Source organism: Vulpes lagopus, chromosome 11 (assembly GCF_018345385.1).
Source record: "Vulpes lagopus strain Blue_001 chromosome 11, ASM1834538v1, whole genome shotgun sequence".
Lineage (NCBI taxonomy): Eukaryota > Metazoa > Chordata > Mammalia > Carnivora > Canidae > Vulpes > Vulpes lagopus.
The window spans coordinates 109,970,230-110,258,587 of record NC_054834.1 but is presented as its reverse complement, the minus strand read 5'-3'; the positions used below and the strand labels follow the sequence as shown (position 1 = coordinate 110,258,587).

The 288,358-nt window shown below is 41.8% G+C and overlaps 2 protein-coding genes, 1 long non-coding RNA gene and 1 other non-coding gene across 4 annotated transcripts; 3 read left to right on the top strand and 1 right to left on the bottom strand.

Moving 5' to 3' along the window:
• The first annotated feature begins 61,422 nt into the window (after nt 1–61,422).
• Nucleotides 61,423–199,915, top strand: COL5A2 (collagen type V alpha 2 chain). Its single transcript, XM_041773656.1, has 54 exons — nt 61,423–61,669; nt 126,276–126,500; nt 129,074–129,087; nt 133,180–133,212; nt 134,297–134,329; nt 135,323–135,376; nt 140,524–140,634; nt 142,222–142,299; nt 143,977–144,021; nt 145,034–145,087; nt 145,491–145,544; nt 146,677–146,730; nt 149,639–149,692; nt 152,208–152,261; nt 153,235–153,279; nt 153,796–153,849; nt 156,898–156,942; nt 158,310–158,363; nt 160,567–160,665; nt 161,000–161,044; nt 161,155–161,253; nt 162,457–162,510; nt 162,741–162,848; nt 163,884–163,937; nt 164,499–164,597; nt 165,926–165,979; nt 166,810–166,908; nt 167,014–167,067; nt 167,194–167,247; nt 168,807–168,860; nt 169,598–169,651; nt 172,757–172,801; nt 173,118–173,216; nt 174,256–174,363; nt 174,740–174,793; nt 177,204–177,257; nt 177,476–177,529; nt 177,964–178,017; nt 178,435–178,542; nt 178,661–178,714; nt 179,242–179,295; nt 179,963–180,124; nt 180,753–180,860; nt 181,993–182,100; nt 183,475–183,528; nt 185,519–185,626; nt 186,155–186,208; nt 189,378–189,485; nt 189,868–189,921; nt 191,119–191,226; nt 193,270–193,561; nt 194,303–194,490; nt 197,006–197,245; nt 197,915–199,915. Exons 1-54 carry the CDS (start codon nt 61,573–61,575, stop codon nt 198,059–198,061), a joined length of 4,500 nt encoding a protein of 1,499 aa, XP_041629590.1. The 5' UTR covers nt 61,423–61,572; the 3' UTR covers nt 198,062–199,915.
• Nucleotides 70,120–108,052, top strand: LOC121501545. The gene is made up of 3 exons (XR_005990626.1): nt 70,120–70,589; nt 79,045–79,169; nt 105,741–108,052. It is a non-coding gene; the product is annotated as an uncharacterized LOC121501545 (long non-coding RNA).
• A 12,976-nt stretch (nt 199,916–212,891) lies between the features above and the next one.
• COL3A1 (collagen type III alpha 1 chain) lies at nt 212,892–251,424 on the bottom strand. Its single transcript, XM_041721638.1, has 51 exons — nt 251,067–251,424; nt 240,893–241,095; nt 240,554–240,604; nt 239,996–240,109; nt 238,452–238,532; nt 236,697–236,750; nt 236,212–236,265; nt 235,355–235,408; nt 234,662–234,715; nt 234,441–234,494; nt 233,881–233,934; nt 233,409–233,453; nt 233,234–233,287; nt 232,735–232,779; nt 232,079–232,132; nt 231,575–231,673; nt 230,996–231,040; nt 230,745–230,843; nt 230,491–230,544; nt 230,294–230,401; nt 230,039–230,092; nt 229,384–229,482; nt 229,046–229,099; nt 228,790–228,888; nt 228,399–228,452; nt 228,231–228,284; nt 227,877–227,930; nt 227,029–227,082; nt 226,662–226,706; nt 226,041–226,139; nt 225,853–225,960; nt 225,659–225,712; nt 224,048–224,101; nt 223,909–223,962; nt 223,259–223,312; nt 222,709–222,816; nt 222,315–222,368; nt 221,970–222,023; nt 221,613–221,774; nt 221,388–221,495; nt 220,559–220,666; nt 219,997–220,050; nt 219,803–219,910; nt 219,337–219,390; nt 218,868–218,975; nt 218,518–218,571; nt 218,058–218,165; nt 216,941–217,235; nt 215,728–215,915; nt 215,041–215,283; nt 212,892–214,011 (listed from the first exon to the last, which is right to left on the bottom strand). Exons 1-51 carry the CDS (start codon nt 251,143–251,145, stop codon nt 213,865–213,867), a joined length of 4,398 nt encoding a protein of 1,465 aa, XP_041577572.1. The 5' UTR covers nt 251,146–251,424; the 3' UTR covers nt 212,892–213,864.
• A 19,702-nt stretch (nt 251,425–271,126) lies between these two features.
• On the top strand, nt 271,127–271,237 carry LOC121472401. Its single transcript, XR_005982883.1, has one exon. It is a non-coding gene; the product is annotated as a U6 spliceosomal RNA (small nuclear RNA).
• The last annotated feature ends 17,121 nt before the right edge of the window (nt 271,238–288,358 follow it).

The following is a 288,358-nucleotide window of genomic DNA, read 5'->3' as shown; positions in this document are numbered from 1 at the left end:
CTCCCCATTTTTGACCTCTGTATCTCCCTCGGCTTCACTCTCCCTCTCCTTCATACACATGTGCTCTCTCCTTCTCATCCATTCTGATCTATTTTCTCACTTATTATAAAGGATAATTTTCTAACATAATTATTATTACAGCCATTATAATTCATAGTTAGCAAGTATTTCCTGATTATCATGTTCCAGGATGAGTTTGGGAGGTATTCTCACACTTGATCACGTAGAATTCTCACAAGAACCCAATGGGATGGGTATCGTGTCTCACATCTTGCAACTGATTGATGTCAAGAATCCACACCAATATGCAAGGTAGATTTCTGGCTCCAAGTCTTGATTTCCTTACACCAAAACAATTGAATAATTCATATTGTGATTTGTTTTAAATATTTTATTTGTTTATTCATGAGAGAGACAGAGAGAGAGGCAGAGACACAGGCAGAGGGAGAAGCAGGCTCTATGCAGGGAGCTGGACGCGGGACTCAATCCCAAGACCTTGGGGTCACGCCCTGAGCCGAAGGCAGAGCTCAACCAGTGAGCTGCCTAGGCACCCCATATTGTGAATTTTTTTGGCTTTGACTGAATGTTGGTGACTGACTTAACCACCTTTTTAAAATTAAAATAAAAACTGCAAGAGGTAAAGAAATGAAGATGGGATGATAGCTTTAGGGGGGAGCAGGGCTGAGGGAATATTTATTTTCTCAAAGGAGGTAGAGACGTGAGTATGTTATAGTCTTGGATGAAGGAAGACATATTCTAAAGTAGTGTGAGGACAGTTACGCATCAAGATAATTCATAGAGTATGGTAGGGACCAGAATTAAGCACCAAAGTGAGGCCTTGAATTAATGTTGGAAAGGAAGAGGGATACTTATTCCTTCAATGAAGGAAGAAAATAGAGAAAACAGTAGCACACTAAGATGAATTTTTAAGTAGGGGATGGAAGGACTTGCAGGAAATCACGTCAGAAAGTGATTTGGGGCAATTGGCTAAAATATCTGTCTCTAGAAATCCAGAAGAGCCTGGCTAAACTTCATTACTTGGTTATGAGCATGGATTATGAAGTCGAACTGTCTGGGCTTCAGCCACGGCTCGTCTGTTTGCCAACTGAATGATCATGAGCAATTACTCTATCACGCTGCGCTTTAGTCATCATTTTAAATGGGGTGATACAGCCCCAAGCTCATAGGGTTGCTGTGTGGAGTAAATGAGTTAATATATCTAAAGCTCTAGGAATGGTACAGTAGACCTTAAAATAGGTGGGAGCTGCTGTTCCAGTTCCCTGCCACCTTAAGCATCTTGAACATTCTTTATTCTCTTCCTCTAGTATATATTTTCTTTGGAAGGTGTGGCTTAGCTGTACCAGGAGTGAAATGTGCTTTCCTCCACTTTTGCAAACATACTGGTGTACATGGAATGATTCACAGATAACTACGCTGGCCTTAATCCAGCTGATAGCTGTGATTGAGTGGTGTCTTTGTTATTTGAATTGTTCTATTTTTATTACATAATTAAGAAGGAGTAGTCGGGATCCCTGGGTGGCTCAGCAGTTTGGCACCTGCCTTTGGCCTAGGGTGCGATCCTGGTGTCCCGGGATCGAGTCCCAGGTCGGGCTCCTTGCATGGAGCCTGCTTTTCCCTCTGCCTGTGTCTCTGCCTCTCTCTCTCTCTATGTCTATCATAAATAAATAAATAAAAATCTAAAAATAAAAAAAAAAAAGAAGGAGTAGTCAATCAAAAGTGACCATAGATAAAAGGACTGCTTTTAAAATGATTGAATGGCTGCAAAAAAAAAAAAAAAAAAAAAAAAGATTGAATGGGGCAGTCTGGGTGGCTCAGGGGATTAGCGCTGCCTTCAGTCCAGGGCCTGATCCTGGAGACCCGGGATCGAGTCCCACATCGGGCTCCCTGCATGGAGCCTGCTTCTCCCTCTGCCTGTGTCTCTGCCTCTCTCTCTCTCTCTCTCTCTCTGTGTGTGTGTGTCTCTCATGAATAAATAAATAAAATCTTTAAAAAAAAATAAAACGATTGATTGGGAATTCTGTAATAAAGTGACAATTTATTGTACTTCAAGTATGCTAAAACACCTGATAAATTCTGAATTATTTTAAAAACAGAAATTTGGGATCCTGTATTACCATGGGAAATATAACCAATCTACTACATAGTCATAAATTAGTAAAATGCTGGAGTTTGGCCATAACTTATACATAGTGAAGCTTAAAGTTCAAGGCCAACTGGAGAAAGACTCTAAGCGTTGCTTTAATGACAGGTTCATTGCTTTAAAGCTGCTACCTTTTTTTGATGTAACATATAGACGGTCTCTGAATTTTGACTATTTTGACATATGATTGCAATTAGTGATAATAATGGCAACAAATCTCAGCAGCCATCCTAGCTGATTTTAGCAAAGGGAAAAATAATCTGATATAATACTTGCCTATTCTATATATTGCTACCTACATCCCCTAAAAGTGTGTTTTAATAAAATCTTTCTCGGTATGCCAAAGAAAACTACAGAATTGGCTATCCCTTAAGAAAATTCATTGCAAAATTTTGTGTTAAGCCAAAATTTTGTCCCCCCCCCCCAAATCCTTTGAGATATTACAATAACCTTATTTTAGAGGAGTCATCTTTTAATCTATCCACCAAAGAATTTTAAGATACTTTAAAGCCATTTTAATGATGTGGAAACATAGCTTGATCAAGAATAAAATGAACAGGGCAGCCCCGGTGGCTCAGTGGTTTAGTGCCTGCCTTCAGCCCAGGGAGTGATCCTGGAGACCCGGGATCGAATCCTACGTCGGTCTCCCTGCATGGAGCCTGCTTCTCCCTCTGTGTGTGTGTGTGTGTGTGTCTCATAAATAAGTAAAATGTTTTTTTTTAAAGAGTAAAATGAACATATTATGCAAAATGACTAGATATGCCCAGAAATGGAATTATGACTCAACCACAAGAATCTCTCAGAAATTACTGTGGAACAGTAGTAGATCATGAATGAGACTGTTTTCTCAAGCAAGTGCTAGTTTAAAACTATAGTAGAAATTAAAGAAAGGATGTGTAAAATAATCAGTGTTAATTTTAAAAACCACAGATTATAGTAATAGGAAAGACCTTGAAATATTTTCAATATATTACATGTACGATATAGAGTTTTATAGAGACTGAAAATTATGAGATATTCTCTAAAAGTAGTTTTACATATTAATTAAGGTTTATATAGTGTACATCAATATTTATCCCTTTTCTCATCTCAATTAGTTTTTTTCTTTTAAGAGAAGTACATGCAAAATAAACCTGCCATTTATACAGAGCTATTCTTACACAAATGCTCCAGCACTTGCTGCCAAATATTTTTGAAATAGTTTGAAATATGTATCACCATTCAACATCTGCTTCTTCTCTAATTTTTTAAAACATAGAAATAGCTGTAGATAAGAGAAACTTCTTTGAAATGTTAGACTTTATTATACAAACATAAATTATGACATACACTTCTTTATCTTGAGACAGAAAACTACTAATTTGTATGTTAATAAAAGCACATGCTATTAGGATAAAAATTGTGACATTTTGTAGATTAAATATATATATATTTTTCTAATATTTTGGAGCTAATAATCAGAACTAGTCAAAACTAAGGTTTTTTTTATTTAAAGTCCAGCTAAACTATTTGGGAAATAAAATATTTCCAAGTGAATTATAACAGTTAATTTTACTCCTAGAAAAATGAGAATATGTATTGAATTTAAAGGTTTTAAACATTCAGCAGATACTCCTTCAGAACCTATCATTGTTTAGTGCACTGGGTTCCGTGCTATGTTGTATTAGCTTAAAAACTAAACATTTGAACCAGGCTTTCTTTTTTTTTTTTTTTTAAGATTTTATTTATTTATTCACAGAGAGAGGCAGAGACAGAGGCAGAGGGAGAAGCAGGCTCCCTCTTGGGGTCCATCGACAGATGAATGGATAAAGAAGATGTGGTTTATGAATACAATGGAATATTCCTCAGCAATTAGAAATGACAAATACCCACCATTTGCTTCCCCGTGGATGGACCTGGAGGGTATTATGCTGAGTGAAGCAAGTCAATCGGAGAAGGACAAAAATTATATGGTCTCATTCATTTGGGGAATATAAATAATAGTGAAAGGGAATAGAGGGGAAGGGAGAAGAAATGGGTAGGAAATATCAGAAAGGGAGACAGAACATGGAAGACTCCTAACTCTGGGAAACGAACTAGGGGTGGTGGAAGGGGAGGAGGGCGTGGGGTGGGGGTGACTGGGTGACGGGCACTGAGGGGGGCACTTGACGGGGTGAGCACTGGGTGTTATTCTGTATGTTGGCAAATTGAACACCAATAAAAAATAAATTTATTATTAAAAAAAAAAAAAGAAGCAGCAGGCTCCCCTCAAGAAGCCCAATGCGGGACTTGATCTCAGGACCCCGGAGTCACGCCCTGGGCCTAAGGCAGATGCTCCACCACTGAGCCCCCCAGGCGTGTACCAGGCTTCCTAAACTAATGTGGCATGTGAGCTTCAGTGTAACAGTGAGGTTGTTGCAATAAAAGAAATTGCCCTTTGGGTCGATAAATGTGATTACTTTAGGTTTCTCTACTGCAGAGCTTTTCAGACCCTAATACATACTGTGAATCTGGAAGAGGGCTATGGACACATCTTTCACAATCCTATTTCATCACAGAGCCTCTCTGGGGAAGAAAGGAAGGGTAGGGTACACAGCCCCGTGAAATCATCACCCACTGATTCGTGCACATTCAATAAGACTGTTGGGTAAACAGTCCTCAGTTTTCCAATGGTTCTCTGTCTTTTATTTGGCTCTCTGGGATTTCCCAAAAGAAGGTTCATTTCTTATCTCTTCTTTAATCCACTCCTTAGTCTGTACTTTACTTTTGTACATGCCACGTTTCTGGGCTGTTGTCCGTTACTCTGCTCTTCACGTCGATGCTTCTTGTACCATCTGTGGTGGTGTTGGCATCATCTCGGCCTACCTGCAGGACCATGACCTGTCCCGATCCCTGGTTAAGGAAGGTTCAAAGACAACCAGCTTCTCTGCTACCTGTTTTTGGACGTCCTCACTATTTGACCTGTGTTAGATCAAGGGTTATCTGACCAGTAGAGAAACATTTTCTTCGTCTCAGACTCCCTTTTTTGTTTTGTTTACAAGTGAAAGGGGTGAAAGTGAAAGTGAAAGGGCAATTATTATTCCTCAGAAGAATTGGCTTGATGAAGTTCTTTGAGTAGGAAGGAATAGAGTTGTTTCACGTTTACCCCATGGTCTTCTCTTTCTCAATGACCATAGGTAGCCCTCCCTAGTGCAGAATGCCCAATCTGATGGCTTCAAATAGCTCTTTAGACTCTATCCTCAACCACCACCAGTCTCTTTCAATAAGGACTTGTTTTACTAAATTCGGCCCACTGGACCAGTTATTCTCCATGTATGCTTTTATCCATTATTCCATATTCTCAGTTCCGTATTCCATATATTCCATATTTTCCGCTTACAATTTTTCTTCCAAGGGAGCCCCTTGCTCTCTATCAGCTGTTATTTGGCCTTGGATACATTTTCCCATCCCTGTACAGCAGCCTATCACATGTCTATCTGTAACTAAAGACCAAGTGTGGACAGGCTCAGTTTTCTACGTGGTTCCCCAGTCTCATGTAACCAAGGCAGATAGCTTAATGCTATTTGGAATGTCACCTATTTTCATTTGCTACAATTCCCATCCTCAGCTGTGACACAGCTGGGGCAACTCTTTCAATAAACTCAATGAAACAAAGATTATCAAATTAGAACTATGAGAAATTAACTAATGTGTGACATTCTATAATTTAGATTATATTTCTGGGTTAGAACTAGATTTTTCCAGTATTTGTGAATAAATGAAAAGTTTCATATATACTTTTTTCAAGAAAGATTGAATTTTTTTCAAAAATAAAATGACATACGTCCGTTTAAAATAACCAAATATATCATCATAAGTATTTGCAATGGTCTGTAAGTAAAATTGACAACATCACCAAATTTCTGTTTGTTGAAGTCTAATTTATTTTCATCATAGGCTAAATACTTTTGAGGTTTCCATGATATTAGCTATGAAATGGTTCAACAGCACGTACCATGAGCTTCTTCAGTTAGAGGAATCATACTAAGCACAAATTGTAATGGCATTGATAAGGAAAACAGTTTCAACTCTATCAAAATAGTGAACTGTTCTTCCAAGAAAAATTGATTCTAAAAATGTCTCCTCACTATATTCTAGTTAAGAATATGAAGGATCAAAACATAACGAATGGAAGGCTGGAAAGAATAATCAGAGAGAAAGAATACATTTGTAGAGAACTTAGGAAAAATGCACAGATCTTTCAGGGATAATATTTTTGGACAAAGCTAATATTTTAAGAGATCAGTTGATAAGTATTTAAGTTTAGAAATGTCTTAAAGAGGGACGCATGGGTGGCTCAGCGGTCAAGCATCTGCCTTCGGCTCAGCGTGTGATCCTGGAGTCCTGGGATCGAGTCCCACATCGGGCTCCCCTCATGGAACCTGCTTCTCCTTCTGCCTGTGTCTCTACCTGTCTCTCTCTCTCTCTCTCTGTATCTGTCATGAATAAATAAATAAGATAAAATATTAAAAAAAAAGAAATGTCTTAAAGAATGTCTGAGACTAAAAAATCCAGTTTAGTGGCACAGGTGACAATGGACAAGGTCTGTATTGCACTGGACAGAGTGGTGCAGACAGAGGAGGTGTTTGGGAAAGGCATCTCTTTAGACCGTCTAAGAGAAAGTTTTACGTTGGCTAAGAATTGAAACTGTCTTGATTGTTGAGGAGGAAGATGGAAGTTCTTATTGGATCCCAACTGTATAATATTTAGTTTTTTTAAAAAATTTAAGTAACCCTAAATAAACTTTAGAGTAAAACACATACAGTATGTATGCACACCATAGTTTGAGCTTCATCATCTCAAATAATCCATGTAAGTTTTTATTTACATCATCTCTCAGTTCCCACTAGGAACTGAGAGATCTGTGTTCTACTTTTCCAGCTTCTCCAGGATCATTTGACAGGTGCCTCTCTGCAACGCCTTCCTTTATCCATTGTTTGTTCTTCCCACATATGAAGTTCAACCTGCTTCATAGAGTTTTCAAATTTTCCATGTTATATTTTCTGGTTGAAAGCATATTTCGGGCAGCCCGGGTGGCTCAGCAGTTTAGCACCTGCCTTCAGCCCAGGGTGTGATCCTGGAGTCCTGGGATCAAGTACCAAGTTGGGCTCCCTGCAGGGAGGGAGCCTGCTTCTCCCTCTGCCTGTGTCTGTGTCTCCCAAAAACAAATAAATAAAATCTTTTTTTAAGTGTATTTTAAGGTTAATATATTGCAATATGACATTTTCAGCATTATAGTAATGATTTTTCTCATATAAAATATTATTTTGAATGGAAGGCAGCCACATTTGAATTGGATGTAAAGAATGGGTAAAGTTTGAACAGATTGGTGTTAGTAAGAAGTGGACTCAGCGAAGCAGCGCCCAATAAGGCATGTTTATCTGTTGAGGCACACAGAGAAAAGTAGGAGGGCTTGCTGTTGGGCGGAGCCGTATTTGAATCCTAGACCTGCTGATTCCTAGCTCTAGAGCCTTGTGCAAGAACTGAGCTATGTGTCAGAGCGCGATGGGGATACGTGCTGGGATACAGTGATTATATTTGATGTGGCAGAGAATAGGGCACCACTGAACATCACAGAAGATTGGAGAATGAAAACGAAAGTTATATAAAACAATACAATTATACAATGAGGGATTAATGGATCTTTTTGTCTGAATGGCAAGCTGCAGTTGTCCCTTGAACACGCGGGAGGTAGGGGCCCTGCCCACCCATGCAGATGAATACCACATACAACTTGGCTCTTCCAGACAGTCTGCTATTGACTGGAAGCCTTACTAATAATGTAAACAGTCAATTAACATACATTTTATATGCTATGTATTATATACTGCATTCTTATGATAAAGTAAGGTAAAGAAAAATTATAGAAGAGAAATTACATGACAATACTGTGCTGCATTTGTGGGGAAAAAAATCTTTGTATAAGAGGGCCTGCATGGTTCAAATCTGCATTATCTGAGGGTCAACTGTATTTGGGTTTAATGATAAAACAATAAGTGAATTGGAAATTTGAAGTCCATTTTGAGGGAACAAACACAAATGGATAGAAAAGGCAAAATATTATGAATATGGTTTTGTTCATGATGTGTATTTTTGAAAATGTTTTAGATTTTCCCTCCACAGACTTATTGGCTGATTAATTGATCCATTAGTCCCCTATTGTATTTCGCTAATATTTATGCGTTCCATCATGACTCCACTTGAGAGCTTCCATGAAGGTGCCTCTGAGACCCTGGAAATAAAGTAAGATGTCCTCTGGGAGTTGAATGATGAGAACACACATATTGGTTCAGAGAAGACATCTACAAAGCCATCTTAAGGACACTGGCTGTCTTTAAGACCAACATGGAGTAAAACCCAGATAAGCCAATCACAAGAGCCACTAATTAGGTAGAGAAACACAAAAAGAAGAAAGGAAAGTCCAGCCATAAAACACTGACAGTGTGCAACCCTGTACTCTATAGGGAAGAGCTCATCTTAAGTTAGCTCACACTTTATCCTGTTGGTAAGACCATATTTAATATCTTCTTAAAGGTAGTTATTTTTATAATCTAAAGGCTAGAACTTGGCTCACAGATATGATTAACTTGGCTTGCTTAGAGGTTCCTTAAAAATATTACATTATTTTCATAATACTGCCATAATAATACATCACATAGGTGGTGGCTTAAAGCAGCACAAATTTATTATCTTTTATTTCTGGAAACCAGAAGTCTGAAATGGGTCTTATTTGGCTAAAAATAGGTGTGGTAGGCTTTATTCTTTTTGGCAGCTGTAGGGGACAATTGATTTCTTTATCTTCTCCAGCTTATGGAAGCCACCTGCGTTATTTGTCTCAAGTCCCCTCTTCCATCTTAAAATCCAGAAATTTTGTACCTTTGAATATATCTCTGACTCTAACCCTTGCTTCGGTCATCACGTCTCTTTCCCTGCTTTTTCCTTTCTCTTAAGGACCTTTATGATTAAATTAGGCCCACTTGGATAATCTAGGATAGTCTCACCATCTCAGGATCTTAACTGAATCACACCTGCAAAATCCTTTTTTGTCAAGTAAGGTTATATTCTTATAGCTTCTGAGGATTCATGGGTACAGTTGGGAAGCTGTTATTCTATTATAAATTCAAAGATTTATAAATATGAGGATAAATATTAAAATTTAAAATTCCAGAGTTTCTTGAAAAAATAAAAGATCAGAGGAAGTCTCAAAGATGGCAATGTGGATCATTTCTGACTTTGCTCCCGGTCATAAGAGCAACCAAATCTGTTCAAGAATAAGATACCACTGAGAAAATCCTAGAACATGAAGGTGAAGCTGAAGCACCCTTCAGCTCCTCAGAGACCATGGCAGACTGCATTAAAAGTAATAGAAGGGTCTACCTGTTGACTGCTTAGACCCTCCCCTCAGGACGATGCAACACCATGTGGAGAAGTTTTCCCTGAGCCTCTGATTCCACCAGTGAGTAAAGAGCAGCCAGGTGGGACAGCCAGCCTCCCCAGGACTGTGGGTCATTTTCTAGGAGCACTTATTCTGATCTCATATCATGGGGGTTTACAGGGGAATCTGCAGGGTCCAGGCACTGGCACTCTGACTGTGATGGAGAAGCGGGAAAGTCTGGAAACAGCACACAATTCTTGGCAGACTGAGTTCATAACTGAAGTGCCCAAGTAGTAATCCCAACCAGTGGCTTTGTTCATCTACGGAACTAAGTTGGGGGTGTATTCTGACCTGGGAACTTGGAAAGATGCCAGTCTGCCTGATTTGGATCCTCAGATGAGGGGTTTTGCACGCTCTAGCACCCTGTTTGCCCGCACGTGAGCAGGGTACTGAATTACAACCCCAGCCGCTGTAGAGTGCCTTCCAGCCCCATCCCCAGAAGGGCTAATGAAAACCTGAAAGCTGTGCACCCCAGTGTTGCTCAAGCCAAGAAAATCTCAGAGCAAAGCCAGTGGCCCCATCCAGTCAGGGAAGTTGGGATGCAAATTGGCTTGAGGTAAGATAAGAGCTTTGCCAGTTTTAGAGCTCTTCTCCCTCTGCACTCAGGCAGGGACTCTAATTTGTAACCCTGCTTATTGCTGACTATATCCTTCACCTATCTGAACAGGAAGCCTAATCATGGTTAGCTGGATGGTAAGGTGTATGGTCCACTCAAATGCCAAGTGCTTACAGTGGCACCTAAATAGAGAACACATTCTGTGGCTTCCCCTATCTGTAGAACAAACCTAAGTGGCCTAGCTTGACCAGGGAATTAAGTATACACTGGGGCCTGATTCAGGTCCCCAAACAATGAGTGTCTAGACCACAGGCCCTAGACGCTTGCCCTGTGAGTGCAGGGAAGCCAATTCATAATGTCATTTACCACTGAATAGGGTCCCAACTATATGCAAGCCTGATCAGAGAACTTGGGCAACTGCATAGCACATCCTGCAACCTCACTTGGGTAGGGACTTAAGCCAGCAGTCCAATCCAACTGTTTTCACCAAGTGGCACACCTCCCATCCTCATCCTTAGAACTCAAACAGTTGCCTTGCCCTAAATTGGTCTATAATAGAAGGTTCATCTTGCCCAAAGACATTATCAACAGGCACACCTAGAAACCCAAACTGAGCTGGCTGGTGAAGAACTGCCTTTGCCAGAGCAAACCTGTAAAAGCCTAGAAGAGGAGCTCATTAATCAAATGAGCAGATTCCAATGTAAAAAATCTAGGATCACAAAAAATCAGATTAATATGACACCACCAAAGGAAATTATTAAAACTCCAATAACTGACCCTAAGGAAATTATTATCTATGAAATGCTAACGAATTCTGAATCATTCTCTTAAGGAAATTTAGGGAACTATATGAAAACACAGACAGGCAACTACTAAATGAAATTAAGAAAACAATGCATGAACAAAATGAGAAATTTGACAAGGAAATAGCAATCATAAAAAAAATAAATTCTGGGGTTGAACAATATAATAACTGAAAAATTCAACACAAAGTTTCAAAAGTAGAGTTGACCATGGAGAAGAATCAATGGCCTGGAGGGTGGGACACTGAAAATTACCCAGTCAGGAGAGCAGGAAAAAAGAGAGGAGAGGAGAGAGAATGAAAAAGAGGAGCCTGCTTCTCCCACTGCCTATGTCTCTGCCTCTCTCTGTGTGTCTCTCATGAATAAGTGAATAAAAACTTAAAAAAAAAAGAATGTAGCAAAAAACAAAACACAAATACATAATCTGTTATTAGTTACACAATATAAAAAACATGTAAATTATAGCAGCAATAACCTAAAATATGACAGGAAGAAATAAATAAATCAATAAATCTTTTTTAAAAAAGACAGGAAGAGAAGTAAGAGTGTCAAGTATATATATTCTATTGAAGTTGTGTTGTTGCCAGTTTAAAATAGAGTGCTACAAGTTTAAGATATTTCATGTAAGCCTCATAGAAACCACGAGGAAAAATCTGGCAGGAATTACACAAAATAGAACATAATAGAGAAGTCAAAGCATACTGATACCAAAAGACATCAAAACACAGTAAAAGACAGTACGATAAGAAACAAGGGACAATGGATCTACAAAACAACTAGAGCAAATGTAAGTCCTTACCTGTCAATACTTTATAGATCAATGAATTGAGATCTCCAGTCAAAAGACATGGAAAGGTTAAAGGTTAACCACACACATACACTAAAAACCAACAATAGGCTGCCTACAAGAGATTCATATTAGCCTTAAAGACACTCATAGACACTCATAGACACTCATAACACTAAAGACACTCATAGACAGAATGGAGAGATGGAAAAGACATTTCAAGCAAATGGTGACCAAAAAAATTCAATGCAATCCCTACCAGTATTCCAATGGCATTTTTTTAAAGAAGTAGTGAAAAACAGTCCTAAAACTTACATGGGACCACAAAACCAACTAAAAAGACAAAGCAATCCTAATAAAGAACAACAAAACAGGAGGTATCACACTTTCTCACTTCAAGATATACTATAAAGCTATAGTCATCAATGCAGTATAGTACTGGCACGAAAAAGCAGAGAAATAGACCAAGAGAACAGAATTGAGAGCCCAGAAATAAACTCAAGCATACATATGGTGAACTAACTTTTGACAAGGGAGGCTGGAATACTCAATGGAGGAAAAAAAAAAATAGCTTCTTCAATAGGTGGTGCTAGGACAGCTGGATATTCACTTAAAAAAGAATGAAACTGGACCTCTCTTACACCACTCACAAAAATTAACTTGAAATGGATTAAAACTTAATGCAAGACGTGAAATCATAAAACTTCTAGAAGAAAATAAGACTTTGGTTTTGGTTATGATTTTTTTGGATATGGTTTTGAATATGGTCTAAAGCACAAACAACAAAGGGGAAAATAAACAAGTGGGACTACATCAAATTAAAAAGCTTCCGCACAACAAAAGAAACCGTCAACAAAATGAAAGAAAAAAAACAATTTATAGAATGGGAAAAAGTATTTGCAAACCATATGTCTGATAAAGAATTACTATTTAAAATATATAAAGAACTGATACAACTCAATAGCAAAATGTAAATAACCCAGTTCTCCAAAGAAGATATATGAAAAGCTAACAGGTACATGAAAAGATGCTCAACACCACTTGTCATTAGGAAAATGCAAATGAGAGGCTCAGTGGTTGAGTGTCTGCCTTCAGCTCAGGTCATGATCCCAGGGTCCTGGGATCGAGTCCTGAATCATCCTCCCCACAGGGAGCCTGCTTCTCCCTCTGCCTATGTCTTTCTGCCTCTCTCTGTGTCTCTCATGAATAAATAAATGCTTAAAAGTCTTAAAAAAAAAAAAGCAAATGCAAATGCAAACCACAAGAAATATCATCTCATACCTGTTGGAATGGCCATGGCCAAAAAGACAAGAGACAACAAATGCTGGTGTAGATACGGAGTAAAGGAAACTCTTGTTTACTATTGGTATGATTGTAAATTGGTACAGCCACTATGGAAAACCATATGGAGGATCCTCAAAAAATTAAAAATAGAGCTACAATATGATTCAGTAATTTCACTTCTAGGAATATATCCAAAGATAATGAAAATTCTAATTTGAAAAGATATCTGAACACCCATATTCATAGCAGTATTATTTATAGTAGTCAAAACATAGAAACAACTTAGTGTCTATCAATGGATGAATGGATAAAAAAGTTGTGAGATATATATAATATATATGCTATATTTTTATAATTTGTATATAAATTATACATGTATATAAAATGCAGCCATAAAAAATGAGAAAATCCTACCATTTGCAACAACGTGGATGGGACGTGAAGGCATTACGCTAAGTGACATAAGTCAGAAAGAGAAAGACAAAATACTGTGTGATCTCAGTTATAACTAGAACTCTCATAAACTATTGATAGACGTGTGAACTGGTATAACCACTTTAGAAAATGATTTTTCAATATTTAGTAAAACTGAATCTGTATCCTATGATCCAATAATTCCATTCCTTTGTGTATGTATTTAACATATTTTTACCAAAAGACATACCCAAGAATATTCATAGTAGTGCTATTTGTAATTGCCCTGTGTTGGGTATTGCCAAGACTGCCCCGCCATGTTTGATGATAGGCTAGAAGACTCATAGGACTCAACAAGCCCAGAGGCCTGCTCATCAGTGTAATATGTACAGCAAAAGGGTAACAATGTAAAGCAGAATCAGCATAGGGAAAAGCTTATGGGGTAAAGTCCTGAGGATCTTGGAAAGCTTCCAGAATCCTGTCCCAATGGAGTCACACAGGACATGCTTAATTCTTCCAACAAGAAGGTGTAACAACATCTGTGAAATACTGTCTTCCCAGGAACCTCTCTAGAGACTCAGTTCTCCAGGTTTTTGTTGGGGCCAGTCAAGTATGCAGCCTCTTCCTGGCATGTACCAGAATTCCAGACTTCAGAAGAAAAGCAGATGTTCACATAAACCATATTGTTCTTATGAACAATTTGGGTACAATAAGCCTTTCTTAAAATTAGGGTGGTGGGAAATCTTCCAAAATCCAAGTTCTCAGCTACCAGCCAAGGGCCAGAGTGCCTGCAATCCTGTCTGAGAATAACGTCAGGTCTGCTATGTTAACTTGTTCCTGTACAAGCTCTAAACTGGAATTAGTTCAAAAGTCTATCAACAGTAGAATGGAACAATGCATAAATACATTTTTGTGTATTTATACAATGGAATATTATATAACAATGAGAATTATAGTCCAAACTCTTATGCAATATAGATGAAACATAATGCTGAGCCAAGGACACCAAACATTGTATGTTTCTATTTGTATAAAGTTCAAAAACAAGTAAAATCGATCACCATAGTGATTGAAGTCACCTGGAGAAGTTATAACTGAAATAGATAGGGGAGCTTCTGAGATCCTGGTACTGTTTTTGTTTTGTTTATTGATTTGAGTGCTGATTATCTGTTCGCTGCGTAAATATCCTTTGGGTCAGCACTTATAATTTGTGCTCTATTCTGTATTATGCTATATTTCAATAAAAACTTTACTTAGAATCAGTTTTTAAACTAAAAAAAAGGGCAGCCCTGTGGCTCAGATGGTTAGTGCCACCTTCAGCCCAGGGCGTGTTACTGGAGACCCGGGATCGAGTCCCACATCGGGCTCCCTGCATGGAGCCTGCTTCTCCCTCTGCCTGTGTCTCTGCCTCACTCTCTCTGTACCTCTCATGAATAAATGAATAAAATCTTTAAAAAAATCAAAAAATAAATCCTTTATATATTTAGGCATATATTTAGGTACCTTATACATGTGAGTGCTAGAAAATTTAGAACTACATATGTGATCCATGTTATATCTCTACTAGAGAGCATTAATATCCACCATGTCATTAGTTTCTTACATCAAGCCTGAGAGATAATAGTCCCATTTTATAGATGAGAACACTGAGATGTAGAATATAAAGAAAAGGGTATGTAATTTATAAAGATCACATAGCAAGTACTTAGTAGAGACAAAATTAAATTTATATATTTCTAGGTCCTGGTTGTTCATCTCTGTGCTATACTCTCAGAAGATAGTAGAGACATGCTACCTACCAGATTTTGGGGGGGAGAGTGAATTTGATTCAAGAATTCTATATCTCACTGAGATATAGAGATATTATTCCCATATAAATGAAAAAAAGTGTTCTAATGTAACCAAAGGCTTAGGAAATACATTACTTACATATCAATCTTACCAAAATTTCCATCTAAACACTCATTTCAACTAGTTACGGAAATTGAATGAGGAATTCATGGTGTAAAAGGAGTGGTGATGGGTTTTGAGTCTATTTAAGCATAGAATTGAGTCTAATTATTATCATAAGTAGAACTATAAGAGATAAATATAATTCCTTGAATAAGATATTATAATTTTTAAATAATTTTTTTAAAAATATAGCAGTAGTGATTTCAAAAAGCATAAAAGCAAAAACTACAATGTTGTAGAGGGGTGGGATAAGGTCGAGGAAGTGTGTAATTCAATAATTTCTTCCTTCATTTCTGAACTTGATAAGCTGGCAACTATGCTCTTAAAAAGTGTCATTAAAAGATATAAAAATAAACACTAATGGAACTAAAAACAGAATTCAAACTTACAATAAACTGAGAATAGGTATCGTTTTCTATATTATAGAAAACGTATGCCATAAAATAAAAGAGAGAAAAGAAATAAAATCGTACAGAATCAGAAATAAAACAGAATCTTTAAGATGACTGAAAGATCAAATATAGCTAAACCAATAATGAAATAAAATGAGATAAACTTCTAAAGATTGAGTTGAAAGAAAGATTAAGAGCAGAAATATGACATAGACACATGTATTCTTAGAGTCTCTTTTCTTTTATTTTTAAGATTTATCTATTTATTTCTTCACGAGGGACAGAGGCGCAGGAGGGAGGAGCAGCTCCAGGCAGGGGCTGACCCAGGACCCGACCCCGGTCCCCGGGTCCCCAGGAGCCCGCCCTGGGCCGCAGACAGCACTAGACGAGGCCGCTGAGCCGCCCGGGCTGCCCCGGAGTTTACTTTCCAAATACAAGAGCGAAGCTGCAGTATTGAGGGGACACAGGCGAGGTCGGAGCTGGCCCGCGAGAGAACTCTAGAGACCTCCACGGAGCTTATTAACGCCCGGGGCAGGGCCGGGGGTGGGGGAGGGCAGGACCCGGGGCAGGACCCGGGGCAGGACCTGGGGCAGCACGGGGGCGGGGGCAGGATGGGGGGCAGGACGGGGGCAGGATGGGGGGCAGGACGGGGGCAGGACGGGGGGGGGCAGGATGGGGGCAGGACGGGGGGCAGGACGGGGGGGGCAGGACGGGGGCAGGACGGGGGGGGCAGGATGGGGGCAGGACGGGGGGCAGGACGGGGGGGGCAGGACGGGGGCAGGATGGGGGGCAGGACGGGGGGCAGGACTGGGGGGGCAGGATGGGGGCAGGACGGGGGGCAGGACGGGGGGGCAGGACGGGGGCAGGATGGGGGGCAGGACGGGGGCAGGATGGGGGGCAGGACGGGGGCAGGACGGGGGGGGCAGGATGGGGGCAGGACGGGGGGCAGGACGGGGGCAGGATGGGGGGCAGGACGGGGGCAGGAGGGGGGCCAGGACGGGGGCAGGACGGGGGGGGGTGGATGGGGGCAGGACGGGGGCAGGACGGGGGTCAGGACGGGGGCAGGATGGGGGGCAGGACGGGGGCAGGACGGGGGGCAGGACGGGGGGGCAGGACGGGGGGGCAGGACGGGGGCAGGACGGGGGGGCAGGACGGGGGGGCAGGACGGGGGGGTGGGGCAGGACGGAGGGGGGCAGGACGGGGGGGGGCAGGACGGGGGGGGCAGGACGGGGGAGCCGGACAGGGGGGGCCAGGACGGGGGCAGGACGGGCGGGGCAGGACGGGGGGTGGGGCAGGACGGGGGGGGGGGTGGCAGGACCGGGGACAGGACGGGGCGGGGTGGATGGGGGCAGGACGGGGGCAGGAAGAGGCTGCCCCAGGCCTGGGCGGGGCTGCGGCATCCCTGGGGGCGGGCGGGGTTGGGGGGAGCAGACGCCCTAAGGGACTCTGGAAGCAGGTCCCAGGGCCTTGCGGGCTCAGGCGCGGCGGGAACAGGTCGCTGAGGCCCGGCTGGTGCCAGCGGAGTCCCGAGGCCCTTCAGATGGATCCCGCGGGCCGCGTGCTTGGGGTGTCGCCAGCAAGGGCCTCGGGGGCAGCGGCCAGGAAGGGTCTAGCGGATCGCTCCGCTGTCCCCGCCGGTCTCGGGGTCCCGGGTCCCGGGCCGGGCTAGCATCGCCCTGGCCCGAGCGCAGCGCGAACTGGGGGCAGCCGCGTCCCTGCGCCTCTGCAGGTCGTGCCCTGTCCCCTGTGGGTCCCGCCCCTCCTCAGCGTGGGAGGTATTTAAGGCTCCGAGGCATCTAATTCCACAGGCTTTTCTCATTTCTACCCGTCGTAGTCCTTCGGGCCCCAAGCCTTGCGGACTGCTCCATAGGCCCATAGGCTGCTGTGGACGTGGGCGAGCAGCAGGAGGAATGAGGGCCGCGGTGCCTCGGTTGGGTCGCCTCTCCAGCCTGGGACTACACGCAGTTCTGCTTTAGAGTGTGGCACCAGCTTTATTCTTAAATAGAAGCATTTGAAACATTTAATCTTTCCTAGATCGCAGCCTCTAATTACTTGGAAACAGAACGAGGGCTGTAAGAATAAAGGTGCAGGCACCAACAGGAAAACACTCATTTGTACACTCAGCTTAGGAATCATGTATCTTTGATGTGGAGACTATTGTTTCTACATGTTTTCTTTCGACTGAAATTTCTTGCTTTTTTTTTTTTTTTCGAGGTATCTCTGAAATAGCAGACCTGGTGTACCACAATCCAGCTGCGTGTTCTCCTAAATTTCATGGATTCATCAGTCCTCCCGGCCCATCCAGCCTTGAAGGGGAAACCGAGCCTCCAGAAGAGTCACACAAAAGGCCGCATTTTCTTCAGGTGTGAGCCCATTCTCTAGAAGTGCAAATGCTCTTCCACTACCTACAGCTTTGCTCAGCAGGTGTTTTCCCCTCCACTTCAGGCCCAAATCCTCCCATCAACTGCGAGCTGATCACCTATTGTTTTTCTTGTGCTTTCCTCCCTGGTGGAAATGTTCCCTGTGCTCACAAGGGGACGTTTGTCATTCCTGCTCCTGCAGGACACTGCTGTGGCCGGCTCCGGAGAGATTGCAGGTGCTCTGGGAGCTGAGCCCGTGCGGCTGCACCGGCCTCTACCGCTGGTTGTGCCACGGTTTACCTTCCAGCTGCTGCTGCTGTCTGATGCTGAGGGCGCTGATTCGGGACACATCCCCATCTTCTCTTACTACGACCAAAGCCACTGGCTCCGTCTCCCACCACTGCTGAAGCGGCTGACAGCAATGTCTCTAATGCCTTGCATTCCAATGGTATAAATATAGTTGATTTAGAGTTATTTGAACTTTACGATATTTGCTCACTCTTTTATTATAGCCTCTCCCTTTGAGGTGCAGGATGGAGTCAGGACTTTTTTTGGACAGGCAACATGATAACTCAGAATCAGCTATTTCTTACTCAAATAGCATATCCTTGACCCAAACCTCTGTCATTTAACTCATTCTTCTATTACAGATCAACTTTTTCTCAAAATAGTGTGGCACTGGCATGAAGACATACAGACCCATGAAATAGAATAGAGAGCTCAGAAATAAACCCTTCCATATGTGATCAAATGATTCTTGACAGGAGTGCCAAGACCACTCACTGGGGGAAGGACAGTCTTTGCAACAAATCGTGTTAAGAAAACTGGATGTCCACAGGCAAAAAAATGAATTTGGACCCTTACCTCGTATCACATACAAAAATGAACTTGAAATAAATCAGAGACCTAACTGTAAGGGATACAGCTGTAAAACTCCTAGGGGAAAACACAGGGCAAAACCGGCATGACATTGGATTTGGCAATGACTCCTTAGATATGACACCAAAGGGATGCACAACAAAAGAAAAAAGACAAATCGGAATTCATAAAAATTAAAGTTTTTTGTGCACCAAAAAGTATCAACAGAAAAAAAAAGATGCCCGTTCACAAGGAATGGGAGAAAATATACCCAAATCATATATCTGATAAGAGATTAATATCCAGAATATGTAGACAACTCCTAAAACTCAGCAACAACAGAACAAACAACCCAACTCAAAGATGGGCTTGAATAGACATTTCTCCAAAAATGATATACGGATGGCCAAGAAGCCCATGAAAAGACTCTCACTATCACTGATCATTAACGAAATGCAAATCAGAACTGTAATGACCTACCACCCCACAACCCATTAGGATGGTTACTATAAAACAAAAACAAAAACAAAAACAAAAACAAAAAAACGAAACAAAACAAAACCCAAAACACAGAAAATAACAAATGTTGGTGAGGATGTGGAGAAATTTGAACATTTGTGCTATATTAGTGGGAACTAGTAATTTGGTGCAGCCACTATGGAAAACATATGGTGGTTCCTCAAAAAATTAAAAATAGAATTACCTATGATCCAGCAATTCTACTTCTGGGAATATAACCAAGATAACTGAAAGTGCAGTATCAAAGAGATATTTTTACACCCATATTAATTGCTGCCATATTCATAATAACTAAATTGTAGAAACAGCACAAGTGTCCATCTACAGAGAAAAATATAAGCAAAATGTGCTTTATACATAGAGTGGAATATTATTCAGCCTTTAAAAGTAAGGAAATGCAGAAATACGCAAAATATGGATGAACCTGGAGGACATTGTGGTAAATGACATAACCCAGTCAAAAAAAGACGAATACTGTCTGATGAGATACTTAAGAATGGTCAAAAATCATAGAAAAGTATAATATGGTTGCCAGGGGGTGGTGGGAGAGGGAAAAAGGTGAGTTATTGTTTAATGAACGTAGAGTTTCAGTTTTACCAGATGAAAAAGCTGTGCAGATGGATGGTGATGATGATTTCACAGAACTTGAATGTACTTACTACCACATAACTGTACACTTTAAAATGGTTGAAGTGGTAAATTTAATTGTAGTGTGCTTTTATCATAATAAAAATATTGAAAAAAGAAATCATCAAACAAACTAGAAGACCCATTTAGCCAGGGAGTCAGCGGTTCTGCGGACGCCGGTGGGCACCCACGTCAACGTGTGCTGGCTATCAGAAATGCAATTTTGTAGAAGTGTTTTTTATTCGTTGTCTTTGTTTTTTACAAAGTGCACAGTTTTTAGAGAAGGAATCAAAAGTTTTGGGTGTGGATGAGTCTCAAGTTTTTATAAGCTCACCTTTCAGAAGGGGCTCTTTTTTCTCTTTCTTCACTCTATCCTCTTATGTTCTTATTCTTTCTGGTAGAGTTGTTATTCCTTTACCTCTGTTAGGATGATTATTAATCATCTGTTGTTGTAAAAGTGGCAAAAAGCATATAACATGAGATCTCCCCTCTTAAATCTTCAATCCAGAAGTTCAGTGTTGTTAACCATGAGCACAGAGCGTTAGCGGAGTGGGCTGGGCTCCTGTTGCCTCCCCAAGGAGAGGCCAGGGCCCCGGAGTTTCCTCGCCAGGGAACCATGGCAAGAGAGGCCACTGGTTTTCCCGCTGGCTTCCCTGTGGTGTGTGCTCCGGGGAGCAGGAGCCTCTTCTGTCTGGATTTCTCCTGCAGAGAACTGCTCCACATACTGTGGAATCAGGATTCTGGGGGAGGAAAGAGGGTCTGGGGCGTCCTGTGCCACCAACCTGCTGGCACTCCTCCCCAGTCATCCCAACGCTTACTATGGCCCTTGTCACCTATGTGTGCTTTCGTGGTTTGAGGACTCGGAAGCGTGATTGCGGTGCTCTGGGCTTTTTATCTGCACGAGAGGACACAGCTAAGACATACAGACGTGAAGATGGACACTTTTAAACCCTTTTACTGCATCAACAACTATCCTCAGTGTTTATACAATGATATTTTTCCCAAAAACATTATAGACACGTTACTATTGTTTTCCTAAGTTTATAGAGGAGGAAACTTACACAGAGAGAAAATATTTAACTTGCCCCAAATCATGCTCTTTATTAGTAGAACTGGGAATTAAAGCAGGCAGTTTAACTCCAGAGCCTGTGCCCTAGAGACCGGACAGGGTAATTGTTGCACTTGTGTGACAACTCAGTGGTTGTTCTAGAAGGAGAAAACAATAGGAAAACACAAAACAATACAATAATATAAAAATAAAAAAAAAACTCTGGAAAATCCCCAAAATTCAGTGTCCAACTTGGAACATGCATTATATGTGAAGGGGTTTGGATTGTTATTTGTTTTTGCTGTTATTGCTGGGTTTTTTTTTTTAGATTTATTTATTTATTTATCTATTTATTTATTTATTTATCTATTTATTTATTTATTTATGGATCGCAGTGGGGAGGGGTCGAGGGAGAAAGAATCTCAAGCGGACTGTGCTGAGCGCAGAGCCCAACACAGGGCTCAATCTCACAACCCTGAGATCATGATCTGAGCTGAAATCAAGTGTCGGATGCTGAACCAACTGAGCCACCCAGGTGCCCCACTCTGGCTCTGTTTTTAAACAGTTAATTATTTTTATTTTTCATAGTTGAAAAATATTTTTTGGGCAGCCTGGGTGGCTCAACGGTTTAGCGCCGCCTTCAGCCCAGGGCCTGATCCTGGAGACCCGGGATCGAGTCCCACATCGGGCTCCCTGCGTGGAGCCTGCTTCTCCCTCTGCCTGTGTCTCTGCCTCTCTCTCTCTCTGTCTGTCATAAATAAATAAAAAATCTAAAAAAAAAAAAAGAAAGAAAAAGAAAAGTATTTTTTGTTTAAAAATGATTCTTTTCAAAACATTCATTGTGTTCTCTTGGTTGTAAATGGGAAAAAAAAAAAAGTAGCAGCTTTATCTTCTAGCAACTGATGCTTTGCCAAATTCAAATACAGATTTCCCTGAGAATCTGTGGTAATTAACATGTAGTAAAATTTTTGTTTTAGGTTGAAACCATATTAGAGAGTGCTTTTCAAGATAGGAGAGGTTTTTATCCTTTTGGGTCAGATTGTCATAACCGTTTTTCTTGATTTTTAACCTCCTCCTCGAACTACTCCTGTTAACACCAATGGGCCCGAGAAGCCAGGCCGCTGCCCCCTCGTCTGCTCTGCCCCAGAGCAGCCCAGGCTTCTGGATCCCAGAGTCCTCTGGTCATTATTCCCGCCTTTTCCTGATTCTCTGTGAAGATAGCTGAAGGTCAAACTTGAGCTGCTGGTATGTACAGTGAAGTGTTTGTTCAGCTCGATTGTCCTCCAGGAGGTTTTAGCATTTATATCTCCATCATATTTCTGTAGTATCCCAACATGGTCAGTAATATTTATGAAAATATTTGTCAGTTTTATAACTTCAGAATGCTATAATTTTTTTTTAAAGATTTATTTATTTATTCCTGAGAGACACAGAGAGAGAGGCAGAGACACAGGCAGAGGGAGAAGCAGGCTCCATGCAGGGAGCCCAACGCGGGACTCGATCCCAGGACCCCAGTGTCACGACCTGGGCCAAAGGCAGACACCCACTGAGCCCCCCAGGAGCCCCTCTATAATTATTTTGATACTCATTGAGGTTGAATTTCCATTTACTTGTATTCTTTTGTGACATGCCTGTTTGTAACTTTTGTCTACTTTTCTGTTAAAACTTGTTTTTTGATTTCTAAGGATTCTTAGCAAATCAAATATATTAACTCTTTACCCTTTCAAATAATTTTCAAATATTTCCCCACAACTCTAAATTTCTCTCACTTCCAGTTATAGTTTTTGGGTGCATATATGGTTTTAATTTTCAAGTTGAAAAAATTATGGTATTATGCTTAGAGTAGCTCATACTTCAAGCTTATATTTTTAAAAATGTTTTATTTATTTATTCATGAGAGACAGAGAGAGAGAGAGAAAGAGAGAGGCAGAGACACAGGCAGAGGGAGAAGCAGGCTCCATGCAGGGAGCCTGACGTGGGACTTGATCCCAGGTCTCCAGGATCAGGCCCTGGGCTGAAGGCGGTGCTAAACCGCTGAGCCACCCGGGCTGCCCTATTTTGTAGCTTTTAAAAAATGGATTCTTCCCTTATATTTTATCTATCTCCCATTTTATACTTTATCTCATCTAAATTGTAAGGACGACTAACTTCTGGGAAGATTCCATTGTATGAGCTAGGGAGCTCACTTTATTTTTTTAAGTCAGGGACCCCAATGCCATTTATTTTTCTTGAATAGCTTTGATTTCTGTATCTTCTCATTAAGGAAGAAAATGACTTTTGGTTGTGTTTGGTTTGATGTTTGATATTCTCTAAGCATTTTGGTTTAAATTTTATTCTCAACGCTCGTGCCTTCCCCCTTAAGGGGACTGGCAGTTACTTCATGAGATAGATCTTCCATCTTATTCCTTTTCTCTCCTAGCTCTACTTGGTACCAATTTTCCTTACTTTTAATTCTCATTTTTAAATTTCATTTTCATGTTATTTTCCTCAGTGGTACCACAATGTGATAGGATTTTTGGTGAACTTTTTATGGGAGTATAATATATATACAGAAAAGTATGTACATATTTTGTGTATAACACACACTGGATTTTCTCAAAGTGAACCAACCCATGTAGTTAGGACCCCAATACAGGAACAGGGTCTGTGGACAACCCAGAAAGCCCCCTTTACAAACACCCAATAAGTATCTTTCCTCCTCCTTCATGTTAACTATTATTCTGATTTCTAACACCACAGATTAATTTTTCCTGAGTTTGAATTTTAAATAGAAATATAGGGCAGCCCCAGTGGACCAGCGGTTTAGCACCGCCTGCAGCCCAGGGCATGATCCTGGGGTCCCCGGATCGAGTCCCATGTCGGGCTTCCTGCATGGAGTCTGCTTCTCCCTGGGCCTCTCTCTCTCTGTATTGCTCATGAATAAATAAATTAAATCTTAAAAAAAAATAGAAATATATGCAGTATGTACCAACACCATAATATTGGCTTTCTTTGCTCAACATTATGTCTATAAGATTTTTGCATAATTGCACATAATTGTATATCATTCTCACTGCTATATGATCTTAGCCATAAATTTACTTGTCCATTGTATTGTTGTTACACATTTGGATGGTTAATGATTTTTGACTATTAGGAATAGTTCGACCATGAATATTCTTATATGTGTCTTTTGAAGACCACATACACATCATTACAACCTGATTAGCTTTTTTATTATTATTTTTTTTTAGATTTCCTGGCTTATTTCTGACCTACTGACTGCCTATGTTGTTCTAGCATTCACAGAAATCCAGCGATGGAAAACCCATATCTGAATTTTGAAAAACAGGAACTATGGATTAGGCAAGTGTAGGCCAACCTGGTTATATGCCTATAACACTGTTCAAACATATAGTTTTGTTGCACTAAATCTTGTGTGTTATGCAGTCTGGATGAGGAAATACTTTAAATTTTGATGAGAAAAGTATCTTTTCCAAGATGGCTTCATTTGGAAGTTGTTTTGGTGGAAGTTTCTTACGTGCTAAGCATTTGGAGAAATTTCTTTTCTAACGAACACAAGCTAGTAAGATATTTTAGTATAAAACTAATTCATACAGGAGCCTATTTTAGCTGGGCTCACATAGAGAAAACCCAGATATTTGTTCTTTTTGACTAAAATTTAGTATGTATTTATTTACAGTCCCTCAGTGTTATCCGTGGGTTATTCTGACATACATCCTGGGAAATCTTATGCTGGGTGAGTGAGAATTTCTCAGCACAGGAGCCTAGAACAGTCTCATGTGAAGCAGCTCTCAAGACCGGTGCTGACTTACTCTTGTGCCGATACCTGCTTTTCATGTGCTCAGTGATGTTCTGCGTTCAGCCTGCGGCCGACTGTACCACTGGGATTCTGGGAGGCCTTCTACTGGGCACCGGCTATTTCCTTTCCTAAACTACAAACACAACTGCCCCTTCTGTGGAGGGAAACAGACAGGTTTGCCTTGGCCAAAGTCTGATGGCCCAGAATCAAGCCCTTAAGTGCTTTTTCAAGTGCCCAGTCTAGGTTCTCTGAGGATTAGTCTGTTTGGTAGCCCAAGAAGGAAATTACCCAGTCATTTCTGTTCTGGCATTTACCAGAACACAGATGTTTCTTTTGATTTTGTGGGAGAACAAACTTGAACTGGCACTTTTCCTGGGTAGGAGGATACAGCTGGTAGGAGATATAAAATATTTTTATTGACCTAGATGTCTTAGAGAATATATTATGAAAATAATACTTAATTAACTTTTATCCATCAAATGTCCCTTTTCCATTTCACATAATAGAGGAATTAGAAACTCCCACAAAAACGCTAGCAAAAACTTGAAATTTACAGGTATCTATTCCAATGTTTTTTAATATGTGGGCCATAACCCTAACCCTATTAATTGGAATCTTTGGGAAAGGGCCTATGGGTTTCCAATTTTATCAGTTATCTCAGGTAATTCTAATATATACTAACATATGAAGACATATGGCTTAAACTCCAAAGCACACTCAGCTGAATTTACTCTACTAGTTAGAATCTGTTTGAGAATAAGAGGAAATTTAAATGATAACAAAATGATACTGATTTAGTTGGATCTGTTGACATAGTTAAGCATTATTGTAAGTGTTTAATTCTAGTAATAATCTTGAATTTTTTTTCAAGGCCTCAGAGTTATAACTTAGAATGGATTCAAGATGTGGTGTAACTATCTCATAACACATTCATATTTCAGAAGGTAAATACCCTTCACTTTGAGTCTTGAATAGATCCACATTATAGAATATTCCATTCTGTAAACAATAAGGTTATGGTGGACACTTGGGGACATAGGGATAAGCTGCCCAGGTCTCCCTCCAGGACAAGCCTTATTGCCCAGCAACATTAATTTGTCAAATTTTAGTCCAACTTTTATAACATTACCATGCACTATTCTTCACTCCTGTTACCATTAGAGGAGCAGATAAGGAGAGAAAAGAATGAAAAAATAATTTTTTTTTCAGGGTCATGATCTGTTAAAACGGGAGGGAATCCCTGTCTACAAGAGTTAAGAGGGGCTCATGTCTAAAATCCATGTGCCTTCTTTTTTTAGCAACCTAAATGTAAGCTTATCTAATTACATTTCTTGAATAAGTATCTTTTAAAAAGCAGTTCTAGGGACGCCTGGGTAGCTCAGCGGTTGAGCGTCTGCCTTTGGCCCAGGGCCTGATCCTGGGGTACTGGGATTGAGTCCTGCATCGGACTTCCTGCAGGGAGCCTGCTTCTCCCTCTGCCTGTGTCTCTGTCTCTCTCGCTGTGTCTCTCATGGATAAATAAATAAAATCTTAAAAAAAAAAAAAAAGTTCTAACATGTTTAGATATAGACTTCATACCTTACTTGTGCTCTAAGTATTAATGTTAGCATGACTATAATTTTTTTTTAACATTTCTTTCCTTCCTCCTACTTCCTACCCTGAGGATTTAAGTTCCTATGTCTCTGTGAAAGATAAGATCTTAATTATATCCTGGTCAGCAAAATAGAAACCGAGCTTTATTACCACTACCAGATACTATACTCTAGGTTTTCTGTTTTAAAAAAAGAATAACATTTCTTGGCTATTTAAGATAACTTTTAGATTGCACCAAATGCATAATCATCCACAAACTGAACTTCAAACTGGTTTATGCTATAATTATATATATATATATATATATATATATATATATATATATATATTAAAGATTTTATTTATTCATTCATGAGAGACACAGAGAGAGAGGCAGAGACACAGGCAGAGGGAGAAGCAGGCTCCATGCAGGGAGCCTGATGTGGGACTCGATCCCGGGTTTCCAGGATCAGGCCCTGGGCTGAAGGCGGCGCTAAACCTCTGAGCCACCCGGGCTGCCCTGTAATTATTATTATTTTTTTTTATAATTTAGAGTGTTTAAGGCTTTGAGTATTACTTTATTATCTCCATTTTGATTTCTATTGAGCTGTAGTATAACAGTACTTTGCTTTTGCTAACTGTGTAAAAGTGAATTTATGGATTTTATATTTTTAGTTGCAATTTTAGGAAGTCTTTTATAAGTTTCTATGTATTCATTTACTCATTCATCCAACAACTTATTTTAGAGTACTGACTCTGGGTCAACCACTCTTCTTTGTACTGGGACTGCAACAGTGAACAAAACTGGCAAAAAGCCCTGACCTCATAGAACTGTCTTGTAGAGGGAGGAGATAGGCAATGAAATGGCAAATATGAACAAAGATTCAAAAGAAATCATTGTTATGGGGGGAAAAAGAGTAATGTAAGAGGGGAGGGAAGGGTTGGGTGATAATCTTCATGCTTATGATCTTGTTTACATACCACAGAGCATCAGAAATAACATTGGGATGCTAAATATTATTTACATCAGTTCTTTTGCTTTACTATAGGGACCAGTGTTTTATTTCTTAATTTATAACAAGGATTACTGATATGTTTCCAGAATCCACTGAATTTAAAATCATCTTAAAATATGTCCTTATTTGGGATCCCTGTGTGGCTGAGTGGTTTAGCTCCTGCCTTTGGCCCAGGGGGTGATCCTGGAGTCCCAGGATTGATTTCTGTATCAGGCTCCCTCCCTTGAGCCTGCTTCTCCCTCTGCCTGTGTCTCTGCCTCTCTCTGTGTGTCTCTCATGAATAAATAAATAAAATCTTAAAAAAAAAGAAAAAGTCCTTATTTGAAATAGTCTCTTTGGAATGTATAGCTAAGTGAAAAAAAATATTTTTGAGAGAAAAAGAGAGGTGGGGGAGGAGCAGAGGGAGAAGCAGAGAGGGAATCCTAAACAGGCTCCACCCCCAACATGTGAGCCCAATGCAGGGCTCATCTCACAACCCTGAGATCATGACCTGAGCTGAAATCAAGAGTTGGATGCTTAACTGACTGAGTCACCCAAGCACCCATAGCTAAGTGATATTTAATTAAAAAACAAAAAACAAAAAACAGACACAGGGGTGCCTGGTTGCATCTGCTTCAGCTCAGGTCATGATCCTGGGGTCCTGGAATTGAGCCCCACAGTCAGGCTTCCTGTTCAGCGGGGAGTCTGCTTCTCCCTCTCCTTCTGTGTTTCCCCCTGCTCATGCTCTCTCATTCTCAAATACATAAAATATTTTTAAAAAATAATAAAAAGACAGGGACTGAAAGTTGTCTGTATTGATTTATGTGAGAGCAGTTGGCACATTAAACCCCAGTAGAAACTTAGCATTTGCCTTTTTTAAGTTCACCGAATTTATGTTGCAGTTATAAATTTAAAATGCAATTAAAATAATTTGTGTTCTCTCACCAAAGAAGTCTCACTAAGAAAGAAATCTTAGTGAGAAATTTTCTCATTACATCATTAAGAGTTAGGAAAAAGACTTAGACTTCTGAGAATCTTTACATACTTAAAATGAAAAAGGAGAAAATTGGGCAACTGAAGTTATCTTTAAAGTATTGCAGTAAGATCTTAACACAACATCCGGCAGATGGACGTCATGTTGGTCGGCCTAGGTCCCCCTCCAGAAGACTCGTTGCCCAGCTGTCAGCAAATGCAAGGTGGGCTTCCACTGCAGAGCATCTCCTTACCTGAAGTCACGTCCTTCTTGTGGCAGCCACAGCTCGTGACAGCCAGGCAGTCTACCATTTCTGCTCCACATGGGCTGTGGGACGCCTTGTTCAAAACTTACTACAAAGTTCGAGAAGATGGCAGGATAATGAGCAAGCATGGGGCACTTCTAGGTGTGGAGCCCATTGCACCTACACAGGTCACATGTGTGTTAAGCTGGCGCTGGCTCCACAGAATCCCGTGTGCTTGGCCAAGGCATTGTTGGGCTTAAAATCGCATTGCAGTTCAACCTGGATGCCAAACCCATTCTTGTGTAACCAAGCAAATACTTTTTTCTAAAAAATTTGAACTATACTTTGCTGGTTCACCCGTAGCTCTAAGTACCATGTGGTGAAAGCTCTGCTATCCATCATGCTGTTTTATATGTCATATCCAAACGCTTTATAGTATAATCTCCACCTTCCTACTTAAGTCATCATGAATATGATGCTTTTATTCATCCATTTCATTTTTGCCCTTACACAGAGGTACATTCTTACTCGATTTGAGAGACTTCTATAAGAAAAAGACTAGGAAATTACAAATACAAATTTGGTATGTGAATTAATATTTCCTTAAAATGAGAAAAGAAATAATAATAAATATGTATACAGAAACTTGACAAATGCCATATATGTAGGAGTTTTCTGACTGAATTTTTAAAAAGAATTTATTGATTTATTCATGAGAGACACAGAGAGAGAGGCAGAAACACAGGCAGAGGGAGAAGCAGGCTCCATGCAGGGAGCCTGAAGCAGAACTTGATCTCAGGACCCTGGGATCATGACCTGAGCCAAAGGCAGATGCTCAACCCCTGAACCACCCATGTGCTCCTTTCTGACTGAATTTTAACCAATTTTTTTAAAGTCAGTATTTTTGGCTTCTTCTAGGATACTTCCCTCCTGTTATATTTGAATTTTGGTATGATAAATCATTGTGAAAAATATATAAAACTAACTTAAAACCATAAGAAAGAGCAATTTAAGTGCATTTTTAAGTTGCTGTTCTTTTGTTTTGAGCTATGCTATTGTACTTTATACATGTGTATGTGCACACATACACAGTGGTTTTGTTACTGGAACACTAACTTTCTCAAACAATTTTTCTGCATTGGTGGAATTTTGCCTTTTGTTTGCTCCAGACTGTCAGAATAAGGTGAGATAGATATGCTAAAATATAATCCAATACATTGAAATGCATGTAGAACAAGCATTTCACAATTTGAAGTACTTTCTGTTTTTACTACTGCTATGGGTTGTGTCCTACAGAGGTAACTGACAATTCCATTTCATGTACTTCCCACCAAAAACAAAACAAAACAAATGTATTATCTGTTCACGATTGTGTTCCTTGAATTATCAAACATATTGCTGAGAGGAGAGAACTTCCACTTTCACTATGCATAAGTGAGGCCTAATACCCCAATTCAATTTTACACAGCTGATGATTGGAAGAATTTTCCAGGCTAGTTTCTGGTTTTATACATTTCAAATCTTGTATTTTCTCCACTACCTACCAGTTTATGTTTATTTTTATTTTATTTTTATTTTTGTGGGTTTTTGTGCAAGGCACCAGAGGACATGTTCATGTTAATATATACATTCTAGCCCTGAGGCTTTATGTTACGTTGCTGGGCCAGTCAGCCAATAGGTAGGAGTGTCTCTTGAGGTCATTCCTATACTGGGCCTGCTAGCAATATCTTCACTGTGTGGAAGGGACTGTGAACCAAATAAATATCTCCCACTAAATCAACAATAAATGTATCCCCAACATAGCTTCTTAGTTGGATTCCCAAAATGCCTGTGGCTGCTCCAACACTCCTGGAGCATAATGGAAAGTGTGACAAAGAAGTTAGCATGGAAACTGACCTTTATTGATTACAGTTAAAATGTCTTATTTTTTGCAGATTTTGCAAAAAATATGATTGTGTGCATACATTGTCATTGCACATACCAGAATTCAGAAGAGTAAACCTACTCTTACTCTGATTGCAGACCTGATCCTCTCTAAGGAATTTCTCACCTCCACTGTTGATGTCTTTCTATGACACTAAGATGCTGATGCTCTTCTTACTTGAGGAAGTAAATAAATGCAAAGACTGTACGGAGCTATTCAATATTATTTGTAACCAATGAGTCTTTATTCATAAATAATGAACCCGTATTATTTTCTTTAAGAATTATTTCATTAGGGATGGCTGGGTGGCTCAGTGGTTAAGCTTCTGCCTTCGGCCCAAGGCCTGATCCTGGGATCCCAGGATCGAGTCCCATGTCGGGCTCCCTACATGGAGCCTGCTTCTCCCTCTGCCTGTGTCTCTGCCTCTCTCTCTCTCTCTCTCTCTCTCTCTCTCTGTCTCTCATGAATGAAAAAAATAAATCTTAAAAAAAAAAAAGAATTATTTCATTAAATCCGGCTGGTCCAACACTATATTGTTGCATGGATACTTGCTGTTGCCTTCCCCTCCTTCCTTCCTTTTTGTACTCTTTCAAAGTAAATTTTTGCAATTTCTTCGTGTTGGTCCTCATTGATCAATGAAATATTCATGGATCTGTCCCTACCATTTTCTTCAGCAAATTTAGATTTTATGAGATCCATTCAGTAATTTAAAAAGGTACATTTTTGAGTATACAGAATATATATACAATTTTAAGGGTTCGAAGTATTACTGAGCTTATTTTTTCCTTAATAACATTCTGAGGTGGTATTACCATTTTCTCTCTTTGAAGGAATGGAGACTGAGAAAACCCAGATGCCCAATGACACGCAACTAGTAAGTAACAATGTTCAGAATTAGAATTTAGAGCCACTTGACTCCAAAGTTTGTGATCTTAAACATTTTATACTATTTTTTCTTCAGAATCCTGCTGTCCTTCAATGTGACTTATTTAATCTGATTAATATATCGAAGTGATAAATACAACCTCTACTGTAACACTAATAACGTTATAGTATTTTTTGTTTGTTTACATATTAGGTTGTAAGATCTCAAGGCAGCAGGAATTGGTTTCTTTCATCTTTGAATTCTCATCTTCTAGCATCTAGAGAAAAGAACACTGAATAAATAAGTGAGTTAGTGAATTGCTGAATGAATCTAACAACAAACAGAAGAGATTAGTGACTCCTACTCAAAGGGGTCACATTATCTATAGAGAAGTTTTAAAAACTGAACTGAAAGTTGGTCTGCTTTATGTTATCAGCCTCCACTGTCAATTATAAACAATGTCAAAGACAGAATAATCCTCTCCACCTAGGTGGGTCCCTCTCACTGGCCACCTCCCCTTCCAAGCAATGGACCTCAAAACAGGCCACTGGATTTTTCAGTGAATACTTTCTGGCAGCTATTTGGGGATCATCTTATCTTGAGGCATCAGATACCCCCAGGCCTCCCTTGACTTTCTCTTGCACTGCTTCCATCCCACGCAGGTTTGAGGCTGTTGGTGGTTTGTCTCCACATACTTGTATGTTGCCATCTAGTTTTGTCGAAAATGTTGTCCGTGGCTCTTTAGTTTTCTCTCTAGCTCTTACCTCCATGTTTATGTCAGTTTCCTGGAAGACCCAAAAACTATGCTGTTTCTACTTGTGTCATTTTCTCAGGATCTCCCTGGGTACTTTCTTTTTAATCTTTGTCAGTATGAAACGTGAGTTCATGGAACCTCAGTGTTTTTAACTTTTCATTACTTGATTTTTAGTAAACCTAGTAATGATTTTCTTATAGTAGTTATTTATGGTTGGTCTTTTCTTTTTTTTTAGTAGCCTGTTTATAGTTTTGCCCATTTTTCTATTTAGAGTCTGCCTTTTTTTCTTAATGATATATTAAGAACCCCCCCCCCTTTTTTTTTAAGATTTTATTTATTTGACACAGAGAGAGGGAGCACAGCAGGGAGAATGGCAGACAGAAGAAGGAGAAGTGAGCTCCCTGTTCAGCAAGGAACCCAATGTGGGCCTCCATTCCAGGGCCCTCGGATCATGCCCTGAGCGGAAGGCAGACGCTTACCAACTGAGCCACCAAGGTGCCCCTGTAAGAACTCTTCTTAAGATATAAATTTAATTATTTGTCTATCACATGTTATAGTAACAACAACAATAATATTTAACCATGTGGCATTTGTCATCTACATTTATTTTGACATAACATAGTTGTGAACTTTCACTGAATCAATTTCTCAGTATTTTTTCTATGAGGTTTTTGGTTTTTGGTTATATTTAGAAAGACCCACCCACTGGTTGTTGAAGACTTTAATAAGTTTTTCATTCAATTAATGTCACTACAGAACAAAGAACAATGAAGTCTTGGAAAGCAGCACATTGTCTTAATATGAAATGATACCAACGTTGTTTCCATTTATAGATGATCTCTACATGCTCTGATCTATTAATAAGTAAGTAAGATTTGTGCAGTGACTTATAATTTAAAGACTTCTTTCACTTATATAATTTGGGCCTCACAATAAATCATGTACTTAGAAAAATAACTGCCTAAAGTCAGCAAGCATTCTTTTCCAAGTAAATTCTGCCTAATTTTGAATCTTTCTTGTTGTTAAGGGATCTGAAGATCAGCAGCTACAGTAAAAAAAAAAAAAAAAATCATGAACAAACCAGTTAGCAGACATTTGCCAGGAAATGGATTGTTTGCAGATTACTTGGCATAGATCCCCATAAAGAAGCAAATCTGTTCCCAACTCTTTACTCTACTTTTCCTGCCTGCTCTGTTCCAAAGAAGCAAATGTTTAGATAAATTCGAATCATCCAAACTAGGAGTTTATATTAATCTGAACAAGATAAGTTATAAAAACCAGGTGATATTCAAGTATTACCCATTTTTTCTATAGTTGATATTTACATTTAGAAAAATATCACCAAAGGTTTTTTTTTTTTTTAGGGTTTTCTCTGTTTGGAATTAAGTTAAAAGTTTAAAAAAGCCAAAAATATTTTTATGTGATTTGGGGAATTATTTCTTGAATGGAATTTTTTTTTAAGTCTTTTTAAGTCAAAGTTAGTTCCTATGATGCTACAATTCTGGTGAGTCAGAAACAAACCATATTTGGACTTTCAAGTTTCCACTTTCAATGGCTTCCTCTGTTTTTTTTTTTTTTTTTTTTTTTCATGCTCAACAAACGTAAAATATTTTAATCAAGTGGAAACAGATGAAAATGTGACTCATTCTACTCGGCTCAGGGATTGGTTTGCTGATGTCATCCTAGTCTCTGTTGCCAAATCATTCTAAGACGTGTGATCAGTCCAAGGAATCCTGCATTTTGGTGTAGGAACTAAAGCATTTTGTTCTAAAATGTCTTTATCTCCCATTTCCCTCTACTTCATATTTCCTTTAAAAAAAAAAAAAAACAACTCTTGAATTGTTTCATACTTTTCTTGTGTGTCATACCACATACATTTCCTTTCATTCTTTGTGCCTCCACTCTACTACTTTTAATATATGTTTCTTCTGAAGACTGTTTGCTATTCTTTATGTAGAAAAAACAGTCATAAGATTTATAGCTTGAAAACTCCACTCTGGAGTCTCCCTTTCAGGACAGGCATTAACCATCTGCTTTCATGTCTTTATTGAGCATCTTTGTTCTGAGAGCTCTGAAATCTGCATCTTTATGTCAACCGTTTAAATGAGCTAACTCAACTTCCGCTTTCAACTGGTAACACTCTTCACATGTCCCACAGGCACTTTTAGTTAAAATATTCAAAACTTAATTAATTACTCATTCTCGGCATCCAAGGTTGATCTTTAAAAAGATTTCCATTATCATTAATAGCTTTATCATCCACTCAGTCACAGAAGTATGTCTTTGAATTTTTTTTTTACGGCTCCTTCTCTATGACATTTCCTGTTGAACTAGTGTTCAAATACTGTTGCTTCTTTTTCAGAAATAATTCAAGAATTCAACCCTTTTTCAGTTGTTAAAAGGAAGGACTTCGGAACCAGAAAACTGGGGTTTATTTTATTTATTTATTTATTTTGAAAACTGGGGTTTAAATCTTGTCTTCACCTTTACTATTTGTGTGACCTGGGGCCTATTGCTTAAAACCTCTCTGGGCCTCATTTTTCTTGTCTGTAAAATGAAAATAAGTATAATATCTATATCATAGGGATTATGGACCTAGAACAGTGCTTGGTGTATTGTACATACTCCCTAAATCTTAACTATTATTATTTTCATCACCATCTTTCCCTTCCCAGACAACCAAGAGGAATATTAAGAACACTGCTGTATAAATGAGTGTGTAGCTCAAAAGTAAGAGAAAAGTACATCGAGACTCTGTAGCATAGACATTCCAACCAAGGTTTTAGAGAGAGAGAGGAGAGTAAAGAAAAGAAGATAATGGCTAAGTTTTTAATAGGTGCAACAAGTAAAGGCTGAGTCAGGGGAAATTACACCAAAAGGAAAGAAAGAGTGCTGGAGAAACAGGATTAAAAACAGAACTAGTAGGGAAAAATTTCAAAAAGATGGAGTAGCAGCAATGTTAAATGCTGTCAGGGTTTGCACGCAGACTTTTGCATGGGACTTAGTCATCAGTGGAAAGATGGCCCTGCTGCATAGAGTTGAGGGAAGACAGATAATGTAGAGAATTTGTTCAAGAAATCTGGCCAGAAAAAGCACGGACCCAGAGCACTTATTTCCTTCTATTATAGTTATTTATCAGCTTTTCTAAACCACTAGAATGTGCACTTCTTGCGGGCAGTTTGCTAATCTTTGTAACCTTAGCACTGAGCCCAGAAACTGGCACCCACTAGATGCTGGATAGAGTTGTATGGCTGATGATCATTAGAGCGATTAACTGAAACTGTAAAATAAGAGTGTCTTAGTCTGTTTGAGATACTATAACAAGAACCACAGACTAGGTGGTTATACACACAGACTCTTATTTCTCATACTTTTGGAGGCTGGAAGTCCAAGGCCAGGGTGCTAGCATGGAGGTCCTGGGGGAGGCCCTCTTCTGGGCTGCATACTTCTCACGGTGGCCTCGCATGATGAAGAGGCTAAGGACCCCTCTGGAGGCTCTTCTATAGGGCACTAATTCATGACGGTTCTATCCTCATGATTAAAACATCTTTCAAAGGGCCCAACTATTGATATCATCACCTTTTTATTTTTTATTTATTTATTTATTTTCATCACCTTTTTAAAAGGAGTTAGGATTTCAACATATGAATTTTGGGGGAATACAAACATTCAGATCATAGCATAGAGTAAACTCTTTCTGGCTTTGGTTTAATAGAATCGAAACTGAAACACGTGTTAATTTTTTTCTCCCCGAGTTACTATTGGCCTAATTTTCAAGATATGTCTCAATGATGCAAAAATATTTTGCATACTTAAAGTTAACAATAGAGATTAGAGGATCTAATTAAAATATAGCTAATTTTTGAAAATATCACAATTCAATAAACTTCACAACTCTAGTCTACGGTCCTCTTGCTCAAGTTTGAAAAGTCATACATTTACCCTACTTTAATTCCAAGTTAGCATATACAAGAAGACAACTAAGCTTTTGTTTGATCTACAATTGGTACTTCAGATCAATTTGTTGAATTTACTGCCTTGAGGCTCCTTTCAGCATTTGGTTTAAGGTTGGATAGTCTTGCTCTTGCCATCTTTTGTGTGGTTATAGTCACCTCCCTAGCTTAGACATACCTCTTCCCACTTGCCTTTCTAACGGAGTCCATCCGTCAGTGAGCCTGGACTCACCTGAACCAGCTTTTTCTCTATTCCTAGTCCGTCATGGCAGGGGCCCATTATCTCCACATGTCTCCTCTTACTCCCTCCCTACTCCTTACTCAGTTCCTCTACTCCTAGGCCATAATGGGACATACACACCTTATAATCACTTAAAAAGTTTTTTGTAGACTTAAGAGAGACTAAGAATAGTTTGTTGCAGGGAGAAGAGTAGCTGCTTTTCTATTTTAAACAGATAATTTTAGGAAATAAGGAATGTGGCAGGGTAGTCTGAGTCTGGCCCTATAATTACTTGAAAACTCCACGAATTTTTCTTTATAAATGTGATATCTTGATTCTAGTGTGTTACACAAATTTGTAATTATTTAAAAATGTTCATTACTTTTGCTTCTGTAGTGAATTATGAATCCCCCCTTTTTTTAACCTTGAAGATCTAATTACCTATAGGAATTGTAAGAAATTTAAAAATGTGATTGTAGACAGCCAACTGTTATTGATATCTACTATTGGTCAGATATCTTACATGCAATTATTTTACTAATCTTTGTAATTCCTCCACCATTTAGGGAGCGTTACCTCCATTTTACATACAGGTAAGAGTGGCCCATAGAGATGGGGTTAAGTAACAAGTTCAGCATGGTCATAGGAATCTAACCCAAGGCCAAATACTAATGGTGCTGTTTTTGAGAATATTAATACTCAATTCAATTATTTTAGTAGGACTTAGAGATAAACTATTGCCTCATTTATAGACATAGCCTCCCACTGTGATTTAGAATATAGGATTCAGAATTAGATTTCCTGCATTTTTAAAAAGATTTTATTTATTTATTCATCACACACACACACACACACACACACACACACACACACACACAGGTCGAGGGAGAAGCAGGCTCCATGCAGGGAGCCCCACAGGGACTCGATCCCAGGTCTCCAGGATCAAGCCCTGGGCCAAAGCCTGGCCCTAAACCACCAAGCCAACTGGACTGCCCAGATTTCCTGCATTTCATATGTCTTCTCTACTATTCATCAGAGGTGAGGCTCTGAGCACATGCTTTAACATCCCCCAAACTCAATTTCATCATTTCTAAATTAGAGATGATGATGGTAAAGATGTCGGCAGTTCCTTTTTTCAAAAATTGTCTGTGTTAAATGAAATGATTCATGTAAAGCAGTTATCATGATGACTGGTGTAAACTAAACACAAAATAATTGTTGTTTTTTTTTTTTACGAACTCAGACATTTTGACTTAAAAACATCACTTTTTTCTTTTTTGGCTAACAAAATAGGAAATAGGAAAAGCTATATGTTCAAGGTAGAAGTCTGCACATTCCTGTGAGTTTCCTCAAAAATTTAAAAGTAGAACTACCCTACAATCCAGTAATTGCACTACTGGATATTTACCCAAAAATACAAAAACACTAATTCAAAGGGAACATGCACCCTTGTGTTCATAGCAGCATTGTCTACAATAGCCAAATTATGATAAAAGCCCAAGTATCTGTCAATAGATGAATGGATTAAGAAGATGTGATACACACACACACACACACACACACACACACACACAATGAAATACTATTCATCCATAACAAAGAATGAAAAAATGAAATCTTGCCATTTGCAATGACATGGGTGGATCTAGAGAGTGTAATACTAAGTGAAGTAAGTTTAGTCAGAAAAAGAAAATGCCATATGACTTCACTCATATGTGGAATTTAAGAAACAGAACAAATGAGCAAAGGGAGAAAGAGAGAGAGACAAGCCAAGAAACAGATTAAACTGAGGGTCACCAGAGGAGAGGTGGGCAGGGGATGGGTAAAACAGGTGATGGGGGGTAAGGAGGGCACTTGTGATGAGCATGGGGTATTGTATGGAATTGTTGGATCACTATATATTGTTTTTTTTGGATCACTATATTTTACACCTGAAACTAACAACACTAAACTGGAATTAAAATACCAGATAAATAAAAAAACAATGATAGAAGGAAACTCTTCAGTCTGTGACAACATGGGACAGACCTTGAAGACAGTACGCAGATTGAGATAAGTCAGACAGTGAAAGACAAATACCACACGATATCACTTCTATGTGGAATATTAAAGAACCAAACTCATAAAAATCTAGAGTAAAATGATGGTTACCATGGACTGGGGTGTAGCGGAATAGGAAAGATATTGTGTAAAGGCTCAAATTTGCAACTAATAGTCACATCAGGCCTGGAAATCTAATGCACAGTATGCAGCATGTGGACAATATTGTATTATAACCCAAACTCGATAAGAGACGAGATCTTGGTTTTTCCCACCATAAAAAAGAAACAGCAATTATGTGTTGTGGTGGAGGTGCTATTGCTACGAAGGTAATCATATTACAGTATAGAAGTATAAAATCAACACGTACACCTTAAGTTCACATGTTTTATGTCAAACATAATTCGATAAAAAGAAAAACTGATTTCCATAAAAAAAGAAAGTAAATGGCACGTAGGTACCGCTTTTCACCTCACCATTCCAAGTCCATAGCCGACATAATTAACCCAGCACTGTATTATTTCCTGTGCAAGGCTGAGATCTGTCCTCAGGCTTCTCCTAGTAAGATGTCCCAGGCAGTCAGCATGAATCAGTCCGGAGTCAGCCCACAGGATGAAGTCTTTGAAGTCCATTTGCAATCTTTGTGAAATACTCAGTTTTTTTTAAAAAAAAATAGCATGGGGACAAGAAATCTAAAGGGAAATTAAAGTAGGGAAATATTCCAGTGTGCTGAGATTAAACTTTAAAGATGAAATGGATTTGATAAAGTGAAAGTAAGCCTAGGTCAATTCAACAATATTACTGAAGCCCAAATAGGTCTGAGTCAGACGCACATGAACACGTAATTTAGAAACAAGGTAAATTGTATTAGGTTGTGGTTCATTAGTCGAGAAAGAAGTCCTCAAAATTTCCAAGAATGGGACAAGTGAGGCACTAAGGGACCATTTAGTCATTATTCATTCAGCAAACATCTTTAGGCATAGCCCTGTTTGGTAAATGAAAAGATGCTTCTTCTTTACTTTCACTTTTGAAATGCTAAAGACCCAAACTTCCCCATAAAATAGCATAAATCACTAAATTGGAGAATTAATGTTTATGCGGAATTAGGGTTTATGTGAAAATCCTCATTCTTATACAGGGATAGCATGGACAAAGTTCTCCAATTTTATTCTAAATAATTCTCTAGCATTACTCTTGAGAATTTCAATGTGAGATATTTCACTTTTATTAAAATCCTCACATATATATAACTAAGTATTTGTTCAGTTGAGTCTCTGTTTCAGGCTAAAGGGTCATCAGCTCCTTTGGAATTAGCTGGTGCTACGTCTGTGGGAAATCGTAAGATGTCTAGATTGGAGCAAGAAGTATAGCCATGGAAGTAAGATGCGGCCCTCAATATTGAAACTGGCGACAAGAATGCTTAATACAGGTGATTTATCCCATACAAACTTAAAAAATACTCAGAATGGCACTCAGTTCTCTGAACTTGCTGAGACATTGCAACTTTGGATATTCTTTTATGTCTGATTCAGCAGTTTTAGAAACACTAAAATACTCAGCATACAGCTGTGTTCCCATTTGCACAGACTGCACATCTGCCAAAGCAAACACTGGTGTGGGCCCTGTAATCCTAGCACGCCACCAGACTTTCTCCTGTATTTATGGGATGGGTGTGTTGATTGCAAGTTAGAGTCCTGGTGTTTGGCTCTTGACTACATTGTACTTAAGTCCATTCTATGTTTGTTTTTTTTTTTTCTTTTGGTTAGAACTTGAAAGCAATGCCACTTTTAGATTTGGGAGGGTGCAAAGAAATAAGGCACAATAATTACATTACAGTCATGATAAATCCTCATTTTATTTCCTTGACTTGTACATATGTTTGAAAGATAACATCTCTTCTCGTTTCCAAGCTATACTTTAAAAAACTCCAGTTCACATATTGAGCTATTAAGCAAAGTTCTTTAAAAACTAAATAATTTTATTTAAACATCGATACTTTTAAGTATAACAGGTAGTGAAGTACCAATGATTGAAATTATTATCTGGAAAAAGTTAATAAATGAGCATTATGTCTTTGATCCACTTTCCATTATTCCTCCTTTCTGGCCAAATCTTCCAACAAAGCTAATGATTTTAGTGATGATTCTCAAGTTCATTATGCCTCTAGTGACTCTTCCTTAAACTGAGTCATTGCTCACACTGAGCGGTGGAATCTTGTATTCTGCTCTCTCTCCCTCCGTGACCCCATGCTTAAGTGCCCCTTCCATCACTTCTTTACTTTGCTCAGCAGCTCTCTTTTCTACCACACGAGTTCTAAATCTGGAAGAGTTAATTTTCCCCACTTCTGAATATGAAGCCTCTGCTTAGTCTGCCCAGTTCCCTTATCACCTTGTAAGTCCGTCATTCCATCCTCTACACTTGCACTTATTCTTCTCACCTCTCGCCCATTAATTCAAATCCTCACGACCCAATCTGATGATCTGCGGCTTCTCACTGCATGATCAGTTTATTTACATTTATTACGACTTAATTTTTAACATTGCATTTTATTCTTCTGATGTATCCTACTTTCTCTTTTTCCCCTTCTTGATTTTTCAGGGAAGAGGTTAATAGATTTTAGGTTTTGTTCACATTTTAATCCTCCACTCCCAGCTACAGTGTATTTTATGCATTTAAATTCTTTTAATTATTGTCCTAGATATTTTCACATACATTAAACTTAGTAATCTAGAACTAATATTTTTAACTTATTACCAACTAAAACAGGTACTTAAAATGCTTTACTTCTAAAACACAACAGCTATATACAATTTTAGTTTTGTATTATTTTAATTAACCCATCTGATTTTTTAAAAATTGTTTTATATGGTCAATGATTGTTTAGATTTACCCATATGCATAATGTTTTTCTTTGCTTGCATCGCAGACTTGTTTTCTAAGATAACTTTTGTTTTCTTCCTAAAGTAACTTACACTGCCCATTCTGGTTCCTTTTGTTGTTGAAGAATCCGCTTTTAGCTTATTTATTATTCCTTTCAGTTATTTGCCTTTCTTTTTCTATTTTTTTAAAGATTTTATTTATTTATTTGACAGAGAGCACAAGCAGGAGGAGAGGCAGGCTCCCTGCTAAGGCTGATGCGGGGCTCAATCCCAGGACCCTGAGATCCTGTCCTGAGCTGAAGGCAGATGCTTAACTGACTGAGCCACCCAGGCGCCCCTGCCTTTCTTGTTTTTTATTTTTTTTTATTTTTTGCCTTTCATGTTCTAATGCTGCTTTTATAATATTTTGTCTTTCGTGTGCTGTAATTTTAATACAACGTGCTTATGTGTGAGTTCCTTTTTATTTATTCTATTTAGGTGAGTTTTTTTGTAACATTTTCTAACTTTGAGGATCACGTTAATTTTTAATTTTGAAAATTATTAGCCACTATCTGTTAAAATATTGCCCCTTTTCTATTTCCTTGACTTTCTTCTTTTGGAATTCTTTTTTTTTTTTTTTTAAGATTTTATTTATTTATTCATGATGGACACAGAGAGAGACTCAGAGACATAGACAGAGGGAAATGATCCCAGGACCTTGGGATCATGATCTGAGCTGAAGGCAGCTGCTCAACCACTGACCACTCAGGCATCCCTCTCCGTTTGAAATTCTAATCAGATTACTCCAACCTCTATATCTCTTAATGTCCCCTTTATCCTTCTTATTTTATTGTTTTCCTGTGTTGCACTCTGGATATTTCTTAGGTTCTGTCTTCCATTTCATGAATTCACTTTTTAGCTATGTCTAGTCTGTTTTTGGATGATAATATTGTGTACAACTCTATTTTATTTCCATTATGGACTTATGAATAATACTTATTTTTAATACTTTGTTAGTGGTCCTCTAGGGTTCAAAATATACACTTTTTAATATGTGAAGTCAACCTTCACATATAGTGTTAAACTTTACTATAACAGTAGAATTCCACTCTCTCATTGCCATTTTTATGCTACTTTTATCATATAGTTTGCTTTTTCATATGTCTTACAGTTTCTGTTGGGAAATCTGGTGCAATCATTTGTATATTATGTATTTGTCTTTTTAGTCTAGATGTCTTAAATATTTTGTTTTTATCTCTTTGGCTTTCAGAAGTTTGAATATGATACATCTAGGTGTTTTGCTTTTCCTCTTTGTTATTTATCCTGTTTCATGTTCTCTGAGCTTCTTGAATCAGTATCTTTACTGTATTTATTATTTTGGAGAAACTCTTAGCCATTATCTCCCCAAGTATTATTTTTGTCTCATTCTCTTTTTCTTCTCCAATTTGTTTTACAACCTCATCTTCTTTTTATATTGCTGGAAACCATGATGCTTGACTGCCCTGTAACCTCTACTGGGTTAAACAAAAATTATGATTTTGAAGGTTATCTTGCTCTTACCTATTTTTAGGATAAGAGAAACACAGGTTAGCTTTCTACCTCCTACTTAGAAGCTAGATGTCCTTTTAGTCTATAATTAATTTTGAGACAGTATCTAATGACTTCTAACAATGAATTATATGAAAATCAGTACATTTTACTTTCCTTTTGCCTTCCTCTTCTCTAGCTCCTTAATTTGGATTACTTTGTTATTTAGGCCATCAAGTTTGAAGGCCATCCCTTCAGTCACAATTTTTTCAGTTTTTAGCATAATCTTTTCACATTTGTGCTTCCATTTTACTGTAGTTAAAACCATCTCTTGATTTGATCAGATTTTATTTTTAAGATTAATTATTGAGCCAGTTTTCTGTTTCCTCAGTATTTTCTAGATATCACTCCATTTTTTTTCTGGTGCTGAATATTATTGCAAAAAATTTGCAAGCCAACTTGATTTTTCTCCTTTGTATCAGACTTTCAGCTGCCTCAATATTCATGTAACTTTTATTTATCATGAAAATTCCATAAATCCAACAAGATAGGGCCTAGTGTTGATCATCCAGTAACAATTTTGTTATGATACATACATTCTTTCTATATGTCTATTCAAGATGTTTTTTTCTTTCATGAAAAATGTTTTTTCTCTCATATCTTTGTTTTCTGTTCCATTTTCTTCTATTTTTAAATTTAAGAGCACCAAATATGTATACATTGAATGTCTTATCTTTAGTCATTCAATATCTGTTTTTGCCTTTGTATATTTAAATAATTGGTTAGTTTCCACTTTATTTTTGTGTGAGTACCTCTAGCTTATTCACTATCTCTGTTTTTAGTAATATTTATTGTATTGCTTTTATGTTCACATATGACTTTTGTTCTAAATATTTTTATCTTCCATTTTTTGAGCACTGATAAACTTATTTTACATCTTCTATTACTATATAAACTCTTTTTGGCTCATAGTTTTTTTGTGTGTGATTTGTTAATGGAAATGGCATACACTAATTTTATTGAGAATCTGAAGAACTCTTTATATAAACTATGCCTCTGTTTTCTTGTGTTTTGCTTTTCTTCCTCTGCCTTCTGCTTGCATGTTTTTTCTCCTTTCATTTTTCAGTTTCTCTTTTTTGTTTCCATGCTGGCACTTTATGGAGCTGGAAATTTGCAGAAAAGTAAAGTGAAGAAAGAAAAGTAGCAAAGAAACAAGGTGAAAGGTCTGTAGCTTTGAGATTTGTTTTTTTGAGCACTCTTTTAAGGTCCACCTTTACTTAGTTCTCAGCATCCATGAGATTGGCACAGCTGACATAGTGACATTTATAGTGACGTTCTCCTTTCTGCCAACCTGTCTTTTTCCCATAGTCTTTTTGAGTTTGATCTGATTAATATTACAGACCATTTGATTAAGATGCTATGCTACCTCCTAATGTAAATGACTATATATATATATATATATATATACTTTAGTATACAGTTTATATACTTTAGTATATACTTTATTTATATATATATATATAAAGTAAAAAGTGAAGAAAGATAGAAGTTATATAGCTAACTAATTACCATTTGGGGGATCCCTGGGTGGCGCAGCGGTTTAGCGCCTGCCTTTGGCCCAGGGCGCTATCCTGGAGACCCTGGATTGAATCCCACATCGGGCTCCCAGTGCATGGAGCCTGCTTCTCCCTCTGCCTGTGTCTCTGCCTCTCTCTCTCTCTCTGTGTGACTATCATAAGTAAATAAAAATTTTTAAAAAATTACCATTTGGTAACAATGTGTTGTAGTTGAGGCTATGGACCTCTGGATTCAAAAATGTTGGAGTTTGTTGGGATGCCTGGGTGGCTCAGTGGTTGAGCAGCTGGCTGCCTTTGGCTTAGGGCATGATCCCGGAGTACTGAGATCGAGTCCCATGTTGGGCTTCCCGCAGGGAGCCTGCTTCTCCCACTGTCTCTGCCTCTCTCTCAGTCTCTCATGAATAAATAAATAAAATCTTAAGAAAAAGTACTGGAGTTTACCCAATTCCAATCACTATCTTTGTCTAACTATACTTAACCATTCTAAGTTTTGGTCTTCTTATCTTCGAACCTATCTCAAGATGGTGTTTGCATTAAATGAGATAATGCCTAGATGGCCCTTACTAAAATGTTGGACACAGAGTATCCAGTAAATGTAATTTTTCATTTTTATTATACAGGTTTTCTCTTAAGTACGAATTCTTATAAATTGGTGAAATCCTTATCTACAAGTTGCTAAAGCAAATATCCACCTTGATCTTACCTGTTTCATCTTTTCTCAGTTATCTTTTTCTATGTCTCACCAAATTTTTTCTGTATCCATCACTTAGATGCATTCTGTTTTGATGGATTGTATCTATCAGGATCCTGGTCAACAAGAGATGAAAGCCTCAAAAGAGATAAAGGAGAATAATGCAATCGCTCTTTACAAAGGTGTGTGGAAGGCAAAATAAGACCAATAGGAAATAGTAAAATGTTGACTTTATCATCCTTATGCCCAAAGGAGAACAAGGACAGAGCAGTTCCTGGAATCTGGGGAGGTACTGCTGTAGGAAAAAGCTACTGCCCAGGAATGCAGCTGTTCTCTAACCACAACCCGGCAGGAGGGGATTAGGGGAATACGTACTCTGACTTCATTCTCATCCTGCTTTCCAGTTATGGTTTTCCAAAGGCCAAACCATAGCAAGTAGCCACAGGACAAGGTTGTCTACTGCTGCAACCTGTAAATGTCAGCCTCTTGGGGCAAAGAGATGTGCAAAGAAGGATGGAGAGTGAATCTGAAGGAACAAAAGCAGAAAACCAAGTAGTCTGTTGCTTCCTTTGAGAATTGATCATATTAGGATAAAAAGTCTAACTGCAGAGCTGTATTTCTATATAACTTAGACTTTAAATTGAACAACCTTTATCTACCTGAATTTTTAGAGTTCCATTTTTTTAATGGCCATTCTACAGTTTTGTGATTTGATGAGCTCAAAACAAATAGAACTTCAAAGATTGTTCTAGATTTTAAAGAGAAGAGAAAAAATTAAATACTACCTTAATAAATCTTGCTCTGTAGTTACTTATAGCTTTATCCCATGGCTCCTTTTATTTTGCTAGCATTAAATAGTTTTACATTTAGGTTTTTAATTATCTCTTATATGTGGGTCATGTAAATCCTTGCTGATTAAGAATGGAATTAATAAAGTACCCAATCTTACTTTTTTGATCATAGACTTGCCCAACAATTCTTGTTTATGGGAATCTAGCTCACAGAAGATTATAGAAAAAATAACCTTAATTCTTCCCCTACCCAGAGTCTACTAATCTGAAGAGATAAGACATGTGAAAAGCATACAGATAAACATCAGCATATTACACGTGGGGATTTAGTTATTCAGGTTAATATGTGTATAGGACTTTATTTTATATTTATTTAGTTTTTTCATGTGAGAGAGACGGAGAGAGCCTGCACCAGTGGGATGAGGAGCAGAGGGAGAGGGACAAGCAGAGTCCCTGCTGAGCATGAAGCCCAGTGCAGGGCTGTATCTCAGGACCCTGATATCTTGACCTGAGCCAAAATCAAGAGTCAGATGTTCAACCAACTGGTGGTCCCCAGATTGTGCAGGCTCCTAGATCTAAATATCTATCTTACTAAGGTTATTAAAGGTTAAGGTAGCAGAATAAAAACCAACAAGGGCCTATGTAAAATTTTTACCACGTAAGACAAAAACAGTAAACTGAAGTTTCAGGCCATATCAATCACCTCCGTTCCTTAAATATACCAAGCAAAAATAGTCTGAATGCATTTGTATAAGCTTTTGCTGGAGTTTTCTTCCCCTGAAAATTCTCATGGCTAGGTACTTTGGTCATTTGAATCTCAGCTTAAATATCATTAACAAACTAAAAAAATAAACCTAAATAAACATTATTTTAAAGCCAATTCAACAGCCTGAAACACTCCCTTCCTTAACCACAACAAAGGATATATATGCCTCCAAGTGGCTTCATTTACCACCCAGAAACTTAGAGAATCTTACTGGGAACTATTTCTGCTTTCCTTAATTTGTAGTATTTTAAATTGGGAACAGTTCAAGTAACTAACAATAGGAGAGTAGCTCAGTAAGTTAAAAAGTTCTTAGAATAGAATATTACACAGTCATTAAGAGTTGTGCACAGAATTTTAGGTAGCGTGCATTAGATTCTTATCTCAGGGGCCCCGGGTGTCTCAGGGGTTGAGTGTCTGCCTTTGGCTCGGGGCCTGATCACGGAGTCCTGGGATCGAGTTCTGCATCGGGCTCCCTGCATGGAGCCTGCTTCTCCCTCTGCCTGTGTCTCTGCCTCTCTCTGTGTCTCTCATGAATAAATTAAAAAAACTTAAAAAAAATCTTATTCAGTGTTAATTGGGGAAAAAAGCAATATACTGAGTGACATTACATATTAAGAATGTATTTTCAAATGAAAAAATCTTTGAAGAGAAATAAATGTTGTAAATGTTAACGATCATATCAAGGTGGTGTGTTTATTAGTGAAATTATTTTAAAAATATTTTCCTCACTTTCTCTTTTCTAGGGGCAGGAGGAAAAGCATGTGCTACTATGCAAATTTGAAAATTAAATACTGTAATAAAAATGTAGAAGAGAAATGGACATGCTTGGACTATGGTGTTAAGTAAGTGTTTCTCAAAATCTTGGTTTGCTCTCAGGAGCCCTTTGTACCTTTTTAATTACCGAGGACCTTAAATAAAATTTAGTACTTTATACTTTTTGATATTCACCATATTAGAAACAAAAACTGAGAAATTTGTATTAATTTATTTAAAATAATAATCATATACCCATTTTTTAACATTAATAGTGTATTTTTATGAAACTAGCATAACTTACCAAAAAAAAGTTAATGAGAAGAGGAGCATTATTTTACATTTTTGCAAGTCTCTTTAAAGTCTGGCTTCAGGGATCCCTGGGTGGCACAGAGGTTTGGTGCCTGCCTTTGGCCCAGGGCGCGATCCTGGAGACCTGGGATCAAATCCCACGTCGGGCTCCCGGTGCATGGAGCCTGCTTCTCCCTCTGCCTGTGTCTCTGCCTCTCTCTCTCTTTCTGTGACTATCATAAAAAAAAAAAAAAAAAGTCTGGCTTCATAGAAAACAGCAAGATTCTCATATCTGCATCTGATTTCAAGCTGTTGCCATTTGTTGTAATGGTTAAAATTAATGGTTAAAGTGAATGAAAAAAAATCTGGCATCATATAGATCTGTACTTGGAAAAGGGAAGGCTTCACAGACTCATCCTTAATTCCCAAAAAAGAAGATATTGTGAGCACGTAGGAATGCTTAGACCTTCTGAAGTAGAGGATGAACTGCAAGTCAGTACATACGTCCTGCATGATGTCCTTATAGTTGTGTGACTTCTGCATGTCATGTGACCCTACCGAACTTATTGCTAATTACCTATGACATGAGCTTTTTTTTTTTTTTAAGATTTTATTTATTTATCCATGAGAGACACAGAGAGAGGCAGAGACACAGGCAGAGGGAGAAGCAGGCTCTATGCAGGGAGCCCCACAGGGGACTCGATCCCGGGACCCCAGGATCACATCCTGGGCTGAAGGCAGGTGCTAAACCACTGAGCCTCCCAGGGGCCTCATAACATGAGGTTCTTCACTCACTATATGGCTAGGGAAATTCGGTGGGGTGTGCTCGTGAAAGTCCTTTGCAGCATCAGAACAAAGACTTGGGATCCCACACATGTCTTTTGCATTTTCCCTGTGTAATCAAATCACATCTTTCATAGTAGTTATGTTTGAAACTCGTGTAGTCATAAATTGTAAAGGAATAATATTTGGCTTATGTACATTACTCTTAAGCAAATGGAAAGTCTGTTTTTTCCAGGGCAATGTCAGATACTTTCTCTCATTACTGTTTCCCATCGGTTCTCTCCACTTCGTCTCCTTTAGCTCATTCTGTTAGATGAGCTCTCCACTTGGATGTTCTTTCTGAGTTCAGGCGGTCTGGGGGGAACCCTGCCAAACTAAGGCATTGCTCACTTGTCTTGTCCTTTTACCCACTGAAAGTATGTTTTAAATGGCTAAAAATAACTACAGGATCCCACACTGCCCATTATTAAGCAGAGAATTGAAAGGATTCTTCTCTAACAGCTTATTTGTGTTTAATCATCCCTCAAATGTAGTAAGAATAATAAGAATGATAGCTTATATTTTATTAATTTTTAGAATTTGTAAAACTCATTTATGAATAGTTCCTATAATAGTCATTGGAAATCTGAAGGGACTTCACGATCTCCTTTTCCAAGGAGGTACTGGGCTTGGTGCCAGCACCCCTTGGTGGGGGGGTGCTCTCCCTGGGTCAGGAGCTCGGCTGGGCCCAGGCTGTCCTGGCCCAGGGCCACCGGGCGTCCTGTTCTGGTGAACAGCCTCGCACACATCACACTGCAAGTCCTGAAGGACCCAAAAGGAGTTTTTGTGGTTTCCTTGTTGTTGTTGTTTTGAACCTAAAACTAGTTTGATTATACGAGATATTCATTCCCTTTCTTCAGGATTTGGAATTTGGAACTGTGTTTTTCTTTCTAAATAATTTAAAGGCCTAGTAACCCGCACGGACTTCATCAGAGAGAGACTTACAAACGTGTTTTCAATTCTCTTCGCCGTGTTGACTCTCAGGCTGCTGAGAAGCCTCTTTGGGGGGAGCTTAGAAGCTGAGATGAGGTTGCTACGTGAGAAACAGAATTCAAATCGATGTATGGTTACTGATTCATGCGCATTTTTTCTTGAGCTATGTCTTCTTTTGGAAGCAGAGATATGGGTGTGGTTCCACAAGAAACAAAACCATGCAGAATATTAGAAATGCTTTATTTTTAAAATTTTTTTTTTTTTTACTTTTACTACAAGAATAAAGATGTAGGCATGTTATTGATGTCTTTCTTCACCTGTCCAGTGACAGAGCATTCTGGAGAATACAGTCCTGTGGTATATTAGTTTAGTGAAATCATTAAAAAAAAAACCCATAGTACCTTGAAATAGAATAATTGGCACAGATATTATCTTGAGATACTGACTAGACTATTAAGGATGAAAATATTGTTAAGGTTAGGATTTATTGCAGTTGGCTTTTAAATATTTCCTGTCTCCCTTCCCATTTCCTTTGCTGTAAATACTTTATACTTTTTTTTTTACTTTATGCTTTTAAAATATTATATTTTACTTAGTAAGTTGTGAAGTAGTAATAAGCATTAATGAATCTATTATTTATGTGTATTTATTACTTGTGTATTAATAAGTATTTAAGTTTTACTTAAATATTTCATGCTTTGTACTATGGAGGGGGCTCAATGTTGCACTGTTGAGATTTAACTCTGCTAGGCTACTGGCAGCTCCTTTAAGCCACTTGAATATTTTCCTCTCTGTCTTCCCTAACCATCCTTCAGCCAGTCTCTGTTGAGCGCTGTCTCTTCTTTGAAGCTCTGTGTAAATTCTTCCATATGTGTAAACCTTTCCAGATTCCTTGTGACTCTCTGTCCTCTTACCTTACCCCATTTGCCTGTTGTTGTGTGCACTGCTATAGTAGAACTCATCCTGGGAGAGTGGGGATTACAGGTATCAGTGCTTGTGTCTCTCACCACCAAACCAGGCAAGCCCTTGGAGGGCAACGAGTATGTCCTATATATATTTGCATCTTCAAAGTAATCTCTCAATAAGAGTCTATTATATCGAAATGCATGTAATTTTTGAAACCAGAACCCTCACTTAAGTAGGGAGATGGATATATTAGGATGTGCAAGGTACACTGGAAACAAGAGTGTGGTGGCTGATGCTCATGCCTCAGGAGCACAGTAACTTCTTGATTCTTTCTTGGAGATGATTTCCATATCTCAAATATTTGAAGTAATTTGGAGAGTTTTTAATAGATTCATTAAAAAGTGAGCAGAATTCAGAATAAATTATTTATTTATTTATTTAAGATTTATTTATTTATTCATGATAGACACAGACTGAGAGAGAAAGGCAGAGACATAGGCAAGGGAGAAGCAGGCTCCTCTCAGGGAGTCTGATGTGGGACTCGATCCCGCATCCCGGGATCAGACCTGAACCAAAGGCAGGTGCCCAACTGCTGAGCCACCCAGGTGTCCCAGAATTCAGAATAAATTTAGTAAATTAAGTGCACTATGGCTCCACTACTGGAGCCAACTGACGGGTCTTGGAGATTGACTATATGATGCAAATTAATGAAGGATCTCTTTTTACAATTTAAATGTGTATAAATTTAATTGTAGTTAAGGTAACAGGAAGAGAAGTTGCTGAAGTTCTAACTGTCTCTTGATTGTTCTTGCTGGGTATTATATTTATGGAAAAAGAGATTTCAGATGTTTCGGGGACAATTCTCCAGATCCTCTCATCCCAAAATCATGGAAGTGGAGATGATGCTGAAAGGGAAGACAAGGCACATTTATGAATCTCACTCATCCAATAATATCTTATGATTGCAATTACTCCAGAGAAAACAAAAGTAAGCCTCCATAAAACAAGAAAATGAAGTCCATGTGTTTTCCCAAATCTCAGGAGACAATATCACTAATATACTTTAAAGAAACATTAAAATAATATACTCTCCAACTAGTGAGTGAAACCTGTGTCATATTTTCTGTGTATGAGGAATAATAACCCAATTTTTGTAGTAAATGATCACAGAGGGCTTTGATTTTCTCATCTTTAGGTGTCAAGGAGGACTCTAGATTTATGTGGGTGCAGTAACTTAAGATCATACTCAAAATCAAGTTTATGAATTACCCGTCACCAACTCTTTTTGTATGGGTGTGTATGTTTTTGTGTTTGGATATTTACATATTTTAACTAAATAGTAATTAGGGCATTATGGTCTAACTATACAGAATGTTTCTGATTTCTAAACAGTATAATAAATGAGCCACTGGATCCTGGTGGTGTTTAGAACATTGGAAAGAGCCCAGATGCCCATCACCTAATAGATGGATAAAGAAGATATGGTATATATTACATAAATATATATATATGTGTGTGTATAAATATATAATATATATAATGGAATATTACTCAGCCATCAAAAGAATGAAGTTTTGCCATTTTCAGTAATGTGGATGGAGCTAGAGTATATTATGCTAAGCAAAATAAGGCAGTCAGAGAAAGACAAATACTTAACTACAGAGAACAACTGAAGGTTACTGGAGGGGAGGTGGGTGGAGGATGGGTTAAATGCGTGATGGGTGTTAAGAGGGGCACTGGTTGTGATGAGCACTGGATATTATATGTAAGTGATGAATTACTAAATTCTACTCCAGAAACTAATGTTATCCTATATGTTAACTAATTAAAATTTAATTAAAAACTTGAAACAGGAAAACAAAGAACATTGAAAAATCTGCTGCATAGTGACACATTTTAATAATTAAGACTTCAATTACTATAGTCAGAGTCTATCTGAACTCATAATAGTATATTTATACAAAATGGGCATCACGCCCTGGGCCAAAGGCAGGCACTAAACCGCTGAGCCACCCAGGCACCCCTGCTAGCCTTTCTTAAGAGCCAGTTTATAAAAACTTCTTGCATATTCTCTGAAAGAGAATTCCACAGCTCTGCAAAACAACTAACTTTATTAAAGGAGCTGAAGGAATAGTTTGCCCCAACACCAGGAAAATTTAAAATACTAAACAAAATACTGATGAACTTGTGAAAAGTGATAAAATATATCACACTAATTTCCTTGCCCTCTACTTCTGTCTCCATTCCAAGGACGCAGTTCCCCAACCTCCGGCTGCCACGTAAGAACTCATAATCTGATGGGCTGAATCACTCCTTATTTTGTTGAAAAACAACCTACAACTCTTCGGCTTTTAATTTTTTTAAAGAAGTATATGGAGCATGACAAGCTCATTTGGTATAAACGGCCTTTGGTGTCATTGAGTGTCTGGACAATTTCTCCTTTGTAGCCTGTCCCTAGTCCTGCCATCTTAAAAGTTTCCCTGAGGGGAAGCCCTGACTCATGGACTCTCATTTTAGCTGCAGAGCATTGTCTATTCCAATACAAACAATCATCCATTTTAGGATTTATTAGGCTTAATAAATAAACAGTGGATTAATGGTTAAGAATGAGAATAAATTTAAACATGTAAACATACGAATTTAAGAAAAGGAATGCACTGCTGATATATGCAACAGCATGGACGAAACCATAGAACCAGACAAAAAAGGCTACATACTCTTTAATTTCATTTATATAACATTTTGGAAAGGCAAGGCAACGGGATGGAAATCAGATCAATGGTGCCAAGGATGAGGATGAGAGAAGATGGACTCAAAATGGAGGAACTTTTGGGGACAAGAAAATATCCTCTGGATTGTGATGATGGTTACACGATTGTATGCATTTGTCAAAACTCAAAGAACCATACACCTAAAAATGTGAATTTTGCTCTATTTAAAGCATGCCTTGGGGCACCTGTTGGCTCAGTCAGTAGAGCATGAGGCTCTTGATTTCAGGTTGTGAGTTCAAGCCCTACATTGGATGTAGAGATCACTTAAAAATTAAAAAAAATCTTTAAAATAAAAGAAAAAGGAAGGCATGTCTTAATAAACATAATATAAAAGAATAAAAAACAGAACGTGGGAATTAGTGGAGCATACTGTGATAGATAATGAAACTTCCTTCTAATTACCTTAAGTTTTCATCTTTATGTAAATTGTAACAGTTAAATCTTATTTTTTAAAGAGTTTTTATTGAAGTATTGCTGACATACAGTGTTATATTAGTTTCAGGTGTGCAACACGTCGATTGAACAATTCTATATATTGCACAATGCTCACCATGGTAAGTGTAGTTAGTGTAAATCACCATATACCATTACTGCAATATTATTGATTATATTCCCTGTACTGTACTTTTCGTCACAGTGACTTATTTATTCTATAACTGAAAGTTTGTACCTCTGAATCTCCTTTATTTATTTCACCTATCCCCCAAATCTCCTCCTCTCTGGCAACTACTGGTTCTTTGTAGTTATGATTCTGTTTCTATTTTGTATGTTTATTCATTTTTTTAAAGATTCCACGTGTAATTGAAATTGTATGTTATTTATTTGTCTTTCTGTTATTTCACTTATCATAATACCCTAGGTCTATCCATGCTATCAAAAATGGCAAGATTTTATTTTTTATGGCTGATTAATATTCCATTGTATGTATATATATATATATATATAAACAGTTAAATTTTTAAGCTCTTGATAAATTATGCTTTTTATTTTTTGAAAGATTTTATTTATTTATTTATTTATTTATTTATTATTTTATTTATTTATTCATGAGAGACACAGACACAGACAGAGTGAGAAGCAGACTCCCTGCTGGGAGCCCGATGGGGGACTTGATCCTGGGTCTCCAGGATTATGCCCCGGGCTGAAGGCAGGCGCTAAACCGCTGAGCCACCCAGACGTCCCAAATTATGCTTTTTAAAAGAAGCACTAATGCTGTTACTTGTTTTTATTTAACCAGAACATATATAATAATATTACCTGTATGCCAGACATTGTCTGTTTTACAAATATCAACCTATTTAATCCTCAAGATGACCAAGGGAGGTAGGCAATGTTATTATTCTCATTATGCAAACAAGGAAACTAAGATGCAGAAAGACATGCAAGTTTTTCATAGTCACCCAGCTGGAAAGTGGTGGACTGGGATTTGGATTCTGTGAGTCTAGCTTCAGAGTCTATGCTCATAACCACTATAATTGTGCAGATTTTATTATTACTATTATTATTATCTTAGCTTTTTTCTTTTTTTTAATCTTCGCTTTTTTTCCAGCTTTATGGAGGTATAATTGATAAATATGTATACGTAAGGTGTAGCAAGTGATGATTTGATGTATATATATGTATGATGATATATATATATATATATAGTGAGATGACTGTGATCAAGTTAATTAACAAAACCTTTATCTTACATAATTACCTTTTTGTGTGTGTGGTAAGAACATTTACAACCTATGCTTTCAGCAAATTTCAAGTGTGCAGTAGTCACCGAGCTGTACATCAGACTTCCAGTCTGTAGACTTTTTTGATACTGCTTATCTAGTTAGTAAAATTTTAATTATAGTTTAATCATCATGAGGTACAATGGGTAGAGTGCTAGGACTTGGAAGCCTATGTTTGAGACTGTTGTTGGCACTGTGTAGCTTCTGAAAGGTCACTAATCTTTCTGAATCCCAGAGTAAAGTGGAGATAATCATCCTGACCATGTATGTATTCAAACAGTATGTAGAGAAGACGGTGCTACACACTCCAGTATTATTTACCAGATCACTTATGACTTTGCCTCATAAGACTTTTCATAACTTCTAAATATAACTGTTGATTGCCTCAGGAGATAAGGCAGTTTTTTGGGATGTAAAATCACAAACTTTTCTCAAAATATGACTTATTCTGAAACATGTTTAGATTAAAATGAAAGTTTATAACTTAAAAAGTTAAGTTTCTTTTTTTTTTCTTTTAAAGATTTATTTATTTATTTATTCATGACAGACACAGAGAGAGGCAGAGACAGAGGCAGAGGGAGAAGCAGGCTCCCTGCGGGGGAGCCCGACGTGGGACCCGATCCTGGGACCCTGGGGTCACGCCCTGGGCCAAAGGCGGCGCTAACCACTGAGCAACCCGGGCTCCCCAGAAGTTAACAGTTTCTATTACAAAAAGATATTTCTAATTATGCCAAGATGTAGATATATTTTTAGTACAAATACTCAGCTAGAGGTAACCTATATTTACAAAGTTTGGATATAAATAGGACTTGTAATTAAATTCATTGGTTCATATAACTGCTTACTTGAAAAAACACCATGCTAACTACATCCCAAAGGGTTCTCCCCCATTGTCATTTGTTAAAGAAAAAAATCAGTGATGGAGTTTAGGGAAATAGACATCCTACAATTTCTTTGAACGTCAACTCCTTGTGAGTTGTAAGGCTGGATCTGGTCATTTCTTGCTGTATGTACGACTTGACACAAGTCACGCAGCTGCCATGAGCCTCAATTTCCTTTCTTCATCTGTAAAACAAGGAAAATAATAGCGCTTATCCCACAGTATTGATTTAAGGGTTAAGTTAATTAACACACGTGCAGTGCTTACACGGTATTTGACAAAGCGTAAGGCTTAATACGTTTAGCCGTCACCCCTGCTCTTGTGGTCCCTGTCCCAGTGACCCCGCCGCAGGAGAGCCGCTCCTGCTCCGGGCCTGGGCTCAGGTGCTCCACGGCGGGTGGGCGCAGAGCGGCCCGACCCGGCGAGGCTCATCCTCCTCTGACCCGGGTCCTCTTCCAGGCTGAGGCGCTTCTCTCGCCCGGGTCGTCACCTTCCTAGTCCTCTGCGTTGGCAGCTGCGAATCCTTTGGACTTTGCTCCCTGCGACTTGTGTCGCGGGCTTCAGTCGTCGAGTCCTACTGATTCTTGAGCGAATGGCAGGTGTTCAACAGGTAACTATCGGGCAAATAGGAGCAAGGTCTGTGTCTCAGGGATCTCGCCTTCGGGGTCAGGGCATGTGGCCGTGATGTGATGCTGCTCAGGTGTGCGCAGACCACGCTGGCCGGTTCTGCGAGGGCCAGCGGGCCTGTGTGCGGACGCGGGGGTCAGACGTGGGCTTTGCCGGCCCCTCATCCCCTCAGGGGGCACAGCCGTCCGCCTCGGTTCTCCCCATTAGCTGACTTCTCGGTGATTTCATTTCCAGAATCCACCCGAACCCCTCTGCTTCTTTCCATTTCCCCGCCCGTCCCTGTCCGAGCCGTCGTGTCTCACTGGAGCCCGAGTGCGCCCTGACTTGCACCCTCGCGTGCGTCTTGCCTTGGTAGAAGACGTTGCTCTAAGCCGTCCAGATTTCTAAAATATCAAAACATTAGGGTACATCACTCTTCTGTTTAAAAATTCTTTATCTGGGTCTCACTGCATTTAGAAAAAGTAGCCTCAACTCCTGTCCAGGAGCGCAGGGCCTCAGGGCTGGACCTGGCGAGGCGGCCTTCTCCTTGCCCCTGCCGGTCACAGCCTGGCCCGTGGGGGCCGGAAGGCGGTGGCCCTCGGGACGTGCCCACGCTTCGTGTCCGCTTTGTCTGCCTTGGTGTTTTCTGGTTGTTCTTTGAGATGCCCACGTTGTCATCTTCGGAGTCTGTGACTGTGTTACCTTTCATGTCAAAAAGCATTTTGCAGGTGTGATCATGATCCCAGGACGTGAGAGGTTGCCCTGGACTGCACGGGTGGAAGCAGGACTGTCACACGTGTCCTTAAAAGCAGAGAACCTTTCCTGCCAGTGGTCAGAGGGAGGACGTGGCCGTGGAAACAGCTGGCCTTGCCCGTGGACGAGGCCGTGGGAATGGGAGGGGGCCCTGGAGGTCCGCAGAGGCGAGGAGGGGTCCCCCTGGAGCCCTATGAGGGACGCAAGCCTGTGGGCACCCTGACTTAGCCGCGAGGCCCAGGCTCGGGACTCCCAGGACCTGGGACCGCACATCGCATTGTGTGAAAGGACCACGTGTCCGTAACTGGTACAGCGGCCAGAGGAAGGTCACGTGTCGCCCAGGCCCCTTGGACTTGCTGTCCCCGCCGGGCACGCCGCTTCCCCGTTCTCTAGGGCAGGTACCTCCACACTTCGGGTCTCAGAGTCCTCTTAGCGCTTTCAAGGGGCCCGCCCTGCAGGCCCTGATCTGCAGCGTCCCGCCCCCCACTCCTGAGCAACTCTGACGACGCCCCTTGCTTCCTGCGTGGCACATCAGGGCCTCGAATTCTGTTTGCACATTTGCTCACTAGTTTATTGCCGTTTTCCCACTCAGGGTTCGAAGCTTCCACAGCTTCGGGGACCTTGTTGATGCTGTTCACAAACATGTCCTTAGTTCCTGGAGTAGAACCTGGCAAATAACAGGTATTCGACAAATAGCTGTTGAATAAAGGAAGGATTAGACCAGGGAAATGGTTTTTTCAGGCAAAGGCCAGAGCCTGAGCAAACATCCGAGGTGTGAGGCTGCCTGCGTGCCTGGGAAAAATCTAGGTTTCCAACGGCTGAAGCCAAAAGAGGAAAGGAGGAGACGGCACCCAGGAAGTAGGTGTTTCCTCTTCGCTCATCCTCCTCCCTCCCCTCCCCCGCAGCTCCCTACCTTCCTCTTCCTTTAAGCTATCCTGGAACTATAGCTTGTAAGTACTTGGAGGTAACTTGGTTTTTTTTTTAAGAAAGGAGAAGTAACTGAGTGAAGGAACGCACGGCAAAGCCCACACGGCCTGGGGCCTGGCCGGCAGTTGGATGCGGGTGGGGGGGCCTTGCTGGGCTCCTGAGCCGGGGGCCAGAGCAGCGTCCAGGGGAGATGTTCAATGCGGACACTTAGACACACGAGTCGACAGGTGTGCAGCTCGGGGGGAGCCGTGCCCGGATATCGTCAGCTTGTGACCCGCAGTGACGTCGGGGATGTGACAGCGGACACGGCCCAGGAGGGGGGCAGGGGGCAAGGTGCGCCAGGACAGCGCTGGGAGCGCCACAGCCCTCTGGAAGGAATTACGAAAGAAGTTTGACCAGAAGAGCAGGGAACATAAGAGGAGCATGCGGGACCAGGGAGTGTCGGGAGGAGGGAGTTTCAGGAAGAAGGGGGTCAAGTACTATGGGGAGGGAAGAGGAGGGGTTCACCCGCAGGGGAGGCTCGGTGTCTCCTGCAGGGCAGGCCGTGACATTCTCCCGAGGACGGTGACACAGGACGGGGGACGAGGAGGTAGAGGGAAAAAGGAGATGACGAAGGGGACTCACTAAGGGAAATCTTTGTGGGGTTGTTTTTTTTTTGAGGATAGAGAGGGGGACACAGAGTGAAGTCCTGAAGGAGATGTGAAGGGACGGAATAGAGACAGACGGGAGGACCAACCCTAAAGGGGCTGAGACAGCTTTCTCTGGAGACCGGAAATATTTGTGTCCTGCAGGTCCAAGAGCTCGGAAGAACCGAGAATACTCACTTAGGACATGAAAGTCTCTGAAATAGGACCCTAGATCTGCCGCTTAGGAGCTGAGCAAACTTGAGGAGGTAAACTTCTTTGAATCATAAATCCTTATATATGACTTAAGAAAAATAATAACTTTCAAGGAGGCCGTGAAAGTCGAGTTGGTAAAGACGTAGCCAGGAGGTGCGCAGTGTTAGGTCTACACGCGGGAGGGCTTCGCGAGGTTGTGACAGGTTGCTGGGCTCCCGCTTAAACACCGCGGCTTAGGACCAGTTCTTCAAGGACCAAGAAACAGTCGCGTCCTCTACCCTGAATGTAACCACAGCCGTGAAAGCAACGCACCTGGTCAACACCTGTGTACATTTTACTCTTTTCCAAGCTGCAGTGTAGGATCCCAAAGCCGATCATAGAGGAAAAGCCCAAGTCACAGAGCTCGAAAAGACGAGCTAATTTATCACAGCTGTCCTGAAAGTATGTTCTCTGTCCCTATCATGCCAGATGCTTTTGGTTTGACAGGAAGCAGAGGCTGAAACTGGAGGGACCTGTGGGAGGTCAGGTCGTGTTTTTAATCTTTGCTATAAAAGTGAAAAATTAAACTGAGAGACACAGGGGTAGAGCTGCTTGGAAAGGTGACCGCCTGTGGAATGTCTCTCCAGAGATTGTAGCTCCAAGCTGAGATGCAAAGGCTTTTGGGTTTCTTGTATGAAAAGGATGGCGCATCGCTCACCTGACCGTGTGCCCAAGCCCCCCTTCCTCTGCATGTCTCCTGGCTGACTGCGCCCCGCAGCTACGTGCTCCAGTTCTGTGTCTCCTGCAAGCCTGTTTCTTGAGCATCTCCATGTGTTCCCTAAAGGCAGTGGCACGGCTTTCACTTCCTTTGTGTCACTGTCGCCCTCAGGGCTCAGCACAGTGTCAGCTACTCACCTGAATTGCACGGAATGGGCCATTTTGGTTCTAGGTGGGCTCAGGGTCGCACATGTATTCGGTTTGTAGGACGCTGCGAGGTCATTAAGATCTTGGCAGTTGTGAGGAACGGCCCCAGATCACGAATGCTGCTCTTCAGGCAGGTGTAACCGGGACTAGCACCGAATCTGAAAAACTGGTGTAGGAGTCACAGCAGCCCCATCTCCTCCTATGTGGCTCTTCGCCATCTGGGACGTAGTCAATACTGTGTCACTCATGTTAGTGTCGCCAAACTGTGTACACTGGTCGGGCCAAAGCCCTTTCCTCGCGGGAGAAAGCTGGGGGCACAGGGGTAATGGGCTCGGTGTTTCTGCAGTCGGTCAGTGCCCAGCTGCTGTGGGAAGCCAGACTTTGCACACCAAGGGCCGTGTGCCCCCTCCCTGAACCCGAACATAGTAGCCTGGCTCCCGAGCTGGTGAAACTTTCTGGGACAAGAGGGCCCTGCAGATGTGCCCCCCTCAACCACAGATGTGGAGAAGGGCAGAGGTCAGCGGGGAGTAAAGCACGATGCGCCACAAAGCGATGTGTCTGCAAGTTTCTTCACCCGACGTTACCTGGGCACAGGTTTACTAGTCCCCGTCCAGAATCTGGGGGAGAAAACCCCCAAACGAGAATCCGGCACAGGGAGGCAAGACTGTGTCCTCTTCAGTCAAAAGAAAGGGTTAAGATTTGATCCTTTGCCATCCAAGCTGAGCAGGAGCCGTGGGTCATCTAGACACCGAACGACTGGGCTAAGAGGCTGCATCTCCCCCCTAAGGTCTTTTGCAGCTTATAGGGGAAAAGCGAGGAGTGAGGGGGCGTGTGTCGGGGGAGGGCTGGGACGGGAGGGGGGGAGGATGGGCTCTTCCTTCAAACAGTTTTTCTCTAAAAAAAAAAAAAGAAGGAAGGAAGAAGGAAGGGAGGCAGGGAGGCAGGGAGGCAGGCAGGGAGGGAGGGAGGCAGGGAGGCAGGGAGGCAGGCAGGGAGGGAGGGAGGCAGGGAGGCAGGGAGGCAGGGAGGGAGGGAGGGAGGGAGGCAGGGAGGCAGGCAGGGAGGGAGGGAGGCAGGGAGGCAGGGAGGGAGGGAGGGAGGCAGGGAGGGAGGCAGGGAGGCAGGGAGGCAGGCAGGGAGGGAGGGAGGGAGGGAGGCAGGGAGGCAGGGAGGGAGGCAGGGAGGCAGGCAGGGAGGCAGGGAGGCAGGGAGGCAGGGAGGCAGGGAGGCAGGCAGGCAGGCAGGCAGGCAGGCAGGCAGGCCAGAGAAGAGAAAGGAAGCGGAGGGAGCTCCGTCGCCGCGGTCGGTCCCCCTCGGGCTGCCCGTACCGGAGCGCGGCCCCGGCTCGCAGGCGCGGGCTCTGATTCGGTCTCTCGCCATCAATCAGACGCGCGCTGGGCGCGCACTGGGCGGCGGGAGGCGGCGGGAGGCGGCGGGCGCGGGGCGCGGGGCCGTCCTCCTCCTTAAAGCCGCGCGGCCGGGGCCGCCCCGCTCAGACGGGCCGGGGCCGGGGCCCGGGCCGGGGCCGGGGCTGGAGGCTGGGGCTGGAGGCTGGAGGCCGGAGGCTGGAGGCTGGAGGCCGGGGCTGAGGCCGGAGCTGGAGGCCGGGGCTGCAGCAGGAGCCGGTGCAGGAGCCGGAGCCGGAGCCGGAGCCGGAGCCGGAGCCCGAGCCCGAGCGGCCCCGTCGGGGCGCAGGCGGGATGGCAGCTGCCTGCGTGCGGGCGAGCCCGCTGCTCCTCGTCGCCGTCCTCGTCGGCCGCTGCGTGGCGGTGACAGCGCAGGACGACGGCGACGACGGTGAGTCTGCCGGGCGCGCGGCTCGCGGGGTGGCGGCCCCGGGGCGGTGACAGGTGTGCCGGGGCGGCGGGGCCCCGCGCGGGGGCCCCTGCGGAGTCGGGGCGGGCCCGCCTGGACGCGGACGCTGCGCGGTGTGGACGAGGCTCGAGGAGCGCCCGCCGCGGGCGGCCGGGGCTGGGGGCCGGGGTCGGGGCGCTGGGGGCTGGGGCGGGGGGTCGGGCTGGAGGTCGGGGTTAGGGCTGGAGCTGGAGGCTGGGGCTGGAGGCCGGGGGTTGGGGCTGGGGGCTGGAGGCTGGGGTCGGGGGTGGAGGGCGGGGTCCGCCCGGCGGCTGGAGGCTGTAGTTGGAGGTTGGGACCGGGGGTCGGGGCTGGAGGCTGGAGGCTGGAGGCCGGGGCGGAGGCCGGGGCGCGGGTAGGCGGCCGGGTGGAGCCCCGCGCTCCACTCCAGCTGCGGCTCCCGAGCCTTTGTCTAGAGCACCCGCCGCCGCCGCTCCGACAGCGGATCCCCTTTGTGTCGGGCCCCTCGTCCTCCTCCCTCTGCGGGCTTCACCGCCTTCTCCTTGTCATTCGGGATCTCGGAGCACTTGGCCTCCGCGGAGGCGGCCTCGCTGCCTTCCCGGGGCGGAGGCGGAGAAGCGGCCCCTGAAGCCGCGGGCCCCCAGCCCCGCCCCGACGCGACCCCGCCCCGCCCCCGACGCGACCCCGACCCGGCCCCGCCCGCGACCCAGCCCCGCCGCCGATCGCGACCCCGACGCGACCTCAACCCCGACCCCACCTGCGACCCCGTCCCCGCCGCGACCCCGACCCGACCCCACCCACGACCCCGACGCGACCCCGACCCGACCCCGACCCCCACCCCGGGCGGACCGCGGCCAACCCGCCGCCTCTCCCGCGGCGTCTATGGGTGTTTGCGGGGCCTTGTCCTCGGGCGCGAGGGGGAGGTCACCTTTTCTTTTTTTCCTATGCAATTTGCGCATGTCAGGGTTGGGTGGTACTGCTGGGCTGCTGTAGAATATAAGAAAATATTTAATTTGGTTCCACTGATTATTAAATCCTTATTCTCCAGACGTGTTCTTTTTCAGAATAGGCCATTATAGATTTTCGTGACTATTTAACATCAAACTCAACCTTTTAAAACTTAGCACATTGGAACTTTTCGTATCTACTGCGGTGTACATACATATATAGATACACAAATATATGCCAATACATGCAGATGTGTGTGCACATGTCTTTTAACCTACCTCTGTGTATTTTTGCTCTGAAGATGTTCATAAAAATCATCTAGAGGCCACAAGTTCTAAAAATCATTTAAAGAGTGAAAATAAGAATGTGAGATACCCAACAATCTGTCCGGAGTCCCATAGAGGGGGCACTTTCTAAAATCTTGGAGCTTTTTATATTACTTTTTATGTTTTAAAAACAGACCGTTTAGAAAAGGTAAAAGTCTTGAATTTCTTTGTAATCGTGTGAAAAACATGCATGGCTTGGAAGGGTGGGGAAAATAACTGGGAAGTAGAAGTCAGAAAAGGAGAGAAAAAACAAAAATTACAATGGAAATAGCAAATCTAATTAGGAGAGTTCTCTCCCCTCCCCACCAAAACAACAACTTTTAATTTAAAAATTCACACAACTTTCCTTGTTAATATAAGATAAATTACTTACTTTTATAAAGTGTGGAAATGATTGAACATGTGAATAAGCGAAAGGAGTGTTGCATAAGGTTAATGGAATAGGCTATATATGCTCAAAGATTTCCCTAAATAGTTGTAATTACTCTGTAGGTGTTTCTGAAAAATAAGGAGAGTTAAATTTTTCTTACTATGAATTCACATAAAAGTTAGAAATTGGGGATCCCTGGGTGGCGCAGCGGTTTGGCGCCTGCCTTTGGCCCAGGGCACGATCCTGGAGACCCGGGATCGAATCCCACGTCGGGCTCCCGGTGCATGGAGCCTGCTTCTCCCTCTGCCTGTGTCTCTGCCTCTCTCTCTCTCCCTCTCTCTCTCTCTGTGACTATCATAAATAAATAAAATTAAAAAAAAAAGTTAGAAATTTGTAATTTGGTGCAAAACAGTCTCCATCTCCTACCAACCCTTCTTCCTCCGATATAACCAAACAGCACAGTAGCCAGAATCTCAAACATCAGATTTGACAGAAAAAGTGTAATTCCTTGCATTCACATTGCAAAAAATAAATTCCTCTGTTTTATTACTCACCCTAGGAGAGTATATGTGTTAAAAATTTCAAGAGCAAAAGAAAGTAGTATGATCCTATGTAAAGGTGTTTAGAAGAGAATTCCAGAATCCAGCATACTCAGAGTTTCGTGACTTGTATTGTGCTTACTTAAGGTGCATATTTTGGTTTCAGTTATATTGAATGGATACTTGGCAATATTTTGTTTCCCCTGGTCAGGCTTGACACCAGGTTAATAAAGTGTCAGTTTTGAAACTCCATGTGATTTTAAGTTTGGGGAAGAGTAAGTTCAGGAAAATGCTTTAAACTAAAGAAATATCTAAAGTACACATACAAAACAAGTATGTTTTTCAACTTTTCGCTGTAACTAAATCATGTAATCTGTTGTTGACTTTGTATACAAATATGTCCTCTTTGAAACGTAGAGACGTGTTATCACATGTAAGTAGATGTTTACAAACTTTAATATTTTTTCTTTTCAATACTTCAAGGTATATTTTTCATCTATTTGACTCTGGTTATTTTACCAGAAATGTAAACATAGGCATAGTGGCTACCTGATAGAAATTCTTAGGAATGATGTGATGAAAGTAAGGAAATAAAGTTTTAGGCATTTTAGGCCCAAAACTTTACTACTTGTCAATAAGTTTTAAGAAGTGAAACGATTTTTTTAATTCCTAAAAACTGAAAAAGTAAATTCTTAACTGAAAGGAGTTTGAACTAACTTTAGTTGAAACTATTAAGTAACAAGAATCAGAGTTAAGATGACAAAATCAGCTTTTCATGAGTTTTGGAGTATGTGTGTTTGTGATGGTGGTGGTGGGATGCTTTGAAAGTTTCCTTTTTTTTTTTTTTTTTTTTACTGTAGGAGAAGATACTATAGTGCATTTATAGTAATTTTGACATTCCTAAACAAAGTTCTAGCTCCTAGTGAGTTATATACATTCTCACCTATTGGAAATGCACAGACTTAGAAAATCATCTTTGGTATGAATCACTGATTTCAACAACAGAGAGAGAATGGAGAGAAGGAAAGGTGCAGAAATGTACCATTTTGTTTCCAGAGACCAGGCAGGTAACCTAAGCAAGTGAAGCAAGTGAGTGTTTGTACATCAACAGGGATGATGGGCCTGTGGAGATCTGAAGATGCATGCCCACTTTAAGGCATTCAAAACTAGTGTTTTCAAAAAGCATTGCATAAGCCAAATGCAATATATCTGACTGCCAAGTTTGGCTCATGGACCATAAATTTGCAACCCTCTTGTTGCAGCCCTACCCTGATATCCTGGACCCAAGCCAACTTCTGATGATTAAGAGATGAGGGGCTCACAGTACTTTTTATATCATGGTCCCTTGTACTTTATTATGCTATATCTGCCACTTATCTGATTGTTAAAATACAAAGTTGAAGACACAAGTGCTTATTGCTCGGTATTACTTGGATCAGATCATTTTAAAGGAAGTAGAGAATATGAATACATAGCTTAAGGTACTTGATCATTCATAAATCATTTAAAACTCATTACTATTAAAATGGATACTTTGGATCATGTAGGATATGCACTTTTCTTTTATACTGAATGTTTTAATTTGGGTTCGGCTACATCTAGCAGAATATAGTAGTAAGCCAAAAAAAATTGGACTTCTTTTTCCCCTCTCTTTTTAAAAGAAGCTTTCAGGTAGTGAAAGGCTGGTGTATTAGCTCTACAATGCTGTCAACGACTCCACCCCTTTCTAGTTCTCTAGTCTCCTATCCCTAGAGTATAACCCTTGATGTGATGGTCCTAGATGGCTTTTGGAGGTCCAGCCATTACATTTACTTTCTAGGCATCTGGATAGATGCGACTGATGAGAGACAAAGGCTGTGAGTCTCCTTTTCTCACGGAGACTGTCAGGTCTCCATGCCATTTCAACTTGCTTCTGACGGCTGGAATTGATCATCTTGTTACAGGAAGCCACAAGGGAAGCTAGGAATTGTAGTCTTGCACCTAGGTAGCACTCATCATGTACTCTGCTGGGTAGAGTTACCTTCTGAAGGTTATAAACGAAAGAACAGCTGTTAGGAGGCGACTGTAGTCCCAACCACAATGAGGATCAGCCACTTTCAGTTGAACAGACCTGCTTTCAATGGGCAGGGTATAGTTGTGATCACTTCTGAGTAGGCCGTGGAGCTCAGAACATGGGATGGAACCTAAATGAGGCTGCAATTCCTTGCTTCCTAATTCTTTTCAGATAAATTTACAAGTGCCTGTAACTTTTATCCAAACCAAAATGAAGCTTTACTTTGAAGAGTGTCTCTATCTATATACAGACATAGGTAGATATACATAATTTTTTAAAAGATTTATTTTTTAGTAGGGGGAGGGGCAGAGGGACAGGGAGAGAGAGCTGCAGAGCCTCATGGGGCTCAATCTCAGGACCCTGAGAACATGACCTGAGCCGAAAACAACAGTCAGCCATGCTCAACAGACTGCACCCCCCAGGTGCCCCGATATAGATGATTTTTTTATATTGGCAAATATATATGGCAAAACATATGTTTTGACCAGGACTCGTTTAGTTCATGCATAAACCACGCACAGATCCATGTTGAGCTGGCCATATAATCATCTGAAGAGCTTGTTACCAATATTGATTCTAGGCACCTCTCCTTTCCAAATACCCTGATTTAGTAGGTTTGGATGGGATTTGCAAGCTCTGCAGGTGTTGGTTAACCGCTGCATTACATCTCTGCCTAACATTCCTTTGATCTTGATGTAGCCCAGTTGGCTTCTTGTTCCAAGACTGCACAACTGTGACTTGATAATAACTTGCTGTTCCAGTTATTCCTTTTAGTTACAAGGCTGCCTAATTAAGGTTTGTAGATAAACCGTTGCAAATTCCCCATCATTTCAGGGAAAAATAACTCAAGCCCAAATCCTTTTTCATGGTGGCTGAGGTAAATCATTCAACTATACCATGGGCTCATGTTATCAAAATTTCCAAGTGAATATATAGGTCTCATTTTCTCTTTCACTTCCTGTTCTTCACACTTTTAGCACTGTTACCACAGTGCATTGCGATTCATTGTGTTGATCATTGTAGAAGTGCACATAATGCTGATGTGAGGTAAAAACAGAAAGAGAAAGCTTTGCTTTTGAGGAGATTGGAAACATGTTAATCTATGACCACAGAAAGAAATCTTTTCTAATTCAAACAAGGTGCTCCTACTTGAAAGACAATCATACATCATCATTTTGCCTTTGATCATATTTATAAAATGTTTAAAGGTCAGTTTTTGACTTACCATTTTTGCTCTGAAATCACAACATTGACAAATTTAGATATGCATATGAGAAATGTAGTAATGGTAGGGAGAAGACTAAAATTGCTACTTATTGATTTATTGTATAAATTTGGGCATGTTGTACAACTTTATGTAAAAATGCAGTTAGGAGGATGTTGACAATTCAGTTTTTCTCTTAGTTTCTCTCCATGTAAATTTCACGTGTATTTCATCTAAATTTCCTGTAAGACTGTTGAGCCCTTCTAGTCAGTGTTTTTAAAAGTATCTACTCTTGGCATTTGCTGGAGGGGGCAGGCTATCCTATGGAAAATTTTGCCTTAAAATTGTGGCCCCATTGGCAACCTTACTGTGTTTATTATATTTTATTGATGTGTTCAAAACTAAGCCCTTCAGAAGGAATCAAAGTGTTTCCATCTTACATTGACTATACTGAGGAACAGTGTATAAGAAAAATCACAGTAGTGTAAGATTCTTATCTGCATGCATTCTACAGAGAAGGTAGTAATGTTGACAATATTAATGAATTAATATTAATAAATTAATGGAAACTTGTCCCTGTATCTCTCTGGTATAATGTTTAAACTAAAAAATGATTACTTTTTTTTTTTTTTAAGTTTCTCCTGGGAAGGAGAAAAGACAGTCTCACAGTTCTTTTTCTCTATTTTTTTCTCTTTTGGGTGTCTGCTCAATCAGAATTATAAATTTGGTTTCAAGAGACAACGAATACATTCTCAGTGGCAGTGTTACTTGCCGCATACGCGTCACCACCTGACGTAGTCAGGAGAGTAACCCAGTCCAGCAGTCGCTAGGAAAACACCTGGGTTCTGGTCCGTCTCCGCCATGAGCAGTTTTGCCACCTGCAAAGAGGGCTTTAGCCTCACCAGACCTTTGGGTCCTTATCTAAAGTTGGGAAAATGTACACACCCCTGCAATCTGATGGGACTCTTAGCAGATCATTTGGGAACCTTACCTGAAGGTAATTTTAGGAGACTTAAATGAGACCCAGAAAGTGATACTACAATCTGATCTCAGTCATCATAGGTACAAACCTTAGCAGTGTTATTTTTGACTTTTACTTAATCTTTGAATTTATCTTGAAAAAACTTTTGGATTTGCTCTCCTTCCATATTTTTGTGTGTTTCCCATTTCCTGGGGGAACCTGCTCCATCATGCTCTCTTTTCTGTGACTACAACCACCTCCTTTCTCTGGGGTCTTTCCCCTTGTTCTGTAAGCCAGCTCAACTCTCTCCAGGGCCTGCGTCTGTCTCACACCCTTAGTTCTTAGCCCAGCTGCTCTAAAGGCCTACTCTAGTTTTCAGTCTCTGCCACCATGCCGCACTCATCCTGATCAACTCTGACTCTTGCCCCATTCCAGTGATGCTGGCCCAGTGAGAGGAGGCCTGAAATGTTGGAGGTCTCAGTGGGTCCCTTGCATCTGTCTTATCAGGCCTGTCTCCTTAATTCGATACAACTAACCACTCCAGCTCTCCTGAAAGACTACTCTCTGAAAGTTCTCCCTCTGGCTCCCAGCCTCTTCCTCTCAGTTTCATGGGCAACTTTTTAAAATTTTTTTCCCCACAGGATTTAGTTCAGTGGCCCTCCCTGTCTATTCTCCTCCTAGATTGTCCCAGAATCGCTCACCCTCAGGGTTTTGCTTAACAGCAAACTGCTGATAATTCTCAAATCTTTCTCTGCTATCCTGATCTTCCACATGAACCTCAATACCCAGCTTCCCTCTGATGGGCCATAACCACTTCAAGTTTGGTGTATCTAAAACTCAAGTCATGATGGTCATCCCTTCAAGACAAGACCCATCTTTCCTATGTATTCCTTCTATTAATGGCAACATCATCTTAACTGGTCACTCAAGGAATATTCCAATCAGTCACTAAATTTTGCCATTTCATCTGCTAAGTAGTTCCCAGATAAACCCATTTAGCCCTTTCTTCTACAAATGCCTCAGTTCAGGCCCACATCAAATCCTCAGATTATTGCAATAGCATTTAAATTTCCTGCCATGCCTGCTGTGTGGCCACTTCCCATTCACATGTATATAGACCCTCTCTGCTGCCACTGTGATATAAAACTAAAATCTGATCACGTCATTACCATCCCTGTAACCTTGTGCTGACTCCCATTGTTGGGGAAAAGGATAATGTTCAAGCTCCTAAGGATGGCATAGAATACCTTTTATGATCTGGCCCATTTCTAGATTCTTAGTCATATCAGCTGTCAGTCTGCCTCAAAATAGGAAAGTGCTTGTACTTCCCAACTCCCACTGCACATACATACCTGTACTTTTCCTTTTTTCACTCACCTCTGCCTTCCAGATTCCACTCCATGTTATGAATTCATTTTATATGTTAGGTACATGATAGTTTTTCCATGCATTTTTACCAGTTGAATATTATTTTTGAAAATCTAAGAAAATATTTCCTGCCATTAGTGAACTTATGTTAAACTCAGTTTTTGCAAATTTGCATAATCTTGAGCAATTTTAAAAATGTCTTTAGTCTTAGTTTCTTCATCTATAAAATTGGAATAACAATTTTTACCTCAAGTAATTCTTATGAAGACTATCATGTATATAAACCACTTAGGTAGTATGGATCCTGACAAATAGCAGGAGCTCATTAAATGATAGTTGATATTATTATTTGATTACTATTTAATAATACAGCAATAAATACTTTTTAGGTGATTATGAGAATGAAAATGTTACATATTACTGAAAAATAAAAGAATTAACTTTTGCTCTCAGAGAGGAGAGTCTAGTGGAGAACTTAAAATGCAAACTTTACCTACTGTTGTACTATGGTCATTTTGATAATACATCAAAGTATGCAACTCATTTCTAACGAGCTGTATCTTAAGCGGTTTAAAAATCGCACTCTTCAAACAGTAGAGCTTTATAGTATCAGCTCCTTGAGTAGGATTATTATGGGAAAAAACAAAGGAAACAACACATCTTTCCGTGGAGCCTGTCTCATGGCCATGTGGTTTGAAGCATCACCCGCCTCTCCCGCCTCACCCCCCCACACACACACACATTTCATTCTCCGCAATGGTTTCCAGTGTGGGAGCAAGCCAAGCACGATTCCCTCCATGGCCCAGTGCTACCTCACGCCTGCCTACCAGCTCTGTCTCAGCGTTTATTTTCTGAAAATATGATAGTCATAAAAGTCTGTTCAAAATTGGAAGCTTATTTTCCACACTGCATTGCGCTGGGTTGCACTCGGAACGAGAGGAATGGCTTCCCGGGCAGGGATTTACAAGGCCGCTCCCAGGACTGTTTGGTACAGCGGTGGGGGTGACCATCTTTTCCCAGACTTGGCGGCAAGCCCTTCCTCCTCCAAAGGCTGCTCGTTTCTTCACTCCTTTTACTCCCTGAAGGTTTTTGTGAGGTTGACTCCAGAAAGCAGAAACTGATAGAGGAAGTAGGTACGTTATTCATGCTCACACTCTCCTTCCTTTGCTGCTTCTTTCTTCTCGGTTTTTAAAATTAAACAAAATGATGGGTTTGACTTAGAGGGACGTTTGCGTTGGGAATTTACCAGGTAATTTGTAGCTGTGAATTCTTTTAATTAAATTTTTATTACTCAGTATGATGGTTCTGTGGCCATCAGCTTTAGATTTTTCATCATGGAATTCTAAAAATATGGATGGTTTCCATAGCAAACAAACTCCTTTATGAGGATTTAATATTTTCATTTATCTTAAACAGCGGTCATATGCTTACTATTTGTTTCTGAGGTAGAAGAACCTATCAGATTTCTTTATGCTGCTTCAGAATGGTTGGTAAGCCATTTCTTTCTCATTCTTTGCACAGCTTTATATTGAAGAAATGATTAAGTTATAGTTTAATTTGGAACATCATTTTTCTCATGTTAGTGCTAATTTTTGAGGTAGAATTTCTGGTAGGATGGGCAGTGAGGTTAACTGGTTACCATAGAGGATGAATTGCAAAAAAAAAGAAAAAAAGTTCCACATTTTCTCATCTTTGGCTATAAACACAAAACCTCGGAAGCTTTATAAAGAAAGCTTATACTTTATTTTGAGATGGCAGAGGGTACTGGTCATTCCAAGGCAAATGAGTGATTCTGATATAAGAATTTCCTTTTACACAAATTTGTACTGAGGAAAAAAAAAAAAAAAAGACTTGGACCCTGGAAGGAGGAATAACATTTCCTCAGGAATCTTGCGTTCCAGCCTTAAGGTGCTAAATGTTATGTCTTTCTGAGTGTTCATTAAAAAAAAATCTCACTTCTCTAACCATTTCCCATTTCCCCTCAAATCTTGACATCTACTGATTAGAATAAGTGGGTGTTTGTGCTTTTATTTTTCTCCCTTAAGCATAGTAAAATTGAACTGAATTTTGCTGAGAAACAACTAATAAATTCCTGAACTAATGGAATTCTCATTAGCCCTGGAAGATTTCAATCTTCTTATGATCTGTTTATTTTTACTTTTAAAAAAGTGGGGCAATTCCATTATGTAGAGAATGAGACAAAAATGAAACAGAATTACTGCTATAGACATTAACCAGTGAATACCATTGGCAGTGCTTGTGTTTGGATACCTAAAGGAGGATGAAATAAAATTAAATTAGTATTTTTATGATAACTAGTATTTTTCAATAATATTTTGGCATATTCAGCATGAGTGTTTCATAAACTTGCCAAAGCTTACACTTACCTGAGCTACCTACATCTGTTCCGTGGGTGCAATGTTACACAGTCCTTAGAGGAATGAGCAGGTTCAGTTCCAGAAAAAGTTTTAAAATAGATAACTTTTGTTTTTGTTTTAGGAAAATATGCTTTCATCTCCCTTTCTGTTTGAAGGGAAAGCATTCAGAATTCTGCATGAGAATCAGGGTCTTACCCTGCAGCTCCACCTGGATGTCACCTTCCCAAATTTTGCTTCAAGTTAGACTTTTCCTTGGAGCCTAACCTCTAATCAAAACTTAACTGTGTAGTGTCTTCTACTTTCCTGCTCTGTAAGACACTAATGCACAACACATGCTCCCTTAGTTACTGTTCTATAACGCACAGTTTTAGTATTACTCCCTTACAACGGGAGCTAATTATATGGTAATTTGCCTTTTGCAATCCTTTTTCCACTATTCTCTGGCCATCAGAATCAGCAGACACCCTGGCTCTGGGTGAAAACTCCACTGTCACATCTACTCTGTGGCTCACGCTTTAGGAGGATGAGACATGGCTCTTGTGGACACTGTTTTCTTGCCCATGGAGGGTTTCACCATCAAGACATTAGAATCACTTCAGATCCAATCTAATAGAAACTGACAGTTGCTTAAGTATAATCAAAATGGAAGTTTCCCCACGAGATTCTGTTTTTGAAGAGGACTTTTGAGTTTCTTCAGGATAGACTTCTACGGTAGTGCACCATGTGGAAGGCATATGTGCTTGGGAGGATGGGTTCTCTGCGGGTATGCAAGGGTGCCAGTTAGCTTCATTGAAGTCATTGAAATGGAAGGCACCACGGTAATGGGAGTCTTCATGACTGTACCTGTAACATATCTTGTTAGATTTCTTTAGAGAATTTCAAAGAGGTTGGAGAAGTTTGTGACATCTTTTTACTTTTGTTCTTTATTTTCTCTATTTTTTTTTTTACTCTATATTCCTAAAACAGCCACTTTAGAATAAATAGACACTACAATACTATAGCTCTCTCTCTCTCTCTCTATATATATATATTTTTTTTTTTTCTGGACAGCAGTATATATACTATCAATCAGGCCTATGGACAGAACAAACAGGTCATTGTCTCACAGTCAGATTTCTCTATTTTTGGAAATTTCCTCAGTTCCAACTATTTCTATTTTCAGTACTTAGGGCCCTTTATGGTTAGCAATTTCTACATTTCAAACTTCTTTTCCACCTACTTTCAATAAGCAGTTACTAGAATATGGGTCTTTGGAGTCTACATTTGCCATTTGCAACCTTATGATCTTGAGCAGGTTACTCATCTTTGAAATGTAGAGTTAGGGGCAAGGCCCGCCTGAGAAGTGCGCGGCCTGCGCAGCCCCCGAGGCGACCTGGAAGTCGTCTTCGAGGTACATGACGTCAGCAGTCCCCCGAGGCGACCTGGAAGTCGTCTTCGAGGTACATGACGTCAGCGGTCCCCCAGGGACCTGGACGTCGTCTTCGAGGTACATGACGTCAGCGGTCCCCCAGGGACCTGGACGTCGTCTTCGAGGTACATGATGTCAGCGGCCCAAAAGAGTAGAAGGCTCTCCGTGGACATGAAGAAAGTAACATACCTGCTTGTCTAACTATCCTCCCAAAGCCTCAAACTAGGGATTAAATAGGAAAAAAATAGAACAGAGGCTTTGACTAGAGGATAAACCGAACAAAAAGAGAACGCACGCATGACTTCGTGATGCGACTGGGCCGCAGCCCCTGCGGATCGTCGGCGGCGCCCCCTGCCGTCCTGGCCCCCGCCCTCCCCGGGAGCCGGCCTCAGAGTCCGAGCGAGCCTCCGAGGGCCTGTTGGCGGCGCGTCTCCCTCGCCCCGGCCGAGGTCACCCGGAGTCGGAAGCCGAGACTGAAGACCGGTGTCCGCGGCTCAGACCAAGGCCCCATCACCCCTCAGCCTACTTCCGGGGGGGCCTCAACACTCGCCAGTCGCTCGCAGAGAAGCCTGCGGCTAGAGTCGGGCTTCGGGGAACAGGCTCCCTCACCTTCCCGAGTTGTTGGAGCGACTGTAGACGCGGCTCGCGGTCGGGGTGGGGCCGGGACACGCGACCCTGCACGCCAGGGGCAGCCCGGCGGGGAGCCCGCTGCGCGACCGCCCGCCTCAGGCGCGTGTGCAGCGGCCGCTCCCGGAAGCCGCCCGGGACCTGGTCCCAGGAGCCCCCGCGACCTGCTCCCGGCAGCCCCCGCGGCTCCCGGAAGCCGCCTAGGACCCGCTCCCGGAAGCCCTCGCGGCTCCCGGCAGCCCCCGCCGCTCCCGGAAGCTTCCGGCAGCCGCTGCGGCCCGCTCCCCGGGGAACCGGCGCCTACGCTGCAGGGCGCCGCGCCCTCGCGGTCACGTGTCGCGTGCTTCGACGTGAGGATTTGAGGTTTTCCTCGCGTCCCAGTTCCCTGCCCCTGCGCTTCATCCTGGGAACGCAGCCTCCAGCTTCTTTGGAAAAACAGTCCGCTTTTCAGGGAATGGCTTTCGGACAAAGTTTCTAGAGAAGTTTCTAAAAGGAGACAACGTTTCCAGGCAAAATTCCTTTTTTTTTTTTTTTTTTTGGATTTTTAGAGATTTTATTTACCCCTGAGAAACACAGGCAGAGACCCAGGCCGAGGGAGAAGCAGGCTCCCCGCAGGCAGCCCCAGGCGGGACTCGACCCCGGGACCCCGGGGTCACGCCCTGGGCCGCAGGCGGACGCGCACCCGCGAGCGCCCCCCCCCCCCCATTCCTCTACCGGCGGTGCGGGCGCCCAGGGAGAGTCGGGCGGCCTCGGCCCAGCTGGAGCCTGTCGTGCTCACAAGCCTCAGGTCCGACCGGAGCCAGAACCCAGAGTCGGCGCTGACCCCGCGGAGCGACGCGGCGTCTCTAAGGGACCTTGTGAAACGAACTCCCAGGAACAGGACCCACAGCCTCAGATCTTGAAGGCTTCGGGCGCCTGAGCCCCCGCTGGCCCCGGGCGCCCCTCCCGCCCCCTCCGCTCCCTCGGCCCCCGTGGCGGCCCGCTGGTCGGTCCCGGCCGGTCGGTCACAGCCTGGTCATCCCGCCTGGTCAGTCACGGCCAGTGGGTCATGGTCGGTCCCGGCTGGGGGTCGGTCCGGGCTGGTCGGTCCCGCCTGGTCATCCTGGGGTCAGTCACGGCCGGTCGGTCACGGCCTGGTCATCCCGCCTCGTCATCCTGGGGTCAGTCACGGCCGGTCGGTCACGACCTGGTCATCCCGGGGTCAGCCACGGCCGGTCGGTCCTGGCCTGGTCATCCCGCCTCGTCATCCCCGGCCGGTCAGTGCTCAGCCGGTCCCTGCACCTCAGGCGCTCCTGGTGCTGATGGGTTTGTCCTCAGGGCCGAGCGCCTTGACTTTCCCTGAGGACTGAAGCTACTAAACTGCTCTTCTGTCCAGACTCGGAAAACAAGGAGGGGAGACCCCGAGGTGGCTCAGCGCTTTGGCGCCTGCCTTTGGCCCGGGGCGCGGTCCTGGAGTCCCGGGATCGAGACCCGCGTACCCACATGGGGCTCCCTGCACGGAGCCTGCTTCTCCCTCTGCCTGTGTCTCTGTCTCTGTGTGTCTCTCATGAATGAATGAATGAATGAATGAATGAATAAATAAATATTAAAAAAAAAGAGACAAGGAGGAGGAGCATTAAAAGGCTGTGGGCTTTCACGGTAGGAGCAAGTTCCTCAGCCTGCATTCACGCTTATTCTTAGGTCCTTACTGTGTTTCGCACTTAGGTTTGTGGGGAAATACGCACACGTTTGCTGTGAATACCCGGGAGGTGATGCGGTCCGTCAGTATTTCTTCCAACACAGAACTTTTTGGAACATACTGCTTGCCCTCCCTTTCCTGCAGGGAAAATGAGGCTGCGTTTCTCTGCTGCTTTTCCCCATTTCCCTTCCTTTTATGTCCCCAGATCCTGCTAGAATTTTACTCCCAGACGTCCTGGGGGTGGAGAGCAGCCTTCTGTATGTATGCATGTCTTTCCCATAACTATGTGTCTAATTCAGGTGCATGAAAAATTTAAATTTTTTTTTTTTTTATTTATGATAGGCACACAGTGAGAGAGAGAGAGGCAGAGACATAGGCAGAGGGAGAAGCAGGCTCCATGCACCGAGAGCCCGACGTGGGATTCGATCCCGGATCTCCAGGATCGCGCCCTGGGCCAAAGGCAGGCGCCAAACCGCTGCGCCACCCAGGGATCCCAGGTGCATGAAAAATTTAGATTAAAAATCTGAAAAGAGGGCGCCTGGGTGGCTCAGTGGCTGAGCGACGCCTTTGGCTCAGATCATGACCCGGGGGTCCTGGGATTGAGTCCCACATTGGGCTCTCTGTGGGGAGCCTGCTTCTCCCTCTGCCTGCGTCTGCCTCTCTCTGTCTCTCGTGAATAAATAAATCTTAAAAAAAAAATCTGAAAAGATTAACAAAAATGCTACCCAGAAATGCTCACCTCCACGTTCAAATCAGAGGTGCCAGTGGGAGTCACTGTCAGGGTCTAAAGTAAGTGACCTACTGGTCATTTTCTAGCCCTTGGTAATAATACACTTTGGGAAGGAAGGAAGATCCCCCTCAAAAACCATTATAAGATTGCATTAGTGACGTTGGGATTTAATTCAGATGATTATGAAAATTTTGACGTTTTATCAAAGGAAATAATGTTTGGGATGCCCAGGTGGCTTAGTGGGTGAGCATTGCCTTGGGCTCGAGGCGTGACCCTGGGGTCCTGGGATGGAGTCCCCCTTCGGGCCCCTGCAGGGAGCCTGCTTCTTCCTCTGCCTAGGTCTCTGCCCCTCTCTCTCTCTCTCTCTCATGAATAAATAAAATATTTAAAAATAAAGGCAATAATGCGCTAATCTCAAGTGTTGGTGGTTTTGATTTGCTTTTCTCTAGAGCAGAAGGTAGTCCCAGCATACATCTACGAGACCCTTCTTGTGTTCATTCATTCATTTACTACTTCAGTAAACATCTGAGTACCTGTTGTTTACCAGGCACTTTACTGACTGATACAGAAACAAATATTTAATCCTTGCCCCCAAGGAGCTAATCATCTCGTGGGCACAAGTAAAATAAGGGATGGTACCGTGGGATCTGTGCTGAGAGGGAACTAGATGGAGGCTCCCTACCCCTCCTGCGGGGTGAAGGGCGCAGCAGCGCAGCCATTCCCCGCATTCACTCCTTAGCTCCTTCCTCTGCCTCCCACCCAAGTCCTTCTGATCATAATCTGGTCAGACGTGCCTCCTTTTAGAAACCTCTGTAGTCCTCCCAGACGTCGGTTCTTCCCCTTTTTATGGCACTTTTAGCACTCAAAAGGATCTTCTGTGTTGTCCTTTGCTTTATTTGCACTTTTCAATAAATGACATTGAGCTGTTGGTTTTATCATCTGCTCCTTCAGAACAAGACCATCTCTCAGTGGATAAAGTAGGTGGTGGGTGCTAAGGGGAGCACCTGTGGTGGTGGGCACCCGAGGTGGTGTGGACACCTAAATCATCCATCTGAAACTGATAGCACGCTGTGTATTGACTATGGGCAATTTAAATAGACACTTAAAGACTGTCTCTGAAACCCAGAAAATCAAATGCATTTCTAGGGCTACACATATTGTAGATCCTCAGTAAATGTTTGTGATTAATAACTAAAGTGAAATATATTTTTTGATGGTTCAAAATCAAGTGGCTTCTCTCAGTTGATTAGGAGATTGTTTTTCAATTATATTGCTCAATCTTTCCTAGGTTTCTATATCAATAGTAAACTTGAAAAGATGGAATCAGCTTTTATATATAGGTTAGCTATATTTAGTACTTCTTTCTGTGAAGCCTCATAAAAATATATACTTCAAAGCACATGAATTGGGTATGAAATTGAAACAAAAGTTAATTTTATAATTTATTTTATTTATAGAGACTTTAGTCAGGCTTTAGGGACACAAAGATGACTAACACACGATCAGGTATTTTCAGAGACATAAAGTCCCTTAATGAGGGGAATCGACATTTGAGCCTAAAGGTAAAACATGATATAATAGGATGAAAAAGAATGCCAAGGGTTGGTTTCCTGGAGAAGATAGACCCCCAAACATAAATGACGGAAGTGTGGTAACTAGCGGAAAGGACATGAGAGGAGCAAGAGGACGATGTCCAGTTAGGAAAAAGGACATGAAGAAATACTCATATTAATCAGCATTGTTTGGTAGGAAAACTGCAAAAAACTGCAGAAAACTGCAGCTAGTCTTGAAGCATAGAATGGGATAGGATCATCTCATTATTAGAATTTGATTTTTTAGACAATTTATTATAAATTCTGTATTTAATAGTAGTAGTGATAAAAGTATAGATTATTATTTTCCTTTCCCTATCCAATAAAAAGCTGAATTGTGAAGTGATGAAGAAATGTAGGACCATAGTTGGGATAAGAGGTAGAATCAAGTAAGGAATTTTGCTTTATTTTCAGATGACAGGATGGGATGTTTTAGTTTGAGAGAAGGTGTCCCAGGAAGACTGATTATTTTGAAGATCCAGAAAGGGCAACAGAGGTTGCCCACGATACAGAAAGGCACAGGGTTGGGTGTTGGGGTGGAGAGGTTAGCCTCAGACAGGAGCTGGGAGTGTCATAAGCTTTGACGCCAGAAGCAAGGAGGCAGGGATCCCTGGGTGGCGCAGCGGTTTGGCGCCTGCCTTTGGCCCAGGGCGGATCCTGGAGACCCGGGATCGAATCCCACGTCGGGCTCCCGGTGCATGGAGCCTGCTTCTCCCTCTGCCTGTGTCTCTGCCTCTCTCTCTCTCTCTCTCTCTCTCTCTGTGTGACTATCATGAATAAATAAAAATTAAAAAAAAAAAAAAGGAGGCAGAGAGGCCAATGCGGCTTCAGGTGAAAGCTGTCTGTGGGTGCCGGCGGGGGTGTGGGGAGGAGCGAGGAGCGGAGGGTCGTGATAGCTCAGGCTGTTATCAAAAAGAACGCATTATTGCCTCAATGATTCAGTTACTTTAATGCATCAGCTTTAATGCAGTACAAAATTGATTTAATGTCATTAATTAAATTGCATGTCTTGGAATGTTCCTCAGGACCAACTGTCCTAACTATTGGTCTGCTTGTGCTAACATGATGCAGAGATTAAATTATCAGTAAATTATTTGTTTTTGTTGAGAAGTTTGGTTGTCAGACCATTGTTCAAAGTGCTTCTGCGTCATAATCCTTAATGTTTCTTTTTCCAGCTGGGAGCCGCCACCCTGTACTTTTGGACAGTCATCTTAACTTTCCCTCCGACCCTAACTGTCACTCGCACCCCCACCACAGGTCGTGAAATCACAGTGATTAAAAGAGAGACACTTTCCCAGAGGTAAGGCTAGGGTGTTCTCTCCTGGCCAGTGATCTATGTTCCGCGGACGTTCATTTGGAGAGTTTGCTGCCTCCGTAACTAACATCACACTGTACCTGGTAGGACTCCACAGTTCGCCAGGTGCATGTACTCAGTTGATGCACACGTGGAACCCAAAAACCTGAATTGACAAGTGAGGAAACCGGGACTCACAAAACATAAACGATGCAGTGGATTTTGGACAGAGGTACAGAATTTAGGTATTCTGGCTCCCGGTCCCAACAGTCTCTCATAGAAACGGAAAGGAGCAAGACACGTTTGGTCAGAAGAAAAGCTCTCCACACTACACAAAAATCGGTTTTGTTTAGTGCTGCATCCTTAGAGACCTCAGTGAGACCAAAGCTGTGGCGGGCCACGATTTGGGAAGGTATCATTTGGTCTTGTAGAGATTTAATTTTTTTTTTTAGATGTTTTTTTTCCCAGACAACGAAAGTTGAGGATTATCATGAAAAGCTGTAATGAGAAAATAAGCAAACAATTTTTAATTTATCCAACTAAAATTTTTACTTGAGATGAAATAGGAAACCTTGTCAGCAGATGCAATCACAGGATGTGTTACAGGATAAGAGCCAAAAATGACTTTGGAAAGAAAAAATGATGTGGATTTAGCACTCAGTGAGACACCCTTAATTATTAGGTTTTCTGTCCTAGCTTTCTGCACTCCACTGATTATAAAATTAGTGAGAAAGTCACTGGTCAAATATTATTGAATTCTAAGTTCCAGCTCAGACAATGGAGGTAGAAAAATAAGAAATGGTCTTCTTAACCTACAGAGTCCTGGTATGAGAGACACAACCAGCCATAAATTTTTGTAAAGAGAACTAATAAATAGGGAACAGCATGTGTGTAGATCTGCTTAAACTTGTCTATAAATTAGTTAAAACTACGTAAACCAGACCTCTGCACCAAGCATTTTCAGTGGGAGGATCTCCAATGAAAATGTTTATTTGCTAAGAAATTTTTTTCTTCCTTCTGTAGTGACATTTTTATCAAAACATTTAGCTTTCTGTGAAGATAATTACAAACAAGTTATTATTTAATCATATGCAGAAATGTTTTACATTTGTGTAAATGCTGTCCCTTGATAATTAATCTACAGTAACAAATATTTTTCTGGCCTGTATACCGGGCCAAGGGCTATGGTACACCCAATCTGTATATTTATTAAAAATCAGAACTAGATGCCATGGTTCCTAACCTTAGGAAGCTTCTAATGTAGTTGCAAAGGAAACACTTGAAGTAATTAAGTTCAGAAATAGGATACATAAGCACTGAACAAAAATACATTAATTTTTGATAATAAGCATAATAAGCGTGGGGTAAGTTTAGGAAAGGGGGAAATTGGAGCTGTTAGAAAATGAGTGAAAGTTTCAGAGGAAAGCAGGCAGGAGTACACAGTGCTGTGGAAGCCTCCGGAAAGGTTCTTAGTCTTAGCTCGACAGGACTTCCATCACGGAGGCCCAAGGGGGGTGATGGAGAGTAGGTACCGGCTTTTAGAGTGTGGAGCTGACCTTTCTCAAAGGCCTTTGAGAGAATAGTTGTTCAAATAATTAAGAACCAAAGCAAAATTTCCAGTGGTTAGGCTTCTTATATGTTCTAATATATTTGTTTCTGAACTAATTTCATTTAGTGGTTACCTAAGTCGCACATTTAAATTCTACTCAGCTTAGTTCTATGTTATGTTCTAAAGGACTTACTGGTATAAAAATAGAGGACTGTGACCAGTGGATTATATGAGCAAATAGTGTAAACTCCGCCTTGGTGTGATATTTAATCTGTATGGTTTAAGAATACTTGCTATAAAAAATAACATAAATTTCCATAAATTAATAAAGCCATTACTATGGAGTCAGTCACTGCACATATCGTCAGGTTCTGACGAGGATTGTAGACTCTCAGGGACCCTTCTATTAATTACTGATATGATAACCCTAAAGACTTCGACTTTCTAATTAAAATTCAGCAAGTATTTGTTGGCTATGTACTGCGTTCCAGCCACTGCTCAAGGCCGTGGGCATACCACAGTGTGAGACACGCTGCCTGGCCTCACTGAGCTCAGTCTACCCAGAGAGACAGAAAAGCAAGTACACAGAATGGAAATGTCATTTTTAAAGCATTTTTTAATATGTTATTTATAATTTAAAAAAATTTTTTAATTTTAAAAAATGTATTTGAGAGAGAGAGGGAGAGGGTGCCTGCATGTGCACACACATGGGAAGAGGGACAGAGAGGGAGAGGGCTGAGCAGGGGTCCCCATCCCAGGACCCCGAGATCATGACCTGAGCCCAAGGCAGATGCTTAACTGAGTCACCCAGGTGACCCTGGAATTGGAATGTTTTAACAATTTAGTTGTCACGATAAACTTTCTTTTTCCAATTTAGGTAAGTATCAGATAAAAATGGTTTGTTATTTCATCCATTTTATTGATTGTAAAAATGGTAAGTTGTTTCTTCAAACCAGGAAATACCAGAGAGAACAGAGCATTTTGACCAAACTCTTGGCAAAGTTTTATTTCAAACCAGAATGCCACAAAACGTTTAGTTCACCAAAGAATTAGCCCACATTTTATTTTTGTCATCCAAAGCATGTTACATTCCAGACTTTCTGTTACTGGCATGCGTGAGATACACTTTGAAGTGGATGGTGGTCTCAGTTGGGTTCTCTGTTGAGTCCAGTCACATTGGTAAAGTGCTGCAAATATCATTTCTTACGTAAGAAGATAACAGGACACTGATTATTGTTTAAGATGAATGAGGAAATGATACTTCTTTTCTTTTTGGACCTTTTTCCTTATGTCTTTCACATGCTCTACTAACTCAATGTTTTCAATTCTTTACCACTCTTCCATGTTTTTGCTTTTGTCTTGGATTAAACTTCTAGATGTGTTATGATTTTTATATGCTTTAGTAAACACAGAAGAAACAATTTTTTTAAGAAGTTAGCAAATTGGGACTTTTAATGTGATCTGAAAGTATTAGCATTATTTGTATTTACATCTTTTTATATACGTATGTTTATATGTGTATGTATGTGGGAGAGAGAGATCCATATATATTTATATATAATTTTCATTAAACGTACACAATATTTAACTCCTTGTTATATTATGGCCTGAGTGCTGAGTGCTGTCCACTGGGGAGATGGGTAAAAAATTAGAAGGTAGTTGGAGCCATTACATAGTCATATTAGCAGTTGCCTAGGCTGAATTTTCCATTTTGTAACCAGATGTTATTTTTTAGCTACCATGGCAACTAATCCTCAATCATTTTCACTATTTTATTGCAAATTATTACAGTAACTTAATAGAGCATATGCTTGTTATATTCCCTCATGTAAATTAATATTAGATATGTACTAGCTAGCTATTTTGGAAGTTACAGATGGTAATGTGATTTTACACTGTCAGTTTAATGGAATTTATTCTTAGATAACACATATTTGGCACAAAAATATAGTTGAGATAGATATGTGTTTTGGGGTATGCAAAAATAACATCAAATTTTTCTATTAATGCATCAATGTGCTTATTTAATGCATATGTCTCATTGGGGCAATGTCTCCAACAAAGCAGGATAATCAGACTCTTAAAATTAATATATGGGGCAAGGCCATCAATATATATCAGAAAACTGAGCTTATTTGAAACTTCCAAGTCTTGGCAAGTCCTTATGAAGGGAAAATATGTTGAAAAGAAACAACATATTGGTTTGTTTTCAAAGGTACTATAAATTGTAATTTTATGGCATTTCTTGTGCTTTTATTTTTAAAATTCTACAATCTTCAATATCCGTAGCCAAAAAATTATTTCCCTGAAAAAGGAAACAAAATTTATTTATTTAACAACTATTTATTGAGTGCAGTGTGACAGATACAGTCCCTGGCTCTGGGGATGAAGTCGGGAGCAGGCCTCTGACCACATGGAACTGGAATTCTGCAGGGTGCGGCCGGCCATTAACAGCCCTCCAAAGATGCCCACGCTCTGATCCCTGGAACCCGTGAATGCGTCACCTCACATGGCAAGGGATGATTAAGTGTATAGATGGAATTGTGGAGACGAATCAGCTGACTTCAGGAGAGGGACATTAACCATTAACTTGCGCTAACTGGGTGGGCCCAAGGCACCAGAAGGAGGCAGAAGAAACGCAGTTGCAAAAGAAGATGTGACGATGAAAGCAGGGGCCAGAGTCGGAGAGAGATTTGAAGATGCTGGTTATGAAAACTAGGACAGGGCCATGTGTCAAGGGGTGTAAGTGGCCTCTTAACGTGGAAAAGACCCAGTAAATGGGTTCCCTTCCAGGGCATCTAGAGGAAGTGCAGCCCTGTCCACACATCGATTTTAGCCCCGTGTATCCCATTTCAGACTTCTGGTGTCTACAACTGTTAGACGATAAATTTGTGTTGCTGAGCCAGTAAATGTGTAGTAATTTGTTACAAATGCAGTTAAGAAATGAATATACTATAAAAGTGGGAGAGGAAATTGGACAGAGGAACCAGAGAGCCGACAGGATGAGATGGCCGGGCCTAATGTCACTGGCTTTGAAGCTGGGATGGACCATGAGCCAACGAAGAGAGGCAGGCTCTAGAAGCCGACAGGCAATGCAGTGAGTTCCCCACGGGAGGAGAGCCAGCCCCTTGATTTAGACAGACTCATTTGGGATTTCTGAGCTTCAGGCTTATAAGATAAAACAAATTGATGTTGTCTTTATTTTTTTTTAAAGATTATTTATTTATTCGTGAGAGACACACAGAGAGAGGCAGAGATACAGGCAGAGGGAGAAGCAGGCTCCCTGCAGGGAGCCCGACGTGGGACTCGATCCCAGAACCCCTGGGTCATGCCCTGGGCTGAAGCCAGGTGCTCAACCGCGGAGCCACCCAGGGGCCCCAATGGATGTTGTCCTTAAGCCACTGAGTCTGTGACAGTTTGTTACAGCAGCAGCTGAAAATTAATATAGCATAAGGCAATATATAAACTAAATATTTCTTTAAAACATAGATACTTTTTAATAATAATTGGCATAAAGGAATTAAAACAAAGTAAGGTTCTGGAGCTGCATGGTCCAGCATAACATCCCTAACGACTTGTAGCTATTTACATTAAGTTAAAATAACTAAAATCCAAGCGCTACCAGTGTGGCTGGTGATGATTTTATGGACAGTTTATTTTTTTATTTTTAAATTTATTTCTTTAAAAGATTTTATTTATTTATTCATGAGAGACGGAGAGAGAGGCAGAGACACAGAGGGAGACGCAGGCCCCATGTAGGGAGCCCGACACAGGACTCGATCCCGGGACCCTAGGTCAGGCCCTGGGCCCCCGGGCTGCCCCGGGCAGCTCACATGGTGGAGCACGCCCATCACAGCGAGTTCTCTTGGCCAGTGCGGGTCTGGAGAACGGCCTGCGTTACGGTGGGGGGTGCAGTTGGCGTGAAGGTCTGACCACGAGCAGTCAGGCAGGCGGCCGGCTGTGGAGGCCGCAGTGCAGAGACAAGGGCAAAGTGTCGGTCGTCTTGTGGGGCCCACTCACCTGCCAAAACCGCTCACGCCAGCCGGAGAGGTAAAAGCAGCACCTGGATTCCGGTTTACCCGGCCAAGGAGGCTCATCTTTCCTAAACTTGAAGTCCTTCGACCAGTAAGTGTTGAACTAGGACTTCACGTAGATAGTGTGTGTGTGTCGTTGTTGCTCTGTCTTCATTTCATTGTTCTTGAGCAGTTTGTGTTGGTGACTGATGGTGACTCTCAGTGATCACGTCTTATGGATTAAAAGATCGAGTTTCCGGGGTGGTTGTCTCCAGAGCATTTGTGCATGTGAGTGTGTGTGCTTGTGTGTGTGTGTGCTTTTATGTTTGCTTGATCCTTTGTTTTAATTTGTTCCTTTTAAATTATTTTAACTTCAGGATGTTCTAACACTGGCTCATAAAATGTGTCATTCTTAGCGTGATAGAAAGTGCCAGAGTGTGCAGTCAGTGGGTTCCAGTACAACCAGGGCACGTTGGAAAGCTGTCCTCCAAGGTCATGTGGCATCCCTGGGGGGTCCATATGGGAAGTACCTTTTAAGGCAAATGTGTCTTACCGGTGAAAGTGACGGAGGATGATTTCCAGATGTTGAGATGCTTGTTTTGGCGACTGCTACAGAGAACCTAGACATGTCTTGCCAGAACGACCAGAAGGGCTGTGAAAGCGCTGATGTAAGAGGGGTCGGGCACGTGGCAAGCGAGGCCAGCAGAACCCAGGAATCATGGATACAGGGGAGGCAGTTGAGCCACGGGAGCAAGATCTGGAAGCCCAGGGCACTGAGAGCACGTTGGCACCCGGCCTGGGTCACACTGGGCGCACCCGCGGTGCCACCGCTGTGCACTCCACTTACCCCTTCCCCTGCCTTCCGAATCTTTCCTGTAAAGATGGGTGTCGACGTGTCAACCAGGGAAACTCTTCCCAGCTGATGTGCCCGTTAGATACGATGCAGTCGGTAAAGCCTGCACGGCTGGAGTCCCCCTTATGTGTCTTCAAATCCTGTGCTCACCATTTACTGCCAGGATGACCTGGACTGAATTGCTTAACCCGGAACCAGTCCAACTTCCTGATCTGTAGAAGGGAGGTTATGATCTTATTGGCAGAGCGCTGTTGTGAGAATCAAATGAAGCAACGGATGTGAGCGCCGGACTCCTGTTTTCAGCTCAGGTCATGATCTCCGCGTCGTGAGATCAAGCCCCCTGTCAGGCTCCATGCTGGTTACAGAGTGGCCTTGGAAGTCTTTCCCTTTTCCTCTCCCTCTGCCCCTTCCCACTGTGCACTCTCTCTCTCTCTCTAAAATAAATAAATAAAATCTTTAAAATGCAGACTGTTACTTGTCATCCCAAACTAGTCAACCAGTTCCAAGCACTTCGAGATACATGAAATTCCTCATCTGCCTCCACATCTTGGTGAGATCTTGGACTTTCATTTTTTTTTTTTTAAGATTTTATTCATTTATTTATTTGAGAGAGAGAATGAGAGAGAGCTTGCACGTGCAAGTGAGTGCAAGCAGGGGCAGGGAGAGGGACAAGCAGACTCCAAGCTGAGTATGGAGCCCCACGTGGGGCTGGATAATCAGTTCTCCCAACCCTGGGGTCATGTCCTGAGCCATAATTGAGTCAGACCTTTAACTGAGTCATCCAGGTGTCCTACACTTGCATTTCTAAATCATTTTGATTTCTCCCCTTCCCTCTACAACAACATTCTCCATCCCCAGATCTTTTCTGAAATAGAGATTTTTTTTTCCCCCCAATCTCCCTGCTAAGCCTGGTCTCGGACCAGAAAAGGCCAGATTCTTCCAAAAAGCCAGGCTCTGGAATTGGAACCTCAAAACCTCATTGGTACTCCAACTATTTTCCCAAGGGGTGGAGTAACAGGAGCCAGGATAACAGGAAGGGACCCCTGTGGGGAGCCAGCCCGTTCTACACCTGGACATCTGGCTGTGTTCCACTGCAGATTCAGTGGGGAAGCTTTGAAGTCTGAATTTTCAGTTGAGCTACACTGTGTGTTGGTCTCCCAGCCATTTCAAATTAGCACATTAGCTGTCCTGCCCTTTGTCATCCTAATTTCTCTGAAGAAACATCACAGAGATACAATTCAGAATTTTTTGGCCTCATGACTTAATCACAGGATGTTGACCTTAACCTATTATTATACTTGGGAGTTGGAAGCTTTCAGCATAAATCCTAGCACCTCCGTCTACCAGCTGCATGATTTTCTATTTTAAATCCTACACATTGGGCCTCCGGTTCTAAATCTAAATAAAACGTAGAAGGTGAGATACTTGTTCTGACTGCTTCATATTGTGTGAGGATCGAATGAGATCATGTGCGTTGAAGTACATAAAAAGGTAGATGACTCCGACGTCAGTCTCCGAAATTTTGAATTTTTCTGTTCACACTGCATTGTGATTACTTGACTCTACTCTCCCTCCTTTGTGACTGAAAGATAGAGATAATTTTTATTTCTGCGTATTTGTCTCAGCCCCAGTACCTCGCACTTGGCTGGTCCAGGGGAGGTATACAGGACATTCTGAAGAGTGGGCCCTCGGAAGTCATGTTGCAAAAAATCCGTATCTCAGGCTATGCTCATAGCTCATGCTGTGGGATTCCGAGCAGGACAGTTCAGCTCAGCAAGCCTCAGTCACCTCATCCCTCACATGGCGTGAGAGTTTCTGCTACCTACTTCCTTTATCAATCAAGAGAACTAACACATTTAACACAGTGCGTGGTATGGATTAAGTTTACAAAACTTCTTAGCTTTTATTTGTACTCCAGGTACTTAAATAAATGTTCCAATGAGATTTGTTTTACCTAATACAGATTTTCTTCTATACTAGACACTTTTTTCTTATTCTAGAAGTTTGGAAATAATTTAATGCCTTAGATTATAAGGCTTTTTGTTTTCAAGGCTCTTCAGCAAACACAGGAACAATCACAGATCTCTTTCTAAAGTAATTACTAGGATCATAGACCCAACAATACAGTTTTCAGGTGGACTCCATCGTTGCATGATTTCTTAAAAAAACAGAGTGGCTTTTACAATAAAAATGGTTTTTCTATCCTTTCTTACTAGGGTATGGTTTTACCAAAGCTACTGAGAAGTATGTAAGATGTGTGCAGTCAGTTGAAAAAAGCTCAGTTATGGCAGAGCTTTGAAAATAATTACAGAGAGTAAAATTTGAGAAGGTACTCTAGCTATTTTGAAGTTGAGAATGTTATAGAGTTATAGAGGAATATGTGTATTTATGGTCTTTTAATTTAATGAAAGCACACCTTGATTTTAATTTAAGAATTTAATTAAACACACCTTGGCAACTCATTGTGGAAGGAGAGTAAGCTAACTGAAATGGAGTCTTATAAAAGCAATAGCTAAATGTCAGGTGTTTACTGAATGTGCAGGTTATCTAGACCATCACTTCTCTTTAAGCCTTTGTCGTGCATTCATGTCTTTAGTCATGGATATTACAGAAAACAAGACAGTCAATAGTTATTTTCACTATTCCTTTTCTTGGGAGGATCTGCTATGTAGATGATATGTGTCTTCAATCTGAAGAAGATTGCTTCATTTGTCATTATGCCTTTATTAAATATAAACCATAAGAAAATTTGGGACTAACTCCAACACCATTTGGCATAGAGATCCTTTTAGTTTCTAAAGAAAGTACCTTTTGGAAGTATGTCCAGGGGAGAATATGATAATTCTTTTGTAATACAAGGGGTGAAGTGATTGAGTTCATATCACGGAAGATAAGAAGGGAACATACTAGGATAGGGCCCCTGTTAGTGTGTCTTAAAAGTATTTGAAGGACTTATTTCTTATAACTCCCAACAGACCAAGGTAGCTCCATATAGTAAAAAGTGTAAGTGGATCAACTTTGGCTGCCAGGTAGTCCATGCTATGCTGATTGAATTACATTAAAGACAGCTGCTCAGTGTTTACACATAGACACTCTCTAAATGCCATGTGAAATCTCTATGGAAGATCTTAATGATTTGACCTAACCGAAAATGGAATGGGCTCCCATCGAAGTGGGAAGTTCTCCATCTCTGGAAGTAACCAAGCAGAGGCTTTATAGTCATTTAGGGATGCTAGAAGGGATTCGTAAGACATTGGGCTAAACAGATCCTTGTTTTCTTCTGACAATCTGTGTAAATGAATTTCGTGTTCAAAAAGCCAAAGACCAGCTCCGTGAATTCATTCCAGAACAAAGATGGAACATTTATTATATATATTGAAATTCTTTATCTTTCAAAGAATCTTTTTTTCTTTTTTTTTTTGACGGAGGTGATGAAATCCAAGCCTGGTTTAGGTTGATTCCCTTATAAGATGAACACTACTGGTAGACCACAGAGACATTAACATCGCAAATTAACATTTTAATCTTTGAGAACTTGTATGGCACTTGAAAATTTACATCTTCAAATATTTTTGTCCCAAAGCTAAATTTCAAATAGGAATCTCATATGCATTGTGTCTCAAGGATTTTTATATTGACCTAACAGGATGAGATTTGTGTTTGTGGCCTGATAACGTGACAATTAGGATGAACTCTAGTCACTTCTTTTCCTGTTGTTTGTCATCTGAGAGCATTTTGGATGTAATTTATTGCCTGTTAAGCCATCTCCAAAGTACAATTATGATATAGGAAACAATCACTATCGTTTAGTGGCTGAACAATTGGTTGCTTTCATTTGACCTTTGCTGTGTTCTGTGAGCCTGTTAGTTTGATTGCTGGAGGCATACACATTGTTCAGGAATGTTTGCCAGTAATGAGTGAGGGCTCGTTTTCCATATTGACCTCATACATAATTACATAAATTAAAGCAAACCATAACAACTGAGGATACACATAAAATATACTTCACAGAGGGATTTTTAAGGCCCTTGCATTGCACTAAGCTGGAAATTACATAGCCATATAGGACATATATTATTTTTGAAAAGTGTATGTTTCAGTTTCTACTAAGACTTTACAAAGAACACTGAATAAAAGGTTCTGTTTTAATTAATGTTATCGTGGAATTTTTTTCTCCAGAAGAATTTAGCTATGGAAGAGGAATATTGGCGCAGAAGGCCACATTTTATTCTGGAGGTTAGACTTGGTAATAGAAATTTCTAATACTGGCCTTCCAAACTATCTTAAAACCACTAAATACTTAAAGGTAAAGGGGAAATGTAGAACGTAGATCTTAACCCACTGGAAAAATCTGTCATTTTCAACGTACTTAGAATTTCTTCATTTTCTGCATTTCCAGAATATGTTGATATTTGGCCAAGTCTAATTTAAATCTGTAATTAACCCTTATCATGTGTGGTTTATTTCTTTGGTTAATAATGTAGTAGATTATTATTTTTTTAATGTGAAGTATTATATTAGTTTTTATTGTTTAGACTTCTGCAAATGATACTGCATTTCATGTGACTGTTAAAAGAATCATAGACTTTTAGAACTAAATGGAATTTAATCCGATATTAAGTCTATTAGTAAGTTATTTATTTTAGATTGTGGAAGGACAAAAATTTTAGTAATCAATCATATGTTAACCCATCAAGATTATTAATCAGCAAGTGTTACTGCATTTATTTCACTCCTAAAACAATCTTGTCTGAGGTTTGTAGAAATTTAGTTCTAGTTGTCTTCACTAGTTTCTGAAACAACAAAAAAGATTTCGTAAAATACCGTAAAAGATGATGAGAAAATCTTAACCTAAAATTTGGTATGAAGTTTTCTTTTTGATAAAAAGAGAGTGAAATTGTCCTGATGGAGGGTTAACATTTTCCATATTTCAAACTTCTATAGAGAGCAATCAGTATTTCTTGTAGAAGATCATCATATCACCATGGAAATAAGCTTTACGTATTTTAGGAATTTCATCTTTGGTTAAGGCCGTGCTCTGTATGAACAGGTAATCTGTATGTGGGATCAAATTTGTGCAGTGAAGATTCTTTCCAGAAAAATGAAGATTCAGCTAAATCTACGACTCTAGGATATGTAGGGGTAAGACAATTTTAAAAGTACTTCCAAATATATTTATACCCTGTCTGGTATTCATAGGCTTAGTTAAATCTTGGTCATTGCAGTATTTTATAATTTTCTAGCATCATTTTTGGAGGGCAATATGGATTTTATGTTTAATACCAACTCTGTAATGTTATTTTCTTTTTAATCCTCTGGTTACATAAAATATAACACATATTTCATTAATTCACTAGTCCTTTAACTATCCACTAAGAGCATCACAGAACTTTTTAATGATGATCATTCACAATTTGGTTTTTTGATTTCTGGAAGGGTTTTGAATTGCCCAGTAGTGATTCTAAGGATTTGTGGTAAAATACTCAAGAATTCCCTAGCATTTGATAGAGGCCCAGAAATCCTCACAGAGGAGATGAAACTTCTCATTTTCCTCCCCAACCCCTCCTCTTCTCCTCTCATCTCCTTCTCATGAGACCTTGCCGGGGTGCTGGAATTTTGGGGTAGGCTTCTGGATAGATTTAAGGGTAAAAATCACTGTGATATTATATGTAAATCTAGAGAATTCTTTTTTGAAAAGATTTAATTATTTATTTAAATTAATAGATTAAATTATTTTAAATTAAATTGATTAATAAAATTAATTTAATTTTATATAAATTAAATATTTAATTATTTATTTGAGAGAGAGAGAGAGAGAGCATGCACAGAGAAGAGGGGGTGGGCAAGGGAGAGAATCCTCACGCAGACTCCCTGCTGAGCACAGAGCCTGATGTGGGGCTCCATTCCAGGATCCTGGGATTATGATCTGAGCTGAAATAAAGAGTCAGATGCCCAACCAACTGAGCCATCCAGGTGCCCCAAGTCTAGAGAATTCTATGGGTGCTGCTTTTTTCTAGAGAAGTTATAGCACTCCACTCCTTGGAAGCTTCCAGCATTTGAACTTCTCTACCTGAAGAAATATTTGGCCCTACTTTTTGTTGTTTCTTGACTCTAAACTGGCTCCTTAAGCATGTCAAAACATCTTCCTAAATCCCATGGTGACTCAACGTTCAAGTAGTTTTGGTATGAACCTTGTCAGAGGCCTTTAGAAAATTCAAATAAATTATATTCACCAGTTCTCTCCTGTCCAAATGCTTACTTAGCTTGACAACTCTAATAGATTAGTCAAGCATCATTTCCTCTTCCAGGACCGTGGTTCCTCTGTGAGTTTTGTTGTGTTAAGTACATAGTTATCCCCCACTTTATAACAGATTTCATCAAATTGCCTGGGTGAAATAAGTTTTAGATTTCCAAGGTCTTTACTGGATTCTGTGTTTATGAATGGGGTCATATTGACGATTTTCCTTTTCTGGCTTGGTCTAATTTGTTATTGACAGTAATGTGTCTTGACTCCTTAGTCAACATTTCACTCTTAAGTTCTTCCATAATTTTTGTGTAGATGCTATAGCATCACAGATGTTAGTGCCAGATTTCCCAATGAATAAAACACTTAATGTATTTTTAGTAGTTTGACTTAAGCACCTCTCACATGACTACCTCAATATACAGTTTAAGTCTGAAATCTTCAAATGAATAAACCAGTCAAAACAGAAAATAACTAAACATTGTCTGAATATTCCCCCAATGCATGCTTTTATATTTAGGATTCCTTAGTATTCTTTTTTTAAAATTTTATTTATTCATGAGAGACACAGCGAGAGAGAGAGAGAGAGAGAGAGAGAGAGAGAGAGAGAGAAAGAGAGGCAGAGACATAGACTGAGGGAGAAGCAGGCTCCCCACCAGGAGCCCGATGCGGGACATGATCCTGGATCCCAGGATTACGCCCTGGGCCAGAGGCAGACATTGAACCGCTGAGCCACCCGGGCATCCCGGTTTCTTTGTATATTGTGCTTGGATTCTTTCTTCCCTTTGACATTTTTAAGGATCCTTTTCATTATTGGCTTTGAATTTCCTTGTAAGATAGTTTCACAATTATTTTTCTGGTTTGCTTAATTTATAATTGTATCTGACCTGTTACATTTAGGAAGCTTCCTTTTTCCCTTATATTTGGAAATCTTTACAGTTTATGCCTATGTACGCTCTGCGAAGTCAGCTTCTACTATACCAATTTGCTGTGAAAGCATTTTTCTTCTTCTTTTTTTTTTTTTGCATCTGGCTTGTTTTTATGATTCATGACAAAAAATTCGTCTTGGGCTTCTAATGGTGTATTTTAAAATAGTCTCCAGACTTTCTGTGGTTTATTTTATTTTAAACTATTCCTTTTTACTTTTTATAATGACCACATTTTCCTAAGCTCCTTTTCCTAAAATTAAATGATTTTGTATAGCATTCCTTCTTTTGCCCAAATGCTGAGCTGAACTGTTGTAAATAATTAGTAGACAGAAATGGGCACTCATGATACGGCCTGCATCAGTTCTTGCTCAAATCTGCCTAGATGCTGAAAATTCAGACTTGGCAAGCAGATATCTGTAATGGCCTGTGTTTTTGCATTTCCAATGTGCTTACTATCTGCCTATGAGAGAATGACAATATTACTACTTCACTAGATATTTTCACTTTCTTAATTGTTGTATACTATTCTGATTATTTTGTTTTAAATAGTTCCCTATTGCATTGAAAATAGGGTTCAAATTCTTTAACAACCAAGGCCTTTCATGATTTGGTCCCTACTTATGTGGTCTTTATGTACTTCCCACATGAGCTCTTTCCTTTCTTTCCCAGTATAGTTCCTCCTAAATGGTATCATTTCACAACTTGGTACCTACTCCCATATCTTCCTGGAGTACAGTTTCCATCTTCTTCATCATCCATACATATTCAAATGTAGTGAAGATGTCTTTACTATGATCACAACGTTAGCTGTCAGCCACTTTCCAGTTAAGTTGAACGAGACTTCCCTAAATCCATGATCTGTGTAATTCTACTGTCTTGCCTATATAAGTCTGGATGTGAGAGTCAGAACTCACTAATATACAATAAAAGCCATTCATGCCAAGTCTTTGAGTATTTAATAATTGAATTGAAGATTTAAGGTTCTAAAGAAGGGTCACATTATTAAGGACTAAGACCTCAATTTTCTTTCCCTGTCCTTCCTCCCTACCCCCTTCCTCTGTCTTTCTGCCTCTGTGTCCCTATCTCTCTTTTCTTCCTTATCTTCCTTCTCAGAGGAAAGATACTTTTTCCTTATCTACCTTTTTTTTTTTTGTAGGCCGAACTCACCTTGAATACAAGATTTCTCTGATAAGCAACTTAGCAAGTCAAATCTTTTCTTTAAATTACTGTACTTGCCCCATAGAATGGGGGCAAGTATGGCCCCTACTGAATGAATGGTCCAAGTATTGCCCCTACTGAATGAAACATTTAGCTCATTACCTGACAGTATTTTTTTTAAATGCCTACAATGATCTAGGCAATGTAGTAGACACTGATTATATAGTGGTGTAAATGCAGATAAAATTTTTGCCTTCATAGAGTTTCTAATTTAGCATGTGATCCAAATAACAATGCATAATGCAAACTATTTGCTTTGGATCCCATTCCTATGGCTACCATAGCATCTGGTACATACTTCTATTCCTGCATATAACCATGCACTATTATAACTGATTATTTCTTTTAAAAATTTTTTTTTAAAGATTTTATTTGTTCATTCATGAGAGACACAGAGCGAGAGAGAGACAGAGAGCGAGGTGGGGAAGAGGGAGAGGCAGAGACACAGGCAGAAGGAGAAGCAGGCTCCCTGCAGTGAGCCTGATGTGGGACTCCATCCTGGGACTCCAGGATCAAGCCCTGGGCCCAAGGCAGGTGCTGAACTGCTGAGCCACCCAGGGATCCCCATAACTGATTATTTCTGAGTTGATCTCCTCTCTTAGTCTGTAGATCTCAAAGGAGGGATGCTGTCTTAATTCACTTTATGTTCTTAGAATTCAGTATAGCATGTACATAGTATGCTCTACTGTAATAGGTATTCAATAAATTTTGGGGGTTGTGGGAATGAATATTTTATGTTTTCAGCTCAGTTGCATGATTTTAGTGAGCTATATTGTATTACTATATTTTTACTATTAAATAGGAAATTCAATGAACACAAGAAAAAGATGCTCAAGGAATGTTATTCTTAATTCCTGATGTAAGTGATTTTTTCACATAGTTTTATGTATTTCAGTAAGCTACCTGTTGGACTTAATAGTATCCTTGTAGTATTTCTAATGCTTTCTCTGTGCAAGAATGCTTATATCCTCATATCCCACTTACTCAGAGTCAGGATAAGGAAGTGTATAGCTTCCATTTTTCCATAATTTAGAGATTTAAAAAGAATTCTTCAGTGCTCTGAAAGTAATGCTGGTTGTGGACTAGATTAGCTCAGCTTTCCATGAGGTTCCACACTCAAGGGCTAGTTCAGTAAGAGTAATGGTCGGGAAATTGCGTGCTAATGTATTCCAGGAGATGGTGAAATTTCTTATCTTATTAATTTGGCAGTGCAGAGTTCCTCTTAGAAGAATGTAATTTCCTCTCTCAAAGAAAATGAGGCATCTGTTCCTACTCAGAACCAAATGGAGAATTCTTCATTCACATCAGCATGTCAGGGCTGCTCAGTGCTCCAGCTGAACTTACTGCTCAGAATATTCGACTCATCCAGACTAGATAGTGTATCTAGTGTTTCACATTATTTATTGGAGTCATAACCACTTACCATTTCCTAATTTCTTTATGAATTAAAAAACCTGATAAAATATGTGTATATTTTCAAAATGTAATAAGATGGTCATGGAATTCAGTCAGATCACTTGAAAAATAACCCTATATATTACGTTTGGTTAAATATTTTTGTTTGGTCCAATCTTTCAGCACTGTGTAGTTCTGAGGACGTTGCAGCCTACTGAGACCTCATGGAGCTAAAGATAAATTTAAATACAACATTTGCAATAAGCAAGCACTGAGTATTTGTTTTTCCTTCCTCTCCTTGAAGTTAACTCTTGCTCAAAAATAAAGCTTTTGCTCTTCCAACTAAGTAAAAGCAAGCAAATTCCCAACTAGGTACTTGCTTACTGAAACTGAGATTCCTTTTTTGAATGTGTGTCACACTGTGTATTTTTTTTCTGTATTTCTTTTATCTATCTTTTGATTTTTTGAATTGTTCAGAAAGCCCTCAAGTGCTTTTGAGTTTACTGTTTTTAGAGGCTCAAGAGTCTTACATCACAGCAACATGCTTCTTACAGGGGAAGAATGTCTTTGAGGGCCCACACCCCTTTCCATAACCATCTGGTTTCCAGATGATAAATACAAACACTAGGGATTTTTTTTTTTCCTCCCCTAAAGATCTGGGAAACAGATTGGACCTAAAATTCTACCCTGGTGATCTCTAATATATTAATCTTCATTATCATGTCAAATTCTTTAATAATTACATTGTCCAGCTACATGTTTTAAAGACTGAACACACAGTACCTGAGACATTCCACTAGTAGGATGTTTTCCATGATGCTGTGGTATCTTCATTCTTCTCTATAGCCTGACCACGTCTTACTCTTTTTTTCAAAAGCTGGTTTAAGACCTACTTCCTCTGCGAGGTTTTTCCTAGTTAATCTAATACTCATGCATCTCTCTTTCAATGCCTGGAACACTAATGTTCACTTGAAATCAAAGTGTGTGTTGGTTTGAATGTTGGGCTTGTGTGCTTTGGTTGTCCAGTCAGTTTAAGTCATTTGATAGCAAGATTCTTTGTTTTTGTTTTAGTTTGTAAAGTGTAAGGGATATAGTGGATGTTCAGGACCTAGTTGTTGAATGAAGACTGCATTAATGCCATCAAAGAAGGCTCGTTCTAATACAGAATGTGGGAGAAACTACATTAGGAAGAGATTAAGATGGGGAAACATTTTACAATGTGCAGTATTAACCTGCGGGGTTCAGTCTAGCCTGTACCTAGCTTTCGTATAAATTAGAGAAGGTGTCACCTCTGGGTGGCCCAGGGGAAGTGGATAGTAGCACCCTTGTGCAAACAAAAAGGCTTTTCTTCTTCCAGTGGATGCGGCCTTCAGGTGGACTCAGAGCAAGATGAGGGGAAGTTGGCATGAATGGTAGCTCCCACCGGCTCCCTCAGTTGGAGACTTTGTGAAGTGTACAAGCTGCAACAATCCACAACAGCCTTCTAAGCAGGTGTGCAGATGACACATGCAAGTATAGGAAGCTTGGTAGTTCAGGAAGTCCTTACCCTGGCTATACTCCGTGTGGCCTGACGCCAGAAGCTAAGAACCGAGGGAATGTTACGGGGCACAGATTGGGGGAGAGATGTGGGTAGTTGTGACTGAAGTGGAAGAGATTTATTTAAGAATCTAGGTTTTTAATTATCATACAAAATAACATTTAAGAGAATGAATGGCAAATTCACAGACAGATAAGGGAATAGTAGATGAAGTTTGTAAGGTGTGAACAACTGTTAGAGTGAAGAAAAGGGCACAGTTCTGAGGGTGTGGACGAATTTGTAGGGGCAGAGCTCACCCAGGGCAACTGCTGAGGTTCGAGGAAGGTGATGTGCTTGAGGTGCCGCTTACGGAGGTAATTTAAGTAGCTGCTTTTAAAATAGACCGCAAGGTAGCAACAGTGGAACGAAATCTGCAGGTGTCTGTGATCTTGAAAGCAGAAAGAGGGAAATGATCAAGGTGAAGTATGGAGAGAAATTTCTAGTTGACGTTACGGGAGTATAAAATCTGAGGATGAGCACTCTGAAAGTTGAGGAAATGGAATGGATAATAATGATTTAAGTTATTATTCCTTAGTGGATATTTGTGAATATAACAGTAATTTTTATTATGCTGAGGGTATAATTTATTGAGTTCCTAATACGTGCATTCAGTTATTAAGCCCAAGTCCCATCCATTATTATAAGTCAAGCAAGTATGTAGTGCTGAGGCGGCATTCAAAAATAGGATCTCGTCCATCTGGTTTGAAGGTTTCTTTTTTATGACAGGATTATTTATTTTCCTTAATTTATAAACTATTTATGATTATAAGCTAACTTTAGAAGTGAGTTACACTCTAAAACTCTGTGTTCTATAGGAATGCTTCCCAAAGCATATGACATTAATCTCAATAGTACATGAGATAACTTTTAGGTAACACATAACATTTAATCTTTTGCAAGTTTGATGTTGACATATATATTTGGAAAAACTATATAGCTTATCAAATCTGAGGTTTGTTTAGAATGAAGTGTAAAAAATTAAAGGTTAAAAAATGAAAAGTCAACTTAAAATAGATTTTAGCAGAAAATGCACATAAATAATAGTACATTATATACACAAATATAGAAAAATTACAATTATAGTGAACTCGTTGACTGCCAAATGGAAGATCCTAATCTACAGTCTACATATAAATTTTAAGCATGTATCTTAAAAATAAACAGGAATTGGAGAGAATTAGAAATATTTAGAAATATTTAGTTGGAAAATAGTAGAAAGAATTTTACTATTTTAAGGAGATTTCTGGTTTAAAATTATTTTCAACGATCAAAATATAGTTTTAATTTAAACCTTTTAGAATGGTCTGTATTATTCCAACTGTAGTTTGCCAAGTCTATGCAATGTTTTCTTTTTCTTTTTTGCAATGTTTTCAATATTTACATAGATTAGGGGAAAATCTAGCTGTTAATAACATGAAATTCATATTACCACTTAGCATAAGATGTAAGAGATTCCCGAAAAGAGTTTGATACTATCTGTACAATGATTATCCATAAAACGTCTCCATTTCTTTCCTTAGTATCATGAAGCTTAACCATTGGTCTTTGATCCTTGATGTAAAAACTTCATTATGAAATTGAGTAACAAATATTATTTGACAAATAGACTTTTAAAGATTTTAAAACAGCTTCGCTAGTAAATCCTATACTCTGTTTGACCCAATTAACTGGCCAGTTAACTTTATTTATGGGCCAGAATACACCTAAAGAATCCAGAGGAAAGTCCGTGCATTTCAGGCTTTCCCTGCAGCACTTGGCGAATTTCAAGAATTCAGGGGAAAGTTGAGAGATGAGAATTAGTTAACTTTCAGTGTTGCTTTAACCGTGTGACCCATGTGACCGTATAAACTTATTTTATTTATTAGGTGAGAGGAGATCTCTCACCAGAGCCACAAATAAATCATCCTGGTGGGAAGGGCACTGCGCTGTATCCTCAGGACACAGCTGTGGGCTCAGCTTAGGTGAAGGACGCATCTTCTGCAGTCGCCTAAATAAGGCTTTGAAAATGGACTCGTCGCTACTTTGGGGAAATCCTTCGCCCTGTGAGCCGCAGTCCCTTTATCTGTCCTATGGGGACATAGGAAAATAATTCCTACCTCAAATAAAAATTTAAGCATTTATCAGATAACATCTGAAAGATGCTTGTATAAAGTAAGCACTTAATAAAAGGTTTTTGTTATTACTAGTGACCTGAAGCATGTTAGCTAAGCAGTGTCTTCACTTGCCTGCTGCGCACTGTGTTTCCAGCTTATTTCATCCACACTGAACCATCTGGAATCCTTGGCTCATGTTACTCATCTCCCATCTCTCTGCCTGTCAATCCTGCTTTAATTCCCAGAATAGCTTGTTTTCAGCACATCTCTATTAAAAGGAATACTTCTGGTTATTTTATAGTTCCTTTCAATAAAGTAATATTTATCATTTAAAATCGATTTAAATCTCAAATGGGTAAGATAAGATATTCTAGTACATTTTAGAATAGAATATTTGAATTAGATTAACCAACAAGAAATATTTACATTTACTTTTAATGTAAATTATCTCATTTTATTTGAGGTGAGAATTACTAAACCTAATACCTAATTTGGAAAAACTGAGCCATCGGAAAAGAAATAACTTATTCAAGGTGTCCCTGCTAGTAATTGGTAGAGCTGGGTCTTCTGATACCAGACACTGTTTTTCCTGGTATATATTAAACTTTTACAGTGAATAATTACAACTTAATACAAAAATCAGAAAGGGTAAAGCTAATAGCCTAAATGGAGAGGAGTATGGAGATTTAAAACTCTGACAATGTGGCATCGTACATTTTGAACAAAGATAAACTTCCCCATTCTCTCTCTTCCATTGTCTATATACACACATATCCATACACTTCTGTATCCCCTTCTTTTTTTTTTTAAGATTTTATTTATTCATGAGAGGCACAGAGAGCGGCAGAGACCCAGGCAGAGGGAGAAGCAGGGCCATGTGGGGAGCCCCATGTGGGACTCGATCCCGGGACTCCAGGATCACACCCCGAGCCGAAGGCAGACGCTCCACTGCTGAGCCACCCGGGGCCCCACCTTTCTGTGTCCTTATCATTAATCTTGCTGCAGTGTGTTGGTATCTGCGTCTGTCTTCCTGGTCTATAAACATATCTTTGTTTCATAATCCTGTGCCAAACATGCCTCCCGGCTTAAAAATGTACAAACATGCCTCCCGGCTTAAAAATGTAGGGATTTTCACAACAGTTCACTAATCTGTTGAAGACAGAGTAAAGGACAGAAGGCGGCTTGACCCCGGCAGGGCTCTGGAGTGGGAACCAGAGGACTCTTCACCTTCGAAGGCTCAGGCCTGTTCTTTGTGTTTTAACGTGCTGGGAAATTTTTGTTTTGTTCTTTGTATGGTGTTGTCTGGAGTATGTATATATGGTAAAATGAATACTCTGTTAGTATAAATTATTTTCTTGACTTTGATTATTTTGAGTTTTTCTTTTTATACTAGATAATTATAGAAATGCTCAACAGTTATACCTTGGCATGCTTTAACTTCTGGTCATTTTTAAAATGCCTTTTTTTTTTTTTTTAAAGAAGTTTTAGATTTATAGAAAAAGGCACACTCCAGACTTAATTTCCCCTCTTCTTACCACCTTATACTAACAATTAACCAGTATTGCCACTTTTACTCAGATTTCCTTGGGTTTTACTTAATGACTTCTTTCTGTTCCAGGATCCCATCCAGGATCCCATTATTACTTTTAGTTGTCACATCTCCTGAGGCCCCTCTTGGGTGTGAGAGTTTTGTAGACTTACCTTGAAGTACCGGTCAGTTATTTTATAAAATGTCGCTTAATTGGGATTTTTCTAACCTTTCTTTTAATGATTAGACTAGGGTTGTGGATTTGGGGGAGGACAACCTCAGAGGTAAAGTGCCATTCTCAACTGCTGATGCGACTTCCTACTGCTGATTCCCGAGGTGATGTTGGTCAGGTGTCCCCACTGTGAATCTGCTATTGCTCTTCCTTCCTGTCCGTCACTCTGTGGAGGACCGTTGCCGTGCACAGCCCCACGGAAGGAGTAGGAGTTACGTCCTATCTCCTTGAAGGGTAGTATCTCCCTGAGTTACTTAGAATTCTGCACATTCCATCCATCCATCCATCCATCCATCCATCCATCCATTTATTTATATCATGTGGGCTTACAGATATTTATTTTAAACTTTGGGTAATAATTCAGTGCTACTTCTCTTTTTTGTTGGTCAGGTTTTTCCTGCTTTGGCCATTGGGAATTCTTGCAGGTGGCTCTGGTCTCTCTTTGGTAGACCGCATCATTGTTTTCTTTCTTTCTTTTTTTTTTCCTTTTTTCTTTTTTTTTCCTTTTTTCTTTTTTTTAGTACTATTTGCTTTTTAGCATTATAAGATGCTCCAGATTTATCTTGCATATTTCCTGTTTCAGTCATAGAATCAGTCATTTCCCCAAAGAGCCCCTTTTTTTAAATTGGTATTAGAAACCACAATCTGAGACCTAGATATATATGTTCATTGCTACTTAGAGTCATTTTTTTTTTACACCTTCTCAATTGACAGATCAAGGAAATCTATGTGTGTATACAAACAGGTGTATATACATATACCCGTTAATATTTTAATGAATTATGTTTCTATTAGTGTTTTAGAAGCAAGGACACCTTGGAAGTAGGATGCCCTTGGCTTTTATAGCATTTCTTCTCAAGCTTTCCATGCGTGGGATGTCATATAAAACAAATGAAAATTAGGACACACTAATGAATACCATCAAGGTGTAGAGCTAAGTGAAGGCTGAAAACATCATAAAAGTATACTCTAAACCAGAGATTCCTTCCTGGAGTTCTCAGGCTGAATGGGCCTGCACGTGTGTTTCGTTTGTTGCACACAGTGCTTTTAAAACTATTTGAATCACATAACATTAAAAAAGTGAGAGATGTCAAATACAAATATTGATTTCTAGATTCTCTTTAAAGTTCATTGTATCTGAGAAACCCTGGGCTCTCATTATTCGTGTACCAATCGCCTTGCATCGAACAGGGGTTCAAGTCTTGGGGAGGACTGGACTGCACAAGCTCCAGTCCACCCTAAGGCTGGCTACCCACTGCGATCCCTACGTCATTTTCTCGTGGATACTGAAGGGCCAGCTGAGGGTCCATTGCACATGTGCTGCTGTTCTTCCCGTGCTGAAGAGGAGACAAAAGTATTTTTTGAATCCATGGCTAACACAGTGGGAAACTGAAAGGTTGTTTGCAATATATATATATATATAATTTTTTATGTAAAATGAGAGAAAGCATATTTCTCTATGCAAGTGGGAAATATTCCTATTTGCTTAATATGCAAAGTGTGACTGCATTAAAATACTACTACTTAAAATTCCAATGCAGAATGAACCCTTGACCACTAAATTTGGATGTCTGCTCTAATCCTTTGTTCTTCAATAAGGAGCAGAACATAATAAGCCTTCTTGCCACTTCTAAAGTATGACTTTATAAAGTAATATGATCCAACACAGAATTCAGATTTTGACATTCCCTTGATGTGTATATACCATTAATATATAACCTACTTCTAAATCTTTAGAGGACATCTCTGTGTCTCTTATTTTCTATGAAATTTTTTTGTAAATCTTGAACCACGTTATTTTGTATAAAAGGCCAATAATAAATAATTTACCCAAGATCTATAAACTACTTTTTTCTGCTATACTTAAAGCACTATATTTGTAATTTTCCCTACAGAGTCCAGTTAGCCAAAGTCCAGGGCCAGAGACTTTTATTCAGAGTCCAATTAGCCAGAGTTCAGTTAGTTTTATTCAGAAGGGACATGAAGAAAGGAAAAAGTTCTTAATTATAGAATATACATTTCTAGTCTGCCAAATATATGGAATATAGATCCAGCATTTTATTTGACATTTGTCTTTAATTTTCAAAATGAACATTATGAGAAAATAAAAAGTCTGAGCTATTATTTGTTAAAGGAAAAAAAAATCTAGGTTATAAGTAGCAGGAAAGGAAGCAAGCTTACAGTTTCCCATGTTTTACTGGCTGACCCAAATTCAATATATTTGTCAGGAAAATGAACTTCTGGGAAGAAGAAAAAGGTTGTAATTATTGGAATAAAGGTGAATTTAGATAGAATTTTAAGTATAAAAAATATAGTATAAAATAAAATTTAAAAGTATAAAAAATAAAACAGGTTTAGGAATTTGACCACCTTCCTCTTCTCCCAGTATCACTGCATAATTGGTGGCATCATAAGATTTCGTTACGTTTATGAATGTCTATCTCCATGTATATATAAATATATAAACACATAATTTTACCATGTGTATACAGATGTAATATATTTGTCTCTATATGTATTTATAAAAAAATCTGTAGCTGCCAAATTCGAGGGTGTATAACCATTTCTATAAAAGAAAGTTCTACAACCACAATACAAACATATGAAACTATATTTCATATATATATATATAGAGAGAGACATACAGAACAGTAATCTTCCAATTAGACAAAGCTAATAAACTCAATGGAAAATTCTGGTCTGTGGAATATGTTGAGTTTTCACATAATTTCTTAGGAGCATTTGCCACATAAAGTAACACTTAGAAAAACTGATGAATACAGCTTGAGTTAACCATTAAGATTCCAGACTTTCAGTGCTGGGAAGCCAGAAATTGAATCAGGACTTGACTCAGTGGGTTCCACGCTACCAGTCGCTTTCTTCCAACGCCTGCCTGAGCACTGCCCAGCCAGGGCATGAATGTGCTCGATGAAGAATATGCGATCAACAAAATCTGCTTCTCCGCTGATCTTCATTCTTGATGGAAAAGCTCCCACCTGCGATAGTACTGCTGGTTTCAGATCTGGGCCTATCACTTCTGAGGTGGGAATCCTGGCCTCGGGGCAAGCAAGCTGTTTAATCACTGTGAGCTGTTATTGCCACCTTGTGGGAATGATACTGTGTTGAAGGTTACATGAGATCAAGAAAATAAAACTTTTGGACAGTACTTAGCACATAAAGTATTCAATTAACTTCCTTCTGCTACCACTACTATCAATGTAAAGAAAGTCCTTTAAAATTGGATTGTCTTCTATCTTAATAACTCTTTTAAAATTAAAAAAAAAATAAAGACCAGTATCCAACTTCTGAGTCACCAGTTCATGGTCATCAATCTGGAGATGTCCTAAGAGAGTAGGTATGGCCGTAAGGTTTACAACTGTTTGAAACCGAAGCAATTGAAACACTTGAGCCTGCAGATGATCATTAATAATAAACTTCCAAGTGGAGTAATACCTTAGTTTTTCAGTTCACTGTTTCTAACCACTATTTATGGTACAAGTGAATAGGATTTGCTAGAAATCATTGCAGTATCTTATTTGCAAGCTCAGGTAGTGTTTCTCTTACCAGATAGGTACTCTGCAGTTTCATGGAGCATTGAAAATGTTTGTGTTACTATTAGCATTTGGCAATATTTGGTCATTAAATATTTTCACTATAAATTACATGTTATTATCCAGGTTAGGGGAGAAGAAAGTTGCTAAAGGGGTTGAGATAATCTAGAAATCCATGACCATCTGTGGTCAGTTTTTGCTGTTTGATTGGTTTAAATGAGAAGTTATGTGTTTTTAAATTAAGTTAGTACTTTATTGTTTGACTTCAGCTGTAAATGTAAGCTGACACGGAAAACAGAAAAAAAAAAAAAGGAAAATTATGACATAAATTGAAGATTTGCCATCCAGCTAGCCCTGGGTTGTGGAACTGGAGATATGGACACTGTTCTTAAGGGCAAGATAACTTTCCAAAGCTTTGAAATGCCTCTTAGAGCTTCTCAGATTGTACTGATTTCATGTGGTTATTAATAAGGCGTGTGGGAGCTAGTGTTTTCACTAATGATGGAGTAATTGGAACTAGCAGGATTTCATTTTGTAAGTCTTAAAAACTGACTATCCACCCCATCTCCCTCTGTGTAGCCAGGCTTAAGAGAATGTAAATGGAATTTTTTGCATCGCTATGTATGATACAATTTGCTTCATTTTCCTGGTCTTTGCTCTTTATTTCTTGGTGTTTGGTAACTCCTAAATTCCAAACTCTTTAGGTAGTTATGTTTTTTTTACGCTATAGTTCATCAAATTTGGATTTGCTTTGCAAAACTGTTGGAAATTATAGTCCAATACAGTCCCCCAAACTGCCAAGAGATGGTCATGTTTATATTGTCAACTATCTCAATAGAATGATTTTCAGGCTCAGGTTATGCTTACTGTCAAGTCTGTAAAGGCTTCCTGGCTGGTGAGAGGGTAAGTTGCCAAGTGACCAACACTGGAACAGAATGGAGGGCCAGAGGTATTAGGAGCTCGCAGATCCGAGTGGAGAAGATGTTAGATCTAGGAGTCTTGATACCAAAGAACACTGATAAGCGTATCTTTTCTGATATTTGTTTCTTTTTTATTAGCAAAAGAAGAGCTTGCGGGAATGGCGAGCCAGTTGCGTAGGGCTATGTCCTCACTAGTTTGTAAGGTCCATAGGGGCAGGGCAGTGATTTCCTGTATATTTTTCCAGTTCCTTGAGTTCAGAAATCGATGCCTGAAAGAAAACCAAAAGACATTGTCTTTCCACTCAAAAAAAAAAAAAAAAAAAAAGAAAAAGAAAAAGAAAAAAAAAACCCACAAAAAACAAAAAAACCAACCTTCGTCTCACAAGAAACAGAACTTCTGACTCCTGACTGTCACCAACATCCGGCTTCACGTGCCTCGCTAACTTCTTTCTCTTTTTTTTCCCTTCTGTCCTTAGGCTGAACCCTCCTTGATTCATCCTAGGACCAGAATAATGAGCACCTATCTGGTTTGCTGCATGGAATCTTTCTCTCCTCTATGATTCTCCCAGCTTACTCTACAATCTCAGAAGATTCAATCTTCCTTCTCTCATTTTGCTGCTCAATGAAGGGAAAAGACTTCAGTGCTATCACATTACCTACCATCCACCGGGTTAAACATGACACCGTTAGCTGGTGTTCAGGGTTGTGATGATTGGGAGCAGCTCGCTTCCTGGCGACCCTCCCCTCTATTTCTAGGTAGAATGCTCACGGTCAGGCCAGCCAGATACAAGAATGTCCCCCAAGCACACCCCATCTTCAACCCCTCATCTCTGAGTGATGGCTTAGGTGTCTCCCCGGGTGTTTTTGCCAAAGCTCCTCGCCAGGCATTCACAGGCTTTGAGGGCTCAATTAATCAGTTTTCTTGAATTTTGACAATAAATGAGATGGATAGCTAAAAATCATACACCTTTTATTCCTGTCATTATGATTTGGTTACTTGAATTTCACTGTTTCTCAATTCTGGTATGCTTTTCTAAAATTGATTTATGGTATTTGGTGTGAATAAACATTTTAGAAATTTTTAGAAAGTTAAGATAACTTAAGTCAAATTTTTAGAAAGTTAAGATAACTTCTGCGTAATATTTGAAGTCAAGGCTAAAACACTTGAACAACTCCCTGAGGCACACAAAATTAATCTTATCTCATTAATGGAAGGCGTTCTTTAAAAAACTGTTTTAATGTACCATCAGGTTTGTAACCTTCCTAAAACGAGTTCTCTTTTTTCCTCTGATTTTCTGAAGTTGTCTGTACCAAAATGATACTGTTACTCTGGAATGTTGATGTGGTAGGAAACTTCTACTTATGTCTCTAAGAAGTAGGCTATGATTACATATCATAAAAATAGATGTAAAACGTGGCTATTCTGGCCTCTTGAGGTCAGAGAACCTTGCCAGGAGTGTGTTTAATCATATGCCTGTACATCTCAGTGTCTTAATATTTCAAATAACAGATATTTTAATACAAGATAATCAAAATATAAACCTGAATGGATGAATTAATAGATACTTCAAATCTGTTACCCTCTGAATTAATCAAAACTCAGTATTCATTTTTTATTTTATCAATTATATTACATAGAGTTATTTTTCAAAATATTCAAATATCAGTATGAGAAATATGTAATTGTGGACACATAGAATCTCTCCTATACTTTTTTTTACTAAGTGCAAAAAATGAATTTAGCTGAAGTTCTATATGTATATGATGAAATCCTCTCGGAAGAACTATAAAGCTAATTGAATCATAGTTGAGTATTTATTCCTGTCAACAATTCAGTTATTCTTTTAAATTTTTATTGATTCATTTATTAAAGTAATTTCTACACCCAACAGGGGGCTTGAACTCATGACCCTTGGATCGAGGGTCACGTGCTTTTCTGACTGAGCCAGCCCAGCAGTGTAGTTCTTAAATTCACATTTCATTAGAGTCATTAAATTTTCACCTTTTTGGGCCAAAGAGATTACCGTCATTGTGATTTCCTGAAGCCAAAATTGCGCGGAGAATCATCATATGTTGTCCTTCCCCTCCAGACAGGCTGGGTGTCTCCGTGAGCTCCAAACCTGGCTGCTTACTGTTTCTGCGCAACAGAGACCCGCTGGTCGACGCAGACCTTTCTCTATGAATTCAGCAGAATTTTTGTAGCTGCCCTGGGGGTCCAATAGCAGCTCAGAGCCACCCTTTGACTCAAATCTTTTGTTCAAGAAAGTGACCGAAGACTGTCTATCTTGGTGTCTTAAGACCATCTAATTCATTAAACTTTGTTTTCTTTTTTAGCTAAGAGCTCTTTTAGCAAAAGTTAAATTTCCTCACTGAAATATTGCCATATTTTCATGAAATTTTTGAAATGGCATGAACAGTTTTAAGGGCAAAAAGGGATATTTTTGATGCTTTGTGTTATATTTGCCATTAAGTTACATTGGCCAAGTATCCATTATATGAACTTTACAATGCACTTAACGGTCAAAATCATTTCCTGTAACCCAAGAAAGAGCTTGAAATCACTATTCATGATGATGATACTTAAAGATGACATTCCTCCTAATAAAAATGGTAATTTAAAAATGTTAAAATCTCTGTGAGCTTACCCCTGGGCCAGGGTTATTAGAAATTAACCCTAGTTTCCCCTCCTCACTCAACTCATGTCTTTGCTAGCACTTTCTGTCTTGACCTCTTCAGTTTTCTTTGTAACATCTGTCACTCTTGGACATATTAAATGATTATGTGTTGATTTGCTTATTTTCTGTTTCTCTCCACTAGTGTGTAAACTCCTTAAGGAAAAGACTTTTTCTGTTCTGTTCACACTTACATTCCTAACACTGGTCTGGTGCCTAATAGGTAGTAGGTATTCAATACATATGTATTGAGTAGATGAATGAATGAGAAATAAATTGGACTTTTTGATATGACTTGGGATTTAAAAAGTATATGCATAGTTCATGATTTCTTGTGCAAAAGGTAGGATGGTAGACTGGTTTATCCTCTGAATATTTCTTCATCTGGAAAATGAAATGGACACTCATCCCTGCAGAAGAGGTGACGTGTGAAATCTTCCCAGAGCCAAAGTGGCTATTTATGGTAGCAATACTCTGATTTATTCTTTCCTTCCCTTTTATTTAGTTCATGCGGCTACAGTGAACACCCACTACGTCTCAGATCCTCTGCGAGGTATCAGAGATGTAGGTATGAGCAAGACCGATTGCCTTGCAACCAATATGGAGTGGAGAGTGTGGTCTAGAAGGCAGGAGAGAAAAACAGGGATGAATCTGGTCAGCCTTTTATAGACGCAGCTTCCTTTTGAAATTGAGCAAAGATGAGGTGCCCAATAAATAATTGTATTTATTTATTTATTTATTTATTTATTTATTTTTTAAAAAATAGTTGTTAAATAAATGAGGAAAATGAAGCTTTAAAGAAACTCTAAATCAAAACTTAATCTCTCTTAACTTATTTCTATAAGGGAAAAGTCAAATACTTATTTTAATAGATTCTCCTTTCACAATTTCTCCGTGATTATTAGGATTCGGGGGTAAATCGTCCGAAAGCACACAGAGATTCTAGCCACAAAATATTGCCATCCTCCTGTGAACTACTGGGGGGAGGGAAATTCTCACGCAAGTCAGGTGACGCAGTTCCTCTCAGAAATGACAGCATCGAGGGACACGTTGTCCGTGACTCCATCACCGGCGTCCAGGGAAGCGTCCGGCACAGAGAAGACAAAGTGCTTTTTCGTCAAATGGAACTGAAGGATTCGAAGGAGGAAACGTGCTTTGATTCTGTGGCCGACGATCTCTAGGACAGCTTACTTCAGTTAGCCGCTCACGTCTGTAAAGGAGTCTCTCTTTGCTGCGGGGTCGGTTGTGGGCAGAAAATTCACAGCTGCTGTGACCGAGCCGTTTGAAGGCACAAGTTGAAACAGCTGCAGTGCTCAGGCCCACGAGGCCAACTCGGTGTCACTACAAGCTCCCGCACACTGTCCTCGGCTACGTGGCTGCGCACCGTGCTCATTTCTCGGGGGGCCAACTACCAGCCAACCAGCCCTCCAAACCTTAGCCTAAGTGAAGCTCGAGTGGATGCACATGACCCGGTTGAGTCACTCTTTGACTCCTGACTTGAGAACGATTTCCTAGGCCACATCTTACACTTTGTCCACTTTTAGATTAAATAGGTGATTTATGAAAGTAAACATCACCTAGTAGTTCATGCAGGTAAAACAGAGAACAGGATTTTAAGAAATGAAAACAAATGATATCTGTCATAGAAACTTATTTGGTCCACTTCATTGTCTCCTTATTCTTGCATATTTAAGGAATGTCTCAAAATCATCTCTCAAGATAAAAGGAAAAGGTCATTCTTCAATTATTTGACATATTTCATACTTAAAATATGGATTTTAAGAAATTTCTCTAGTGAATTATTTATGGGCTGGGCCCCTTTTGGTAAAGTGTAAGGGTTTTTTCCTGCCAACTTCTAAAAGCACAGAAAACAAGCCACAGCCAGCGGCCTTCCAGCTTTAGTAACGCTAGCCATCTGTTTTCTATAAGGTGGTGGTTTTTTTTTTTTTTTTTTTTTTTTTTGTTAAATTCTCCCTGTGAAATGCTTTTCTGGAGATTTCTTTTTTTGGTCTGTGAGTTGTACCCAGTGACACTACTCGCTCATGGACCATAAAGGCCCGATCAGATTCTGGGAGAGCTTTGTAACTTCTGATATTCACCCCAGAAAATCACTGTACTGATCAAAATTGGATACTTTTCCAGGGAGATAGATTTCTTTTTTTTTTATTTTTTTATTTTTTTATTTTTTCCAGGGAGATAGATTTCTGAAATACCAGAGCCTTATGGATTAAAGTGATTTTAATTTAGGAGTTTTTACACCTTAAAGATGATTCTTGAGATTTCAGGTTTGTGATCATTTTTAGTGGTAAATATTCCTACTGGGGGGAGTGCCCGTTAGCTTATCTCGGTGTTTCAAGGAAGGAGCGGAAGACACATTCTTTCTAACAACTGGACCTAAGAAAGGAAGGGCCCCAGGCCGGCATGAGCTTTCTGAGAAACAGCAGTTCTCTTGTTTCTTCCATTTAGCAGAAGTCGTGTATCACTGGACGTGCTTACTGTGATAACTAAAGTAAATAACTGAATCTGGTATCAAAACACTGGAGAAGCCATTTAAAAATACAGATTTCTAGTTGTAAAACAAAATCAGAACCACAAGAGGTGATTTTTACAGACCACTTCTTTGAGTGATTCTGTTGCAAAGCCAGATTTGAGAAGCATGAACTTAAAACAGAAGGCTGAAATCTAAAATAAAATAAAATAAAATCAAAAGTAAAAAAGAAAAACTCTTCAATTTGAGGGATACATAGCATTTAAAGTGCCCAAAACCATACAATTTTTATGGAACTGATTTGGGGTGAGATCTTTGAATGAAGGAAGCATAGATCATGCATGAAAGCATGAAAGATCATAAAATGTGGTTATAAAATAGCCCGAAGCTGAAATGGCTCTGAGAGGGAACCGGGTTCGCCTCCCAGCCCTGCAGGCTCAGGGCTACTTCCCTACTTTTCAAGACTTTCCCTGCCAGGGGGTCTGGGCCATGGTGAAATCACAAAATACTCTGTGACCGCTTGAGAAGCCTCCTGTCAAGGTGACCGCATGACTGGCCTCCAGGCCTTTCGGGCTGTGCTTCTGCCAACGCCAGCATCGCCGTGGCTGGGTGGCTCAGGCACGGTGGCCTCCACGGGCCTCCACGGGCCTCCCGGGCCTCCCAGGCCTCACGCCTCCTACCGTGGCTTTGCCCGAAGTCGAAGTCGCAGGCTAACTCAGAACACTTGCTCGCGCCCTACAGCCATCCCCGTCGCCTCCTCCTGGGCTCCGGCTGCTCCCCGAGGCCTGAGCACACCCGTGCTGTGAGCTGTTGCATTCCTGAGCTCAGGGTGGTTTGTGGGGGCATCGGGACTCCTCCTCTGCCGCCACACCGCACCCCAGTGGGTTCCTGCCCATTTACGGAGGCAGGATTGGTGTCCCCCCGATGCTGATGGGCCTGCGTAGCAGGGAGAGAAGTGAGCGTGATGCACGTGTGTAGGGGACACGTGTTCGTGGGTTGGGCGGCAAGAGGACTGGGAACGGCTGTGCTGAGGAGTGATGGGGGTGCTGAGATGACGCAGGGTGTCGGCACTCTCAGCTCCCTTTGATTCTCAAAACAGCCTTGTGGGGGGAAGTATTTACCCGTTTTTAGATGAGAACATTTGAGGATCAAATAAGTTCTCATTTGCCGAGTGCCACGGACCGCGGGTTCTCCCTGCTGGGGTTACTGCGGTGGGGCTGGCAGAACACAACGCTCAGGTGCCCGCGACTGCTCAGGTGCGGGGCTCCCGGCGGCCACCCTGGCGTCCCCCTAGATCTGAGGCTCAGGAGCTAAGGCTGAAAGGTTGCCCTCTCGTTCCCAGTTCCTCGTTCGGACCTCGGTGGCAGGTGCCCCAACCCTGAAGGTGAAGCCAAAGTGCCAGGTGCCCTGCCCCTTGGCCCCGCTCTGCCCCTTCTGCCCTCTCGTCCCCCTTCCCACCTTCGGACCTTAGTGAGGGATGTACTGCCCCTGGATAAATCCCACTCGGCTCCGTGACAGCACGTCCACCAGCCTGGCCCCTGCGGGGAAGAGCCGGCAGCAGTGGGGCCTGTGCTGCTGCTGCTGCGGGGACCGTGACCCCTTGACCCCTTGACGGTCTGAGGGCCGCTGCTTGGGGCGCGAAGGCCGGCTGCCCTAGTGGGGGGAGGCCCGGCCCAGGGTAGGGGCTCAGGGTCTGCTGGGTGGGTGAGGGCCACAGGCCTCCGCTGACTGTAGTGTTCCCTGGAGTATTTCTGTGGCTATTTCTTTGGAGATCCTAAATCATTCCTTGCTTGGCCAGGACCTTCCAAGGGCCCTGCACTGCACACTGGGTTTTATATATGTCATTTTGTTAAATATGGTCATTGAACAGGGGAAATTAGATTTAATTACATTATTTTGTTTGTGCACACTTTACTAAAAACATGTCATTCCCCCTCAGTTTAAGGACCTTTTGACCTTCTGATATAATCGGCAAAGAGCCAATTTCCTCTTTCCTTTTAAGAATATGCTTTAAGTGCCAAATCATTTCTCTTGAAATCAGTTCTTGCTTAGCAACATGAAAAGAAATAAAGTTTTAGAATTAAAAAAAAATTCATTTATTCATGAGAGACACACAGAGAGAGACGCAGAGACACAGGCAGAGGGAGAAAGCAGGCTCCTTGCAGGGAGTCAGATGTGGGACTCGATCCTGAGACGCTCAACTGCTGAGCCACCCAGGCACCCCAAATTTTAGAATTTTATTTTTTATTTTTTTAATTTTTTCAAAAGATTTTATTTATTCATGATAGAGAGAGAGAGAGAGGCAGAGACACAGACAGAGGGAGAAGCAGGCTCCATACAGGGGGCCTGATGTGGGACTTGATCCTGAGTCTCCAGGATCATGCCCTGGGCTGAAGGCAGGCGCTAAACCACTGAGCCACCCAGGGATCCCCAGTGTTAGAATTTTAAAAAAATATTAGGGAAGTACTTCCTTTTGACAGTAAAACACTTAAGAATTAGTATTCTTAAAAATAAGAAATATTAATTTAGTGTTAGCAATGATAACTGAGAGAAATTTGCCATCATCTCTTTCCATCACATGAAATAGGACCATTATTCAAAATCTACATATACTAATAGATAATAGAGAGACTATGCTACCTTATGGTTACACTGGCTTTTTTCTTTATTAGATTTTAAGTTATTTAAACTTAAGTTTAAATAATAATTTTAAACTATGAAGATGGACAAAGTGCATGATTAAGATTAATGAATCCCAAGTGATTTTTCTTTTTTTTTAATTTTTTTATTTATTTATGATAGTCACACAGAGAGAGAGAGAGAGAGGCAGAGACACAGGCAGAGGGAGAAGCAGCCTCCATGCACCGGGAGCCTGATGTGGGATTCGATCCCGGGTCTCCAGGATCACGCCCTGGGCCAAAGGCAGGCGCTAAACCGCTGTGCCACCCAGGGATCCCTCCCAAGTGATTTTAAATGTAATCTAGTTCCTCTATAAAAATAGATACCCCCTTTAAGTTTCTGACATCCTCAGCACACTAAATAATGGAGTTTGTAATTCTTCATACATGGCCCGGCATGAAGTAGCATTAACTCGTGGCTGGACGAGGGTTATCACCGTGTATTTTATATTCCTGTAAATTCTTGGTAAACTCCTGAAGGCCCATGATTTTATGAGTGTGGAAGAATAATGTTGCATATTTGAATTCTGCTGTACTTGCAACTTGGTATGGATATAGAGAATGATTTTATTTTTATTATTTTTTAAAGATTCTATTTATTTATTCATGAGAGGCAGAGAGAGAGAGAGAGAGAGAGAGAGAGAGAGGCAGAGACACAGACAGAGGGAGAAGCACGCTCCATGCAGGGGGCCTGATGTGGGACTTGATCCTGGGACCCAGGATCAGGCCCCGGGCTGAAGGCAGGCGCCAAACTGCTGAGCCACCCAGGGATCCCAAGAGAATGATTTTATCTATTCCTAGAATTCCTAAGTCCCAGAGAATTGGTAAATGTATGTGATGATGCTTGGTAATGTGGTCCAGCCATGAAAAGTTTAGCTGAGCTCACAAGAAATCCCATCAGCCTTTATACTTGATACTTAACTAATAAATTTCCATCAAGTAACCCTTAATCACTGCTACTCCATTAACATCATAAGAATATCCAGTTTTACCCAGTTATCTCCCATTAAACCAGTATGCAAATGATCAGGTTTTAATTTTTTTATTAGATCACATGCCCTCTTTTAAAACAAAATTAGCTATCACTTTTTTGTAAAAGGTTTTATACATTTTTTTGACAGAGGGAGAGTAGAAGGAGGGGAAGCAGCAGAGGGAGAGGGAGAAGCAGGCTCCCCGCTGAGTTGGGAGCCCGGTGTGGGGCTTGATCAGGACCCTGGGGTCATGACCTGGGCCCAAGGCAGATGCTTTACTGACTCAGCCACCCAGGGGCCCCATGGCTATCAGTTTTATTCCATTATTTGCTTTTATTTCTCATTATTATTGCTGGACAAATTACTAAACAGGAGAAAATTGAAATTGTACCTTGGTCCTTGGAGGGAGTTTTCTATTTTCAAAGCTCTTATCACAAGATTCAATAAATAAAAAAAGAAACCAAGAAATAAAGAAAAAACAGTTAAGGACTTTGGTAAAGACTAGTTTAGACTTTGGGAAAAAATGAAAGGAAATGAAAACCTGAATAAGGTGCAATTTAAAAAGCAACTGGTTATTGGTTTGCTTTAAATTATATTTTTCAGTGGTGAATTTTATTGAATTTTCCCCAGTGACTTTTTCAGCATCACCTCTTTAGTTTAAATAAGGTAGGTAAAGTATATTGTTTGTTATTAGGGGGAGTCATATTTATACAGCGTGGGCTGAATTTTCTAGAGGAAAATTTCATTTCCTGTGTCCTATAAACCGATCTAAAAAGGACTAAATAATAGTTGGTATGCAGTCATTTGCTATTCATAGTCATCAAGATGCCCGAAGGCTTATTTGTGTCACGGAGAGTTTTTTCCCATCAATATCCTGTGAAGCTTCAGCAAAGCTAGGGGAAATTTCGCAGGATATTAGGGTGGTAACATTTGGTGGCTACACAGGCATAACGTCAGGAAATGAAATTTTGACTGTTTAGAATTGGGAACTGATAGAAAGAAGAACAGAGTTCACATTCTTAGTGGGTTTCACTTGCTTCTCCTGGATAACCAATTCTTAAAAAACCCATCATAATCGCTCTTTTCTTATCTTTAAGATAAACAATGCTTTACTCTTTGTTTCCCCTGTCAGGTTAATCCAGACTCCTCTTGCCCTTCATTCTTCCTAGGGGCTGTCAGTTTATTACTGTCACTTATTCAAAAATCTACACTCAGAGTGTGAATTTTAAATTTTATGTACACAAACTTGTCTCCCCTTTGTTCTCGCTCTAAGTAGCAGTATCCAACTGGCTAACTTAGAAGGTAATAACGAAGACTGTGTGGTTGTTCAAATACTGGCTCTGCCCCTCACTAACTTGGTGATAACTGACCCCAAGCTCCTCTCGGAGAGGTTGTAAGGATTGAGGATACAATTTGCATAAGACACTGAGCGTAGCTCTCATAACACAATAACGAGTAGCCGTTAGTATTATACTGGATTATCCCTCCGTAATGTTCATCCCAATATGACTTAAATAGGGTTTAGAATTTTTCCAATCAAGTTTATTGGTCTTTCCAAAACTTTTATCTTATCAGTGTCTACACCAGTCTCCTATCCTGTAGATACCTGCATTAGTTTCCTAGGCTGCTGACTGATGACTAAGTGTGACAATCTGGGTGGCTTAAAACAATAGAAGTGTCTTGTCTCCATTCTGAAGGCTAGGAGTTCCCAATCAGGATACCAGCCGTATGGGCAGGGCGGGTTCCCGGAGACCTGTGGAGCCTCTTCGTTGCTCCTGGTGGGTGCCAGCAGTTCCTGACTGTCCTGGGTTTGCAGGTGCGATTCGATCTCTGCCTTCAACACACACATGTGTCTTCGTGTGTTCTTTTCTCTTCTTATCAGGACACCAGTCACGTTGCATGAAGAGCCCACTGTACTCTAGTATGACCTCAGCTCGAGTCATTACGTCTTCAAAGGACTTCTTTCCAGATAAGGTCAACATATCTTTTTAGGGCACATTACTCAACTTACAACCATATCTGATAGATGTTACTTCCTCTACTCATTCCTGAACCTTGCAGGTCATTTTTAGTCCCACCTGTAGTTCATCAAACCTTGCATATTTTATACCTGGTGTCTCATGGATTTACACCTCTTTCTTCATTCCTAGAACAACTATCTCCCCTAACTACAGTTTAACATGTTCACCTGGTAGCCTTTAGTCTCCTCTGGTTCCGGCTCCTGTTCCAGTCTGTTGTCAGATCAATGTCACTGAAGGTTCTTCTACATTCTTCTGATCATTCACTTATTTACTCAACAAGCATTTAGGGGACGTTTTCCATGCATCAGGCATTTCTGCACTAATCATGCAGAGATAAACTGAATGTTGTTTACCCTCAATAAATGTGTAGCCTGGGAGCGTTCACATGCAAACAGACGAGTGAGTCTGATGGATTGTTGCAGGAACTTTGTGAGGTGGAGGAAGGTGAAATCAGGGTACAGAAAAGAGAGAGGCCAAGTTACATGTGGGAAAATGCAAGTCATGGGACACTTTGTAGAGGCAGAGCTATTCTTCCCAGAATTCACATCAGCCTGTTTTCCTATAAATGGAACCATTCCCCTCATACGCCATGTTTGCCTTCCTCCTGCTTTTTTTCTCTTCTTCCCCTTAGGTGGTTCCTGCTCCCTTCCCAGGCACTCTTCCTTACCTTCACATCTAAAACACCTTGCATTTTTCAAGACGTAATGTATTTTAAAATTTAATTTAATTTTTTAAAGATTTTATTTATTCATTCATGTGAGACACGGGCAGAGGGAGAAGCAGGCTCCGTGCAGGGAGCCCGACATGGGACTCGATCCGGGGTCTCCAGGATCATGCCCTGGGCTGAAGGTGGCACTAAACCGCGGAGCCCCATGGGCTGCCCAGGACCTGCTGTAGAGCCTACTTATGTTTGTCCTTTCTCCGATCACATTAGCTCACAGCGATCCCATCTTTTCAAACCTCTTACGTGGAATTCTGCAAACCTAGTATTGTACACAAATGACTTGCTACCTTAAGTAATCTGTGGAAACAGATATAAATGGATTTGCTAGGAATAAAATAAACGCACTTCTAGCACAGGCATTTGATTCCTTATTTTCTCCTGTGTTCTAAATCATAAACTTGCACCCATGGACAAAATTCAGGGTCTTTCAATGTAGACATTATACAATATAGCTATGTTTGATACTCTAAAATTCCAAGGCCACATAAGCCAGAATTCTGTACCTAAATTTGAAAAGTGGTAATAAATTTGGCTTTGCTGAATTTCCAAATGGTTATGGAACTAGACTTGGAAAAATGCATTTATACTTCATCGCAGCATGGCCAGACTTAGTCATGGGGCAGCTGGTTCCTCCCGTGTCTCTCTGCACCAGTTCCTGGCCTCTGCACGGGTGGCTGGCTCCTCTACGATGAGCTGGACTTCCACTCCTCTCTAAGGCACCTACCTATGGGGGCACTAGGAGGTTTAGAAACAAGAGTGCTGTTGTTTTACCCTCAGGCAAGAGAAGAGATGACAAAAAAAAAAAAAAAAAAAAAAAGAAAGAAAGAAAGAAAAAGAAAATACGAGTAATGAGTGAGAGGAAGTGCCTGTATGCCTTCAGATCCATCCTGGCCAGTTGGCAGAGAGAAGGAGTCCATTGCCAATTACCAGCAATGAGCCAGGAGTGACAATATTATACAACTTGGAAGTTAGTTTTTGGAAGAAACCTCTTTGGATCTTAGTTTTTTTCACTCAAAGAAAAAGGAAAAACAGGGAACAGAAAGAAGAAAAACTAAAAATGTAATACAGAAGGGAAATAAAGAAATAACAGAACTTGAATCCTAGAACTCTTGATTTTCCTTACCTCCAGCCTACATCAAGTGCCCCTCCTAAGTATTTCCATCCTACCCGGCTTTGCCTCTAGTTTGTACTTAAAGAATGGTGTTCTCACACTCTGTTCCTGGACTGCTTCCCGCACAGAGGGAGTGAGCCCCTTAAGAAGGGGAAGGTATTTGTTATATTTCATTATATTACCTCTTTATTCCCAATGTTTGGCAGAGTAACAGGTAATATCTGTTGTCTAAATTACATTGTCAAAATGCATTTCTTCTGTTATTTTGAGATTTGCTTCGGGAGTAAGTACATTTGCTTTATCATTTGAAAGCATTCTCAATGTCCGAGATATTGGCAGCCTCAAACATGGAAGACCAAAACCCACACAGGGATCTTGTCACTGTGGCCCTGACGTAAGACAGCTGTATCATGAGAACTCATTGGAGAGTGTTTGTGGGTTTCTACTCTCCCACTGATAGTATTCAGACTGTCCTAGAGTCTTTATTACCAAATAGGACCCTGAAGGGCAGTCAAATAGGTGATCGGTCTGCTCTTAAGATAATTCAGTGCCACTGGGATTCTTATTCTCTTCACTCCTGGCTTACTCAAAGTCAGCTTCTATAAACATACGCCCCTGCCCCCAGTGATTGCTTTTGTTTTAGAATCTAGAAAACTCTCAGGTTGATGTTCCTGAGGCTTAGTTCTAGTTAAAGTAAATAGCATTAGGCAAAGACCTTTCAAAACACAGAGGAAGATTTCCAAAATTGTTTATAAAATTTCAGTGTGTATGCACATTTTCCAGAATGTATTATTGGAATACATGTATATCATGTATATGCAAATTTATTTTTCTCCTACAAGAAACTTTCATTACCTTTTGCAGTTTTTGTGTATTTTGATTGTTTTTGGCAAGGAAGCTGAACTCCAAATGTCTCATTTCATGATCCACAGTGTACTCTTGTATTAGACAAGTATTTGGTAAAATTTGCTGTATAAATAAATATTGACTGACTGGATTAAATGCCTCCATTCCATTTGCCAGGTTGACTAATTTATTTAGATTAACTTTAACAACAGTTTAAGTCAAACTTATTTGTAATATCCTAGAATACCTCATTTCACCTAAAAGTAGAAGCTCGTATTTTATTTCTTCTTACATAATAATAGGCAGAAACACTGAGGCCCATTTTTCATGTACCAAGTAAACAACATGGTTGCTCTTGTCTTTTTGTCCAACCTAAATTTTACACCCACAGGTTAGCAAATGTTCTACATCCTTCTGTGATTTCAATACCTGCTAGCCACTGTGAGCACAAAGTAAGTGTTCCATAGCTATTAGGGATTGAATAAATAATTCAAAGTTTTTGAAAACCCTAAATCTTCCTATAGATACTTTAATAATGAGTGCTCTCTTCTTTTACATATATTCATAGCCACTATGTTTTTAGAAATTAACATATGAATTAAAAAACAGTGATAAAATTCAGAGTTTAAACAAAACCAAAAGGAATAAATTTGAATAGCTGTAAGTAACTTAAAGCTTCTTAAATTTAATAAAGCTTGTCATGTTTGTATTACTTCTACAAAAGGGTGTTTAATTTGGTCTCCATTCATGTACTTATTAAAGGAAATAACTTCTCAAAAGCACATAGATTTACAGGTCAAAACCATGGGTTCCATTTTTTGGTATTTTTCCTATCCCATCCTATGAAAAGGAAATATCCCTAGTTGAATTCTGTGGCTTGCTAAAGAAACTTGCGAATCTTCCTTCTCAGTGTAGTAAAGGTATATAGGGAGAAAAAATTATCCTGTTGGTTGATCTCAGTCTCCTTCCTCTCTCCCTGTCCTTTGTCCTCCTCCCTTTCTTCCTCCTCCTCTTCCTTCTTTCTTTGCTTTTTGCTTTTCTTGTCTGTTGTTCCCCCTACAAACACAGAAATTTCCAAATGAATAGTTTGGTTGTGCATATAGAAAGTTATTAATATAACTTTTCAGTAAAGGTCTAGTTTCTTTTTCTTCTCCGGAACATTACTATGGCATTTGGCTGGTGTTAAGATTCGGTGCATATTGGGGCTTGATCTCAAAACTGCAATAAATAAGGTGGCAGGTGTACAATCCTGGATGTGCATTATAGGAGGTAAGGTGAACGTGAAGATGAAGGGATGGATTTAGATTCTGAAATAATGGCTTTCGTCTTATTTTAAGTAATCTATTACCTGCCAAGTGATTGGCAGTGATTAAGGAATGCCAGAAAGAAGGGTAAAATCCATTTTCATTTCTGTTCTTTGGTGAAATCACCTCCTAATTTGTAATTGCCACAAAATAGACATAAATCTAGGTAGATCAGGACAAAAGTGGGTATTATGGGTATTAGTTCAAGTCTGTAAATGTACCCATGTGGACAAAATTAGAAATGGTGCCTTCAGGATGAAAGCAGTCGGGCTCCCTTCCTGCAGAAGTGAACTCCCAAGGGAACAGTGCAGAGACACCACTTTAGGTCCCCTTTACACACTTGAAGCTTTTTAGGATTCTTGATAGTAAAATGAGTGGAACCAAAGAGCCATTGAGAACTGTGGAATGTTTAGTTGATTATAAAAGAAATTTTAGTCTTGTCAGGGCAAGAGCAGTGAGTAAAGAATAATTCAATTAAGAATAAAGTAGAAGAAATAAACTGACTACGATGTCTGGATTTTGTCTAGAAGCCTCTATTCCTCTTTCAGGGACTACAAGAAAAGAAAGCATAAATTAGCTGCAAAGAAATCCTAAGATACTGAGTTAAAATCATTCTAAAACTGTTTCATCATATAGAGTATTTAATTTTATACCCATCTTTTGGTTTTGAGTGTAGTGGACACAACGTCACACTTGTTTCAGTTGTACGTCATAGTGATTCAACACCTCTACACCTTGTGCTATGCTCACCTCAAGAAGAGCTACCATCTGTCACTCACCTGAGAATATTCTCTTAAAATATATAAAGACAACTCTTTTTAGTTATAAAAATGAATAAACGTCTATGTCCTCTTCAGGACATAATATCTGGAATGAATAACATTAAAAATGACGTTCCCACAAGGCTACATATTTAAAATCCCTGTAGTTATGGCCCACATGTGAATAGTAGTGAAAAATGAGGCTTTTAAAAAAATTGTATAATATGCTTAGGATCAGAGCAAATAATTTTATGTATCCCATAGAGTCTAGGTCTCTTCCTGATATTCTTATAATTGAATGTTCAGCAAGTGCATTCATCAAATACTTGTTGAGCATCTGCTGTGGTCCTGACACTATTAAAAGATACGGAGATACCTGGACAAACCAGAATAAATTATAAGTGTCCTTCTGAAGCTATTGTCCTATCACGGGGAGACCAACAGTAACCATGAATACAACAATATAGTAGAGTTCAAAGTGACAGGTATTAGATTAAAAGGAAAAAAAGCACAGTGACTGGAGGACTGAGAGTGACCTGTGTGTGTGTGTGTGTGTGTGTGTGTGTGTGGCAATTTTCAGGTTTTCTGTCCGATGGTCAGAGCAGGTTCAGGGCAACAGGTGGCCTGTGAGCTAAGACTTGAAGGAACTGACAAATCTGGAACGAAGCACCGAATATCACTCACAATTTGCTGCTTACTTACCTCCGGGATATACAAAAGCCACGACACCATCCGTTTGACAGGAAAACAGGCGGATTTTCGGTTCCCCTTTATGTCAGACAGCGTCGGGCCGCAGGGAGCCGAGGTGGGCCGCTTCCTCCAAAGCCGTCGGTCTGCGCCTGCGCGGGGGCGGCGCGGGGCCTAGGCCGGGCGGGCGCGCTGCGGAAGGGCCCTGGGCTCGCTGCGGGGGTCGCCGCTGAGACCTCCGCATCTTGGGCGGCGTCTCCAGCTATTCGACAGTCGGAGCCGCGTTTTCGGAGAAAAGCAGCATCTGTGTCAAATGCATTAGCAGCCTGCGAGGCGGTCTTCCAGACACAGTCGTCCGGGAGCGGCGCATGGGCGTCGTGCGCAATTTTAGCTTCACGTTTTGGCCCCGATCCTTCAGATTTCCCAGTGATACATGGAAAGCCACTTTAGTGCCTAACGTGAGAGGTTTTCCTTTTTTTTTTTTTTTTTTCCATTTTAACTGAAGTGAAAACAGCGGTTTTACCTCGTAAGTGCAAAGCGTCTGCGCAGACGGAGAAGCGCGCGTGGCTGCCGGGGACCGCGTGTGGCCGCAGCGCGCTCCGGGGCTCTGGCTGCAACGCGGTGCCGCGGCCTCGTCTTCGTTCACGCCCTCAGAGCGCGAGGCACTTCCTCAAGCCCGTCGTGCCGCGGCCTCGGAGCACACAGTGTGGCTGTCCCCGGTGACGCGCAAGCCCGGCCGGTGCAGCGGGGGCGGGACCCGCAGCCTGAAGGCCCCGGGCGGCCGCGCATGCGCCACCGACCCTGCGGCGCTCCGCGTCGAGCTGCCGACCCCCCCAGGCTTCCTGCGCATCCGGCGGCTGGGATGCGGGGTCAGGCGGGGTCAGGCGGGGTCGCTCGAGGGTCCCCGAGCACCCTGCCCGCCTCGTCTCTTCCCCGTCGGATGGACGGGGCCCAGGAGCAGAGCGAGGAGGCAGCTCCGCGGAGGATTCTGGGCCTGGAAAGGCCCGGATGTCCGTGGGCGGCGTGGGCGGCGGGGCCGGGGTGGGGGGACCGCGGAGGCGCCCCGAGCGCGCGGCTTCACACCCGCAGCCAGACGGGCCCCGGCCCCGGGGGACCAGGGAGGCCGGGCGCCATCCTCCGTCGGGAGCGTCCAGGGCGTGAGCTGGTGACGCGGACGCGGCCCTCCTCCGTCGCGAGCACGCGGAGGCCTGGGCACGGGGTCCCGGGGACCTGATCGCCCCCGTGCAAGACGCGGCTCCGGGGACGCGGAAGGGCGCCCGTGTACGTTGACTCCCCCCCACGCCGCCGTCGTCCCTGCCGTGACGTCATCCCCACGCCGCCGCCGTCCCCGCCGTGACGTCATCCCCACGCCGCCGTAGCCCGCGGCCCCTCAGGACACGGGGCTGAGGACACCCGGCGGAGGGGCCTGGTCGCCAGCCGCGCGCGTCCAGCGGGGACGAGCTCCGGCCGAGCGCTTGTGAGCGAGAGACGCGCGGTGCCGGCACCGCGTGGGCGCCCCTGCCCCGCGCGGGAGGCGCCCCTAGGAGCGACGGGGCCGCCCGGGCCGCGAGGAAGGCGCCCAGCCCCGTCCGCCCCGGGACCTCCGAGGGGAGGTTCTTCCGCGTCCGTGAGGAGGGAGCGGCTGCTGGGGCGCGAGCCTCCCGGGGGACCCCGCGCTCCCGAGGCTGCCCCGGGCGCAGGAGGCCGGGCCGCGCCGGGAACCCCTCGCGCCTCTGGGCCGCGTCCCGGGGGCGCCGTGTCCGCCTCACCGGCACATCCCCGGGCCTCCCCGGCCGCCGGCGCCCGCGCTGGGTCTCGCCGTCTGTCGGGACGCGTCCGTCTGTCCGTCCGCCCGCCGCGGGGGGGCCGTGTCCTTGGGGGGGCGCTCGGGGCAGCGGCCGGGGTCCACGCGGGGGACGGTGTGGCCTCCATCCCGACCCCGAAGGAGCCGCGGAAAGCGGAAAGCCGGAGAACGTCCGCCAGACGCACGCGGGGCCGCTCGGCCTCTTGGTTTTCCCGCGTTTTTCTTTCCTTTTTTTTTTTTTTTTAAAGATCTTATTTATTCATGAGAGACAGAGAGAGAGGGAGAGGCAGAGGCCCAGGGAGGGAGGAGCAGGCTCCGTGCGGGGAGCCCCACGCGGCCTCGATCCGGGGCCCCGGGCTCACGCCCCGGGTGTGCAGGGAGCAGCAGCCCGGGACTCCGCGGACCTGCTTTTCGGCCAGTGGCGCTCGGTGTCTCCGTTGGGGTGTTTCTCCCTCAGCCACAACTTAAGGAACAGGGGAACTCTGCGTAACCGAACGGTCGGTGCACCGTAGGCTAAGCCCGCGCTTGCGGCGTGTGTGCAGATGTTTACCGCGGAGCTTCGCTGTTTCAAACTGACTTTTCATCTAAAAGCAAACAGCTGTTCGACGCACAGGCTGCTTAACTAACTTCCCGGCACGTTGAGGCGTGGGTTCCAGGCCTGCCTGGCTTCGAGCTCCCGGAGTAGGAGCCCCGCGCCCACAGTCCGTCCGTGCTGTGCCGCCATGAACCTCGCTGGTGAAGCCGACGAGGGAGAAGCCCGGTGCCTTGGCGTCTTCCTGGCCATGGCCGCGCCTCACGGCTCTGTGGAAGGACCAGATCTGCGGACCCCGGGGCAGGCAGAATGTTGGCCAAGCAGAGCTATTAGACTGAGGAACGGGGGGAAGGCTCAGTGGCTTTACCCTGAACTGAGATTTTTACCTGTAGTTCCGCGTTGGGTATCTTTACGTGGCAGATGCTGAATTCTTTCTACCCTAGTGCTTGTACAGAGGCAGGGAGTTGCTACACTTACTGTGGGCATTTCACAGTGTATGTGATTCTCAGATCACTAGGTTGCACGCTTAAAAATATAATAGTGTATGCCAACTATACTTCAAGTAAACATAAAATATACATTTTTTTAGAGATTATTTATTCATAGAGAGAGAGAGGCAGAGACACAGGCAGAGGGAGAAGCAGGCCCCAGGCAGAGAGCCTGACGTGGGACTCCATTCCGGGTCTCCAGGGTCACACCGTGGGCTGAAGGCGGCACTAAATCGCTGAGTCACCCAGGCTGCCCTAAATTCTTTTATAAACTAATCACAAATGCATTTTTTTTTTAAAAAAACCTTTAGCTTTACTTTTGTAGGGTACAAAGTCAAGGCCAGTGCATGTAAGTTCATGAACCATGATTTAGATTCATTCATTCATTCATTCACTCATTCATATCTATCCTTTGAACAACTGCTTGTGGAATGTTGGCTCTCTGCAAGGTATGGAGTCAAACTTTAGAAATACCACGATGAACAAGAAAAACTAGCCCTTATCTTCATGGAATTTACTGGCTAGTGAAGGAGATTAGAAAATAAAAATAGTAAACTAATACTACTTGTGGTAGATTTGATCAGCGCAGTGATTTTTGCCTATCTGTTCACATTTTATTTATTTATTTATTTATTTATTTATTTATTTATTTATTTATTTATTTATTTAGTTTTGACATTTTAGAAGTGGTTAATTAGCTGGTGTAAAAAACGAGATGGATGGATGGACGAGTTCTGTGAGTCACACCAGTTGGATAAAGAAGGTCTACTCTTGTACAGCGGGCAGAGAATTGTGGGGGCAAGTGACAAGCAAACCATAATAGTGACTTCGAATTTAAGTAGTTTGGAAGGTTCTAAAGGAATTAAGTAAGCAAGGATGATATGATCCACATTGTGTTTCAGGATACTGTAGTTTTTTTTCTTAAAAGTCACAAAATTATAGGTTTTATATATATAAGTGTGTGTGTGTGTTTTATAGTAATTGTCTAACAATCGTTATTGTTTTGTGTATAAATATGTGCATATTTTTTCCAAATCTGCATTAAATTTTTTTTAAATGTAGAAAAGTGTTTGGCAGATGCAATAGCTTATACTGTTGTGGTCATGACTTTCCTGAACTAATTTTAGTGCAAAGATAATGCTTTGCTTTTCCTTTGTAGTTTACTAAGCACCTTTAGTTTAGCAAATATATTCCATGAGACACTGTTATCCTTTCCTACCTTATGTTTAGAACTAATTTTTAAAACCCCACACACTGTTTTAAAAGTGTTTCTTTATGTAAAAGAATATATATCATCTTCTGTTGTTGTGGGATCCACTAAAGTTTCTAATGAGCTGAAAATCACAACAAGGCTCACCAGACCTGGAAATGATATATTCCCTTGTGATCCATCCTTTCAAGTGTTGTTGTTGTTTTTTTTAAGGTTTATTTATTTATTCATGATAGAGAGAGAGGCTCCATGCTGGGAGCCCGACGAGGGACTCGATCCTGGGACTCCAGGATCACACCCTGGGCCAAAGGCAGGCGCTAAACCCCTGAGCCACCCAGGGATCCCCCGCAAGTGGTTTTTTGAATCTCTTCTTACTGACTCTCCTATGTTTGCTTATTTAAACCTTCACAAATGAAATCTTTGAGAAGCATTACCTGATTAAGTATGTCTACTTTGAATCACTTTTTTTCCTTCCCCTGTCAAACTAGAATACAAGTATTATAGTCATTTCATTGTGAATTACATATTTCTCAATATGAAAGGACGAATGAAGTAAGTTCCTCCATGTTTTGCCTCCTTGGTGGGTTACTGCTTAGCCTAAAACTTTTTGAACCCACAGGATGACTCGCCTTCTTAAATATTTCCCAGATTCCAAAATTTCAGAAGATTACTGACCTCCTTGTCCCTCTCTCCCTCTTTTTCTTCTTATTTTAGAAGGATATGGTGAAGAAATCGCCTGCACTCAGAATGGTCAGATGTACTTAAACAGAGACATTTGGAAACCTGCCCCTTGCCAGATCTGTGTCTGTGACAATGGAGCCATCCTCTGTGACAAGATACAGTGCCAGGATGTCCTTGAATGTGCTGACCCTGTAACTCCCCCTGGAGAATGCTGTCCTGTCTGCCCACATACAACTGGAGGTAGCAATACCAACTTTGGTAAGAATGCTCAAGGCCAACTCAGAGTTGATCCAGTGACTCATCTTTATAATTGCAGTGGTTTTTGCTCTCAGAATTCAGCAACCAAAAAGAATAATTAAGCCACTAGTCAATGGCGTTTGGGGTTAATGGTTTTGCTCACCCACTTTATCTAACACTAGGGAGAGGAGAGAATGATTTCCTGTTCTCTTAAAAACCAGGGGGATTTTGGGCTGAATTTTGTGTGGTTATGTCTAATTTAAGTTAAGAATTTCTTGTAGTCATTTTCCATGGTTCTTTGTTACCCTGCCCATGCTGGATGCCTCCAAAATACTTGTTAGTATTCTGTGAGGTCATTTATTGTCTAAGAGGAGATCTAGAAAGCCCATTTGTCTTCTCTGGAGCCAAGTTTGCTCTTGGGAATGGAATAATTATTTCTAATATAATTTAATGCCAGAGCACCCTCTGTTACATTAGTTCATAAATGCAGAATGTTTTTTAATAATGGCTCAGAAAGAGAAGAGAATGAGATGGATTTCCTGGAGAAAAGAATGATATAAATTGCTGGTTTTTAAGCCTTTTTTTGAGACAAATGTTAACGTTTAATATAAACTATGTATTTGAATACATGTGTTAAAGACACATATAAGAGGAACGAGTTCATTTTTATGTTTTAATGAACCAGGTAAGATTAATATTAAACTATTATTCATTTCAGCAGTCAATGTTTTCGTAGCACATGCATTGTTGTCAAGAGAGCGTTAAGGCTTTATTCCCCCAGCCCAAAATTCCATTGCAAATAACCATAAATACAATGAAGAATTCAACTGTATTTTCATGGAAGCACTAGATAGTAATTTACCAGTTCTCCTCTTGGATATCATTCAACAGTAATGGTGTGCCTTGAATAAATACCTAAACTCTAGTTTTAGGAATGTAAGCAGAGACATATAATAGGAAGAGTTAAAACTATGACACCTAAGGGCTACCCAAAGCTGATGCAATCTGCAAAGAAGTTCTGGGAAAAAAGTAAAATTAAACCTGTGTGGATAAGTGAATAGTATGTTGGGACAGTGGTGGCAAATAAAAAAATAAAAAAAACCAACATGAGACTTTTTGCAATAGCTGGGTTTGTGAAGTCCGTTTTGTTCCAAAATGAATAATAAAAATAGAGCTAGCAACAATGTTGATGGTAAAGATAATCTAAGAAAAAAGGGAAGGTGTTAGCTACATTTACAAAATTAAGAACACACTGGTAAATATATTACCTCAGAACTGATAAAAATTGTGACCATTTCACCACAAACTAAATAAAACTTAGTGGAGTTTATTAAGAAAGGCCTACATTAGAAGTATAAAATAATTAACGATGAGGAAAGAAGCAGAGGGAAAACCAAAAACCATCATAGGGAAATGAAGATGACAGAGGAAGAAGCACAGGAAAAATCAATATTGCCATTAAAAGAAAAAATTATCTTAACAGATCTATGAAAAAAGAGTACTTTTCTTTGTATTTGAAATAAAGGTATTTGGCAAAAATGAATATTCTTGATAAAGATGCTCAATAACTTAGTACCAAATGACATTTCATTAACCTGGTAAAATATGTACATCTCAGCTTAAAAGCTTCATTATGTTAAGTACTAGAATTATTTTCTCTAAACTCAGAGATAGATTATGGATATCCATTATCACAACTACAGTTTAATATTATTGAATATACCTGAACAAAAAATTAGATAAAAAAAAGAAATTAGAGGTATAAAAATTAGAAGAGAGGAGGTAAAATGATTTGTTGCAGAAAATATAACTGTGTACTTATAAAACTTAAAGGGAAAGTAGTTTTTTACTACTAAAGAATAATTTAGTAAGATGCTGCAGTGTGAAATTAACAAACAAATTAACAGATTTACTATATACCAACAATCAGCCCATAGAATAAATAATGGGAATAAAAAATATCTTATTTACAATAGCAACAGAATAAAATGGCTAAGAATAAACAATGTGGAATGTATAAGATCTACCTGAAAAAAATGGTTACCAAGTCAGATGACAACTCTAAAAAATGGGATGTCCCTTATGTTTTTGGTTAGGAAGACTCGTAATAGAAAAATCAGTAATAGTGGCCCCCTCCAGGGGATTGAAGTGTGGGAAATAGGGGAAGGGGACAGGATAGAAGGAGTTTTTTCACTCTATAATTGTGTATCTTTAATGTATTTTGGGTTTTTAGGTATACAATTGAATAACCTCAAAAAAGTATAGAAAACAAAAAATAGATTGGTTGAAGATTATTCATGACAAATTTAGTAGCTAATTTTATAATTTAATGAACTTTAAATGCTATATGAATGGTGTGAAGAATATTTGAATAGTGTCAGAGTTTTCCAAAGAGATGTATTACTTTGCCTATTACCAAAATACTGACCTAAAACGACTTTTGAGTTCTCGCTACTGTTAATAGCGAAACCTGTTTAAGTTACATTCTGACACCCCAAAGACCTATTACTGAAAATAAGTATTTAGGAGATTCTCATTAACTGTTTCTTCTTAAAATAACATATTTAACATATTTATTCTTTCATTTCTTACAGGTAGAGGAAGAAAGGTAAGTTTTACTTCGTATGGTTTTATTTTCAATACTGTCCACTCAGGACTGTGCTTTGTGGTATTTGAAAGTCTTTTGTAAAGTACAAATTACCATACAAATATAAATATTTGAGCTACTTCACTTACAGATTACAGCTGCCTCTGTTTTATTCACTTTGTTAATTTTTGTTTATAGATGTTTCTTCTAGAAAGTTGTAAATCCCTTAGGGATTGAGACTGTGCCACATTAACCTTTGAATTACTTGCATTTATTGGGGTGCCACGGTGGCTCAGTCAGTTAAGCAATTGACTCTTGATTTCAGCTCACATCAGAGTCTCATGGTTGTGAGATGGAACCCGCGTGGGTCTTCACACTGGGTGTGGATCCTGATTAAGATTCTCCCTCTCACGCTGCCCTCCCCCCCAAAAAAAACAAAAACCCCCAAATTACTTGCATTTATCACTGTGCTTAGTATATACCTTACACATATTAGAAGTTCAGTGATTGCTTAATTGAAGAAAGGATGGATGGAAAGAAGGAAGAAAGAGTGGGTGGGTGGGTGATGGTTGTATTTCAGTGGGGTTGTGGCCTCTCTTCTCTTGGTTCAGAAGTGAATATTCACTTAAAAGAAGTAATTGAACACTTTATCAAACACATAATCAGCTTCTCTTCTTTCCTCTTCCCCTACCTTAAGGAGCCTAAAATCTAGTTCCAGAAACAAGCCTTACATTCAAGAGGATGATGGTACAATTTAGCCAGGATCCTAAATATAACTGCCAATTTGGCCATTTCTCACCTGGATGTGGGTAATCTCTCCGAGTGAAGAGAGTTCCATTCCATTGGCATTGTTCTCCGTTTTCTAGTTAATTCAAAAACAGTGGCATTTGCTTCAGTATTATCCAGATGGGATGGGCTTGGGGATCAGGAACGGAAATGGGCAGTCATCCTGAATTTCATGGCAGATTTGAGGCAGATGACCACTGACTTTAAGTTGTCTTAATTTTGCATACGGTGGAACTTCATTAAGGTGATAATCAGACATCAGAGCATCAGATAAAGCAAAGCTATACCCTCATATTAAATGAAATGATGCTATCCTGGCTACTTCTACAGTTTTTGGTTAAAAGGGCAATACCATAAATTGTCTTATTTGGAATAAATATCAGTGAAGCTATTTAGATTTGGGTATATGTCAAAAGAGTAGGTCTACAGATACCAGCTCATGTTTTATTTATATCTGAAATTAAACCTGAACTTTTCTAAAGGCAGCGTGGGACAGTTGGGGGAAGGACATGCTTAAAACAGCTGCCAACTTACCACATCCTATTATGTGCTACTATCTTCATGACTCGGTCATTTACTATCAGGTGCCGTCAGAGCTATCAGAGCAGGGTACTGTAATAAAAATGTATTTTGTGCCTGGTTCATATGAATATTGATTTTATTTGTAATTCATTCGTTCATTCATGTCAACCTCCTAATAGTTACTGAGCCTTTGTTAAATCCCTGTATGAGGCAAATGATACAGATGATGCAATGGTGGGAAAAAACACTGTGACTGTCTCCACGGTAACGCCATCCTGTAAAAGTGGTGAGACATGTCCATGTGGCTTTAAGTGATGAGTAACAGACAAGAAGCAAAATTAAACTGTAATTCTCATCAGGTCTCAGATTTGGATCTCTGAATCAGATATGAGTATTTGAATTTTATGTTTCCCAATGAGTACGAAAATCAAATTTGGCAGATGTTAGACAAATGATTATTCCATGTAAATTAATTTATCTATAGCCCATATTTTAAAAAGCAACAAATACTTACATTTGTGGCTTCTTTCCAAAATAAGAATCCTCATTGAATCATTAGAAACATTTATTATCAGAACCTGATAATGGATCACTCAATCCCCACATCAGGTATTGTGGAAAAATGAAAGTTCATAATGAGATATCAAAAACCTTACAATTAGCTGACAAAGATACCAGCGAGTTCCATTCTCCTAAGCACAAAGAGCAAAGGCTGCATTTTAATTGCTGGTCTCTTAAAATGGAGATTTCCCAACCATTCTTAGTTGACTATTCCATTTTTCTCTTTTTGATTGAAATAATTTCTCTTCACTTTTTACTTGTTTTTCTAGATTTGTTCCAGAAAAGAACTTTTTTTTTTCTCCCAGCATTATTCTCATAAAGTCCTTTCAGTATTGGGTGCAGATTTATCTACCCTTTCTAAACAATTAACATTCTTTCAGCAGCTCATAAAAAGCTCTTACAGCTCTTAAAAGGTTATTTTTTTTAATACTTTCAGGTTATTTTACAAATAGGAAGAGTCAGGCTGGAAGTTAGGAGACTTGGAAGTGCAGAAATAAGCCTGCTCTGTTTTCCTGCCCATGTGTGATGATCCTCTTCTTCTAGACTGTTTGTAGGTTGTCTTTAGTCTCTTGTGTCCCACCTTGGACCTGCTCACGTAGCGCTCCCATCTGCTTCTGTAGAACTATTTCCCACTGCCAAATTCTCTATTCCCAACTTCCTAACCTTAGCATTACAATCACCAGGTGCCTTCAGGATGTTACTCTGCCATAGAATCCATTATTAAGACCATTAGGATTGTAAAGTATTTTTTAAATTTCACCTTATAAAATTTTGTCAGATATGAGATACAACTGGAAGGATATAATTGAATTGTACCTTTCGGGAGTATGCTTAGGTGATCTAGATCAAAAACCTGATATTAAGGGATCTCTGGGTGGCTCAGCGGTTTAGTGCCTGCCTTCAGCCCAGGGCGCAATCCTGGAGTCCCGAGATCAAGTCCCGCGTCAGGCTCCTGGCATGGAGCCTGCTTCTCCCTCTGCCTGTATCTCTGCCTCTCTCTCTCTCTCTCTATCTCTATCATGAATAAATAAAATCTTAAAAAAAAAAACCCTGAAATTACATATGATCTTTAACCCACAACTTCACTTTCTAGAGATACATCACAAGGTATTAACTAGAGATACTGCACATATATTTATAAACAAGGATATTCATTGTGCTGTTTTTTTACTTGCGAAAATGACCAAAATCTGTTGAAGGACAAATTCCCAAATAATTAATGCATGTAAATATATGGTAAAATAGAGGTATATAAAGGTACAATTCATCCAATATTATCTATGTACTTGAAATCATGCTATGAGAACACAGTTTTTCAGAAACTGAAGTTCTGAGAATCCCATCTACAGCTGTTGCATTTGCTACATCTATCATAAAAGCCAATTAAACTGCCTGATGTTATACCCTTTAAGTCATTTTTGTTTCTGGTGTTATTTTTCTTTTCCAATTCAGTTAATATTTTTTCTAGATTTACCTCAGATAATGAGAATTGTCTAACCAATGTTATAATGTTCTTTCTTTCTTTCCTTCTTTTTTTCTTTCTTTTGAAGATAAGCAAACTTATCTCGTTATTTCTCCGATTCTTCCATGAGTTTTAAAAAAGGTGGCAAGGGTTTTAGAAATGGCTGGCACCTGTAAATTACTACAGACTGGGTGACGTGTAATAGGAGTGTGAAAATTCAAACGTATCCAAATACTGGATTTTCTTTAGAGTTTTCCATCTTTGGATAGATTTCCTATGGTACTTTGATTTTACAACTTTTCAACACAGCTATCCTGGTCTAGTCAATTACTAGGCTTATTCAGTATAAAAACTAAAGCAAAGTAACTTGATGCTTTTCACACATTGGATGGATATTTTTGTGTCTTTCAGATAAGTAATTTTTTTATCAGCAATATCTGACTACTGTAAATATTGTTTCTTTTTTTAAAAATATTTTGTTTGAAAGAGAGAGGAGTGAGGGGGAATGCATACGAGGAGAGCAGAAGCAGAGGGAGGGGCAGAGAAATTGGGAGAAGCAGACTCCTCGCTGAGCCGGGAGCCTGACTGGGCCTTGATCCCAGGATCCTGGGGTTGTGACCTGAGCTGAAGGCAGATGCTTAACCAACTGAGCCACCCAGGAGCCCATTTTTTACATTTTTTACACAGAAATTCCCAGTGTTGATATGGAATATTCTAGTATGACATGATTATGCTCAACAAGCTGTTATATTTTGATAATTGAACTTTTTTTTGCTTCATAGGGACAAAAAGGAGAACCAGGATTAGTGCCTGTTGTAAGTATACATAAATATTATTTTCATGTGTCTTTAATAAACTTAGTTATAGCGCAGTTATAGATTATTGCTTATATACATACCTCATAGAAAGAGACATCAGTTTTTTTATAACCAAGTTTTAGTATAAGATAAGCAAGCCAAAAGAGATTAATTCTTTAATATAATATTTAAGGCTTATTTATTACAGTATTCTTGACTTTATTGTCCCATGACTGAAAGTGGAAATCAGGGTCTTACAAAGTTAAGCATATTCTATATGGATGTAAAGGGATACTTAAGATCTATATTTTTATAGTATAAATAGCGATGTAATCCAAATAGAAAGGCATTATTTAATGTTCCGCACTTCTGGAAATATATCTTGCCATTATCCTAATTGAAATTCCATACTGTATAAGAGTTACTTAGACTTGTACACGATCAAAAAGTATATTCTTAAGGAGGATGAAAATTCTTCAACCACCAGTCTCCTAGATCTCAAAGGAGTTGTCATCACTCTGTCAAGACAAGCATATGCATGTTGATTTATTTGTCAGAGTTTGCATTTTTGCTTTGCCTTGAAATTGGCTTGTTTTTAACAAAGATTCCTAAAAAGGCAAATCATTCATATTGTTGTCTTTTATTTAAAAGCTCTTAGGTGTACTTACTATGTCTTAGGTACTATTTTGAGTGCTCTACAAGTATATATTTATTTGTCTTCACAACAGTTCTGCTGGGGGGTGGGGTAATTTTACCATCATCATCACCATTTCACAGGAGGAGAAACACTGAGCATGGAGAGGATAAGAAATAGTTAAGGTCACACAACTGGTAAGGCACAGAGTTAGGATTTGAACCCAGGCCTCTAGGCTCCAGCACTGGTGCTCTCATTCACTCTAAGGGTACTGGCTCCCTGTTTCAGAGCTTAAGTTAGGTCATGTCCTAATGCTAAGCAGGGAGGACATGGGCATCAGTCGACAACATCCATTTGCTCTAAAAACATTCACTGGACTTTTGTTGTTACTCTTATTTGTTTGGCTATTGATTTTTCTAGAACTCTGTCGCGACGCCATCTTTACAGATTATCTTGTTTATTGTTTAGGTAACAGGCATACGTGGCCGTCCTGGACCAGCCGTAAGTAGTTTCCTCCAACACTCATGGTGCCCATCAGTTCTTAGAGATACACTGAAAATCTTTAAAACCATCAGAGACATCAACACCGTGACGCTTGGCTTCTTGAAATGTTTTGTTTTGAAACCTCTTCAAGTTCAGGTGTTCCTTTGCAATGATGAATGATGCATGAAAGATCATTTCGTTCTGAAATTGATGAGCCCTATTGTTCCTTTCGGTTAGAGTCACTATTGATCATGAGGAAGGCAAGACGCTCTGTTGTCACACTGTTACATATTAGCCTTACTCATTGGAATCGGGGCCCACGCGCCTGCTATTTGACAATGATTGAAGGTGGGCTACCTCTATCTGTTTAATGAAATAAACTCTTGATTACATCTGTTTAGAAATTAAATCATATTTCCATAGAATTTGCAAAGTCACACATCAGAATAGCATATTAACTAGCTTAACATAAAAGACCATTGATCTCCGGGTTGGATTACCAGTGGCCTTCCTGGGTAACTAGATGGAGAACATAAACATACGTTCCTTCAGACCACTGATAATTTGGGGTTTGCACATCTTTGTAGTTCTAAAAATCCAAACTGCATGTTTTTGTGACCATGATTTAGTGGCAAAGGCTTGTTTGGGACAAGACAGCAAAAATGATTCTTACAAATTTTGCAGTTATCATTCAGGTAATAGATTCAGCTCACTGGGCTGCAGACGCGATAATGTAGCATTTAATTCTTTAATTCTGTACGGGCCTTTAAGCTTCATTGCTGACATAAACAGCCTTTCTCTGTACACAGAGTTTTTTGTTTTGTTTTGTTTTTTGTTTTTTTTTTTGTACACAGAGCTTTTATACGCACATGGCTTTATCTTCTATAGATTGAATTGAATTAGAAGAGTGATATTTCTGTTTTCCAATTTTCTTAGCTCCAGCAAACATTTACAGCAAAAACATCTGAAGTATGCATGTTTTGCAGGCATAATCATCACTTTCTGTTTTAGGGACCTCCAGGATCACAAGGACCAAGAGGAGAGAGGGGCCCAAAAGGAAAGCCTGTAAGTTGACAGCAGAGTCTCCTTTTTGGTGAATTGTCCCCTGTACCAGTAGGCGTGTCTGTACCACATCCCTGGATACAGCAAAGAGTTGGTGGCACTGTTTCTCTGTCACCTCTATGAGATGTGTCAGAATTCAGGTCATGGAGTGATGCGGTGTCTCCTCTGCGTCGGAGGGAATTATCGCAGGGGAGGGCTTACCTATTGTCTTAGTAGGTAACACAGATGACGCCTCTTTGTCCCTTAGGAGGTCAAACTAGAACAAAGTAGAACTTAAGGAAACATGATGAATGGCTCACGTTGCTTGCAGGAGTTGTAAACCGTGAGCGAACAATGCTAAGAATGTGCTGTTGAGGTAAAACACCCAAGTTGCATGACCTTTGGTTGCCACAGGAACACCTAAACCTGATAAAGGACAAGATTATTAGAGAACTAGGTTTTCTTTCGAGCGTTTGTACAACGAATTTATTTACAAAGTATCTATTGCTCTTTTTTCACTGCACACCTGCTGCGAAGCTGCTATCCAAGGACTCATTTTAAAGATCAGCAAAGCCACTCCACAACAAAGGGAGCGCCTCTAAATTTAAATGATCAACTGTATACCCTTGAGATAAAACATGAAGATGTTATATAATGTATGCCAAATGGTTTTTTCTCTTATTACCAAGTCCTAGGATAGCAATTCTTTTTCTTTTTATACCTCCCCGTCGGAAATGAACGTCTTTCATGCATTAAACAATGGGATTCATTTCTGTATTGCTATCGTTATCTTACGTTTTAATGAGAAAAACTTGTGCTGTTTGATTTTCTGTCTAGTGATTTCTACTACATTTAACTCCAGATTTTTAGCTTTCCAGATATGCATTTATCCATAGTTAGGAGAAATAGATGAGCAGGGAAGCAACAAACCACCTTGAGGAGTAAATGAAGAACAACGTACTTCAGGTCATGTTGCTGGGAACTCTTGCCGGCGGTTCCATCCCTGATACTGTTTTATGCTTCCACGCATAGGGCCAAGTGTAGTGTGATGACGGTGCTCCTTGCAGATGGTGCCTAAGGCACGCAGGTGAATGAGGCCCCCGGGGAGCAGGCCAGTGGCCTGCAGGCGCTCTGGGCACCTCATGCTGTCTTCCTTCCTCACTGCTTTCCTGCTGAGCCGCCTCACCCACGTCGGTAGCCTGAGCACAGTTAGTGGCTCTCCAGGTGTTTGCTCCGAGTTAGGGTGACAGAAATGGGCAGGAGATAACTTCAGTTAGGTGGAGTGTGGAGGACCATGCAGGAAATGTCAGGTAGCAGAGCCCTCGTGCTCCAAGTACTGATCCCGCTGAGCCCTGGGTCTGGGTGGAGGTTGCTACGGAGATGGTGGTGGACTTCCAGGGTTCCTTGTTAGGACTCCGTCGGCTCTTGCCCCGTCTTCTCCTCTTTACCTAGTGTGTGATACGCTGCACTTTCCATCTTGGTCAGCAGTGAGACAGTCGGTGAGGATTAGGTGTGTGTGTGTGTGTGTGTGTGTGTGTGTGTGTGTGTACAAGAGTGGTGAGTCGTTATTTATTGGGAATTAAGTGAAGCAGTGTTGGCAGATGGGCAAACAGGAAATCTGTGGCTGTGTTAACCCTAGCAAGCAGTGGTGGGATGGTAAATGTTTAACAACTGACTCATTAAAAAAAATAAAAAGTGCCTGTGCTTTTGCTGATTCCCGTGGTGTAAATGCCTCCACCATGGCCAGTTGCAAGATTAGCAGGCATGATATCACAAAATACCCATAGGTAGCGTGTTCTGCCTCATGTCTCAAGACTTGAGGACCTAGACTCAGGCTGTGGCTCGCACCTTGTGGGCTGGACTCTCCTCACAAATACCATTTCTCCCTCTGCTTCCATTACCACCAGTCAGGATTTCACGATGTGAAGCGTGGTTTCTCAAGCCCAACACTCTTGGCATTTGGGGCCATCTGATCCCTATACGTTGCAGGGTAACTGGCAGCATTTCTGATTCCACCCACCCGCTGCCAGTCGCAGCACCTGCCCTCCCCATACAGCCGTGACAGCTAGAAATGTCTCTTGATGTCACTAAATGTCGCTCCAGGGGGAGGGAGCAAAGTGCTCAGGAAGGAAAGCCACTGCTATGGAGATGTTCTCACGAAGCCCTCGTTCCTACCGATGACCATGGGGTCTGTGTCTCATCACGGGGACTTGGTTCTAACTCAACTACCCTGATCACTTCATGGTGACCCACCAGCAGTCCGTCAGGACGTGGACAGTGGTTCAGGTTGCACGTGACACTTCTTGAGTCTCTTTCCTCATCTGTAAACTGGGAACAAGCCAAGTGTTACCCACCCCAGCATCTCCTGAGTGTGTGGTGCCTGGAGCTGGGGTGGCACTGACGGGCCCTTCCTCTCCTGGGTGTTTAGAGGCCGCCACCTAGTGGCCTTCGGTGAGTACTGCTGTGCAGGTGGTTCCCTGAGAGGAGTAGGGGTGCGTCCTGGGGGTGGGAGTGTGGGGGAGGGGGGGTTGGTGGGAGTGGAGGTTGGTGGGGGTCGGGGGTGGGTGGTGGGTGGTGGGCAAGGTTGGGTGGTGGGGGGTTGGTGGGGGTGGGGGGCGGGCAAGGATGGGTGGGCGGGGGAGGGTGGGGGTGACTGGGTGCACAGAGGTTGGTGGGGGTGGCTGGGGTGGGGTGGGCAAGGATGAGTGGTGGGGGTCGGTGGTGGGTGGTGGGCAAGGATGGGTGGTGGGTCAGTGGGGGTGGCTGGGGTGGGGGGGGTCGGTGGGGGTGGGGTGGGGTGAGGGGGAATGAGGATACGGGACGTTTACCTCAACACAAGTGTGCGTACTTCAGCTCACTTGGAAACGGGAAGGTCTATATTTTAACGTGTTCCCAAATTATCTTTTCTGTTTTCAATGTTTATCAGAAAAACTGCTTATGTAGTATATTTATTCTTACTTTCATGTATAATTATGTTCACTTTATTTTGGGCCATTTTTACAGATTTGTATTAATTTCAATCTCCATTTGCACAAGAGTACAAACCGTGTAGGCTATGGAGAGGAGATGCTTTGGAGGCACGGAATACCTCACACTCAGTAGGACAGTGGGCCGTCTTCCGGTCGGACTTCGAAACATGATTATTAATCGTAGAGGGATGGAAAAAGGATACGATTTTTGAGGATCAATATTACCCAGACATCTCTCTACTGTCTCATTTTGACACTGAATGTGGCTTTGGTGTTCTTTAGAAATCTCCTTGGGAGCAAAGATATTTCAGCTCACGTTTTGCATATAACAGAACCTGGTTCTCAGCAGCTTCATGTTTCAGAAATACAAGTTTTCCATGCAAGGCCGTTCGCGTAGGTCAGACGACTGCTCTTCCTGTGCTGCCGTGGACAGCACGCATTTGCAGTTCGTGTGCTCTCATCCGTAGGCTCAGGGGTCCTAGACGGCAGTTACGGTCAGCCTCTTAAGCATGATTACAAGCCTTCAGTGAATTGGCAGTGGCGTAGGGGTCAGCGAGGGTTTGACTTGAGAAAGTAATTGATAATAATTTTCTGAGAAATTATTTTAAGTGTGTTTCAGACTGTCTACTTCTGTTTGGTAGACAAGTTCACTTATATGCCCCTTTCCCAAGAGGTAAACAGATCCTTATGAATCTACAGAAATGTTCGAATATAGTAATTAAATTACTGAATAGCTGTTATGCCACCGTCCCCACGGCCATCATCTGCAAACTGCCCCCTTCCCCACCTCAGCTTGTTTTATATTTTCTCTTTCCGCTGTATCAGCTCCTGTTCTAATTACTTACTGTAAGGGGGTGTTCTCGTGGTTAGGCACGAGGAGCTGCTTTTATCAAACTCCAATTCACTTACCGTATTTTTCTTGATCTTTGCTTCTAATTATAAAAACCATACGGACTTTTGAGCTCTTTGGTCCCTTCTTTCCTTGTCAAGTCTGTTAAGACTCTTCAGGGTTAAAAGTCAGAAAATGCTTCACAAGACTTGTGGGAATGAAGAGGTTGGGGGCTGGAGCATGTTCAGAACTGAGGACGTGGCTGTTCCCCAAGCTGCCTCCAGAATGTGGTTGGGAGGAGAGTGGAATTTGGCAGCTCGAAATCCTTGCTCACTTCTCTGAGAACTAGACTTGGCTGGGTCTCTGAGCCTTTCCCTCTCCTTCTCATTGGTCTGGTCTACCTTCGGGGGTGGTAAGGAAAATAAAGTTTGCCAGACTCCCAAGTACTAGAATAAAGAGGATTGAAATGCGAAAGTGTAATAAGCATATATTGAGTGTCTGCTGTGTGCCAAGAACTATACAAAACACTAAAAAATTCAAAAGACGAAAAAAGCCACAAACCCCAGTCAGCGGGCTTTCAGATATTTTTTGGGGGGAGAGAGGAGGTTAAGCAGGCACATATACAGTTAACTGTAAATCTAAGACAGACAAACGAATTCAGAGATTTTTATTAAATATCACAAAACCAAACATATAAGGAAGCTTATTCTAGAAAATTGGTAACTGAATACAATTTTATGATTATCCCAAGAAGGCTCATGACTGGGTATTTAACACATCAAGAGTAAAATTTTTACCCAGAGTATACCATGCCCTATGGAAATCCACGGCATCAGCAGAGCTGATGAACTTACTCTAGGTTGCTGGGTTGCTATTGGCTGTTTTTTTTTTTTTTCAAATAGAATTTTTTTTTTTTAAAGAAGTTTGAGGTTCACGTAAAATTTCAAAGGAAGGCACAGAGAGTGCTCATGTATGCTCCCTATAAGTCATAGCCTTCCCCACTGTCAGCCTCCCCCGGCAGAGCCCGTAGTTCACGTGAGGATTCCCCTGGCAGGTGTATGTTCCAGGGACTTGGACCAGCACCTACTGACACATCCTCATCATCCCAGTACCATACACAGTGCTTTTACTGCCCTAGAGTTCTGTGCCCTATCTCCCCATTCCCACCCTAAGCCCTGGCAACTGCAGATGTTTTTACTGTCTTTATAATTTTGCCTTTTTCAGAATGTCATAGAACTGGAATCATCATATAGTAGGTTATTCATTTTTAAGATGATGAGCACTCCATCTCCACCAAGAAGTCTGCACGTTCAGCTTTCTATGACGTACATATTCGGCAGTGGGCTCTAATTTGCAATGGCTTTTTTCTCCAGGGTCCTCGTGGTCCTCAGGGAATTGATGGAGAACCCGGGGTTCCTGGTCAACCTGGTGCCCCAGGGCCCCCCGGACATCCGTCCCACCCAGGGCCTGATGGCATGAGCAGGGTGAGTTCTGGGCATTACTCAATGTTGTATTTAGATTATACATTCAGCTTTTAAAAATTGTGTAATTGGAGTATAGCCGACCTACAGTGTGGTGGTAGTTCCAAGTGTGCAACCTCATGATTGAACGACTCTATACGTTACCCAGTGCTCGCCAGGCAGGCGTGGCTACCATCTCCTACCACACAATGTCATCACAACGTGGTTGATTACACCCCTGTGCTGTACTTTCCATCCCCGTGACTTATTATTTTATAATCAGAACTTTGTACCTCCTGATCCCCTCCACCTATTTTGCCCACCCCCCCCCCGCCTAAGTTTTTGATTTATTATTATGATTTCAAGTTGTCTCAGTTCAGATGTTGGCCCTTGACTGTAAGAGCAGCTAAGTGAATGCAGTGCTGCTATGGAACAACAATAAAACTAAGAAGTCACCAGAGAATTGTTGGAAAATTCCAAATAGCATTTTTTTAATCAAATTACTTGTTTCTCAATTCTGTTCTGGACTCTGCAATTTTGTTCTTTTTGTTGATTTTAAAGGACTACTAATACTCTTCCTAATAGAAACTGAAAAGAGAAACATCTGTATCCTCCTGCTGTTCTCCAGGCTCAGGATGCTCACAAAATCTGCGCCATGTCCTCCGCAAGAAGGGAGGATGACACATCCCTTATAATGTATATGGAAAGGGCCACAGAGTTGACACTAAAAATGCTATCTGATTATTTCCCAATTTTAGTTTACTGCCAGAAATGAAATAAAACAAAAGTATCTTTCCATAAATGCTTCCTTGAATTCTTAGTGGCAGACATAGGGGATTTATGAGTAGATCACCCAGGAAAACAAGGAACATATGGAGCCCTGACATAGGACTGTTGTTTTATAATAATTTATACAGTTTCTTCTCAACTGATTGCAGAAGGAATTGCCAATTTATTTTTTCTACAATATGCACATTTTCCCCAATAAAGTCTAGAAATTAACAGCACTCTTGGAATATATATATATGGACAATTTTGGTCAGTTGGGTTACCAGAGTTTTTGTGAAAGAGAGTAGGTAAATCTGTTGCCAATTCTTGGAACAGTCAGTGATTCATTAAAAGGATGATAAAATCTTTATCAACCTCTGTAAATACAGTTAAAGTTTACTGGTCATGAACAAAGAAACAATACCATCTAAGTAAAATAGTCTGGAATGGAAACTGGAATCTTCAGGACAGATATTTTAAAAGCATCTTGCAGGCTTTGTTCAGACATTTGGCAAGCACCAGTTGTGGGAGGAAATCAGATAAAGAGATTTGAAGCTGAAATCGATGAGACGGGCAGGATGGTGCACGCTTTCACCCAGCGTGAGACCGACTGCGTGGTCCAAAGGAACATGGTTATAAAATACTCCGAGGAAGATTGTCCAATCAAAAACACACACAGTGAAAACGAGGTTGAATCTTTTTCTGCACTTTAAAGTCAAAAATATAAAAAGGTTCTCAGAAGAGTCTTTGTATAAGAATCCCAGATAATGTGCGTTTCTCAATTTAAGTTTGTTGATGTATGTCTTTTACTGTGGAGATAACATGAACTTGTTGCTTTCACAGCCATTTTCAGCTCAGATGGCTGGGTTAGATGAGAAATCTGGCCTTGGGAGTCAAGTAGGACTCATGCCTGGCTCTGTGGTAAGTGCAGATTTTACCGATAAAGCTCTTGTGGAAAATAACATTATATAAACCAAGGTTTGAATTAGCTAGTTAAGAAGTAGTCTGTGTCTTCTTAAACAAATGTGTCCATCCATTAACTCCTTCAAATTATTTATCAGACCCTGCTGTGTACCAGTTAAAAGCCCGGCGGTGTTCCATTCATAACTGTGCAGAGTACTTGTTGACTTTAATAAAGTGTTGCCTGTATAGATCATTTGATATATGAAGAAAATAAAGAATTTTAAAACATATACTCACCACAACAAATGTACTTTTATAGTGTTGTTAGAAACAGTGATTTGGCAAAACTGCCATGTGGGAAATTTTGGCTATTTATTTATTTATTTAAAGATTTTATTTTTTTATTCATGAGAGACAGAAAGAGAGAGAGAGAGAGAGGCAGAGACACAGGCAGAAGGAGAAGCAGGCTCCATGCACGGAGCCCGACGTGGGACTTGATCCCGGGTCTCCAGGATCACACCCTGGGCCGAAGGCGGCGCTGAACTGCTGGGCCACCCGGGCTGCCCAAATTTTGCCATTTTAATTTTTGTTTTTTCCTACTTACCATCCTCTGACTGCCTCAGCAACAACTCTAAAGTTTCCTCATAACCATTCCCATTGACTTTTTAATTTCTTCAGCTGCCAACAGGAATCCCATATTCTCTGAACCTGGATATTTGGAGAATACAATCTCGTAACTCAAAGGCATCCCAGATTAATGGAATGTCAGGCAGTAGCCAAGTGTGAAGTTAGGCCACATACATAACAACCCCGTTGACCCATCCTTAAACATTGTTTGTATACTTTTTAAGTCCTTCGCAGTATGGGCTTCTTCAACGATCACCTTGGGATGAATTTCTGAAATAGATTAGTTTTCATCCACTTGAAGTTCAAATTGCCTATGTGTTTATTTTCTAATGAAGTGTCAGTTTTCTTACTAGCTAAACCTCTGATCAGTTCAAAATAAAAATTTAAATTTTTGCCATAAGAACAAACTTGATTTTGATCTAATTGATTTCACTTTTTCTGCAATTTCAAAAATTATATGGATATATTATTAATATAATTTCTAAAATGGTATTTTCCTTCTCATTGTCATGCCTCAGTGTAATCATTTCATACTTAAATGGAGAAAGCCTATGTAGATACTTTAAATGTATGTTATGAAAGAAATAATCCAGAAGTCTTAGTGCCATAGATAATTTTAAACTTATTTTTAGCATGACCTAGTCAATATTGTTGTTGATGGCTTCCTAAGTCTTTAATTCAACATGCTCATTCATTTAAGTTATAAGAATTCTCTGCTGTGACACTGAAGAACTAAATAGACAGTTTGAGAATTACTTTATGCCTGCCAGGATTTTTCTTTTGTTGGATGTTTTGGTTTAACAGAACCACCCTTAAGCATGCAAATGTTCTTGTCCCAAAGACATGGGGACAAAAGAGGCTGAAAGTATATATAGAATCATCCCAAATGTTGCCAAACTTTAATCTTCTTGAATTTAGCTACAATCCAGATGAGTACAAATGGTGAGAATGTCATCATCTTTCACTGTCAAAGCTTCACTTTTCCAGATTCTAAGCCTGATGCAACATTTTTGAAATTTTGGTCTAATTGTCACGAACACTATGCAACTTTTCTCATTTGTTTTTAAGGGTCCTGTTGGCCCAAGAGGACCTCAAGGCTTACAAGGGCAGCAAGTAAGTCTTTTTTTAATTAAACTACATACTGTAACAAAATAAAAACAAATACAAATAAGGTCTCTGTGACATGAATGCTTTTGGCTGGCCTTTAAATTCATATTGTAATGCTCACTTGGAACAAGCTGATTCAGTTAACTTTCACTCAGAAATTTATGCAGCATGTTTTTCAAAGTTTCTTCATGGGGCTCAAGTTTTATCATCTGGTTTCTTTATGTGACTGGCCTCCAATACAAAGAATTTTTATATGCCTTTGCTTCTAAAATAACAGATCATTATCTCATGTCATAATGAAAATTCTCCTAATTGGTTATGTGCTAACTCTGAGGATGAGAAACCAGATCACAGAAGGCTACCACCATGTGGTATTAGAAACTACAGTCAAGATAATTGCTCTATGGAATCTTTAAAAAGAATATAATACTACACTTTCTTTCCATAGCATATCAAATACAAATAAAATAGTGTGGTGCTTTCACCAGATGACTTTTGTAGTGATTTGACAGGCAGTAGGAAATATTTTTTTCAGAAGAAAGGGGAAGAAAAAGAGTGCTTAGCTCTGTTAAAGATTTCATACGATTGTTGTCGTGTGTGGAGTGTTAATTCAAGCCATTTTATATTCCTGCCGTCGGTGAATAGAAAAACCTAGTTGTTGACGGTGATGAAGAAGATGATGGTCACGTCACGATCATGGTGCTAACTACCACTGATGGAGCACTCACTCCGTGCTGGCTCTACTCTAGGTCCTTAACATGTATTTGTTACCAAGAGAGCTATGACAGCCAAGCGAAGTAGGTAGCATTATTATCCTCATTTCACAGATTAGGAAATTGAGGTATAGAGAGATTCAATAACTCCCTCAAAGTCACAGAGCTGGAAGGTAGTAGAGCCAGCGGTTTAAATAACTGCACCATCTGCAGGAATATGTGATTTAGTATTCTGTTTTTCTTTGGTTTGTATATATAATTTACATATAATTCTATTTATTTACATAATTTGTTCTCAATTTTAGGGTGGTGTTGGCCCTACAGGACCTCCTGGTGAACCCGGTGAACCTGGACCAATGGTAAGTGTCAAGTAAGCATGTAGACCCAGTTAAATATGGGTCCACAGTTGTAATAATGTAATAATAATGATGAGCTATTTATTTTGTCAGCTCTTTCCTAACATAGTGAGAAATTATAGTCCAGTTCAGGAGGCACATACTATGTTTCCTGTGGTAGAGTATTTAAATTCAGAGGCTTTGAATATGGTTAGCAGACCATGCTGACATATTTGCATTTATGAAATTGATTTTTTTTCCTTTGGGCCCATAAGCTGAGGCATGCAACATAAAATTTAGAATATAAATAAGGCTATTTTCTATCATATTTTCATTTGTCTCAAGGATATTTTAGATTTTATCATTGATAAGTATAGGCGCATAGAAGTAAATGTTCTCTTTTCCTTTTGTTTCGTTTTATTATTAGGGTCCAATTGGAGCACGTGGACCAGAGGGTCCTCCTGGAAAACCCGGTGAAGATGTAAGTTGCCTTCCTTCATTATGTTTTGAAACTTTGAAGAAGAAGGAGCTATAGTGTTAATATGAATATTATTCCTTGATTACCAGTTTATTTTCCTCACTTGTAGCTCCCAGACACTCAGGCAAAACTGGAGTGTGGTTTTACAAAATCTAAAAGTATTCTTCATTTTGATGGTTGTATATTGTTAGATTCTGTCTTTTTCCTTGAATTCCCCTGGATTTCCATTGTGATTTCTCCATAAGATACTAGAATTTCTGTCACGATAGCCATGAGTTTTGCTGGTAGAACCCCTGAAGTGAACTTAAAGAAAATACATTGCTCGGATGGCAAAACATTGTTATGAAGTCTTCATTAAATGGAATTTTTTAATGTATTAATAGTGTAGTGCCGATATTGCTCTCCAATGCTGAAAAAGCCATTTCTTCAATTGGCTTTTTAAAGTTAAGACTCAACTTCAGGTTTTAACAGTAATAACGGGTGATCTAAGAACAGGATGCAAAAACAGATTTGCTTTTCTGGATTTTTTTTTTCTTAGTTGTACCAAAATTGAGGATAAAATTATGGGTAAACCATTAATATCTGTGTGATACTAAACCAGGTAAATATTTTCTCTTTGTGTGTCATGAGATTTATTTAATCAGATTACATTGAATTTGGTTATAAAGAAAATGTCTAGTAGTTCTTAACTATTTTATCACAAGAAACGACATGTAGTATTCTAAGAAACTCTTAATTCAGGGCCTCATGTTAATACAGAATAACATAGCATATACCCGTCTGTGTATGTGTGGGTAAATTCTGATGTTTTAAAATAGTGAGCTAGGTCAGACAATATAATTGATATTAATATCTTCTTCTGGATAAATTAATGAATGAAACCTTCACAGCTGACTGCTATAATGGATTGCCAGCAGGAATAGAGCCAGTTTCTCTTTCATACTGTTTGGAGAGCATTGGGCATGAGCTTTCCTTATTTGCTGGTGGTGGTGGGCTGTGGAGGGGGCATGAGCTTTCTGAAAAAAGAGTTTTATCTGCAATTGATTTGTCATCTAGTCTCAGAAGGGAGTATTTTAATCCACTTTGCTTTCTCCTCCCCCCCCCCCTTTTTTTTTTTTTTTTTTTTACCTTAAAGGGTGAACCTGGTAGAAATGGAAATCCTGGTGAAGTGGGATTTGCAGGATCTCCAGTAAGTTAATACTTATCAATACAATGCCATAAAGGCAAACTTTGAAAAGTAAAGACTATTAAAATCACCTTGTAATTCATTATGTATGTTAGACACTATTACCAAGATATGTTCCCTTCTGTCATTGTGAAATAGTACATTTTGCCAGAGTGACAGCTAATTCCAATTTCCTATTTTGCATTGGCACCATATGAATAATCCTTCTGGAGCCAGATAATTATTTCATAAGCTAACATGGACACTCTCCAAACTGAGTGTCAAATTTACGAAGTCACCAACCTGACCTATTTCTATTTCACAACTTCCTAATCCCATTTGTCTTTTTATTTTTTATTTTTTTTCAATTTGTCTTTTTAATATCTTTATTTTGTATTGTTCACATGTCTAATAGAACAGCTTGAGAGTTTACTGATTTGTTTTTTATATGCTAAGGACAGTAAATTGTGAACAGGATGCCTCTTTGTTCCTCAAACTGTCATGTTGGCTAGAAGTCTTGATCAATGTTCTGGACCCTAAAACCTTATGGCAAGATACACTGATGGCCAGTACCCCTAGCATAGCTATTTTTCCCCCTTGGCTTACCACAGGGACATGTCCCTGGTAACACACTCCACCGGAATTCGGGACCTGCGCCACTTGGCCCTACTCTGAACCCACCTTTTCATCCTCACTCAATGTTACTTTGATAGGCCCTCTCCTAGGATATGCTACACAGGCAATGGGGAAAATTAGAATAAGCAAGCAAAAATCCTCTTAACACTTCTGCTCTTACAGTTTCTCCTTGTCTAACAACCCCTACACTGATTCAACCTTTTACTTCCTACATTTCCTGTAATTTTCTAGTGTTCCTTCCACTCAATACAACCAGTAGTACTGAATTATTTTCCATTTACTTCCTGAAAATTGATGAGGTTCAATGCTGAGATTTTCTTTTAAATGAATGCTCGTGTTTTAAGGGAACTTACTGGGCTCCAAGGATTATTTCGTTTCAAATATAAAACCAGCTGTCTGCTCTATCTCTTCCTTTCCTCCCTCATGAGGAAGGCATGAGGTTTAGTCATTAGCACAGATGTGCACGTCTTCCAGTCCAGGCTTGGGCCTCCCGTCCTGCTGCACTCCTGCGCATCCTCTCAGTGTAGGCCCTCCGTGGGGAGGAAGAGGCCCTGCCAGCATGTCACAGATGCACTCTGCAAGTTCTGTGCAATGACACATGTGATTGGGGTGTGATGACAGTCTCAGGTCAGCAGAAAGGGAAAATTTTATGAGTACTAGTACATCTGGTTCATTTTCTTGTTGTATTAGAGATATGCAATCCATGAGAATTCCCTTGCAGACCACAAAAACTCAATGTTCACTAGTTACTTGAAATAGCATAGCTCAGTAATTCTCCTATAGGCTGCATGTACTGAGTTTCCTGCTCAGGAAAGAGAGGGAACAAATATCAGTAAAGTGGGAAGCATTCCAGTGGAAAAACTTAAAGGAAGTTCTTGAAGTGAGGAATTCCTAAGCAGGGCTGTGTAAACAGAAGAATTAGTGGAACTTTATTTGTTCAGAGAACATGGTTTGATGTGCCCTGGCTGTTATAACTCCCCCTTAAAGCACTACAGAAATATTTTCCCTGTAAGAGGTCACAGAGGAATGATTGCTTTGCTTTTATCATATGAATTTCATTGAGTATTTAGTAAACAGTGAATGAAGGCAATGATGTCCAGAACAGAAGATTTTGCCATCTGTGAGATTGTGTCAGCACAAGAGAATTTCCTTAGATAAGGTTTGGGAAAAGTGTTATGCGCGTTAAGAGCCATGTTAAACCATTTCTTCAGTTGTTTATTCAGTGTTTATTCATTGGATACCCACTCATGAGGCATAGGGCTGAGTGCCACAGATATGCAGATTAATAGTAATAATTGATAATAATTGATACATCGATCTACGCTATCACTGTACTCAGTTTTCTGGCGCCAGTGGCAGTGGCATTCAATTCAAAGTCAAATTAATGTAGGCAATGAGAGTAAGTGAATAATTAAGTCCGTGGGTCCTTATCTATTTGAAGAGAGTGTGAGGAAAAAGTTTCAAGCATCATTTCAAAATAGTCAAACCATTTGGATTTAATTTTCTGTTTGATTTCTTCTTGTTTTTTAATTCACTATGCTTAGGTGGGGGATTCATAAATTAGCATAAATTAAGGCATTATTGAGTCTAGGATCCAACCTGTTCTCTCCATATTTCTTGACCAATCCCAACCCTTCTGTTGGATATTTCACTTCTTTCATTAATCTTTGAAACAGTCATAGATCCTAAAACTTCTCCTGAACATTTTACTTAAAATAAATTTTTGATTACATTTTAATGCAGTCTTTCTAATCCTATTCTGCTGCCCATATTTAGTAGTTCAGAGAAAATAAAACAGATGTATTTATTCTTTTACCACAAGTAAAGCACAATATAGAGAAAGCATAGTTTTCCTTAAGTTCCTTCCCTGTTTTTTCCCAAATACGTTGATCTAGTTGGTTTAGACATTGAACATATTGATTTAGGCTTATTTTCCTGTTTTATGTTGTTTGGTTGTATTTTTTGTTTTTTTTTATGTTTTGTTTTTGCTACTAATTATAATACAGTGATATAGTTTCAAAATTTGGAAATGTCATCAAATCAATACCTGACATTAATCCACATTTTTGTATTAAGTCATGTTCCCACTTCTAACAGTGTATTTGCATTGCTAATTTTTGATCACCTAGGTGTATTTTGACAGATTAAATTGTACTACTCCTTTCTGTTTGTTGGTATTTTGCTAAAAAAAAAAAAAAACTAAGAATTAGATTTTTTTTGGAACAAAATTTATATTAAGCCATTTCCTATTCTTATTAATGACTTTCAATTGCCTTATCTATTTTTTCCTCCACAGGGAGCTCGAGGATTTCCTGGGGCTCCTGGTCTTCCAGGCCTGAAGGGTCACCGAGTAAGTTCAATCCTTTGAAATCTTTTCAGATATCATAGCTTATTGAGTAGAGTCTGGGGAGCATTACCTTCAACATCTTTATAATTCTGTTTGTCAGTTGTCCTTAGCTGGCTAGGGTCTCCGTATTTATCTGTGGTTACCAAATTCACAATGCTTTTTTCTATTTCCTTTGAATTTCATTTGATTCTATAAACAAATGTATTTTGTGTTCTTACTGTATGCTGGATACTGTACTACAAAAGAGGACACAGTGATGAATGAGAAAAATCCACAGCCTTCAGCTTCAGGTGAATAGGGTTACAGTTATGAAGACAAAATTACATAGTAGAATAAGTGACATGATACTAGAGAGTGCACTGGGTCATGGGAGGGCCCAGTCAGCCCAGACCTGGAAGGCCACAGAAATGCTCTCTCTTTATAACTCAAGGTAATTAATATGTAATCGTTATGTGTTACCTACATATATAGAAATTACATATCACTCAAGATGGAGATAAAACTTTTATTGCAGCAGCAGTGTGTGCTTGACCACAACATTGATGGGCATGTAACAGAACCAGAGAGCTGTTTCTGGAGAGGATTCTGTAAAACCTGGTGCCCATCCAACAATGAAGAAAATTTCCATTGGTTGTAGTAAAGAATATACACATGAATGTAATCTGAGAGACTACTTTGAAAAGTAGGGCAAGATTAAAACCATAGAAATTATGGAAGACAGGCAGAGGGGGAAAAAGAGGATTTGCTTATGTAACTTAATGATCATGATACAATTGGTAAAATTATTGTTCAGAAATATCACACTGTCAATGGGCATAATTGTGAAGTGGAAAAGGCCCTTTCTGAAGAAATATAGTCTGCTGGATCACAAAGAGGTCGTGCATGTAGAGCTGTCAACGTTATGGGTCGTGGAGGAAACTTTGGTGGAAGAGGAGGCTGTAGTGGAGGTGGTGGCAGCAGAGGTGGTTATGGAGAAGGGGATGGGGATATAATGGACTTGGAGGTGATGGTGCAGTGATGGTGGTGGTGCTGGTTATACTAGTAGGGAGGGACATGGTGGTTTTGGACCAGGATACAGACGCCAAGCAGTCGGATATGGCGGCAGTGGAGGCTATGTTGGTTACAATAAAGGAGGAAACTTTGGAGGTAACTCTGGGGGTGATGGGAGCCACAATGATTTTTGGAAGTTATAGTGGATGACAGCAATCAAGCTATGGACCCGTGAATGGGGGCAGTTTTGGTGGAAGAAGCTCAGACAGTCCGTATGGTGGTGGTTATGGAGCTGGTGGTGGAGGTGATGGATGTGGTAGCAGAAGGTTCTAAATCTCTCAGAAGAAAACGCTACAGTTCTTAGCAGGAGAGAGTGAGAGTTGTCAGGAAAGCTGCACTTTGAGGCATCGCCCCAAATGCAGTAGAGGAGCTGCAGAACTCTGCCACTTAAAGGAACGATGATCCACAGAGAAATTACTGTGGCTTACATAGGAAACCCTTCCTACCCAGGACTCTCACAGCCCCAGTTGGCAAACCTTGCAGCTATTATTACTGCAGTTAGTGTCAGATGAGGTCTTTTATCTGTTACAGCTTTTTCTTTTTCTTTTTCATTTCATCACATCAGGTATATTGTCTAACATTGTGGTCATGGTGCCAGGAATAAAAAATTAAGAGATTTTTAACTGTGTAGTTCAGTTTTTCTACATTTCAGTACAGAAGATTTCACAAAATGCAGTTTTTAAGGTGTTTGTGAGTTAAAAAGTAAAGAAGATAATTGTTAATTACTATTTTGCATGAATTTTGCTCAGGTGAACTGTAAAGAAACACTTGCTGACTTGCAGTTTAGGGGAAATTGATTCTCTGGATTTCCAAACCAGAAATAGACTCTGACATGTGGAGAACATACATTTGTATGTTTACAGTATGTTTTAGATAAGTAGAATTAGGTATTTAAATTAGCATATTTGTGAATTTTATAACATTAAGATTTACCTTCAAATGAAAAAAGATCTCAAAATTCCAGAAAAAAAAGAAATTACCTATCTTCTATCTATCTGTCATCTAATTATCAGAAAGCATGACTGATATTTAATAAGTATATACTGGCTGGCCTGTTTTGAGTAGTTGAGCCTCTGATTAGAATGCGCGCTGCTATACTAGTTATTTATTATTTTGAATGTCATCCATTGCTATAACCCAGAGTTTGTAACTATATAAACTGCATAATTATTTGTCTTCTCTAAAACCACCATAAGTCTTTCATATGTAGCTATAGATGAAATTTCTGCGAAGTCACCAAAATCTGAAAGGTGAGAACACTACAAATTAAGAATGTTGCTCTAATTTTCTTTGAATAGGCTTTCAAAAAACTGTTGAAAATTTGGAAACATTCTGAGTGACAACTTTAAATGACCATTTTTATATTTTTATAAGGCACTTTCTGTGAGCTTCTTTTTGGTTCTTCTTTTACAAATCTGAGGATGAAAAAAAAAGCAAGTAAAATATAAATATATATTTCTCTTCTTAGGGACACAAAGGTCTTGAAGGCCCTAAAGGTGAAGTTGGGGCAACGGGTTCCAAGGTAAGCATGCCCATTATCCCCAAGTCACGTCTCTGTCACACCTTAGGTTTGCTTCAAGTGCCTACCAATTTTTCAGAGCCATCTTAAATTAAGTTCTGGAGGAATGAGGAGTACCAAAAAAGAGATAGTTGAGTAGGTAAATATAATTTTTCAGAGACGAGTGGCAGTAGATTTGGCAGGGCCCATGACATGGCTTCCCTTTGCCACCAAGAACAGCCATCATGGCACTGGGTTTCTGCCAGCATGGGGGGGGTGTTACGTGAAGATGGTACTGTGAATTCACCCTTAAACACACTCCCTCTTCTTTCTTCTTCCAAAATATCTGAGAGGTTTAGGTAGTCATTAGCTTCATCATTTAGTACCCTTTTAATTCCAAGGCCTTCTGGCCATTGTCTTCACAAGATGTGTTTACGTTTCGAGAGAGAGAAAGAGAGAGAGAGACCATAAAAGAAGTACAGAGGACTTTTTAGTGGGAACTTCATGCAAGATATACATACACATATCTGTGTGTGTGTGTGTGTGTGTGTGTGTGTGTGTGTGTGTTTATATATGTGTATATGCATTGGCTTTAATCTTTTTTATTTTTAAACTTCCTATAATAGATCTTAAAAGGTCAGTTTTAGCTTTGCAAAGTTTTACTTGAGTTAAAGTATTATCAGATATAAACATATAATTACTTTTTGATCCTAATTAATATGAATAGACATGATAGTCTTATCAATCTTGTTTACATTTTCAGTTTTATTTTATACTTATTTCTATAGAAACTAAATTGCCATTGCGTTTTAAGAGAAAATAATACATCAGAATTTTGAGGCCCTTCATTTCAAGTATACCTTTCAGATGCCCAGTCTGAAAATACACTTTTAAAATGACACACACACACACACACACACACACACACACACACAGAAAAAGTGATGTATCAGTTGTAGGTTTCTCATACTGTAATATAACCTCATTTTTGCTTTAGGGTGAAGCTGGCCCTACTGGTCCAATGGGTGCCATGGGTCCAATGGTATGTATCAATTTAATTCTTTGGGTTTTGTTTATTTGTTTTTTGTTTTGTTTTGTTTTGTTTGTTTGTTTTTATTTTTTAGAAATTAAGAGAATGTTTATATGAAAAATAAAAAGACAATGGAGAAGATATGTTACCTGATGAAGTAAATTTGATTACCAGCTGATAGAAAGGCATATCCAGAGAATTGCACCCTTTAAATAGAACAGGCTTCTTGCATTTCATTGTTTTTCTTAACCATTGAATGCTCTTATTCTTTTTCTATAGTTAGTGTTTAAATCAGAATTATTGTAGATTTAGTCCATTATAGTTACATAAAGTAAAATCTATTAGGATATGTGGTAGGTTATGTATCCCCACAGGTGGAGATTTTTTCAAACCCAAAGTTGCTTCTAGAAATACTACTGTTTGGTGGCCAATTATGATGAGTCTTGGTTGGATTGCGTGATGTAGCCAGACTACCTTAGGAGTCAAATAAGGTGCTTCAAGAGATGTTTTTCTCTCTCTCATCTGTAGGGCCCAAGGGGAATGCCAGGAGAAAGGGGGAGACTTGGGCCACAGGGGGCTCCTGTAAGTATGTGTGCTTCAGTGTTCTCAAAGGAACTGAATATGTCTTTTAAATGAGAAAATAGTACTGGTTGTCTACTTTTTAATTTTTCGGTTTTTATCTTTGCTTTTTATTTTGAAATAAATTTAGGTTTACAGAAAAATTGCAAAGGTAGTATAGAAAGTTCCTGTGCAACCTTCACCTAGCTTCTGTTAATGTTAACAGCCTACATAACCACAGTACATTTGGTGCCTACTTATATTAATACAAAAGTTAAGAAAGCTATAAAAACCTATAGCAGCATGGAATAGAGTCCATGAAAAAATAAAAAATTTGGAATAGTAATAAAATTTAGTAGGTACTATTTACCAAGCAGCTGTCGTATGCCAAACGTTCTTCCATGCTTTATTTCACATTCATCATAATCCTAAAAGGTAAGTACTGTGAGTGTGCCCTTTTAAAACAGCCAAGTTTTCTGATTATCTGTGTTTGGTTTATTTTATTAGTCTTTTAAAGCTTTTTTTATTTATTCATGAGAGAGTGTGAGTGTGAGAGTATGAGCCGGAGAGAGGGACAGAATGAGAGGGAGAAGCAGGCTTCCTGCTGCGCAGGGAGCCCAATGTGGAGCTCGACCCCAAGAGCCTGAGATCATAGCCTGAGTTGAAGGAAGACATTTAACTGTCTGAACTACCCAAGCACCCCTGTCATTGATTTATTTTAAATGTATAGATTGAGAAATGCCCTTGCTGTCTGCCTGTGTGCCTTGACCTAGCCAGATAGGGGTTGTATTCCATTGTTTCTGTTCATAGCTCCCTGAAGGTGTTAGACTATACTTGCTAATATTTCAACCTTGCAGTTCATTGTATTGCACCTGCTTTAATTTGGACAATTAAGGACTGCACCTGGCCTTTATTACGAGATCTTCTCATCCCCATTAATAATAGGAATCCCAGGCTTACAGTATCCCCTGCTGTTACCCTTAGCCTAAAGATGACAACCACCTTAGAGTTTCTGAGTAGTACCAAAGTCAGGGCCTTGGCTGAGGAGAACTGAGACCCTCTCACTAGGCCCTTTCTTATCCCTTTGAAGATAAAGTGTCGTCTGGAAACACAGAAAATACTGTAGAACATAGTCAGTTGTTGCCTCACCCACCCTTACATGGAGTATCCACTCTAGTATGTTTACTTCTCTGTGCTTCATTCTACTACCTGCCAAGGCAGTCCCAGCATTTCTATCCCAATTAGTCTAGGCCATTGCTCTTTCTAAGTTTCAAAGAACCATCTCCCATGTCAACACCATTTTTCAGAGTCTTTATCAGAGTGTTAACTGTGCATCATGGGAGAGTGTTTGTGTATTCTTTAAGTTTCCCACTTTATGTTCTTTCCCTCCTGATCCAGTACCCTCAGGACCTACTCACATGCATTCTCTTTTGGATTCTCCCTCTACATGATGTAAAGCACTCATGACTCCTTTGGTGTGTATCTTCCCTCTTTTATCAGAAGCAACTTTTCCTCAACTTAGTTATTTTGAGAAAAATAGTTATTCATCTGGTGGCCAAAGGACAGGAGTAGGGGGGTAGTGGTGGTAGCATATATTGCCTGGTAAAGTAGAGGCTTCTGCATTCCCTTTAAGCAAGGAAGAATAAGCTATTAATGGTGGGGATGGTGGGAATTTCTACAGGCCCATAGACTTCAGAGTTGATATTTCAAAGTTCTTAAGATATCCCAATGTCAAATTTCATTCCTTCTAACCAAGGGCCCTCAAAATAGGGATGGCATAACAGGCTTTCTGTGCTTTAGAATTCAGCCTTCACAAGGGCTCTTGAAGCTTTATCAAGCCCTGATCCCAACCATCAACTTTTTCTTCCCTCTGATTGTAGAAGATTACGATATTTTAAGATGCTTCCAAAAGAGTCTTATAATGATGATTAAACACCATTAGCCTTTCAATGTTTTTCTCCAATGTATTCATTCAACAAGAGCCATGAAATTCTGTCAATTTTATAATTGCTACTACTAATCCTTCTCAAGTGCCTGAGCTACTGAACCCATAGCCCTTTCTCTGACGCTTGCGCCCTATCTCAGTTTACTACTGGAGACAATGTTCATTGCTGCATCACCCCAGGATGTCAAGAGTGAGTCCTACTTCATCTATCACAAGCCATTCAGTGAGGAGTCCAGCTTTACATTTTCATTTTAGAGTCTGCTTTCTTGTACTTCTTCAGGCACCAATGGTATCAGGGTGTTAGGTCTGGTTTCCTAGGAAACAACATCAAAGCAAAGACTTATATGCAGGACATTTATTGTGGAGTGCTCTCAGAAACATTTGTGAAGAAATGAATAAAAAGGAGGGTTTGTCACAGGGAGAATTTAAACTGTATTACAACAAAGACCCCAGTCTCCATGAGTCCTCAGTTCCATGAGAACTATGGGGCTGGCATGGCTCATCAGATTTGTCATGAATGGGGGGCCAATCCTTTGTACCACTGCAGTAACCTGGGAAGACGCATAACCTTGGCCCTGTGAACTCCTTAGCTGAGGGCAGTTTATGGGAGGGTCTTAACTATGAGTCATCAGCTTGTAACACTTCCAGCAGTGGTACAATGGTTTCTTCAGTGCTGAAGGAAGATCTAGATGATAGCCATAGCATTCACTATTTAATTTCCTCTGTGTGTGCGTGCGTGTGTGCATGTGTGTGCTTTATTTTGTTGTTTTTACAAGAAGCACATTCCTCCTCTGAGTTAATCTATTAGGAAGGCAGATGTACAAAATTTCAGTATCTTTGAGATCATTTTATTGAAAGTCATATGTTCCAAGTAAAAAGGATCATTTTAATCAGTTTCATTTTTTCAATTTTGATTCTTCTTTGTTATTTTTGTAAGGACAAATGTGTTTATTACTACCTTATCAGTGTTACACAAAAATATATTTTTATTGTTATTGACCCATTTAAGGGTTGTTGGTTAACTTTAATATTTATTCTTCAGTTTTTAACATGGAAGTTTTAGAAAACGAATTATGAGCAAATACTGTAGAAAATGGAATTTTATTTGTCTTTTTCCTCCTAATTAGGGACAACGAGGCACACATGGTATGCCTGGAAAACCTGGGCCAATGGTGAGTTGTATTACTTTCATATTCATTCACTCATTTATTGTTCCATTTGTACATCCGTTAATATTTACAGAGCATTCAGCGTCCTGGACACTTGGAATAAAAAGGTGATAAAAAGGTGATAAACACATATTACTTATATTTGGAAACTGCCTTAACTATCAAGGGAGAGAGATATATCAGTTACTATTGCAGTGTAATGCTGTTGCTAACTGCTATGCTGTGCAGTGCAACTTGAAGTACAATTATGGGAACCTACCTGTCTGTACCTACATCTAGAGTAAGTTAAAGATATCAAGGAGGACTTAAAGAGAAGCAACTTTCAAGTTAAGTCTTGAAAGATGAGCAGAGCAGGAGGGGGCAGCCCGGGTGGCTCAGTGGTCTCTCATAAATAAATAAAATCTTAATAAAATAAAATAAAATAAAATGAGCAGGAATGTAGCATGGTCTACAGGATGGATAGAACAGCACAATAAGCTCAGAGAAATACTAGGAGGGTAAATCAGATTTGAAATTATTTGCCTTTAGGATCTTTCCTGCTTTGTTACTCCTAAAAAGGAAATAATAGGTAGCAGGAAAACATAAGTATAGTTTAAAAGGGATTTTATTACTGCAAAACTGATGGAATTACAGTACACTCCTCAAAGAAGAATCAGGATAACCTAGAATGGAATGCTTCCTTTAAAAAAAAAAAAAGGTTTTATTTATTTATTCATGAGAGACACACAGAGAGACAGAGACACAGGAAGAGGGAGAAGCAGGCTCCATGCAGGGAGCCCGATGTGGGACTCCATCCCAGGACTCCGGGATCACACCCTGGGCCGAAGGCAGAAGCTCAACCGCTGAGCCACCCAGGAGCCCAAGAATGGAGTTCATCTTATACTCATTTCTTTCAATGATTTAAACGCTATGCATGTCTTCCCAAATATGGGATAGTGATAAATATCCACATGTCAGCTTGAAAAAAAAAATCACTGTAAAATATCCAGGTGATTCTTAAGCATCATTTTTATAAAGTACAGTCCCGGATTTTGGTATAAAACAACTCTCTAAAAACTATATTACTTGGTTAACACAAAGAAAGTACATCTCTCAAGAAGCAGTTGTTTCAAACAGTTTGTGATTGTGACTTGTTCTCTAATACACTACAACAACAAGTGTTTAATGCCACTGGACATGTCTTTTGGTACTATTTCATACCAATGTTGGAAGGTACTTATAATAAAATTATATTATCGTTGGGATTTGAAAGTACTAAGTGGATTATTCTTATGTGTCCAAATACAGAACGTTGTCTAAGAATGAAAGATGACTCAGTAGGACATTGATTAAAAAACATGTCTGATCACTTTTCTGGTTTCTCTTAATAGGGTCCTCTTGGGATACCTGGATCGTCTGGTTTTCCAGGAAATCCTGGGATGAAGGTAAAATGTTAATATGTTTAGCTGATTACAAGAAGTACTTGGTTATGAATCCCAAAGTGAGGAACTTCATTTCATTAATTGTATGGAGGTTGCTCTTTTTTTTTTTTTTTTTGGAGGTTGCTCTTAACCATGGAAAAAGCCTAGAGCGTTCTCAGCGCTATTCCGGTAGGGAAAAAAAAATAGCTTAGAATATTTAAAAATGAGATTAGCAAACAATATGTAATTGAAAGAGAATTACTGATAATTATACAATTGTAATATCAAAGAATCTGTTGCCTTAGAACTCTAAGGCTAGACGATTGTAACAGCTGCAAGGAATAAGAACTTAATCTGAATTGGAGCTCTGTTCCTGGATACAGCACTAAATAGCAGAATGTTCTAAACAATAGGAGGTTGAAATAAATCAGAGGTTGTCAAAAGGCTGTTCTCTCACACAGTGCTGGCTTTCACTCCTATTCCTGCTCCCTACCATTGACACAACCCATTTAAAGGAATAGCAGGGAGGCTATTTGGCTTTCCACAGGGGAAGGGATTAAAGTATTCTGTTGGGATGATTTACATTTGTAGGGAGCCACAATTTGTTCTTTCAGTCTTTGGGATGATAAATTCAAGGATTAGAGTAGGAGATTATTAAGATGATACTAGCTAAATTAGTGAGTACATTCCGAACACTACTTACAAGTTTTAAACAACATGGTGTGTTTGATTGCCTCTCACACCCAGTTTCCCCTTGGCAATAGTTTTCTTCATCTCAAAGAGGAGATGTACTCACAAGAGGCCATGGCAATCCCCTCACTTCTCTAAATCTTGTCCTCCATATAGGTGTCCTCCATATAGATCCATGCTTCCTGTTAGTAGTGCTACTCAAATGGGTTTTGAATTCTATTTTGAAACAACAACAAAAAAGTCCATAGCTGACATTTTAAATACTCTGAAATGTCACCGTCATCAAGTCAAATGATTCTTCAGGCTGTCTCTAATGCTGTCTCTCAACTATGGGCCGCAGAGATGTGGCTGCTTTACCGTGACGCCCTGCATCATTTCACTAACCAACCCCTTATTCACTGAGAACTCACTGTGCACTGGAGCTCGTAGGACCCTCTTGAGGTTCCCTCTGTTTCTGATCTGCTCCCTGAGGTCCTAATCCAGCTGTTCCTGACTCTGGCCTTAGAGGGCCCATCCCCCCATGGTCCCTCATCAAAATATTCAAAAACCGTTCCCCCTTCATGTGAGACCCTCTGCTCTTACACTGAGCTCTGGCCAGAGAGCTAGAGATAGAATGAATACTCACAGCGCCCACGACTAAGACTGGGCAGAAAGCAGTTTCTGCTAGATTGTGGCATCTAGCTAAGACCTCATTAGAATCACAATTTATATAACAGTTCATGCTGCATATTTCCTTCTCCTCCTCGGGTTTTCTAATACTGGCTGTTGGCTACTGGAAACTGCTTAAAAATCAAACACTTTGCAAAACTGTTTTTCACAGAAATTGTTTGTTTGTCCTATTCCCACCTCCCCAAACATAAAATTCCCAGATCTTTGTTTTTGGCTGGGATTCTGCTACACCTATTAAGTTCTTCCATGGTCTCTGTTTTTCTGGATGAAGAATAAACTTCTATCTCCAGTTCCTTGTATTTCAAGGATTCAGTAGATGTTTAACATGTTTTATTGGCACTAATGAACACCCATAGGCTTACAATTTTAGTTTTAAAATTCCAGCTCCAGGTCCCACTAGGTTAGAGCTAGAGGGATCTAATATGTTTATAAAATACAGAAAGTCACTTAGGTTTAAATTTCGGATAAATAAAGAATAAATTTTTAGTATAGATACGGCCCAAATATTGCCTGGGACAAACTTATACTTAAGTTATTTGTTATTTATCTGAATTAAAAGTTAACTAGACATTTATATTTTTATTTACTATCTGGACCACTATCTTGGGTTGAAATAATGGTAGTTATCAGGTTACCTTGATGACTTAGCTTTGCTATTAATGTTACAGACATCATCACACTCGAAGAGGTTTAGGAAAGTGAGTCCACTTGTTAAGTCATAGTTAGGCACACATCCTTTGTAAACCAGTTTGTGCTTATGACTCCTTTAAATACTTGAGTATTAAATGTAAAGCTCCAAAGAAGCGATAAACTTTGAACCACACATTTATGTTCTTCTTAAATTAACATTTCTTTTGTATCCTGTTAGGGAGAAGCAGGTCCCACTGGAGCAAGAGGCCCTGAAGGTCCCCAAGGTCAAAGAGGTGAAACTGGGCCACCAGGCCCAGTTGGCTCTCAAGGTCTTCCTGTAAGTTCCTAGTACATTTAAGAACTATATTCTTAACAGAAAGCTTGACATGTTTTATAACTTTAGAACAAAGGCAATCTATTTTAATATATCTTCTTTGAATTCTGAATGAGTGTTTGCAACTGACTTAAAAAAAAACATAATTCTCTTGTCAACTCTGCAAAATTCTATCTACTTTATGGAAAAGGGAATTAGTTACAGAAGTGAGTTTTAGGATATAATGGTGGTTGATGTTTTACAACAATTTTCTACTTCCTTTTGGAATATGAGTGGACATCCAAAGACCACCCTAGATATGGCTTAATAGCTTACAAACTTTTCATGTATCTTTTAGGGTACAGTAGGAACTGATGGTACACCTGGTGCCAAAGGCCCAACGGTGAGTAACTAAGTGCATTCGTGCCACATGAAACACAAGTGGGCATGATCCTTAGGACCATAGACCTGTACGTAGTCTCTGCTCATCATGTCGTTCTTTCATTCTGATAGGGTTCTCCGGGTACCTCCGGTCCTCCTGGCTTGGCAGGGCCACCTGGATCTCCAGGGCCTCAGGGTAGCACGGGACCTCCAGGAATTCGAGGCCAACCGGTAATGTCCTTTAAAATAACTATCATCGTTAGTATAATCTGACGAAGAGCACCAAGAAAAACAGTATTCAGTGAGATGGAATGAAACATAGATAATGTGACTTATTTGAATGAGCCAATTAAAGACAGAAATCTTTGTAAAGTGGAAGCCAAATGTTAATGTACAGTGTAGGCTTTTAAATTCAAAGGGGAACATTATTGCGTTGTGTTGGATTTTAGTGGGTTTTTAAATTTAAAATAATAAGGTCATGACTTTGGTCTGCGTCATAGAATTTTATCAGTATTTGAATAATAAACTGATGGAAATATTTTACAAGCCAGTGTGAAGAAATCTGGAGGCTATAATGACACTTTGGTTAAAATGGGTTTAACGGCTATTTCTCAAGAGCTATTGTGAAAAGTGATTCCACCATATTGTTCAAATCAAATGAATTTCCATATTTTGTGAAATTATTTATTAGAAAAAAATGTTACGACAAGCCCATAAGAAATAAACACATTGAGAAGCTGTGCTTATATTTTTTAGCTTGATATATAAAAATTAAAACTTTCTTTCATAACACTACCTAAAACAAATATTTTGAATTCTGTTCCAAGTAACTTAGTTATGCTAATAAATCCTTTTAAATGCTGGTGACAGATTTATTAAGACATAAATGTTGCTGATACTTCACATTTGATTTTATCATGTTCTCAATTTAGCAATCTGCTCCCCACAAGTTTAACTAGTATTTAAAAATACACGTATAAAAAAAACACAGAACGCTCCAAAGATGAAATGCCTGTTTGAAGTTGTCCAACTGTCAATAAAGAGAACATAAATATAAAATTATCTTGATTCTGGGTAAACAAGTCTGTTTCCTAAAATAAACCTGAAATAGATTTATCTGTAGAAGTTGTCATTGTTAGTTCTATTTTAATTAGCAAATTGGAATAACTGAATAATTCTAAATTTCCTAGTATGCATGATAAAACAAGATTTTAAAAATAAGTCTCTGAAGACTGTAAAATAGACAAACTGCTACCTAATCAATACTAGATTTTATAAAATTTCACAGACATTCTACAAGATTTGCAAAATTAAAAAAATGATAACACAAACTTACCGGCAAAAGTTTTCAAGGCCCACTTAGTATAATTAATTAAAGCAGGTTGGACTGACTAAATGTCCTGGTTCTTATAACTATTCATACTTTTATTTTAGGGCGATCCGGGAGTTCCGGGTTTCAAAGGAGAAGCTGGCCCAAAAGGGGAACCAGTAAGTCTTCATTTTTTTGTTTAAAGGATAAGAAGAGCATGAATATTGTCCCAGAGTGCACAGGTCAACATGCTCAAGTGTTAACATAATAATACTGAGAAATATACCTTTAGATGGAAACAGATTAATACAGTTTCACATTTATAACTGACTTCATTTTAAATGAAGCTTTTGACTATGACTCCCTTGTACAATGGTCTTTCTGGTAACTGTCCTTCTGTTTTCAATAGGGGCCACATGGTATTCAGGGTCCAATAGGCCCACCTGGTGAAGAAGGCAAGAGAGGTCCCCGAGGTGATCCAGGAACAGTCGGTCCTCCGGGCTCCATGGGAGAAAGGGTAAAATTTGAATAATAAAATACTAGAATTGTAGGGGAATTATATGGGTAAATTTTGGGATAGTAAGGAATGATAGAGTAGTTAAAAGACATGCCTGCAAGTGCATTTCACACCAGAATGCAGGATGTTCAGGATGATTGTGAACTAAAGGAGCCAACTGTTTAATTGGTGCTCATTCATTCATTCAGCGAATACTGATTGAACAACTACACTGGGCCAGTTTGATATATTGGTACTTAGGCTACATCAGTGAAAAAGAAGGCTGTGGTCCCAGCCTTCTGTACTAGTGGGGGCTAGTAATAATAGTTTACTGCAGTGGGGAGGTACACAATAAACAAGTGAATGGGCAAACAAAAATATAATTATGCATTTCAATGAATGCTGTATATACACGTAGGAAATAACAGGGTGATGTGTATAGAGAGAATAACAGTATATGATGGTAGTGTGACATTAGGTGGTTAGCAAATAGGATTCTTTGGGAAGATGGCATCCTAGCTGACACCTGAAGGTGAGGGTGAGCAAGAGAACTTGGAGAAAGAACATTGTCAGCAGAGGAAACAGGAAATGCAAAGCCAGGAGGCCAGGAGGGTCGGTGACTTTAGAGATCAGAAGAGGTCGCCATAATGAAACAACAGTATCACCGTACATTTGTAGAAACTTTCAGAGGAAGCACAGAGCTTCACGTGGGAGACAAAACAAATACGTGTCATTGACATTTTGATGGTGGTGGATGGTGCCATTCCTTTGCTGCTCATATCAGATTTTCTCTATATTTAATTTTACAATGAATTGTTAGTATAGTTCTTAATTTGAATAATTTTTGGCTCAGTACTTATATGTTTTCCAAAATTTAACATTTCTTTCCATATAGTTAGGTTTTTTTTTTTTTCTTCCCCTGCTTACCTATCTATTGCCATGTTGGCTTGATCACACCTCTTAAAACCATATAATACTAAAAGTAAAAATTACCCACTCATGATACATTTCAAGAGCATCGACAACAATTAAGAATCACATTTTGGTCATTTGTAGGGTGCTCCTGGCAATCGTGGTTTTCCAGGCTCTGATGGCTTACCGGGACCGAAGGTGAGGTCATCCTATCAAATGTTGACGCTCACGTGGGTGGTGCTCCAAAAGATGCCACTGTCCGGAATGGTGCTCTAGCTTTGGTCCACGTGGGTCCAGATCTGAAGAGTGACATGGAGGTTGAGCCTAATGTCAAATCCCTCTTGTGCCGTTTCTATTCTATAGAGGGATGGGGGACATATAATGGTTGGAAGTAGGGAGAAGTTTGTTTTCGGACTTTTTAGGGACACTGCTGAGAAGAAAAGGTCATACATCTTTCCTTTGGTATATATACTTTTTCCTTTATCCAGAATTTAGACTTTAACATTTTGGTATTTTTTTCCCCAAATCTAGATTAGATAATTTTCATTGGCTAATGATGAAAAACCACTATCCTATAAGAAATACAAATTAGAAGAGACTATGTTGTGACATTTTTTGTGACTTTGTAACTACTTGACAAAGTGTCTGTATGGTATACCAGTACTTTGATTTGTACAACATACATTTCATATTTATTGCTTTTATTTTCCTGCACCATTTCTTTTTTAACCTGACACATTCTGCTTTGCATTGGAACAGGGGGCTCAAGGAGAGAGGGGTCCTGTAGGTTCTTCAGGACCTAAAGGAAGTCAGGGGGATCCAGGACGGCCAGGCGAACCTGGGCTTCCAGGTGCTCGGGTAAGAACACAGCAGTTTGCTACATCAAGCCAGAACTGCTCCTGAGAATTCAGTGAAAGGACGTTTTGACTTAGCGAGTCTTGACAAGTTGGAGCATTTCTTTGGTTTTACAATTTTTTTTTTTTTAGATTTTATTTATTTATTCATGAGAGACACAAAGAGAGAGAGGCAGAGACACAGGCAGAGGGAGAAGCAGGCTCCATGCAGGGAGCCTGATGTGGGACTCCATCCTGGGACCCTGGGGTCACGCCCTGGGCCCAAGGCAGGCACCAAACTGCTGAGCCACCCAGGGTTCCCCTGGTTTTACAATTTTGACCTGATTGACTTTTTAAAATACTGGTTTGCTATTTTATCATGTATAGAAAATATAGTAATTTCTAAGCTCCCTTTCTCAAAGGAGTACATATTAATGGTTTTGCCACTTGACATGAAAGAAAATCGTCTTTGTCAATATTTATTTTTTCCTTTACTTGCTAACAACTAATTTCCTTGGCTTTTAGCCAAAGAGAATTCGTGATAAATTTCATTTTGACCAAATGTCATTTGAAAATTCATTTGGACTATGGAATCACTCTTATATTCGGTTGTCAACAGTGCTCCTTGAAGAGAAAGGAATTCGTACAATAAATTGTTGGATGGAAACATGCATTTGACTACGTGATCTTGAACCCAGCGTTCACTATATGAGTAGAAGTGTATTATAGCTTTCTCCTTCTATGTGGCAAACTAGCATTTTCTTAGGAAATGGCCAGGCCAGCTGAAGGGGCAATCAGCATTGCTTAGAGGAAGAATGACCCCCCCTCCCCCCCGACTGTAGCTCACATCTGGACTGGGAGGACCACGAATACTAAAAACCTGTGGGCAGCATAGCTGTGGGTGCTGTGAGTTTGGAGTAACATGCACCTGCCTGTTGGCCAGGACCAGTATGCTGTGCTCACGATGCTGTTACAATTCTGCTCACATGGGAGTTCCAAGGCAGAGTGGCCCGTGTGCCCACCATGTAGACTTACTTGCTCACATGTGACCTGTCCCTTGTGGGGGGAGAGGATGCCCTCGGAGGCTGTGCTGTGGGCCCCCACCCCGGCCCGTGGAAAGCCCACATAGTGCGGCCTGTTGGCACGCTGTGTCTTCTGCCCTGGTCCTTCCAAAGCCAGGAGGGGCGAGGGCCCCAAGGGGCCTGTAGGCCTGTCTGGAGGAGCCTAAGGCCACTGGGAGTGGGCATTGCAAAGTGGAACGGGGTCCTTTTAACGCGGTGCTGTTTTTATTCTCTAGAATCTTTACTTCAGTTTCAAGTCAGCAACAAAATGACGGTTGCTTTTAATTTTCAGGGTCTGACAGGAAATCCTGGTGTTCAAGGTCCTGAAGGAAAACTTGGGCCTTTGGTAAGTAATGTAAACAACTCTCCTTGGGGCACCCAGTTGGTGATGCATCCAATGCTTGATCTCAGCTCTGGTCTTGATCTCAGGCTCCTGAGTGGAGCCCCATGTGAAGCCTACTTAAATAAATAAGCAAATAAAGTCCACAACCATTAATAGTTCTCAATAGACCTACAACTTAAATGATAAGATGTTTATTTGAGGTTAATGCTTTTAATCGGCTGGATGCTGATCTTATTTACATGTTTAAAATGCTGAAGTAAATTTATAGGATCTTCATATTTTAAATTCACCCATTGATCAAATTTAATTGATACAATATCTGAGATTAAAATTGTTTCTCTGACATCAGTGGAAAAAGTTGAAATTATGTATTCTTCCAGGACTGGTCAAATTTGTCTATTAGAAACATTCTCATTTCTTGATGTCCTCGCAGTTGTATAGGTTTAAGAGAGGTAGGTACAACTTTTGACAGCTCATGTATTCTGGGCCTTTTCTTTACACCAAAAATGTGAAATAGAAGTATCAAATTTTCGTTACCACAATCTAGAGTAAATTAAAGAAGAAAGAAAATTTTCCCTATGAATATGAGAGAGTAAGGGTTGTGAGGATGAGGTTTATATGTAGACAATAAGTTAAATCTCTGTTCTAAATACTCAAACTACTTCAGCAATTTTTTTACCTCAGCTGTTCTGATTCACTAAGAAAAAGGTGAAGGATAATTTAAAGCTTACATAACTTTTATAAGTAAGCGAAGAAAGGCAGGTGCCAATTTGGTGATACGATATTTAGAGAGAATTTACATAAAACATACACTGCTTCTGTCTATTTTGTAGGGTGCTCCGGGGGAGGATGGCCGGCCAGGCCCTCCAGGCTCCATAGGAATCAGAGGGCAGCCGGGAAGCATGGGTCTTCCAGGCCCCAAAGGTAGCAGTGTGAGTACAGTGTGTAATATGTTTGCTCTCTCATCATAATCCTCACTTGCAGCGGCATGATTGGAGCAAATTGAATTTTAAAATAGTTTTCTGTTTTTTCTGTAGGGTGACCCTGGAAAACCTGGAGAGGCAGGAAATGCTGGTGTTCCTGGGCAGAGGGTAACTATACATTTCTTCTAAAGGGGGGAAATAGATATAAATATGGATATATGTACACACACGTGCATATCGATCATCCAGCTGTCTCATGGCCTCACCTCACATATTATCTCTGTGTGATATTAGGGAGCGCCTGGAAAAGATGGTGAAGTCGGTCCTTCTGGTCCTGTGGGCCCCCCGGTATGTGGTCTTTCAACCAGAGTATATTCACATTGCATTTTTCACTGACGTTTGCTTAAGACTATTTATAAATAAGTATCAGGGGATATAAATAAGAAAATGCAGGATTGAAGAATTTCAGTTACAGTCTTTTCTTTTGATTCATGTGCTGGCACCTCCTTTTTAAATGGAGTGATTGGACTTTTCATTTTAAGCTTCTTTAAAATGTTGATGGCAAAAGCTGCCTCGTCATCTTTGCATGACACAGTTGAAGAATATATCAGCTGAGGAAACTCATGTGTGACAAATATTTTGTACTCTTTATTGATAATATATAAATACTGAGTTATACCTGCATTCTTCTAATGATGACTTATAGAAATTTATTTAAGCTGACTTATTTTTTTGGAGGACTGAAAAAAAGAAAGTTTTTTATCCTTTAAGGTACATTTGCATCCTAGAATTCCAAAATTAAATATCAGAAATATTTTGGCATAGTTATTTGTTTGCAATGGGGCAATTTAAATCTTTCTAAAATGTTAGATTTGCTTCCTTCAGTTGTTCTAGTGTTGAAAGCTTGATTAATATTTTTTATGACACAGAGAAATAAATTGGAATAGAGATACACGTTTCCCTCACTACCCGAAAGTAGAGCATTCCTCTGAAGATGTTTATAAGCTGAAATGGCATAAAACAAAGAAGCATTTATCATTAACTTATATGGAAAAATTTCTTAAAATTCCTAAACTCCAAAAATAACCTCTTCTGGCTTTTCTGATACCTTAGGACATATCTTGCTCTTACAGATGCACAAAATAAATCCAGATAAAACACAGATGCTCACAGTTCAGCGCTCAGAGGGCTTGATGCTCAGCTGCTGAGTGTGGCTCCCGAGGAAAGAGCTTGTGGGGGCCGCTCTCACTGCTAGGGGTGCACGCTGCCTCTATGGGGGCTTAGTGCGAAGCAAATGCTAAACGCTGTTTTTGCATTTTGCTTTTTTTTGTAAAATCAAAAATTATCTGCAGATTTCTTTCAGTTAGCAAAAAGCTAATATAGAGCTTTCATAAAAGTGAAATGACATAACACAAACTTTGGAAAAGCAAGGGATTACCTGTTTTAAATGATTAGATACATGAAAGTAAGGAATTTTTCCAGGTTCAACTTACCCAATTTCCCTATAATTTTATAGTTAGCTGTAGACATTTTCTTTTTAAGATTTCATTTATTTATTCATGAGAGACACAGAGAGAGGCAGAGACACAGGCAGAGGGAGAAGCAGGCTCCATGCAGGGAGCCTGATGTGGGACTCGATCCTGGGACCCGGGGTCACGTCCTGAGCTGAAGGAGGCGCTAAACTGCTGAGCCAACCCAGGGATCCTGTAGACATTTTTTAGATCAAAAAATAAACATGTCATCAGTATCTTTGCCAGCTTTAGAAGAATGCGGTCTGTTATCTGACTAAAGTGAAAACTATGTGATTAGGAAAAAGGCGACTATCAGTTCTTCTAGTAGGTCACATAAACAAGAAGCAAGTGTAAAGATCAGGCTTTACTCATGATTTTCTTTCCTTCATGACTTAGGGTCTCGCTGGGGAGAGAGGAGAGCAGGGACCTCCAGGGCCCACTGGCTTTCAGGTATGCACAAATTCACTTTTCTGTTTTTTCCACTGTTAATTAAGCTGCTTTTTTAAAATATGAAAAGATATGGTCAGATGATGTGAAATTCCACAATTTTGAAAAAAGTCCCTCTTTTAGTAAATGGATAAAATGGATAAAACCCAACATTTTTTTTCAAAGAGAAGAAATAGACGTCCCTTGAAAAACTGATCAAAATCCAAAATTTTAACAAATTAAAAATTATAGAGTGTTCTTGATAAGTCTTACTGGACTATATTAAAATTTATCTAGTTTTAAGGAAGGAAAAATGTCTTAAAATTATTGTTAAACAAATTTCATGATTTACCTAAATATATTGTATGGGAAATTATTTAATAACGGATAATCATACTTTGGTGAAAAAAGTTTTCAGGAGTGACTTTCAGCACTATACTAGCAACCTAAAATACTGCTTTCAGCCCCACAGAACTTGACAAATGTTAAGGATCTCCTGTTGGATTCTTATCTTGTTTTTTTTTTGTTTGTTTGTTTTTTTAACTAAGTGGTGTGCGAATGAAGGTCTGATCCTATCCAGGGGCCAGCTGCTGCGTTAGGGTAGAAGATAGTCTCCTTACTCTGCTTTGCTTGTGTTTAAACAATCTTTTGCCTGACAGTAGAGTCACGGAGGCTCTGTGGGTTATAAAAGGTGAACTGCTGACACTTGTGGCCTGTTAAACTTTGAAAACTCACAGTTTTATTTTCTTTCTTTCCCGTAGGGGCTTCCTGGTCCTCCAGGGCCCCCTGGGGAAGGGGGAAAGCCAGGTGACCAGGTAAGTCTTAAAACAGTAATAAGAGCAATACTAAAAGGTGGCGGTGCGCGGTATCACTTAGGATATGTGAGGCTCTGTTCTGGTTTGCTTTATACATGTTGTCTCTTGGAATCCCCAGAACAGCCCTACGTCTCTAGGTACTAGCGTCATGCCTGTCCTTTAGATGAGGAAAATGAGCCCACGGATGTTTTGTGACTTTCCCAGTCACTCGGAAGCTGGTATAATTTGAATTCTGGTAATCTGCTTCCCAAGACTGGGTTCTTACCCACTGAACATGTATCTTATCAACTACAGAGTTTGGCGGGAGGCTTTATATGGTTATAACAGATACTATTTTATTTCTATTATTTTACCAGGACATCAGTTAATTTAGTTTATTTTTCTATGGGTGATCTGTTCATTCATTTAACCATTCAACAAATATTTGCTGAGCACTCTGTGCATAGTGGTGTTAAGCCCTGGCTCTAACCTGGCTCTAAACAATTGAACAAAATGGACATGAACGTAGCCCTTCTATTACACCATAGTAGGAGATGTGGGGTTTCTGGGGAGACACTGTGTGTGGGGAAACATAGAAGATTCACCTAACTCAGATTTGGGGATTTACAGCAAGTTTCCCAGACAAAGTAATATCTTTTACGAGTTAAGAGGGCAGGAGGGAAGGTAATAAAATACTCCAGGAAATTGTAACAGCAGGTGCAAAGGTCTTGCTGATCAGATTAAGACTCTGAGAAAACTAGTAAGTCAGGAATGCAGAGTAAACGCAGAGGTGGAGATGAGGCTGGAGGATCAGTCAGGAGCCAGATTACGGAAAGTCTGAATGTGAATGTAATTGGTTCTGATTCTTCTAACAGGAGATGATGAAGGGCTCTCAAGCAGGGAGTATTGCTTTTAGGGGTTGGACTTTCAGGAAGACCACACCACAGGGAGGGGGATAAGGAGGGGTACATTTCAGGGGATAAGACTGGAGGCCTGCTTGATACAGCTTTTGTTTTGTTTTGTTTCTTTTTTTTTTTTTTTAGTAAAAAGCAGAGTTTGAGGAACTGAAGAACTAAGGAACTGAGTTTATTTGAGGAACAAAGGAACTTTTTTCCCCCTCTTTATACTTTGTGTTTATCATTTTATTAATTTTAAATAAAGTATAAAATAAAATGATAAACACAAATATAGGTTAATGGCAATTCAGTACATTTAGTTCGATAAGATTTTAAAAATTACGTATTCACAAGTACACAGATCCTTTACCAACATTGAACATTTTAGTCTGTGTAGTCAAAGTCTTCTGGAATTCCAAAATTTTTATCAATTTTATTTTCTTCAAACCCAAATTTTCTTTTGGCCCAAGATCTTACTGCAAATATATTATCAGTCCATCTGTTAGCAGCTTCTTTGGCCACTTTATTTGCTTGACGTAACTCTTCCACAACTTGTGGGTCACACTCTTTATATTTTTTACTTCTGCCTTTAGCTGTTCCCTTTGGTCTCAAAGTGAAGAAAGCTCTTTTGCTAGCATGGTTGGCTCTTCCGTTTCGTGACATAAGAGGCAGATCACTAAGTCAACAGAAGCAGTGGTGTTCTAGTGGGACTGCTAGCAGCTTGTATGGTGCTACGTGAGGAGGAAAAGCTGGCCTCGTTTTGGAGGATGTGAAGTCACTGTCCAAGGACAGCACGTGCTTCTTCACGCTTCCCTTCCCCCGGCATCATCCTGGGTTGGGGTTGGAGGATGGACACTGATCCCTCTAGTTAAGACATATCCGTGTGAGCTCTTGTATCACACAAAGGAGAATTTCTCATGGAGGATTACAGTGGAATCAGACCTATTGAGTATATTGAGGTTAACATTTGTGATTTTGCAAACGTAGACAGTAGTGGTTATAATCTGTTATCCAAACTATCAGAAATATGTTACTTTGTCAAAAAATATACTCTGTTCAAAATATTTTAGGGTGTTAATCATGTAAATCAAGACACTATGAATAATGCACTATCTGCCACAAAATTGTAAGCTCTACTGTATTTCATAATTGCCAGATGTACCATTACTTACGAATCCTACAATACACCACATAATGCCGACTAAGCTACCTCAGTGTATTCTTATGAGATAAAATATTATGGAAAGAACGCTCGGATTTGTTTATACTTAGGTTTTCTTTTAAGCCACATATGACCCACTAGCATACATAAAAAGGAAAATGAAAAATAAATAATTTGATTAAATTATTCTTAAAACCTCACATTCAGGACCAACCCCACTTCTACCTTAGTTTTCATCCCAGTCTTTGATGACACAACAGCTTTCTTTGTCATTGGTTATTATTTTTAACTGAAGAGAGAGGTTTTGAACTTTTTGACAAACTTTCCTTTAGTAAGAGCAAACTGAAACTTTTCTAAGAGTCACGACTGCACTAGTTTGAACCCATAATTCCCAGCAGAGTACATGGTCCACAGTATATAGTCAAGAAATATTTACTAAGTTGAATTGAACTGGTTCTGTTTAAAAGATCAGCTCCTGGGGCGCCTGGAGGGCTCAGTTGGTTAAGTGTCTGCCTTTGGCTCAGGTCATGGTCCCCTGCATCCTGGGTAGAGACCTGCTCAGGCCCCTGCTCAGTGAGGAGTCTGCTCCTCCCCCCCCCCCCCCCCCCGCCTCCCCCGCCCCCCCCCACTCATGCTGTCTCTCCCTTGCTGTGCTTTCTCTCTCAAATAAATAAGATCTTAAAAATAAAATATCAGTTCTTTATTGCCTTTTCAGTTTCCTCTGTTAAAATTTTTTTCATTAGGAAATAAAATTACTATATGTGTTGTTGTCTGTAAAAAAAACCAGTGCACTACATTTGTGAAATAATATTTTGCTTGTTTTCATTGCCCAAAATCAAACATTCAGGTGTAATAAACATTTTTTTTCTGGAAAAATATTTCCATCCAATGTATGGGATATCCCCTCATTTATAAAAGTATGCATATTTTTCTTCAATGTTATGGGTTTATTCAAACTTCTAGTAGTACATTAAAAGAAATTCGGTATGTGATATGGGAAGATTTCTAATAAATACCTAATATTTAGCTCAAAGCATTTCTTAGAATTTTTAAAATTATATCTTATAGGGAGTTCCTGGAGATCCTGGAGCAGTTGGCCCATTAGGACCTAGAGTGAGTATTTTCTCCTTTGTCATTCACTTTGTTTCCATTGCCTTCCGTTGAAATAAAACCTCTTTTATCATAAACTGGGCTTTATTTTAAGAATTAAAATTTTTTCACTTGATGAAAATCAATCTTATGTTTTGTGCTGTGCAACTAGCATATCATTCCTTGAAGTTCATATCACTAAACTAGAAAATCAAGCCTCAATAGTTGCTCCTTTCTCAGGTTTTCTCCAGTGGAAGCAGTTTTCCAGATTTTCAGAAACAGTTTTAACCCACTTTCAAATCAGTCTCTAAGATTGTTTGCCATCCTGATGTTGCTCTAGGGAGAACGCGGAAACCCGGGGGAGAGAGGAGAACCAGGAATAACCGGACTCCCCGGGGAGAAGGGAATGGCTGGAGGCCACGGCCCTGACGGCCCAAAAGTAAGTGTGGCAGCGAGCTCAGCTCCGCACTAGATAGTTACAGCCAGATAAACGCAGGACGCAACGAGGATGTATTTCTCTTGTTGTTGCAAGATAACTCAATTATTTTCTTCTTCAACAAATTTTCAGTAAGCATCTACGAGGCTTTTTCCTGGCACTAAAGAGTCAGCTGAAAAGAAGTCTCTTTTCTGTGATGGAATTTATGGTTTAGTGTACATGGTGATACGTTCTCCTATAGAAACCCATTCCTAATATTTATTTATATGACTTTTACTAGTGACTTCCATTAATAAGCAGAGGCAATAAACAGAAAATTGTATAATTCTGTTATTAAGCAGAGGCAATACATAGAAAACCGTGTAATTTATTAAGAGATAGTCCTAATTATATGCTCCCCTTTTTTTGGTCTCCGGTTCCACAGTTCTGCTTACTAACCATAAAGTATGTCATTTTTGAAATCTGAAAGTAAAATACATCATAAGGCAAAAATCAGTACCATTTCCTTTGGGTGCCATTTAAAATTGATAGAAAATAAAGAGGCCAACTTCAATATAAACAATTAAAGTAGAATTTTTCATGATCATGTGGCATTAGATCCCTTATCATCTTCAAGGCCCAGAGTGATTACATAGGATCTGTTTTAATTTAATCACTGACTTAGCCTATAAGCAAGCTTAATGTCATGGGTTCATTAGTGAGAGTGAAGTACTCTCTAAAAATAATGTCTTCTTTCTTCATTAGGATCCCCATGATGTTGTCCAAGGTAAAGAAAGGCAACTGTTATTTTATTTCAATTGATGCTCAATTTCCCCAAAGAAAAAAGTTGAAAACATAAACCAACAATCAGAAAGGCAAAGTCTTTTTTTTATTTCAAAAAATGACCTCAGAGATAATTTTCATAAATGAAAAATAAATGCACTAAGTTGAACCATATGAAATTGCTGATACTCGACTATTTTTGACCTACCAGCAGAGAAATTTCATGTGGCTCAATCTTAATACTGTACTGGTGAGGTCACTTATTGTTGGTTCATTTTAGGGCAGTCCAGGACCATCTGGGACCCCTGGAGACACAGGCCCACCAGGTCTTCAAGGTATGCCAGGAGAAAGAGGAATTGCAGGAACTCCTGGCCCCAAGGGTGACAGAGTAAGTCTATATTTTGTTTTGTCTTGTCTTGTTTTATTTTAGTTCATTCATTTAGACTTTGTAAATTCCTACTGAAAGTTATTTCCTGTCTAGGCTTTTACTTCTATCATCCTAAGTCACCAGTCAATTTTCCCTCCCTCCCTCCCTCCCTCCCTCCCTCCCTCCCTTCCTCCCTCCTTCCTTTCTTCCTTCCTCTCTCTTTCTTTCACTATCTATGCTTATTAAGAAAAATACAGAGTGCCAGTCACTTTTCTAGGCTCAAGGGGATATAGCTATGCACAAGAGAGATAAGCTCCTGCCCTCATGAAGCTTCCATACAATTGAGAGAAAAGAAAAACAATTGAGTGAACAAATGGTATTTTGTGTGTTTTCCCAGGGTGGCATAGGAGAGAAGGGTGCTGAAGGAACAGCTGGAAATGATGGAGCAAGAGTAAGTGAGATCATTCCTTTTCCCAGCTAAATTAGGAATCAACATTTTCATTATTACATGAATTTGCATGAACTTTCCAAAATAAAGTTCATTGTGTTTCCATATGGCCAGGGCTTGGAAAATGATGAATTTTGAGATTTGATGTTGAACAATCATGGATACTCATTTTGCTCACGTTGAATTAAAGCAGGCCAAAAAGTAGTCATTGTTGAGGGAATGAAATAAAACACAATTTACTGTGCATATGAGAACAGTGCTTTAGGCAGGGGGGCCCCTTTATCTTTCTCCATTTTCTTTTTATTTCATATGCAATGTTTATTTTTGTTCAAGTGTTAATCTAATGAGCTGTTCTAGACCTCATCCCAGGGCAGGCAAGTAGAGTTCTGCAGAGTAGCCAAGTTGAGGTAACTGTTTCTCAATATGCTGGATTTATGGGTGAGAAAATGACTGCACAATGAATCATTATTAATGCTTTCATCAATAAGGAGGATGAAGAAGTGAAATGCAAAGGACAGTTCACCCCAGGGCATTGACCTTTAACAAGCTTTCCATCCTCAGAAGTAGAATTCATTTGCATTTGTAAGGACAGATTGAATATAGTATTTTAGACATGAATGAAATTATTCTGTCATGTAAGAGGGGATAGATATAGTTGCTCATTTAGCATTTCCTGGAATAATTCCTGATATTTGATGAATAATTTCTGTTTCAGTATGCCATGGTTTGCTGTTAATTGTCATGCTGTGCCCTGGCAAGAGTACTTGTACTATAAAAAAGCTCACATGGAACCATGGTTAACACATGGATTCTGCACAGTGAGCCATTGTTAACCCATTGATTGTATTAGCTTTTGATAAGGAAAATAAAGTAAAATACAGAAAAGTTTTTAGTTTTTAGTGGTAATTATCCCTTTTTTCTTTTTTTCTTTTTCTGAAAGTCTCCTTAAGGGTGAGCAAATTATGAACATGGGATGTTTCTTGCCTTTGGATTGACTCTAATATTTGATTTCGTATTTCAAAAAAGGTCTAAGTTAATCTGGCCTATTGTTTGTATCTTATGTCAGAGATGGCCTGTGGTGCATAGTGAAGCAGTGCAGTGCTGGTTGAAGGAGTGTTGCATTAACAGTTTATTTTAAGATGAAATCTGAAATAGGTAGCTATTGTTCTATGAACTGACTTTGCAAGTGCAGTGGAAGAGAAACAGGACGTAAACAAGGACTGCTTTGTTTTCAGTCAGGACAATACATTGCTTTAGGGAGGAAGCAGAGCAGACCATTTGTTGTAAACTCATACTAAAGGGAAAAAAATGAATGATGTGTTTTCTCTGTAAGAAAAAAAAATGGGAGAATTTAATCAAGTGATCTTTATATATAATCCAGTTCTTTGAGGAAATATATTAGGTAAATTATTGAAAGAATATTGTTCCGTTATAGATCTAGAGAGTATAAGATCACAGTTTTCTCGTGTTCTTAGAAGAATATAAATTTAAGAAGTCATTTTTATTCCTTAAATGCCTTCCATAATACATACAAAGTTAAATTACAAAAGAATATATGTGGGCCGCATATGAAGAGGCAATGCACATATAATAGAAAGAAAACTCATTCTGGAAAAGACTCTAATATAGTCCAGTTTAAATTTTTTTCTTAAGATTTTATTTATTTATTCATGAGAGACACAGAGAGAGAGAGAGAGGCAGAGACACGGGCAGAGGGAGAAGCAGGCTCCATGCAAGGAGCCCGATGCAGGACCTGATCCCAGGGCCCCGGGATCACGCCCTGAGCCAAAGGCAGACGCTCCACCACTGAGCCACCAGGTGTCCGTAATATAATCCAGTTTAAAGATTGTGACCACATTTCAAGAAAACCCAGTTTGAACCCTTGTGTGATAGCTCCCTAAGCTCTGAGCATAAAGAACCCCAACCACAGCGTATTTGGGTAGTTACACTCCTTGTAATCTTAGGAGAATGTAGAAAACTCAATGCTTTATCACAGTTTTACTTAAAAAAAAAAACAGTGGTATTTTGTTTATATAATTTAAGAATATGATATTCTAGACAAAAGAAGAAAAGCTTTTTTCAATCTATACTCAAATTTCAAAATTAAATAGGCCAAGAAACACAGAAACATTGTAGAAGAATAGTGTTAACTTAGAACTAATGTTTTGAAGATGGTATGATGTATGGATGAGTTGAGGTGGATGAAAGAGATTAAAGCATTTTGTGGAGAGAATCCAGGAAATTGTTTTAAAGTAAGTAGAAAAATCTTAAGAATATACACATTATATATGTATTATAGACAACGTTTTGCAAGAGCAGCTAAGCTGTAACAAAACAGTTCCCTTGTTTGTTTAATCATGGAGCATTCCATGCATTCCCGTCTTCAGTGTGCCTGTGTTCTGTTCATTGACAGGGTCTTCCCGGCCCCTTGGGTCCTCCAGGTCCTGCAGGTCCCACTGGAGAAAAGGTAGTATCATAAATTTCCTATTTTGTGGGCTCAGGATCAGGAAGTCTGTATGATAGCTCTTCCACATAGTGTTCTCTGTTTCATAAAGTGTGGTGGTTGGGCCAGGTCATCTCAGAGCTCTCTCCCCTGTCTGCCCTGCTCTTCGTGCTCAGGGTCCTCCAGTTGCGTTATATTCTGCTCCCGCTTTGGACAATAACCATCTAACATCTGCTTTCTAGGGTGAACCTGGCCCTCGAGGTTTAGTTGGCCCTCCTGGCTCCCGTGGCAATCCCGTAAGTGGCAATATTTTGATGTGTTCTAGAAGGGGAGTGAGCAGTAAAACAGTGCATTATTTTGTCTTGCTATTTATATAAAACCACGCCTGTTGCTTCAGGCTATTTATAACTTCTTAGTTTTCAGCATTTACTTCTCTCATTAAACTCAAAAACTTACCAGTCTGTTATTTCTATGCAACCTATTAAATCTAGGTAAGTAGCTCTTTACTTAATAATTAAGAAACCTTTCAGAGACTTCAGACCTTGGAAATTTTGTTCTATGGCCCTTATCTCTATATCAGCCTAAAAGTCTTCCTTAAGAAATACATCTAATCCATCTATATATACATTTAAAGACACCACAAATCTAAATGTAATATAATGGTATTTTTAAATACTGTTTCTATTTAGAGTAAAGTGTGAAAGCCACAGTAATCTTTGTGTTCTCCTAGGGTTCTCGTGGTGAAAATGGCCCAACTGGGGCTGTTGGTTTTGCTGGACCTCAGGTATAATTTTCAAGTATCTCTAATTTACAGCGAACACTCTTCTTGTTATAGCAATAAATTTACTTGATTATCATTGTCATATGTATTGAAGGTACAACATCAGAGATGCTGGAAAGTTTCCAGTTTTCTAGGCAATATTCTCATTTTTAATAAATTCTTTCATGACTGCCACTAAAATGGATGAGTTTGCACTATTTCAAATTTTATACTTATTTGTTATAAAAATGGGATGGGATGACTTATTTGTTCAGATGGTCTTCAAAGATCTCATTAGGGAATTTTTTTCTTCTGAGCTTCATGTTGATTACAAAGCACCATTTAAAAATGTTCGGTTAAATGATATGTTAGTAATAATTACTGTGAAGTAACTGGTCTATAAGTGTTATAATGAATAGCTTATTTATACAATTGATACAGGGTCCCGATGGGCAGCCTGGAGTGAAAGGTGAGCCCGGCGAGCCAGGGCAGAAGGGAGATGCTGGCTCTCCTGGACCACAAGGTCTAGCAGGGTCCCCAGGACCTCATGTAAGTGAAAAGAAAAACAAAACCAATAACTTGAGTCATGTGCCCAATGTTTAGACTTTGTGTTTAGCCCATCTTGTTTTACTGTAAGTGATTTTTTTGTTCATTTCTTTCTATGTAGGGTCCTAATGGTGTTCCTGGACTCAAAGGTGGCCGAGGAACTCAGGGTCCACCTGTAAGTTGGTTTGAAGTTCTGGGAATTACGTGCAGCTAGTCACAGACCTCTAGCACCTTGTGGCCATTTTAAAGTTAATCTGAAGCTGTAACAAATTTTTATTTGTATAAGTAAACTGCAGTGGAAAGGGCACTTAAGTGGGAAGATCTGGGTTGCAATTAGTTTATGATCTTGGAGACCCAGCTGCCTCACATATAACAAAAAGAATATATTACCCGCGGAAGAGGTAATGGATACTGGGAACAGCTCAACAGAACTCATGTTATGCAGTTTAATGTGATGCTAGCACTAGCCCTGAGTATCCTGGTAGACGTGCAAGATAAATGGAAAGTAGAAAGAGAAAACTAGCATCCTTCCTATCAGTTAATTCAGATCCATTCTAAAAACGTAGGATACAAGAAAAAATATATTGTTTACAACAATGAAGGGGATCTAAAGCCTAATATCCCTGTGAAAAAAATAGATCCCCAAAAGTGTATATAATTAATAGTTATTTTAAAATTGCTTATATGATATTATATTTCTAGGGTGCAACAGGGTTTCCTGGTTCTGCCGGCAGAGTTGGACCTCCAGGCCCTCCTGTAAGTCAATTCAGTAACTCAAATCATTGGTAATAATCGCACACACACACATGAGAATACACAAAAACACACGTATATACATATTATATAGATAATATATATTTGAGTTATTGTTTATGGTTTTATTTAATCCTTAATAGTTAGTTAACCCATGTTAACGACCATTATCCTAATAATTCATACGTACTGGTATCCTGTCATAGCAAATTTGTCTTTAATCATCTAGTGTGTTTTGGAGTCACTTATTTACAAGAGCATTTGAGCCTCAGTGCTTGACTACTGTTCCATTTGGATACTAAATTCTGATGGTATTGTGTGCTAATAGCCATTTCCTTCAGTTAGGAATCATCTCTCTGAAGCTTTGTTTAATGTTATTCTTTCATGATAAGATCTGGTCAGACAGAAAAAAATGTTATATATGCATTGATGGAGCAAAGTCTTAAGAACTTTGAAAATCCAAGTTAATTTCAGTATACTTTCGATATTAACTCAAAGGCAGTTGCAGATAATTTAGATTTCTTTTCGGGAAATGAATCTGCAGCTGTGTTTTGTTTAATTTTGTTTAAATCTACCGAATGATTAACAGGAAAAATGGACCTGAGGGGCCATTGCATCAAGGGCTCTAATGTTGCTTCCACTTTGCCCTGCGGTTTCTATCTTCTACTAGGGAGCTCCGGGACCTGCGGGGCCCCTAGGGGAACCTGGGAAGGAGGGACCTCCAGGTCTTCGTGGGGACCCCGGCTCTCATGGGCGAGTGGGAGATCGAGGACCAGCTGGCCCCCCTGGTGGCCCAGGAGACAAAGGAGACCCAGGAGAAGATGGGCAACCTGTAAGTTTGGCATCTTTGTTTTCGGCCACCTCTAACAAAGATATTTACCATTAGAAATCTGTAATAGTCACTGCCACAGAGAAACTGTTTATGCATCAACCTGGCTACTCTCATAAATCCTTATGCCCTATATTTTTAAATTTATAAGTCTCTGCTCTAGGGAAAAAAAGTATACGTTTAAGTATAAAATATAATGATAACGCCTGTGGTGTTCAAAAACTAAACAAGAAAACACTCTTTGTTAAATATCCGTGCTGTATAGAGAAGTGTTTTTTAAAATACATTATTTTATTTGATATCTAAGCATGTCAAACACTAATGTGTGTTGCTAGACTACTATTTCTTTATTTTAGAAATTTCTTTGTCTTTTCAAAAAGAAGAGGAATCTTTGCCTAAATAGTTAACTCTTTTATTCCTTCAAAATTCACAGTACTCTTCCGAGTTTCTCAGAAGCCAGTGAGCCACCTTTAAACAATGTTAGGGCTCTGTGTGGAGAATAAATGTTGACTATTCATATCTTACAAAACAGAATTTTTTTCTTGTACTGAAAGACCAGTAGAGCTGGAATCTGTTCCTTGCATAAGGTTTTACCCTGGAGAATTCCTAATTAGTTTATCCTTGAAATTAGGGTCCAGATGGCCCCCCTGGTCCAGCAGGCACTACTGGACAGAGAGGAATTGTGGGCATGCCAGGGCAGCGTGGGGAGCGAGGCATGCCCGGCCTGCCAGGCCCAGCGGTGAGTGGCCACGTTGGTCAGCATTTCAAGTGATTATTGCAATATAATTTGTAAAGAGAGAATTTATCTCTTTTTTCCTTAATAAAGTCTTTCTTAGATACAAACTCTGACTATCTTAAAAACCTTTGACTTTGAATGTCAAATTCTTTTCTTAAGAACCTTGCAAAGTCTTTGAAAAAATATATTTACTTAACCCTGGGACCAGAGAAGTAGACAAATAAGGATATGGATTTGGGGTGATTCTAAATCTTTCTTCAAAGATTAAAAGTACCCACAGAGCCAGAGAAGGGGGACAATCTCCTCGTGAGCAGCTAGCCTCTTGTTAAATCAACATGTTAACAAAAGCATCCGTATTTCACAGTTCAGAGGGCAAGTCTTCATAAATCATCAAAGGGAAGGAGTAGTTGAGCCAGAGCAACATTGGAGGTGAAAGTGGGGTGAGCTATGAAGATGGACTCTGACAGCACTCTCCTTTTCCCTGGAGCGTGCTGAAGACCTCATAGTCCCCGGAGTGTGGATAAAAGTTGGACTTACTGTTAGCTTTGAAGAGATTGAATATTACTGCTGAAAGTTTACATGCTTGTGGAAGAAAAATGATGTTTTTATATGGAATGTAGACAGAGAGGTGTCCTGCTGGGACCTTGGAACTGGAAGAATGTTGGTAGAGCTCTGAACTCGCAAACCAGGAGTTAGGGGGTATCCTGTTATCAGAAGTGAGCCACAGACCCAAAAGTAACACCTCCCAATGTGACAGTGAAACCCAAGTGCCGGGATCCAGAAATAGTGAGTCGAGAGAGCGGGAGTGAATGTGGATGAGCCTGTCTTACCAATGATGCAGGTTCCAGGAGAGCAGCCAGGATTGACCATAGGGCATGGGATTGAAACCCAAAGTACACACCTGAGCTGGTGGCAGAGGGCACTTCCTGGTCCCTCTGATATGTCAGAATGAATGTGAGAAGGGAGCTTGCCTCTAGGAAGGTGCTAGGGTGACAGGAGGTTTGGGATAGTGGATAATTAATATTATAGAAGGAGGGACTGGGGTGTCATTTGAATAAACAGAGCCTTTCTGGAAACCAGCTTTCTTACATTTCTTCGGAAGTGGCTGATTGACCTACTTATACTTTTATTTCAGGGCACACCAGGAAAAGTAGGACCTACCGGCGCACCAGGAGATAAAGGTCCGCCTGGACCTGTGGGACCCCCAGGCTCAAATGGCCCCGTAGGGGAGCCTGGCCCTGAAGTGAGTGCCACAGAGAAAATTATCCGGGTGGCATGGGGACAATATTTCTTTTATTTAGAAATCAATTCAGAAATTTAGAAATTGATTGTGCATTTGCCTTGAAGTTTTTTGGTGGTGTTCTTTGCTTCCCTGGAGAGTTGTGTAAATGACGACAGAAGGAGAAGGAAGTAAGATGGGTGTCTTCGCACTGACCTTCATCTGGTCTGGAGCCAAGTATTTTAGTGGATTTAGGTTGTTACCAAATTGTTTTGAAGGTGAACAGACACAGTAATTAATCTTTTCTTGTTATTTCACTCTGTAATGGCATATTTCTCAAAATCGCCAAGTTTTGTGGTAATAGGATTAATAGAACTATTACAGCTTGTGAAAAGAGAAAAGTAAGGTGAGATCATTCTACCTAAATATCACTAGAAGGTAACATCATGCACGTCATGTTCCCTTAGGCTCATCTGAGAGGAAATCAATGCTTGAAAGGTGATTTGTGAAGTTATAGGTTGGAATCTCCTCTGTTCTGTGCTTTAATGAATAAGTCACCAGATAGTGTCACATTTTCTTGAAACCATACCTTTCAGAGCAATTTTTGATCAAATGATAAAAATATAGTCCTGAAAAAAAAATCAAAGTAATATAGGGAGAGAAGAATGTATATTCTAAAAAATGTTATTTAATATCTAAACACGATTGTTTTATTTTAAAACTTTAAGGATATTGTTTGGATAAGCTTAAGATACGAAAGGGAGGAAAACCATTTACTGGTAATACAAACAAACCACAAAATTCCAAAAATAAAATTTCAAAGGATTTGAGGTTTATCCCCCCTGTTTTAAAATAAAAAGTAGAAATGAAGAAATTTGGATTAAGTGCAGGACGCCTGCCTGAGTGCATGGGGGGCTTCCCTGGTGTGGCCCTCCCCTGGGGCTGCCTTCCTGGGCCCACCCTTGAAGAGCAGATTCAGTGTTGTTCCACACAGAGCACGGAAGGACCCAGATTCATAGCAGATTCCACGACGGTTTTAAAGTCAAGCTGCCATAGTAAATGGAAGTTCTCGATGCTTGAGTGTGGGATATGTGCATAGGGCAAGGCAATAACACCGCACTTTATAAGCACTGTATCGTAAGTGGAAAATGCAATGTCTTCAATAAAACTGTATTAAAATTGGCACTAAAACAAGTAAGAATGTGTTAATAATTTTAGAAGCAATTCCAAGCAGTAGAAAAGATGGCCCAAGACTTTCTTCTACTAGAATTTCCATAAGTGCTGATTTACACTTTATAGAACAGAGGTGGAAAACATGCTGTAATTTTTCTGGCGCTTGGAATGAGATTTTTGTTTCATTACTCTGTTAACTCATTTCTCAAATATGATTCTTTGTAGGGTCCAGCTGGTAACGATGGTACTCCGGGACGGGACGGTGCTGTTGGGGAACGTGTAAGGGCAATTTCGCTGATTAGAAATGTGCACTAATGTAAATTTGAAACCTTTGTAAGACTGAAGGGTAAAATTTGCCCTTTCTTTCATAGCTCTGGGGCAGTCCTGATTTTTCTGATAGTAGCTACCTTTTTTTAAGGTCATTATTTGGGTAAATGAAATGAGACTTGAGTACACAGCAAAGTGAGACGGCATTTCTTATTAATTGTAGGAAAGCAAATTGCTTTCATAGCTGGTGTAACATGAAGGCTTTGGATACAGAGGAAGTAGTCTAAGTGTCACACTCATTCACAAATATATGGAAGCAGAAGCATCGCTGTGTGACATCTAAATTTCTCTACTCATCTCCTAAAGTGAACGCCCCATGAGAAAATAAACCAGGTGGCTTTCTGCCTGTTACATATCCCATGGTGTATATAAATATCATGACATATGCTGACCTGCAAACATCCCCAGCCTCCTCTGAAGGCCCAGTCCCTTTGGGTAGTCACACGGTCGTCTTAGACTGCGTATCAGTCCACGGAAGGCAAAAAAAATCAGTCCCCCGATTTAACATCTGTTATGACACACTGGCTCTGCTCACTTTGCAGCTCATCATGTGGCCAAAAGGCCTGTATATTCAGACAGACTTTGCCTGGAAGCTCGATTCCTTAAGCAGCCAGCAGTGCAGCCTTGAACAAATTTCCTGAACCTCCGTTTTCAAATAGTTTAAATACGATTAACACTTGCATTCAGTAACATGTTTAGAGTATCTAGTAGACACTTGAAGAGAAAGAGTTTTAAGGCATCTTGAGTAAGCCCTCGCCTCATCTGCCATAAAGCTAGGGAACGCAGATTCTCCTGGCATCTGGGTTTCCCCCTTGGTCCGCATACATCATACAAGGTAGTGGTCTTCAAAGATTTTGCTAATGTGGTCCCTGGTATAATTTTGAAAATCTGTGAACCCCTATGCACAGTTTAAGTTGCCATCACATTTTATTTTAATCCTAAGTTTAAATAGTTGGAAAAGAGGTAATCATTGGTAAAGTCTAAATGTGTATGTGCTTTTAATACATTTTTTTCAAACTCTTATATTTGCCAGTTTTGCTTACCCGATGTATCATATGTCCGTTCTCCAGCCGAATTGCCAGCGTTTATCCCAGTTGCCAAACTAACCAGTCAAATTAAGACTTAATTTCTGTCAGCAGAATAGGTCTGACTTCATTTTTCAAGTCAAATAATCATGACAATACATATTCACATAGCAATTATCTCACGTCTGACTTCCCGAGGAGATGAGATTTGGAGCCTTGTCATAGTTGGGTCACCTGGATAAAATAAGGAACAGCCTCTTTCTTTCCAAGTACCTCGTTGCTTTATTCTCAAGTGAACTGTGCGTTCTAGAAAAGTCCATAGTTTGTTGCCTAGAGGTGTCTCCTCCCCGGGGCATTGCATCATAGTAAGATTGTAGAGAGATTGGAATACTTTTTCTTTCATAAAATGAGAGAGGCGTGATTATTAAAGAGGAAATAGGGAAGGATACTTCAGTTAGTTGTCTGAGAGAACTATATACTATACTATAGTCAGTTGTCTGAGAGAACACATGTGGAATTGAAAGTCTAGAAAACGGGTTCCTTAAATTTCTCCCAGCTCTCACACTCTGGAAAGTCTTTATTTATCCCAAGTGAATGGATACTCCTCTTGAGGACTCTTTGGTGTAAAAAACGCGCTAAATTCTGGAGGTGACACTGCTATACACTACAGTCTTGACTGTGATGGTAGTTGGGTGAGAGTGAGGGGAGGGAGAACTGGAATTGGGGAAATATTCTTTTCAGTTTGATTTATTAAGAAGTAAACATAAGTAAAATATTTAAGAAAAATATACATTGAAATATGAAAATAAGGTTTTAAAAAAGGCATATGTTTTCTTACCGCAAATAGCATGAGGGTATAGAATGCTGCTGTTTGATGATAAATATGAAAAGAATAATCCCATGGTTATTCTCTTCAGGGTGATCGTGGAGACCCGGGACCTGCAGGTCTGCCGGGCTCTCAGGGTGCCCCTGGAACCCCGGGCCCTGTCGGTGCTCCAGGAGATGCAGGACAAAGAGGAGATCCGGTAAGGAGACCCAGTTTCATACCGACAGTTACACCTCAGGGAGCTACATGTGAGCCTGGACTTAATCGTACACGCACCCTGGATCAAGGACTCTAAACAAAGAATGATAAACAGTCAGTTATGACTTGAATTGTTGTTAATCTTAACGGAAAACATTTGACTTCCGCTAGATATTCAAAAATCCTGATGCTTTGAATTTCATCATCTAACGATGTTGGGGTGTATAGGAAATGTAATACGTGTGCATCATGTTAAATTTATGCTAGTAATGTCTTAGCATAATCCACTAAGGAAGATCGTCACTCAGTGAAATCAGTTAATAAAGTTGACTAAAGAAGTGTCATCGGAGTTGTAGTGAGCACATTCTTACACCTAAGGACATTTGGTTTGATTTTAATCCATTAGCTATAAGAATATACACAGGGATATACATAAACCATATATAAGTATCCAACTTACCTATTTTTGAATTCTGTATCTATATAGTAATATTTTTTACATACCGATTTTTGTGAAAATTTCTTCTAGGGTTCTCGGGGCCCTGTAGGACCACCTGGTCGAATCGGAAAACGTGGCTTACTTGTAAGTAAAGTAATTATTCTTTAAAAATAAAAATATTCTCATCTATACACACACATCTATTGTATGTATATGTATATGTATGTGTGTGTGTGTGTGTGTGTGTCTATATATATATCCCCAAAGGAGCACAATTTAAGATTCAAAAATGAAGATCAGCGAGTTCCTCAAACTGCGAACTAAAATATTACTTTAATACCCAGAAGTTTGTGTTCGTTTTATAATTTTAACTTATGTCCTCTAAATTTCACTGTGAATTCTTTCAATAGTCAATAAGGACTTGTGGAGTCACAGGTTTCTCTCAAAATAATAGGAATGGTGCCCTTATTTTTAGAGATTTTCCAAAAATCACATAGGAAAATGGGCTTGAAGTCTCTTTGTAAACTTGAAAAGTGCTAGTATTTTATATTTTCAGCTAGACTACCCTGCTCACGTTCTGATCTTTTTGCTTTTACAGTTGCTTCCAGGTTAATGATTATTATATAGCTGTTTTACTGCGAGTGAATCCTCTCTGACGGGCAGCCTGTTAGCCATGTTCCTTTCACACTTATTATAAAAATTAATATCTATACTGATGAAAAAATTATAGCCTTAAATTCATGATCTATTACTAAATCATAATTCTCAGCTTTGATTTGAGCCTAATCGGAGACAATTTCAGTTATGTGGTGTGTCAAGTGAATGATTTTCTAACTACTTACATAACAATGTGGTTTATTTTTCATAATTAAATGAATTTTAGTTAATAATTTAAATAGGTGCTTTCGGGATCCCTGGGTGGCGCAGCGGTTTGGCGCCTGCCTTTGGCCCAGGGCGCGATCCTGGAGACCCTGGGATCGAATTCCACGTCGGGCTCCTGGTGCATGGAGCCTGCTTCTCCCTCTGCCTGTGTGTGTCTCTGTCTCTCTTTCTCTCTCTCTGTGTGTGACTATCATAAAAAAAAAAAAAATAGGTGCTTTCAGGTTTAGTTTATTTTCAATTATGAAATTCTAGGATATCCCAAAATAAAAGAACCTCTCTAACATGAAAACATTCAGGCTGATTTTAGTATTTAAATTTGTATTATTAGGGGATCCCTGGGTGGCGCAGCGGTTTGGCGCCTGCCTTTGGCCCAGGGCGCGATCCTGGAGACCCGGGATCGAATCCCACATCAGGCTCCCGGTGCATGGAGCCTGCTTCTCCCTCCGCCTGTGTCTCTGCCTCTCTCTCTCTCTCTGTGACTATCATAAAAAAAAAAAAAAAAAAAAAAAAAAAATTAAAAAAAAAATAAATTTGTATTATTATATAAAATACATAAAAGTAACTGAGATCTACTCTTATTTTTATTATAAAAAGATTCCCATGCTGTTTGACAGGATGTCCAAATTAAAAAAAGAGAAAGAACTAAACAAAATAACAAACTAATAAAAAAAACTAACCCGAGAGCCAGTATATATTTGAGGATATTTTCCATTCTCCTAAGTCAGATTGATAGTTCGAATTATCTTTTAGGAAAACCAAAGACAACAGAAGCTGTCCTCATAGTAGGTGACCCTATGCCTCCTGTCCAATTACTGTGAACCCCTAGATCCCTGGTGCTTTTCTGAGTCCCCAAGACTTAAAAACAAACAACAAACAAACAAAAAGGCAGCCCAAGACTGATCAGATTGATCTGATAATTTCTACCTCTTGGCATAGCTACTATCCCACAAGAAGATGCTTAATTACTGCTTTTTCTTTAGTTTCTCAGCATCAGGATTGATGGATTTGGGTACAAATATTGCAGATATAAGGATAACAAGCATTTCTTTGTGTCTTCTTTAAAGGAGAGTGCTTTAATAATGATATTCCTCTTCCGTTTGCTTGAACAAGACTTTGCCAATTTTTCATTCCCTCCAAGTTTGAGATACAGTTGGCACATGACATTATTATAGCACAATGATTGATGTACGTATATGTTGTGAAATGATTATGACAATACCACAGAAAGTGTAATTAGCAGCCATCATCTCACATACACGCAAATTTTATTTTCCTGTGGTGAGAACTTTTACGGTCTACTCTCTTAGCATATGGCCACCTGTCTAATATATTCTCGGGGGTCATATCCAGTTAGCTTATCTACATGTGCAAACTTAATAATCATTCCTTTCTTAGAGGTAACGTAAGTAAATAAGGACTCATGTTTTAGTTTAAAAGAATCTGTGTGTAGGGCGGCAGCCCAGGTGGCTCAGCGGATTAGCGTTGCATTCAGCCCAGGGCGTGATCCTAGAGACCAGGGATCGAGTCCCACGTCGGGCTCCCTGCATGGAGCCTGCTTCTCCCTCTGCCTGTGTCTCTGCCTCTCTGTCTCTCTGTGTCTCTCATGAATAAATAAAATCTTAAAAAAAAAAAAGAATCTATGTGTAGTGGCAATATTTTTGCATAATATCATAAAATATGTGCAATACAGTCTTTGGAAAATGTTTCAGATAGGTTAGGTCAAACTTAAAAGTGCATCATTTTACTATGAATGCAGGGCAAACATTTAAAAAAGTGAATCTGTAGGAAAGCCTTATTGTCTATCTTATGTTTTTAGTGATTGCGCCTTCATTCCTTAAGAAAGAGACAAAAATTTCTCAGTCCAATTCAGATAAGTAGCTATGTTAGTTCATACAGTTGCCCCCTTTCCCTCTGTGGGATTTCCATTACCTGTGGTTAACAGCAGTCAGGAAGCAAACAATCCTCCTTCTGGCATGTCGTCAGAAGGTCAGTAGTAGCCAGACACTCCGTCACAATGCCTGCGTCATTCACCTCGCTTCATCTCATCACGTAGGCATTTTATCAAATCTCATATCCTCACCAGAAGAAAGGTGAGTACAGTACAGGAAGACAGAGAAAGAGAGAGAGAGAGAGAGAGAGAGCGGCCACATTCACATTATTATATTGTTATAATTGTTCTATTTTATTATTCATGATTGTTAATCTCTTAATTCGTGCCTAATTTATAAACCTCACTCTGAGATATGTATGTATAAGAAAAATGTAATGCTTATAGCACTCAGGCTTCCAGTGCGGATCGTGGGACGTGTCCCCCGTGGATAAGGAATCCTTGTACGGTGTTCACAATTGTAGTAAATACAACTGTAAAAATTAAAACTGTAGTAAATTATAGTCTCACCAAGCAATATCCACGCCATGACCCTCTTTCTAGGGACCCCAAGGACCTCGAGGTGACAAAGGTGATCATGGAGACCGAGGTGACCGAGGTCAGAAGGGCCACAGAGGCTTCACTGGTCTTCAGGGTCTTCCCGGACCTCCTGTAAGTATTACTTGGCTTCTGTGTACAAATATACAAGTATCTTGACGTGAACATTTATTTACCCATTAGGTGATTGCACTTTTTGTATCTTCTTTTCATTTCAAACCATATCCTGGTAAATATTTAATTACCCAGTTATCCAGGACAATATGCCATTTATCAGCTGTGATTCTGTAGGAAGCATTAAACAAAAGGATAGGTAGGTGTACCATCGCTCCTGCAGTTGAGGATCCGTCGGCTCACGTAGGTGTTGGAGAGATGGGAGACTTGAAGAAATCAGCGTTTGCTGCCAAAGTGAATGACAGCACGTTTTTAAAAGCTGAGAACGGCAAAATGTGGGTGTAAACATTTTGGCAACAGTTTTTACTTTTTTCCTCCCTAGGGTCCCAATGGTGAACAAGGCAGCGCTGGGATTCCTGGACCATTTGGCCCAAGAGTAAGTAACAAAACCTACTAAGTTGCAGATACGAATAATAAGGCCCTTGGTGACATAGGGCTAGGGCTTGAGAATCGTTTTTTTATGACATTGAACCAGAGTCAGCCCGGGTTCTCTGGAGCTCTGATTCAGCAATTCCCTTTAAGTAGAAATATTCCAAAATATGACATATTGCTTCACGAGCCCACATTAGAATCTTTTACCTACTAGGTATATGCTGATCTGTTACTTCATTTTCTTAGTCTGTGTTCATGGAAATTTTATTGAACTCCTTGAGAAGATATAATAAGACTTACCATGAGGTTCAAACAGATTTTGAAGCTGGATATGTTTTTTTTCCCCGCCTTTAAGTAATTGAGATACTTTCTCAGAAGTGGTTTGCATAAGGCTAATTCTGAAGAAAATAATAAAATGAAACCAGGATTTGCAGCTTTTAAAGATTCTACATTGGTGCTAATGCTGCCTCCAAAACGTCATTAATGTCTTAGGACAATTGACAGACATAATTACTTAGGAAAATCATTAGAAAGAATTTCCACTATGTCTAAATACAGTGTAAACAAATCCTACATAACATTGAGAAGAGTGGTATTAATATAAGTAGGATGTGGGATCCCTGGGTGGCGCAGCGGTTTGGCGCCTGCCTTTGGCCCAGGGCGCGATCCTGGAGACCCGGGATCGAATCCCACGTCAGGCTCCCGGTGCATGGAGCCTGCTTCTCCCTCTGCCTGTGTCTCTGCCTCTCTCTCTCTCTGTGACTATCATAAATAAATAAAAATTAAAAAATATATATATAAGTAGGATGTGATGAGATCCTGGAGAAAAAGCACACAAATTTAACTTCTATTAATCATTCATACCTTCTGTCATTTTCTTAGTCTTAACTAATTAGATTACTAATTAACTTTATAATACATGAGATTCCATGAAACAGCCTTCTTCCCATAAAAGCAGATGACCAGTCCATTAAAGTTTTTGCCTGATGCTGTCTTTTATGACACATGGATGATGGAAAATTCATGTGTGATCAAACAGTGAACATGAAGGATCCAGGACCCCACTGATTAGTCATCAGGACAGTGAACGTGAAACCACTGTGATAGCTCTGTAAGGAATATAGTTCTTTGGTTAGACAGTCCTTGCAAAATGTTTTTTCATAGAATCTAATCTAATCTAATCTAATCTTGTTTCTGGCAGGGTCCTCCAGGTCCAGTTGGTCCCTCAGGTAAAGAAGGAAACCCTGGACCACTTGGGCCTATCGGGCCTCCTGGTGTGCGGGGCAGTGTCGGAGAAGCAGGACCCGAGGTAATTCCAGGGGGTTGCACGCACAGAGCACTGTTGGTTCCCATAGCCTGGATTCTACCCAAGGAACCTCCATGAAGCATGGTGGACAAGAGAGTTAAAGAACTCTGGAGGGACGCCCGGGTGGCTCCGGGGTTGGGCGTCTGCCTTCGGCTCAGGGTGTGACCCTGGGGTCCTGGGATCGAGTCCCCCCATCGGGCTCCCTGCATGGAGCCTGCTTCTCCCTCTGCCTATGTCTCTGCCTTTCTCTCTGTGTGTCTCATGAATAAATAAATAGAATCTCAAAAAAAAAAAAAAACACCTCTGAAAACAAACATAGGTGTCCAACAAGAGCTTGTCTATAGAAGTAACTATTTCAGGTATTTTAAGACAGATGATTCAGAGTATATAAAATCAGAGTCCAACCTACCAAAGCCTTGACTTCATGTGACACCAGTGAGAGAAAATAGCAGGTTATGATTGTATTTATAATTGAAGTTATGAAAATGTTGCTTTGCTTTAAATGCCAGCAAACTAAATGTGAGCTTTGATGAGTATAGTCATTCATGAAAATGCTGGAAAGTGAAAAGTATTAAAATTAAAGTTTTTCTCTATTAAAAATGGCATTCAGAAAGGATTTAAATTAAAACTGCTTAAAAATTCTAATAGTATTGACTTGGGAGACATGAGGAATTTGGGAAACACCCTCCTATTTCTGCCATGTGCATGTGTACATGTGCACGTGTTGTTTAGGAGTTAATGTGTCTCATTTACCTTTCCCTCCTTACTCTATCTCTTCCCTTTACTGATATTATCATTAAACTAAATACTTATTATTTAATATATGGATGGAATAGCCTTGTTTTTCCTATGGTCAAGAGCAATATCTCCTGTCTAGCTCTCTGAATGGAAAACAGCTACAGAATTGGAATACCTCTGACTTATGTGGCTCTCGATTGACTCTATTCTATGCTTCAGTGGCCCTTAATGGAAAAAAATACATCTTTTCCCCCAAACAGCATAAAGGAATGCATAGAGCCATGATATGACCTGAAAAGAAAAACAAACAAGCAGATTTAACAGGGTACTGAGGGAGAAGCCAGGTTGGCACTGAATTTTGAAGCAACTTGCTCAGAGCCCATAACAGGCGGCAGGGCTGGCGTGGAGCTCCAGCCTCTGATGGCTGGGACCACGCTCTGCACATCAGATGTGGAGCACGCACCTCTGCAGGTTGTCCCTGATGCCCTCAAGTCCTGGGCTCTTCCTTGGGAAACTGCAGAAGGGATCGATAGTGAGGATCCACTTCCAGGCCTCTGCCACTTTTCGTGCTTATCTCCCTATGAGTCCAGTAGTTCTTTATGGCAAAAAAGTAAGGGAGCTGTTTATTTTTGTTAATAAGGAAACCAAAGAGAACTTTTTACAATTTTGTTTAGTACAGAGAATCTGCTCGCTTCGGCAGCACGTATACTAACATAGTACAGAGAATCTTAACCTACAAATTAATGCACATAAAAAGATGTCCTGCACTTTCCTCCATATTTGGAAGTAGGGGAAATTGTTTTGGGGGTGTTTCTTGTGGGTATTTCCCTGATATAGACGTGAGGCCTTAGAGAACCAGCACCCACAGCTCTTCTACATCTCCTCCTCCAGCTTCTGCCCATAAATCCTTTGGAAATATTTCAGTTTGCCTTGCCCCACATAGTTTAGAAATGAATCGACATGTCCACACATTCTTAACATGAAACGTATTGCATCTTCAAGGTAAACATTGGAACAAATATTTTGTGCTTTGATTTTTATTGGTCTCAGAGGCTGACTTGCAGGTGTGTTGGCTGATAACAGTCACACATCATGTCTCATCCTGGGAGAGTTACAGGAGCAGGCTGCAGCGCAGCCCTCCAGGTTTAAAAAGTCTGAGGTCACAGATGTGTCAGTACCACCAAACTGGGACAGCGCTTTGTAACCCCCCACATAGGTACCAAGTCCCATTGATGCTTTGTGTCCAGATGAAAAACAAAACCCAAAAAAATCTGTTAACTGTATTTCTGATTTTTTTTTTTAAATTAGGGTCCTCCTGGTGAGCCCGGTCCCCCTGGCCCCCCGGGGCCCCCTGGCCATCTTACAGCTGCTCTTGGAGACATCATGGGCCACTACGATGAGAGCATGCCAGACCCACTGCCAGAGTTCACTGAGGACCAGGCTGCTCCCGATGACAGAAACAAGACCGACCCAGGGGTCCATGCAACCCTGAAGTCACTCAGTAGTCAGATTGAAACCATGCGCAGTCCTGACGGCTCTAAGAAGCACCCGGCCCGGACTTGTGATGACCTAAAACTTTGCCATTCTGCCAAGCAGAGCGGTGAGTAGGCGCCTGCCCATTCGGGCGGAGCCCGTTGTTCCTGATTGATTGTGTTCTTGGCCACATCCCGAAACGTGGTACTGAGTGAGTGACAGACTCAAGACGTGACAGGACCAGCATGGCACAGGCTTTATGTGTTGGTGGTGGGGACGGTCAGCGATGTGACCGGTTATGGGATGAGAGGATCCGTGTTATAACAGAGGACCAAAACAAAAACGAAAACAAATAAGAGGACCTACTCCATTAGTGATCCAGTTTCATGTCATTTCGGAGATAACTGTTGGCATTCTAATTGTTGCTCAACTCATTTACAGTATTGACGATACATTATTTTATTAGATTCTAATTCTATTTTGCTTTAAAAAGTTGGCTTTCTAAATTTAATGAGAACACATCCATTTTGGCAAAGCCACTTCATTATGGTGACTTGTCTGTCTTTGGTATAGCTCTCTGTGTAAGACTGCGATGGTAGTATTTCATCCCTGGGCATGTTTTGAGCTTTAAGCACCCTCCGTTGTGGCATAGTACGTCAGAGCAGTGCCTGGCACACAGGAAGCACTCAGACGGGTGACATTTACTTTTTCCTCACCTGTAGAGTATTTCCTAAACTGAGATACTCTGTCTTAAAAGAGTCCTTCAGCAATGAGTTCATACTTTTCAAACCATCTGTTAACTCTTTGAGAGACTCATAATCCTTTGAAATTCTCTTTATTTAGCATGTATTTTTATTTTGGAAAATAGGTGAGTACTGGATTGATCCTAACCAGGGATCTGTTGAAGACGCGATCAAAGTTTACTGCAACATGGACACAGGAGAAACATGTATTTCAGCAAACCCATCCAGCATACCACGTAAAACCTGGTGGGCCAGCAAATCTTCCGACCATAAGCCTATTTGGTATGGTCTCGACATGAATAGAGGATCTCAGGTAATTCACAGTCCTTGCTAAAAACTGTATTCTTTCTTTTCATTATTTATTGTACTTTATTACTTATTTAAGACCATGCTATCATTTTTGACCAGATTGATTATTGCATAAATAAATCTTACTACGAATTATATTAACAAATTTTGAATGATAATTTCCCCCTGGATGCAATGTGGAAAAGTAATCATTTTTTTAGTCTTAGTCCCTTTAATGCATGTTATCCTGGCTGTGGAGTATACTCAAAGGGATCTTGCCACAGTTGAAAAAAATTGGATTATATGGGGCGGGGGGGGGGAACCTCAGTGACTGGCGCCTGGATCTCTTGCTGACTTTGTGACCTCAGGAAGTTGCTTAAATTTTACGAGGCTCAGTTTTGCCATTTTAAAGTAAAAGTGATGGGGCACCTGGATGGCTCAGTTGGTAGAGCATCCGATTCTTGGTTCTGGCTCAGGTCATGACCTCAGGGCCCTGGGACGGAGCCCTGTGTGGGGCTCTGTGCTCAGCAGGGAGTCTGCTTGAGGATCTCTCTCCCTCTCTCTGCCCCTTCCCTGCTCATGCATGCGAGTGCATTTGCTCTCTCTCAAATAAATAAATAAACCTTTTAATAAGTTTAAAAAATAAAGTGAAAGTGATCATATTTATCTCACAGTCTCTGGATGAATAAAGAGCTTAATATAGTATCTAGTTCCTGATAAGCTACAGATAGGTGTTAGATAAGTACCATAGTAGTATTTTTAATGATTCACTATGTAAACTTTGTAGTATTATTTAAACTTAAAGCATTTTTACAATTACAGTTGCTCCTTGAACAACACAGGGGTTAGTGATAAAAATCAGTCAAAAGTCTGTGCAGTGAGAAATCTGGGTACAATGTTTGACTCCCCCAAAACTCAACTACTAACAGCCTGCTGTCGACAGAAAGCCTTAATCCATATCGTAAAGTTGGTTAACACATATTTTGAATGGTGTATGTATTACATACCATATTCTTACAATAAAGTAAACTAGAGAAAAGTAAATGCACTAAAAAAATGACAAGGAGGAGAAAATACATTTAGAGCATATAGCATATATATATATATAGCATATATAGCATACAGTACACTGAATATACTGAAAAATTCTATGGCTAAGTGGACTTACGCAGTTCAAACCCTTGTTCTTCGAGGGTCAACTGCATAGGGAGACCTTAAACATTTTGAAGTCCAGTCTCCTTTAGGTTTCTTTCATGGTCCTGCCTTTAGATTCTCACCCAGCCTTGCCATTTCCTGTTGTCATATGAATATTTCATTCTGGGTCTCCTTATGGCACCCTAACTGCAATTTTCCTCTCACTTCTGCTTCTGATCTTTCCTCCGAACTCATGTTCATAGCAAACATGTGAGATATTATGAGTATATATAGGATACACTAAAATCTACCATTACTTTAATGAGTAGGAGAATTTTAAATTTAGATATACCCAAGAGAAATGTAATTTAGTTAATACAATATGTAAAAGGCTCAAATAGGAGCACTGAAAGTAAAACTCAAAGAGAAGATGAGCAGAAAGGAGTCTGTAGGAAAACATTTTTGATTATCTGTTTTTGTTAGCTAACAGAAAGTTTGTATTTCATACTTCCTGTAAGTATGGAACAGTGGATTTTAAAAGCTGTTAAGTCAGGGGGATCCCCGGGTGGCTCAGCAGTTTAGTGTCTGCCTTCGGCCCAGGGCGTGATCCTGGAGTCCCAGGATCAAGTCCCACGTCGGGCTCCCCGCATGGAGCCTGCTTCTCCCTCTGCCTGTGTCTCTGCCTCTCTCTCTCTCTCTGTGTCTCATGAATAAATAAATAAACTAAATAAATAAATAAATAAATAAATAAATAAATAAATAAATAAAATTAAAGATTTTAGGCCAGAGTTGAGTCCCAGTTCTTATTATAATCAGCAATAAAAACAGTGAGTTACTTTTGATACACAATTGAGCCAGTGTTCAAGTATAACTTCTAAAAAGCAATATCTAAGATTGTTTAAACAAATAGAAAAGCAGATTTCAAAAATACTTACACTTTCTCTGATGAGTTATAAATATCATTGGTTTCATTACCATTTGGTTGGAGTAGTAAGGTTTTTGTGAGTATTCATAGAAGTTTCAAAATATTTATTTTTTATTTTTTATTTTTTTTATAAATTTTTTTATTTATGATAGTCACACACAGAGAGAGAGAGAGAGGCAGAGACAGGCAGAGGGAGAAGCAGGCTCCATGCACCAGGAGCCCGACGTGGGATTCGACCCCGGGTCTCCAGGATCGCGCCCTGGGCCAAAGGCATGCGCTAAACCTGCTGCGCCACCCAGGGATCCCTCAAAATATTTTATATATAGGCAGAGTATGTTGTTAAATGAAAGAATAAAAGTAATATTCCTTAAAACTGATGTCTGAAATCACACACACACACGCACACGCACACACACACGGGGACTGTGAGACCCTTCAGCCCTTCAGCGTTTCAGATAACAGAGACTCTTTGTTTCCCTAGTTTGTTTACGGAGACCATCAGTCACCTAATGCAGCCATTACTCAAATGACCTTCTTGCGCCTTTTATCAAAAGAAGCCTCCCAGAACATTACTTACATCTGCAAAAACAGTGTGGGATACATGGACGATCAAGCCAAGAACCTCAAGAAAGCTGTGGTTCTCAAAGGGTCAAATGACTTGGAAATCAAGGCAGAAGGAAATGTCAGATTCCGATATATTGTTCTTCATGACACTTGCTCTGTAAGTACTTTTGGCCTCTACTGATCTGATTGAAGAAGACATTTATTTTCAATAAAAATACCGTCACGGCAGAAGTGGGGCAGTTTTACCCAGTATGTGATTATGCACGATAGCTTTGTTCACGCTTGTCCTGGAGGGTCAACTTGGATGTGTCTTAGTACGCGAAGCATGGTAGAGATTTTAACACAAAATAATTAGCAAAGGACTGGGTCCTTGAGAGTCAACCCGGCTCTTGTGCAAACTCCCTGTGGTTCTTCCACAAGTCACTTTATTGAACCTCAGCTTAAAATTCCTTGGTTCTAAAACATATAATCGATCTGAGATACCCTTTACATTTTTCAGATTTGTAGGTTTCCTCACTTGCAGATATAGATGCAAAAAGGGAAAACACTTAATGATGAATGATAGTTTCATTTGTGCAAAGCAAAAAAGTGCTCATGATTCGTGTTAGTGACCATCGGGGAAGCTGTAAAAGAACAAAAGGCATTTCTTTGAGCCCGTGCCTGCCAGCCATGCCAGTGCCACCTCGATGGTAGCAGTGCTCGTAATTTTAAGTATTGCCCTAAAAGTCATTGCTTTCACATTGTAAAATTTGGCTTTGTAGTCTGTGTCTACCATCTTTGGAATAGTTTGTCTAGCCTGTTAACCCATGGCACCATTTAATTCCAGAAACGAAATGGAAATGTGGGCAAGACCGTCTTCGAGTACAGAACGCAGAACGTGGCGCGCTTACCCATCGTAGATCTTGCCGCTGTGGATGTTGGCAGCACAGACCAAGAATTTGGCATTGAAATCGGGCCAGTTTGTTTTGTGTAGAGCAGGCCAAGATACATTGACCAAGAGCACCACCCCCGCCACCAGTGACCACCACCATTCACAAGAATTCTGACTATTTGAAGCTGATCCTGAGACTCTTGAAGTAAAGGCTAATTCCGCATCAGCACTGTATATATGGTCCTAAGTGCCTGGCCTCCTTATCCTTCAGAATATTTATTTTACTTACAGTCCTCGAGTCTTAATTGATTTAAACTATTTTTCAATACACCAGTTTAGGTTTAAGACGACCGATAATAATGACCACCTTTTTAAAAAGTAAACTGATTGAATAAATGAATCTCCGTTTTCTTCAATTTATTTCAATGTAATGACAAAGTTGCTTAGTATTTATGAGAAAATTCTTCTTCCTGGCAGGTAGCTTAAAGAGTGGGGTACGTAAAACCACGGTACGTGTTTATTTCACTTGGCTGTAGTTTGAGAACTAGAAAGTAGTGCCTTTTGTGACTTCTCATTTCCAGATATCGATTAAAAGTGAAATCCAAATATTTATCCTTGTGACTGAAACCTACACGCATGTCTTGATATTGTTTAACTACCATAAAGACTCTTTAAAGAGAACTTTGAAAAAAATGTCAGTTTCTCATGGTCTTAAATGGAATTTTTAAGTAGCATATATTCAATGGAATTTATGGAGAACAAAGTGACCTTAAATTTTTGTGAAGGGTGGCAACCTCAGACTTTTTTCTCATTCAAATCTAAAAGTACCTTTCCCTTTTGACTCAGTCTATCAACATATATAGAAGTTACATGATTAAACATTGAATACATTTGCACTTTTCTTGTTTAAGAAGACCTTGAATGCAAAATAATTTACACATACAGCTTCATAAACATATGTCCAGGACCCAAAGTCGAGAGTCTTCCACATGTACAATCTCCTCATCCTGAAGCCTATAACGAAGAAAAAGATTTAGAAACTCAAGTTGTGGAGCTGACTCTAAGCAAATGTGATGATTGGAATTAGAACATTTGATCTTTGAACTCTCATAGGAAAAAGTGACCCAACATTTCTTAGCATGAGCTACCTCATCTCTAGAAGCTGGGATGGACTTAATACTCTTGTTTATATTTTAGATACTAAAAGGTGCTATGCTTCTGTTTTTTATTCCAAGACTGGAGATAGGCAGGGCTAAAATGTATTATTATTTTTCCTCTAATGATGGTGCTAAAATTCCTTCTATAAAACTCTTCAAAAATAAAGATGGTTTCGTCAATACCACTTGTGGAAAAAATAATTGTTAGACTGCCCACTTCTGAAAGAAGGAGTGTTGTTCCAGTGCCTTTTCATGGTTCACCTGTCCTACCGTATCTGGAATGTTACGTGATACTTGCATGTTTCCTAGACCAGAACGTGTAGGTCCCCTTGTGTCTCAAGGTTGGTTTTTTTTTTCCCCCCCTCGATTGCATTTGTTGGCTCCATTTTTATTTTTTTCTTTAAAGATAAACAGCTGGGACCATCCCAAAGGACAAGCCATGCACGCAACTTTAGTCATGTATCTCTCTGCAAAGCATCAAATTAAATGCACGCTTTTGTCATGTCAATGGTTTTCGTTTTGTGAGATTCCTTTGAACGTATTAGATCCGTTTTACTTATGATGGTGAAAAGTAGAGTGTTGTGTTCTTTTTTTGCCATTTGTTTAAAGGACAAAATGACGAATACCTTCCATTGTGTATATAATGGCTTAGAAATGAAAATCAATTTTCAACATCACCCACGAAGGCAACACGACACTAATTATCATTGTCTTATGCCCTTGAAAATCTCAGGGTAGTATTACTGATAAAAAGAGAAAAGCAACTGATTTTTCATTGTTGAATAAACTGATAATAAAATGTATGTTTCACAGTACATCACATATGAATTTAGCCTAAATGATTTGGGTTTTATTTTCAATATTTATTTCACAACATTGTTTTCCCCCAGATTGGTTTTTTTTATTTGAGCTGTACGTCTTAATTTGAATATTTATGTACCTGAAGGCATCTGTGAGTTTTGTTTGTATTAAAACGTCCTTCAAGTCCAACCTGTGCAGGTTGTACAGTTCAGATAGATAAACCAGAAATAATAGGTGGTGATTCTCTTAAGTCAAAAACACTAACAATCTCTGGCTCTAGAAATACCAGCGCTTAGTTGGAGCTCAGGAATGAAAGGTTGACCCGGACCATCCCAGCCCTCAAATTATCTGAGTTCTAGATCCCGAGGTCCCACTATGCCCGTGGACTTCTTTAACCGTCCAGCTGATCCCTCAAACTCTACATGGCCAAAAGTGAAATAATCTACATCTGGGGAGGATTCTAGCATTCATTTATTACTAATTTATTAAAAATACAAATGAAGGGGCGCCTGGGTGGCTCAGTTGGTTAAGCCTCTGCCTTGGGCGTGGGTCATGACCTCAGGGTCCTGGAGTTGACCCCATGTCGGGGCCCCTGCTCAGCAGAGCCTGCTTCTCCCTCTCCTGTCCCTCTGCCTTGCTTGTGTTCTGTCTCTTTAAATAAAATCTTAAAAAAATAATACAAATGAAAATTCCTGGCATTAACAGAAATGAAGAAAAATAGCAAAAATATAACAATGCTGAAAGACAAAACATAACATTTGGCAAATTATGGCCAAATTGAACGTAACTTATTCCAAATTGAAAAGAGCTTCAGAGCAATTGTACACAACATCCCTTCTCAATAGTGTTGTGTTGTGTGGCTGAAGTCAAGTACAGAAAATTCTGGGGGAGAAAAAAGCCGTTGGAACTACAGAGAGTCCCTATCATGCTATGAATAAAGAGATGTCAGGATCACTTTCTTCTCCGAAGTGATGAAGATTTCAGAAGAGCCTAAGAGGAATAATTATTTAAAAGCTAATTTGGGGGCTGAGTTCCAAACCCCGTAAGCCGAGGCCGTGATACCCTTCGCCCACCAAAAGCCTCTGGAGCGCAAGGCTTGTCAATAGGCTTTTTTCCCCCCCAAAATGGGAGGTTCACGCAGGAGCAGTGTTCCTTCCCCCTCTGTCGATGCACCGTTTCATCCACACGTAAGTGTGGGTGCGCCCCGGGGCTCAGCCGTCCTCCCCCCTCCCGCTCGCCTGCCCACGTTTGGGTCACTGTGTCGGGAGCTCCAGAGCCGGCCGCCCGAGGTCTCGGATTCGGGGATGCGCGTCACTAACTCGCCGTCTTCATCGGGCCCCCAGGTGCTTGCGGCCCAGGCGCTGATCTTACCTGCGAGCTGCCTTATGTTCCGTGGCCCCCGCCTGGCGCCGCAGTGTCACCCCCGTCCGTTGAGTGAGGCCGGACCTGGGGGGTCGTTCCTGACCCCTCTCCCTCCCCCTGCCGGATCCTGGCATTGCCAAGGATCTTCAATCTTGCCTTGTGAAAATAAGGGAACCCTAATGTGAAACAGCTGGGGAGCCCTGGGGGGCTGCTGTGGCGGAACCGCACTGCTCCCAGCGCAGCGCCCGCAGCAGGGGGGTCCCCGCCGCCCTTCGCCCTGTGCCAGCCGCAGCCCAGCGCCTTCCTCTGCTCTTCCCCGCCCCCCACCTGCCTTCCCCACCCAGCGCAGGGCCCAGCCGGTCATCACCTTTGGCCTGTGCGCCCCTCGCCCCTTACCTGTTCTCACCTGTTCTCACCTGTCCGCGGCGCAGCCATGGCTCATCCTTCACCCGTGGGGCAGGTAAGCTCCCTGCCAGGGCTCCTGGCTCCGGGCGCCTCCTCCCCGGGAGCACAGCCCAGGGCTCCACGTGGTCCACCCCGATGTGATGGGGGCGCCCGTCCCGCGCCGAGGCTGTCGGGGGGCAGGGGCGCTGCGGGAGGCTCCCCCGGGCCGCGGGCTCGGTTCATCCAAAACAGATTCGCTCAGTAACGGATGAACAGGTGCGAACCACAGAGCTGGAGGAGCCCCGGGGGGGGGGGGGGTGCACACCTGCCCCACGGCCTGGCGAAGCCGAACACGGCTGCCACGCGTTCAGGGCGCCCTTTCCATTAGTGTCACCGGCCACGAGGCCGGCGTCTGGACCCCGAAGGCGGGACACTTGTCCGGCTGCTGCTCGAGGACGTATTGACCATTCGGGAGACAAACGGAGCAACACAGCCACTGGCTTCGGTAACACCTGGAGATAAAGGGGTGCAGGAAGCTTCAGGGTGGGACCACAGGGGGGAGCTGGGGAGGCCCGGCCGGGGAGGAGGGAGGACTGGGCTTGGGGACGAGGGGAGGCCGGGACCCCAGGAGCTGGGGAGACCCAGGGTCAGGGAGGAGGAGAGGCCCAGGCCTGAAAAGGAGGGGAGGCCCGGTCCCAGGGAGCTGGGGAGGCCCGGGGTCGGGGAAGAGGGGGGCCAGGGGTTGGGGACCAGGGAAGGCCCGGGCTCCAGGAGAGGGGAGGCCCGGCCCGGGGAGGAGGGGAGGCTCAGACATGGAGAGCTGGGGATGCCCGGGGTCAGGGAGTGTGGGAGGCCTGGTCCTGGGTGGAGGGGAGGCCCAGGCCCGAAGAAGAAGAGAGGCCCGGCCCGGGGGGGATTGGGAGGCCCGGTCTCGGGCTGGAGGGGAGGCCTAGGCTTGGGGAGGTGGTGAGGCCAGGACTGGAGGAGAGCAAGCCCACGCCTGGGGAGTTGAGGAGGCCCGGGGTCGGGAGGAGGGGAGGCCTGAGCTCTGGGAGGTGGTGAGGCCCAGGACCAGAGAGGAGGGGAAGCCTGGGTCTGAGGAAGAGGGGAGGCCCGGGACCCGGGAAAAAGAGAGGCCCTGGCCCCTGAAGGAGGGGAGGCCCAGGTCCTTGGAGCTGGGGAGGCCCCAGCTCGGGGAGTAGGAGAGGCCCAGGCCCAGGGAGGATGGAGGCCCGGGCCACGGGAGCTGGGGAGGCCCTGGGGTTGGGGAGGAGAAGAGGCCCAGGCTCAGGGAGGAGGGGAGGCCCAGGCCCGGGCTCGGAGAGGAGAGGAGGTCTGGTCCTGGGGAGATGGGGAGGCCTGGGCTTGGGGAAGAGGGGAGGCTGGGTTCGTGGAGTTGGGGAAGCCTGGGCCCAGGGAGCTGGGGTGGCCTGGTGTCAGGGAGCTGGGCAGGCCCAGGGTGGGGGCGGAGGGAAGCCCTGGCCCAGGGAGGAGGGGAGGCCAGGTCCCAGGGAGCTGTGGAGGCCCGGGTCGGGGCATCGGTGGGGGGGCAGCCTCAGGGAGCTGGAGTGGCCAGGGCCCAGGAAGGATGGGAGGCTTGGTCTTGGGAGGATGGGAGGCCCGGGACCCGGGAGGAGGAGAGGCCCGAGTCCTTGGAGCTGGGGAGGCCTGGGGTCGGGGCAGAGAGGTGCCCGGCCCGGGGAGGAGGGGACGCCCAGGACCCAGGAGGAGGGGAGGCCCGGGCTCGGGGAGGAGGGAGGCCTGGAGTCAGGGAGGAGGGGAGACCCGGCTTGGGGAAGAAGGGAGGCCCTGGCCTGTGAAGGAGGGGAGGCCCAGGTCCTTGGAGCTGGGGAGGCCCTGGCTCCAGGAATAGGGGAGGCCAGCCCGGGGAGGGGGAGATGCTGGGAGCTGTGGGAGCTGTGGAGGCCTGGGGTTGGGGTGGAAGGGGGGGGGTCCCCTGGCATCAGGGAGCTGGGGTGGCCTGGGCTCGGGGAGGATGAGAGCCCTGGGGCTGGGAAGGAAATGATAGGGGAGGCCAGGTCCCAGGGAGCTGAGGAGGCCTGGCTCATGGAGGAGGGGAGCCCCGGCCTGGGGAATTGGGGAGGCCTGTTCTATGGGAGAACGGGAGGCCCGGGACCTGGGAGGAAAGGCCGGCGGGAGCTGGGGAGGGGGGGAGGCCTGGGCTCGGGGAGGTAGTGAGGCCCAGGACTGGAGAGGAGGGGAAGCCTGATCTATGGGAGGACAGGAGGCCTGGGACCTGGGAGGAGAGGCCGGCTGGGAGTTGGGGAGGAGGGGAGGCCTGGGCTCGGGGAGGTAGTGAGGCCCAGGACTGGAGAGGAGGGGAAGCCCGGGTCTGGGGAGCTGGGGAAGCCTGGTCTATGGGAGGACAGGAGGCTCGGGACCTGGGAGGAGAGGCCCGGGCCCTGGGAGCTGGGGAGGCTGGGCTCGGGGAGGAGGGGAGGCCCGGGCTCTGGGAGCGGGGGAGGCCAGCCCGGTGGAGCTGGGTAGGCCTGTTCCTGGCAAGCTGGGGAGGAGTGGTCTCAGGGAGGAGGGGAGGTCTGCTCCCAGGGAGGTGGGGAGGCCTGGGGTCCCGGAGGAGGGGAAGCCCATTCCTGGGGAGCTGGGCTGGCTCGGGTTCGGGGATGAGGGGAGGCCAGGTCCAGGGAGGAGGGGAGGCCTGGCCTTGGGGAGGACTGGAGGCCCAGGCCTGGGAAGAGGGGAGGCCCGTGTTCGCAGAGGAGGGCAGGCCCAGGCCCGGGGAGCTGGTGTGGCCTGGGTTCGGGGTGCGGGGTGGTCCGTGGTCGTGGAGGAATGGAGGCCAGGGATCAGGGAGCAGGGGAGGCCAGGGGTCAGTGAGTGTGGGAGGCCTGGTCTGGCGTGGAGGGGAGGCCCAAGCCCGGGGAAGAAGAGAGGCCCAGGCCCGGGGGGATTGGGAGGCCCAGTCTCAGGCTGGAGGGGAGGTCCAGGCCGGGGGAGCTGGGGAGGCCCGGGGTCAGGGAGGAGGGGCCTTGACTGGCCGGGGGAGCAGCACACATGCAGGCGTGGGGTCCCTAAGGACGCAGCTTGTTTGGGGGACTGCAGGGAGGCCTGCGAGAGGCCTGCCCGGGGCCAGGAGGCTGCTGGAGGCACAAGGAGGTGTCAGGGCCTTGAGGTCAGGGATGTGGAGACACATTCCAGGCCAGCTGCTCGGAGGAGGCGATCCAGGGTTTCTGGCGGGAGCGTGACCGTAGCCTTGGACACCCCGGTCATGTGAGGGGCCGGTTCGTGCTGTAGCAGAGGAACGGGGAACCCCTGCAGGCCTGTGCGGGCGGGGGGGGGGGGCACCCTCCTGCGGGCGGCCCATGCCTTGATCTGGGTCCCCCCGGGAGAGAAGGGTCACCGCACAGGGGCGCGGGGTTCAGGCCTGTGAGACGTGCCCTGCGGTTCCTGCCCGCCGTCACCTGGCAGGGACAGTGGGGACAATTCTTAGGGGGACTTTCTGAAGTGAGATGAAAACAGCTTAGTCAGGACACGCTGGAGGAAAGGTCGCGCAGGGGTCACAGGTCGCAGCCCCTGAGGCCTGAGGAGGACAGACGGCGTGGACTCCAGCAGCAGAACCCACAGACGTGCTGGGAGGGAAGGCGGCCAGCGGCAGGATCCCCAGCAGCTGGGGGGGGACGGCACCCCTGGAAGGTGCTGGGGGTGCCCAGCTGGGCGGGGGAGGGGGGTCGGACTCACAGACCCGGGGCCACCCCGATGGCTGTCAGTGCAGGAAGCAGGTCCTCCGGGATGACGGGGAGCGGGGAGCTGGGGGGCATCTGGGAGCACTGAGGGCTCCAGCGCCCCTCTTCCCGGGGCAGGTGCTCGTTGCCACCTGTGGGGTCACAGGTCACTGCCGAGCTGTGGCAGAGAGAGACCCCGAGTGGTCCTGTGCCTCGGGGGGTAGGGGCCTCGGGCTGCAGCTCAGGCCAGCACCCGGGGCGTCGGGGGTGGCTCAGGCCAGCACCTGGGGTGTGGGGGGGGCTCAGGCCAGCACCCAGGGCAGGGGGGGGCTCAGGCTACCACCTGGGGTGTGGGGGGGCTCAGGTCAGCACCCGGGGCATCAAGGCAGCTTGGGTCAGCACCTGGGGCATGGGGGGTGGCTCAGGCCAGCACCTGGGGTGTGGGGGGGCTCAGGCCAGCACCCAGGGCATGGGGGGGGGCTCAGGCCAGCACCTGGGGCATCAAGGTGGCTCGGGTCAGCACCTGGGGCATGGGGGGGGGCTCGGGTCAGCACCTGGGGCATGGGGGAGGCTCGGGTCAGCACTTGGGGCATCGGGAGGGGCTCAGGCCAGCACCCCGGGGCACACAGGCCGCCAGGTGGGCCCGGCCTCTCAGGGCCTGTCTCCAGGGCTAAATGCACGAAGTCCTGGGGAGGGAGCCGAGAGGTGAGGCGGGGTTGGGTGGTGGTGGCCTGTGCCTGCGGGTCCCGCACCTTCAGGCCTCACGTCTGAGGGTCCAACGCCCGGAGCTCGGTTCCCGGTTCCCGTTGGTGCTGATGGAAGAGTCTGAGCACCGGGGAGAGGACGCGGTCCCAGAGCCGCAGAGAAGCCCACCGCGTGGGTTTGCGCCGTTAGCCCGGGAAGAGGTTGGGGTGCAGGTGATGTCACGCGGCCCAGGGCGGTGCAGGGGGCCTGGGGGGGCGCTTGGGGCCTGAGCCACTCCCGACGCTGGAGCTGCGGCCCAAGGCCCTGGGAGGAGCATGCAGGAGGGGGCTGAGGCCTGGAGCTGCAGGGGTGCCTGGGGGCTCCCCCCTGCTCCCCGGGACTCCCCGGGGCTCCCCCTGCCCCTCAGCCTCCCCTCTGCTCCCCGAGTCTCCCCCTGCTCCTCACTGCTCTCTGGGCTCCTCAGGGCTCCCCCTGCTCCCCGGGGCTCCCCAGGCCCTGGACCAGGTCCCTGCCCCCGCCAGCCCCCCTGTTGCAGGCTCACCCCCGGGCGCCTCCAGAGAACAGTCTGCAGGTGCTTTAAGGTGAGGACAGTGTGGGAATCCGGGGAGTCACTCGGGAGGAGCCCCAGGGTCCCTCCCTTCCCCGACCTCAGCCCCGCTCCCGAGCTCCCCAGCCAGCCCCCGCCCTTAGGTGCCCCTGGAAGCTCCTCCCAGAGGACTGAGTGGGGTGCTCCCTGCTGCCCCCTCCCCGCACCCTTGTGCCCGGAGCTGTCATCCCCCATCTGGGCCACGCGGACGCCCCCGGGGGCTCGGCCGCAGTGATCTCGGGCTCGGTCGGGCCTCGGGGTGGACCCTGTGGACCCCAGGGGGCTCAGTGCTGAGCATCTGCCTTCAGCCCAGGGCGTGACCCCGGGTCCTGGGATCGAGTCCTGCATCGGGCTCCTGTGAAGGGCCTGCTGCTCCCTCTGCCTGTGGCTCTGTCTGTCTCTCTCTGTGTCTCATGAATAAATAAAAAATATTTAAAAACAAACCAAAAAACCCTGTCCCCTTACTATTAACTCAAGCTCTGTGGGCCCGACTATCCCTCCAGCCTTATCATCATGCTGTGAATCCTAAGGTCCCCATAAAACTGGGAAAATTCTGGGGATCCCTGGGTGGCTCAGCAGTTTAGCACCTGCCTTCGGCCCAGGGCGTGACCCTGGGGCCCCGGGATCGAGTCCCGCGTCGGGCTCCCTGCGTGGAGCCTGCGTCTCCGCCTCTCTCTTTGTCTCTCTCATAAATAAATAAATGAATAAATCTTAAAAAAAAAAAAAAAAGTGGGCAAATTCAAAGGCCAAGGCCCCACCCCGGTTCTGCACCTCCTTTCTTCACAGTAGCGCCCTTGAGCCTCCTTCCTGTTTCTCCCCGAAGATGTTCCGCTCCCTCAAGACCACCTCCAAGGCTGCCCTGTGCATGTAGCCTTTAAAAAAAAAAAAAAAAAAAAAAAGATTTTCTCTTTTTCATGAGGGAGAGGCAGCAGGGCCCCGGTGAGCGGAGAGCCGGGTGCAGGGCTCGACCCCGGGACCCCAGGGTCACGGGCTGAGCTGCAGGTGGGCGCTTCCCCGGGACCCAGGCGCCCTGCATGCAGCCGACCCCTCGTCCTTTGCCAGCCCCCTGGCGCCGACGGCCCAGCGGGTCCTCAGTGTCATGGTGCCTCGTTCTCCTCGCGTCGTCTCGAGCCCTTGGTTCTGGGCCTCGGTGCCCAATGGTCGCTCAGCAACGTCCTGAATGGAAATGGCTGAACAGAACGACCTTAATTATGACATGTGTGGCTCGAGCATCGCGGCGAGCACCCCTTGATTCCGCGACATCGTTCCCCTGTGGCGACGCGGGGGTCCCCCTCCGGGGCCTCGCAGTGGTGCCCACGGGTGGGCCCCCCCCCAGCGCTGCGGGGTTTCAGAGGATGACACCTTCGGATGACGTCTACACAGATGGGAAGGGAAGAAAAGGAGCCAGATTGTCATCAGAGAAGAACTCGCTTGGAGCACGGCGGCCAGGGTGACGCCTTTGGGCGCGCTGGGACAGGGGGCGGCCCCGGGCCGGCCAAGGGACCACGTTCCTTCCTACTTGTCCGCAGCTTCCAACCGTGTTGTCAGGACTGTGCGACTCTGCCCTCGAGGCTCAGAAAGTCAATTTTATTCAAAACAAGGAAGTAAAATAGTTTCTGTCACTTGCCATTTGGAGGTGGAGACAGTCGTACCGGGTCCCCGAAGCGCGAGGGGACGTGAGGCGATGCCCGGGCTTGGCACCGAGCGCCCGGGGGTTGTGCGGCGCCCCGGCTCGTCCACAGGGCCCCGGAGGCCCCACGGCCCCCCCTGGGCCTCACACTTTAAAATCTGTGCCCAGAGGCCTCGGGACAGCCTAGCCCTGGCGCTGCAGACCCCCGATGTGCTCCCACGGTGACGGTGACGCCGCAGCGGCCACAACCCACGGTGACATGCCCTGTGGGGCGGGCACTACTCTGCTCTACCCTCGGTCGCCTGCAGTTCACCCCGTGGCCTCGGACGCCGCCAGGCTCGCGCACGGTCCCCTCTTCGCTCCTTCCTGCCCGGGGACCTGCCCGGGGCCTCTGCTCAGCCGGGAGCGGGCCGGGCCTGTGCCTCCGAGGCCCCCTCCATGCTCCGGGCTCCGGGCTCCGGGCTCCTGGGCCGCAGGTCGGCCAGTCGGGCTCGGTGGCCGTGGGCACCTGGCCGTGGCCTGAGGTCGTGACCCACTCGGGCGGCCTCCGCGTCCCCGCTGCCCCGTGTCCGTGCCTGTGGGTGCCCGGCCGCGGCCTGGTCACCGGCGGGGCCGCCCTGGCCCGAGGAGCAGCCACAGCCCCGTCCCCGCGGCCCCTCCTCCCCCTGGGGCTGAGGCCAGGACCGCAGGTGGCCGCAGCCGTCCTGAGTCAGAGCACCGGGCCACCTCCCCCCCCCCGCCCCCGCTCACTGTGGGGACACGTCTGCCAGCCCCACGCTGCGCCCTCCCGGCGGCCCGGGCCAGCTTCCCCCCGCCGAGCTCTGCCCCGGCTCGTCCCTGTGGAGCGACCCCGGGGCCGCCGCTTGCCTCATGAGAGACATTCGGGGCCTTCGGTGAGGACCCCAGGCCGCGGACAAGAGCAGGTGTGGGCTGGGGAGTCACCCTCGGGGAAGGCGCTGAGCGAAGGTGGGCCGCGAGGTCGGCCGAGGCCGGGGGAGGCCGGGAGGGGGAGGCCGGTGGCCACACGCGGGCTGCCTGTCATCGTGCCTCAAAGTCTTAGCCCTGAAACCCAATGGTTTGGGGTAAAATCGTGACCCCAGGTTTTAACCTCTAACTAGCAGGTGCCTTCGGGGATCTGCACTTGCCTCACCCTCCCTCGGCTGCCTGCGGGCTGTCCTGGGGACCTGCAGCGGACAGCGCCTCGGGGACGGGGACGGAGCTGCACCGCGCATCAAGGCGACTGTAAGGACAGAGCAGCCCGGGCCCGCGGGTCGAGGCCTGACGGCCACACTGTTCCGGGGCCACTGGTGGCCCCGGCTCGGCCACGCGGGCTCCGCGAGCTGCCCACGCTGCGCGGTCGGGCTGGCAGCTCACGTCCTGCACGATGGCTCAACCGACCTCCCTTCCCACCTGCCCTGGAATTTTTGGTTATTATTGGTCGTTTTTATATGTTTTTTTTTTTTTTTTTTTACTGGAGTCGATTTGCCAACACACGGCATAACGCTCAGCGCGGCTTCGGCTGTCGGTGGGGCCACCGGCGGGCCCGAACAGGGGAGCCTCCCCGCCAGCCGCCACCCAAGGCTTGGCGCTTCCCAGTTAGGGCCTTTTTTTTGTTTTCTAAACCGTTTTGGGCCGCGTCGTCACTACAGGCACCGTCGCTGCCGCAGCCACCATCCCCACTGGAACCACCAAGTCTACACCAGCGGGTTTCCTTCTCCTTCCATCCGCAGACGAGACTCCCTTCCGAGGAGGGTTTCAGCGGCGCTGGCTGTGGCCCGCTGGGTGGCCCATGCGACCCGAGCGCCCCATCCTGATAAGGTCTCCCCAGACGGGCCTCCCCAACTTCTAGCTTCAGTTCTTTCGTTCTGGCAGGACCCGTGACGCCTCGGATCCCTTTGTTCATTTAATTTGCGCTGCCTCTGAGACCAGGTTCCGTCAACCAACATGTCAACAATACAGCCTTTCTGGAATTTTCTGTTAACATCCACATGCCTATGAGTTTGGTCTAATCTGAGTTGCACGGTTCCTCTTTGTCTAGTGCCTCAGAACCCACGTCTACACGTATTGCCTAGACTTTAGGAACTAGTATTTAATTAAACTTTTTCATTCTTTTTATGTGTAGGCTCCTCCTGAGGTTGACCTTCTAATTGTCACACAACACATCCTGGGCACGGACTCGGCGGCGGAAGTGAAGGAGGAGGAGAGTCGGGCTGAGGCACCTTGCGTTTCAAGAAAGGCAGAAGGGCAGGCGGGAAGTAAACGGTCCGATTTTATTATTTATTTATTTATTTATTTATTTATTTATTTATTATTTATTTATTCATGATAGAGAGAAAGAAAGAGGCAGAGACCCAGGCAGAGGGAGAAGCAGGCTCCATGCCAAGGGCCCGATGCGGGACTCGATCCCGGGACTCCAGGATCACGCCCTGGGCCAAAGGCAGGCACCAAACCGCTGAGCCACCTGGTTATCCCCAAGGGTCCGATTTTAAATGCCTGGAATAATTTAACACGAAAGAGGAATAGTTGAAGAGAATGCTCTCAAAAACCCCATGCAAATTCCCGGGGTCCTATTATTTCTCACTTATACATCAATCAAATACAGAATCTGCAACCTATGTAGATCTATATTGAAGTTTCCCCATCTGCAAAATTAAGATTTATATGTGCTCTTCAGTTACCTAAAACCTGTGCAAGAAGATGAGTTCTAAAGTATGTTTTTTTCGTGTTCATATATTTATTTTGTCACGGCCAGGGAAAGGCCACGGCTCTCCTTCCCCACTGCAAGCCAAGGTGGTAGGGATCTGACTCGTCCATCTCTTCCTGCGCGTCAGCAATAAAGCCGTCACACCCACGTGCCGTCCTGCAACTTCTCATGAGACCTTAATATCCGTCATGTGGCGGAGGTCACTCACCCTCCTCAGCCTTGGCTTCCTGGGCAAGTCATTGCAGGTGATCACGACATGAGTCCTGTCTCCAGGGACTGCCAGGTCCTCATCTCTGCGTGCAAATTAGATCTCCCTGTATTTGCCCTTAAAAGGTACAAATATTTGATCCCAGAATTTTTCTGTTTCCCTGAACTTCTCACTGCCATCCCTGCTGTTATCAATTGCTGTTTATTTATTTTTTATTTTTTTAATTTTTTTGCTGGCCTAGTCACGGTTCTTTGTTACATCAACCTAAATTAACTTTGGCTATTTTAAGTAGTAATTGACAGATTTTTGTCTAATGTTCGGGGAAATTCCGAGAAAGCTATAGAACCCAGCCTCATAAAATAAACAGAAATGAAGAGAATGCTTGTATTCAGAGCCCTAGTCAACATCATACCCCAAAAGTGGCTGGCGAGGCCATCGTAAGACTGGACACTAGATGTGTTCTTGGGCATAAGGTTGCAGACAGAATTAAAGTTGCTCATCAACTGACCCCGAGATGGACAGATTATTCTGATTTGTCCAGTTGCGCCCAATGTGTTATAAACGTCCTTATAAATGAAGGAGGGAGGCAGGAGGGCCAATGTCAGAGCGATGCACTATGAGGAAGACTTGACCAAACGTTTCTGGCTTGGAAGATGCCTAAATTTGAAACTCCAGATAATTTAACTTTGGTGCATAATGTAAATTGGCTTTCTGTCTGTCTCTCTCCATATTTCTGGAGAAGATACACAAGAAGTTTAACATTGGTCGCCTCTAGCACAGAGGATAAGTGGACTAATTGTCCTTTTTAATTTAATTTAATTTATTTTATTTTTTATTATTTTATTTTATTATTATTTTTTTTAGTGGACTAATAGTCTTGACGTGACATCTGACTGATGGATTTTTTTATTTTTGAAAGGAGTGTCATATATAAGTAATTCAACATGAAAGAGGAATAGTTGAAGAGAATGCTCTCAAAAACCCCATGCAAATTCCCGGGGTCCTATTATTTCTCACTTATACATCAATCAAATACAGAATTTGAAACCCATGTAGATCTATATTGAAGTTTACCCATCTGCAAAATTAAGATTTATATTTGCTCCTCGGTTATCTAAAACTTACATAAAATACTTATATAAAATACAATATAAAATACTTATGTATAAGCCATAGAGAGTAAGCAAGCTTCGAACTATAAAGTCAAACGTGCAAGGCCATGCTCACAGTAACTAAAAGAAGAAAAATTTGATGGTGGAAAAGGGCCAAGAGAACAATCAACAGTGTGTAGCAGTGATAGAAAAGCCCCAACTTGCGATTATTCTTAATATTACTGTCTAGTCTGCCAGACCCTGCTTCCTTGCAATAAATTACCAGCATCGTCCTCCCTGATCACTCTCACTTTGGGGACAAGTGAATTTCCTATGTTGTAATTCCCAGCGATTGACTCAAAGAGAATGCCCTTAGTTTCCAATAGACCCCAGGAATTTCATTAAATACAATCTAAAAATCCTCAAGAGTCCCCACTGAGCATCAGATCTCTTCTGAACATAGCGTATGACCCCACATTCTTGAGGTCATTGCCTTATTAAGCTAGAGAATTCGAACTCCGTACGTCTTTCCAAGATCACCAGGGTTCTCGCGTGTACACATGCATTTCTTATATCTACGAAAAGTGACGAAAACCAGGAATGTTTTATTATGATATTTTATTATGGGTGTCTGGAGGAAAAAAAAAAAAAGACCAACAACCACATACAAGCTTACAGAGTTAAATTTCAGCACATTCTCTGTGTTACTGTGACAAAAGCAGCCCCGTAATTTTTTTTTGTTGTTGTTGTTGTTGACTTTTACAGGATCAAGGGAGAGAGAGTCCCCTGAAGTGACACGGCAATAAATTTTCTGAACGGAGACACGTACAGATGGTGTGCATTTATGTTTTGAATGCAAGGCAACAATTCTGACCTGGAGTTTTTAAAGTGAAAGTACATTAGCACCATAACATGTGTCTTTAAAGCCTTCCCAAATGTGGGTAATCTTGACCATTTCAGCAATGACAAGGAAGGAGAAAAGCACCTTTAAAAGCAGTTGATATCCAAGATTAAAATCGTTGTAGATTTAAAAAAATGTTTTCTTTAAATTCTCGTACTATACTTTTTTACCAATATTTTAGGAAATTATTGCTAATTTATATGATTTTTTTCATCTTCCAGGACTTCTAGAATTCATCTGTATTTCTGACCAGGTTGAGGTAGTTGAAACAGGGAGGTCTTCTCTAATTTCACGTTTGACTATTTCAGAAAGAAAGGTTTATCTGTTAATGGTAAGCCTAGTCATTGCTCTGCAAATGGGCTAGGATTCAAAGAATATAACACAGTGTTATTGTAAGAGTGTTGAAGTTTATTTATTATAGCACCATTGAGACATTTTGAAATTGAAATTGGTAAAAAAATAGAACAAAAAGCATTTGAACTGTATTTGGTGTAACAGCAAAAAAAAAAAAAAAAAAAGTATCTTTTTTTTTTGCCAAATTATACTTTTTTCCAAAACTTTTGGAAATAAATAACTGGAATTGAGTTGGTCACTTGTACTGGTTGACAAGGTTAGAACGAGAGGAACACATATGGAGTGTGAAATTTTTTGCTGGGGTTTCAGATAGAGTTTGGTTTATAAAAAGCAAACAGGGCCAACGTCCACACCAAATTCTTGATCAGGACCACCAACATCATAGGGTGCAATATCTATAATAGGTAGTCTCACGGCCTTGCGTGTTCGGTATTCGAAGACTGTTTTGCCCCATTCCCCAGTGTGTTTCTGTAAAAAAGAGCAAAAAAAAAAATGTAAGTGATCATGGCATTACAATTACTTAGATACTTCCTCTGAGTGGTCAAGCTTAAAAAACCAGTGTGCTCTAAGGGAGGTGCCAACTTCCCCGGCTATGTTCCATGCATTTGAGACCCGTTCCATTTTAAAGCTAGAATCACCCCGGGTAATAAACCATATATAGATATTTTTTTATTTTATATATTTATATATATTATTTTATTTATAAATATATAATATATTTATATTTATTTATATATATATTTATTTTATTTTATTTTTTATTTTTTTTAGAGACTGAGAAAGAGAGCATGTGCACATGAGGGGAGAAGGAGGAGGGGAAGAGGGAGAGAGAGAGAATCTCATGCAGGCTTCACCCCCAGTGCGGAGCCCCACGGTGGCCTTGACCTCAACCCTGAGACCATGACCTGAGCCAAAGTCAAGAGTTGGACACTTGACTAGGCCACCCAGGTGCCTAATAAACCATATTGTTAACCAACAGCCTTATGGAGCTTTAGGTACACCCAGCAGAGAGTCTCAGGAGGCCTGCTCCTGTCTGGTCACTGCTACAGGTATACGATCGGTTTACTGAAAAGTGGGTAAGTCTCTCATAATGGAATTTGCTAATATTAGAAGCAAAGTCTCCCTTTGTTTATAAATGATAACGAAGAATAGATCTGAAGCTAACCTTTAACGTGAAAAAGTGAGCAGAGATTTTAGATCGACTCCAGATGAACAACTGTTACGCAGAATGTACAGTAACCACCCAGATTATCTGATAAAGTTCATCTTAAGAATTGAAATTTCTATTGATTTCAGTTAGTTTCACATGGAGGTTGAGAAGATCGATATCTCGTGTGTGGGGTATTTAAGATCCCCCACAACGAATCAGTAGATTCTATGTAACTCACACCAAATGTTCGCCCTCGGTATTTTTTTTAGTTCTTTTCACAGCAGTGTGCTTAAACTAGAAATGCTGAGATCGTTGTGATCCATGCTTCAAAAAATGTTATTACTTACAGTGCAACCATCCTCCAGGACTGTGTATGTGAATTTGCTGTTTCCTTCAGCCTTGAATTCACCTTCATTTGACCCCATCAGCCTCAGGGCTTTCTTCACATTCCCACTGGCGTGATCCAGGTACGCAATGCTGTTCTTGCAGTGATACGTGATGTTCTGGGAGGCCCGGCTGGAGAGAAGGCGGAGGAATGCCAGCTGGACGTCGAGGACGTCTTCAGGCAGCTCGGGATTGCCGTAGCCGAACTGTGATGGGGACAAACAAAAGGGATCAGACATCTTAGGTGCAACCGTAGGTCCTGAGGATTCGTGCGCGGTAGTATGGTCATCGTACCGTAGGTGCTTCATGTATTTTACGTATGAATATTTTACATCTGAATATGTTTTTGCTGCATGTATGACATATAGCTCTACAGTAACAAAGGTGTCAAGAATTGAGAGAAAGGTGGGTGCGTACAAAGAATAATTCGATCTAACTTCGCTTTGGGAGAGAAGTCATAAAAGTCATAAAGGTATCGCCCGAATATATAAAACCATTTGGGCTCCTCTGTTTATTAACTAACTTAGCTTTTTTTTTTTTTTTTTCTAACTTAGCTTTGTGATGAACGATTTAGGAGGAACCAAAAAAGTCAGGTAAGTAGGAATGACTTACTTTAAAAAAAAAAAAAAAAAAGGTATATCCTTTATTACCTGGAAGCCACCATCCATGGATTCTCCAAACCAAACATGTTTCTTCTCAGCACCAGAATCTGTCCACCAGTTCTTCCGGGGAACACTCCCGGGACTGGCATTCAGGCACGTCTCCCCGGTCTCCATGTTGCAGAATACTTTGATCGCATCCAACTTGCAGCCTTGGTTGGGGTCAACCCAGTACTCTCCTGAACAGTCGTGAGAGAGAATAACGGGACTTGGTTATACACGTAGCCGTGGAGTTTGGGCCACAGTGACTCCGCTGTTGTCCCTGTTTGTGCCCATTCATAAGGCCGCTTGCAGTGTGCTTGTGTTTTATAGGAGAGCGTGACCCAGGAGCTTTCCCTGGGATTGCGAAGCTCAGAATGAGCCACGAGGGTTAAAAAACGCTGGAGTAAAATACAACTTCTTGATACTGAACAAGGCTGATGATACTAGGCCGAGACTCTGGTTGGTGGATTGTGTTCATTGAATCTCTCCCTCTTTTTAAGATGATTGTCTATTTAGTGCAGTCTTGCTAAATAATGTAAGCTTTTCATCTAATCTATATTTATGCCGTTGGGTTTAACCCGAAGTCCCTGTGATTGATGGTTGTTCTCTATCCTAAGTAATTTTCAGAAATGACTCCTAACACAGGCAATGTCCCACGTCAAGGTATTTGAGAGCCTCCAGTAATTTTTGCCTTTCAGAAAGGATTAACCCAGTATATTCTTATATCTTACAGCATTACCAATATTTGGTTTAATTTTATAGGAGTCTGGGATTTTTCATTTAATATGAAAAAAGCTAATAATTAGATTTATCACACAATTAATCCCATTTGATAAATACTGCAAAAGTTAAACCGCAAATCATGTCTGTATCAAGTTATATAAATTTTATCCTGAACACGCAGGGATCCAGGTTGCATTACGACTCAGACAGCTTGGGGTTGATATGCAGGAATAGAGCAAACTAGGACTTGTATGAAAATTTCTACAAAATTGTCCAGGAATTTTCCTACGTTTGGGCTATTTTGGTTATTCATGTCACATTTTGTCTACCTGCAGTGTCTGCTTGCTTAAAACATTAAGTGGATTCGAGCCAACCCACGTCCTGTGAGCACTACGTGTGCTATGGGACGTGTCCTTCCCCCAGCAGGTGCTCCCCCCACTCCGTCCCCCGACAGCAGTGTCTGCACCCCCTGCCAGAGGCTGGGAGCCCCTCCACTCACCGCTCTTGAGCTCTGGATGGCAGAATTTGAGGTCCCGGCAGTTCCGAGCGGGGTGTTTGCGGGACCCATCGGGGCTAACGAGGCTTTCTATTTGTCCGCTGACGGATTTGAGCGAAGTCATAATCTCCTCGGTGTTGATTTTGAAATCCATTGGCTCGTCTCCGTAATAGGGGGCAAACCCGCCAGCTTTCTCCCCTCCAGCAGCAGCCATGGCAGCAGCGCCCCCACCGCAGCAGGGTCCGGGGGCGCCAGGAGGCCCGGGGGGGCCCGGCTGTCCTGGGTGGCCGGGGGAGCCCTAGGGCGGGAAGCACAGGCGTCATGGGGGACCCGTTCTCCGCTGGAAAGGTGTGTTGCTAGGCTGATAAAATGCATCACAAACAATCAATACGTCACCATAATCATTTCAAGGAAGGTCCATTTGTTTTGTGACCAAATGATAACCGGTTATAATAGACTCGTTACCGTGAGGTTCACTGTGTACAAATCAGCGGAGCCGGAGCACACGTTGTACCCTATCTTGCTTCCTTCGCAACAAACGATGTCAACTCCTCTAACTCTGACGGGACAGAGGGAATCTGACGAGGACCCCCAGATTCTGATCCCACTTTTGTCACTGGCTTTGTGTCTTTGGGCTGATCGCTCACTTGTGTCTCAACGACCAGACATGTAACTTGTGGGGAAGAGGTTCTTACTGCACCTACACCAGAGATGTGCGACAGGAAGGTATCGGCAATGACGGCCCTGGCAGCTGTGGCGGAGCCACGGGAGCTGTTGGAGAAGGTGGGCCACACGCTTGCCGGCACGATGATTGTGACCATGAGGCCTCCAGCATGACAGCAGCGCTGGGAGACTTTGCTTAATCGGGCTTCGTCCTTATTCTGACCCACCTGCTCTCTGAGCAAACCGTGGGCACGATCTTTCCCCCCTGGTTGCTACAGGCTGACAGAGGAGCCTCACTGGGGCGGACACTGCCTCCAAGTCCCTGTTCATCTGCCACACTACGGGGATGCCTGTACTGGGCCTCACTCGCTGGCTCACGGGGCCGATCTTACCAAGTGTTTCTGAAAAGCGAGGGCTGTCGCACACTAAGTACACGTATGTGTAAGTGATGTCTTACCTCAGATCCTCTTTCTCCTCTGTTACCTCGAGGGCCTGGTGGTCCAATGGGACCCGGATGTCCACTTGTTCCGTCTTTGCCAGGGGGTCCGCTGGGTCCAACTGGTCCCTAAAAGATGATCATGAGATCACAATGTTAGAATACCTTTCTGCTAGAACATTTTTTTAAATTTTATTTATTTATTTATTTATTTATTTATTTATTTATTTATTCATGATAAACATAGAGAGAGAGAGAGAGAGGCAGAGACACAGGCAGAGGGAGAAGCAGGCAACATGCCAGGAGCCCAATGTGGGCTTGATCCCGGGACTCCAGGATTGCGCCCTGGGCCAAAGGCAGGCGCTAAACCGCTGAACCACCCAGGGATCCCCAAACATTTTTTAAAATTAATTAATTATTTTTTTTTCTGCTAGAACATCTTAAAAACATGGGTCTGCCCATCTCTTTCCATGCTACTCACTCTGGGGCCTGCAGGGCCTGGACTACCGATTGCTCCCTGGTGACCAGCAGGACCCTGTGAGGAAAAGAAGGGTCAGTATTAATGGGGACTTGTAGGAGATGTAGGAGACTGTGCATCCAACATCAAATAAAAGCCACAGGTAGGGTGATGGAGTGTGATTTCCCTTCACCTTAATCTCCCCGTTGCCTCATGCCAACAGCTCTTTCGAACAAGCCCTCGAACCCACGCTCACCTCCTTTTGCACACACTTCTAGAGGGGAGCAGTCTTCCCCTTTTGGTCTCTCAGACTTGCCTCGCTCTGCAGTTCACACACACCGGAGGGGATTTGCTGACAAAGCCGACATACTTACCGGAGAACCTGGAGCACCTGGGTTACCGGGGAATCCTCGATGGCCTTTGATGCCGTTAAGGCCACGTTCACCGGTTTCACCTTTGTCACCACGCGGACCTTGGGGACCCTTTACAGACACATTTCAAGTCAAGGTCAAGAACACGGGCACACACTGGGAAAACAGAACAGGACCTAGAGCAGCTGGCCATCGGGGACGTCCCGCTAGTGGGAACTCCCGCCGGCACCGCGCGGGCAGCGATGGGGACTGTTCGGGTAGTTCCCACGTGGGGCTAATAATCCCACGAAATGCCAGTAACTGCTATGTGGGTCCTCGGCCCCAAGGAGCTTTTAGATTCGGAATTGCTTTCCGCATCAGCAAAAGGAAGTCACAGTTCTGTTCCTCGGCGGTGGGTGTTGCCACCCCCCCACAACATGCCGGGGCATGGCGCATGTCCCACCACGGGGTGAGGGGAAGCAGAGCCACTCACAGGGGGGCCTCGGGAGCCTGCAGGACCAGGAGCACCGGAGGGACCAGCGGGGCCCTGTGTGAACACAAACACACGGCGATCGCGGGTCACTGAGAAAGCTTTGCCTTCGCTCAGAGTCAGTGTTGTGGTCATGCCGTGGTCGTGGGCCGTCGGGGGCGCGGCGATCGTGACAGTCCAGGTCACCTTGTCCTTGTCGGTGCTTTCCGGGCTCCCCAGCATGGCCCAGGCAGGAGGCTGATGAGGCCACACGGGCCTCGCCCCTCCAGGCACCACGGCCATGGCCCACGAGGAGCCGGCTCGGGCCCCAAAACTACCAGAGCCCTTTTCAAAAACAGCACAGCCGCCTGAGGGACAAGTCGCAGGAAACCCGAAGAAACGACGGCAGGTGGTTCGGTTGGCACGTGGGCCACCCCGCTCCCCCCACCACCGGGCCCTCGGAGGAGACAGGGAAGCACAGGAAACTCACCGCCTCGCCTCGGTCGCCGCTCTTCCCTGCAGGGCCCACGGGGCCGGGGGGGCCGGGGTGGCCGGGGGCGCCCGGGGCGCCAGGAGACCCATTCTCCCCACGATCACCCTGCGGAGGGCGCACACGTGAGTGGGGCCCGCGAGTGGGGGCAGCCGCGGGCCGGGGGAGGCCGCCCACTCGGCGCTTGCTCCTACCTTGCCGCCCGGAGCGCCGTCGCGGCCTGGCAGCCCGTCGGAGCCTGGGTTTCCCTGGAGGAGAGAAGGGGGCAGGTCAGCCCGGGCCCACCCGTGACCCCAGGACGACAGGGTGCTCCCAGGACCCCGTGGCTCAGCTCTGCAGTGCCTGTGGCCCTCGGCGGTCATGGGGGGGCTGCAGGCCAAGGCCTCTGGCCCGTGTGTCTCCCCCATGTGAGACGGGGGACGTGGTCGGGGAAAGGTGTCTGAGAAAACCCTTAGGACACAGGTGACAAAAGCTGGAGAAACCGTGACATAAGCTGATAACGGAAACCTGCAATCTAGGGAAAGGCTCCCCGGGCCTCCGTTCCCCTGGCGAGCTCACCCTTCGCCGTCACAATCTCTGGTAACTATTAGTTAGCATCGTTCTAAATTGTCACAGAAGGGGGATCTGTCCCTAAGAAACAAGGGGAGCTTTGACAATATTTACGCTCCTGACATGAGGGCACGGCCCGACCGCTGCTTAAATAAGTGACCAGGTACGGCCTGGACAGCCCGACATTGCCCAAGAGCTGGTGCTTACGTCTCTTCCAGGTTCACCAGCCGTGCCGGCCAGGCCGGGAAGCCCCTGGGGCCCGGGAGGACCGCGCTCTCCGTTGTGACCACTGGGTCCTGGCTTCCCACTTTCACCCTGCACACAAAGAAATAAAAGACATTTTACTTTGACTTATTTTATCTTTTTTTGTTTTACTTTATAAAAAAATTTAATTTTTTAAAACTTACTTTAACAATCAATTAATATAATGTTATGAGATGTGCTTATTTTTCAAGGAAAAACTTTTATTTATTTTATTTTTTAAAGTTTTTTTTTAAAGATTTATTTACTTATTTATTTATGATAGACAGAGAGAGAGAGAGAGGCAGAGACACAGGAGGGAGAAGCAGGCTGGAGGAGGGAGAAGCAGGCTCCACGCCGGGAGCCTGACGTGGGATTCGATCCCAGGTCTCCAGGATCGCGCCCTGGGCCAAAAGCAGGCGCCAAACCGCTGCGCCACCCAGGGATCCCCAAAACTTTGTTTTATTAAAGGTCGATTGGATCTGTTCCTAAAACTACCTAAAATCTCCCTCTTTAAAACGGACAGTCAGCAAAGTAAAATGCTCACAACCTAGCAGGGGTATTCGAGGTGGCAGGATATTTGCTGCAATACCAGTTTATTAGTGTCTACGTTCGAGGCTGCCCTACGACATCCATTGTTTTTGCTCCGCGGCCTTTTGATACTACGCATGCTTCCTGAAAATATCAAGAATTTGCAGCTTTACAGGAAAACGTGTCCGTTGCGCGCTGGCTACGGTTAGTGCTGTCCGAGGGCTGTCAAAGGAAACCGGGTGCAGGGAAAGACGGCCACGCTCACCTTGACGCCCTGTGGGCCTGGACTTCCCCGAGGACCTGGAATGCCTGGTGGTCCCGCGAGACCCCTGGCCCCGGTGATCCCAGCAATTCCGAGAGGGCCTGGGGCTCCCTGTTGAGCAAATAATAAAGGCTTGGTCCTTCTCTATGTGACTGTGTTTTCCTCTGGTGAATCCATAATTAAAAACAAAGCGGTATTGTCGATCGGTAGAGCAAGAGAGCCGCTCACCGGAGGGCCCTGGGGGCCAGGCGATCCCTTCTCACCAGGCTGGCCAGCATCACCTTTAGGTCCCGACACCCCAGGGCTGCCAGGAGCGCCGTTGTTACCCGGTGGACCGGGGGGCCCGTCCTTGCCTGGAGCACCACTGGAGCCTGGGGGGCCTGGGTTACCCTACAAGGAGATTTTTTGAGATTTGAGTAGTTTGCAATGGAACGATGAATGTTTCTTCCCTCCTTTATCTCCCTCTTCTACCTGCATTTTACATGGGATTTCATACAAAGAATAGTAGCGACGGGTGTTTCTCATCCTACGCATATGTGACTATGCTTTATGGACTAAAGAAAAAATATTAAGAAAAAAACTCACATTATTGCCAGGAGGGCCAGGAAGACCACGACCACCAGGGAAGCCAGCGGCACCCTGGGAAATGACAACATATTTTTGAATTTCACAAGCCAAGCAGGATGAATAATCAAGTACAAAAAACACATATAAAGTATAAGAAATGGGATCCGTTTTCCACCCTGGGATCATTCACGGTTTGTTTTTTTCCTTTTGGGATTTAAACAGAACCTATGTGATTGGGGGATTGTAGTTGTTCGGGATCCCCCGAGAGGGGTCTAGCACTTTCAAGGCAGTTTTTCTACGGATGGGAATTGAGCAGTGCTTCTGCGTAGTGGGGGGGACGCTGGCCGGAGCCCCATTACTCACAGGACCGCCGGGACTGCCACGTTCACCTTTGACACCCTGGGGGCCGGGGGGACCCTGGATGGAATGGAGGTAGAAATGGTTCATCAGAAAACCGCCAAGGTCAAAACTTGAAAGAAGCACTAAGCCTCCAAGAAACGGTGGCTCTGCTTATGTGATCATCAGTCGTGCCCCTGCTCGGGTCACCGTCGGGCTCCTCCAGGCCAAGGTGCGCTGACGAAGCCGCGTGGCGACCCTCTACCCCAGGCCCCCCAGTGCACGACAAACTGAAGTCAAGGCGACGGGGACTGTGGAGTGGCCAGGACACCTCGGGCCGGTTCCCTGAGGCCGGGCCCGTCCCCCGAGGCCTGGCGTCCGGCCGCCCGGGGACGCCGTGGGGCAGCACGAGGGTACTCACCGCGGGCCCGGCTCCTCCGGGGGGCCCTGCCACTCCGGGGGGGCCTCCTTCACCCTTCTCGCCGGGGGCGCCCCTCTCGCCCTTAGCGCCGGGCTCGCCGTTCTGTCCCTGAGGTGGGAAACGACAGCCCGTGAGCCGCGGCCTTCACCGTGCCCGCGGCTCGTCCTAGTTTTTCTGCAGAAACTAGAATTCTCGGGGGGGCAGGACGGTTGCATACGATTGGGAAAGAAGGTTCTCGGCAGACAGGCCACGGCCTGGTAAGGGAAGCCTCCCCGGGGGAGGTCCAAGGCGCCACTTGTGGGGCAGGTGAGCACGGGGGGCCCTCGGGAAGGGCCAGGCCGAGCGCGTTTTGATTGTATCGTCTTGCAACAGGGGGACGTCGAACATCTCCAGGGCGTGCTCACCCGGGGCGTCCCCCGCCTCCCATAAGTGGGGCAGGTGTTCCCATCCCCGCCCGCCAGGGGAAGGGAGGGAGAGCCGGGCAGCAGCGGAGGGGCCCGGGGCCCAGGCACCAGCGGCCGGGCCTGCCCCACACCCCGACGGTACTCACGGGAGCTCCGGGGAAGCCGGCGGGTCCCGGGGGGCCGTGCTCACCTCTCTCGCCCTGGGGGGAAACACGCTCCCATTGGTGCCCTTCCCACGGAATGCGGCCCCCCACACCCGCTCGGCAGCCTCCAAGGGTGGCTTCTGGAAGACTCCCCGCTCCTCAACGGGGCGCCGAGGGCGCACCCCAGAGCCCTCCGGCTAGGACGGTTATTTGCCGGGAAAGCAACCTGAGCATTCGGAAGTGTCTGACACATGCGATCTGTAATTCTAAAACATGTGAGAATCTAAAAATATAGTAAAAGTGTTAATTGAGAAATCGGTCAACTAATTAATTAAAGCCTTTTACTCCGTATCTGTCCTTGCAGACCCTGAAGGCAGAGGATTTTAGATCTAGAAGGTGCCTCAGGCAAATATCCTGCAGGTTTAACAAATACTTACAAATGTGCATTATTCATGCCATTTTTTATATCTTTTCCAGAATTATTTAGGAGAGAAGGTGTGACTTAAAACTCTCTCTCGTGAATTTTAGATCTAGGAATTTTGGCCTAAGGAAACAGTCTCCCACGGCTGAGACTCAGGTCCTGGGGCGGGATTGCTGGGGAAGTGCTCGGCCTGGCGGGCGCAAGAGTGACCCGAGGCCTCGTTCTCACTTACGGGGCCACCGCGAGGACCAGCTATGCCCGGGAGGCCGGGGGCACCACCTTCACCCTGAAGAAAGAGGAAGACGATATTGCTCTGCGTCTGAAGAAGCCGGGGGCATTTGTGTGTGTTTCTAGGTAGTGTTCCCTGTTACCTTATCTCCGGGCTGACCCGCTGGGCCAGGGGGGCCGATGGGACCGGTAGGACCCTGAAGAAAAAAGAAACACATTTTTAATTTTAGAGGCAAAAAAGCATCCTCTTTCCTATTAATCAGAGAATATAGACACAGCATTGATCTGATCAACCAGATAATAGGACAATAGGACTTGTTTTCTGGCTCCAACGATACGCTTCACTTGGCGCGTACATATTGCAGAGCTTAAGAACTATGAGCTTCGAGGGGGCTGCCTCTAAGGGATTCAGGGGCAACTTATTGATTCAGTTTTTATTTATTTTATTTATTTTTTATTGGTGTTCAATTTGCCAACATACAGAATAACACCCAGTGCTCATCCCATCAAGTGCCCCCCTCAGTGCCCGTCACCCAGTCACCCCCACCCCCCGCCCTCCTCCCCTTCCCCCACCCCTAGTTCGTTTCCCAGAGTTAGGAGTCTTTATGTTCTGTCTCCCTTTCTGATAGTTCCCACTCATTTTTTTCTCCTTTCCAGGGGCAATTTATTGATTCATTTTTCTTTCCATTGCAGAAGATAATGATGTGACATAACATCTTACGATAATATCTTTTTAAAAATTAAAATGCGTTGCCTTAGTCAACAGCTTGATGATCCAAAATGTTTAAATACCCAGAATATAAATACACATATTAAAATCTTCAAATTGGCATCTTCAAATAGTAAAGTTTTACCTACGTTACCTAAGTGAGATATTAGGTGGTTTTTTTGAAATTTTTTATGTATTTATTTTTTATTTTTATTTTTTTTAGATTAGGTGGGTTTTTTAATTGGATGATGGCTTACCCATCAAATCTGTCAAAAGTGAAATTTGTATGAATTTCTTTAAGGCATCCACCATGAATATAACACCTACGTAATGACGCATGTCATGCTTATGGACAATCATGCTTATTGGCTGCAGTCCTATCTAGAAGGTGTTTGCGAACGGGGATAGAATTGATGGTAATGTTTTTCTATTTTGTTTGTTTTTAACCTTTATTTTGAAATAGTTATGCCTTCCAGGAGGTTGCAAAAGAAGATACAAGAAAATCCTATGCACCTTTCTCTCAGCATCCCTGAATGTCAGTATCTACACAACTGTTGTACCATGTTGGAACCAAGCGACTGGCATTGGTACCATCCCCAGAGCTGACCCTGGCCCAGCCGTTGTACACATTCTCATTTGCGTGGGAATGTGCGTATAAGCTCTGAAAGCTGGTGTCTTTGAGGTTAGCATAAGTTGTGTGTATTTTCTATCGGTAGGTAGATGCCCACAGTCTGACTATACCACAGAATTACGATGTTCATCAAATCAAAAGATTCCTTCATGAACATTATTGATTATGTTGGATGTTAGTGACTCATTATGACTTTAGCTTTTAACCTTTATCAGACTTTTGAGATTTTTCTATTCTCACGTCACGGTCGGACCATCAGGTAATGACAGATATAAGCCAGGAATTTTAACATTCATGTCATGTGGGCCTTCCTAGTGGTCAGAAAGTGGCCAAATACGGTCTAGGCCACCATGATGAGGTTTTACAGCAACTACAAGTGGAGGAGAGAAACTTCCAGGTCATAGAGACACTCACCCTGGGACCATCCTTCCCTGGGGCTCCATCTGCACCTGCACTGCCTGGTTCGCCCTGTCAAACAGAAGTCAGCGTCATGGCTGGAACGGGCCCAGGAGCAACCCCGGGAGGCTGCCCGGGGTGGGGTCGTAGCCGCAGGACCGTAGGGTGGCTTTGGGAGCAGGTTGGCCTTGGCACCTGCGTGGCCATCCTACCTTGTCGCCCTTGGGGCCGGGGCCGCCGGGCCCTCCTCTCTCTCCAGGCATCCCCTGCAGACCGGGGGTACCTGCCGAGCCGGGTGGCCCGGGGGGGCCAGCAGCACCCTGGGGTGGGGGAGACACAGTAAGCGCCGGGAGGCCACCACGCCGGCACCCATGGGTGGCCACAGGTCCCCACCGCTCACCTTCCCTCCTTCGGGGCCTGGGGGTCCAGCTCCACCTCGGGGGCCCATGGGGCCTGCAGCCCCGGGAGGACCACGCTCGCCCGGTGCACCCGAGTCGCCCTGGCGGGAGGGAGAAGGCGGTTAGCGGGCCCGCAGTGGAGGGCATGCTTGTCGCTCACAGCACTGACCGTGACACCTGGGAAATGCGCTTGTGAGACGCTTGTCCCTGAGCAGGGAGGTGACATGGGAAGAGTCCGTAAAGAGGGACCTTGGTACCTGGCCTGACCCGCTGCCTCTGACACTGCTACTGTTCTTTTACTCATGGGGGCATTTTTAAAAAAACGTTTTTCTACTTAAACAGTTTTCCTATGTGGAATCCATGCCCTGGAAAGATTCAGCGATTGCAGTTTCAGACACTCAGTTGCTTCTGTAGCATTTGTTCATGTCAGAAAATGTGATTTTATAGATGATGCAAATCTAACGTCCTGGAAATGTCTTGAGCTACCCTAAGGGTGTTGGCCAACTGTTTGCCACGTCCTGATTCTAAGAAAAGACCATTTGGGTTTGATGTACTAAAAGGGAGTCGCTAACCAAGTCTCTCTAACAGGCTGAAGAAATTAGAAAATAAATTGAAATACTTACCTTGCCTCCTGGAACTCCAGGTGAACCAGATTCACCCTTCGGGCCCTAGAAGACGGGGTTATACGATTAGGCCTATGTCAGGATCCAGGTTGTGTGAATATAAGCAAAAGGACTTGTTGGCATTTTGTACAGTTTGTTGAATCTTGAGCTGTGTGCCCTTTCTTTTACGGTAAAACCGAAACAGTCCATGTGACAGCTATGATTGAATAATTTTTCTTGGTTTGGTTAATGAATATTTAAAAAGCAAATGATAAAACTCAGAAACCATGGCGTGAGAAAATGCAAAAGGTAATAACTGATGAGTGATTACGATTTATTCTTTTGGCTTCTGATTTTTGAAAAAAAAAAAAAAAGGCATGCAGCTTACTGGTTCACCGGGTTTTCCATTTTCTCCTGGAGGTCCGCTGGTTCCGGGCAAACCCTACAAAGAACCACATTTTGTGTTGTGTAATCACTTCAGACACTGCTCACAGAAAAGCTTCTCATCTGTGTGTTTCTGCAAGGTATTCAAAAAGGTTTAGTGGTCTTTTTCAGGCTAGGAGCTTTGTGGGTCTCCAAACCCAGGGGTGCAGCTGGGACAATCATATCTTCCAAACTTAATGTTTATCTCCCTCTAGTTTTTCTTATTTATTTATTTATTTATTTATTTATTTATTTATTTATTTTTTAATTTTTCTTTATTTATTATAGGCACACAGTGAGAGAGAGAGAGAGAGGCAGAGACATAGGCAGAGGGAGAAGCAGGCTCCATGCACCGGGAGCCCGACATGGGATTCGATCCCGGGTCTCCAGGATCACGCCCTGGGCCAAAGGCAGGCGCCAAACCGCTGCGCCACCCAGGGATCCCTCCCTCTAGTTTTTCTGTTGCTGTAGGTAAAAATGAACGGATGGTAATATGGGTTTGCTCTGTGGACTTAAATTATAACAGAAGTAGGCCTAAGGATAAAAAATTTGATGTGCTTAATTAATTAAGCACATTAATTGCATAATAATAATAATCAATCTGCAACAGGAATGTCGACTCACATCGTCTGTCATTTTATTTCAAGGTGGAAGACAGACCCACACATTTTAAGCTGAAGATGAATTGTAATCTAGGAGTGGCACCAAAAAACCCGAACTGTCAATCAGCTCAACAAATACAGCTCACAAGGGAAGTACTGAATTGTCTGGTAGAAGCAGGAACCCAGGGATACTTAGGTAGCGACTTCTTACCTGTAGCCCTTGTGGACCAGGGGGTCCTGCGTCTCCTTTGTCACCAGCCGGCCCCTAGCGTAGGAAAGTACAATGAGATGTCCTATTATAAAATATCCTTTCATACTTAGTCCACACAGTTTTGATTTCAACAGGCTCACTGCTTAGTTTAAAACTTAATAGTGTGAAGGAGGACGGAGTCTGGCCTGCAGGGTTGATGCAAGGGAACCTCGTACAACGTGATCTTCACTTCTAGTTAGCCAGCATTTAGCTAGCTAAGTAACCAAGCCTCAGAACTGCTTTGGTGAACGATGGCATCATTCCTCGGCCCCATTCCCACTCACTCCCATCTCCAAGTTACGTGAGTAAACTTACAGTAGGCCCCGGGGGACCCTGAGGTCCAGTTTCACCATTCTTTCCAGCAGGACCCTAAAAAAAAAAAAATCAGTTAGGGAAGCAGAGGTAACGGAGATAGTAGAAGTCATAGGTTGGGAATGAAGGCTTCTAGAGAAAGCTGGAAACAAGTTAACGACAGCTCCGTACCTGAGGGCCGGGACCTCCAGGACCACCTCGCTCTCCATTCTTGCCAGGTGCACCCTAAAGGAGTGGCCAGGATTTATTAATTCTCAAAACGAAATCTTTCAGTGTCCCATTCCCTGATAGTTGGGATCTGCCTCTTACACATACACATGCATGCATCCACAGCCAAGAAATTATTTTCTAGAACTAGATTTCCATAAAGTTCACTACTCTTTCTCCAGACCTCTAAAAAAGAAAGCAAACCACAAAACCCACCCAGTCTCACATGGCATTTTACTTTTCCTATATTCTACTTCTTTGAAGCAGAGATCAAGTCTTGGCCACCTCTGAACTCCATATGGGAAGGAAAAGCCTCTGTCAAATATTTACCGAGGAAATAAAGGGAGGAACTCACATCATTTCCTTTAGGACCAGGGAAACCCATGACGCCAGGCTGACCTCGGGGACCAGATGGGCCTGGAGGACCTGGTCGACCACTTTCTCCTTGACTTCCCTAATGAGACAAAATTGCATTAACAGAGGTTTGATAAAGATCCCATGAAACTATGCCAGCTGTATACCAAGACTACGCAATACACATCAACGCCAGCCAAACTGCGCGTTCCGTTATTCACTGGGCTTATAAACAGAGATGTCAAAGATGTACTTACGGGAGGCCCTGGTTTCCCATCGCTGCCTGGCCCTCCTGGGCTTCCGGGCATGCCCTAGATCGAAGAAGGCAGTCAGTCAGGTGATCTTAAAATGTTAATTTTAAAAAAATCTGTAAAACTGTGAGATTTCGTACATAGCCTTTTACTGGCGCATATTTTTCAATCTATAAAGTGTCTCAGTCAAGCCTTCTGGTTTTCTTCAGTCATTCTAACTTTATCTTAAGAGTATTTTTTGATGCTATAAAAGTAGAGTCTGCCTTAAGTTGTCTTTAATGCTCCCTTATTTGTCTTTCTTCTCACTAAATGTGAGTGTCAAGCAAACGAGCGCTTCTCTGTACCCTCATTCCTGGACCTCCTGGGACACCATCTCGGCCGGGTTCTCCAGGAGCTCCTCTGGGCCCTGCAGGGCCTGGACCACCACGCTCCCCAGCGGGACCCTAAGAGGTGAAAGAAGTCAACAAATAGGTAAAAGATCCTTCACTGACCTAGACATTGACCATATTTAGGTCACGACGTGCCCTACAATCACTGTTCCCCATTAGTTTGGATGATCATATTGGGAATGTTTTAAGGCAACTCTGATGAACATCACATGCCACCAATATTCAGTGAGCATAACGACATGTTTCTGTGCATATAAAGTCAAATATCTTTGATGATATCAAACCATATTTGTACAGTATTTTAGAGTCTTCAAAGAACTTTCAGGCATTTTGATTAACTTTATTCTTGCAATGATGCTGAAATGAATCATTCTCCAATGACAGATGAGCTAAAGAATTCTCATAGAAGTTAAGTGACTTGCTTTAGCTATGAAGCTAGGAGACGGGCTGAGCAGGGGCTGGGACCATTGTATGCTGAGAATTATTATGATTTTTAACTTCCAGTGTATTTCTTTCCGATGTTTAGGTTTCAGTTAATGGGACACTGTATGGAAGAAGATGACCATTTGTAGTACCAGCATTTACAAAGTTAGACCTTAAAGTCATCTACCTTTTCTCCTGGAAGGCCATTTGCTCCAGCAGGTCCTCGGAATCCAGGTGCACCCTGGAGACAGTGAAAGGCAAATGTTGTGGCCCAAAGCATGAAACTTTTTCATAATTTTTGAGTAGCAGTGGATATTTTCGTGCTATCCAATGCCTCAAAGACAGTATTTGGGATTGAGGACGGTATCCTCACCCTGCAAGTGAAGCTCTCTGTGGATGAGCATGATATCCTGCTCCTTTTAGATGCTTATGGGAAACCTACCCTTTCTCCTGCAGCTCCCGGAAGTCCGTTGGCACCCGGTTCTCCAGGCGAGCCATCTTTGCCGTCTTCACCTTTAGGTCCTGGGATACCTGGAGAACCAGCTTCACCCTAAAAAGGATGCCAATAAAGGGTTAATTCTTTTGCCAAATTTTCACCTGGAATAAGAAATAACCGATTCTGTCGGGCGTAATACTTACACGTTCACCGCGTGGGCCTGGCTCTCCTTTGGCACCATTTTTACCGGGTTCACCCTAAATGAAACAAAATCTTGGTTTAAAAACAGGGAGTTACAGGCTAACAAAATCATCAGCAGCAACAACTAATCCAATTATAAACCCAGACTGAAGTCAACATAAAATCAACGGAACAAGTACAGAAAGTCTGCTGTTGATATTTCTGTTGTGGGAATTAAGTCCCATCTTCCAGGCAACTAAGGAAAATATGAACTTACTGCACCACCTCGCTGTCCAGGAGCACCATTGGTACCGGGTGGTCCGGGAGGGCCCCGGGCTCCTATCAGACCAGGGGCTCCAGGAATGCCAGCGGGACCCTAAAAATAGCCCAAGAACGTCACATTAGTCAAACTTGAACCTTCTTTTCTGGACAGCTAACTCAAACACCACGAATGCAATGTCATGCAAAGTGCAAGGGAAGCCAATAACGTGAGCGGGTGAAGTGAGGACGGAAGTGAGGGTGTCTTACCATTTCACCTTTACCGCCAGGACTACCATTGCTCCCAGGGGGGCCCTACAAGGGGAGAAGAGCATATTAAAAACAATGCAAATAGTGAATGTACATTTGCAAAGTAAATCTATTGATGGGTGCTGGGCTTTGTAGAGATTCGGTGATTCCTCCAACTACAGCACAACATGTAAAATGTAGGCAAAAGAATTATCATTATCTGAGTAATCTAAAGATAATATGCCCTTGGTCTAAATTTTTAAATAATAAATAGGAGAGGGTTTTTAATCCTGTTTCTTCTCCGAATTTCTGTGATTGGCGATCAGTTGGGGCACAGTATTTGAAGTACCAGATAACTATCCATCCTCTGCTTCACCTTGTCATATAAACAAAATTCATAAATTCTAGAAGAGTGTAAACCTCAAAACCCATGAATTTTGGTACTAATAAAATCAGTGTTTATCACAATAGAATATTTCTAAGCACCAAGCGGTGATTTTTTTTTTTCAAAAAAGTATTTTAATTGATAGCAACCTTAAAACATTTGCTTTCATGAAAGAAGTGAGGCAACACTCCCCGACGGCCATACTTGTTACTTACGGGAGGGCCTGGAGCACCAGCATGTCCCTGAGGTCCAGGTTCTCCTCTTTGTCCAGGGGAGCCACTTGAACCAGGAGATCCCGCGGGTCCAACTTCACCCTAAGGTGTAAAGTCCCGAGTAGTCAGCTTCTCTTGCCACTTCTAATCATTAGGCCTGTTGAAACCCAGCTCCCAAAGCCCCGAGTAGTTTGACAATATAGTCTATCACAAGGAAAGAATCATCAGTCGTGAAGGTGGAGACAAATGCTATGAGTGCGACTACGTGAGCTGCTTTTCAGAAAGAGACTGGGAAAAAAGAAAAGGCATAAATAAGGAGACATCAGAATAGTTGAATGTCATGGGTAACCCCTTTTGGAATAAAAAATAAGGGCTTTAAAGATCTGAAAAGATATCTACTTGATGGGTAAAATATATATATATATTTTTTTTTTTCAAGAAGCAAATCAATGATTTTCTGTTGTCCTAAGATCTATTTTATATTCTTCTATGGGAATACATGTTTACCTTAGCACCAGGGGAACCGGGGAATCCTGCAGTTCCAGGGGGACCGGGGGGGCCCTGAAAAAAATTAGGGACAATTTCAAGAGTTCTTCATCAAGTAAACAAAAGGTAAGATAACGTTAACCAGCAAATATTAAGTGAGCACATACACAACATAGAAGACAATTATGCAGACAAAGTCGCATTTATCATCCACGGATGAATGTTATGTGGGGCAACGATGTGGAAAAGTAACAAGAGAGTGAAATCTAAAGTTGGAAAAGTAGGATGCTTCTGCCCTCCGTCACAATTCTGTGACTTTGTGCAGTTTACTTGTCCCCAGCTCTCGTACGCTTGTGTATGAAGTGGAGGGGACACTATTACCTATTTTTCAGGTCCCTTTAATTGCCACGTGCAGTGCTGGTCATTAACTGACGGGGAGCGCACTCTACACACGTCAGCGATCGGCAGAGGATCGTAAGGAGCGTCAGAATGTTATGTATGGGCTTAATGTTTCTAGGTTGTTCCTCGAGTTCATTTGTGGACTTCGTGTCAGTTGGAATGACATATTCATGAACCATGTTGAATTGTAGGTCTAGGACCCACATCATCCCAACATTCCATACCCCAAATCTCTCATCACCCCGAAGCAACGCAGGGTTAAATTAAAAGTCACTCACTGGTTGTCCGTCACTTCCACGAGCACCATCGTTACCTCGAGCCCCCTAAAGAGAGAAATTTGTCTCAAATATCCTCTTAATTCTGAAAAGCCAGTCGCGAGTAATGTTCTGACTAAAATTCTGACTCCACCGAGTTGGCCTTTCCTGCAGCGCATTAAAATCTGCCTACCAAGACTATGTTTTGAGGCAAGTTGAGACAATCCCGGTGTTCCCAGCAGTGATCTGCTGTGCGAGGGCCCGATTCTGCGTTTAACAGAACTGAGTGTGAGCTGAGGGTCCTATAGGGACATGGACAAGGTTAACTAAGTTTCAAAAGAGGCGATAACTACAAAGCCCTTACTTGTGTCCCTACAAGTGTAGCTCACGGTTTATGAGGCACCCTTAAATGCCACACTTCATAGAAAAGAGCTTCTCGAGGATTGGGGGCCCCGCAGCCTGGCCCAGGCCCTTGTCTGCACCCTTGTCGCCCCAGGAGCTGTGGGTGCGGGGGGACACTCACCGCGGCCCCGGGGAGGCCTGGCCGTCCTCGCTCACCAGGAGCACCTCGGGGACCCTACGGAACACAATGGAAAGGACGGTCTCCCTTTAGACTTGACATGGTGAGAGCAGCTGGGGAAGGAGCAAGGCGACCTTTGGGTTGATAAAGCTGAAAGTTACATGAGAACTATAATTACCATGGGTCCGGGGGCTCCATTTTCACCTGGGAGGCCATTTTCACCCTAGAAACACATAAAACATGTTACCATTTTGTAGAAAGAGAGAGGAGTGTATAGTTTTTTAAATGCAGCACATTATGAAGAATATTACAGAGCCTAAGAAAAAGACACGTTCCAGCAATGTCAAATTTTTGTTAGCACTTTGTCTACCATCATTCTCAATTTTTACATTTTAAAAACTTGCGGATGAAGCAGAAGTAACCAGTGAGTCACTCAGGGATGCACAATCATTTCTAATGTAGACAGTTCAAGTTCTCAGCTTTGGTAGGAGCTTCAATAAAGCCTCTGAATTACTCACTGTTATTTGGCTCCAAAAATGCAAAATTCAGGTAAATTTCAGAAAAAGTTAACCCCAAAATATAAGTCCTAAATATAAATATAACATTAAACTGAATTTATTTATGAAAATATGATTTTGCTTTTGATTTACCTTTAATCCAGGAGCACCTGTATCACCCTTTTCTCCATTTCGTCCATCAAAGCCCTAGGAAATGTACAGAAGTAGCAAAAATATTAAAGATCTGTTAACAATCCAGAATGGTTGAAAACTTTACATTGTATTTTCATAACTAGTTTTTACTAGATGGCACCATTTCCAACATTGACGTAAATAATTAAAAGCCCTTTTAAATGGACTGATAGAAGACATTTGAGATTGATTTTAGAGTAAAAAATCTGAACTTATCAGCAAGCACAGTTTAGTTCAATTAGGAAGTTGCCTTAACACTTAGCTCTCAATAATATATTTTCTTCTCCTTTTTTTTGACAATGGTGATAAAATTAAATAATTCTTTCCTAAGCCTTAAAACACATTGAAACTCAGTCTAATTACTATCTGTTAAATAACTAGTTGGTTTGGTCAACAAAGTTGATAGATCGTTAAAAAATCAAATTGACTAGTTGTCAAAATCAACCATTTTTGGTACATACTCAAATTGCCCAATAAAATTGGTTGAAATAGCTTATAGTTAATTTAGAAACTCTACTTACTCTATGTCCTTTCATACCGGGGAATCCAGGCATGCCAGCTGGACCTTTCATACCCTAAAAATAAGGAATAAAAAAGACATTAATGAGTTTTCAAATAGAATCACAATCCAGTAGTAAAATGCCTTCCATTTTTAAGTGTGATTCAATTTAATTATAGAATAATTTTCAAGCTAAGATTATCATGGTTACTCCAAATAAGTCACTGGATGCTGAAGACTTACTGGAGGTCCAGGCAGCCCTCGCTCTCCAGGTCGTCCGGGTCTTCCTGATTCCCCCTAGGTAGAGAAAGACAAATCACGTTAGGTGATTGTGTACGAGAAAACACATTGCAGTCAACTAGCAAACCAAAAACTTTGCATTTTTCTCATCAAAAACTCATGAAAGTGGTTAGGCTCAACCACTTTCTAGCTGTTGTAGCCGTTGGAACAGCTTTCCTAGTAGAAGGAATGGGGAGGACTTCCATGGCAATAGGACTTCTGCATAGCGGGGGCGTCCCCCTTCCCTGAAACATCATGGTGCGCTCTCGACCCGCGCAGGATCGTGCCATGGGAAAGGAAGAAGGACACGATATTAAAGGTGTTTTTAAGTTTTCAAGTTTGTAAAGTATAGATATCGATGTCTTCGGTACAAGAGGAAGAAAGAAGATACTTGTTTCTCCTCAAGTGATATATGCGCTGGATGCTTCTTGGCAGTGAAGGAGCACAGGTAGGGGGTCTGTTAGTCTGGAATTCAAGAAGTGGTGCATAGAGCTATCCAAACCCTACACATTCAAAAAGTAAAATGAGCTAAAACGTCATTAGGGTAGCGCTGAGTACTTCAGTCCGGTTTTTCTGCGTATACAGCATACAGGACAGGCCACGTGCAATATTCCAACTTGAATTTTTCCATATCCCCATTCAGTCTTAAACACTTACATCTTTTCCAGCAGGACCAGATGGACCCATAGCACCAGGGGGTCCTGGAGGGCCCTGAAATAAGAAAATAAAAAACAAATTTATCCATAGGCTTTTCTCTTACAGAGATTTATTGTTATATGTGTTTCTCTGAAAGGAACCCTCTTCTAGAAGATACTCTCAATATGTTTCCTTATGAAAATGACACATTGAGTTAATATATCTATATTATATCAAGTTTTTACTGTTTAATGAAGTTATTTTTAATGGGAATTAGAAATACCATGGATCTATGTTTTATACATACCTAAATGTATATTTATATATACCTCCAAATGCACTTGTGAGACACTGAACTTCTTAATATACAGGTATTTCTTTTTTTTTTTTTTAATATACAGGTATTTCCAAATAGTTTGAAATATTAAATTAAACTAACTTCACCTCACTTTCTTGTTCATACAGCATGTTTTTTTTTGAAGAATTCTGCTAGATTATGCTTATTTCCACTAAATGAAGTCTTAAAAATTATACATCCAAGAGTAGATATGAAGGTGAACTGAGTGCTTACAGGGAAATTAAATCTATATTTACGAAAAACAGGATTTGTATCCTCCCTAGGAGGTGAACGATTGTGGTGGCTAATTAGCCAGGGAATTTCCAGATGAGAGAGCAAGTATCTCTAGGAAACCTAAACCACTAAAAGACTCCAAAAGGCCTTTGAAACCAGTTCAACCATCCTAAGAAATAATATTTATTATTTAAAATTTGAGGATAAATTTAATCTATACATTATAGACCCTGTGATGATGTTTTAGAAAATGAAGATGGTTTCTGTGTAGAACTGTCAGTTCACTGCGTAGAGGTGAAATACTCACCGCAGGACCAGCTTGCCCAGGCTCACCAGGGGGGCCTTGGTATCCTGGGGAACCCTAGGATGGAACGACGTGCAAATGTGTTAAAAGTCTAGAAGACAGTATGAAATCAGGATTTGTGAAGGTACTCGGTGGATCTTATTCCAATGTATAAAGAATTTTTTAGATCAGAAACAAGCAAATTTATTCCATTCCATCCATTTTATTCAACTCAACTGAGATTGAGTTGTTCTGAACTTGAAGCCGTATCACATGCAAATTAAGCCTCTGCTTTAACTTTCACGACATTTTAATTACAGATAGTTGTTTGTGGAAAGGAATTAAATATGAAATTCCAATATCTTGAAGGAATGACAGTTTCTTGGTTGTGATTTTTCTACCTAAATGAGGTTATGCTTGCTGGAATGGCGGAGTTACAGCAAAATCTGTGTTAACTACACTTATATAATATAAATGAGAAAGAAAGCCCCGTTAATGGCTAAACTTACCGGGGAGCCAGGATGACCAGATGTACCAGGGGGACCAGGAGGGCCAGGGGGACCCTGGAATGTAAATTTGAAGGATAAGTTTTGTTTGTTTTTTTTTGAAGGATAAGTTTAAAATAAATGCGACTGAAATATAATTTACTTGGGCATCAAAGAGATGCTCTGTTTAGAAATGATACTGACATTTAAAAAAATGAGAACAGCATACCTCATGATACGGTAACTATCCACGGATATGATTGGTTTTATTAGACATACAAAAAAGATCTGCAAAAATTCATGCAACATGCTATGAATGTCCCTGCAATATTAGGATGATACTGGTACTGGGGAAGGAGCATTTTTTGCCCGCTAGCCAAACTCCTGTGGAAAAGTATCTGCATACTGTAAATCCCAGTCTCTAAAAATAATGATGTAAATCAACGTAGAAGTTCTTAAGTACGTCACTGAGTTATGTTGACGTGAAGATTTAGACGTACGGGAGAATCATCATAAGTGGGACAATGATAAATTACAATTATAAGCAGTTGATTTATCATTGCTCAGAAATACAGATTACACTAGAAAACCTTCAGTTTTATAGTATGCTATTTCCAAATACTGGTAACAAACTTTAAAACCACTGTTTGTAATTAAATTATCTCTTAAAAAAATAAATGATCTCTTATAACTTCTTTTCTGAAATGTTAATAAGTAATGAGTTTGTTGGGTTTTTTTTTCTTGGTTTTTGTTTTTTAGTAAAAACTATACATAAGACTGAAAAATAAGATTCATAATTTGAACCTAGCTGAATAAGACCAGCTGTTGACATTCTTAATATCATTCTCCTTCTGGCTTTAAAGGGAAAGAAAAACACATCCCCCCAAAACTTTAGAGATTTGTAAAAATCTTCTTTTTTGCAATTTACATCAGTTTTAAGGGTCTTTGTTTAACTGGTCATTTGGCTCTATTAGCTAAAGTGTGGTCCTCTCTAGTTTGGAAAGTCACAAACCTGGTGTCTAATGATCTCGGGGACAATCTTCCATAGTCCCGGTGTCATGATTCATTCACACTCACACCTGTTACTGGCAGCGAAGCCGTGAACTTCCCTACATTGCTTCTCCCAAAGCCTGTTCTGTGATAAAGACCTTTTACGTGACACCATGCGTCATGCCCAGGTTCTCAGGCTTCAGTGACTTTTTTCTATTTTCTTCTATCAAAACTCTAGGTGATTTACATTAAGGGAAGCCTTTTGGGTACAATGTGAATAGCTATCATTTGTCATAGAGAAACCTAGACTCAATACATTCTGGAAATATTTGTATTCGACTTCAGGGTTTTAAGTGGGGCAGATTGTAATATTGGGCCTTCATCCCTCGGACTGTCATCTAGAAGGCCGCACTTCATTGATGAAAATACATAAAAAGAAGATTCCGAACAACGTAGGGAGAACGAGGAAACGTGGAGGTGAAAAACAACAAAATGTGGTTAAAGTTAGGGAATATACGAGCGTGCGCCCTGAGCATGAAGGCAGGTGGGCGCCTTCTACGCGTGGTCATGTAAAGAGAGAAGGAGTGTGCAACAGGTGTGAAACGAGGGGTGGTGAGGAAAGGAGGGGTCAGGGCAGACGGACCAGGATAATCCTAGCAGGTGCTCCCCAGCCTCAGTGGAGGGTCAGCCGCTTTGGGCAAGCATGGAATAAGGCTGTGTCCCTGGGGGCCGACCGCTCGGGGTCAACCAACATGCTGCTCTACGATGCTGAGGGACCCTGGTACGTACAGCTGGCCCGGGGTAGCCTCCCATGCCGCCTCCTCCGACACCAGCCTTGACGTCATAGGACTCGAACTGGGGAGAATAGTTCTGTAGCAAAGACACCAGAGATATGATCATTTTGATATATATGTTGCAGTTCTTTCCCAAAACATTTCAAAGAGCCTACATTTACACACCTACTCTTCCTTGATAGAAAGTTTCTATGTGCCGGAGGGTGTGGCACGTGTCATTGGGTGTCTTGCTCATCCTGTCTCTGCAGCTTGTGTGGCAGGTACCCGACGGGCACACGTGCCTCCGTAATGCGCAAGTCTTCCAACTAACTCGGTGCAGTGTTAATGCCAAATAATTGGTTCCTATATGGTCTTACCCAAAATATGATTTCTAAGAGATACCCACAGCTTCAGAAACATCAGATCACAGACTGAAACTGAAAGACACTTGAAATCATATAACCTGATCTCCCCATTTGGAGCAGAAAAAAAAATAATGGAGAAGTCAAATTACTTTACCAACATTTAATGATGCAAATAAGATTTGTCCCCCTTGGCTTCTGCTTAATACACTAACAAATTTACTCCCCAAATAAACATCCCCACAGACAATAGGCAGAGAATAATAGAAAAACCCATGTGCCTGTTGGGTTTCTTTGGCGATTATTTTATTTTGTTTTTTTTTTATATATTTTTAATTTTTTTCAACTTATTTATTTATGATAGTCACAGAGAGACAGAGAGAGAGAGAGAGAGAGAGAGGCAGAGTCACAGGCAGAGGGAGAAGCAGGCTCCATGCACCGGGAGCCCGATGTGGGATTCGATCCCAGGTCTCCAGGATCGCGCCCTGGGCCAATGGCAGGCGCCAAACCGCTGCGCCACCCAGGGATCCCGATTATTTTATTTTGATTTTTGAATTGCATTGTTTAAAATTCAGAGTTATTTGTGTATAGTGGCTTCTAATTTCTCTTAGCCTCAGGCAGCAGAAATTTTGACTCATTTATTTGTTTGGTTAGTTGCTTCACACGCAAGCTTAGCTGCCTGCCACGTGTTTTAGGAGGAGCAGGATGGGCTCTGAAGGCTTGGCCGGAGAAGTTGTCAGGCGTCAATGATCCTGCTGACGTAAAGTCAAGGAGTATTCACAGCTTTTCAACTGTTTTTTTTTTTTTTTTTGTCCAGACCTACAGAGGCTTTACCATTGGGGTTCTAAGTGCAATAAGGCACAGTCACGGCAATTCCTAAATACTCCAGGCTAATTCTTTTGCGAGTTGATGACTCGTTTCTTAAACATAGTGATATATCATATGCCTGCTGTGAGGTCGGGAAAGTTTGCAAAGACATAATAGCGATACACCGGCATTTTGAGGAAAGGTAAAATTTATAAAGCACTTAACAAGGTGTCCAGCGCTTCTAAGCACTAAGTAAGGATTTGTCAGATACAAGAACTCAGAGCACAGGTGCAGGGAATCCACAAAGGTGAGATGTCATACAGGCTGAAGAAGAGAAGACGAAGTAGGTAGTTTTAAAGGGAGGGGATCTTGTTGTCCTGGAATTTATTACCTGAGGACCAGTAGGGCAGGATTCACAGATTCCAGGGGGGCCAGGAGAACCAGGGGAGCCTGGCTGTCCGGGAATACCGGGGTCGCCATTTCTCCCAGGAATACCAGGAGGGCCCTGAAAGAATCCGAGATAAAAACTCACAAACAGGAAAAAGGTCTAAACGATTCAGAATCATCATCCAATTGTAGCTTCTCTGCTTTGTAATACAAGGAATCCATATGACTGATAAACCTTCTTGAAAATACAGACATTTTTATCTAAATCATGGGAACATTTTCAGCGTGATTTATTTCTTTGTAGATTGACCTATGTTTTATTTTCCAAACTGATAATGGGGATGAAGGGATCGTATAAAATTGGGGAAATTTAAATATTCACATGTACAATTACGGATCCTCGGTTTGAGTTCTTTCATGTCGTTAAATATGGGGTAGCAAAGGAAATGTCTGAATGATCAAAGCTCAAATATGAAAAGGCTATTAGAAGAAGCAAAAAAAAAAAAAAAGCAGCAAATTACTTAAAGAACTCAATTCATTCCACAGAAGAATGTTTACTTACTGGATCTCCCTTAGGGCCTTGAGGTCCATGACCATTAGGAGGGCGAGGAGGCTAATAAATGAAAAAGACACAGATTAAATAAGACATAAGAACAACTTTCCCATGAAGTGTGTCCCAATTTGCCTATTTATTTCTTATCCCAACTCACATCCAATCCCTAGCTTTAAACCAGAAAATCCACCTTTTAACTTGGGACACCAACATGATTGTTTGGCAGACACTACTTTCTTTTCCTTTCAGGAAAGGAAACTATTTCATGTGCTAAAATATGAATCTTATATATGAAGATTCCTAATATTCTTCTTAGTATGAAGGTGTACAGATTTTCTTTAAACTCACAGATGTTGGAGGCTGTGGGCAAACTGCACAACATTCTCCAAATGGGATCTCTGGGTTGGGACAGTCTAATTCTTGTTCGTCACATATTATGTCATCGCAGAGAACAGATCCTGAGTCACAGACGCATATTTGGCACGGTTCTGGCTTCCAGACATCTCTATCCGCGTAGGACTGACCAAGATGGGAGCATCCTCCATCAATAGCTGGAAAATAAGATGGTTTGAGGTTGTTTTCTGTTTTGCTGAAATACGATTTTTTTGTGTGCTGTCACCACTTTCCAATAACCAAAGTGGAGATAGTTTGAAACCAATACTTTCTTCCTTTTATTAAACTAATTTGTATGTTCTTACAAGCATGCTTATGCAAAAAGAAGAAAAAAAACCCCACAAATTACATTACCAAGAACATCATATTCTCTCTATGTAATTTGCTGACTGGAAAGAGGTTGCTGAAAATACCGAATTTATTAACTTCAAAATGGCACACCCTAGGAAATTCTCCTTAAGGCCAGTAAGAATTTTAGTTTCGATTATAGTAAGAATTTACCACCAATGGAAATCACACAAGCACTTAAACATCTATTTATTAATTGTGTAATTGAAAACAAGCCTTTCTAGCAATCACGATCCTTTGCTTTCATGGTAGACAAGAGCATTATTACACTATCGCGACGATTTTGTCACTAACTCTGAAGACTTTCTGGATTTTATTAAGCTAATTGGGAAATTCAAGGGAAAATAGATATTCTTGGCAGCATAAAACTCTCCCAGATTCCTGGGAAAGCTTTAGCAAAGCTTATTGTATGTATTGAATATCACTGCCAGCCCCATCGGGCATTAGTAGGTCAACACGATGTGACATAATATATTGTATGGCCCCTGTAGATGTAAAGTAAGTTCCAAATCACTAAAAATAAATAATGTTTTTTAGAAATAAATATGGGCGAGGAATAAGTAAGAATAATAGGGAAAAATATGAATCATGACCATGTGTATTTGTGGCTTAACATGGTAAAAAATTTGCTTCAACCAAAATTTTAAACTTGTTTCCTAATTATATGTAAGGTACTCAGGTTTCAGCGGCCATTAACAATGAATCAGCTTAGGGGTTGCCAGAACAAAACCTGGTCTCAATTCTTGAAGCATTAGCTGTGGATTGTGGTTAAAGACAACTTTAGTTCTTGAGGATTACTATGTTAGCTTGCCAGTAATTGAGAAAATAAATAAGAAGTTTCTAAACATCTGCAGAAATTTTTGCAAACAACAATTGACGTACTGTTCAGTATTTATATTTTTGTGAAACAGTGAAATTTTATTTTCTCAGAGCCAAAATCTTTAAAATGTGGCTGAAAGAGGCCTGCTTGGGAGGAAGCAAGTAGTTTACCAACCATACTTTTTGCTATGTTGTGGCCAAGAGGCCTTTGAGCGGGTCCCCAAATTTTTCCATCTAGAGGTCGCATGTGACCATGAAGATCACCTTTAATACGTCCCGTTTCTGTGTCCTCTCATATCTGGAGTGATAGTGATTGAAGTTCATGCTAAATAATTTGGGTTTAGCGGTTTAGCCAGCTTCACAAAGATTCACAGAAAAAGGGGTAATTTCAGAACATAGACCCTACGCAGACTGGCATTGCCTCCATTCCTCTTCTCCATTATTGGCTACAGATAATGACTTTCATGATCCTGTGTAACACCGTCTGTCCACTCGGGAAGTTTCAAAGTCTCTTCTTGCTGTGCATGGCCATTCCCCAACGTGCTCTACAGCTACTGCAAGGAAGCTTGTTTGTTTTACTGCGATTTTAAGAAGGCAAGAATCTGTTTATTTAAAAAGTTATCCCCGTTCCTCCTCCATGTTTGGAGCAGATACATGAGAACATTGGAAAGAAATACTATCTTAGCTTGCAGAGAGGCATTCCTTTCCATTCCTTTCCACTTCGGGAGCCTAAGAGCTCAACGCCACGATGCTCGCCTCACGCAAGTGAAGGACGTCTACTAATAGTGTCATGAAACGTAGGCTTAAGGGAGGCACAGTTTCTTTTTTATGTCATGAAGAACGACAAGAGAGGGGAGAGAGGCACCAAACTCCTTTTTCTCTAAGCAGAACTGAAGGCTTATGGTTAGGGACTAGGTTCACGGTCTTCCAGAAGAGGTCTGAAGGTTCTAATGAGATGGAAGATCGTTTGCTAAAACTGTAGGCCATACAGTCCCGATTCTTAAAATGAGTCCTTTTAAAACTTTCTCTAAACTAACATTATGTGAAATGTGGCGACAGATGACTTTCAGCTGAAGACTTCCCCATGAATAATGCAGATTTCGGACTCCCTAGCCTTCTTGAAAATACCACCAGGTACAGGATGTAAACCACAAGGCAATGATACCGCGCGGTAAACTCGACCTTTGCTGAGATTGGAAGTTAAGTGCTGACGGCCCCCCGCACACGGGAAGGTAACTATGGGGACTAACTAGTCGTTGACTTGACTGGGGTGATCGTTGCACAGTGTATATCAAACGGTCACGTTGTGTACCCTAAATACACACAATTTTATCAACGATACTTCAATAAAGCGGGAGGGAAAAAAAGAAAATACGGTGCTGATTTATCATTAGTCATAATTCTTTCAACTCCTTGACTCTGGAGCGGGAACATCTTTCCACATTTCACGCAGGAGCCATGTTACAGAACTTAGCTCTTGGGTGTTGATGACCTACTAGAGACAAATGATGAAGAAAGTTAAAGGGAGAGTCAAGCATCTCATGTTTTAATATCCTTTCTTAGGTTCTTAATCTGCCCTAAAATTAACATAAATTTTCGTCCTTCTGTATTCACCCTCTTCTGTTCACGTCTCACTGGAAGTACCATCACATCACTAGCAACCCAGCGTTTTCCATTTGCTCTGCACTACATGGGCACGATATTTACTTCTAAAAATTGTAAGTGAATTTGTTAGAGTTGGGTTAAACCCAACGCTCTGTAAATGAAAGTCGTGACTTAGCCTCTTGGGTCCACATTTTATCAGAAGCCATATGCATTACGCTTTTTAAAACACGAAGGTCTCAAGGTAAAGCTTGAGTCACTTTGTTGTATCTCTCTCTCTCTCTCTTTCTCTCTTTTAAGTGATGCTGTTCTATGGAAAAGGAAGTTGGAATACTTGAAAAATAAGAATTGATGCAGTTTGTTTATGGTCATAACATATTTCACATACATTTAAAAGAATTTGGCTCTTCTGAAAAGTCAGTTTCCGTAGAAACTTGTGGTTGAGAGTCAGACCTTCTTCTGTTGCTCTATCTCAATCACCTTTGTTGAAAGGCAGTTTCCTCTAATTTTTCGTTGTGCGCATGACAAAATATGGTCGGAAATATGTTCTCCAGGAAGCTAAGCCTCTTACACAGATGTCTCCCCGCCCTCCGTTTTGGCACCATAGCCTGGTGCCAAGAAAAAGAATGTTTTGTTCTCAAGAGGAATAAAATATTCTAGTTTGCCACTTGCAGCATTTAGAAATTGTTTAGAAAATGGGATTCAGAAATTCAAAAATGTTAACTCAAAGGCAAATAATCTCATTTTTACTACTGGACAAGAAATAGATTTTTTTTTCCGATTACGTCTTCTATTCTTGTTGCTTAAACGAAGTCTCCCTGTTCGAAAATGTAATTAATTTTAAACCCCACCTCTCATGTCACTTGGTGCTTCTGTTCCTTATTACAAAGAACAGTCCTGAAATGAATTTATTTGTAGCCACACAAGCCATGCATTAGACTAAACCATCTCCTTACTAGGACTTAAAATATAAAACAAAGCGAAGCTGGTCTATGACATCATCCTCTCTGAGCTTCTTTTCTTTCTTAGCTCTCTGTTTTGAAACTTCAGAGAAAAATAAAACCAAGTAACATAATCTAATATGTTTAGATATGTGAACACTTTCTTTTTATTGTTTTTGTTTCCATTCTTTAAATATTAATTTAAATGCTGATTTGGTAGAATTTTATTGGTGTGAGTAAAAAATAATGTAAATTATGTTTGTCTTAATTCCATTTTTGGAGTAAAAATAATATGCCCCAAAGCATCCAATCAAATTGCTAATTTAGCCTGAGTGATGAGTTTCATTTTTTTTTTTTCTTTTCTCTTCCTACTGAATCCTTTCCTGGGAAAAGGTGTTCTTTAATCTGAAAATTAAAAATAACAGATGTGATATGCAAATTACCACAATATTATTTCCCTGTTACTTTAGGAAGTTGACTATTTCGTAAGTGTGAGTATGTAGAGTCTATATAGCTTCCCACTGAAATGGGTTTTGCTTTTAAATGATGCTGTTTAGGAATCATACATTTTGATTAAATATGTTTCTGGGGCTTACATTTATCGGAATATTTTAAAAAACATTAGATAAGTTGACTAAATTTCAAGGAAATATCAGAATTTCATATATATTCAATTTCAAATATATTCAATATATTTCATATATTTCAAGGAAATATAGAATTTCAAGGAAATATCTATAGACCTATATGGGTGGATAGCTTCAATTTCAAAATGTTGTTTTACATGGACAAGACAGATTCTGATATTCTCATCCCCACCAGCAAATCCAAAAACCAAAGAACTTTATGAATCATTTCTAGATGTTTCCTTGCTTTATTCTTTATAGATATATGATTTTTATGTTTCCAAATAGAGATTTCCTTTAAGGTGATTAACATTCTGTCCTGTGAAAAATAAAAATAATTAGATAATCAGAGTGAAAGGTATCATACGTCTAACAATGAGCGATCGCACTATAACATAAGCTGGTTTGTGACAAACTATAGCAACACTGGAGAAAATCTACTCTGCTTGTTTCATTATAGTTGGCAAACACCAAATCTTACATCTGATCACCAAAATTCCTGCCACGAAGTCATTAGGTCACTTTAATTCCCTACAGCAATTTTATTTTGCGCTGGTGGTAAAACTAATATTTGTAGAGTGTCCCCTGTGCTGGGGGCTTGGTATGAGGCCCTCGGCACCTCCTGTCCTCGGCCTGCCTTGCGGTGGCTGGGTGCTGTCATCATCTTCACTTTACACACGGAGCATTGGAGGCAGGTTGGAAAACTTTCCCCAGGTTTACACGGTAGGGGGGCAGCTTCGGCCCGTCTCTACCCCGACACCCTTAGCTGTGGCTCGGGCATCCTCTGCAGCTCGAGGCCCCGGAGGGCTGGGACAGCCAGCTTCGGAGCTCTCCTGCACGACGGCTTCTGGGCCCTGCAAGCTTCAAATCAGAGTCTAAGAAGACAGTGGTTTTTTTTTTTTTAAGGGATGACAGTGGTCTACAGATTGTTTTTTCTGTCTGGTCTCGAAGCGAGAAGATAGCATGTGGAGTGCAGTTCTGTGGTTTATGGTCCCCTGACCTTCTGGAAAGCAGCTGTGTCCCCGAGGCCATCCTACTGGCATCCAGACCACCTCCAGGACGAGGTGTGTGGGGACCCTCTGCAGGCACCTTAGCAGGTTCAGGGGAGCCTGGTCCCCCGGCGATGCACAGGGAGGCCGGAGGTGCAGCGCCCAGATCCCGACCCTCACCTGCAGGGATGCGGGGGCCTCTGGGGGCTTGCGGGCTGGCTCTGGCTTCACCACAAGCCTCCCTGCTCAGTCTGGACGTTAGGAACATCCCGTAGTTTCAAGGGGTATTTCTCTGACTTAGCTTGAGGGACACGGCCGCCCCTGGCCTCCCTGCCCCACGGCTTCGGGGGCCTGCCTCAGAGGGACTGGAGCTCTCCTAGCAAGTTCTCAGAGCAAATGTAACTTTTAATAGGCCCCGGCTCCTTGCTCTTTGACTCTTACGTCGTTTGGCCATTCTAATTTTTGCCCTCTTCTTTGAACTTCTCATTTTGTTCATTAACTTCCAATTTTAAATGGCAGTTCTTGACCTTAGCCATGGAAAACACAAGGGTTTTATTAGTTAATCTGAAAGGAATCCACTTCTGCTGTGTTTTCATTAGGCACAGACAGACCTTCCAGCGGTTAGTGTAACTCCCCAAACTGCAGTTAACAAGTGATTTGTGGAAGAGTAGCTATCTCATTTTTTCCGTTGTCATTTTGATATGAAACAGGCTAAGTTTCCCTCTGAAAACTCTGGATTTTTTTTTTTTTTTTACACTACACCTCCCTACCTTCTTCTTCTTTTTCTTTTTCTTTTCTTTCTTTCCTTTTTTTTTTTTTTTTTTTTGAGTGTGGAAAGCAATGGGACTGAGCTTTTTTCCAGGGAAGACTGCTTTACAAGAAACAGTCCACTGAGACGTTTCCAGAAAGTTATTGCAGACCTGGAAACTTTACAAATGTTCTTCATGTCCAGCAAAGGCAATAACATCTTTCATCCTTAGAGCCTTAACTCTGAGGCAATCCACCCCTAATGACTTCAAGGCGGGATCTCGCTTGATGTTACGGAGTGAAAGCCTGGGCGTTGGGGGCCTGGGCTCGCCCGCCCCCCCCCCCCCCCCCCCGGGAGCCGTAAGGTCAGTAGATGGCACTGTTGTCCGGGTGACCGCTCGCGGCCCGGCCAGGACTCCGGCTGAAACACGGGCTTTTCCTTCCCTTCCTCTCCACTCCTGGAAAACATAAGCCTTTGGATCAGACAATCAACCCGGAGGCTGAACCCGTCCAAGGCTCACGATCACGTCTCTCCTTCTCTCCCAGAATTGTTTCAGCGTCTTCGCGCTTTCCGCTCACGAAAGTGAGATGTTTAAGTCCAGAATTTAATCAGAATATCTATTTACCTACATAGGACATCAGACCGTCTGATGGGGAATAGTCTGTGGGTGGTAAGAAATGCGAGATATTATGAACGAAAAACACAAAGTCTTGTATCAATACTTTATTTACTTAAAATGTGTATTTTTACAGAAATGAAGATAATCTCTGGTTAGCTCATAACTGAGCCTTGTTTCTCTTGTTTCAGGAATAGATTTATTTACCAATTCAAAGTTGAGTGTTACACAGACAAAAATCTACCTTTTTCACCTTTAGAAATGCATTTGCTGATGTACTTTCTAGGACAAAAGACAAGGTTTTAGTGTTCCTTTTCAAGGACAGTTACAAGAGTGAGAAAAGTCAGATCCTGGAGATTGAATGTATGTTTTGTGTTCTCTAAATACTTAGGATTCAACAGAATTCTGGTCCTAGTCTTACGCTATCACTTCCGGGTTGTATTATCTCAACTAAAGCCCCGAACTGGTGTGGGATGATGACACGGAAATACATGAGCAATTATACGTTCTCTCCTCTTAAAGGGACAACTGTTTCTAGTGACTTTATCCTATATTTTCTGCATTGGCTATTTTTAATTCTGGGGGCAACACAAACCAGAAAACCTGATGGATTACTAACTGTGTCCTTAAACGTAGTGGAAAATAGACTCTCATAACCTGTAATAGGGAACAGGTTCTGTGAAGCCCATTTATTTTGTGATTCAAAACAATCAGAGGCCCACAGTGAAATTATCACGGTGGCATTATCAGGGGAGTGAAATATAAGCAAAATCATTACAACACTTTTAATTAAAAATAGCTTATCAAAAAAAAAAAACTTAAAAAAATAGAGTTTATCTCTTGGCCCGTAACGAAGCAATATTACTGAATAATAGCCATAGCCATCCATTCATTTGTGCATCTGTCTAGCAGGCAGTGGCTACAATACTAACACCAAACAAGGACTAACATCAAAAACTTGACAAATACCAGAGAAATGGTGACACATTAGATGTGGATCATTACCTGTGGAATTTTGAAAATGGACGTTAACATTCAAGTTCATCCCCAAAGTCTTTGAATATTGTTACCATGTGCTTGTGTGTGTTGGGCAACCCTTTATCAGTAATGCACTTATTTCCTCAGGAACGTGGTATTTAATACCTAGAATTCACACGTGTAATACTTTTAAATCTCCTTCCTAAGCATGGGGTCCAGCTGTGTGACATTTGGGTTGGCACTGGTCCTGCACAGGCAACTCCGCCTGCCGCTAGGCGGAGAGGCTCTGTGCTTAGACTTGGCATGTTTATAAACTACAGGAAATATAAAACAGACCACATCTCTCCATTGGTGGAATAAAACACATGAATTAAATAGAACTCTCAGAAACTTGTGAAAGGACCAAAATTCTTTGTGAGAACAATGTTTTAAGCTCCAGAAAACTTGCGCGACCAGCCCTGAGGTCAGGACTCCTTAGGGCTCTGCTATTTCTCCCCGGGGACCCTCAGGCCATTGATAAGAACCCAGAACCCGTATTCGACGGCTGCCAGTGTCTGTCCGTCCACCTTCTGGAACCTCCCAAAGCTAATCCACCAACAGAATTTCTTGTAAAATTTGCAGGAAACACAGGATGTGCTGTCTTAAAATACTCAAGCTTTTTTTTTTTTTCATGACAAACAAAATAAAAACCTCAACAAAATCCCTGTCAACCTCTTTTGAGCTTAAAAGCACACACATGCAGCAGCAAAACTTCATGACTATGTATTATTTTCTGCAGCTAAAGACAAAAGTTAAAAAGAGCTTAGGTGATGCACCAATAGTAAAGGCATTAAACACCTTTTTCCCTCTAAAATCGGATCAAGAAGACATAGCCAGAGTGCTTACTATAGAAGATGGTAACCACTGGGCAACCGCAAATACGTTGTCAGTATTTTGAACTAAACACCAAAGGTTTGTAGTCTTTCCAATAAATAGCAGCTCGGATCCCCCTCCCCCAATCCCCTCTCCTAGAAATCAGGAGAAGTTAAGAGCTTTAAACAAGGTAAATGTCTTCACTGAGCTGGGGGTGTGCAGGATGCATTTGCTCCGTAGCCGAGGACGGGGGTGTAGTGTGCTCTGGGGCAGACGGATGGGAAGGCCCAGGAGAGAGGAATGGGGGAGGGAAGGGCTCCAGGGGAGGAAGGTGGGAGGAGGCGAGGAGGGGAAGGAAGGAAGAAAAGAGACAGAGGTACAAGGAGGACCCTTGGGTGACAGGGGGGTCATGGGGGGTGATGGGGGGGCGGGGGAAGGAATGAAAAGGAGGAGGAGGTTCCAAAGAGCCGAAGGGGCGGAGAATTGAGAAGGAGGGGACAGGAAGGGGGCAGAGGAGCTGGGGAACAGGCGGTGTGGGTGTTTCTCTCCTCTCGTGGCCACGGGCTGCTTGTGACTGAAGCAACGTCACTGGGCCCCCCGTCCTGTCCTGTCCCCCGCCATACGTGACCCTCGACGACATCAAAGGCTTTACTTGAAACACAAAAGCCACTGTCAGGCCCGTGTTTGCAAAACCTCGACGTGAATGTAAACATTTTGGGCCCTGGGCACACAGGAGCTGCTGGGTCACGGGTTCTTCTGGTACCTTTAACGTCTAAAGGGTCATTTCTACGAAAGTCTGTTCGGCAGCGTGACCGGTGTTTTCGTGACTATGAGAAACATATGAGTGAAAAGCCATATCGTCACATCATCAAATGATGACGCCGGGAGGCTGGGGAGGGCGGCGGGGCAGCCCTTGTCCCCAGTCACTGGGGGGCCGCGAACCCCCGCCCGCCCGGTGGCGCCGGCGCCTCTTACCTCGTTTGCAGGAAAGTCCAACAATCCTGGTGAAAACGCTTTTTAAAAATATTCTCTTCATTAATGCAAATGCAGTTAAAGTGGACAGCATGTGGCCAAGCCTAGACCCTCACAGGGGCCACGGGGCGTGCGCCCCCGAGGACACACGGGGCCCCGGGCCAGGAGCCGGCAGGAGGTCTTAGCCCTTTGGGGCTGTGTAAAATGCACCCGGGACGTCTGCTGCCTGCGGCCTGGGGAGCCCCCCGAGACCCCACCTGGGGGGGGGGGTCCTGTGGCCTCGGCTGCGCGGGGACCCATGGACCCTCGGGCCCCACCCGCGGCCTCTGGTCCGGATGGCCCGGCCGCGGGGTCAGCCATGGGGACGGGGCTCTGCAGAGGCCACTGAGAAGCCTTCCAGTGCCGCTGACATGCAAACGAGCCAACACAAGAACATCTTTATCTTAAACGACCAGAAAACCCTGAAACACAAAAATGCCAAATCTTCGTTCCAAGCAGCTGCTTAGAGGAGGAGCGGCCGGGCCGGCCCGTGGGAGCGACCGACCGGGCTACTACCTCTCGGAGGCCGGTCTCCCCTTTCCCCTGCTCGCAAGCAGAAGACCAAACCCCGCGACGATTCTTGAGAGCAGCCCACTCACCTTGCTGCTGTGCCGAGATGACAGCGGGCTGGAGCAGAGCGAGAAGCAACCAGGTCCCCTTTTGCACAAAGCTCGTCATGTCTAAGTGTGAGACATGAGACTCTTTGTGCAGCGAGGAGGGGAGAGCAGCAGCTCAAAGTAGCACCATCAGATGTTCCCTGCCCTGCAGCACCGGGCCCGTCATAAAACTCAGCCACTGAGATTCCTTCGCTTCGGCCTTAAATAGGAAAAAGTTTGGCTTCTCTCACTTTCCAGCCCCTTTCTGAAATATGAGAGCAGCACCCATCCCCTTAGCAGTAAAAGAAATGATTAATACGTCTCTCTCCCTTATAGGAGACACAGCCCACAAAGGAAGGAAGGAGCACATCTGCAGCTCGTGTGCAGCTGCCTGTGTGCAAGTTGGTGGCTGGGTTCGCTCCCATGCGTGTTTGTACGACCCGAGGCTGCGGGTCAGGGAGCCCTGCGTGCGCCGGGCTGGGCCCAGACGGGGGCCCCTCGCCCCCCCACTCGGCCGGGGCTGCTCTGGACGAGCAGCTCGGCCCCTTCCTGGGGCACAGCCACTTTGCAGATCTTATCTTCCTACAAGCTCTTTGTATTGGGGTTTTGCCAGAGCCCCCCTCCCCCTACTCAATTTAAATAGGGAACTGGGAGAGATTAGCTGAAAGAAGAGCCTTTGTGCCTTCCCTGTCCACCCAGTCTGGGTCCGAGAAGGGCAGGTTCAGGCAAATGTCCAGCGCTCGAGCATGTGAGCTGAGCACCCTGCCGAGGGCGTCTAACCACCCAGGTCCTTATCAATAGCCGAGCGGCCGCCGCACAGATTTCATTAGCCGGCCAGAGAGCGGTTTCTTGTGAGAGCTCAAGCTTTTATGCTGCTCGTGAAAGCCAGAACAGAGCGTTTTTGGACAAAAATGGAGTTTTTCATGTTCTGACTTCGTAAGAAACAGGGAGGGAGAGGGCTTATCACATGGAGAGAACCAGGGCGAGTCCTCACTGTGTCTGCTTTGGTGTAAGGGTTAGGATGAACTCTTGCAAGTCCAGATGTTCTCAGGTGTGATCCCCAAGCCCATTCACGTGGTTTTTCAGTGCGGGCCCCGGATCTGAGGAGTAATTTCTGGGTCATGTTTGAAAGAGGGACAAACACCGTCTGTAAGTCAAACACGCTGGTCCACAGCGTCAAGGGGTTTGTCGTGAGCACGATAACCCTTCACACCTTGAGTGTCAATCCGCGGGTCACCTGCGTGCTCCACCTGGGATCCTCAGTTCTAGTCAATGCCATCTAGTCAAAGCCACTTTCATTTATTTTGCTTTTTCCACCTTAACTGTGCCCGTTTCTGCGTGTGCAGGTACAGATCATGCTCCGCACCTCACCGCAGTTCGTGGAGGCCACTTCTCCGAGACCCAGTTCAAAACCGTCCTTGACACTTGCGTTCATCTCTCTCTCTCTCTCTCTCTCTCTCTCTCTGTCTCTCTCGGTTCGTGTTACCCCTGTTTACCTAGTTCACACGTTGCACGTACGCTCCCAGGTACGTGTGTCTGCACCGCGAGGATGCACGGTGGCTAGCTTGCCTCCCGGGCTCGGCCACAGAAGCACTAGGATGTCCCAATGTAGATGACGTCCTCTGATGACAGGACGAGAGAATCCGTTGGACCAATCTCTCGTGAGTCTTCTGATTTTAGATTGGAGAGTCACCACTTGGTGGGAAAAAAAAAAAAGTAACTACTGAATAGTCATGAAAATAAGCTGTTTTATTGGCTCGTTAGTGGAGCTGTTGGGGAAACACTCTTACCTACATCTTTCTGCCTTCCATGCTATACCAAAGTAAATAAATAAATAAATAAATAAATAAAAACTAAAAAATCTTTTAAAACTAAACGAATCCAGAAATATGATCGACTTTTCCCCCAGGTCTTTGACACGTGCATTAAAAAAAAAAAAAAATCCAGCTATCTCTATGTATTATCTTATTGTTTGAGATGGTCAATAAAAGTTGAAATTTGTTGAGTTTCTTCATCAGAATCTTTCTGCAGTGTGAAAAGTTATTTACATTATTTTTGAAAATAATGCCTTTCCCTGGGTGGCGCAGCGGTTTGGCACCTGCCTTTGGCCCAGGGCGTGATCCTGGAGACCCGGGATCGAATCCCACGTCGGGCTCCCGGTGCAGGGAGCCTGCTTCTCCCTCTGCCTGTGTCTCTGCCTCTCTCTCTCTCTCTGTGACTATCATAAATAAATAAATTAATAAAAAAAAAAGATTTGAAAATAATGCCTTTTATGCTCTTGCTCGGGCAGTGCACGTACAGTTGCTGCTGTGTTTTGTTGTTCCTTCCTATGCACCCCGGCTGCCCGGACACTAACCAGCCCACACAGACCTGTCATTTGCTCTCTGGATTGCATCTGGGGCTTTAACACAAATCTAAACACCTGCACCAGCAAGAGCACTGATTAATCTGGCTCTTCCTTAACAAAGAGAGTGACTGGAACGACGAGGCAAAACGAGGGTGTGGCAAACTATCAACCCCAAATTCCCATTTTTTTCCAATTCAGCGGAAAGCACAGCTTGGAGGATGCCTAAGCACAGCTGTGATGAACTCAGTAGGCCAGTGAATGTCAGCAGTGCTCTCTACAACAGCGATGAGAAAATCAAGTCTCCATCAGGAGACACCCATGGAGGACAACTCTCGCTCTCCTACGTGTAATTTCCCTCTTTTAGGCCAAGGAGATGCATCATTTTCTATGGACGTTTTCTATATGCTTTCAAATCACCGTAAGCTCCTTCAAAATGTCTCTATGGTAAGAGTCACTTAAAAATAAACTGAGTCCACAGCAGAATTGCAGCCTAAAAGAGGGTGACTTACATAGGACTGCGCAACACAACGCAGCTTCTCTTCGCTCTTCGTGAGGGGTGGGCCGGTTCACCCAGTTCACGTGTGTGAAACCGCACTTGAAGGGTTGGGTTCCCCTTAAAAAGAATTTAGACAAATACCACTGTGTGTGTGGTTGAGCTAGAAATATGACTGAAAACGTGTCAGTTATAGTTAAAGAACTTGGGCACATCCAGCCGTAGAGAGACCCAACACCCCAAGACTGAGGCGATGGCATTAGGAGTGGCCTTGACAGGCAAGTATTTGCCTGGTTTACTATGACCAACGCTTCAAGACCCCTTTTTCAATTTCCTCTCAGTCCACAAGGTAGAATTAATTGTCCTCTTATTTTTGTTCCTACAGAACATATTGAAAATGACTTCTTTCCGGCCCAGAAATTTTACTTTGGGACAAGACTCACCCTTCCTTGACATTTAGTGAAACGAAATGTGCTACAGTGTACTCATTTTGGAGACATATCTCTAATCCCATCCATTCTTTTTCTTTATTCCCATCCATCCTTTTTATACCCTTTGCTGGTATGACTGAGGTTCTGCTTTTCTTTCCTTGTATTTTTCAGCTGAAAATTACCCCAAGTTCAAAGAGGTTACATGACTCTCCAAATTACTCATTGGGATTGGAATTAAATGGCACGCTTTCCAATTTTTTTTTTTTCAGATGTTTTCCACTTGGATTAGTCACTGATTGTGGTAAAGATATTTTTATGCAATTTAAGAATTGGGTGAACACAAATTTGGCACTGTATTTTGAATGTCTTCTAATGGGGTTTTGCAAAATGGTGGAGAAAAGAGAAGAATAAAGTTGTAGGGTTAATGGCTAATTAAAAAAAAAACGATTCTTCTGATTTTTGGTTTGCCATTAATCCTTATGTAATTTCCAGTATTGCTGTAATTTATTTATTTATTGTTAGTAAACACTCACTAATTTATAAATGGAGTCCAATGGGATTGGATGGAGTCCAATCCCAGGGCATGTAGGAGAATTCACATACGTGTAAGTATGTTTATATGCACGTCTATGTGTATGTTTATATGTATATATATGTGCGCATGTGTATATGTATATACACATACTTTTAAATATATGTGTACTTTTAAATATATATATACACTTTAAAAAATATATATACATATATGTATACTTTAAAGATCTACAAAAATTTGAGCAAGTACAATTTCCTGGAAACTGCCTTAATATATGTGTTTAAACTGTGAAAGTTTCTGAAGTATTGTCAGTATGTCCTCTTGAATGACATCTTTATATACTTATGTTTCAGTGATGATTCATTTGCCATCATAATTATTATTATAATTATATTCGAAAATTCATAGAAAACTGAAATGCGTCTCATTACCTAACACACTGACTCATCCCAGAGCAGTGCGATTTTACTTTATGAATTTTACCACTAAGGTGACACAGAGGGCTGGATGCAACATCTTGCGGGAGTTTAGGAGTTCCCTGTTGGGTCTTCAGTTAACTTAATCATTCTCAGGATTGAAACTCTCTTCTGCAAATCCCACTAGACTCTATATCAAATATAATTTGTCATCTGAGTCATACTTTGGAATTTTCAGCAATATCCAACACAGCTGCAATAGCTTTTCAAACGTAGCCAATTCTGTCCGCAGATAAAAAGAAGGCCCAGATCACCATCTACAGATAGAAGCGTTAGTTAGGCCAACGCCAAACTCACTGGATTTACAGGTTTCAAACAGATACTGACTTTAATTCCTGGCAATAGTTTTATATCCAGATATTTAACGGTAGGGACTTGTCCAGATTTAGGGTCTTTTAATCCGAATAATTGTTTAGGACACAGAAATTTAGAGCCATCTGCCTTCCTCTCCAAAAATAAATGAAAATGTGGCCTTTCCATGTTTAGCTGATTGTGACTATTACTTTACACAACCAACCCGTCTTCAGGTTAGTATTATTGTTCGTGCAAAAGATATTGTCTTAATTGCCTGAAGTCTTTATTCTTGTCTGTACATCAAATCAAGTTGAAAAAAGCTCTGTATTTAGGTATGCTATTGGTCTATGAAACAATACCAACGTTAAACACTTGGTGGGAGCTCCTGGATAGCTCAATCAATTAATGATCTTGGGATCAAGCTCTGCACTCAGTGGGGAGTCTGCTTCTCCCTCTCCTTCTATCCCTCCCCTCCTCGTGCACTCTTTCTCTATCTGAGTCTCAAATAAATAACTAAAATCTTAAAAAAAAATTCTTGGTGGAAGGTGGCTATGGCAAATGGGCTCCTTTTGTTTCCAAAGATCCAAGTGTCACCCTCTGGAATCTTAGCTTCCATGTGGCAATGCCCATTTTAACAGCTTTGCTTTATATTTATGCTGATGTATGTATTTATTTTATTCTTGTTTATAGGGCATTCTTCTTTTTTTTTTTTTACCTCAGCTTCTTTTTATTTTTATTTATTTTTATTTTTATTTTTTTTCAGCTTCTTTTTAAAGTCATGCACAGAAGCAAGAACAGTCCCTTGATCACAATAGGTATTGGTAAATGTGAAAAAAAAATTATGGAGTTGGAATGGAGTGCTCAAAATATTAGGCATTCTCTTTCTGCCATATTGGGGCCGATGAAGGCCTGCTGGGGATGAGATTTCTAAAATACAAGTATGTCTGGAAGAGTGAGGTCTGTGCCCATCATTGTTGGCTTCAGCGGAGTCTCCAGAACCAGAGGGAAAGTGCAGCTCCTCTTAAGGCGAAGGTGCTTGTGTCTGAGATAAAACGGACTTCTGTTTGGGCAATAAATGGTCTTATGCATACAAAGGACACACAGTGACTCCTGGTGGCTAACCAAACAGAACCAAAGTAACCTGGGGAGCTGTGCCAGCGGACACAGAGGCATGGTTCATGCCAAATTCTGAAGCAATCTCCTGCTAAGGCCATTGGACACAGAATCTGTATGGTGGTAAATCCCTTAAGGATTTAAACTTATGGCAAAAAATAAGCAAAAGTGTGGAAAAAAATATTAGGTGTTTAATAATATAGACGTTTCTTAAAATGTACGGGACCCACAGCAAGAATTCGCTTCTACCCTTCACCATTTTACAGATGTCAGATGCATTTCATGATGTGATTAAGTCAAAACATCTGACTAATGACAATAACCACTCCAAGTAGAAAGTTTCCACATAAAAATTATGCCAGCTTGATTATGCAAAGCACCCAACTTTGGCCGCTGCTGAATAGATTAGTATCACTTCATTTCTATTCTTTCATGTCCATCCATCCACACTTTCCATTTCCCCATCTCCTCCCTGATACTCTCTTAGATAATTTCTGATGTGCAGTTCATCCTGACTTAGGCACTATCTTCTTAAATCCAACAGCTCTTTTTCTAATATCTAACCTATATTTTTTGGTTCCATGCCTTTCCTTGCGTTGCCATTCTGTCTGAAATGGTCCTTCTTCTACCTATATATACATCTCTATGTGATCTTTCTCCCATTTTTAAGACTCAACCCACAGATTACCTAATGTGGCGAATCTCTCTGATATTCCCTGGCAAAATACATTCCTCCTCCCCTAACTTTCCTTACCTTTCTCATGGCTCTTAGTTGGATTTACAGATATTTATATCTCATACTAAAAAGAAAGCTACCCTAGGGTAAGATTCAGGTTTATTCATCTTTTTATACCCCATAGTAGTTGTCAAGGGCCTTCCATATAGTAGGTGATTAATAAATATCAAGTGGCATGTGACTTACAACATACAAACTACTTATGAAGTAATCTATTTCCTTAGCATTCTTTAGAATTCATGTAATTTTCAATAAGTTAATAACTCCCAGTATTTCTATCACTCTGAAAGAAGAAAGGTCACTCTTTCCAGCAAAGGAAGTCTCTGGATTTATAATGGATTTTTAAAACTTCCAGATGTTATGAATTTATTTCTAGAATAAGAAAAAATAAACAATAAAAGTGGTTAGCAAACAAATTGAAAGCAGCCAAACTCTGTGTTTACCACAAGTATCACAAGTAAGAGACAGATCTCCAAAAAAAAGAAAAAGAAAAAAAGAAAGAATAATTTGTACAATGGAAAGAAACTCAGGTAATTTACCCAGGATTGTAAGAGAGAATGACAGAAAAAGCCAAAAGTTCATTTCACAATGAATTTAAATAATTGGACAAGAAATACATCACAGTTTTAATGTGTTTTGTTAGGGGGGAGCCTTAAAAGCAAACCCCCCCCAAAAAAAAGGCATATAAACGAGTATCATGAGAACAAAATACTTGAAAAGGGAGTTCTTTCACTTTTTTTTGTGTGAGCTCTTTCACTTCCCTTTTCTGTTTTCTTGCAATTGCAATTGTAAAAAGGGAAAAAAGTGTAACCTATCAAATCAAAATACTGAAATTTCCCTTCACCTCCATAAACACAAACACTCCACACACTCTGTAAGACAACTGCTCAGTACTCTGCTCTCTCTTGTTTGCTCTGTTGGTTTCAATGTCATGGAGCAGTGTGGAAACCAGGCTGGCGAGCTGAGCGTGCTGGGGAAGACATTGGGGTCAGGTCGCGGTGCTCTCACGAGGTCCTTTGTGTGTGGGAATTGGAATCCAGGTTTGGCTGTTGGGGGCAAGGTGAACTTCTCAAAGGGGGAAGCTTCTTTGACCCAGATTCCGCATCAGGGTTGTATCAGTCTTGACTGGCGTGAGCCGATGCAGTTGCTCTTAAAACTTCAAGGAGGGTGTGACGGGCAATGGGAAGCCAGCAGCTAAAGGTTAGTAGCTGGAAGCAGTACGTGATCAAACTGGGTAGGAGTGTGTGAAACTGCATGTTTCTCCCCATCTTCCAAGGTGAAGAGGTGTAAGCAACATACTTTTATGCTGGGGAAAGGAGGAAAAAGAACGGAATATGTTTGCTAGTTAGGATGACTAGCTAATTAAGAAGAAGTCCATCGTGAAATTAAGACTCCTGGATTGTTTTTAAATACCAAAGAGTCATTATTTCCCATTCAAAATATAATCAAGAACGGATGGACTCTTTGAAATCATGTAGATTTAATAGGGGGAAAGAGGGGAGAGGAGGCATCTTGGGAGATTTGACTGAAATCAACATCATGTTGAAAAATGGTAATTTTGTATCTGCACTTTTTGCTATAGCAAACAACAGAGCAAAATATGGCCAGTCAATTGGGACAGCATGACACACCACTGGAAAAAATGATGTCGAGTGCAAAATTACAAGAAAAGTAAAATCATTGTTGAAGCCACGTTAGCATACCCTGCACAAAATTATATCTGATTCTCTAGACACTTCTTTTGGAAGATTCCCCAAAACAAAAGCAGAGAAATTACATAAATGGTTTTCCAGGCCAACCTTTCTGATTTAGTGTGCTGTAAGATGCTTACAGTGTTTCTCCAAGTAGGAGATCCAGGAAAATTTCTTAGGGGCTGTGGATTTTGGAACTTCACCAAATTGTTAATGATGCAGCCAATGCTAGTTAGCAAAGTCCTTCCTGGCTGTTCACAAGAAGAAAGGGTGACGAGTGACCTGCAGGAGACAGCAGCCCTCATGGCAGCCCCTGGAGCACCCCCGTGGACCCCTCCCAGTGTCAGCTGTCCTCTTCTTGCTCTTCCCAGCACTACACTGATCTCCTTGTTAGCTAAAACAGACAAAGGCAACACTTCCCATTTTCTCTTTTCAACAGCTTCGAACTGGGGGAACATGGTCATCACGACTTTGGGGTAAAGAAATCGGAAGACTTAGAGGAAGGGTGGCCAAGTACGAGCCATCTTGAACGGCCACATTCCCAGACAGCTCAATTCCTTGTCTGGTAGCCGTGCGTGCATGCAGCTAGGCATTTCTTTATTATGGCAATTTACTCGACCGCTCAGGGTTATTTTGTGCTTCGTGCAGGGCTAAGCTCCATGGGGAAGGGTTGTCCCCGTTATGGTGGTGACCGCTTCTCTGCCACCTAGCACGCAGCCTTCAAGGGCGGCTCTCAGTGGGGCCTGCAGACTGAGGAGGGGCTGAGAATCTACTCCCGTACCAGTGATTCTCAGCTTTTGGTAATTTTATTGTTTTCTAGTCTAATTTACATAATATGCATTTATTTTTTTAATTTTTTATTAATTTTTTATTTTTTTCATAGTGAATTTAAATCAAAGGAAAAAAACTAAACTAAAAGAAAACTAAATTAAATAGAGTTACATGAAATATTTCATTGAAGATGAAAATGCTCATTTGAATATAAAGCTTCTAATCTGTTTAAATCAAAGGTGTCTCAATTCTCAATCTTGAAGTAGTTCTATAAGAAAATCGTCACTTTAGAATAAAAGTATCCATCTGTAAAATCTGGTGACATTTTTCTTCATTTCTTTTTGTTAATCCCAAGTAAAATCCCTACCAAATGAAAGAAATGCAAGAAAACTCCAGTAATTTGCCTGAGGCAAGTTTATTAACATTTTCCCAAAGCCTATCTCCTTCGAACTGTTTACTTTGGATCACTGTCCAACAGATTATTTTTTTTTAAAGCCTTACAAGAAAAAGCTTGGCCCATAAATGCTAGTTAGCATAGATAAAGGCAAGGAATGGGGTTGAGTGAAGAAGAGGAAGAGAGTCTCCCACAATGAAACCATTTTCAGAAATTGTTGACTGTGCGTTTAAGCACTTAGCCCCCAAATGCATTAAGCAGAGAGCTTCAATCATCTCGTAATAAAATCTGAATAAAATATTAAATACCTAATTCTTGATGAGGCTCCTGGCATATAAGGTGCTCAGTAAATATCTGTTTAATGAATGAATTATGAAGTGGGTTTACATGTTTTGGTTTTATTAGTATGAAGAAGGGTATTGGGAGGGAAAAGTAATCGTGGATGATTGTCCATCATTAAAACCATAAACAAAGCGTTTCTTAACAACAACAACAATAATAGCAATTATGAGCACCTTGGCCTGCTAAAGATCACATGGTTAGTGAACGGCAGAGCCAAGATTCACACCTGGGAAGTCGGGTTCTAGAACGCGTCCCTTTAATCCCTATACGTATTCAATTATGTTGAGTTTCATAGCATCACGTTCTTTTAAACAGATTAGAAGCTTTATATTCAAATGAGCGTTTTCATCTTCAATGAAATATTTCATGTAACTCTATTTAGTTTAGTTTTTTTTTTTTTAGTTTAGTTTTTTTTCCTCAATTGCATAATTGAAATATATTGAATGTATCCATTGGTGGAGCCATTAAGGGTAAGCTTAATGTTTTTAGACTACTGAAAACAATTTGCTGCAATTTCTGATAAATAAACAGGAATAAACAATTTTTGGGATGCTTGGGTGGCTCAGTGGTTGAGCGTCTGCCTTCGGCTCAGGGCATGACCCCAGGGTCCTGGGATCGAGTCCTTCATCGGGCTCCCCGTGGGGAGCCTGCTTCTCCCTCTGCCTGTGTCTCTGCCTCTCTCTCTGGGTCTCTCATGAATAAATAAATAATTTTTTAAAAAAAGGAATAAATAAGTTGAGTGAAAATTGTGTTAGTAAAAAGAAAAGACTAAAGATAGACAACTCTCAGTACGCTGTGGAATCTGAAAGTCAATGTAAGAGTTTTTTTAAATCTCATGTCTTGGGGGGAGGTGGCCTGAAGACACTTTGGAACGCAGAGGTCTGTGCGACGAGTGGTCTGTGAGTAGAACCTCATTCCTCTACTAAATTATATAGTTTTATCCCATTTTTGTTTTTTCTCAGAGTCTGTTGGCCAGTCCAGGTTTTGTTGTAGTCAGTATTAAGCTAGGATTAGCCAAGCAAAACCAGAAAGTGAAAAATTAGGCTTTCCCTCCCCCAGGCCCTGTCCACGTTGTAAACTGCACAAGATGATCCCATCCTGACCGTGCAGAAACGAGCACAGTTTCCAACAAAACTTACATATGTGGCAGGAGCTGTCCCGAAATGACATACTGAGACAAGTATTTCCAGAGGATCATAGGGTTTTCTCCTCAACAGTATTCCCTAGACTTTTCCAGCATTTCTCAACTTGACCTTCTCTTTATCACTTTCTCTCTTTATATTTTTCAAGAAAGAGTTTGGTGAACTTTCAATTTCTCCAAAGAAAATTTTTCTTTAGACAAATTCGTAGTTTGTTGTTTGTGTTTATTGAGTGACAAGAAGCAACCGAAGAACACATAAAAAACAGGTAAACCAGGAGAATCTGTGGATTAGCAGTTAAATAAATTAAAGCAGCTCACCAAATTCCAATTTTATTTTATTTCATTTTTATACTTCAATCATTTGACAGATGTGCCATTTCCTCTCAGCCTATAGATTGGGGTTTTCAAGGACACTGCTCATTTTCTACATCTTGGCCTCCAAATTACTTTCTAGCAACTCATGTAAGTGCCTCCAGGTAGATAGTGGTGCCTAACTGATGGTTCCAGCACTTTCCATTTGCTTAGTTAATTGTGCTGCCCAAATACCAATTGTCTATTCAAGAAGCATAATGCTGCCCTGAGTTTGTTAGGATAAACACAGAAAAGCAATGTACAACCCTTGGCCTTCAGGAGGTAATAATCTAATACCGAACGAATCATTCAGCCACTCAGCATAAATTCATTTATGAAACGACAAAGTTAAACGTAATTTGACTGGAGTTTATTCTGGCTTAAACATTCAACAATTTTCTTAAAAAAAAAAAATCAGATGGTTTGCTTTTTGTCCCCAATTTAAAAGAAGTTTCAATTATTTATTCAAATATGCTCCTTTCTCTCATAATATATTTTATATTTATGGACGAGTTTCTGTTTTCCAAACGGGTCCCGCAGACGCAGATGCAACTGTTCTCTGGAGTTAACCGAACAGCATCTTTTCCCCCCGATAGCACATTATTGTAAAATACAGGAAACGAGAACCAAACAGGTTTGGGGGCACCTGCTGGCTCGGCTGGAAGAACATGTGATTCTCGATCTCGGGGTCATGAGTTCAAGCCCCACATCGGGCGTAGAGATGACTACAAAAAACAAATAAACTTTAGAAAAAGAGAAGCAAATCTGGTGTGTGTGTGTGTGTGTGTGTGTTCAACATGAAGTGTTTCCTCAGCTGTTGAGCTACTTAAACCCTCTCTAGAGCTGACGCACAGGCCCCATCTTAAGGTCATGCTAGAAATGTTTGTGCTTCGAAATAGAGAATCATACATGGCGCGGGAATAATCCATTCTGTTATTATTTATTTTTATTGTTCTTGAGTTCATTTTTGTTTTGAGTAAACTGATTAGTTGTTGCTCTAATTTTGAATGGGATGCTTCAGCATGAGGCAACAAGCTAAGAATCCCTCACTGCTGGGTAGGTGACATCTCCTTTTTTCCCCACTGGGAATAGTTCCGGGAAATAAGCATAGGGAAGGGAAGAGAGAAGGCGACTTTCTCATCCCACCCATAACGCTTCTTACACCAAAAGATCAAAGAAATCCACATCAGAAGGTGTGGGGGGTGTCAAAACAGTGTCGACGACTTAATAAGTACTGGGGTGCTCCTGTGCATGATTCAGAGGTGGGTGGTCCGCCCGGTCGGCGGCTCCGCGGCTAGGGCAGGCTGCGTCTGGCTGTCACACCGGGTCAGCGTTCAGGCCCGCGGCTGAGCCTGGTGCACGCTGCCCCCTGGGTGGCTCGAGGTGCTGCGTCCTTCAAGCATTTTAACCAAACGCTTCGCTCACACCTGCGAGCGCGCTGACAGTAAGGTAGCCCGTGTGGGTGCAGACAAGAGTGAAGATGCCTCAAGGACGAGCCGTAAGTCCCTCAATGCCTTGCAACCGAACTACCTGTTTGGGGCTGCTTGGAGCTGCTGCTTTTCTTCCCGACGCTACGGAGTTCGTGCCAGTGAACCTTGGCAAAGTCTCTCACACTGTACTTTGTCGTTGTCTCCAACGTCTTCGTGGGATGATGCTGAGATGGGAAATGGCAAAGAGGTTCGGTTGATATTCCTATAAGACAGTCATCGGGAGACACAGCAGAAAGTCTTACCAGCTGGTAGGTGATGGGAGCCCCGGGTTGCATGACAGCATCGGGATTAAAACACGGAGCTCAGGGCCCGGTGAGGCGGGCTGAAGCCAGCGCGGCCCAGTCGTGTGAGGGCCCACGTGAAGGCCTCCACTGGAGCTGCCGGACTGTGCTGAAGACACTATGGCTGCGCAGGAGTCGTCATCGATGTGGAAAAAGGAAAAGCCGGTGGGTGTCAGTTGGTCCTACCGCGGACATACGGTTCTTGAACTGGCCCGGGCCCGGTTCAGGAATTACACGTGTGTTTGCTGAGCTGAGCCTCTGCTGGGTGCAAGGCTTCGTGCTGGCCGTCCTCGGGGGACTGCAGCCTGGTCTCCAGGGCTGACAAGAAGCAACTCCAGCTCAGAGGGATACATGCTACGGCAAAGGTGGTACCGAGACCTTTGGGGGCACGCGATTCCCTCTCTAGGCCTCAAGGTGGGTTTTCCGGAGGAAGTGGGGTAGACAGTGACACCTCATGTTTCCCAGCAATCTCGCACAAAGGGGTTCATCCAGTTGGGTGTAGAGCCCAGCCTTGGCCTGTTCCGTCATGACCCTTCAACCCTTCTCCCTCCCCTACACTATCCGGAGAAGATTGAACGTGCTGCCTCCTCTAACTTCTTCAACAGCCAGATTAGTCTTACAAACAGGAAATTGGACAACGATAGGTCCTGGGAACCAAGGAACTTTCCTAACACCTCTTCCGTCTCCTGGGTAAGAAGCAGAGCTGCATTCGGGCGGCACCAGGCCACAACCTGTTTATGAGATTCGGTAGAAAGGAGAAGAGACAAGAGCAAGAAATGCAAAAGCAGGTCCGTCTTTCTGATTTTCCAGATCGTGATCCCAATACCCTCAAAGCATTCGAATTGGAGCAAACAAATCTCTACAAAAGCCCTTAGGCCTGAAGCAGGGCCGCTCCGCAGAATCGTCCATGATGTTTGCCAGCACAAGTTCGTGTCCCGCGAGAGGAGCGAGGGCATGTCGTGATGCCCTTGAGAACCAGGTGTAGCTAAATGTCTGTTTTTTAGAGTAGCCCAGGTCTCTTTATCCTGAGTTCCTTCCTCCTCCTCTTCCTCCACCTCCAGCTCGTGTGTGCCATGGCCTTGACCCCCGACACACACAGGCATCCACGGCGCACTCCTGTCCTCAGCCTTCTGGCCCACCGGTGCCTCCCCCGGTCGCTCCCCCAGCATCTGCACCGGCTGCTCCTCCAGCAACTCAGACCTTTGCTCCAGCCTCACCCCACGAGTCCTGCCCCCATTACCTCCTGGAAAATCTCGCACCTTCTCAACCCTTGGCCTTCTTTCTCCTGCACCATGTGTTCTGAGCACGTATGAGCCTCTGATACGTGGTTTGTTTATGTGTCTGTTATCGTCACGACAGCTGCACCTACGTTCTGGGAAGACAAGGGCTTCCGTCTGTGTTGTTCTTGCCGTGGGTGCTGGCACCTCGTACTCAAGTGCCAAGCCCCAGACATGATAGATCCACAATAGATATTCGCAAAATTAGTGGATGAGTGAACAAGCCCCGCACTTTGCTGACCCCTGACCTCCTTCCCGAGGGCCCACCTCTCTGGCCCGGGAGAGCGCCGAGCCGTCCCAGCCCACCTGGATTTGGGCAGCACCTTCCCACTTTCCAGCCTTGTTTCCAGTCTTTCTTCTTTTTACGTTTATTCCTTACACCATCTCTTGAGAAATTATTCTAAAACCCAGGTTGGCTCTTGTCATTCCGCAGCATAATGCGCCGGCGACATCTCACCACTCCTGGAAGGAAAGCCTCCCCTTCGGGAGAACCACCTGGCTTCCTGTCGCTTCACTGGGCCTTAGGGCTGCACGTTCCGGCCTTCTTGGACCTTCTGAAGCCAGTGCCTCACCCTCCCCTCTCCTTGGCCCTGGACCTTCAGAGCTTCACACACTCTTCCAACCGCCCATGTGACCAGACTCACTCCTGTTGGTTCTTCACTGTCAGACGGTCCTGCCCGGGGAAGCTTCCCTGAAACCCAGAAGGGCTGGCTTTTCCTGCCCAGTACCTACTGGGCACCTGCTCTCTGTCCAAGCGGCCTTCAATGCTCGCGTGTCCGCTCCTGGGGTCTGAGTACCACGAAGGTAGTCACGCGTTTGTTTTGCTCACGCCTATGTCCCTGGAATTCAGCAAGGCGCCTGGCTTACAATATGCATTGGGTATTTGTTGAAGATAAGAGTTGAAGAAAACATTGGATTGAATGAATGGGTGAGGTGGAGAGGGAGTTAGACTTTATTCTGTATTTCACAGAAGAAGAAGAAAAAAAATAAATAAAAGAAGACAAGTTTAGATTATCCGTGGCGATAAATTCTCTTATTTTAAAGGTTTTTTAATTGGATAATAAAAACACGTCTAAAATCCAATGGAAAATTTTTAAAAAATCATCTTGAAGCCACTGTGTTGTTTTAGTAACCCAATAGGCCATAGCAGACACCAAATTAATATCTGCTAAACAACTCACAAGATTGTTCTCCTTTGCAGTCAGATGAGAGGCAATTATTGTGAATATACACAGATTGTTTGTTTGATAAACTTACTCTACTTTAGTGAAAGCTCTCGGGCCGGGCCATGGTTCACCCTGCCCGGTGTTCACTAAGAGACTGAGAGTGACTCCGTGGATGGAAATGAATGGGAGAACCTCAGACATCATGTTGGCATGGTGAGTTTTTAATAAAGTAATTCCAAGCTAGCTGTATTTATAATTTATATTTTCTTCCAAATTGCTATTAAAATGGCTCCATGTTCAGGAAGCACCAACCCTTGGGCAGTCAAGTTGCACAGATCATCATCATTGTGTTAAACACTTGTTCTCGATTTTTTGTAAAACTACATATTCAACGTTTCTGGGATCCAAAATACTTCTAATATTTCCAGATTTCTAAAACAATCCCAAACCACCAAATGATCAGCTTCCCCTTTACCTCCCCTAACTTTGATCAATTTGTTTTATCTGCTCTTGCCTATCAAGGATAAGGAAGCAAGAATTTTCAAATGTCGACCTGCCTAGATCTGGCTCGGTGACCAGAGTCACCTGTAGGTGAGGCTGGGTGACCCTTCACAGCTTTGTAGCCGGATGTGGAGGCTTTGTTTGTCCCTCCTCTCAGACCCGCTGCGGTAACCATTCTGAAACAAAGTTGGATGTAGGTGAAGCAAAAGGATGGAACCAGGCCAAGCTTGGGACTGTGGCCAACACCATGTGTATCGATTTTTCCTTGCCAAAATATTATTGGCATTTTTCAGAACTCTTGCTAAGGATTTGGAATCCATCTCTTTTCTGAATCTGCCACATGTTACAATTCTCCTTAGACCATGAGCTAATGTTGCGGAGAGTAGAGCATCTGGTATCATTAGAGCACTACACTCACTCTCTATGCTTAAGACAAGTATGCTGCTGAGGAGCTCCCATATATTATTAAATAGAACTGTCTCTTTCATACCAAAATAGCAAAATTATGTTCACACTAACAAAATAAAACAAAAAAACAATAACTACAAAAATTTAAAAGAATTTAATAGGAACGTCTTATTCCTTATTTGTTATATTGTGTCTCAAATTTCTTTTGTCTTAGTCAAAATATTCTCAGCTCATATCTTAGTGTAATGCTTTTTTTGAAATTCTGCTAACAGAAGATACATATGACTATAGTAATCATTTCCTAACTGAATAAAAGAGTAAAATGTAGGAGATAGGATTTAGATTATGAAATATTAACATAAGAAAATAAGATTTCATAAAAATTTTATTTTAAAACCAAAAATCTAATATTATACTGCTGCTGTTAGACTATAATCCTGTAGGTGTTTTTCCTGTCATTTTTTCAATTATTAAAATGATCTGATAAATCATGTTATATTGATATTAATTCACCACAAAATGGCCAACTTGCTGCAATCCAATTTTTAGACTTATGTGATCAATAAGTCTTGATATGTTAAAGTGAGATCTGAGAAGGGAGAGGAAAGAATGTGAAACTAACATATGACATAACTTGGAAAAGAAACTAATGGGAGTGAGATTTTGAGATGGAAAAAGTATTTGACCAAGTCTGTGAAGTAGGAGCCAGAGTGTTGGCTGGCTTAGGAGTGGAATTGAAGACAGGAGGAAGAGATATAAGAAAATAAGTAGTTGGCTAAATTTGATTTTATTTTACACCTTTAATTTGATTATTATTGTTGAATCTTTATCCATCCTTTAGTTAATAAATAATCTTGTATAATGAGTACACTTCCTACCAAAATTCAAATGAAGAATGTGAAAAAAAAAAAGTTGTGGGTTAAGTTCAGGCTTTCCCTTATATTTAATCATAGTCATACAATTAGAAAACATGCACACATTGCATTTAATGTAATGTATATATTTACTTATTTTTTCAAAATATAGCATCCATGTACCTCATCTGCTATTGCAGGGCACAAAGACAATGGCTTATACAAAAACTTATTAAAGGTGGCATCATTTACTTTTCTTTTTTTTTTTCTGGATTATGGTATGATTCCCGAGAAAGAGAACTGGAAAAGAACACATCCTGCTTGCACTTGAAACACATGAATTTTCAGAAGTCAATATGCTCCCTCTGAGATTCTATATTACTGTGTTTTCATTTTTCTTAGCTCTGTCCAAGGAAAGATCAAGAAGAAATGACACCCCAGGAGCAATGAACCCATCTGATGCCCACGATTTCTCTGTTACCACTCTTCCCTAAAGTGAATGAAAGCACCTTGAAGAATCTGATACCAGGGCTGGACACAGTAAGATGGTCCTGATGTTCCTTGTTATGCCAGGAAGTAAGGAAGTACCACAAAAGGAGTGATGGGAACATGTCATAAGGACACAACTGCAGTTTGAAGGGGCATTACTGGCCAAATCTGGGACAATTTCAGTACTAAAATAATTATACACCTTAATGAATTGTAATCCACTAAATGAATGGGAATTCAAGGGTCCACATTTATAAGTGGAGGAATGTATAATTAAAGAAAGGAGACCTCTTCCTTATAGTAAACACAGATGACCAACTGATCAATGTGGAGGGAATGTTAAATTTGGAAAATAATCATTTGAAAAACATTATGTTCTACATGGAATTAGGCAAAATCATGAAGGTATGACAAATTTAAAAAAGAAATGTTTATTAGGAGTGGATATTTACATTATCTTACAGTGTCTCCCCACAGACTAATTATTAATTTCAAGGGAGAGAAGTCCATAATCGTACAGTGGAGATTTCAGCACTATTTTAATGAGGTGATCAAAACCAACATCACCAATGAAGGATAGATGGATATCATATGTCTCCAAGTGTGAACTTAGAAAGATACAGTGCAGCTGTGCAGTATTCCAGCTGAGAGTGCATAACGTCAATCTAATCATGAGGAAACATCAGATGAACATAAGAGAGGAACATGGGACTTAAAAAGGAGGTCTTTACTCTTCAAAATGTCAGTATCATAAAAGAAAGATTGTTAGGGATGTTCAATATTAAAGGAAACTAAAGAGAAATAGCAGATGGCACAATATCTGGCCTCGGACCGGATACTCTAATACAGGGGGGAAATGGTGTAAATGACGTTTCTAGACCAACTAACAAAATTGGAATATTGATGCTAAAATAGATCGAAGTATTATATCAATTTAAATTTACAAAGCTGATAATTGTACTGTGATTACATAACAGAACGTATTTATTTTTCATATTCTGGGGCAATGGGCTATGTAATTTATTCTTACTTGGTTATGTGTATATATGTTTCCCCCTAAGATCTTCAAGAAGGCAAGCATGTTCACTCTCACCACTTCTACTGATCATTGTATGGCGGTTCAGATAGATTCAAGATAGGTCAGTAGGGCAAAAAAAGTAAATGAAAGCCATCCAGATTGGAAAATAAAAAAGTGGAACTTCTAAGTGAGGTTAATGCATTGCAGAGTACCAGATGAATATACTAAAATTAATTTTGTCATCTATATTAATAGCATAAGATTGGAAATTTAAAGAAATACCATTTACAATAGCATTAAAAGATAAAGTACTTAAATCAGAAAAATATATACAAGGCCTATACATTGAATATTTGAAAACTCTGATGAAAGATTTCAAAAGAAACTTAAATAAATGGAGAGATACACTTCATTTATGAAATGGAACACAAAATAATGTTGAGAAGTCAAGTTGGAAAAAAAATTTAAAAAAAGAAGTCAAGTTGGATTATAAATTTTATGCAGTCTCAGTCAAAATACCAGCAGGTTTTTTTGGGGGGAGTAGAAACAGACAAGCTCATTCTGAGGTACATATAGAAATATAAATCACCCAAGAGGTGCCTGGGTTGCTCAGTCAGGTAAGCTGATTTCCACTCAGGTCATGACCTCAGGGTCATGCTATCAGGGTGGTGAGACTGAGTCCCAAGTCAGTCTCCACTCTTGGTGCCAAGTCTGCTCGAGATCCTCTCTCTTCCTGTCTTCCTCCTGTTTGCATGCACATGCTCTCTCTCCTCTCTCTAAAATAAATAAATAAGTCCTTTAAAAATATATATAAATTATCCAGAATAGGCAAAAACAACTTGAAAAAGAATGAATAAAGTTGGATGATAAAGACTATCTGACTTTAGGACTTGTTGTAAATTACAGTAGTCCATACAGTGCGATCATGCTGTAAGGATAGACAGATTAATGGAACATAATCGAAATTTCAGAAGTAGACGTGCACATATGGTCAACTGATACCAAAAAAGATGCAAAGTCAATTGCATGAAGAAAAGATAGAATTCTTATATTGTGTTTGGAATAATTGAGTATTTATTTATTTATTTATTTATAGAGTATCCCTTTATTTAAAAAAATCTTGATCCATAGTTTTCGCCATATACAAAAAGAAACTCAAGATAGTTCATAGGCCTAAATGAAACACCAAAAAAGAAAATGTGAGAGAAAATATTTTTGATTTTGAGGTAAAGTTTTCTTAGATATAACACCAAAGCCCCCAAAACATCAAAGAAATAGTTGATATATGGAACATCACCAAAATTAAGAACTTTAGGCCTTTGAATAACATTGTTAAAGAAATGAAGACAGAGACCAAACATGGGGAGAAAATATTTGCAAACCACACATCTAGTAAAGAACTTGTATTCAGAATACATAGAGAAGTCTCAAAACTCAATAGGGACTCAATTTAAAATAATAATGTTTGCTTTGGTGCAACATATGCTAAAATATGAACAATACAGAGTGGATTAGCATGGCTCTGGCAGTAGGAAGATGCACACCTTTGTGGGGAAAAAAGCAAACAAAAGATTTAAATAGACACTTTATCAAAGAAAAATGTACACACATTGTGTGTGTGTGTGTTTGGTAAAAAGCACATGAAAAGATGGCCAATATCATTAGTCACTGGAGAAATATAAATCAGAACAATTAGGTACCAGTGCACACCTATTAGAAAGTCTACAGCTAAAATATTGATAAGGTGTTAAAATGTTGATGAGGATAGACAGCTCCTGAAATCCTCATACGCTGCTGGTACAAATGCGACGTGATACAACTGCTCTGGGAAACAGTTTTCAGCTCCTCGAGTTAAATATACTTTCACCATAGGGTCCAGTCGTTTCATTTCTAGCTGTTCAGTCAATAAAAAGGAGAGCCTATATGTATACATGTTGATGGATGTTACTTGTAATAACCCTAAACTGGGAACAGTCTCCATCTCCAACAACAGGTCAGTGGGTAACAAATTGTAGACTTTGGTATGGAATGGACTACTGCTCGGTTACGAAAATCATCAACTACGGAGCCAGTCACCAATCTTGATACCTATGAAAATAAAATACCGAGAGAGAGAAACTGGACTAAAAAAAGGTACATAATATATGATTCCATTTATAGGAAATTCTATAAAATGCAAATTAATCTATAATGACAGAAAACAAATAAATGGTTTTCTGGGATGGAGGGGTGGGCGATGTATGCACAACACCTTTAGAAATATAAAACAATAAACACACAACTGCTTATATGTTAAATTCACTATTGCCAATATTAAAAAAAAAAAGCAAGGTTGCAGGCAATTACTAAGTAAAGTCCTCTCAGTGCATAAAAGAAAATATTTCAATAAGATAAATTTTTAAGGAAAGGACTTATAGATTTGAAGGATCCTTTACAAATCAGTCATTATTAAATTTCTTATTCCCTTGAAACTATTGCTGAGCCATACACCATTTTTAAAATATGGAAATTTCATAACTTTTTTCAGGGTTTTTCAGGGTTAAAACCTGAAAGTTTTCAATTAATTTGTATGCCTGAATATATGCTAGTAACTCCTTTAAGGAAAATGAATTTTTTTGAAATATTTTTTCTTCAAAGAAAGAAAATGTTAGATATAACAAGAATATGGCCTGAGGAAAAGAGGCAGATGGTTTTAATTGCTGGGAAAGTTCACGGGAATGTATTAGTAATCACACGTCTTATATAGAAAATCACCTCCTTAAGATGCTCAATTTCACAAAAGTGCAAAAAAATAGTTCTGTGGCAGGTAGCGAGATGACCCACCGAAGATGAGACAGTCTAATTCCTAGAACCTGTGAAGATGTTAAATTCCGACCCAAAAGAAATTAAAGAAGCAGATGGAATTCAGGTGACTAATCAGTGGGTCTGAAAATAGAGCGATGACCCCAGGTCATGTGCATGGGACCAAGGTCATCACAAGGTTTCCTAAACATGGAACAGCCTCTGCGAGGCCGGAATGTTTGTGTCCGACTGACACGAGGTAAAACAGATTCCACTGGGCATCGCTGACTTGGAAAATAGGAGGAAGCCGCCAGTCGAGTAAAATGCAGCCTCTGGAAGCTGGAAGGGGCAAGGAAACAGTCCTCTAAGGCCCCCGGGGAAGAATAGGGCCCGGCCGCCCCTCCACTGCAGCTCTAGGCCCACCTTGGACCCCCGATCTCCAGGACTGTCAGACGGTAAGTGTGTGGCAGCAACAGCCAGCTCATGTGATCTTCATACTTTGTTCAGTTTTGGTTTAAAGATTTTCTTTATGTGACAGAGAGAGCGAGAGCGCAAGCAGGGGGAGCGGCAGGCAGAGGCAGGCCCGACGCTGAGCGGGGAGCCCGGCGAGGGGCTCCATCCCAGGACCTGGGATCCTGACCTGAGCCGAGGCAGCGGCCTACCCTTCTGAGCCACCCGGTCGTCCCACAATCTATACTTTGAACTGGCATAAAAGACTCTGGCTCCGTCTCCCAGGAAATTCCCATTCTGGGCTTTTATGTTCCACAGATGAACGTGTGGAACGACCGTTTTCCTCGAGTTGCATAATAAACCAAATATCCTCTGTGCGGTATCCACCGTGATTAAACTGGTTTACCTCAAATGAAAATTTAGGAGCAAAGAGAAAGAAGGGACAAAAGTGGTAAGTAATCAATATTACTCAAGAATCCTTTAGTTTCTTAAACAGGAGATTTATACCTTGTGCTCTTCCTTAATAGTTTTGATGGATTTTGTCGACACGGGCTCTCGTGAAGGTGGAAAGAAGTCTTGCATTTTAACGAAAATGAATCTTGCTGTCACCTCCCAACTGGACAGAGATCTGCTACGGCAAGTGCAATTTCTTGAGAACTACCATGCATACGTCCCTTGCAAAATATCACATTATTATTATTACCATTATTACTACTACTTACCACTAATGTTTTAATGCTTCAACTACCTATTGAGAGATACAACTTCTTTCTTTGCAGATTTTTTTTATATCAAAGTAAAGAGCACATTCAAATTTATAAAATTCCCCAATTATTTTATTAAAGACTGTGATTTATTTTGGCACAGTGTCTATATTTTTGAAACATTCTAAAAAACCACTGCAAGAGAAAGAAAACTATACAAACAAGGCCTTCCCCACCCACTCATCATCACCACCGAAGACTGAGTTTTTAACTGACACTCTGAATGGAAATATATTAACTTCTCATTCTTTTATCCAGAAGTCATGTCTAGTACTGCCAATGTGTAATACGTGTTCTGACCACCCTATTCCTGACCTCAAATGGCACCTGTCCTCAAATGAAATGGAAGCATTTATATGGAAACTAGAAATGGTTTGTGTCATTAGGATACGACAGCCAAAGAGTGTTTTTTTGAAAAGTGTTTATTCCAAAAAAGCATGCTCTTCACTATTGTAGAATTGTCTCTTGACCTTTTTCCACTAAAAAGTTTACCAACCACTAAAAAGAAAGGATAGTTACGTAATACGATAGACGCGTTCAATATGGCTACAATGGCAACCAGACTATGGCAGTGATATGTGGGTGTATCAAATTAACGTGTTGTATGCCTTAAATTTGCACAATGTCACATATAAAGTATACGTATTCAGTAATTCTTTTATGTAAAAGAGGACACGTTTATACTGTCTTAATACTCATTGGATATTTTATACATAGATCCAAGTTTACACACACATCCAAGGGAATCAACAATTTACCGACTCCTCTTGAGATTTGAGCTCAAGAAATTACTTGCCTACCGAAATACAGGTTAAAAATTTGGAATTTAGGGATGCCTGGGTGGCTCCGCGGATTAATGCCTGCCTTTGGCCCAGGGCGTGACCCCGGGGTCCTGGGATCGAGTCCCACGTCGGGCTCCCAGCATGGAGCCTGCTCCTCCCTCTGCCTGTGTCTCTGCCTCTCTCTGTGTGTATCTCATAATAAATAAATAAAATCTTTAAAAAAATTGGAATTTACTTTGTATAGAAAAGCAGTTGGTCTAGGCAAACTGGACCTGGTGATTAATTTTTATTATACTTTTTCAAAGATGATGAGAATTAAAGAACATTTCTGTGTTTTCTCTTGATTTGATGATGATATCTAGTGTTTGAAGCCTCTCATTGCCGTTCTCTTATCCTTTATTATCATATTTACTTTATCATCCTTTATTATCAAATCAGTCTAATGAGATTTTAATGAGTTTAGTTAAACTTTCTCATTCTAGTCTGATCCACGTAGCCATAGTGGATAATGTGTAAAGTCCCCATTTAATACCTTCTACATGTTGTAGCTTCCATGAGCTATAATGAAGAATTCTAACATAAAATTAGATTGGAGAAAAGCAGAGTCTGTGTACCTAAACCAATTAATATAAGAATAAATTAAATGCAATTATTCAGTTTAAAAAAAGTATGGTACCAGAGATTGAGGTTGATGTTGGAAAGAATTTATATATATTATCAAATATCAACCACTTTTCCTACATCAATCCGTTTTCCCCCGTGTCAATAAAATACATTCTTTTTTTTTTTTTAATTTTCTAGCTCTAATTCCGTTTGAGTGCCAGCTAGCCTCCTATCTTTAAGTTTTCCATGAATAAAGGGAAAGATGAAAAGAAAGAGTTAACTTTAGCTGGGGGATATTTCTGAAAGATTTTCAACCAGTGAAAGATAATTCAGTTCAAAGTTAGAAAGGAAAATATAATAATCAAGTAACTGGCAGTGGTCCACAGGAAAAGATTGTTCATGAGCCGGCAGGCAGGCCTGGAACACTTAAGAGATGGAAGCTGTGGGTGGAAAGTCACTGCCTACATGAAATAAAGTGGGTTTTGGCACCGCTTTAAACTCGATGTCGAATTCTCTGTCTGAACCCTTTTGTCTTCCCAGACAGTCAGTCTCACCGAGGGAAGGGGGGCAGGGAAGCCGGGCGCAGCGATGTCCTTGGGAAGTGCGGCTCCCTGGAGGGACTGTTGGAGACCCAGCTGAGTCTCATCACAGTCGTGGAAAAAAGCCCTCAGTCAATGGTCTGATCCTGGGAACATATTCCCTGGAGAATCCAAATGGCTCCGACACCAACAGACGCACTTTGTCACGTGTATTTTGTGTTAGGATACTTCAGGGCCCTAAAAATCCATACTTTTGAAGTCATATTTTGTCAAGGTCAATATGCACTCCACTTACTGTCGAGATCGTATTGAGCAAATACTATTAACAAGTTGGTATTTGTTGACTTCTTATCACTGGAAACCAGTGAATCATAGATGGAATTTCGTAAGGCCAAAGGACATTGGAAACTTTAGGCCTTATCTAGGGGCTAACTCCTTAGAAAATGGTTTACTGGATCATGCTTAATAATATCTCAGGAAATAGGAGAACTAGGACATATTTTATAAAACGTGGCCTTTATTTTAGAATAAAATGCGAATATTTATTTCCTTTAACTTGCAGTGAGCCCTGTAAGTACAATGAGTACCACACCTGCTGCTTATCATACTTGAGACCCTGCATTATTACCATTTGGTTATATTTGTTTTCCCCAATAGAGAACCTGAATTACCCTGTGACTATGAATCTTCAGACCAATGAATTTCTCTGAATTTTATTTTATTTTTTTTAATTCTGAATTTTAATTTTCAAGCTCTAGGATGGAATTTTTTGTGATTCTTCTATGATAAGTAAATAAGACATCTTAAAATGTGGATTTAAAAGGACCTTAAATTAACACATCATCACATATATTTTCTTGATATCCCATCAAATTGTTGCATTTTACCTTAAAATTGCCTTTTTAAAGGCATCACAAGAGGAGAAAATTAAAGATGAGTAGAAAAAAAGAGAAAAGGGAAAAAGTGGGGAAGAGGGAGAAAAGGGAAAGTATGATTGAATCCTGCTTCTAGTGTAGACATGTATAAACCTGTTCATTATTTTTCACATCCCGTATCATTTTCTCCGAGCTTTCCAAACCAAATAATGGAGATAATTTGCACTAACTCCAAATGGCACCACTTTTACATATTCTCCAAAACGATCATGCTCTGAGTTGTGTAACAATCATGTATTTAGAGGTTGGGATTGGTGAGTGGAGACTAAGGCTCTCTGGAGACCGAATAGCCACAGAAAAAGGAAGTAGAAGGGTTCGAAAAACAAACTTCACAAGCTTGCCTTTACCTAGACTTGTATATCTTGTTCTTTTCATATACTTACTATGACTAATGTATTTTAGAAGGGTATAGAAACTTGACTAAAATCATACGTTTTTTTCCCTAAGAATTTCATGCCGAATGTGGACATTTTTATTTACGTGCAAGGCTGTTGAGTTTTGGTCCATCCAAGTGTCTAGTGTTGTTATGTAGTTTACCTTGTACGACAATCAGGATAGATCACCTTATGCTGCAAAACGAAGAATCCCCACATCTTCGCGGCTGAAAACAACAGTGATCCATTTCTTCCTTGCGGTACCTGTAATCCAGGTTGGCAAAGGGCAACCTGCACAGCGAAGCCCCTCAGGAGGCCAGGCTGAAGCTCCGTGGCTGTCTGGACACAAGGCCTCAGGTTTAGATTTGGTCGGACCGAAGAACCTGGAGGCTTCTGTGGAGACTTCTGCTTCAGCTCAGGGGTGACACCTCCTTTCATTTCCATTTCATTGGCCAAAGAACGTCCTTCGGCTACTATGAAACACTTAGAAAATGAATGTTCCTGGAAAGGGAGGAGAAGGAAATCTCTGGGAACAATAGAAATAACTATCACACTTTGCTTTTCTATCAATTATTCTGTTCACTCTTCTTCCCACACGTGGAACACACTCACTATGACCGAAAAGAGACGATGCGAAAGCCGACCCCAGTCATGCTGTGGAATTTAGAATCCAGGATCGGAGTGATGTGTGTTGGTCGTAATATGGCTTCCCTTGGTCTGGAGAACGGAGCTAGAAACAGTGAGGATGTGCTACCTTCCCAACCAGATAGACACACGGTATGCAATGGTGGGAAAGGAAAACAGTAAACACTCCCATTCAGAAAGAGGAAGAACGGGGGACTTTCTATAAACTCTACTTCACAGCAATTCTAAAATTCCAAAGGGAAGATATTATGAGGATCCCTGCCCCGGGGGTATGGAATGTTCCTTGGTTATGCCCCGGTTGTGTTCACTGGGAGGAGCTCCTTTGTTCATTGTTTTTCAAGTTGCTAGCTACTCCCTCTGGGAGAGGATTCCTTTTCCAATATATTTCTTGGCCACATCTTAAATGGCCACTGGGGAATATGTACTTGCTTTCTTAACTCATTTCTGCCTATATAAGGTGGGGAGCCCAAAGATCATTTAAAGTCTGGAAGAGGAGAGGAACAGACTCCTCAGAAATTCAGTAAAAGATTGTGATCTATATGCTTTTAGTCAGCTCCTTGGGCCGGGAACCAGATCAACCCTATTTTTTGAGATATAGTTCCCAGAACTGCTACATTTCTTTGTTTTCTCGTCCACATTTTCTCTCTCTCCCTTTAGTGTCAAGTACTTTGATACCCTAAGATCTAATAATAACGAATTCTTTTTCTAGTTGAAAGGACTTATGAGTTTTCACCCTTAATTTGCTCCTTGCCCGAATGTAGTCTAATCAGTTGAAAGGTTTTAGTGGATTTTGGTTCCACAAAGTATTTCTCAATGAAGGAAAGACTTTCATTGTCTGGGATGAAAAAGTAATGTCTGGCCTCACTCTATTTCCTTTCCCTTCTGCTTTGGAAACTGGCTAGTTCTTTCCTGAGTTCATTTGTTTCTTGCCAAACTACCCAGTGGTTACCAAAACACACAACCAACATTGTGCGTTCCGATGTGTTCCTTCAGAGCTACAAGTGCGTTGGGAACATGATCTGCCCTTCACGGTATTATAGGCCATAGCACATGTTTCACCATGTTGTGAAGCACAAATCTCTGTCTTTTCAGTTTCTAGAATGATGCCCTGCCACCAGCTATTAGATCCCAATAGTAGTAATGTATGTTTTAGGTTTCTGTTAGGGAATCAGCACGCTTTATGCACAATGTTCACATTCATCAAGACAGTTGATTGATAACAAATAACCCCTAAACTTCAGATGTTTAAAGCAACAAAGCAGTTGCTTTCTTATTTATTAACAATTAACAGTTAGAAGGTGGAAAGAAAAAAGTTAGCATTTACAATAGCACCAAAAAGAAAGAGGAAATAATTAGTTTTAAATGTACAAAATATGTGCTGAATTGGTATATGAACTATCGTAAATTATTGACAAAAGAAATCAAATAATATACAAGTAAATAAAAACTACTTCTTCCTGGGTAAGAAAATTCAGTATTGTTAAGATGTCAGTTCTTCCTAGCCCTATCCATAGATTAAACATAATCCCAATCAAAATCCCTGCAAGCATTTTTGGAGCTATGAAAAAATTCCTCTAAAATTTATATGGAAAGGTAAAGAACCTAGAATGCCAATACAATTCTGAAAAACAAGAGTAAAGTCAGAGTACTCCCATTATTACATTTCAAGATTTATTGTAAAGCTACTAGAATCAAAACAGTCTGGTATTGAGTGGAAACCAGATTAATCGTACAGAATAGGGAGCCAAAAAAGTAGACCCACACAGATGTAGTTGACTGATTTTTGACAAAAATGCAAAGGTAATTCCATGAAGATAAGGTAGTCTTTTCAACAAACGATGTTGAAATAATTAGATATCCTTGGGCAAACTACGTGAACTCACACACAGATTTCACATCTTACACAAAATAAACTCAGAACGGACAGAAGATAAATGTAAAATACAAAGCTATAAAACTTCTAGAAGAAAAATAGGAGGAGATCTGTGTGAGCGACCTCGTGTTTATGACTTTTGAGATACGACACCAACAGTACCATCCAGGGAAGGAAAATAAAAGTACTTCATTAAAACTAAGAACTTTTGCTCCGGGAGAGATACTAAGAGGACAAACAGACAAGCCACAGACTGGAGAAAATATTTGCAATTCACATATTTGATAAAAGACTTGTATACAGGATGCACAAAGAACTCTCAAAACGGGTTTATTTTGTGCGTATGGTACATGCGGTTGCAGGTCAGCAGGGGTTTTGCTCATTGTGGTCACTCAGGGAGGGAAACCCCTAGAAGCTCTGCTATTACACGAGCAGGAGGCTTTCGAGTTGGCTTTGCGAGCTACAGAGATTGTGGGGAATTGGACAGCTGGCCCCCGTCCCCACCAGCAACTGGCCTGCCACCTCCAGTCGCTTTCATGGGCTAAGCGAAACGGCAAGACCCGGGGTGTGCTCGCAGAAGAAAATTCCTGGTATAAAAAACTGGAAATCTTATTGGGCACTAGGACGTGTTCCACATATGCACAGACAGAGACCGTTCAGATGGCATTTATTAAACATTGCACATTTATTTTTTATTTTTGTGAGATTTTGAGCGTTCTATTTATTATTTATTTATTTATTTATTTATTTATTTAAATTTATTTTTTATTGATGTTCAATTTGCCAACATATAGAATAACACCCAGTGCTCATCCCGTCAAGTGCCCCCCTCAGTGCCCGTCACCCAGTCAGTCATTGCACATTTAGATCAAACTCCCCATCTTCACAAAAATGGCCATGTTGCAATAAGAATTGTGGCATATTAAAAAAAAATAACATTGCACATATGAAATTAGAGATTTCATGGTATAGGAACCTAGTTACTTCCCATCTTTGCAGGAGATTGAGAGTCTAAAGCAGTAAGATATTCAACTTTTATTTTATTTTATTTTTTCAGCTTTTATTTTAGATGTTGGATTGTAATTTAATCCTTAGGTGCCCATCTTAGAAAATTGTGAGATCTTTGGGAAAACAGAGAAAGATAAAAGAAAACAAATATGCCTTTTGAAAGTGCGTACAGCCAAGATCGTCAGAAACAAAATAACTTTAGAGGAATGCTTAACAGAACCATGTAAACCCCAGTGGTTTCTTCTAAAGCTGCCGAATTCTTTCGTTCAATTAGATCTCTAAAGTGAACTTAAAAACAATGTAAACATGAGAAGGCCACTCGAGGGGTTTCCTGAGTCAGAGGAAAGCCATCTGAGCTGTGGAAGGTTTCAAGCTGAAAGAACTTCCATTTGAGAAATGCAAGTGAATTATTCAAATTTTACTCACTTCCATAGATATTTTAAAATTAAAAAACAAAAAAACAAAAAAACCCCTTCCTATCACAACTCTCTGTCATTTAAGTAGATCAGACTTCTAGGTTTTACACGAGCTTTAGTGGTCTTCCTTTTTTGGGGTTTTTCCACCCTTCAGTTAAATCCAGTAGAGAAGTTTAATTAATTAATTAAAATCAATTAATAAAATCTTTTTTTTCTTTCACCAAAGAGTATAAACCAATCATTGGAATAAGAAATATCCAAAAATGGAGTGACCAGGGTGTCTGCTTCCCCAGCTCCGCGAGCTTGACTGTGGAAGAGGTGCAAATTGGTGGCACCTGCGGGCTCGGTGGGTTAAGTGTCTGACTTTTGATTTCAGCTTAGGTCTTGATCTCTCAGGGCTGTAAGTTCAAGGCGTGAGTTGGGCTGGGCTCATGCTGGGTGTGGAACATAATTGAAAGAAAAAGAAAAGAAAGAAATGTAAGTTCAGTGAATATTAGTAGCCAAGGATAAATCGAGGTGAAAAAAAAATCACTAATTGCTAATCAATTTGATGTTTGTTTGTTTTTTTTTTAAAGATTTTATTTATTTATTCATGAGACACAGAGAGAGGCAGAGACACAGGCAGAGGGAGAAGCAGGCTCCATGCAGGGAGCCCGACGTGGAACTCGATCCCGGGACCTCGGGACCCCGGGGTCACACCCTGAGCCCAAGGCAGACGCTCAACCACTGAGCCACCCCAGCTCTTTTTTTTTTTTTTTTTAAGATTTGATGTTTCTTTCCCACTTCAGTACAATTAAGAATCATAGGCAAACAGCACATTAAATGCTGTTTTGTTTTCTGCTGTTGGTTTTTTGTTTTGTTTTTACAATAATCAGCTTTTAAATGTTGTTTTCTTGGTTAGTACTATCACAAACTGTCGGCCTGAAAAGAACAAACCGACAAGGAGTTTCTATAGATCTCAGTTTAAAAAAAAATACATCAAAGTAACCTCAGTAAATTCTGAAAAGCATATTCGAGTTCGTGGTCTCGGTGATAAATTGTGGGAACGAGGGATAAATGACAGCGCAGAGTTGTAAACTCTATGCTCTTTGAAATAAATGGCATATTGGATGTTGCCTTAAACGTTTCAGGGCTTAAAAATGCCCACAAGAAAATTTACCCACAAAAACGGTTATTAGCCTTTCAATGCATTTTTTTAAAAAAATGAATATTCTTTTTAGCTTACTGAGTTTGAGTTTGGCCCAGTCCATACTTGATTGTTGCCATTTCCTCTCCTGGTAACTCAAAGTAATAACACAAAAGGACCTCATCCCCCGCTCACCATCCCTATAACTATGTTTCTCTACCTATCAGCCCTCTAGCTGATTTTCGTCACCCACACAAGAGAGGAGAAGCAGAGGCTAGAAAAACTAGGCGGAATGATAAAAATAGACACTGACATTTTTGTTTTCAAGTTCTTTCAGTTGCATGACCCTGGGCAAGTCACCCACCCAGTTCTACCCTAGATCCTCTATCTCTAACATGGAAAAGACGATAGTTGTTTACCTCGCAGGGTTTTTATGAGAATCGCATGAGGTGATAGCCATGAAGAACCAATCCTGGCCATTGTCAAGGAAGCGTTAGTCGCCATTATCCAATGCACCGCCTGATGTTCATGGGATTGGGACGCTCGGTTCCTCTGCGGCTTTCTCTCCGGAGTTCGTCCATACTGACCGCTCAACCCAGTGCAAGTCAACGTCTAAAACACTTTATGAATGCTGCTCTCCAGGTCTTGGTGCCATCTCAGCTGGTCGTGTTCATTTTCATAGTTGCATCCTTTTACTCCAACTACTACCTCCTCCAGACGTGCCTTTTCTCAACTTCTCTGCACGTATCCAGGAGTCACTTGTCATCCAAAGGCAAGATCAGTTTTATAGGTTGTTGTCAGCTATTGTGGGAAAAGATGATATGACAGTTGAGTTTTTATGATACTTAATATATTCTTGAAATTTAGAACTGTCTAGAGCGTCTGTCACTGTTGGCCAGTTAGCACCAGACTGGCCATCTTAACATAAACTACGTCAAAATAAGAATTCATATCCATTGACAGATATTTTTGAAGATTGAGGGACACAATTTCGTCACTTCATTCCCCACTCAGTTCTTTTTTTTAAAATAATAAATTTATTTTTTATTGGTGTTCAATTTGCCAACATACAGAATAACACCCAGTGCTCACCCCGTCAAGTGCCCCCCTCAGTGCCCGTCACCCAGTCACCCCCACCCCCCACCCTCCTCCCCTTCCACCACCCCTAGTTTGTTTCCCAGAGTTAGGAGTCTTCATGTTCTGTCTCCCTTTCTGATATTTCCTACCCATTTCTTCTGCCTTCCCTTATATTCCCTTTCACTATTATTTATATTCCCCAAATGAATGAGAACATATAATGTTTGTCCTTCTCCGATCGACTCACCCCACTCAGTTCTGATTATCTGATGGTTTCAAATTAACTTTGCCTTTGTTTCTCTTTCATTTATTCCTATAGATGTTTCGTTATAGGACAGTAATGTTTGAGAACATTTTTTTTTTTTAGTAAAATATTCTATGGAAAGACCAGTTGCAGTGTTATTTCTCAATTGCAGGGATGTTCTTTGGTACGTAGGCTCCCTGCTAATTAAGTATGGTTTCCTCTTGTCTCTATAGGAGGAGATAAGGCAAATTTTTACCTTTTTTTTTTTTTTTAGTTTGTATGTTAAAGAGAGAGAGAGAGAGAAGGTTATGAGGTTCCCACCAGAGCTGATGGTCATGGGGCAAAGTCCATCCTGGGGGATGGCTACCTCCCTGCCTGCACGGCAGCCCCGTTGGGGAGCTTGTGGTCTCATCCCTCTTGTGTGTCAGCAATCAGGACGCAGCATCCTTTGGCCTTGAACACTGAATGGCGGGATAAAGGGAGCTACTCTCATCAGATCCCCCCTTGCAAAATCTGAATCAGATGCATCAAAACAATTAAGCAATTAGGAAAAAGGGCAGAACTTGAAAAATTTTTACCTAATGAATATAGCAAATATATAGCATTTATATATATAAATAATATATTAATATTATAAATATATATTAATATTATAAATATAATATATAATATTATAATATAATATAATATAATATAATATAATAAAATATATCAAGCTGAAATTATGAGAAATCAAAGAAAATTTCTTGTGAGAAATACATTAAGAGAAAAGCCCTGTGGCTCCTAGAAAACCAAGATGAACGCTAGGATTTCGTGAGTATGCGCCACCCGTCGGGCTCTCATGCAGTCCTTCCCCGTCTCCTCAACCAACTTCAAGAAGTTTGTGTATTTGATTTATTTTTGAGTGATTGTTTTCCGTGTACTGTGCATCAATACCCTGTAACTCTTAACTGTACGCACAGAGAATTGAGGCTAAGGTGGGGTATGTATTAGTTTCCTATTTCTGGGTAACAATCATGACAAATATAATGACCACAAATGTCCATTTATTGGTTGGGTTTTACTGGCAATACAGAGGTCGGGAGGTAAGCCTGCCCTCTGCCTGGGGCGCCACAGCTGGGATCCGGCCAGTGCCCGGTGCAGTCTCCTCTGGGGGCTCGGGCAAGTGGCCCCTCCAAGTTCTCCCTTCTTGTTCCTTGAAGGGCAGGCCTGAGGTTTCCAGTCCTTGCCGGCCATCCTCAGAGAGCCGCCCTCAGCCCCTCGGTGTCCCCTGGACACTCTGTGCCAAGTGGCCTCTTCTGCCTTCAAGCTGGCAATGGTGTGGGAGGCCTCTCCTGTGCTTTGAATTTCTGAGTTCCTCTTCTGTAAGAAGACCCAGAAAACTCTTGGCTTTTAAAGGATTCTAGCAAAAAAAAAAAAAAAAAAAATATATATATATATATATATATATTTTTATATATATTTGTATATATATTATATATATTTATATATATATTTATATATATTTTATATATATTTATATATATAATATATATTATATATCATATATATTTATATATATCATATATTTATATATCATATATATATTTATATATATTATATATATTTATATATATATTTTATATATATATAAAGAAAAAAGAAAAAAATATTATATATATATATAAAGAAAGAAAGAAAGAAAGAAAGAAAGAAAGAAAGGATTCTAGTGATTAAAATAGTCACTGAATAATATTTTAAAAAATTAATTGTACCACATGACATCATGTAGTCATGGGAGTAATATCTATTTTATTCACAATTCCAAAGATTAGGACAGGATATTTGGGGAGCCATCTGAGAATGCTATCTACCACAGTGACTGTTTTTTTTTTTTTTTTTACAGATCTTTAGGTACAGACAGACTTGTTAACACCTGTATAATTAGAATATTAGAATGTGATTTCCACAAATATTTTAAGTTGTCCAATGCTTAATATTGTTAGATCAAGGGAAGTTAAATATAATTTAGTCAATATGTTATATGCAAATAAATGAAATACAAATGTAAATAGAGAAATCAGGTACGTGCTAGTCATTTCTAGCAATTTAATCAAGACCACAGAGAAAAGATCTCAACTGCCTTATGATTTTGAAAAGCACAATGAGACCTTTTTTTATTTTTAAAGATTTTATTTATTTATTCATGAAAGACACAGAGAAAGAGAGGCAGAGACACAGGCAGAGGGAGAAGCAGGCTCCATGCAGGGAGCCTGACGTGAGACTCAATCCCGGGACCCCAGGATCACGTCCTGGGCCCAAGGCAGATGCTCAACCGCCGAGCCACCCAGGGATCCCCACAATGAGACCTTTAGTTATTTCATTAATCCCTTACTCAAGGAAAAATTGGCATCTATTCAGTATTCACTAGAAACAAAGAATATTACCTGAAATCTGTACTAAATAGAAAGAAAAAATTAAAAATGGTAACCTGGGCATCTGAATATCGCCTAGCGTATGGCACTAAGGCAATCACATTGCGACTGAAGGAGAAAGCAGAAGGAATCTCAGTCTGAACGCTCTGACCGCTGAGAAAACTGTAATTCAGAGACTGGGCCTTGCCCAGGAAGGTACAGTCACTTAATGGCGGGACGGAGACGACAGTGTCTGGTCGCAGAACCTTGCTTCTTCTTCTGCTACGACCTGACATCACTGACATCATCACTTTCTGTCTCAAGTGGTTTCCAAGCATGAGTGTGCGAATCTGTTCAGTCCCACCTCTGCCCTGAGAAGAACTGAAGACGCAGTCACTGCAATCCAAACGAAACATTAAGAGCGCATTTTTTAAAAGTAAATAAAAAGAGCAACTTGACTAATGGTGTGCCTGGCCACGACAGCAAGGCATAGCACCAACACCCTGGGCTTGGAACTGAGAACGCGGGATATAAGCCTTGGCTCTGCCACCCACTGGCTTTAGACACCTTATTGAATTTCTTATAACCTCAGTTTTCTCACTTAAAAAAGTTAATGTCCTTTGACTCACAGAATTGTTTTGAGATATATGTGAAGTACCAAGAAGCAAAATAGAACGTTGGGCCGGTATTAAAGCAACTGACTCCATGAGCAATGATGGAAATATGGAAGAAAGATGAAAGATTGAGCATAAGCTTAAAGGTCGTAGTGAAATTTTCACTGATAGACCCAATTGTATGCTTATTGTGCTAATTCCTAACTATTCCATATTGCATAATTCTCTACAGATTGGCGGCAGCCAGAATGAATTCTTGCAGTTCTCTGTAGTTGGCAAAGCCCTTTCTTGGTCAGAATCAACCTTATCCCATGAAGGCTGATTTACAGACCATAATAGCCAACAGTGTTGGACTCATTCATGTGGACAGTGGGCAGGGGTTTTGGGATCTGGACTCAGCCTTAAGGAATTTGAGCCAAGGAAAGCCTTTCTTCAAAATATAAGGACTCTAGACTTATTTTTCTTGAAGAATAGAGCTCCTAAATATAAAACAAAAGGTCCTGATGGCCATCAAAGGCCTAATTCAACACAACTGTCAAGGATACGCCCTCCAATAAAAAGCACGTCATAGGGGCCCCCGGGGGGCTCAGTGGTGGAGCGTCTGCCTTCAGCCCGGGGAGTGACCCCGGGGTCCTGGGATCGAGTCCCACATCGAGCTCCCTGCAGGGAGCCTGCTTCTCCCTCTGCCTGTGCCTCTGACTCTCTGTGTGTCTTTCATGAATAAATGTTTTTTTCTAATAAAATAAAAAAATAAAAAAAGAAAGAAAAGTACATTTTAGAAACGGATTAAAATAATTATTCAGAATGCTCCTCGAACCAGCTATGGAGTTCTGGGGCTGGAGAGGATCAGAGATGATCCAGCCCAACCTGGTGCCTCGACAGGTGAGAACACTGAGACGCGCGGTTTAATTTATGAATGAAAGTCTCTGAAGCCAGGAAGCTTCTCCAGGTTTAATAGGTTTTGTGTCGCATCATGCAACTTTTCAAGCAAGTATATTTTTATCTTTTCACCCAAAAATATTCTCCAACATCTCAAGATTGAGGAGCTGAAATATTAATTATTCTTCTCTAACAGATTCGACATCTGTTTAAAACATTTATCTTCATTACCAGTTTTTGAAATAAGCTTAGCCTTTTCTTTGAAGGGTACGTAAGTGAAATAACTGCATTCTTCAGGTTCGTCTTCAAAAGTGTTTCTTCGGACTTAATTGCATATTCAAACCAACCAGGAGGCTTTAAGAAATGCAGATGCTTACAACTCCCTCCCTGAGATTTTGGGTTGTTTAGTCTGAGATGTGATCTGTGTGGGATCTTCTTAAAAAAAAAAATCCTTCGATGATTCCATGGTGCAGCTCCAGGTGAGAACCGCAGCAAGGTCCCCAGAGTAGGCAGGGTTGGCAGCAGCATCGAGGCTGTGCGATACAATTCTGGCGCTTTTCTTCTGTACACGGTGAGTCCTTTTATTATTTGATCAGAACATTAAATGGGGAATTGGTACATTTTGTTCATACCGTTAAAAACATTTTTAAAGTCCAAATATTTGCTAACCTCTGGTCATATGTCATATAAATGCAAGTAACACATATTCCCCGTCCGTAAGGAAACTCCTGTCGCAGCAGGGCCGGGTGAGGATGTCCTCGTGCCACCGACGACCACGAGGCCCGAGAGGGGGGTCTCCATGAGGCAGGCTGGCAGATTTTGCCCACCGATGTCATCTATCAGTAGCAATAGTCGGGCATGGAGCATTTCTGTCTCCATCCAGGTGTCGTCGATCTGAATGCAAGATGTTTTGTGATGGGGAAGCAAAGGAAACGGTCTTGGAATAGGGCAGCTGGTTTTCCAAATCACTCAAAGGAAATGGATGAAGAATGGACACCCTAATCCCTCCTTGTGCTGGACGAGTGTGTGATTTTGCCTGAGTCAACTGCAATTAAAGGAGAGTCAGTCCTACAGCTCAGGAAAATACTTCTGCAGATCCCTGAGCACACCCTGTTCATTCATGCTCCCCTCAGCAGCATGAACAGTTCTCTCCGACAGCACAACCACGCGGGTTCCTGCCAGCCTCCGGGTGG

Coding starts and splice junctions, on each gene's coding strand:
- COL5A2 (XM_041773656.1), top strand. CDS start 61,573: ATGGCAGCTGCCTGCGTGCGGGCGAGCCCGCTGCTCCTCGTCGCCGTC. Junction 152,262..153,234: donor TTGGGGCAACGGGTTCCAAG/GTAAGCATGCCC, acceptor TTTTTGCTTTAG/GGTGAAGCTGGCCCTACTGG. Junction 191,227..193,269: donor TCGGAGAAGCAGGACCCGAG/GTAATTCCAGGG, acceptor TTTTTAAATTAG/GGTCCTCCTGGTGAGCCCGG.
- COL3A1 (XM_041721638.1), bottom strand. CDS start 251,145: ATGACGAGCTTTGTGCAAAAGGGGACCTGGTTGCTTCTCGCTCTGCTC. Junction 232,780..233,233: donor CAGGCCTCCCCGGGGCCGCG/GTGAGTGTCCCC, acceptor TTCTCTCTTTAG/GGGGCTCGAGGTAACGATGG. Junction 219,391..219,802: donor GCGGCGACCGAGGCGAGGCG/GTGAGTTTCCTG, acceptor GTGTTCACACAG/GGCCCCGCTGGTCCCTCCGG.